This window comes from Mustelus asterias, chromosome 30 (genome assembly GCF_964213995.1).
Source record: "Mustelus asterias chromosome 30, sMusAst1.hap1.1, whole genome shotgun sequence".
Lineage (NCBI taxonomy): Eukaryota > Metazoa > Chordata > Chondrichthyes > Carcharhiniformes > Triakidae > Mustelus > Mustelus asterias.
Window position 1 is genome coordinate 18,860,351 of NC_135830.1, and position 288,358 is coordinate 19,148,708.

At 47.5% G+C, this 288,358-nt stretch overlaps 7 protein-coding genes, 1 non-coding gene and 1 pseudogene across 13 annotated transcripts; 4 read left to right on the forward strand and 5 right to left on the reverse strand.

Moving 5' to 3' along the window:
• The first annotated feature begins 73,720 nt into the window (after positions 1 to 73,720).
• On the forward strand, positions 73,721 to 79,089 carry LOC144480791 (uncharacterized). The gene is made up of 2 exons (XM_078200390.1): positions 73,721 to 73,778; positions 75,428 to 79,089. Exon 2 carries the CDS (start codon positions 75,779 to 75,781, stop codon positions 76,703 to 76,705), a length of 927 nt encoding a protein of 308 aa, XP_078056516.1. The 5' UTR covers positions 73,721 to 73,778; positions 75,428 to 75,778; the 3' UTR covers positions 76,706 to 79,089.
• Positions 79,090 to 95,464: 16,375 nt separating this feature from the next.
• Positions 95,465 to 101,719, reverse strand: LOC144480784 (uncharacterized). Of its 3 annotated transcripts, XM_078200379.1 has the most exons (3): positions 101,626 to 101,699; positions 97,398 to 97,527; positions 95,467 to 97,317 (listed from the first exon to the last, which is right to left on the reverse strand). In XM_078200379.1, the coding sequence occupies exon 3, from the start codon at positions 97,208 to 97,210 to the stop codon at positions 96,173 to 96,175; it is 1,038 nt and encodes a 345-aa protein (XP_078056505.1). In that variant the 5' UTR covers positions 97,211 to 97,317; positions 97,398 to 97,527; positions 101,626 to 101,699; the 3' UTR covers positions 95,467 to 96,172. The 3 variants fall into 3 exon arrangements, with proteins under 3 accessions (XP_078056504.1, XP_078056505.1, XP_078056506.1); XM_078200378.1 differs by lacking the exon at positions 97,398 to 97,527 and having other exon boundaries at positions 95,465 to 97,317; positions 101,626 to 101,719; XM_078200380.1 differs by lacking the exon at positions 97,398 to 97,527 and having other exon boundaries at positions 96,043 to 97,317; positions 101,687 to 101,719.
• A 3,802-nt stretch (positions 101,720 to 105,521) lies between these two features.
• Positions 105,522 to 105,603, forward strand: trnal-aag (transfer RNA leucine (anticodon AAG)). The gene has a single exon. It is a non-coding gene; the product is annotated as a tRNA-Leu (tRNA).
• A 16,280-nt stretch (positions 105,604 to 121,883) lies between these two features.
• Positions 121,884 to 194,182, forward strand: LOC144480691 (uncharacterized). Its single transcript, XM_078200286.1, has 4 exons — positions 121,884 to 122,481; positions 125,105 to 126,598; positions 154,248 to 155,367; positions 191,472 to 194,182. Exons 2-4 carry the CDS (start codon positions 125,457 to 125,459, stop codon positions 192,429 to 192,431), a joined length of 3,222 nt encoding a protein of 1,073 aa, XP_078056412.1. The 5' UTR covers positions 121,884 to 122,481; positions 125,105 to 125,456; the 3' UTR covers positions 192,432 to 194,182.
• Positions 129,388 to 129,592, reverse strand: LOC144481078 (U2 spliceosomal RNA; annotated as a pseudogene).
• On the reverse strand, positions 135,154 to 141,774 carry LOC144480808 (uncharacterized). Of its 4 annotated transcripts, XM_078200416.1 has the most exons (4): positions 141,657 to 141,774; positions 140,170 to 140,308; positions 138,445 to 138,590; positions 135,154 to 137,627 (listed from the first exon to the last, which is right to left on the reverse strand). In XM_078200416.1, exon 4 carries the CDS (start codon positions 137,293 to 137,295, stop codon positions 136,456 to 136,458), a length of 840 nt encoding a protein of 279 aa, XP_078056542.1. In that variant the 5' UTR covers positions 137,296 to 137,627; positions 138,445 to 138,590; positions 140,170 to 140,308; positions 141,657 to 141,774; the 3' UTR covers positions 135,154 to 136,455. The 4 variants fall into 4 exon arrangements, with proteins under 4 accessions (XP_078056542.1, XP_078056543.1, XP_078056541.1 ...); XM_078200417.1 differs by lacking the exon at positions 138,445 to 138,590; XM_078200415.1 differs by lacking the exon at positions 140,170 to 140,308 and having other exon boundaries at positions 141,657 to 141,757.
• Positions 194,183 to 211,647: 17,465 nt separating the features above from the next.
• On the reverse strand, positions 211,648 to 236,006 carry LOC144480692 (uncharacterized). The gene is made up of 4 exons (XM_078200287.1): positions 235,956 to 236,006; positions 233,093 to 234,104; positions 224,534 to 224,564; positions 211,648 to 212,388 (listed from the first exon to the last, which is right to left on the reverse strand). Exons 2-4 carry the CDS (start codon positions 233,761 to 233,763, stop codon positions 211,648 to 211,650), a joined length of 1,443 nt encoding a protein of 480 aa, XP_078056413.1. The 5' UTR covers positions 233,764 to 234,104; positions 235,956 to 236,006.
• Positions 236,007 to 250,491: 14,485 nt separating this feature from the next.
• LOC144480829 (uncharacterized) lies at positions 250,492 to 253,313 on the reverse strand. The gene is made up of 2 exons (XM_078200450.1): positions 252,949 to 253,313; positions 250,492 to 251,814 (listed from the first exon to the last, which is right to left on the reverse strand). The coding sequence occupies exon 2, from the start codon at positions 251,451 to 251,453 to the stop codon at positions 250,779 to 250,781; it is 675 nt and encodes a 224-aa protein (XP_078056576.1). The 5' UTR covers positions 251,454 to 251,814; positions 252,949 to 253,313; the 3' UTR covers positions 250,492 to 250,778.
• Positions 253,314 to 254,098: 785 nt separating this feature from the next.
• On the forward strand, positions 254,099 to 282,150 carry LOC144480932 (uncharacterized). Its single transcript, XM_078200556.1, has 4 exons — positions 254,099 to 255,084; positions 268,480 to 268,617; positions 279,410 to 279,531; positions 282,087 to 282,150. Exons 1-4 carry the CDS (start codon positions 254,338 to 254,340, stop codon positions 282,148 to 282,150), a joined length of 1,071 nt encoding a protein of 356 aa, XP_078056682.1. The 5' UTR covers positions 254,099 to 254,337.
• Positions 282,151 to 288,358: the final 6,208 nt, after the last annotated feature.

Consider the following 288,358-nt stretch of genomic DNA (forward strand, 5'->3'; position numbering starts at 1 on the left):
ACCCGCACATCTTTGGACTGTGGGAGGAAACCGGAGCACCTGGAGGAAACCCACGCAGACACGAGGAGAATGTGTAAACTCCACACAGACAGTGACCCGAGCCGGGAATCGAACCCAGGTCCCTGGAGCTGTGAAGCAGCAGTGCTAACCACCGTGCTACCGTGCCGCCCCAAAACCAGAGTGATTACCAATGAGGAATATTTCAGGGACACATTGTCATGAGAGGGACAGGCAACATGAGGAACATTCAATTGTTTCGCTGATTCATTCTCTGGGGACCCAGTGTTACACCACAGACATGACCGCGCATGCTGCCCAAGATGGTAGCCGCTAACCTAGAATCATAGAATCCTACAGTGCAGAAGGAGGCCATATTTGTTATTAGAGGTTGCGGTGGAGGAGACAGGGAAGAAGGACTGACTTTCAAATAGAACCAACTTCTGTGACTGATAATAAAAAGAATCAACGTGCTATGTTTAACATAAACTGATCGGACTTGCTTTTTATTCAGAATGTAATTCCTTATAACTGGGTTGGAGTTTATGAATATCAGTAGCAACAGACCTCAATGAAGCTGGTTCAGTCCAGGATGTGATTAACAGCAAAATCCAATCACTGAGATTTCTTGCGAACTTGCTCATGCATCAGCAGATTGGATAACTGAGTGAATCCTTTTCCACACACGGAGCCGGGGAATGGCTTCTCCCCAGTGTGAATTCGCAGGTGTACAGTGAGGTCAGATGGTTGCCTGAACCCAGTCCCACACTGAGAGCACCTGAACGGTCTTTGATTTGATTTGATTTATTGTCACATGTATTAGTATACAGTGAAAAGTATTGTTTCTTGTGCGCTATACAGACAAAGCACACCGTTCATAGAGAAGGAAACGAGAGAATGCAGAATGTCGTGTCACAGTCATAGCTCGGCTGTAGAGAAAGATCAACTTAACGCAAGCTAAGTCCATTCAAAAGTCCGACAGCTGCAGGGAAGAAACTGTTCTTGAGTCAGTTGGTACGTGACCCCAGACTTTTGTATCTTTTTCCCGAAGGAAGAAGGCGGAAGAGAGAATGTCCGGGATGCGTGGGGTCCTTAATTATGCTGGCTGCTTTGCCGAGGCAGCGGGAAGTGTAGACAGAGTCAATGGATGGGAGGCTGGTTTGCGTGATGGATTGGGCTACATTCACGACCTTTTGTAGTTCCTTGCGGTCTTGGACAGAGCAGGAGCCGTACCGAGCTGTGATACAACCAGAAAGAATGCTTTCTATGGTGCATCTGTAAAAGTTGGTGAGAGCCGTAGCTGACATGCCAAATTTCCTTAGTCTTCTGAGAAAGTAGAGGCGTTGGTGGGGCTTTCTTAATGATAGTGTCGGCATGGGGGGATTAGGACAGGTTGTTGGTGATCTGGACACCTAAAAACTTGAAGCTCTTGACCCTTTCTACTTCGTCCCCATTGATGTAGACAGGGGCATGTTCTCCTTTACGCTTCCTGATGTCGATGACAACCTCCTTCATTTTGTTGACATTGAGGGAGAGATTATTGTTGCCGCACCAGTTCACCAGATTCTCTATCTCATTCCTCTACTCTCTCTCATCATTGTTTGAGACCCGACCCACTACAGTGGTGTCATCAGCAAACTTGAAAATCGAATTGGAGGGGAATTTGGCCACACAGTGATAGGTGTATAAGGAGTATAGTAGGGGGCTGAGAACACAGCCTTGTGCAGCACCAGCGTTGAGGATGATCGTGGAGGAGGTGTTGTTGCCTATCCTTACTGATTGTGGTCTGTGAGTTAGGAAGTTCAGGATCCAGTTGCAGAGGGAGGTACCAAGGCCCAGGCCACAGAGTTTGGAGATGAGTTTCATGGGAATAATGGTGTTGAAGGCTGAGCTGTAGTCAATAAATAAGAATCTGACATAGGTGTCCTTGTTATCTAGAGGTTCCAGGGTTGAGTGCAGGTCCAGGGAAATGGCGTCTGCTGTGGACCTGTTGCGGTGGTAGGCAAACTGTAGTGGATCCAGGTAGTCCGGGAGGCTGGAATTGATTCGTGCCATGACTAGCCTTTCGAAGCACTTCATAATGATGGATGTCAGAGCCACAGGACGATAGCCATTAAGGCACGCTGCTTGGCTTTTCTTCGGTACCGGGATGATGGTTGTCTTCTTGAAGCAGATAGGGACCTCAGATTGTTGTAAACAGAGGTTGAAGATGTCTGTGAATACCCCCGTGCAGGATCTGAGTGCTTGTCCGCGTACCCCATCCGGGCCAGTTGCTTTCCGTGGGTTGACCTTCGAGAAAGCTGCTCTGACATCTGCAATTGTGAACTCGATGGTGTCTCTGCAGTTTGGATGACTGAGTGACTCCCTTCCCACACACACACACACAGCAGGTGAATGGTCTCTCCCCAGTGTGTATCTGCAGTGCGGATGATGTTCTAAATCTCTTTGAGCAGTGTGAGCACTTCTCCCTCAGTGTACCTGAACAGGCACCGGAGTGTGGTGATTAGGGGATTTTTACAATAACTTCATTGCAGTGTTAATGTAAGCCTACATGTGATGAATAAATAAACTTTTACTTCGAATCTGTTCCCTCACACAGAGCATTGGTGATTTTACAGTTGAGATGGGAACCTGAATCCCTTCCTAGTCTCCACAGTTCCATGGTTTGTCTGTGGTGCAGGAGTCCTTCTGTGTCTCCAGGTTTGATAATCAGTTGAAGCCTTGTCCACACACAGAACACGGATCCAGTCTCTCCCCGCTGTGAATGTTGCGATGTATTTTCAGGCTGTGTAACTGGTTAAAGCTCTTTCCACACTCACTGCACTGGTATGCTCTCAGTCGGGTGTGTGTTAGTGCTTTTCCAGTCACACTGATGTTTGAAGCCTTCTGAAACAGACGGAACAGAAAAACATTTCTCCTTCTAGATTCAATGATATTCAGGTCCCGATGAATTGAGTGACTTTGTCAGATGTTGATGCGATGTTTAGTTTGAGATTTCTGTCTGTAATTCCCCACTTTCTGATATCCTGTAAAACAAGATTATAAAAGTCATTCCTGTCAATACAAGACAGAAGTTCAGAACAGACAATTCTACCTTTGATTCAGTTGTTCCCCCATTTCATTTGTAATCCTCCCCACCCAACCTCATTGACAGATCCATGCTCACTGCTTCCTGTCCTGGCAACACCGGCATCTCCACATCATGGCTACCATCGACACCGCAAACTGCCAGCTCCAAGTGGAGAGGATCTCCAAGAAGATCGCGCACAGGCATCAAGTTTCTACAAAGATGCAAGAAAGCAGACAAGATACCAAAAGGACTACAGATCACAAACCCACTCAGGTCAACCTACAACACAGACTACACTGAGAGACTTTGCCGTCGCACCTCTCTCACACTCCTCCACACCAGTTCGACAGCCGCAACTTGGAAACCAAGATAGAGTCCATATTCTCAACTTGCGCTCAGGACGCAGACCAGCTGCGAAACAATGCCAAGCAGATGAGACTTTAACCTGGTGTTGTGAGACTTCTTACTGTGCTTACTCCTGTCTTGTCTTGAGTGCTGAAAATCTCCATATAAGCTGCCAGACAGATATTTGTCTATGTGACTGGACGAAAAATGTGTGGAATATACACTGTATTCACTCCCTTACCCTTCATAGAATCATAGAAACCCTACAGTGCAGAAGGAGGCCATTCGGCCCATCGAGTCTGCACCGACCACAATCCCACCCAGGCCCAACCCCCACATATTTACCCACTAATCCCTCTAACCTACGCATCTCAGGACTCTAAGGGGCAATTTTTAACCTGGCCAATCAACCTAACCCGCACATCTTTGGACTGTGGGAGGAAACCGGAGCACCCGGAGGAAACCCACGCAGACACGAGGAGAATGTGCAAACTCCACACAGACAGTGACCCGAGCTGGGAATCGAACTCAGGACCCTGGAGCTGTGAAGCAGCAGTGCTAACCACTGTGCTACCGTGCCGCCCTTCAGTTGCTGCAAGTCCCCAATTTCCCCCAGAATGAGAAAAGAAATGGAAAGGGGGAAACATTGATTTCCTCCCAGATGTTGCCCAGAGGAGGGAGTTTCACTCCGAAGCTCATTGGACAACTTCCGCATTGTGACGTCACATTGGAGCCCGACCTGAATCGCGACGAGGAATCACCCTGTTCCGCGGTGACGTCTCCGGGTTCCAGTGCGCAGGCCCGGCGCGCGCGCGGACACGGGAGCCCCGCCCCCACCCACTGTTCCCCCTCCCCCCCGGCATCTCCTCGAGCCAAGGTTTCCAGGCAACCCCGGCTGACGGCTCCGGCCAGAGCGAGAAGCCGCTCGGTGATCTCCTCTTCCCCCCCCCCCCCCCCGGCCCGGGACTGCGCATGTCCAAGGGAGAGGATAAGCTGCGCATGTGCTTGGGAGAGCCCGCCCCCTAACCTTCATGCTGACCAATGGGAAGAGTTGGAGGACCGGAAGGACTCTGGTCCTCCAGCCAATCAGAGCGCGGGCTCAGTGCGGAAGCGCACAGCTGAGTGAGTGTGTTCCAGTGCAGTGAGTGTGGGAAGAGCTTTAACCAGTTACACAGCCTGAAGATACATGGCAGCATTCACAGCGGGGAGAGACTGCACCCGTGATCTGTGTGAGATTTAACTGATTGTTTAACCTGGAGAGTCACAAGGACACCCCCACCATGGAGAAACCGTGGAAATGTGGGGACTGTGGGAAGGGATTCAGATCCCCGTCTGAGCTGGAAACCCATCGACGCAGTCACGCCGGGGAGAGGCCGTTCACCTGCTCTGTGTGTGGGAAAGGATTCACCCAGTCATCCCACCTGCTGAGACACAATCTCACTCACACCAACGAGAGACCCTTTAAATGCTCTGACTGTGGGAGCGGATTCAAAAACGCTCAGGATCTGGTGTCCCACCAGCGGGTTCACACTGAGGAGAGACCGTTCAGCTGCTCTCACTGCACAAAGAGGTTCATTCGGTCATCCGAACTGCGCCGACACGAGCGGGTTCACACGGGTGAGAAACCATTCACCTGCTCTGTGTGTGGGTTGGGATTCAGTCAATCATCCAACCTGAAGACACACCAGCGAGTTCACACTCGGGAGAGGCCGTTCACCTGCTCTGTGTGTTGGAAAGGATTCGCTCAGTTATCCAGCCTGCTCAGACACAAAGTCACTCACACCAATGAGAGACCATTTAAATGCTCTGACTGTGAGAGTGGCTTTAAAACCGTGGGAGAACTGGTGTCACATCAGCTCATTCACACTGAAGAGAGACCTTTCAGCTGCTCTCACTGCACAAAGAGGTTTAGAAGGTCATCCAACCTGCAGTCACACCAGAGAGTTCACACTGGGGAGAGACCATTCACCTGCTCTGTGTGCGGGAAGGCATTCACTCATTTCTCCAGCCTGCAGAGTCACAATCTCACTCACACCAATGAGAGACCCTTTAAATGCTTTGACTGTGAGAGCGGTTTCAAAAGCTCTCGGGAACTAATGATCCACCAGCGCATTCACACTGAGGAGAGACCGTTCAGCTGCTCTCAATGCACAAAGAGATTTAGAAGGTCATGCACACTGCGGATACACCAGCGAGTTCACACTGGGGAGAGACCATTCACCTGCTCTGTGTGTGGGAAAGGATTCACCCAGTCATCCCACCTGCAGACACACAATATCACTCACACCAATGAGAGACCCTTTAAATGCTCAAACAGTGGAAGGGGCTTCAAAAACGCTCAGGAACTGATGATGCACCAGCGCAGTCACGCCGAGGAGGGACATTTCAGCTGCTCTGTGTGTGGGAAAGGGTTCACTGATTCATCCAGTCTGCGGGCACACCATCGAGTTCACACTCGGAATGAACCATTCACCTGCTGTGTGTGTGGGAAGGGTTTCACTCAGTCATCCAGTTTGCTGCGACACAATGCCACTCACACCAAAGAGAGCCCCTTTAAATGCTCTGACTAAGAGGCCGGCTTCGAAAGCTCTTAGGAACTGATATCCGCTAGCACATTCACACAGGGGAGAGACCGTTCACCTGCTCTGACTGTGGACATGGCTTCAAAAGCTCTGACTAACTGGTGTCCCACCAGCGCATTCACACTGGGTTGAAACCGTTCACCTCTCACTGCTTAAAGATGTTTATGATATCTTCAGCAGTGCTGAAACACCAGCGGGTTCACACCAGGGAGCAACCATTGCCTTCTTTATATTGTCTTCTTCAACCGTTGGCAATCCACATGGTGTAGGTACATCCGCAGTGCTGTTAGTTCCAGGACCCAGTGACAGTGAAGAAACAGCGATATATTTCCAAGTCAGCCTGGTCTTGTGGCTTGGAGGGGAACTTCCAGGTGGGGGTGTGCCCATGTTTCTTCTGCCCTTGTCCCTCTAGATGGGAACGGTCATGTGTTTGGAAGATGCTAAGGAGCCTCAGTGAGTTCCTGCAGTGCATTTTGTAGATTGTATACACGACTGCCCTGGTGGTGGAGGGAGAGAATGTTTGAGGGTGGGGTGCCGATCAAGGGAGCTGCTTAGTCCTGCATGGTGGCAAGCTTCTTGAGTGTTGGAGCTTCACCCACCCAGGCAATTCCCAGTCTCCGACATGGTCCTGTTCCCACTGTATTTATACAGCTGGTTCAGTTCAGTTTCTGGTCAATAGAAATCCCCTGTTGATTGCCATTACTGAATTCCGTAACAATGTCATTGAATGTGAAGGGGTGATGGTTAGATTCTCATGATATAAATGGGGGCGGCACGGTAGCACAGTGGTTAGCACTGCTGCTTCACAGCTCCAGGGACCTGGGTTCGATTCCCGGGCTCGGGTCACTGTCTGTGTGGAGTTTGCACATTCTCCTCTCGTGTCTGCGTGGGTTTCCTCCGGGTGCTCCGGTTTCCTCCCACAGTCCAAAGATGTGCGGGTTAGGTTGATTGGCCATGCTAAAATTGCCCCTTAGTGTCCTGAGATGCGTGGGTTAGAGGGATTAGCGGGTAATATGTAGGGATATGGGGGTAGGGCCTGGGTGGGATTGTGGTCAGTGCAGACTTGATGGGCCGAATGGCCTGTTTCTGCACTGTAGGGTTTCTATGATTTCTATGACATAGATGATTGTGTTGGGAGTCGTAGGATCAGGAAGTTAGCCGATGACACAAAGATTGGCCGGGTGTTTAACAGTGAGGTTGAGTGTCTTGGGTAACAGGAAGATATAGACAAGATGGTCAAATGGGTGGATAAGAGGCAGATGGAATTTAATCCTGAGATGATGCACTTTGGAAGGAGTAATTTGACAAGGAAGTATACTATCAAAGATGTGACCCTGGGAAGTTTTGAAGAATGAAGGGACCTTGACCTAGACACCATAAAGGGTGTAGATACACAGAGGGACCTGGGTGTGCAAGTCCACAGATCCTTGAAAGTGACGTCACAGGTGGAGAAGGTAGTGAATAAGGCATATGGCATGCTTGCCTTTATAGGACGGGGCATAGAGTATAAAAGTTGGGGTCTGATGTTGCAGATGTATAGAATGTTGGTTGGGCCGCATTTGGAATACTGCGCCCAGTTCTGGTCGCCACACTACCAGAAGGACGTGGAGGCTTTAGAGAGAGTGCAGAGGAGGTTTACCAGGATGTTGCCTGGTATGGAAGGGCTTAGTTATGAGGAGAGATTGGGTAAACTGGGGTTGTTCTGCCTGGAAAGAGGGAGGATGAGGGATGACCTAATAGAAGTGTATAAAATTATGAAAGGCATAGATAGGGTGAACGGTGGGAAGCTTTTCCCCAGGTCGGTGGTGACGTTCACGAGGGGTCATAGATTCAAGGTGAAGGGGGGGGAGGTTTAACACGGATATCAGAGGGATGTATTTTACACAGAGGGTGGTGGGGGCCTGGAATGCGCTGCCAGGCAAGGTGGTGGAGGCGGACACACTGGGAACATTTTAGACTTATCTAGATAGCCACATGAACGGAGTAGGAATGGAGGGATACAAAAGAATGGTCTAGTTGGGACCAGGGAGCGGCACGGGCTTGGAGGGCCGAAGGGCCTGTTCTGTGCTGTGTTGTTCTTTGTTCTTTGTTCTATGTTTGTCCATAGATGGAAATGCAGGTTAATAGAGTGGTGAAAAAGGGCATATGGCACACTCACCTTTATCAATCAGGGTATAGATTACAAAAGCAGAGAGGTCATGATGGAGTTGTATAGAAATTTGGTGAGGCCACAGCTGGAGTACTGTGTGCAGTGCTGGTCGCCGCATTATGGGAAGGACTTGAACGCACTGGAGGGGGTGCAGAGGAGATTCACCAGGATGCTGCCTGCGATGGAACATTGAAGTTATGAAGAGAGGTTGGATAGGCTTGGGTTGTTTTCTCTGGAGCAGAGAAGACCGAGGGGTGACCTGATTGAGGTGTTCAAGATTATGAGGGGCATGGACAGGGTGGATAGGGAGCAGCTGTTCCCCTTCGTTGAAGGGTCAGTTACGAGGGGACACAAGTTAAAAGTGAGGGGTGGGAGGTTTAGGGGGGATTTGAGTAAAAACCTTTTTTACTCAGAGGGTGGTGATGGTCTGGAATGCGCTGCCTGGGAGGGTGGTGGAGGCGGGATGCCTCACATCCTTTAAAAGGTACCTGGATGAGTCCTTGGCACACCATAACATTCAAGGCGATGGGCCAAGTGCTGGCAGATGAGCTTAAGTGGGCAGGTCAGGGTCTTTCATTTCTACTTTGTCCACCTTGATGCTGGCTGTAGGATTCGCATTCTAATCAGTAATCTGCAACTTGATTCTGTCTGTGCACTGTTTGAGTGCAGATTTCCACTCCATCGGATGAAGGAGCAGTGCTCCGAAAGCTATTTGCTACCAAATAAACCTGTTGGACTTTAACCTGGTGTTGTGAGACTTCTTACTGTGTTCACCTTGATGTAGACAGGGGCATGTTCTCCACTACACTTCCTGAAGTCAATGGCAATCTCCTTCATTTTGTTGACATTGAGGGAGAGATTATTGTTGCCGCACCAGTTCACCAGATTCTCTACCTCATTCCTGTACTCTGTCTCATCTTAGAAATCTTAGAAACCCTACAGCACAGAAAGAGGCCATTCGGCCCATCGAGTCTGCACCGACCACAATCCCATCCAGCCCTATCCCCATATCCCTACACATTTACCCACTAATCCCTCTAACCTACGCATCCCAGGACACTAAGGGCAATTTTAGCATGGCCAATCAACCGAACCCGCACATCTTTGGACTGTGGGAGGAAACCGGAGACACCCGGAGGAAACCCACGCAGACACGAGGAGAATGTGTAAACTCCACACAGACAAGCCGGGAATCGAACCCAGGTCCATGGAGCTGTGAAGCAGCAGTGCTAACCACTGTGCTACCGTGCCGCCCCAAATCATCATTGTTTGAGATCCGACCCACTACGTTTGTGTCATCAGCAAACTTGAAAATCGAATTCGAGGGGAATTTGGCCACTCAGTCATAGGTGTATAAGGAGTATAGTAGGGGGCTGAGGACACAGCCTTGTGGGGCACTGGTGTTGAGGATGATCGTTGAGGAGGTGTTGTTGCCTATCCTTACCGATTGGGGTCTGTGGGTTAGAAATTTCTTGATAAAGTCACAGAGGGAGGAACCGAGGCCCAGGCCACGGAGTTTGGAGATGGGGTTCGTAGGAATAATGGTGTTGAAGTCTAATAAGACATAGGAGCAGAATTAGGCCACTCAGCCCATCGAGTCTGATCCTCCATTCATTCAAGCCTGATATTTTTCTCATCCCCATTCTCCTGCCTTTTCCCCATAATCCCTGATCCCTTTATTAATCAAGAACTTATCTATCTCTGTCTTAAAGAGTCTTAATGACCTGGCCTCTGCAGCCTGTGGAAATGCCGGCGTTGGACTGTCTCTGTGCCCTGTTTGAGAGCAGATTTCCACTCCATCTGACGAAGGAGCAGCGCTCCAAAAGCTAGTGGCGTTTGCCACCAAATAAACCTGTTGGACTTTAACCTGGTGTTGTTAGAATCACAGAATCACAGAAACCCTACAGTACAGAAAGAGGCCATTCGGCCCATCGAGTCTGCACCAACTACAATCCCACCCAGGCCCTACCCCCATATCCCTACATATTTTACCCGCTAATCCCTCTAACCTACGCATCCCAGGACACTAAGGGGCAAATTTTAGCATGGCCAATCAACCTAACCCGCACATCTTTGGACTGTGGGAGGAAACCGGAGCACCCGGAGGAAACCCACGCAGACACGAGGAGAATGTGCAAACTCCACACAGACAGTGACCCGAGCCGGGAATCGAACCCAGGTCCCTGGAGCTGTGAAGCAGCAGTGCTAACCACTGTGCTACCGTGCCGCCCTTACTGTCTCCTTACTGTCTCCACAGCCTTCCACAGAGTTCCACAGATCCACCACTCTCTGGCTGAAGAAATTCCTCCTCATCTCCGTTTTAACGGATCATCCCTTTGGGCTGAGGCTGTGCCCTCTGGTTCTAGTTTTTCCTACTAGTGGAAACATCCTCTCCATGTCCACTCTATCCAGGCCTCAGAGTATCCTGTAAGTTTCAATAAGATCCCCCCTCATCCTTCTAAACTCTAACGAGTACAGACCCAGAGTCGGCAACCGTTCCTCGTACAACAGTTCAGCTGTAGTCAATGTGTTAGAGTGGGCCCAGGCTAAGGAAATTGTGTTATATATATTTATATATCCTTATGTAATATGTTAACAAAACTGTGTTATGAACCGTTATGTAAAGCATCATGGTAATTAGCTTACTCGACTGCATTCCTATGGCTATTCAGTCATTAAAGACACAATCAGGTGGCACAGTGGTTCGCACTGCCTCACAGCGCCAGGGACCCGGCTTCAATTCAGGCCTTGGGTCACTGTCTGTCAGGACTTTGCACATTCTCCCCGTGTCTGCGTGGGTTTCCTCCGGGTGCTCCGGTTGCCTTCCACAGTCCAAAGATGTGCAGGTTAGGTTGATTGGCCATGGTGAATTGGCCCGAGTGTCGGGAGGATTAGCAGGGTAGATATGCGGGGTTACGGGAATAGGGCCTGGGTGGAATTGTGGTTGGTGCAGACTCAATGGGCCGAATGGCCTCCATCTGCATTGTAGGGATTCTACGAGTTGTCTGACCTGACGGCCGTTGTTACACAATTAGATGTGTCCGAGTGGGTTCTCCACAGATGCTGTCAAATCTGCTGAGATTTTTCAGCATTTTCTGTTTTTGTTTCAAATTCCAGCATCCGCAGTATTTTGCCTTTATATGAATGTATATATCCATATGTACTATGTAAACAAAATGGAGTGTTACTAACCTATATATAAAACGTGATGGGATTTAGCTGACTTGACCACATTCTTATAGCTATTCAGTCATTAAAGACACACTCATGGAGCATTAAGCTTGCCGAGCAGGGCCTCTCGTATCAGCATCAGGCAGCTGCTTCAAGAAACTGCCAGCAGTAGAAGCAAGTCAGAGATAAGAGTGTCTTGAGAAGAGAGATTCATTGTGAAGGCTCAGGGATGGTTGATAAGATGTAGGAATTCTCTCATTCCTCAAAAACTGTAAACCTCCATCCCACACACCCTCCCCTCCATTCTCACTCTGCTGTATCTAATATTCACCCTCCCAATTCTCCTGAAGGTGCTGATTGAGGCTGATTGACAGATCCATGCTCACTGCTTCCTGCCCTGGACACAGAGAGCTGGAAACCTCCATGCAGGCGGCCAGACAGATCTATGTCTATCTGACTGGACTAACAATGTGTGGAATGTACAGACTGAGGGAACAATGGGTGGGGGCGGGGCTCCCGGGTCCGGCGCGCCTGAACCCGGAGACGTCACCGCGGAGCAGACTGATTGCTATTGGCTGATTGAGGCAGGGCTCCATTGTGCCGTCACAATGACTCAGAGGGGCGTTCCCAGCACACAGTGTCCCATTGGCAGCAACATCACCGGTTACAGAAGCAGCACACTGCGGATTGGACACCAGCTCAGCGCGGCTGGCGGTCAAAGCCCCGCCCACCCCCACGTGGGCCCGTGCTCCGCGCCCTCATTGTCCACATGCGGGAGATTGACCAATGGCAATGCGTGGAGGACCGGATGGGCGCTGGTCCTCCAGCCAATCAGAGTCCGGGCCTTGTGTCAATGGCCGTATGGAGCTTCCTCCATTGTTGCCCAGCAAAGTTGCTGCTCCTCTCTCTCTGAATGAAGATTGAGTTTCAGACAGATTAATATTGTACTGTAGCTACCTTAGATATTTCCAGTCATTTATCTCTTCCTGAGACCAGGTGTTAGATTTGGAGGTAGGTGAGCACTTTGGTGATAGTGACCACAATTCGGTTACGTTTACTTTAGCGATGGAAAGGGATAGGTATATACCGAAGGGCAAGAGTTATAGCTGGGGGAAAGGAAATTATGATGCGATTAGGCGAGATTTAGGATGCATAGGTTGGGGAAGGAAACTGCAGGGGATGGGCACAATTGAAATGTGGAGCTTGTTCAAGGAACAGCTGCTGCGTGTCCTTGATAAGTATGTACCTGTCAGGCAGGGAGGAAGTGGTCGAGTGGAGGAACCGTGGTTTACTGAAGAAGTTGAATCTCTTGTGAAGAGGAAGAAGGAGACTTCTGTAAAGATGAGACGTGAAGGCTCAGTTAGGGCGCTTGAGAGTTACAAGTTAGCCAGGAAGAACCTAAAGAGAGAGTTAAGAAGAGCCAGGAGGGGACATGAGAAGTCTTTGGCAGGTAGGATCAAGGAAAACCCGAAAGCTTTCTCTAGGTATGTCAGGAATAAAAGAATGACGAACGTAAGATTAGGACCAGTCAAGGACAGTAGTGGGAAGTTGTGCGTGGAGTCTGAAGAGATAGGAGAGGCGCTAAATGAATATTTTTCGTCAGTATTCACACAGGAAAAAGACAATGTTGTCGAGGAGAATACTGAGATACAGGCTATTAGACTAGATGGGATTGAGGTTAATAAGGAGGAGGTGTTAGCAATTCTGGAAAGTGTGAAAATAGATAAGTCCCCTGGGCCGGATGGGATTTATCCTAGGATTCTCTGGGAGGCGAGGGAGGAGATTACAGAGCTTTTGGCTTTGATCTTTATGTCCTCATTGTCTACAGGAATAGTGCCAGAAGACTGGAGGATAGCAAATCTTGTTCAAGAAGGGGAGTAGAGACAACCCTGGTAATTATAGACCAGTGAGCCTTACTTCTGTTCTGGGGCAAAGTTTTGGAAAGGATTATAAGAGATAGGATTTATAATCATCTAGAAAGGAATAATTTGATTAGGGATAGTCAACACGGTTTTGTGAAGGGTAGGTCGTGCTTCACAAACCTTATTGAGTTCTTTGAGAAGGTGACCAAAGAGGTGGATGAGGGTAAAGCGGTTGATGTGGTGTATATGGATTTCAGTAAAGCGTTTGATAAGGTTCCCCACGGTAGGCTATTGCAGAAAATACAGACGCATGGGATTGAGGGTGATTTAGCGCTTTGGATCAGGAATTGGCTAGCTGTAAGGAGACAGAGGGTGGTGGTTGATGGGAAATGTTCATCCTGGAGTTCAGTTACTATTGGTGTATCACAAGGATCTGTTTTGGGGCCACTGCTGTTTGTCATTTTTATAAATGACCTGGATGAGAGCGTAGAAGGATGGGTTAGTAAATTTGCGGATGACACTAAAGTCGGTGGAGTTGTGGACAGTGCGGAAGGTTGTTGCAGGTTACAGAGGGACATAGATAAGCTGCAGAGCTGGGCTGAGAGGTGGCAAATGGAGTTCAATGCGGAAAAGTGTAAGGTGATTCACTTTGGAAGGAGTAACAGGATTACAGAGTATTGGGCTAATGGTAAGATACTTGGTATTGTGGATGAACAGAGAGATCTCAGTGTCCATGTGCATAGATCCCTGAAAGTTGGCACCCAGGTTGATAGGGTTGTTAAGAAGGCATACGGAGTGTTAGCTTTTATTGGTAGAGGGATTGAGTTTCAGAGCCAGGAGGTCATGTTGCAGTTGTACAAAACTCTGGTGCGGCCGCACTTGGAGTATTGCGTACAGTTCTGGTCGCCGCATTATAGGAAGGATGTGGAAGCATTGGAAAGGGTGCAGAGGAGATTTACCAGGATGTTGCCTGGTATGGTGGGAAGGTCTTATGAGGAAAGGCTGAGGTTGTTTTCTTCAGAGAGAAGAAGGTTAAGAGGTGACTTAATAGAGGCATACAAGATGATCAGAGGATTAGATAGGGTGGATAGTGAGAGCCTTTGTCCTCGGATGGTGATGGCTAGCATGAGGGGACATAGCTTTAAATTGAGGGGTGATAGATATAGGACAGATGTTAGAGGTAGATATAGGACAGATGTTAGAGGTAGGTTCTTCACAGATAGTAGTAAGGGCATGGAATGCCCTGCCTTCAGCAGTAGTGGACTCGCCAACATTAAGGGCATTTAAATGGTCATTGGATAAACATATGGATGATATTGGAATAGTGTAGTTTAGTTGGGCTTTAGATTGGTTCCACTGGTCGGCGCAACATCGAGGGCCGAAGGGCCTGTACTGCGCTGTAATGTTCTATGTTCTTATTAGAGCCATTCGTGTTTGGATTTCTCTTCCACAGGGTTAGTGGAGGCTTGTACTGACACTGATGAATTTTGTAAACTCGTTTTACAGGATATTGAAAGAGGAATCACAGACTGAAATCTCAAATGTCACGTCTAGATCTGACAGAGTCATATTCCTTGGGAGCTGAATATCATTGGCCTTTTAATCTAAAAGGAGAAATGATTGTCCGGTCCGTTGATTTGAAAAGATTTCAAACATCAGTGTGACTGGAAAAGCACCAACACACTGCCACACTCGAGTGAGAGTCTTCCAGAGCACTGACTAAAGAGCTTTAACCAGTTACACAGCCTGAATAAATATCACACCATTCACAGCAGGGAGAGACGGTACTCGTGTTCTGTGTGTGGACGAGGCTTCAACTGATTGTCCACCCAAGAGAGAGGTAAGGACACCTGCACCATGGAGAAACCATGGAAATGTGGGGACTGTGGGAAGAGATACAGATACCCATCTAAGCTGGAAGCTCATCGGCGCAGCCACACTGGGGAGAGGCCATTCACCTGCTCTCATTGTGGGGAGGGATTCACTCAGTTATCCAGCTATGCAGCGACACCAGCAAGTTCGCACTGGGGAGAGGTCGTTCATCTGCTCTCAGTGTGGGAAGGGATTCACTCGGTTATCCAGCTATGCAGCGACACCAGGGAGTTCACACCGGGGAGAGGCCGTTCACCTGCTCTCAGTGTGGGGAGGGATTCACTGACTTATTCAGTCTGCAGAGACACCAGCGAGTTCAGACTGGGGAGAGGCCGTTCACCTGCTCTCAGTGCGGGAAGGAATTCATTGACTTATCCAACCTGCGGACACGCCAGCGGATTCACACTGGGGAGAAAGCATTCACCTGCTGTCAGTGTGGGAAGGGATTCAGAGTTTCATCCCACCTGCAACAACACCAGGAGTTCACGAGTGATTCCAGGGGTTGGATTCTGCTGTTATTGTTTCTGCTCTCAATTACATCCAGGACTGCATTTTGTTCATTCTCACAGTTGGTCAATGGGGAGGGTCGGAGGGTCTCTTTCTGCTCGACCCAAAATCTTCAATCTCCGGCCCCCTCGTCCTTGTCCCGTCAGCTAATGGGAACAGCTTTGCTTTGTCCACCTTATCTAAACCTGTCAGAATCTTGTCCACCTCTATCAAATCTCCCCCCAACCTCCTTTGCTCCAAGGGGAACAACCCCAGCCTGACATTGACAATAAAGAACAAACTAACAGAATATGTTACTGTCTGAAATCAAATGGGAATGTTTAATTTCTGTTTTAAAGATATTGTGAATATATTGTCCTGGACAATAACGGAATTGGAATAACTCACCTTGGGAGTGGTTGAATGGAATGTATCAATCTGGTATCCACCTACAGTCCAGTGAAAGTCTGGAATGTGTAGCTGGAAATCCCTCCCTAACAGCACTGTGGGTGTATCTACACCTCAGGCGTTGCAGCAGTTCAGGAAGGCAGTGTTGGGGTTGACCACGGCCGAGGCAGCTACAGACAGCCACATATTCTGTTATAATTGAAGGACTGCAGATTGAATGTGAGGCATTCTGGGACTGGACTATCTTGACCACATTCCTGTGACTGCTCAGTTTCTGTAATCACAGACCATTAAAGCTGCTTAGCAGGGCCCTGATAGAGGACCTGGTGAGAATATTTACTCAGAATGAGTTAGAATTAAACTTATCCCAGGACCGGCTGGTGTTCAGTGACTGAGATTCCCAAATCTGTAAAAAGGGGGCCTGACCAATCAACAAACTGTGGTAGTTGGTTAAGAAGCGTTCTCAGGCATTGTTTAAATTATTTCTTCATAAATTTGTGATAAGAACTGTGAGGGACTTGTGACCTGATAGTCGGTGAAGTGACGGTTTACTCCAAGTCGCACTGGACTGAAAAGCGGACCTCTGAGAGTAGATTCTAATGGTTATAATCCGACCCAAGCATGGCCAGTGAAAAATCAGAGCTCGAGTGGGGACCGGACAGGCCTCTTACCTGCTATTTGGAAACTAAGAACAAGAAACTTATCGATAAAATGATTAGAGAATAGAGGCAATGCTTCGAGTCTCGATGACACTTCATAACAGCTCTTATAAAGGGTCATCCAGACTCGAAACGTTGGCTCTATTCTCTCTCCACAGATGCTGTCAGACCTGCTGGGATTTTCCAGCATTTTCTGTTTTCGTTTCAGATTCCAGCATCCGCAGTTATTTTACTTTTATGATAAAATGATTAGTTCTGATTGGAATCCCCACGACCCTCCCGCAAAACAGAGGGAGTGGTGGCAAAGGGAGAAAAAGGATAAGGATGATAAAGTCTGGGTTCTGATTCTCCGAGCCCATGTAGAATTAACAAAATGAGTGAGCCAATTTATAAAGAACAGAAGTTACCCATCCCTCACAAAAACTGATCAAATTAAAATAATTAGGTTGAGGAATATAACAAAAAAATGAATAGAAGAAGATTAAAATTAAATTTGTTTTGTTGTTAGAGAAGTTTTTTAAACTTGTGTAAAGTGGTATTATTGTGGGCCAATTTTTTTCTGCTCACTCCCCATCCCTTGAGGTTCTGTAGAAAAGTTAACCCTTTCAGCAGACAGTTCATTCGTTTTTAAATCACCTGGAAACTCGTGCCTATTTTAGTTTATAATTGAAGATTTATGGGAATTGGCTAAGATGGACTTTTGACATTTTTAAAGTATAAAAAAGTGATCTTGAGAAGCCAACTTGGTAGAGAGAGGTGGAGGGAGAGATGTTTACAGAGAGGTGTTGAGAGCTGTTGGTTTTACAAGTTATCCATGTTTTTGGAGCGGTCACTTCATGTCCTGGTCTGAGAGGGATGGAGAGAAGTCTGTTCAATTGTTAATGTTCAACTATCTCTATTAACTGTGAATCGACTCATTGCTTTTTATCTTTCTGACTTGTTACATTTTTAAAGGTTAATAAACTTTCTGAATTCACCATTTAAAATATCCTTTCTTGCCACATGGTTAAGACACTGGAACCTGGTGTGATTTACAATTGGGGAGGTTATTGTAAACAAGAGGATCCCCATAAATCTTCGTTCAAATAAATCAAAGTTCTTACAAATGGAATGCAATCCTTTATTATGAGAGAAATTGACCAGAGGAGTAAAGATGTTCTGCTTCAGTTAGTAAGAAGTTTAACAACGCCAGGTTAAAGTCCAACAGGTTTATTTGGTAGCAAAAGCCACACAAGCTTTCGAGGCTCTAAGCCCCTTCTTCAGGTGAAGAAGGGGCTTAGAGCCTCGAAAGCTTGTGTGGCTTTTGCTACCAAATAAACCTGTTGGACTTTAACCTGGTGTTGTTAAACTTCTTACTGTGTTTACCCCAGTCCAACGCCGGCATCTCCACATCCTGCTTCAGTTATACAGGGCATTACTGAGACTGCATCTTGAACACTCGGTGCAGCTTTGTCTCCTATTTAAGAAATGATACAAATGCATTGAGAGTGGTTCAGAGGAGGTTTAATAGATTGCTTCCCAATTATGTCCGATTTTTCCTTGTCTTCAGCTCTGACAAAGAATCATCCTGACTCGAAATGTTGTCTCTATTCTGTCTCTACAAGTCATGTCAGATTTGGTCCAGCATTTTCTGTTCTTGTTTCAGATTCAAGCGACAGCAGCATTTTGCCTTTATATCAATTCTTGTTGGAAAAGGGAATCAAAGGTATTGGGTGTAGAACGAGAATGTGGAACTCCACACAAACATATCAGCCATGATCTAAAAAAATGATGGGCGGCACGGTAGCACAGTGGTTAGCGCTGCTGCTTCACAGCTCCAGGGTCCCGGGTTCGATTCCCGGCTCGGGTCACTGTCTGTGTGGAGTTTGCACATTCTCCCCGTGTCTGCGTGGGTTTCCTCCGGGTGCTCCGGTTTCCTCCCACAGTCCAAAGATGTGCGGGTTAGGTTGATTGGCCAGGTTAAAAATTGCCCCTTAGAGTTCTGAGATGCGTAGGTTAGAGGGATTAGCGGGTAAAATATGTGGGGGTAGGGCCTGGGTGGGATTGTGGTCGGTGCAGACTCGATGGGCCGAATGGCCTCCTTCTGCACTGTAGGGTTTCTATGATTTCTATGAAAAGACAAGGGGCCGAATGGCCTACTTCTGCTCCTATGCCGAATGTTACATAGAAACATAGAAAAACTACAGCACAAAACAGGCCCTTCGGCCCCACAAGTTGTGCCGAACATATCCCTACCTTTTAGGCCTACCCATAACCCTCCATCCTATTAAGCTCCATGTACTCATCCAGGAGTCTCTTAAAAGACCCTATTGAGTTTGCCTCCACCACCACTACCGGCAGCCGATTCCACTTGCCCACCACCCTCTGTGTGAAAAACTTCCCCCTAACATTTCCCCTGTACCTACCCCCCAGCACCTTAAACCTGTGTCCTCTCATAGCAGACATTTCCACCCTGGGAAAAAGCCTCTGAGAGTCCACCTGATCTATGCCTCTCAACATCTTATAAACCTCTATTAGGTCTCCTCTCATCCTACGTCTCTCCAAGGAGAAAAGACCGAGCTCCCTTAGCCTATCTTCAGAAGGCATAAGGCATGCCACTCAATCCAGGCAACATCCTTGTAAATCTCCTCTGCACCCTTTCAATCTTTTCCACATCCTTCCTGTAATGAGGCGACCAGAACTGAGCACAGTACTCCAAGTGGGGTCTGACGAGGGTCTTATATAGCTGCATCATTATCCCCGGACTCCAAAACTCAATCCCTCGATTGATAAAGGCCAGCACACCATACGCCTTTTTAACCACCTCCTCCACCTGTGGGGCCAATTTTAGAGTCCTATGGACCCGGACCCCAAGGTCCTTCTGATCCTCTACAGTAGTCAGAGTCTTTCCCTTTATATTGTACTCCTTCATCCCATTTGACCTGCCAAAATGGACCACTACGCATTTATCTGGGTTGAAGTCCATCTGTCACTTCTCCGCCCAGTCTTGCATCCTATCTATGTCCCTCTGTAACTTCTGACATCCCTCCAGACTATCCACAACCCCACCAACCTTGCTCACAAATTCCTGAGAATTGTGAAACAAGGCTGGAAGATTCGCCTTGCTTGAGTTAGTGGGAAAATGTCCAGGAGAACCATCACTGTGAAAGACAGTTCTGGGATTAAATGTTGCCAGACTGGAAAATAAAAAAATGGAAATAAACCCTCATGGAGTGAAGAATCACTTTGGACTGGTTTTTGGAGAATTAAGAACATAAGAACATAAGAAATAGGAGCAGGAGTAGGCCATCTAGCCCCTCGAGCCTGCCCCGCCATTCAATAAGATCATTGCTGATCTGAAGTGGATCAGTTCCACTTACCCACCTGATCCCTATAACCCCTAATTCCCTTACCGATCAGGAATCCATCTATCCGTGATTTAAACATATTGAAGGCAGAGTAAAACATAACTGTTGAGTGGGATATTTGATTGTGTTAAGAGTAAAAGGCAAAGTACAATTTTACAGTTTAAGGGATATGTTCCCAACAAAGAACAGTGTTTAGTCATTGTTGCTTTCAGTTTGTTGGAATAAAAGTCATGAACAAAAGAACAAAGAACAGTAGAGCACAGGAACAGGCCCTTCGGCCCTCCAAGCCTGCACCAATCACGTTGCCCTATCTAAACCAATCAGTTGGATCCCTCTATTCCCCGTCTGTTCATATGTATCCAGATAAGTCTTAAATGTGGCTCATGTAACTGCCTCAACCACCTCACTTGGCAGTGCATTCCAGGCCCCCACCACCCTCTGTGTAAAAACCCTTCCCCGCACATCTCCACTCAACCTTTCCCCCCCTCACCTTGAACTTGTGCCCCTTGTAATTATCATTCCCACCCTGGGGAAAAGCTTCCAACTGTTCACCCTATCTATACCCCTCATAATTTTATAAACTCCTATCAGGTCGCCCCTCAGCCTCTGTCTTTCCAGGGAGATCAATCCCAGTTTACCCAATCTCTCCTCATAGCTAATACCCTCCATACCAGGCAACAACCTGGTCAACCTTTTCTGTACTCCCTCCAAAGCCTCCACGTCCTCCTGGTAGTGTGGTGACCAGAATTGGACACAGTATTCCAAATGTGGCCTAACCAACGTTTTACTCAGCTGTAATATAATTTGCCAACTTTTATACTCGATGCCCCATCTGATGAAGGCAAGCATGCCATATGCCTTCTTCACCACCTTTTCCACCAGTGCTGCCACTATTAAGGATCTGTGGACCTGTACTCCCAGATCTCTGTGTTTCTATGCTAATGATGGTTCTACCATTTATTTTATAGTTCCCACATGAATTGGATCTACCAAAATGCATCACCTCGCATTTGTCTGGAAGTTGAAGTTTTGTTAGATGATCCTTTATTTTTATCATGGCAAGTTTGAATTTCTTTTTAGAAGTTACCGGTCTTTACAACGATCCTAAGACATGTTTCAGAACCACACGTTTCGACTTCCCCTTTGAGCTGGGGCACCTTTCTTTCTCCCTATTGCTCGTGTCAGTGACAGACAAGCAAGGAACTGAGGGCTGAAGGGAAGGGAGTCCAGTCTGTATATTCCACACATTTTTAGTCCAGTCATATACAAAGAACAAAGAACAATACAGCACAGGAACAGGCCCTTCGGCCCTCCAAGCCCGCGCCGCTCCCCGGTCCAGGATTGAATCCTGAATCCAGGATCCCCGCCCAAATTTCCAGCCTATCTACATCCTAATATCCTATCCACCAAGCTGTCCCTCACAGCTACGATGCTTTGTTCATCACAACCTATTAACTCACCCCCACCCCCCCATTCCAGACCATGTGATCTCCAGGGAGAGGCGAAAACCCAGAGTGAAAACCCCAGGGCCAATATGGGGGAAAAAAAAATCTGGGAAATTCCTCTCCGACCCCCTGTGGCGATCGAAACGAGTCCAGGAGATCACACTGGCCCTGATCAGAAAATGCTTCCCAACCCTATTCATTTCCACTTCTGCTTTACGAACACCATCTGAATTCCCTGCCCCCGAGACAGGTTCCCAACTATCCGCAGTCTCGCTCTGTACTGGCACCAGCAAGATGATCATAGAATGAAGCCTTGAAACGAGAAACAAAGAACAATTAGCCCGCGCCGCTCCCTGCTCCAAACTAGACCACTCTTTTGTATCCCTCCATTCCCACTCCGTTCATATAGCTGTCTAGATAAGTCTTAAATGTTCCCAGTGTGTCCGCCTCCACCACCTTGCCCGGCAACACATTCCAGGCCCCCACGACCCTCTGTGTAAAATATGTCCTTCTGATATCTGTGTTAAACCTCCCCCCCTTCACCTTGAACCTATGACCCCTCGTGAACGTCACCACCGACCCGGGGAAAAGCTTCCCACCGTTCACCCTATCTATGCCTTTCATAATTTTATACACCTCTATTAAGTCTCCCCTCATCCTCCGTCTTTCCAAGGAGAACAACCCCAGTTTCCCCAATCTCTCCTCATAACCAAGCCCCTCCATACCAGGCAACATCCTGGTAAACCTCCTCTGTACTCTCTCCAAAGCCTCCACGTCCTTCTGGTAGTGTGGCGACCAGAACTGGACGCAGTATTCCAAATGCGGCCGAACCAACATTCTATACATCTGCAACATCAGACCCCAACTTTTATACTCTATGCCCCGTCCTATAAAGGCAAGCATGCCATATGCCTTCTTCACCACCTTCTCCACCTGTGACGTCACCTTCAAAGATCTGTGGACTTGCACACCCAGGTCCCTCTGCGTCTCTACACCCTTTATGGTTCTTCCATTTATCGTGTAGCTCCTCCCTACATTATTCCCACCAAAATGCATCACTTCGCATTTATCAGGATTGAACTCCATCTGCCATTTCTTTGCCCAAATTTCCAGCCTATCTATATCCTTCTGTAGCCTCTGACAATGTTCCTCACTGTCTGCAAGTCCTGCCAGTTTTGTGTCGTCAGCAAACTTACTGATCACCCCAGTTACTCCTTCTTCCAGATCATTTATATAAATCACAAACAGCAGAGGTCCCAATACAGAGCCCTGCAGAACACCACTAGTCACAGGCCTCCAGCCGGAAAAAGACCCTTCCACTACCACCCTCTGTCTTCTATGACCAAGCCAGTTCTCCACCCATCTAGCCACCTCCCCCTTTATCCCATGAGATCCAACCTTTTTCACTAGCCTACCATGAGGGACTTTGTCAAACGCTTTACTAAAGTCCATATAGACATCATCCATGGCCCTTCCTTCGTCAACCATTCTGGTCACTTCTTCAAAAAACACCACCAGGTTAGTGAGGCATGACCTCCCTCTCACAAAACCATGCTGACTATCGTTAATGAGTTTATTCCTTTCTAAATGCGCATACATCCTATCTCTAAGAATCTTCTCCAACAACTTCCCCACCACGGACGTCAAGCTCACTGGCCTATAATTACCCGGGTTATCCTTCCTACCCTTCTTAAATAACGGGACCACATTGGCTATCCTCCAATCCTCTGGGACCTCACCTGCGTCCAGTGACGAGACAAAGATTTGCGTCAGAGGCCCAACGATTTCACCTCTCGTCTCCCTGAGCAGCCTTGGATAGATTCCATCAGGCCCTGGGGATTTGTCAGTCTTTATATTCTCTAACACTCCTAACACTTCCTCCTTTGTAATGGAGATTTTCTCCAACGGTTCAACACTCCCCTCAGAGACACTCCCAGTCAACACATCCCTCTCCTTTGTGAATACCGATGCAAAGTATTCATTTAGGATCTCCCCTACTTCTTTGGGCTCCAAGCATAAGTCCCCACTTTTGTCCCTGAGAGGTCCGATTTTTTCCCTAACCACCCTTTTGTTCCTAACGTATGAATAAAATGCCTTGGGATTCTCCTTAATCCTGTCTGCCAAGAACATTTTGTGACCCCTTTTTGCTCTTCTAATTCCCCGTTTGAGTACTTTCCTACTTTCTTTGTACTCCTCCAGAGCTCCCTCCGTTTTTAGCTGCTTGGACCTAACATACGCCTCTCTTTTCTTTTTGACCAGTCCCTCAATTTCCCTGGTTATCCACGGTTCTCTAATCCTACCCTTCCTATCCTTCTTTTTTACAGGCACATGCTTGTCCTGTAGCCCTAACAACTGTTCCTTAAAAGACTGCCACATACCAGATGTGGATTTACCCTCAAACAGCCTCTCCCAATCAAGAGCTGCCAATTTCTGCCTGATCCCACTAAAGTTAGCCTTCCCCCAATCCAACACCTTACGCTTGGGACACCACTCATCCTTTTCCATCACTATCCTAAAGCTAACAGAATTGTGGTCACTATTTGTCACATGTTCCCCTACCAAAACTTTGAAGACCTGACCGGGCTCATTCCCCAGTACCAGGTCCAGTATAGCCCCCTCTCTAGTCGGGCTGTCTACATATTGTTCCAACGAACCCTCCTGTACACATTTTACAAATTCCTCCCCATCCAGAGTCCCTGCCCTCAGCGATTTCCAGTCTATACCAGGGAAATTGAAGTCTCCCACTACAACAACCCTATTTTTCCTGCACCTATCCAGTATCTCCTGACATATCCATTCTTCCACTTCCCTTGGGCTGTTGGGGGGCCTGTAGTACACCCCCAACATAGTGACTGCGCCTTTCCTGTTTCTAAGCTCCACCCAGAGTGACTCGTTACACAACCCCTCTGAATTGTCCTCCCTCTGCACCGCTGTAATATGCTCTCCAACTAATACCGCTACTCCCCCACCTCTTTTGGCCCCTCCTCTGTCTCGCCTAAAACACTTGTACCCCAGAATATTCAGCTGCCAGTCCTGTCCCTCTTTCAACCAAGTCTCTGTCACCGCAACCACATCCAAATTGCTCGTGCGCATTAAGGCCCCAAGTTCGTCTGTCTTACCTGCTACGCTCCTTGCATTGAAGTATAAGCACTCCAGACCTCCAGGCCCAGTGAGGTCGTCCTCCCCCAGAGTGCTCTTCTTCTTTGCCAGCCTTGTCCCAGCCCCAAGCTCGTCCCCAGCCTCCACACTTGTAGACCTAATATATACACATATATCTGTCCAGCAGCCTGCATGGAGATTTCCAGGACAGGAAGCAGTGAGCATGGATCTGTCAATCAGCCTCAATCAGCACCTTCAGGAGAATTGGGAGGGTGAATATTAGATACAGCAGAGTGAGAATGGAGGGAGAGTGTGTGGGATGGAGATTTACAGCTTTTGGGGAATGAGAGAGGAAAGAAACTAGAATTGTCTGTTCTGAATTTCTATCCTGTACTGACTATGATGAATTTTATAAACTCCTTTTACAGGATAATAGAAGGTGAGGATTCACAGGCAGCAATATCAAACCAAACATCACATCAATATCTGACAGAGTCACTCAATTCAACGGTGATGCACTATCAAACAAGCAAAGACTAGTTTGTATGCAAGAACAAATAGGCTTTTATTAGCAAAAGACTTGGAGCACACCCATGCCGATGAACTGGTCCAGAGACTGAGGCAGGGGGGTGGGGAGCAGTCGCCTTTATACCTGGACCAGGGGGGGAGGAGTCCCGGGCAGGGCCGGCAGGGATGTGTCCAGGCATGTCACACACACACAGGCAATAAGCTAACAGTGGTTTACCACATTCACCCCCTGTTTTAATAAGAGTCCGGCGGGGGTGAGGTGGGTGGAACCATATTTACAGAATTACAAATTTAGTCTCTCTGGGGGCTTGATCTGCCGCTGCGACCGCCGTAGTGCCGATTGTGGTGTCGGTTCAGGTGGCCGCGGTGTTGGTTCAGGCGCCAGGCTGTAGTCGCTCGAGTCGTCTGTAGTCCCTTCGGATTGTCGGGTGCGTGGTGGCGGCTCCTGGGGCTCAGGTGCGCTGTATACGGGGGCTAGGGGAGTGTGCTGTGGCACTGGTGCTGTATGGACAACATTGGGGGTTGGGGTTGTGGGCTGTAGTGGTCCCTGGGGCACCTGGTGCCAGGTCTCGAATAGAGGCCGTGTCCTCCCGCCCGTCGGGGTACGCCACATAGGCGTATTGGGGGTTGGCGTGGAGGAGCTGGACCCTTTCACCAGGGGGTCCGACTTATGGGTCCTCACGTGCTTCCGGAGCAGGACAGGGCCTGGGGACCTCAGCCACGACGGTAGTGAGGTCCCCGAGGAGGACTTCCTGGGGAAAACAAACATTCTTCCGTGAGGGGTAGCATTGGTAGCTGTGCAAAGGAGTGATCTAATCGAGTGTAGTGCATCAGGGAGGACCTCTTGCCAGCGGGTGACTGGGAGACCTTTAGATCTCAGAGCTAGTAAACCGGCCTTCCAGACTGTCGCGTTCTCCCTCTCTACCTGTCCGTTCCCCCTGGGGTTGTAGCTGGTGGTCCTACTCGAGGCTATGTCTTTGGAGAGCAGGTACTGTCGCAGCTCATCACTCATAAAGGAGGATCCCCAGTCGCTATGGATATAGCTAGGGAAACCGAACAGGGTGAAGAGGCTGTGCAGGGCCCTGACGACCGTGGCCGAGATCATATCCGGGCAGGGAATAGCGAAGGGGAAATGTGAATATTCGTCAATGACGTTGAGGAAGTATATGTTGCGGTCAGAAGAGGGGAGGGGGCCTTTGAAGTCGATGCTTAGGCATTCGAAAGGGCGGGTGGCCTTTATGAGGTGTGCTCTGTCTGGCCGATAGAAGTGCAGCTTGCACTCTGCGCAGACCTGGCAGTGTCTGGTTATAGACCTGACTTCCTCAATGGAGTAGGGCAGGTTACGGGCTTTAATGAAGTGAATAAACCTGGTGACCCCCGGGTGGCAGAGGTCGTTGTGGAGAGTCTGCAATTGGTCTATTTGTGCGCTGGCACATATTCCCCGGGACAGGGCGTCTGGGGGCTCATTGAGCTTCCCGGGCCGGTATAAGATGTCGTAATTGTAGATGGAAAGCTCAATGATCCACCTCAGTATTTTATCATTTTTGATCTTGCCCCGCTGCGTGTTATTAAACATGAATGCAACTGACCGTTGGTCCGTGAGTAGGGTGAATCGTTTACCAGCTAAGTAGTGGCGCCAGTGCCGTACAGCTTCCACTATGGCTTGGGCCTCCTTTTCAACAGAGGAGTGTCGAATTTCAGGGCCTTGGAGGGTTCGTGAGAAGAAGGCCACGGTTAAGGGTGGTGGCTAGGGCGAAGTCAGACGCATCGCTCTCCTCCTGGAATGGGATGGATTCGTCTACAGCGTGCATCGTGGCCTTCGCGATGTCTGCTTTGATGCGGTCGAAGGCCAGGCGGGCCTCTGCCGTCAGGGGAAAAGAGGTGGATTTGATGAGCGGACAGGCTTTATCCGTATAATTGGGGACCCACTGGGCATAATACAAGAAGAAGCCCAGGCATCTCCTCAGTGCTTTGAGGCTGGTGGGGAGGGGGAGTTCCAGGAGGGGACGCATGTGGTCGGGGTCGGGATCGGGACCGATGACCCCGTTTTCCACAACACAACCAAGGATGGCGAGGCGGTGTGTGCGGAATACGCACTTCTCCTTATTACAGCTCAGATTTAGGAGTGTGGCGGTGTGGAGGAATTTGTGGAGGTTGGCGTCGTGGTCCTGCTGATCATGGCCACAGATGGTGACATTATCCAGGTACAGGAAGGTGGCCTGCAGCCCATTCTGATCTACCATTTGGTCCATCTCATGCTGGAAAACTGAGACCCCGTTGGTGACGCTGAAAGAGACCCTAAGGAAGTGATAGAGGTGGTGAGGAAAGTTTCGAAACAGCGCAGCCAGTGATCGAAGCTGTTAGAGGCTCCGACAGCTTGAGGGTCCAATTCGAGTTTATCGGGTTTTAGTATCTGCTCCATCCCAAAACTTTTGCTAATAAAATTGATGCACCATCAATCGAGCAAAGACTAGTTTGAATGCAAGAACAAATAAGCTTTTATTGGCAAAAGACTTGGAGCACACCCATGCCGATGAACTGGTCCAGAGACTGAGGCAGGAGGGTGGGGAGCAGTCGCCTTTATACCTGGACCGGGGGGGGGGAGGAGTCTCGGGCAGGGCCGGCAGGGGCGTGTTGAATCTGCTTTTACAGAAATTCTGTAGGGATGATTTGCAGACAGGAAACAGAAACTAAACATCAAATCTGTGCAGGTTAGGTTGATTGGCCGTGATAAATTGCCCCTTGTTGTCAGGGGGATTAGGAGCACAGTGGTTAGCACTGCTGCTTCACAGCTCCAGGGTCCCGGGTTCGATTCCCGGCTCGGGTCACTGTCCGTGTGGAGTTTGCACATTCTCCTCGTGTCTGCGTGGGTTTCCTCCGGGTGCTCCGGTTTCCTCCCACAGTCCAAAGATGTGCGGGTTAGGTTGATTGGCCAGGTTAAAAATTGCCCCTTAGAGTCCTGGGATGTGTAGGTTAGAGGGATTAGCGGGTAAATATGTGGGGGTAGGGCCTGGGTGGGATTGTGGTCGGTGCAGACTCGATGGGCCGAATGGCCTCCTTCTGCACTGTAGGGTTTCTATGAGGATTAGGAGGATAAATACATGGGGTTACGGGAATAGGACAGGACCTGGGTGGGATTGTTGTCAGTGTAGGATCAATGGGTCAAATGACCTCCTTCTGCACTGGAGATTACATCAGGATCTGATAGTCATTTGATTCAGCAGAATTGAAGTATTATCGACATTTGAATCTGGAAGGAGCGTTTGTATTTGCTGTCCATGGAAAATGTTCCAGCCCTTTGCGTGAGGCTTCATTGATCATCCGAGCTGGTGATGGACAACTATAACCAGGCTGGGGATGAACTATAGAAACATGACAGCGGGAGAGAGTTTGAGAAAGCCACCAAGATATAATGTCAAACACCGAGTCACAATGTTGAGTTGGCATTTACTCCTGCTGACGTTGAGCATCTCTGTAACTGGGCTGCAGTTTAATGTTTTGGGTAAAGGAGTTCCAGAACCTCAACGTCCTCTGGGTGAAAAAAGTACTCAGATTCGCCCTAATTCTTCTACCAATTACTTCAAATCCATTCCCCTGGTTACTAAGCTCTCGATGTGGAGATGCCGGCGTTGGACTGGGGTGAACACAGTAAGAGTTTTAACAACACCAGGTTAAAGTCCAACAGGTTTATTTGGTAGCAAATACCATAAGCTTTCGGAGCGCTGCTCCTTCGTCAGATGGAGTGGAAATCTGCTCTCAAACAGGGCACAGAGACACAAAATCAAGTTACAGAATACTGATTAGAATGAACACCGCTCGACAATCACCAGGCAAGACTGTTCTCTTCCTGTGGGGGAGCACTTCAGCAGTCACGGGCATTCAGCCTCGGATCTTCAGGTAAGCGTTCTCCAAGGCGGCCTTCACGACACACGTCAGCGCAGAGTCGCTGAGCAGAAACTGATAGCCAAGTTCCGCACACATGAGGACGGCCTAAACCGGGATGTTGGATTTATGTCACATTATCAGTAACCCCCACAGCTTGCCTCCTGGACTTGCGGGCTATCCTGTCTGGAGACAATACACATCTCTTTAACCTGTGCTTAATGCTCCCTCCACCCACATTGTCTGTATCTTTAAGATCTGGTTGGCTGTAGGGATTCGCATTCTAATCAGTATTCTGTAACTTGATTTTGTGTCTCTGTGCCCTGTTTGAGATCACATTTCCACTCCATCTGACGAAGGAGCAGCGCTCCGAAAGCTTATGGTATTTGCTACCAAATAAACCTGTTGGACTTTAACCTGGTGTTGTTAAAACTCTTACTGTACTAAGCTCTCTGCAGAGGGAAATATTCACTCTCCCCTCAGCTTCCTCAGTTCCAGCCTCTCCAATCTCTCCTCATAGATAAAATTCTCCATTCTGGATAACATCATCATAAATCTGCTCTGTACCTTCTCTAGTGCGATCACATCCTTCCCGTCATGTCATGACCAGAACTCCAGCTGTGCTCTAACAAGTGGAAACTTATCAAACACCTTGTTGAAATCCAGATATACTACAGAAAGTGCACCGTCCCCATCAACGCTTCTTGTTACATCCTCAAAAATATTCAATCTATTTAGTCAGACATGACCTTCCCTGAACAACTCCATGCTGACTGTCCTTGATTAATCCATGCAGCTTATACTGACAGTAACAAGGATTGAGAGAGACACCAGTGTGTTGAGAGAAACACAGGGTGAAGGAGATATAGAGAAACAGATAGAAGGACCCCAGACAATGTACTGAGAGAAACGTAGGGTAAGAGAGAGGGAGACCCCAGTGATTGTACTGAGCGAAACGCTGGGTAAGAGAGAGGGAGACCCCAGTGATTGTACTGAGAGAAACACAGGACAAATGAGGGAGAGAGAAACCTGAATCAGGGCATTGATTAAAACACAGGCTGAGAGAAAAAGAGAGGGATGTAGACGCCAGTCAGTAACAAAACAAAGTAATGAAATTGAGTCCAGACGCAATGTGCATGAATTAACAACAGGTTATTAATGAACTAACAGAATAAGCAGTATATTTGAGGAAATGTTAACGGACGGAACTGAGTCAATTAAAGGTCAGATTAACTATATCGCAATAAGCCAATATCAGATAGGACTGTTTAATGCAGAACAGGGTTACCCCCCTGTGCAGTGTTTACCCCCCTGTGCAGTGTTGTGGCTGTTGGATGCCTAGTTTCACTATGCAGTTGACAAGCCCACAGCTTTGATGAACTCAATTACCCAGGGTGTGTTTCTAAAGCCTCATCACAACATAGAAACATAGAAAAACTACAGCACAAACAGGCCCTTCGGCCCCACAAGTTGTGCCGAACACATCCCTACCTTCTAGACCTACCTATAGGCGGCACGGTAGCACAGTGGTTAGCACTGCTGCTTCACAGCTCCAGGGACCTGGGTTCGATTCCCGGCTTGGGTCACTGTTTGTGTGGAGTTTGCACATTCTCCTCGTGTCTGCGTGGGTTTCCTCCGGGTGCTCCGGTTTCCTCCCACAGTCCAAAGATGTGCGGGCTAGGTTGATTGGCTGTGCTAAAATTGCCCCTTAGTGTCTTGAGATGCGTAGGTTAGAGGGATTAGTGGGTAAATATGTAGGGATATGGGGGTAGGGCCTGGGTGGGATTGTGGTCGGTGCAGACTCGATGGGCCGAATGGCCTCTTTCTACACTGTAGGGTTTCTATGATTCTATGATTCTATAACCCTCCATCCTATTAAGTCCCATGTACTCATCCAGGAGTCTCTTAAAAGACCCTATTGAGTTTGCCTCCACCACCACTGACGGCAGCCAGGCAACATATTGCCTGGTTAGTTATTGTACAAACCATCATGATCAGAAAGCTCACACAAAGCTCACCCAGAACCAGTGGTTCTTCTTTCTACTGATTCCAGCTCCTACAAGGGGTCGGATCACCATCAGCCCCAGTCACCCCCTCCCTTGCCCTAATTGGTTGGAGTCCCATTTCCCAGTCAGTCCTCCAGCACCTTCCTATCTCTCTATCAGTGCGACACCCAGGGCAGTTTCCCAACTGGGGCACAGGCCCCGTTATTCTCAGCTAAATTCAGCCCTCAGCTCCGTCACCTGGCTTCTTCCCTGCGGCCATCAGACTTTTGAATGGACTTTTCTCATATTAAGTGGATCTTTCTCGACACCCTAGCTATGACTGTAACATTCTGCACTCTCTCCTTTCCTTCTCTATGAACGGTATGCTTTGTCTGTATCACACACAAGAAACAATACTTTTCACTGTACACTAAAACATGTGGCAATAATGAATCAAATCAAATCCCTGGCTGTCATTGACACGAGCAATAGAGAGACAGAAAAGTGCCCGAGGTTCAAATGGGAAGTCAAAACTTGTGGATCAGGATCTCTGTAAAAATCGGGAACTTCTTAAAAAAAACAGTTTGCAACAAACAAACTAGAAGCAACATTGATGAAACACTAAGAGGGAATGCTGGAAAATCTCAGCATATTTGATGAAACACTAGTTTTGTTAGAAACCTACACCTTCGGCTGTAAAACAGACCTTTGTCCTATGTGGTGAATAATAAAGACTTGCAGTCTTTCTTAGCTCCATGTCGCTCTCTCTCAGATCCTGCCAGAGTGACCTGTTCATGAAACTCAGGAATATCGTTCAGTTTAGTCTGCCAATCTGATCCTACAATGGCTTCCATTGCATCCTTCCCCTATCAAAGACTATCTCAATGGCAAAGTGAATCGTGTGGGCCCTGTATCCAAGTAAACGTGCTGATTAGCATTTCGACTCCAAACTTCATTCGATCTTGAAATAAAATATACAATCAAAGTAAAATCATTTACAAGTTCTGATATTCTTAACACCTACCAAAGACACTGGAGACCAAAAGGCATCCACTATCAGCACAGATGCCTTTGTCCTTGTCCACATTGGATGAGGACCTGGATGAGGCCGTGGAAGGATGGATAAGTAAATTTGCGGATGACACTAAAGTCAGTGGAATGGTAGACAGTGCGGAGGGAAGTGGCAGGCTACAGAGGGACATAGATAAGCTGCAGAGCTGGGCTGAGAGGTGGCAAATGGAGTTTAATGCAGTAAAGTGTGAGGTGATTCACTTTGGAAGGAGTAACAGGAATACAGAGTACTGGGCTAATGGTAAGATACTTGGTAGTGTGGATGAACAGAGGGATTTGGGTGTCCATGTGCATAGATCCCTGAAAGTTGGCACCCAGGTTGATAGGGTTGTTAAGAAGGCGTACGGTGCGTTAGCTTTTATTGGTAGAGGGATTGAGTTTCGGAGCCAGGAGGTCATGCTGCAACTGTACAAAACTCTGGTGCGGCCGCACTTGGAGTATTGCGTACAGTTCTGGTCGCCGTATTATAGGAAAGATGTGGAAGTGTCGGAAAGGGTGCAGAGGAGATTTACCAGGATGTTGCCTGGTATGGTGGGAAAATCGTATGAGGAAAGGCTTGAGGGGCTTGAGGTTGTTTTCGTTAGAGAGAAGAAGGTTAAGAGGTGACTTAATAGAGGCATACAAGATGATCAGAGGATTAGATAGGGTGGATAGTGGGAGCCTTTTTCCTCGGAAGGTGTTGGCTAGCACGAGGGGACATAGCTTTAAATTGAGGGGTGATAGATATAGGACAGATGTCAGAGGTAGGTTCTTTACTCAGAGAGTAGTAAGGGCGTGGAATGCCCTGCCTGCAGCAGTAGTGGACTCGTCAACATTAAGAGCATTCAAATGGTTATTAGATAAACATATGGCTGATATTGGAATAGTGTAGGTTAGATGGGCTTTAGATTGGTTGCACTGGTCGGCGCAACGTTGAGGGCCAAAGGGCCTGTACTGCGCTGTAATGTTCTATGTTCTATGAAATCACTTGTGAGCTCGCTGGTGTCGCTGCAGGTTGAATACCTGAGTGAATCCTTTACCACACTGAGCGCAGTTAAACGGCTTCTCCCCAGTGTGAACTCACTCATGTTCCTGCAGCGTGGATAACTGAGAGAATCCTTTCCCACACTGAGAGCAGGTGAATGGCCTCTCCCCAGTGTGAACTCACTGATGTTCCTGCAGGTTGGATAACTGAGAGAATCCCTTCCCACACTGAGAGCAGGTGAATGGCCTCTCCCCAGTGTGAACTCACTGGTGTGCCAGGAAATGGGATGAATCTATAAATTCCCCCCACACTCAGAACAGGTGTATGGGTCTCTCCCTGGTCTGAATTCGCTGGTGTGTCCGCAGGTGGGATGACAGAGTGAAACCCTTCCTATGTTCAGAGCAAATAAACGACCTCTCCCCGGTGTGAACTCGCTGGTATATCTGCAGGTTGTATAAATGAACAAATCCTTTTCCACATTCAGAACAGGTGAACGACCTCTCTCCAGTGTGCACTCACTGGTGTGCCAGGAGTATAGATGATCGAGTGAATCGCTTCCCACACATAGAGCAACTGAAAGGCCTTTCCCCGGTGTGAACTCGCTGGTGGAGCAGCAGGGTGGATGAATTAGTGAATCCCTTCCCACACTGAGAGCAGGTGAACGGTCTCTCCCCAGAGTGAACTCGCTGGTGTTTCAGCAGATTGGAGGATTGCGTGAATCTTTTCCCACAAACAGAGCAAGTGAATGGCCTCTCCTTGCTGTGATCTCTTTGCTGATTCTGCAGAGGAGATAAATCACTGAAACCAGAGCTGGTGAAGGACCTCTCCCCGATGTAAACCTGTTGATGGATTTCCAGCTCAGAAGGGAACTGGAATCCCTTCTCACAGTCCCCACATTTCCATGGATCCTCCATAGCTTGGGTGTCCCTATGACTCTCCAGGTTTGATGATCAGTTGATATACAGTCAGTGCACATGTGTCTGCATGCGTGTCGGTGCTTTTCCAGTCACACTGATGTTTAAAGTCTTCAGAAGCACTCAGAACAGACAAACATTCCTCCTTCTGGATTCAAAGGCCGATGATATTCAAGTCCTAATGAAGAATTGAGTCACTCTGCCAGAGTTTGATGTGATGTTTGGCTTGATATTTCTTTCCAAAAATCTTTTCCTAATATCTTGCAAAAAGGAGTTTACAAAAGTCTTCACAGTCAGTACAGGATAAAAATTCAGAACAGACAATTCTAGTTTCTATGGTACATTCTTTCCTCTCTCATTCACCAAAAGCTGTGAATCTCCATCCCACACACTCTCCCTCCATTCTCACTCTGCTGTATCCGACATTCACCATCCCAATTCTCCTGACGGTGCTGATTCATGGTTATCAACAGAGCCTTCAATTTTCCGTCAAGGGCATAGACCAGAAAATCTTCCGCAGACTGTTAGCCATCGATATATTGAAGTTTATTTATTAGTGTCACAGGCAGGCTTACATTAAACTGCAATGAAGTTACTGTGAAAATCCCTATGTCACCACACTCCAGCACCTGTTCAGGTACACTGAGGGAGAGTTTTTTTTAAGCATAGCCAATGCACCTGTCCAGCACGTCTTTCCGACAGTGGGAGGGAACTAGGACACCCAGAGGGAACCCACGCAGACACGGCGAGAACATTCAGACTCTGCACACAGACAGTGACCCGAGCCAGGAATCGAAACCGGCTCCCTGGAATGTGAGGCAGCAGTGCTAACCACTGTGCCACCGTGTCTGTATTAATGGATTGGAAATTTGTGTGATACACAAAACTGTATCATTTGATTAGATTCTTGGAGGGGTGTGAGGAAGGGCCTATCTTTAGCAGTGATTGATCATGGCCTGAAACTCAGTGCCTGTGCAGATGGTGGAAGGAGAGGCAATTCACAATTTTGAAATAAAATTGGATGGACAGTTCACAGAATCATAGAATCCCTACAGTGCAGAAGGAGGCCATTTGGCCCATCGAGCCTGCACCAATAATTTGCCCACCCAGGTCTTATCCCTGTAACCACACATATTTGCCCTGCTAATCCCCTGACACTATGGGTCGATTTAGCATGACCAATCAACTCAACCTGCACATCATTGGAATTGAAGGAAATAAACTTTGCAGAGGAACGGGCATGCAGAGGGAGAGTGGGACTGACTGGTTTGTTCGACAGAATATGCATGGACTTGAGTTTTACATGGCTCGATGTCTAAATGACTCCATAACTGGAAATATATTAAGTAGCTACACTACTGTATTACGAGGTCTTATGAGGAACGGTTGAGGGAGCTAGGGCTGTTCTCTCTGGAGCGGAGGAGGCTGAGGGGAGACTTAATAGAGGTTTATAAAATGATGAATGGGATAGAGTGAATGTTCAAAGACTATTTCCTCGGGTGGATGGAGCTATTACAAGGGGGCATAACTATAGGGTTCGTGGTGGGAGATATAGGAAGGATATCAGAGGTAGGTTCTTCACGCAGAGAGTGGTTGGGGTGTGGAATGGACTGCCTGCAGTGATAGTGGAGTCAGACACTTTAGGAACATTTAAGCGGTTATTGGATAGGCACATGGAGCACATCAGGATGATAGGGAGTGGGATAGCTTGATCTTGGTTTCAGATAAGCTCGGCACAACATAGTGGGCCGAAGGGCCTGTCCTGTGCTGTACTGTTCTATGTTCTATGAGACCAGAAAGGGCAATATACATACCTTAAATTAGAACTTTAAATGATAAATTTAATATATATCATGCAATGCGAGACATATCTCTGTCCAATATTAATTTACTGTCTCCTTTTGCAAATAATGACAATATCTTTAAGAGAGAGAGACCTGGGCCAACCTTTCCAGAGTCTGCACCCTCCCTGGATTCGCTTCCTTGCCCTTCAGTTGCTGCAAGTCCCCAATTTCCCCCAGAATGAGAAAATAAATGGAAAGGGGGAAACATTGATTTCCCCCCAGATGTTGACCAGGGGAGGGAGTTTCACTCTGAAGCTCATTGGCAAACTTCCGCATTGTGACGTCACCACGGAGCCCTGCCTGAGAATCAGCCAAAAGGAATCACTCTGCTCCGCGATGACGTCTCCGGGTTCCAGTGCGCAGGCCCGGGCGCGCGGACCCGGGAGCCCCGCCCCCACCCATTGTTCCCCCTCCCCCCGCCACCACATCGGCTGGCGGCTCCGGCCAGAGCGAGAAGCCGCTCGGTGATCTCCCCCCTTCCCCCCGGCACGAGACTGCGCATGTCCAAGGGAGAGGGGAAGTTGCGCATGTGCAGGGGGTGTGTAGCTTCATGCTTGAGGATACTGACCAATGGGAAGAGTTGGAGGACCGGAAGGACTCTGGTCCTCCAGCCAATCAGAGCGCGGGCTCTGTGCGGAAGTGCACAGCTGAGTGAGGGTGTTCCAGTGCTGTGAGTGTGGGAAGAGCTTTAACCAGTTGCACAGCCTGAAAATACATGGCAGCGTTCACAGCGGGGAGAGACTGCACCCGTGATCTGTGTGAGATTTAACTGATTGTTTAACCTGGAGAGTCACAAGGACACCCCCACCATGGAGAAACCGTGGAAATGTGGGGACTGTGGGAAGGGATTCAGGTTCCCATCTCAGCTGGAAATTCATCGACGCAGTCACACCGGGGAGAGACCGTTCACCTGCTCTGTGTGTGGGAAGGGATTCAGTCGGTTATCCAGCCTGCTGAGTCACAATCTCACCCACACCAATGAGAGACCCTTTAAATGCTCCGACTGTGGAAGTGGCTTCAAACGTGCTTCAGATCTGAGGGACCACCAGCGCATTCACACCGAAGAGAGACCGTTCAGCTGCTCTGTGTGTGGACAGCGTTTCACTCAGTTATCCAGCCTGCGGAGACACAAAGTCACTCACACCAGTGTGAGACCCTTCAAATGCTCTGACTGCGGGAGCGGCTTCAAAAGCTCTCGACACCTGATGTCCCACCAGCGAGTTCACACCGGGGAGAGGCCGTTCGCGTGCTCTGTGTGTGGGATGGGATTCACTCGGTCATCCAACCTGCTGGATCACAAAGTCACTCACAGCAATAAGAGACCCTTTAAATGCTCTGACTGTGGGTATGGCTTCAAAAGTTCTCGGGATCTGAAATCCCACCAGCGCATTCACACCGGGGAGAGACCGTTCAGCTGCTCTGTGTGTGGACAGCGTTTCACTCAGTCATCCACCCTGCGGAAACACAAAGCCACGCACACCCAGGAGAGACCCTTTAAATGCTCTGACTGTGGGAGTGGCTTCAAAAGCTCTCAGTCTCTGGTGTCCCACCAGCGCATTCACACTGGGGAGAGACCATTCAGCTGTTCTCACTGCATAAAGAGATTTAGAACATCATCCAGCCTACAGATTCACCAGCGAGTTCACACTGGGGAGAGGCCGTTCACCTGCTCTGACTGTGGGAAGGGATTCACTCAGTTATCCAACCTGCTGAGTCATAAAGTCACTCACACCAATGAGAGACCCTTTAAGTGCTCTGACTGTGGGAGTGGCTTCAAAAGCCCTCCGGAATTGCTGAGACACCAGCGCATTCACACTGAGGACAGACCGTTCAGCTGCTCTCACTGCTCAAAGAGATTTAGAACATCAACCGCACTGCGGCTACACCAGCAAGTTCACACTGGGGAGAGACCGTTCACCTGCTCTGTGTGTGGGAAAGGATTCACTGTTTCATCCAAACTGCAGAGACACAAAGTCACTCACAGCAGTGAGAGACACTTTTAAATGCTCTGACTGTGGGAGTGGCTTCAAAAGCTCTCAGGAACTGCTGCTCCACCAGCGCAGTCACACTGAGGAGAGACCATTCAGCTGCTCTCACTGCACAAAGAGGTTTAGAAGGTCATCCATACTGAGGCTACACGAACGAGTTCACACCGGGGAGAGACCATTCACCTGCTCTATGTATGGGAAGGGATTCACTCAGTTACCCAACCTGCTGAGTCACAATCTCACTGACACCCAGGAGAGACCCTTTAAATACTCTGACTGTGGGAGAAGCTTCAAAAGCTCTGAAAAACTGGTGTCCCGCCAGCGCATTCACACTGAGGAGAGACCGTTCAGCTGCTCACACGACTCAAAGAGATTTCGAAGGTCATCCCAACTGCGGGTACACCAGTGAGTTCACACCAGGGAGAGACCATTCACCTGCTCTGTATGTGGGAAGGGAGAGGCCATTTACCAGCTCCCAGTGTAGGAAGGGATTCAGTCCATCATCCAACTTGCAGACACACCAGAAAGTTCGCAAGTGATTATAGGGGTTGGATTCTGCTGTTACTGTTGCTGTTAATCACGATGTGGAGATGCTGGCATTGGACTGGGGTAAACACAGTAAGGGTTTTAACAACACCAGGTTAAAGTCCAACAGGTTTATTTGGTAGCAGAATACAGAATACAGAATACCCTCCACTCACATTGTCTGTATCTTTAAGATCTGGTTGGCTGTAGGGATTCGCATTCTAATCAGTATTCTGTAACTTGATTTTGTGTCTCGTGCCCTGTTTGAGAGCACATTTCCACTCCATCTGACGAAGGAGCAGCGCTCCGACAGCTAATGAGGTTGCTTTGGCAGACAGAGTGAAGGAAAATCCAAAGAGCTTCTATAGGTATGTTAGGAGCAAAAGGACAGTGAGGGATAAAATTGGTCCTCTTGAAGACCAGAGTGGTAGACTGTGTATGGAACCAAAAGAGATGGGGGCGATACTAAATGGTCTTTTTGCATCCGTATTTACTGAGGAAACGGGCATGGAGTCTACGGAAATAGGGAAAACTGGTAGGGAGGCCATGGAACCTTTACAGATTAAAGGGGAGGAGGTGCTCGCTGTCTTGAGGCAAATCAGAGTGGATAAATCCCCAGGACCGGACAGGGTATTCCCACGGACCTTGAGGGAAGCTAGTGTTGAACTTGCAGGGGCCCTGGCAGACATATTTAAAATGTCAGTATTCACGGGGGAGGTGCCGGATGATTGGAGGGTGGCTCATGTTGTTCCGTTGTTTAAAAAAGGTTCCAAAAGAAATCCGGGAAATTATCGGCCAGTAAGTTTGACGTCGGTGGTGGGCAAGTTATTGGAAGGTGTGATAAGGGATAGGATCTACAAATATTTGGACAGACAGGGACTTATTAGGGAGAGTCAACATGGCTTTGTGCGTGGTAGGTCATGTTTGACCAATCTATTAGAGTTTTTCGAGGAGGTTACCAGGAAAGTGGATGAAGGGAAGGTGGTGGATGTTGTCTACCTGGATTTAAGCAAGGCCTTTGACAAGGTCCCTCATGGGAGGTTAGTTGGGAAGGTTCAGTCGCTAGGTATACATGGGGAGGTAGTAAATTGGATAAGACACTGGCTCAATGGAAGAAGCCAGAGAGTGGTTGTGGAGGAGTGCTTCTCTGAGTGGAGGCCTGTGACTAGTGGTGTGCCGCAGGGATCGGTGTTGGGTCCATTGTTGTTTGTCATCTATATCAATGATCTGGATGACAATGTGGTAAATTGGATCTGCAAGTTTGCTGATGATACAAAGATTGGAGGTGTAGTGGACAGTGAGGAAGGTTTTCAAAGCTTGCAGAGGGATTTGGACCAACTAGAAAAATGGGCTGAAAATTGGCAAATGGAATTTAACGCAGACAAGTGTGAGATATTGCACATTGGAAGGACAAACCAAAGAAGAACGTACAGGGTAAATGGTAGGAGTCTGAAGAGTGCAGTTGAACAGAGGGATCTGGGAATACAGGTACAGAATTCCCTAAAAGTGACGTCACAGGTGGATAGGGTCGTAAAGAGTGCCTTTGGTACATTGGCCTTTATAAATCGGAGTATCGAGTATAAAAGTTGGAGTGTTATGGTAAGGTTATGTAAGGCATTGGTGAGGCCGAATTTGGAGTATTGTGTACAGTTTTGGTCACCTAGTTACAGGAAGGATGTAAATAAGATTGAAAGAGTGCAGAGAAGGTTCACAAGGGATGTTGCCGGGACTTGAGAAGCTGAGTTACAGAGAGAGATTGAATAGGTTGGGACTTTATTCCCTGGAGCGTAGAAGAATGAGAGGAGATTTGATAGAGGTGTATAAGATTTTGATGGGTATAGATAGAGTGAATGAAAGCAGGCTTTTTCCGCTGAGGCTCGGGGAGAAAAAAACCAGAGGGCATGGGTTAAGGGTGAAGGGAGAAAAGTTTAAAGGGAATATCAGGGGGGGGCTTCTTCACGCAGAGAGTGGTGGGAGTGTGGAATGAGCTGCCGGATAACGTGGTAAATGCGGGGTCACTTTTAACATTTAAGAAAAACTTGGACGGGTTCATGGATGAGAGGGGTGTGGAGGGATATGGTCCAAGTGCAGGTCAGTGGGACTAGGCATAAAATGGTTCAGCACAGACAAGAAGGGCCATAAGGCTTGTTTCTGAGCTGTAATTTTCTATGGTTCTATGGTTCTAATGGCATTTGCTACCAAATAAACCTGTTGGACTTTAACCTGGTGTTGTTAAAACTCTTACGCTGTTAATCACATCCAGGTCTGAAGTCTGTTCATTCTGACAGTTGGTAAAGTGGGAGGGTCGGAAGGTTTCTTTCCGCTGGACTGGCCAATCTCACTACTTTGCTTCCAGTGGGCTGATGCTCTTTGAGCCTGGGAGAGCACATTTCCACTGAAATGATCCATAAAAGCTGATGAAGGACATTTATTTTATCCTGGAGAGTAAATAGTGTTTTTCCTACCACTACAGATGTGCGGGTTAGGTTGATTGGCCAGGTTAAAAATTGCCCCTTAGAGTTCTGGGATGTGTAGGTTAGAGGGATTAGCAGGTAAATATGTGGGGGTAGGGCCTGGGTGGGATTGTGGTCGGTGCAGACTCGATGGGCCGAATGGCCTCCTTCTGCACTGTAGGGTTTCTATGATACAGGTAGATCAAAAATAATACGAAAGACCTGGAAAAACGCAGCAGGTCTGGCAGCATCTGTGGAGACAGACTTAGAATTAATGTTTTACGTAGTGTAAAGTTTATTTATTCGTCACAAGTAGCCTTACGTTAACACTGCAATGAAGTTACTGCAAAAATCCCCTGGTCACCACACTCCAGCGCCTATTTGGGTACACGGAGGAGAATTTAGCATGGCCAATGCACCTAACCTGCACATCTTTGGACTGTGGGAGGAAACTGCAGCACCCAGAGGAGACCCACACAGACATGGGGAGAACATGCAAACTCCACACAGACAGTGACCCAAGCCAAGAATCGAACCCGGGCCCCTGGCGCTGTGAGGCAGCAGTGCTAACCACAGTGCCCCCATGCTGCCCTCAATGTAACTCATGTCCAATGTAACTCTACTTCAGAACGAAAGAGAGGGGGAAATGTGATGGGTTTGATGCTGGTGAGAAAGGGGGGAGGGGCAGGTAGAACAAAAGGGAAAGTCAGGGATTAGTTAGAGGGCGGGCGAGATTAAATGACAAAAATATCCTGGAACAAAAGGCAAAGGGAGAGGTAATGGTTGTAATAAAGAAACAAAGCAGTTTTGTCGCTAGATTACTTTAATTGGATCCTCAATTACTTGCCCCACTTTCTGTCATTATCAGAAATACAATAGAATTGGTCCATACTATCCCTTTATCTGGTTCTATACAATCCCTTATTCACACAGTTTCAAATGTTGAGGCTAATCAGAGCTTGAAGATCCCTCGTCAGTACATTTATCTTCATTGCACATTCTTTATACACAGCAATTAAACTTTTACATTTGACAGCAAATAAAACTCAGTCTTTCACTATAACTACTAACTCATTATTGATCCTTTAACGAGAATTCAATTAAGGCTCACCACTTATTCAATCATTTGTTACTGATTGGTAGTAAATTATTACAGTAATGTTTAATTAATACATTTGATCATAGAATGATCATAGAAACCCAACAGTGCAGAAAGAGGCCATTTGGCCCATCGAGTCTGCACCGACCACAATCCCACCCAGGCCCCACCCCCATATCACTACACATTTACCCGCTAATCCCTCTAACCTACGCATCTCAGGACACTAAGGGGCAATTTTAGCATGGCCAATCCACCTAACCGCACATCTTTGGACTGTGGGAGGAAACCGGAGCACCCGGAGGAAACCCACGCAGACACGAGGAGAATGTGCAAACTCCACACAGACATTGACCCAAGACGGGAATCGAACCCAGGTCCCTGGAGCTGTGAAGCAGCAGTGCTAACCACTGTGCTGCCGGTTAATGTTGGGGAAATTCTTAGTAGTTTAGAGAAATTTCAAGTAACCAGGCGTTTAAGTTACGAATAAAATCCGAAAAATAAGTGAAATGAACTTAGATTAGGTTTACAAGCTAACACAGAAACAGTCTACGTAAGACACAGTAAGAGATTTAACTAAGTGTGAGTTTTGGACAAGTATTTTTGATTTAAACATAGAACATAGAACATAGAACATTACAGCGCAGAACAGGCCCTTCGGCCCACGATGTTGCACCGACCAGTTAAAAAAAAAACTGTGACCCTCCAACCTAAACCAATTTCTTTTCGTCCATGAACCTATCTACGGATCTCTTAAACGCCCCCAAACTAGGCGCATTTACTACTGATGCTGGCAGGGCATTCCAATCCCTCACCACCCTCTGGGTAAAGAACCTACCCCTGACATCGGTTCTATAACTACCCCCCCTCATTTTAAAGCCATGCCCCCTCGTGCTGGATTTCTCCATCAGAGGAAAAAGGCTATCACTATCCACCCTATCTAAACCTCTAATCATCTTATAAGTTTCAATAAGATCCCCTCTTAGCCGCCGCCTTTCCAGCGAAAACAATCCCAAATCCCTCAGCCTCTCCTCATAGGATCTCCCCTCCATACCAGGCAACATCCTGGTAAACCTCCTCTGCACCCTCTCCAAAGCCTCCACATCCTTCCTGTAATGTGGGGACCAGAACTGCACACAGTACTCCAAGTGCGGCCGCACCAGAGTTGTGTACAGTTGCAACATAACGCTACGACTCCTAAATTCAATCCCCCTACCAATAAACGCCAAGACACCATATGCCTTCTTAACAACCTTATCTACTTGATTCCCAACTTTCAGGGATCTATGCACACATACACCTAGATCCCTCTGCTCCTCCACACTATTCAAAGTCCTCCCGTTAGCCCTATACTCAACACATCTGTTATTCCTACCAAAGTGAATTACCTCACACTTCTCCGCATTAAACTCCATCCGCCACCTCTCGGCCCAACTTTGCAACCTGTCTAAGTCTTCCTGCAAACTACGACACCCTTCCTCACTGTCTACCACACCACCGACTTTGGTGTCATCAGCAAATTTGCTAATCCACCCAACTATACCCTCATCCAGATCATTAATAAATATTACAAACAGCAGTGGCCCCAAAACAGATCCCTGAGGTACACCACTTGTAACCGCACTCCATGATGAATATTTACTATCAACCACCACCCTCTGTTTCCTATCCGCTAGCCAATTCCTGATCCAATTTCCTAGATCACCCCCAATCCCATACATCTGCATTTTCTGCAGAAGCCTACCATGGTGAACCTTATCAAACGCCTTACTAAAATCCATATATACCACGTCCACTGCCTTGCCCCCATCCACCTCCTTGGTCACTTTCTCAAAAAACTCAATAAGGTTAGTAAGGCACGACCTACCTGCCACAAAACCATGCTGACTATCACCTATCAATTCATTACTCTCCAAATAACTATAAATCCTATCCCTTATAATTTTTTCCAACATCTTGCCGACAACAGAAGTGAGACTCACCGGTCTATAATTCCCGGGGAAGTCTCTGTTCCCCTTCTTAAACAATGGGACAACATTCGCTAACCTCCAATCTTCTGGTACTATACCAGAGGCCAACGACGACCTGAAGATCAGAGCCAGAGGCTCTGCAATCACTTCTCTTGCCTCCCAGAGAATCCTTGGATAAATCCCATCCGGACCAGGGGATTTATCTATTTTCAGACCCTCCAGAATATCCTGCACATCCTCCTTATCAACTGTAATACTGTCTATTCCACTCCCTTGCAACCCAGTGTCCTCCTCAGCTATATTCATGTCCCCTTGCGTGAACACCGAAGAGAAATATTGGTTCAATGCTTCACCAATCTCCTCCGGTTCCACACATAACTTCCCTCTGCCATCTATAACTGGCCCTAAACTTGCCCTAACCAACCTTCTGTTCTTGACATACCTATAGAACGCCTTAGGATTCTCTTTAACCCTATCCGCCAAAGTCTTCTCATGTCCCCTTTTAGCCCTTCTAAGCTCGCTCTTCAACTCCCTCTTAGCCAATCTAAAGCTTTCTAGTGCACTACCCGAGTGCTCACGTCTCATCCGAACATAAGCCTCCTTTTTCTTTTTAACCAACAAAGAAACTTTTTTGGTGCACCACGGTTCCCTAGCCCTACCAATTCCTCCTTGCCTGACAGGGACATACCTATCACAGACTCGCAGTAGCTGCTCCTTGAAAAAACTCCACATGTCGGACGTTCCCAGTCCCTGTAATCTCCTAGTCCAACCTATGTTTCCTAATTCTCTCCTAATAGCCTCATAATTACCCTTCCCCCAGCTAAAACCACTGGCCCGAGGTTCATGCCTATCCCTTTCCATCACTAAGGTGAACGTAACCGAATTGTGGTCACTATCACCAAAATGCACACCAACTTCCAAGTCTAGCACCTGGTCTGGCTCATTTCCCAGCACCAGATCCAATATAGCCTCACCTCTAGTTGGCCTGTCTACATACTGAGTCAAAAAACCTTCCTGCACGCTTTGAACAAAAACTGACCCCTCTAACGAGCTAGAGCTATAACAATTCCAGTCAATATGCATTTAGGATCTTTAAAAATGTAGTTTAGCTCTATGTTAAAGAAATCTGTACACTTCAACCAAAGGCAGGTTGCTGCAAAGCCTAATGGAGAAGAGGCATCTTGAGATGAACCACAATCTTTAGGACAATGAAACTACAGAATGTGTAAGTTCTTAACAACAGTTACTAGCAGTAAGGTCTTCTTGGCCCCTTCATGAATAGGGTAGTTCATATCGTGCAGATAAAGTAGGCCTTCTCAGAGTCCCTTATGAATAGGATTGTTCACACTGTCCACTGTGGTCTTAGAGTCCCTGACGAATAGGATTGTTCATATTGTCCAGATAAGGTAGGCCTTTCCAGACACAAGAATGTACATCTGTCTGGCCTGGCCATTGGTGTAAGCTAGAGTTGATGGGAACTTTAACATCGACCTTTGTGGCCAAGCATCAGGAGTTGCTGAGCAACAGAGGGAGGAAGCATCCGGACTTTACAGACCAATGACACCCCATGAGGTCAAAGGGTAAATGCAATTTGCTGAAGTATATGACAGGTATTAATTTTGATTGATTTGTATTGAAACTGACTGGTTCATAACTAACAGAAGGTGGGAAATGTAAACTTGAGAAAGGTATAATTGACCTGAATGATGTATTGTAACCTCAGAGTGGTGTTGGAATACTCAAGGCCTTCTCTTGTCATAAGGCATTGGACTGCCCAGCGCTCACTCTCCCATCGATTGTTGGTTAATAAAGATATGTCTTTAACTGGGACACTGGCTTTCGTAGAAACATAGAAAAACTGCAGCACAAACAGGCCCTTCGGCCCCACAAGTTGTGCCGAACATATCCCTACCTTCTAGACCTACCTATAACCCTCCATCCTATTAAGTCCCATGTACTCATCCAGGAGTCTCTTAAAAGACCCTATTGATTTCGCCTCCACCACCACTGACGGCAGCCGATTCCACTCGCCCACCACCCTCTGTGTGAAAAACTTACCCCTAACATCTCCCCTGTACCTACCCCCCAGCACCTTAAACCTGTGTCCTCTCGTAGCAGACATTTCCACCCTGGGAAAAAGCCTCTGAGAGTCCACCCGATCTCTGCCTGTCAACATCTTATACACCTCTATTAGGTCTCCTCTCATCCTTCGTCTCCAAGGAGAAAAGACCGAGCTCCCTCAGCCTATCCTCATAAGGCATGCCACTCAATCCAGGCAATATCCTTGTAAATCTCCTCTGCACCCTTTCAATCTTTTCCACATCCTTCCTATAGTGAGACGACCAGAACTGAGCACAGCACTCCAACTGGGGTCTGACGAGGGTCTTATATAGCTGCATCATTATCCCCGGACTCCTAAACTCAATCCCTCGGTTGATAAAGGCCAGCACACCATACGCCTTCCTAACCACCTCCTCCACCTGCGGGGCCGATTTTAGAGTCCTATGGACCCAGACCCCAAGGTCCTTCTGATCCTCTACAGTACTAAGAGTCTTTCCCTTTATATTGTACTCCTTCATGAGTTTGTATTGGCTGAAGTTTTTGGCGATACCTAGCCTCCAGAGAACCCCGCAACAGTTAATACAAGATACACTGATTCAAAAATATACTTTGAAAGATTCTTTCTTACTAATCTTGATCAGCTTGAACAATCAGCCTCATTCTTGAACAAGACTGACAGAATTTAATGTCCTCTAGTTTATCAAAATGATTGAAGAATTCCTTAGTTTGGACAACTTCTGTTTGCTCAGCAGTGTCTAGAGGCGTTTAACTTTATTATATAAAGATCTCATCACATGTTGGAGTTTAACATGGCTTCCTTGACCTTGTTACTTTTAACTGTGATTAGAGATGAAAGTGATCATTTTCATTTCTGAGGCACCCCTACAGTTTCCCACATCACAACAGTGACCACACTTTGAAAGAACTTGGCTGTAAAACACTTGCCAAGATCTTGTGGTCATGCAAGGAGCTGTAGAAATGTAATTTCTTTTTAGAAATAGTCCCCAAACTTGGATATATCACACTCAGTCCGCTCATGGAGATCATTAATAAAGACTGAGTCTTAATTTTGAGTAACAACCATGTCTCTCACTCCATTTCCAAATCCCCTGTGAAAATCCAAATACAATATATCGTGAAATTATTTGTTTTAAAGCAGAACGATTTTGATTTGGAATTCACTGCCTGAAAATGGTGCAGGAAGAAAATTAAACCGGATCTTTCAAAAGAGAACTGGACCGATTCGAAATGAAATATGGGATTAATGGAAGAGCTTGTTCAAAGGGATATCATGGGTACAATGGGTGGAATGGCCTCCTTCTCTGTTCTGAGACTCATTTGCATTTGACAAAAGTGGTAAATACCTGGAACCCACTTCCTGCGAGCGGGGAGAAGCAGACATAATGGAATGTTTCCAAAAGGAACTTGGATGGGCACTTGAGGGAAATAAACCTACAGGCGTTCATGGATAGAATGGGACAATGGTTGGATTCACAGGGAACTAGCATGGACTTAATGGGCCGAATGACCCCATTCCCGACCCTAATTCCTGACTGATCTAAAGACAGTGTCACCTGATGGGTAGCCATAAAGCAAATGAAGACAGCAGCAAAGGCTGATGATTAAAAGAGCTAACTCTGTATCAGGACTGTGCGAGCAGTAAGCTGAAGGGGTTCTGCAGTGAGGAACGGGTACAGGAGCTCATTGGATGGTGGCTGTCGCTCTGCCTTGAACAGACATTGAGTGAACATAGACCCCTGTGTGTCGTGCTCCTGAGAGAAATGCCACCCCCTGAGAGAGGCACAACAGTTATCAATTGGACCATAAGATATAGGAGCAGAATTAGGCAAATTGGCCCATCGAGTCTGCTCCGCCATTCGATCATGGCTGATATGATTCTCACCCCCATTCTCCTGCCTTCTCCCCCTAACCGACACGGTAGCACAGTGGTTAGCACTGCTGCTTCACAGCTCCAGGGACCTGGGTTCGATTCCCGGCTCGGGTCACTGTCTGTGTGGAGTTTGCACATTCTCCTCGTGTCTGCGTGGGTTTCCTCCGGGTGCTTCAGTTTCCTTCCACAGTCCAAAGGTGCGCGGGTTAGGTTGATTGGCCATGCTAAAAATTGCCCTTAGTGTCCTGAGATGCGTAGGTTCGAGGGATTAGTGGGTAAATATGTAGGGATATGGGGCTAGGGCCTGGGTGGGATTGTGGTCGGTGCAGACTCGATGGGCCGAATGGCCTCTTTCTGTACTGTAGGGTTTCTATGATTCCTATGAACCCTTGATTCCATTATTGATCAAGAACCTATCTATCTCTGTCTTAAAGACACACAATGACCCGGCCTCCACAGACCTCTATGGCAATGACTTCCACAGATTCACCACCCTCTAGCTGAAACCTAAAGCAATAGAACAGGGCAATGGTTTGATTCACAGGGAGCCAGCATGGACTTAATGGGCTGAATGGTCCCATTCCCGACCCTAATTCCTGATTGATCCAAAGAGAGTGTCACCTGTTGGGTACCCATAAAGCAAATGAAGGCAGCAACAAAGGCTGATGGTTAAAAGAGCTAACTCTATCAGGCTGAGGATTGTGGGAGCAGCAGGCTGAAGGGGTTCTCAGTGAGGAACGGGCACAGGAGCTGATTGGATGGTGGCTGTCGCTCTGCCTCGAACAGACATTGAGTGAACATAGACCCCTGTGTGTTGTGCTCCTGAGAGAAATGCCACCCCCTGAGAGAGGCACGACTCCCTCAGACTCAGTGACTAAAAGACAGTGAGTGATTTGCACCTGTTCTGTGACTGAAAGCACATCTCAGCCAGTGAGACCCCGAGCAGAAGAAAAGGGGTTTTGCCAATGTTGAACTGCAGGAACAACCAACGCACAAAGGAAGGTCCCCCGAGTCCGGGACTCAGAGATATTGGAGCAAATGCCCTTGGCAGGGAGCCTGATCAACTCGCTGCACATTGCAATGGATAGTATTTGAGTTCAAGCTATGAGTTTTGTGTTTTATTTAATCAGTATTTTAGCAAGTGTTGAGTAAAAAGGCAATTCAATTGTTTATTGAGTCTTTGAAGGTAATCGGCTTTCCAGCAAGATAAGGAAAGAATAGTTCATGTTCATTGAGTGTTTTTCTTTAACTTTAATAAAGATTGAGTTGTACAAAATATTCTGTGTCAGCATTTCATTGTCCGCCACTTTGGTTGATACCCTAGTTTGAGGGTCAACAAAAGAAATTTCAGCTGTTCCAGTCTCTCCAACACACTGAAGTCCCTCATCCCTGGAGACATTCTCATAAATCTCCTCTGCACCCTCTCCAAGAACTTCACATCTTTCCTAAAGTCTGGGGCCCATATATAGGGTTCCATTCTAGAGGGATCAAATTGAAAAGCAGGGAGGTTATGTTCAACTTGTTTTGAACCAGGGTTAGACTACACTGGGAGCACTGTCAACATTTGTGATCTCCATTTAGAAAAAGGAAATAGAGGCATTGGAGAAGGAGCAACAAAGATTCACAAGAATAATCCCAGAACTGAGAGCATTTAACCCTCAGGAAAGGCTGGGGCTGCTTTTCTCCAGAAAAGAGAAGACTGAAGGGTGACCTGATGGAAGTCTTCAAGATTATGAAGGGGTTCGATAATCCAATAGGGATTTCAGGAGAAACCTCTTTACCCAGCGAGTGGTGAGAATGTGGAACTCACTGCGACAGTGAGTGTTGAGGTGAACAGCACGAATACATTGAAGGGGAAGCTAGGTACATACATGAGGAAGAAAGGAATAGAAGGATATTTGTCATTTATAGTAATGATTGGATAAGAATTTAGGAGGCATGTTTAGTAAGTTTGCAGATGACACCAAGATTGGTGGCATAATCCAAAGATGTGCGGGTTAGGTTGATTGGCCGTGCTAAAATTGCCCCTTAGTGTCCTGAGATGCGCAGTTTAGAGGGATTAGCGGGTGAATATGGGGGTAGGGCCTGGGTGGGATTGTGGTCGGTACAGACTCGATGGGCCAAATGGCTTCTTTCTGCATTGTAGGGATTCTATGATAATGGACAGTGAAGAAGGTTATCTAGGATTGCAACAGGATCTTGATCAATTGGGCCAGTGGACTGACGAATGGCAGATGGAGTTTAATTTAGATAAATGTGAGGTGATGCATTTTGGTAGATCGAACCAGGGCAGGACTTACTCAGTTAATGGTAGGGCGTTGGGTAGAGTTATAGAACAAAGAGATCTAGGAGTACAGGTTCATAGCTCCTTGAAAGTGGAGTCACAAGTGGACAGGGTGGGAAAGAAGGCAATTGGCATGCTTGGTTTCATTGGTCAGAACATTGAACACAGTAAGAAGTTTAACAACACCAGGTTAAAGTCCAACAGGTTTATTTGGTAGCAAAAGCCACACAAGCTTTCGGAGCTGCAAGCCCCTTCTTCAGGTGAGGACTTTAACCTGGTGTTGTTAAACTTCTTACTGTGTTTACCCCAGTCCAACGCCGGCATCTCCACATCAGAACATTGAATACAGGAGTTGGGATATCTTGTTGAAGTTGTACAAGACATTGGTAAGGCCACACTTGGAATACTGTGTACAGGTCTGGTCACCCTATTATAGAAAGAATATTATTAAACGAGAAAGAATGCAGAAAAGATTTACTGGGATGCTACCGGGATCTGATGAATTATAAGGAGAGGTTGGATAGACTGGGACTTTTTTCTCTGGAGCATAGGGGGCTTAGGGGTGATCTTATAGAGGTCTATAAAATAATGAGGGGCACAGATCAGCTAGATAGTCAATTTCTTTTCCCTAAGGTAGGGGAGTCTAAAACTAGAGGGCATAGGTTTAAGGTGAGAGGGGAGAGATACGAAAGGGTCCAGAGGGGTAATTTTTTTAACATAGAGAGTGGTGAGTGCTTGCCAGAGGTAGTAGTAGAGGCGGCTACAATTCTGTCTTTTAAAAAATGTTTGGACAGTTTACATGGTAAGATGGGTATAGAGGGATATGGGCCAAATGCGGGCAATTGGGACTAGCTTAGGGGTTTAAAAAAGGGGGTGGCATGGACAGGTTGGGCTGAAGGGCCTGTTTCCATGCTGTAAACCTCTATGACTCTATGATATGCTGATGGCGGGAGATGAAGAGGGGTGGGTGGAGGCTCATGTGGAGCATAAATACTGAGATAGACCAACTGAGCCGACTGGTCTGGCCCTGTGCTGTAGACTCAATGGAACAGAGACAAATGTATTATTTTAGATCTACCTGTAGTGCTGGAAAAACACCATTTACTCTCCAGTATAAAATAAATGTTGTCCATCAGCTTTTGTGGGTCATTTCAGTGGAAATGTGCTCTCCCCAGGCTCAAAGAGCATCAGCCCACTGGAAGCAAAGTCGTGAGACCGGCCAGTCCACCAGAAAGAAACCCTCCGACCCTCCCACTTCACCCACTGTCAGAATGAACAGGGTTCAGTCCTGGATGTGATTAACAGTAGCAATAACAGTTGAATACCACCCCTGTATTCACTTGTGAGCTCGCTGTGTGTGGCATGACTGAGTGAATCCCTTCCCACACACAGAGCAGGTGAATGGGTCTTTCTCCAGTGTGAATTGGGTTGGTGTTGCAGTACGTTGGATGAATCACTGAATCCCTTCCCACGTTCGAAGCAGGTGAATGGTCCCTCCCCAGTGTGAACTCGCTGGTGGTACCGCAGGGTGGATACATCAGTGAATCAATTCCTACACTCGGAGCAGGCGTACGGTTTCTCCCCAGTGTGAATTCGCTTGTGTGTCACCAGATTGGTTAAGTGAGTTGAATCCCTTCCCACACTTGGAGCTGGCGTACGGTCTCTCCCCAGTATGAATGCATCGGTAAAGTTTCAATGCAGAGGGGCACCGACATCCCTTCTCACAGTCCCCACATTTCCATGGATTCTCCATGGTGCAACTCTGCAGGTTTGATGATGAGTTGAATCCGTAGAATCCTACAGTGCTGAATGAGGCCATTCGGCCCATCGAGCCTGCACCGACCCCAATCCCACCCAGGCCCTCATCCCCACAACCCCATGCATTTACCCTAGCTAGTTCCCCTGACACGAAGGGGCAATTTAACATGGCCAATCCACCTAACCTGCACATCTTTGGAGTGTGGGAAGAAACCGGAGCACCCGGAGGAAACCCACGCAGACACGGGGAGAAGGTGCAAGCTCCACACAGACAGTGACCTAAGCCGGGAAGCGAACCCAGGTCCCTGGCGCTGCGAGGCAGCAGTGCTAACCACTCTACCACCGTGCTGCCCTGTAAGTTGAAGCCTTGCCCTTTCACTGCATGTTGAAATTTTGTCCGCATATAGAACACCGGTACAGTCTCTCCCCGCTGTGAATGCTGTGATGTGCCAGCGCTTCTCCCAAAGCTTTGTCCAAATAAAGCTGTTTGTTGAACCTCCAAGTCTGACTCCGATGTGGTGAATTTCCCACAACAAATTGGCGTAGTCGGCAGGATCTCACTGCTGGTAAGTTCGATCGGTTGGCCTCGATTGGCAAACCAGGGTGGAGATCATTGCATCTGTGGGAGTCAGACTGAGACAACAATACAGTTTAAAAGGGGTAAAATTAAAGGGAATTTATGGTATAGAGATAAGTACTGATTGTTGATGGTATAGTAGTAAGTATTGATTGACTGTTCCTTGTGCTGACCGACTAAAGGACAAGGAAGTGCCTGTCTCAAACATGCAGCCTTAGACCCGGTTGTTAAGAGGGGAAATCCCCGACGCGAAGGTTAGGACCTTGAAGTGGGTGTAGAGGCACCAAGGGCACTTAGAATCATGAAGGACAAGTGGCAAATGTCGGTTAACATCAAACTCTGTAGTGGCGAACAAACGCAGAGTTTGCCACCTGTTTGCATGAAAGTTTGTATAGTTGGGTGCTGGACTGTCAATGTTGTAAAACGGTGCGGAAAAGGAGCTGATCAACTCTGACCTAGAGCTGGAATCCGGTGGAGAAACACGTTGCCGAGGCGGTAATAGTGGCCGTGAGTATAAATAGAAACCCTGAGACGGTAGAGAAACACGATGCTCGGGTAGCAATAGTGGCCGGGGGTGCTGAAGTCCCTGACGGAAGAGAAACACATTGCTCGGAAGTAATCATGGCCGTATGGGTGCATAAAACACGTTGCCAAGGAGGCAATAGTGACCCGGCGTAGTGAAGTCTGCGAGATGGCAGATAAAGAAGTTAAGAGGGGATCTGTAGGATCTCTTATTGAAATGTACATGTCAGACAGACACGTGTTGATAAAGAGGATGCAAAGGGATGGCTGGGATGCTTCTCAGACCTTACAACAGCAGAGAAAGTGGATAGATGGGGAAAAGAGAGACAAGACAAAGAAGGCAGGGGCATTATTAGTACATCAATTAGCAGGACTAATTGAGCAAGTAGTCGCTTCCACCAAAAAGTGGAGTGAAGATAAAGAGATTAGAGAGTTCGAATCCAGAGTAAGAGAACTGGAGAAATGAAACTGAGTGTTAGAGGAGAATCAATGGGGAGGGGAACCTTTTCCTCTACCCCCTTATGAGTCCACACGACAGGGACCAACCGCCCCTCCAGAGGAATGGGAAGCGCTAGAACACAACTTAGCACCAGTAACCCGAGGGGGGACAGATGCGCAGCCAAAAGCAAATGATAAACCATTCACCCCAGGCGAAAGACAGCAGATAATGGCTTCGCTGGGTAAACTACAACCTAGAAGCACGAACATAAAATTCTGGGAAGGATTAGATACAGTTTGGGTCGGACACCAACTACACCTGAGAGACATACACCAACTGGTCAGGGCAGCATGTCCAGCGGATAGACGGAGGCAGGTAGCACAAAATTGTAGTGGGGGATGGTGGACACATGTAGTCGCCCTAACAGCAGAAATAGATGCCCAACAGGTGCCCTTCACCCAGTTTAAAACAGAAGTCCAGAGAGTTTTAGGAAATGCTCCTACTAACTGGAGCAGAATTACAACGACCAAGGGGGAAGGAGCTTCTGAGTACGGGGAATGGTTGTTCCAAGTATAGTAAGAAGTCTCACAACACCAGGTTAAAGTCCAACAGGTTTATTTGGTAGCAAATACCATAAGCTTTCGGAGCAGAGCTCCTTCGTCAGATGGAGTGGATATCTGAAGGACGAAGGAGCTCTGCTCCGAAAGCTTATGGTATTTGCTACCAAATAAACCTGTTGGACTTTAACCTGGTGTTGTGAGACTTCTTACTGTGCTTACCCCAGTCCAACGCCGGCATCTCCACATCATGTTCCAGGTATACCAGGAATGCTCAGGGCAAGGAAACCGAGGCTGTGGGGATCGAGCTTTCATCCGGGTTTCAAGGATGGGCTCTCAAACCATCCTAAAAATGGGAGTGATTATATCCCAGGATTATGATAAACTAGTGGAATGGGCTAGTGGCGTACCAGGAGGCGGAGAGGAGAAATCCCAGACAAGAGTAAGGCAAGAAAGAGTAGCCGATTACAGTAACGGGAACGGAATTAAGTCCAAACTGACCTGTCACAATTGTGGCCGACAAGGGCACTTTGCGAGGGATTGCGGGATCCCAAGGAAAGGGGGGTGGGGGTGAGTTAATAGGTTGTGATGAACAAAGCATCGTAGCTGTGAGGGACAGCTCGGTGGATAGGATATTGGTATGTAGATAGGCTGGAAAATTGGGCGGGGATCCTGGATTCAGGATTCAATCCTGGACCGGGGAGTGGCGCGGGCTTGGAGGGCCGAAGGGCCTGTTCCTGTGCTGTATTGTTCTTTGTTCTTTGAAACAGGTTTGGGAGCAGTGGAAAACATTGTAGTCACTGTAATAAAAATGGACACACGGAAGCAGTGTGTTGGGACAAACATGGGAGACCCTTGACCCGATCGATGACCACAGCAGAATCGGAGGAACCAAGGAACCTCCGAGGTCAGCAAGATTGACGGTCTGCAGCCCCCATTCACAAGGGTAAGAAGGAGGGAAGGATTTATGTGTCTGCACTAGTAGGGGGCAGGCAATGTGAGATGCTGGTGGACACAGGAGCATTCATATCTGTCACCAACCTACCCTTACCCACTACAAGTAGGATGATCTACCTAACAGGGATAGGAGGGAACAAAACACCCACTTACCTGAGCGACACCACGTTAGTAGAAATAAATAATTTGTATATACCGATGAGGTTTTATGTGCGTAGAAATAACAAGGGTACAATAATGGGAAATGATCTCATGAAATGCATTTGGAGTACTGCGTCCAGTTCTGGTCGCCGCACTACCAGAAGGACGTGGAGGCTTTAGAGAGAGTGCAGAGGAGGTTTACCAGGATGTTGCCTGGTATGGAAGGGCTTAGTTATGAGGAGAGATTGGGTAAACTGGGGTTGTTCTCACTGGAAAGACGGAGGATGAGGGGTGACCTAATAGAGGTGTATAAAATTATGAAAGGCATAGATAGGGTGAACGGTGGGAAGCTTTTTCCCAGGTCGGTGGTGACGTTCACGAGGGGTCATAGGTTCAAGGTGAGGGGGGGGGAGGTTTAACACGGATATCAGAAGGACGTATTTTACACAGAGGGTGGTGGGGGCCTGGAATGCGCTGCCGGGCAAGGTGGTGGAGGCGGACACACCGGGAACATTTAAGACTTATCTAGATAGCCACATGAACGTAGTGGGAATGGAGGGATACAAAAGAATGGTCTAGTTTTGTCCAGGGAGCGGCACGGGCTTGGAGGGCCGAAGGGCCTGTTCCTGTGCTGTATTGTTCTTTGTTCTTTGTTCTTGAAAGAATATGTGCATACAAAGCACCCTATTGGAACTACATCATGGACTCTCACATGCGGGAAGAGGGGCCATGGCAACTAGTATAGGAAAAGAATGGTGTGGAAAGGAATGGGAAGGGACATAGCCCGACACTGTCACCGACGCGTGACGTGCGCGCAACACAACCCTGGTCGACCCATAAAAATTAAGATGGGACCCCAGCCCCGACCAAAGGGGCCCTGGGAACATCTGCAAATAGATTTCACAGGGCCACTACCACAATCCCACGGCAAAACCTATTGTCTGGTTATTATAGACCAATTCACCAGGTGGGTAGAAGCATTCCCTACTAAAAATTGTACTGCTACCACGATGGCAAGAATATTGGCAGAGGAGGTAATCCCGAGATGGGGAGTATCCCTGCAAATCGATTCAGATCAAGGGACGCACTTCACCGGAAAGTTGGTAAAAACAGTATGCCAACTGATGGGAATAAAACAAAAATCCCGCATCCCCTGCCACCCACAGAGTTAGAACATAAGAACATAAGAAATAGGAGCAGGAGTAGGCCATCTAGCCCCTCGAGCCTGCCCCGCCATTCAATAAGATCATGGCTGATCTGAAGTGGATCAGTTCCACTTACCCGCCTGATCCCCATAACCCCTAATTCCCTTACCGATCAGGAATCCATCTATCCGTGATTTAAACATATTCAACGAGGTAGCCTCCACCACTTCAGTGGGCAGAGAATTCCAGAGATTCACCACCCTCTGAGAGAAGAAGTTCCTCCTCAACTCTGTCCGAAACTGACCCCCCTTTATTTTGAGGCTGTGCCCTCTAGTTCCAGCTTCCTTTCTAAGTGGAAAGAATCTCTCCACCTCTACCCTATCCAGCCCCTTCATTATCTTATAGGTCTCTATGTGGTGTATATGGATTTCAGCAAAGCATTTGATAAGGTTCCCCATGGTAAGCTTTTGCAAAAAATACGGACACATGGGATTGAGGGTGATTTAGTGGTTTGGATCAGGAATTGGCTCGCTGTAAGAAAACAGAGGGTGGTGGTTGATGGGAAATATTCATCCTGGAGTTCAGTTCCTAGTGGTGTACCGCAAGGATCTGTTTTGGAATGGTGGAACGTATGAACAGAACCCTTGAGAATGCCCTGGCTAAAGCCATACAAACATCAGGAACAATGTGGACAGACGTATTGCCCACTATACTAATGAGGCTAAGAGCTCCCACAAACCGGACAACCGGATTAACCCCTTGTGAACTGATGACAGGACGGGCGATGCAATTACCAGAAAGCATCATAACAGGTGAGACCGATGTAGGTCCACTAAAAGATAAAATCAAAAGATATGTTTCGGAACTAAGCGCCCAACTAAAAGGGATGCGCAAATTGGTAAAAGATAATCAAGAAAAAAGAGACGCAGAGAGAGAGCTTGAAATGCTCCCTGACGTCCCAACAGCGGGAAGTCGCGTCCTAGTAAAAACGTTACCCGAAAAACCAGGGTTTGCACCAAAATGGAATGGGCCATTTGAAGTTATAATCAGTGGAGACACCTGTGCCTGTCTGGACATAAGAGGGAAAGGTGTATGGAAACATTGGACCCAGCTGAAATTACACAAAGAAACGAATGAATGAATTAAAGTGACCAGAGTGCTTTCCCCAAGACAGGTGATGACTACAAGCAAGAGTAGCTGACACGTTCGGGTTGACAATATAACTTTTGGAAAATTGTATAACTTGAAGTAATAAGATTGATACTTGCTTGTTGCGGACATGTATAAAATCGCGTGTGTAATTGTATATACGATCTGGAAGAAGATGTAACTGGGGTGATCAGTAAGTTTGCGGACGACACAAAAATGGCTGGACTTGCAGATAGTGAGGAACGTTGTCAGAGGCTACAGAAGGATATAGATAGGCTGGAAATTTGGGCAAAGAAATGGCAGATGGAGTTCAATCCTGATGAATGCGAAGTGATGCATTTTGGTAGAACTAACGTACGGGGGAGCTATACGATAAATGGCAGAACCATAAAGGGTGTAGATACGCAGAGGGACCTGGGTGTGCAAGTCCACAGATCCTTGAAGGTGACGTCACAGGTGGAGAAGGTAGTGAATAAGGCATATGACATGCTTGCCTTTATAGGAAGGGGCATAGAGTATAAAAGTTGGGGTCTGATGTTGCAGTTGTATAGAACGTTGGTTCGGCCGCATTTGGAATACTGCGTCCAGTTCTGGTCGCCACACTACCAGAAGGACGTGGAGGCTTTAGAGAGAGTGCGGAGGAGGTTTACCAGGATGTTGCCTGGTATGGAAGGGCTTAGTTATGAGGAGAGATTGGGTAAACTGGGGTTGTTCTCACTGGAAAGATGGAGGATGAGGGGTGACCTAATAGAGGTGTATAAAATTATGAAAGGCATAGATAGGGTGAACGGTGGGAAGCTTTTTCCCAGGTCGGTGGTGACGTTCACGAGGGGTCAGAGGTTGAAGGTGAGGCGGGGGGGGGGAGGTTTAACACGGGTATCAGAAGGACGTATTTTACACAGAGGGTGGTGGGGGCCTGGAATGCGCTGCCGGGCAAGGTGGTGGAGGCGGACACACTGGGAACGTTTAAGACTTATCTAGATAGCCACATGAACGGAGTGGGAATGGAGGGATACAAAAGAATGGTCTAGTTTGGACCAGGGAGCGGCGCGGGCTTGGAGGGCCGAAGGGCCTGTTCCTGTGCTGTATTGTTCTTTGTATTACTCTGTGTTGTCGAGTCTGTAAGCTTGACTGGGCTGGAGGACAACCTATTTTACAAGGCTCATATACATTTACACGGGAATCGAACTGTATGTTACCCATTAGCCCAAGCTGTAGAAGTCCTATTTGTGGCCACCCCTGGGTGGACCCCCCATGAATTATATAGAGTCAATACCTCAGACACACCCTGCAAGGGACAAATTGGCAGATATAAAAGGGGTATACAGGGAAGATGTGTGGAACTTGTAAATCCCACAGATCCTGTGTGCAGGGGGCTTCAAGGGGTGGGAGGAAGAGCTTGCTCGGATAATGCAAGCTATCCGCTTTGTTTTTCGGGGCAGGGATGGGGATGTGCATATGCCTTGGTCCCCAGGAATGATTCCTGCGTACAGACGCAGTGTGTCCATCAGCACTGTCGGGTAAATAGGGGTCAGTTTACTTGTACGTGTAACAAACAAAGATGCCTGAATGTAACCGCGGGGAGGCAGCTCATTTGTGGACAGTGTAATGGGACTCATGTCAGCTCAGTCGAATGGACATACCCATTTGATACTTACCAGGTGGTGGGATCAAACAGGGAGTCACATAAACCGAGCAATTGGCCGTATACACAAACCAATAATCAGGACACTAAATGCTACCGGGCTAAGAAGGGATTTGTATTCCTCTTCAACGGCACCTACACGACAGCAACACCAACCCTCCCGATCCTTTTTCCAGTCGGAACAATAGGACCACTCACTGTTCCATGCCCTCAGAAGGGGCATATCCGGAGAAAGATAGTGACCCGGGCTATCAGCAAGGAATTCTATGCTGATTGGGAAACCCCAGGCACAATGGGATCATCACTGGGATACGGGTTCCTTGGAGCCCTATCTCTGGGGGGGGGGGGGGGCAGCAGGAGTAATTAGTGCAAAAAATAGGAACCATATTATCTGTGGACGAACAGTCCTGGGAAACAGCACTTCAAAAGCACCGGAGGTTGTCAACCAAGAAATGGCTGAATTGAGATTTTCCGCACAGCAGACCCGATATGCAGTAGACTACCAGTCAGCCCAACAGGGGGGGAGTATGTACAATCATCGGAGACAAATGCATAACACATGTCACAGACGAATCCTATAACATCAGCCGAGTCATTAATAACATAAGAAAACAGCTTGATGAGTTCAGACAAGGACCCAAGAAGGGGAGTAGCTGGCTGGAATGGATAGTGGGGGGATCCTATTTAATACAGTAAGAAGTCTCACAACACCAGGTTAAAGTCCAACAGGTTTATTTGGTCGCAAATACCATTGTAGAAACTTGATGTCTGCGTCGATATGCGCGATCTTCTTGGAGATCCTCTCCACTTGGAGCCGGCAGTTTGCGGTGTCGATGGTAGTCATGAAGTGGAGATGCTGGCGTTGGACTGGGGTGAACACAGTAAGAAGAATCACAACACCAGGTTCTTATTTAATGCATGGACTGATCATTCTCATTGCAATAGTAATTATCTGTTGCCTAATTGTTGGGTGCCTTAATGTCTGTTGCAAAGTAATGGTGACTCGAATTGTGCCAGGAGCCTGTGTAACCATCGAGGAAGAATACGTGATGGGAACCCCCGAAGAAAGCAAGGACTACGAGGAAGGAAAGGAGAAGATGGACATCTACCTGTGAACGATACTGCTGTTGTTGGTCTGTGGATTATTAAATAATAATCCTGACCAAAAGGGGGAGTTGTTGGAGTGAAATCAAAGTAAAGGACACAAAATGGTTATCTGGCACACAAAATGGACTCTGGGAAAGGACATTAAGAGGCACTGACTTTGGGCACAGACATTGCACAAAGAGTTAAAACCTGTAGTGTTTAAATCGCTGCAGGAAACAGGTCAGACCTTGAGGCACCTTAAACTTGAGATAAAAGCAGACCCAGAACAATGAGTTTGATAACAAGATCAGCCACTGATGGGGACATAAATGCACAAATGTAACAAGATCAGCCATTGATGGAGGAAGAAATAATAGCAAATTGGATTATTATCTAAATGGAAAGAAATTACAACATGCTGCTGTGCAGAGGGACCTGGGGGTCCTTGTGCATGAGACGCAAAAACCCAGTCTGCAGGTGCGACAGGTGATCAAGAAGGCAAATGGGATGTTGGCCTATATCGCAAGGGGGATAGAATATAAAAGCAGAGATGTCTTGCTGCATCTGTACAGGGCATTGGTGAGGCCACAGCTGGAATACTGTGTGCAGTATTGGTCCCCTTATTTGCGGAAGGATATATTGGCCTTGGAGGGAGTGCAGAGAAGGTTCACCAGGTTGATACCAGAGATGGGGCGGCACGGTAGCACAGTGGTTAGCACTGCTGCTTCACAGCTCCAGGGACCTGGGTTCGATTCCCAGCTTGGGTCACTGTCTGTGTGGAGTTTGCACATTCTCCTCGTGTCTGCATGGGTTTCCTCCGGGTGCTCCGGTTTCCTCCCACAGTCCAAAGATGTGCGGGTTAGGTTGATTGGCCATGCTAAAATTGCCCCTTAGTGTCCTGGGATGCGTAGATTAGAGGGATTAGTGGGTAAAATGTGTGGGGATATGGGGGTAGGGCCTGGGTGGGATTGTGGTCGGTGCGGACTCGATGGGCCGAATGGCCTCTTTCTGTACTGTAGGGTTTCTATGATTTCTATGATTTCTATGAGGGTGTTGATTATGAGGAGAGACTGAGCAGATTGGGTTTGTACTCGTTGGAATTTAGAAGGCTGAGGGGGGATCTTATAGAGACCTATAAGATAATGAAGGGGCTGGATAGGGGAGAGGCGGAGAGATTCTTTCCACTTAGAAAGGAAACTAGAACTAGAGGGCACAGCCTCAAAATAAAGGGGGGTCAGTTTAGGACAGAGTTGAGGAGGAACTTCTTCTTTCAGAGGGTGGTGAATCTCTGGAATTCTCTGCCCACTGAAGTGGTGGAGGCTACCTCGTTGAATATGTTTAAATCACGGATAGATGGATTCCTGATCGGTAAGGGAATTAGGGGTTATGGGGATCAGGCGGGTAAGTGGAACTGATCCACTTCAGATCAGCCATGATCTTATTGAATGGCGGGGCAGGCTCGAGGGGCTAGGTGGCCTACTCCTGCTCCTATTTCTTATGTTCCTATGTTCCATAACTGCATAAATGTATCTCCTCTATGTACAATGATGTGATAACTGTCAATGTCCGTACTTGTCTATGTATAACGATGTGTTAACTGTCGATGTCCGTACCTGTCTACTCAACTTGTAACAATGTGCTAACGGCTAATGTCCGTACTGTCTATTGTCTAAAAAGTATAAAAGATGCTCAACTACCATTGTGTAGTTGAGGTGGTGACTGCCTGTACTGCAGAGTGCCAGCGCTTCTCCCAAAGCTTTGTCCGAATAAAACTGTTTGTTGAACCTCCAAGTCTGACTCCGAAGTGGTGAATTTCCCACAACACTGAGTTTCTGGATTAATAGTCTAGCAGTAATACCATTAGGCCATCGCCTCCCCAATGTGTGCAAGGGAGATTTACAGCTTTTGGGGAATGAGAGAGGAAAGAATGTTCCAGAGAAACTAGAATTGTCTGTTCTGAATTTCTATCCTGCGTTGACACTGATGACTTTTGTAAACTTGTTTTACAGGATATTGAAAGAGGAATCACAGGCCAAAATCTCAAACGTCACGTCTAGATCTGACAGAGTCATATTCCTTGGGAGCTGAATATCATTGGCCTTTGAATCTAGAAGGAGAAATGATTGTCTGGTCTGTTGATTTGGGAAGGTTTCAAGCATCAGTGTGACTGGAAAAGCAGCAACACGCTGCCACACTCGAGTGAGAGTGTTCCAATGCACGAACTAAAGAGCTTTAACCAGTTACACAGCCTGAGTAAATATCACACCATTCACAGCGGGGAGAGACTGTACCCGTGTTCTGTGTGTGGACGAGGCTTCAACTGATTGTCCATCCAAGGACGAGGCAAGGACACCTGCACCATGGAGAAACCATGGAAATGTGCGGACTGTGGGAAGGGACATAGAGCCCCATCTAAGCTGGAAGCTCATCGGCAAAGTCACACTGGGGAGTAGCCGTTCATCTGCTCTCAGTGTGATTAGGGATTGAATCAGTTATCCAGCCTGCGGAAACACCAGTGAGTTCACACTGGGGAGAGGCCGTTCACCTGCTCTCAGTGTGGGGATGGATTCACTCGGTTATCCAGCCTGCGGAAACACCAGGGAGTTCACACTGGGGAGAGGTCGTTCACCTGCTCTCAGTGTGGGAAGGGATTCACTGACTTATTCAGCCTGCTGATACACCAGCGGATTCACACGGAGGAGAAAACATTCACCTGCTGTCAGTGTGGGAAGGAATTTGCTCAGTGATTCCCACCTGCAGCAACACCAGTGAGTTCACGAGTGATCCCAGGGGTTGGATTCTGCTGTTATTGTTTCTGCTCTCAATTACATCCAGGACTGCATTTTGCTCATTCTCCCGGGGGGGGGCGGGGCGGGGAGAGGGGGGGGGGGGAGCGGGGGAGGGGGGGGTGGTGTGGGGGGGTCGGGGGGGGGGGTGGTGGAGATGCGGCGGCGGCACAGAGGGTTTCTTTCTGCTGGATCCTGTACTGACACTGATGACTTTTGTAAATTCCTTTTACAGGATATCAGAAGGTGACAATTTCCAGACAGAAATCTCAAACAAATATCATATCTAGATCTGACAGAGTCACTTGATTCATCAGGACCTTAATATCATCGACTTTTGAATCTAGCAGGAAAAATGTTTCTCTGCTCTCTCTGCTTCAGGAGGCTTTAAACATAGGCGGGACTGGGAAAGCATTGAGACACACGCACCCCCGAGTGAGAGTGTTCCAGTGCACTGTCTGTGGAAAGAGCTTTAACCAGTTATACAGCCTGAAAATACATCGCAGCATTCACAGCGGGGAGAGACTGCACCCGTGATCTGTGTGTGGACAAGGCTTCAACTGATAGTCAAACCTGGAGAGTCACATGGACACCCGCACAATGGATGAACTGTGGAAATGTGGGGACTGTGGGAAGGGATTCAGGCACCCATGTCAACTGGAAACTCACCAACGCATTCACGCTGGGGAGAGACCGTTCACCTGCTGTGTGTGTGGGAAGGGATTCACACAGTTATCCAACTTGTTGAAACACAATGAGAGACCCTTTAAATGCTCTGACTGTGGGACTGGCTTCAAAAGTGCTGCAGATCTGATGTCCCACCAGAGCATTCACACTGAGGAGAGACCGTTCAGCTGCTCTCACTGCTCAAAGAAGTTTAGAAGGTCATCCAACCTGCGGGATCATCAGCGAGTTCACACTGGGGAGAGACCATTCATCTGCTCCGTGTGTGGAAAGGGATTCACTCGGTCATCCCACTTGGTAACACACCAGCGAGTCCATAAGTGATGACGGGGGTTGGGTTCTGCTGTTATTGCTGCTGTTAATCACATCCAGGACTGAACCATGTTCATTCTGACAGTGGGTGAAGCGGGAGGGTCGGAGGGTTTCTTTCTGCTGGACTGGCCGGTCTCACAACTTTGCCTCCAGTGGGCTGATGCTCTTTGAGCCTGGGAGAGCACATTGCCACTGAAATGATCCACAGAAGCTGAAGAAGGATATTTATTTTATCCTGGATTGTAAATAGTGTTTTTCCAACCACTACAGGTGGATCTAAAATAAATCCAGAAAGAGCTGGAAAAAGGCAGCAGGTTTGGCAGCATTTGTGGAGAGAGAAACAGAGTTAATGTTTCGCATGAAATGTAACTCTACTTCAGAACTAAAGAGAGAGGGAAATGTGATGGGTTTGGTGCTGGCGAGAGAGGGGAGGGTCGGGGAGAACAAAAGCTTGTTATGGACAAAGCAATAGACAAGTTGCAAAAAAAAAGTTTAGGATTGGGGGAGAGCGGATTTTAGTAAGATAAGGCAGGATCTGGCCAAGGTAGACTGGATGTGGAGATGCCGGCATTGGACTGGGGTAAACACAGTAAGAAGTCTCACAACACCAGGTTAAAGTCCAACAGGTTTATTTGGTAGCAAAAGCCACTAGCTTTCGGAGCGCTGTTCCTTCATCAGGTAAGTTTAGTTGATGAAGGTAGGGCAGTTGATGTCACATACATAGTGTGTTGATGAAGGTAGGGCAGTTGATGTCATATACATGGATTTTAGTAAGGCGTTTGATAAGGTCCCCCATGGTCGGCTTATGATGAAAGTGAGGAGGTGTGGGATAGAGGGAAAGTTGGCCGATTGGATAGGTAACTGGCTGTCTGACCGAAGACAGAGGGTGGTGGTCGATGGAAAATTTTCGGATTGGAGGCAGGTTGCTAGCGGTGTGCCGCAGGGATCAGTGCTTGGTCCTCTGCTCTTTGTGATTTTTATTAATGACTTAGAGGAGGGGGCTGAAGGGTGGATCAGTAAATTTGCTGATGACACCAAGATTGGTGGAGTAGTGGATGAGGTGGAGGGCTGTTGTAGGCTGCAAAGAGACATAGATAGGATGCAAAGCTGGGCTGAAAAATGGCAAATGGAGTTTAACCCTGATAAATGTGAGGTGATTCATTTTGGTAGGACAAATTTAAATGTGGATTACAGGGTCAAAGGTAGGGTTCTGAAGACTGTGGAGGAACAGAGAGATCTTGGGGTCCATATCCACAGATCTCTAAAGGTTGCCAGTCAAGTGGATAGAGCTGTGAAGAAGGCCTATAGTGTGTTAGCTTTTATTAACAGGGGGTTGGAGTTTAAGAGCCGTGGGGTTATGCTGCAACTGTACAGGACCTTGGTGAGACCACATTTGGAATATTGTGTGCAGTTCTGGTCACCTCACTATAAGAAGGATGTGGAAGCGCTGGAAAGAGTGCAGAGGCGATTTACCAGGATGCTGCCTGGTTTGGAGGGTAGGTCATATGAGGAAAGGTTGAGGGAGCTAGGGCTGTTCTCTCTGGAGCGGAGGAGGCTGAGGGGAGACTTAATAGAGGTGTATAAAATGATGAAGGGGATAGATAGATTGAACGTTCAAAGACTATTTCCTCGGGTGGATGGAGCTATTACAAGGGGGCATAACTATAGGGTTCGTGGTGGGAGATACAGGACGGATATCAGAGGTAGGTTCTTTACGCAGAGAGTGATTGGGGTGTGGAATGGACTGCCTGCAGTGATAGTGGAGTCAGACACTTTAGAAACATTTAAGCGGTTATTGGATAGGCACATGGAGCACACCAGGATGATAGGGAGTGGGATAGCTTGATCTTGGTTTCAGATAAAGCTCGGCACAACATCGTGGGCCGAAGGGCCTGTTCTGTGCTGTACTGTTCTATGTCTATGTTCTATGATGCTGCCTGGGATGGAACATTGAAGTTACGAAGAGAGGTTGGATAGGCTTGGGTTGTTTTCTCTGGCGCAGAGAAGACTGAGGGGCGATCGAGGTGTACAAGATTAAGAGGGACATGGACAGAGTGGATAGGGAGCAGCTGTTCTCCTTAATTGAAGGGTCAGTCATGAGGGGACGTAGGTTCAAGGTGAGGGGCAGGAGGTTTAGGGGGATGTGACGAAAAATGATTTTTACCCAGAGGGTGGTGACGGTCTGGAGTGCGCTGCCTGGGAGGGTGGTGGAGGCGAATTGCCTTGAAAATGTACCTGGATGAGCAGTTGGTACGTCACAACATTCAAGGCTATGGACCAAGTGTTGGTAAATGGGATGAGGTAGGCAAGTCACGTGTTTCTCTTGTGTCATAGAATCGCGACAGTGCAAAAGGAGGCCCTTCGGCCCATCGAGTCTGCACCGACCACAATCCCACCAAGGCCCTATCCCCATACATTTACCCGAGCTAGTCCCCCAGACACTAAGGGGCAATTTAGCCTGGCCAATCCACCTAATCTTTGGACTCTGGGAGGAAACCGGAGCACCCGGAAGAAACCCACACAGACACAGGGAGAACGCGCAAACTCCACACAGACTGTGACCCAAGCCGGGAATCGAACTCGGGTCCCTGCTGCTGTGAGGCAGCAGTGCTAACCACCATGCCGCCTCATTTATTCAATGTTTGAGATGAACTGAAAAATTATAGCAGTAATAATTTTAGATGAAGGTCATTTGGATTTACCCAAAAAACATCCAACAGGCCCATTGCTGCATCCAATTGTTCTTTTTAAGGCAAGGTTCATGCCGTCAGATTAAAAATGAAACGAAACATTGCAATCATTTTTCTGCACAAGAATCAGAATGTAATATGACTTGTAGCATTATTTTCCTATGAACTGAAACCGCTTGTGGTTTAGTGCAGATATGTTAGAAATAACCAGTGTATGAAGGGACTTTCCAGAGGATTATGTATACTAGATTTAAACAGTACAATATCATCTGTTTTAAAAAAGAAAAAGCTGGAACTAGGACTTTGAGGTGCTATTGTGTAACTGTTCCTCATTCCAGTCCCAATTCCACAGCTCCCACCCACAATGGTCTGGAGAGAACATAGAACAGCACAGCACAGAACAGGCCCTTCGTCCCACGATGTTGTGCCGAGCTTTATCTGAAACCAAGATCGAGCTCTCCCACTCCCCTATCATCCTGGTGTGCTCCATGTGCCTATCCAATAACCGCTTAAATGTTCCGAAAGTGTCTGACTCCACTATCACTGCAGGCAGTCCATTCCACACCCCAACCACTCTCTGCGTAAAGAACCTACCTCTGATATCCTTCCTATATCTCCCACCATGAACCCTATAGTTATGCCCCCTTGTAATAGCTCCATCCACCCGAGGAAATAGTCTCTGAACGTTCACTCTATCTATCCCCTTCATCATTTTATAAACCTCTATTAAGTCTCCCCTCAGCCTCCTCCGCTCCAGAGAGAACAGCCCTCGCTCCCTCAACCTTTCCTCATAAGACCTACCCTCCAAACCAGGCAGCATCCTGGTAAATCTCCTCTGCACTCTTTCCAGCGCTTCCACATCCTTCTTATAGTGAGGTGACCAGAACTGCACACAATATTCCAAATGTGGTCTCACCAAGGTCCTGTACAGTTGCAGCATAACCCCACGGCTCTTAAACTCCAACCCCGTTAATAAAAGCTAACACACTATAGGACTTCTTCACAGCTCTATCCACTTGAGTGGCAACCTTTAGAGATCTGTGGATATGAACCCCAAGATCTCTCTGTTCCTCCACAGTCTTCAGAACCCTACCTTTGACCCTGTAATCCACATTTAAATTAGTCCTACCAAAATGAATCACCTCACATTTATCAGGGTTAAACTCCATTTGCCATTTTTCAGCCCAGCTTTGCATCCTATCTATGTCCCTTTGCAGCCTACAACAGCCCTCCACCTCATCCACTACTCCACCAATCTTGGTGTCATCAGCAAATTTACTGATCCACCCTTCAGCCCCCTCCTCTAAGTGATCTTGCAGAATCTCACTAGCTGTTCTGTCTGGAGACAATACACATCTCTTTAACCTGTGTTTAATGTTCCCTCCACCCACATTACCTGTACCTTTAAGACCTGGCTGGCTGTAGAGATTTGCATTCTAATCAGTATTCTGTAACTTGATTTCTGTGTCTCTGTGCACTGTTGGAGAACAGATTTTCACTCCATCTGACGAAGGGGCAGCGCTCCGAAAGCTTATGGTATTTGCTACCAAATAAACCTGTTGGACTTTAACCTGGTGTTGTGAGACTTCTTACTGTTATATAACCTTACCATAACACTCCAACTTTTATACTCGATACTCCTGCTTTTGTTTTCGATGTTTCAATGTTTACAGGACTCAACGCTGAGCTCAGCAACTTCTGTGACCTTTCTCCTTCACCTTAAACCTTTTTTAAAAAAAATCCTACACATGTATTGCCTCAATGTAACCCCCCCCCCGCCCCCATCCTCCTCCCACACCAAGTCTCCCTCCCATCGGTTCATTTGTCCTTTGTGCTCATTGCAGGCTTTGTCTGATCGGTTCACCCTTTTGGATATAGAGCCATCTGTCCTTTGTTCTCAAGGTGGCTACATTCCATTTCAATCTCTCCCAGATATAGTTTAATATCTGACACATTCTCCCTCTCGCCAGGACTGCCTCCAAAGCCAGTCAACCTTTCCTTAGATAATGGGACCAAATCTGTTCACGAAATTCCAGCTGTGGTCTAACTAGTATCTTGTTTAGTTTTTCCTATTTTTGTACTCCATTCCCTTTGAAACAAAAGCTAACACTCCATTTGCCTTCCCACGGACCTCATAGAAATCATAGGAACCCTACAGTGCAGAAGGAGGCCATTCGGCCCATCGAGTCTGCACCGACCACAATCCCACCCAGGCCCTACCCCCACATATTTTACCCGCTAATCCCTCTAACCTACACATCCCAGGACTCCAAGGGGCAATTTTTAACCTGGCCAATCAACCTAACCCGCACATCTTTGGACTGTGGGAGGAAACCGGAGCACCCGGAGGAAACCCACGCAGACACGAGGAGAATGTGCAAACTCCACACAGACAGTGACCCGAGCCGGGAATCGAACCCGGGACCCTGGAGCTGTGAAGCAGCAGCGCTAACCACTGTGCTACCGTGCCAACCTGCTGAACTTGCATGTTAGCTTTGTGTGATTTATGCATGAGGATCCCCCAATCCCTCTGTGCTGCAGCTTTCTGCATTCTCCATTTAAATAAGATTGAATTCCTTTATTCTTCCTATCAAAGTGCACCACCTCACATTTTCCGACGTTATATTCCATCTGCCAAGTTTTTACCCACTCACTTACCCCCTCGATATCCAAGAGGGTGAACCAATTAAACAAAGCCAGCAATAAGCACAAAGGACAAACGAACCGATGGATAAATTAATAAATTGAAAGGTTCCTTGAAGTGACACTGACAAGGAACATAAATCCCAAAGGAAACTTTGAACCACAATGTCCTTCCTCAGGGGGAGGGGGTACTGATGTAGCCCAGCAGGCAGTCAGGCTGGAGAACACCCTCGATCGCCCGCTGCCTGGACCTGTTGATAAGTTTGGCCAGGCCCAGAAGCAGGTTCACAAGTGGGTCCTCCTCCCTCCCAGCTCCCCCTCCCCATTGGGTGCCTGAAGATCAGGAGCCTGGGACTGAAGTGAAAACAAAACTGGAGTAAAAGTTTTTTCAAATAACTGAGGGGGTGCAATCTGTTACAACTTACACACACCCACAGTCCACGGACTCCACAAGGCTGAAAAAGACACAGGCATCTTGGGAACGTGTGAACCAATGCAAGCTATGGTTGAATGGGACTGCTGCGTGCGGTACCCTCCACCCCAGGACCCTGATGGAAAAGGTGTTATATGGGTTCAAGTAACCATCCAATTAATGCCCTCTACCTGTATAGACTTATCTCAGTTGATACAATTAAAAGTAAAGTTAAAGTTTATTTATTAGTCACAAGTAAGGCTTACATTAACACTGCAATGAAGTTATTGTGAAATTCCCCCTGTCGCCACAGTTCGGCGCCTGTTCGGGTCAATGCACTTAACCAGCATGTCTTTCAGACTGTGGGAGGAAACCGGAGCACCCGGAGGAAACCCACGCAGACACGGGGAGAACGTGCAGACTCCACACAGACAGTGACCCGAGCCGGGAATCGAACCCAGGTCCCTGGAGCTGTGAAGCAGCAGTGCTAACCACTGTGCTACCATCCACAGGCTGAATATGAAAGATCGCCATTCACTGTGACTGCCTTGGTGTCTGCACAGGCTAAATAACCAAGTAAATCCCTTTCCACACTCATAGAGTCATAAAGGTTTACAGCATGGAATCAGGTCCTTCGGCTCAACTTGTCCATAAAGAACAAAGAACAATACAGCACAGGAACAGGCCCTTCGGCCCTCCAAGCCCGCGCCGCTCCCTGGTCCAAACTAGACCATTCTTTAGTATCCCTCCATTCCCACTCCGTTCATGTGGCTATCTAGATAAGTCTTAAATGTTCCCAGTGTGTCCGCCTCCACCACCTTGCCCGGCAGCGCATTCCAGACCCCCACCACCCTCTGTGTAAAATACGTCCTTCTGATATCCGTGTTAAACCTCCCCCCCTCACCGTGAACCTGTGACCCCTCATGAACGTCACCACTGACCTGGGAAAAAGCTTCCCACTGTTCGCCCTATCTATGCCTTTCATAATTTTATACACCTCTATTAGGTCACCCCTCATCCTCCGTCTTTCCAGTGAGAACAACCCCAGTTTACCCAATCTCTCCTCATAACTAAGCCCTTCCATGCCGCCCTTTCTTTTTAACCACTGAGCTAGTTCCAATTGCCCGCATTTGGCCAATATCCCTCTATACCCATCGTACCCATGTAACTATCTAAATGCTTTTTAAAAGACAAAATTGTACCCGCCTCTACTACTACCTCTGGCAGCTTGTTCCAGACACTCACCACCCTCTGTGTGAAAAAACTGCCCCTCTGGACACTTTTGTATCTCTCCCCTTAAACCTATGCCCTCTAGTTTTAGACTCCCCGACATTTGGAAAAAGATGTTGACTGTCTAGCTGATCTGTGCCCCTCATTATTTTATAGACCTCTATCAGTTCACCCCTAAGTCTCCTACGCTCCAAGGAAAAGAGTCCCAATCTATCCATCTTCTCCTTATAACTCAAACCATTAAGTCCCAGTAGCATCCCAATAAATATTTTCTGCACTCTTTCTAGTTTAATAATATCCTTTCTATAATAGGGTGACTAGAACAGCACACAGTTTTCCAAATGTGGCCTTACCAATGTCTTGTACAACTTCAACAAGACGTCCCAACTCCTGTATTCAATGTTCTGACCAATGAGACCAAGCATGCTAAATGCCTTCTTCCCTGTCCACCTGTGAGTCCACTTTCAAGGAGCTATGAGGCTGTACCTCCAGATCTCTTTGTTCTATAACACTCCCCAACACCCTACCATTAACTGAGTAAGTCCTTCCCTAGTTCGAGCTACTAAAATGCATCACCTCGCTTTTATCTAAATTCAACTCCATCTGCCATTCATCAGCCCACTGGCCCAATTGATCAAGATCCCATTGCAATCCCAGAGCAGGTGAACGGCCTCTCTCCTCTGTATACTTGCCTGTGCTTCTACATGCTGGATGAATCAGTGAATCCCTTTTCACATTCAGAGCAGGTGTACGGCCTCTCCCTGGCATGTGTTCGCTGGTGTCTACGAAGGTTGGGTGAATGAATGAATCCCTTCCCACACACTGGGCAGACGAACGGTCTCTCCCCAGTGCGAACTCGCTGGTGTCTCCTGAGGCTGGAGATATCCACAAAAACCCCTCCCACACACAGTGTAGGTGAACAGCCTCTCCTCAGAGTGAACCCGTTAGTGCGTCAGCAGATTGGTTGAGCGAGTAAATCCCTTCCCGCACATGGAGCGGGAGAATGGCCTCTCTCCAGTGTGGACAGCCTGGTGTCGCAGCAGGGTTGATAACTGACTGAATCTCTTCCCACACACGGAGCAGGGGAATGGCCTCTCTCCGCTGTGTGTACTTGCCTGTACTTCTGAATGCTGGATGAATCAGTGAATCCCTTTCCACAGACAGAGCAAGTGAACAGTCTCGCCCCGGTGTGGACTTGCTGGTGTGACTGCAGGTGGGATGGCCAAGTGAATTCCTTCCCACACTCAGAGCAGATGAACGGCCTCTCCCCGTGTGAACTCGCTGGTGCTTCTCCAGAGCTGATGAGTCTGGCATGTATTCACTGGTGTTTCTACAGGTTGGATGAAAGAGTGAATCCCTTTCCACACACAGAGCAGCGGAACAACCTTTTCCCGGTGTTAAATCACTCGTGTCTCGCAAAGCTGGATGCATCCCCAAAACACTTCCCCAACTCAGTACAGTGGAATGGCCTCTTCCCGTTGTGAACTCGCTGGTGAATCTGAAGACAGGATGACCTTGTAAATCCCTTCCCACACTCAGAGCAGAGGAACGGCATCTCCACAGCGTGAGCTGCATGGTATCAAAGAACAAAACAGCACAGGAACAGGCCCTTCGGCCCTCCAAGCCCGCGCCGCTCCCTGGTCCCAACTAGACCATTCTTTTGTATCCCTCCATTCCCACTCCGTTCATGTGGCTATCTAGATAAGTCTTAAATGTTCCCAGTGTGTCCGCCTCCACCACCTTGCCCGACAGCGCATTCCAGGCCCCCACCACCCTCTGTGTAAAATATGTCCTTCTGATATCCGTGTTAAACCTCCCCCCCCCACCTCACCTTGAACCTATGACCCCTCGTGAACGTCACCACCGACCTGGGAAAAAGCTTCCCACCGTTCACCCTATCTATGCCTTTCATAATTTTATACACCTCTATTAGGTCACCCCTCATCCTCCGTCTTTCCAGTGAGAACAACCCCAGTTTACCCAATCTCTCCTCATAACTAAGCCCTTCCATACCAGGCAACATCCTGGTAAACCTCCTCTGCACTCTCTCTAAAGCCTCCACGTCCTTCTGGTAGTGTGGCGACCAGAACTGGGCGCAGTATTCCAAATGCGGCCGAACCAACGTTCTATGCAACTGCAACATCAGACCCCAACTTTTATACTCTATGCCCCGTCCTATAAAGGCAAGCATGCCATATGCCTTATTCACTACCATCTCCACCTGTGACGTCACCTTCAAGGATCACTGCAGGGTTGGGAACTGAGTGAATCTCTTCCCACAAATGGAGCAGGCGAACAGTCTCTCCTCAGCGTGGACTCACCCGTGCACCAGCAGGTTCGATGACAGAGTGAATCTCTCCCCACACACAGAGCAGGTGAACGGTCTCTCCCGGTGTGACTGTGTTGATGATTTTCCAGCTGAGATGGGAACCTGAATCCCTTCCCACAGTCCCCACATTTCCACGGTTTCTCCATGGTGCGGGTGTCCTTGTGACTCTCCAGGTTAAACAATCAGTTAAATCTCACACAGATCACGGGTGCAGTCTCTCCCCGCTGTGAATGCTGCCATGTATTTTCAGGCTGTGTAACTGGTTAAAGCTCTTCCCACACTCACTGCACTGGAACACACTCACTCAGCTGTGCACTTCCGCACAGAGCCCGCGCTCTGATTGGCTGGAGGACCAGAGTCCTTCCGGTCCTCCAACTCTTTCCATTGGTCAGCGCCTCAGCATGACGGTCAGGGGGCGGGATCTCCGCCGCGCGGGACACGGGAGCCCCGCCCCCACCCATTGTTCCCTCTGCATCTCCTCGAGCCAAGGTTTCCAGGCAACCGGCTGACGGGCTCCGACCAGAGCGAGAAGCCGCTCGATGATCCCCCCGCTTCCCCCGGGACTGCGCAAGTCCAAGGGAGAGGGTGAGCTGCGCATGTGCGGGGGTGTCTTCATCGCCTGACCTTCCTGCTGAGCCGCTGACCAATGGGAAAAGTTGGAGGACCGGAAGGACCCTGGTCCTCCAACCAATCAGAGCGCGGGCTTTGTGTGAATGAAGATTGAGCTCCAGACAGACTCAAACCTCTTCCTGTCCCCCACCATCTGTGAGTGAAACACTTTCTTTTCCATTTCTTTTCTCATTCAGGGGGAAATTGGGGACTTGCAGCAACTGAAGGGAAAGGAAGTGAATCCAGGGAGGCTGCAGACTCTGGAAAGGTTGGCCCAGGTCTCTCTCTCTCTCTGAAAGACATTGACATCCTTTGCTCTCTCAGCTTGACACATTTATTTGTCTGGCTAAAGGGACCTGGGTTCGATCCAGGGACCTGGGTTTGATGGGTGGCACGGTAGCACAGTGGTTAGCACTGCTGCTTCACAGCCCCAGGGTCCCGGGTTCGATTCCTGGGCTTGGGTCACTGTCTGTGTGGAGTTTGCACATTCTCCTCGTGTCTGCGTGGGTTTCCTCCGGGTGCTCCGGTTTCCTCCCACAGTCCAAAGATGTGCGGGTTAGGTTGATTGGCCAGGTTAAAAATTGCCCCTTAGTGTCCTGAGATGTGTAGGTTAGAGGGATTAGTGGGTAAATATGTAGGGATATGGGGGTAGGGCCTGGGTGGGATTGTGGTCGGTGCAGACTCGATGGGCCGAATGGCCTCTTTCTGCACTGTAGGGTTCTATGATTCTATGAAAAGGATGATCTCTTTCCTAATGTTCACAATTGAAGGGCAGCTTTCCCCAGGAGATGTCTGACATTTAAGGGGTTCAGTAAATTAATATAGAGATATGTCTAATGTTGTTATGTGGTACAGATTAGAGATATTATGTAATGTTCTGTAATAAAGTACATTTATTATTATTTCTAGTCTGTAATATAATGCTGTAGCCGTGTTATATATTTCCAGTCATAGAGTCGTTACAGCACAGAAGGAATACATTTGGTAATTCGAGTCCATGCCGACTCTCTGTAGAACAATCCTGTACCATTGCCCTTCTATATCCCCGTTCCCCTGAAAGTTTATTTACTTAAAGTGCCCATCCAGTTTCATTTTAAAATGGAATCCACAGACTTGTAATATGGAACTGGAGCTACGTTATATATTTCCAGACATCTCTTCCCTCGGAGGGTTGTCTGTCTTTGGGATTTCTCTTCCACAGAGACCAGTGCAGGCTGAGGATCATTGAATATATTCCAGGATGAGTGAGACAGAGTTTTACTGACAAGGGAGTTAATGGTTATGGGGAACAGACAGGAAGATGGGGAGAAAGCTAAGATGAGGAGGGATTTCTTCACTCAAGGATGTGGTGAAGCTTTCGCATTCTCAACTCCTGTGGACTGTGGAGCCTCACTCACCAAGTATTTTCAGAAGACATATTGATTGGTTTAGAGATATTGAAGATATCAAGGGAAATGGGTTGAGTGTGGGGAGAATGATGCTGAGGCGGAAGATCTTACTGAATGGTTTAAAAGACATGAAGGGCCAAATGGCCAACTTCAGCTCTTATTTGTTATGGTCTGTGTGTCCAGGACCGGAAGCAGTGAGCATGGATCTGTCAATCAACCTGAATCAGCACCTTCAGGAGAATTGGGAGGGTGAATATTAGATACAGCAGAGTGAGAATGGAGGGAGAGTGTGTGGGATGGAGATTTATAGCTTTTGGGGAATGAGAGAGGAAAGAATGTTCCATAGAAACTAGAATTGTCTGTTCTGAATTTCTATCCTGCACTGACACTGATGAATTTTCTGAACTCGTTTTACAGGATATTGAAAGAGGAATCACAGCCCGAAATCTCAAACGTCACGTCTAGATCTGACAGAGTCATATTCCTTTGAACCTGAATATCATCGGCCTTTGACTCTAGAAGGAGAAATGGTTGTCCGATCTGTCAATTTGAAAAGATTTCAAACAATAGTGTAACTGGAAAAGCACCAACACACTGCCACACGTGAGTGAGAGTCTTCTAGTGCACTGACTAAAGAGCTTTAACCAGTTACAGAGCCTGAATAAATATCACACCATTCACAGCAGGGAGAGACGGTACTCGTGTTCTGTGTGTGGACGAGGCTTCAACTGATTGTCCACCCAAGAGAGAGGCAAGGACACCTGCATCATGGAGAAACCATGGAAATGTGCGGACTGTGGGAAGAGATACAGAGTCCCATCTCAGCTGGAAGCTCATCGACGCAGTCACACTGGAGAGAGGCCGTTTATCTGCTCTCAGTGTGGGCAGGGATTCACTCAGTTCTCAACCCTGCAGGCACACCAGCGAGTTCATACTGGGGAGAGGCCGTTCACCTGCTCTCAGTGTGGGAAGGGATTCACTCGGTTATCCAACCTGCAGACACACGAGCGAGTTCATACTGGGGAGAGGCCATTCACCTGCTCTCAGTGTGGGAAGAGATTTACTCGGTCATCCCACCTGCAGACACACCAGCGAATTCACACTGGAGAGAGGCCATTCATCTGCTCTCAGTGTGGGAAGGGATTCACTCTGTCATCCGACTTAAGGACGCACCAGCGAGTTCACACTGGGGAGAAACCGTTCGTCTGCTCTCAGTGTGGGAAGGGATTCACTCACTTCTCCAGCCTGCGGACACACAAACGAGTTCACACTGGGGAGAGGCCGTTCAGCTGCCCTCAGTGTGGGGAGGGATTTACTCAGTCATCCCATCTGCGGACACACCAGCGAGTTCACACTGGGGAGAGGCCGTTCACCTGCTCTCAGTGTGGGAAGGGATTCACTCAGTCATCCAACCTGCGGACACACCAGCGAGTCCACACTGGGGAGAGACCATTCACCTGCTCTCAGTGTGGGAAGGGATTCACTGACTTATCCAGCCTGCGGATACACCAGCGAGTTCACACTGGGGAGAGGCCGTTCATGTGCCCTCAGTGTGGGGAAGGATTCACTCAATCATCTCACCTGCGGACACACCAGCGAGTTCACACTGGGGAGAGGCCATTCACCTGCTCTCAGTGTGGGAAGAGGTTCAGTCAGTCATCCAGCCTGCTGAGACATCAACATGTTCATGAGTGATTCCAGGGGTTGGATTCTGCTGTTATTGTTTCTGCTCTCAGTTACACCCAGGACTGCATTTTGTTCATTCTCACAGTTGGTCAATGGGGAGGGTCGGAGGGTTTCTTTCTGCTGGACTGGCCGGTCTCACAACTTTGCTTCCATGGGCTGATGCTCTTTGAGTCTTGTTGCGAATACCTGGTTACAAATTTCACAGGGATCACAGACTGGAAGTCTGTTTTCTTCCCTTGTCACGTGACTTTAATGAGGGAGTTGCCGTGGATCTAAAGGTGTGAGACAAAGACAGAAATCTTTTCATTCTACACTTTCCAGACATGGTGACCCAATTTAGTCTTTCTCCAATAATACATGGCAAGGACAAAAGGGTGATTCTAGATGGAGAATTGGAGAGGGACTGGACCTGGGGCACCAGCTAAGATTCTGACTGGTAATGGAGGGGAATTTGGACACGTGAGTGAAAGCACGGACATTCTGGTCATGAACACTGCAGCTGAAAACCCTTTCAGCGATGGACTCTGTGAAAGGAATCACACGGTGATCGATGAAATGCTGCAGAAAATCTGAGCTGATCAGCCAAACTGCAAGTTGATAACTGCACTGGCCTGGACGATTCAGGGAAAAAATTCACTTCAGATTTTTGGAGCGTATCGTCCCAATCAATTGATCTCTGGGAGAAACCTCAAATGAGCCTCTGCCGGGTGATAGCCCGCCTGCTTTAGAAGGAGCAACAATTAGTTCCATTTTTAGTCATCAATTATCGGATTGGTTCACGAAAAGAACTAAGAAAGCATTGGGGATTTGAGGGATGTGTGACAATGTAATGTTTTGTACTAAATAAGGAAAATCATATCTTTTATCTGTCGATTTGTTTTGAAATATTTTCTGTATTGTTACAATCCCAATCGGGACCATTAATGTTTAAAGAGAAATATAAACACCCAGTGATTAACTGGAAGTATCACGTCACAAGATTCCAAGTTTTTAAACAAACGTTACTGTTTATAGAAAACAAAATTAAAAACCAGCACCGAACTTAACACAAAAGCTTATAAAGTTTTATGCTACATAAACCCAGTCCCACTTTTTAAACTTTCCCCCAAGAGTTCCCTTATAATTAACAATATCTTGAAGGCTCATTCACTTCTGTTCCATCCCAAAGGTATGCCAAAGCTCCGCAGAATTCACTTTAACACTCCTCACAAGATTACATGCAGTTAACAAAAAATAAACTTTACTGTATATATTTGATTTGTTTTGAAATATTTTCTGTGTGTATTGTTACAATCCCGGTCGGGACTGTTGATGTTTAAAGAAAATTCGAACACCCAGTAATTAACTGAAAGAATCACATCACAAGATTCCAAGTTCTGAAACAAACTTTACTGTTCATACAAAATAAAACTAAAAACCAACATCAGACTCGACAGTAAAAGATGAGTTGGATGATCAGCCATGATCATGACAAATAGCGGAGCAGGCGTGAGGGGCCAAATGGTCTACTCCTGCTTCTTATGTTCTTATTAAACTCAGTCCTACTTTTTATAAACTTTCCTCCATCAAACTTAACACTATAGTTTCACCCAAAGAGTGGTGAGTCTGTGGAATTCATTACCACAGGAAGTAGATGCCAAAACATTGAATGTATTCAAGAGGCGGCTGAATATAGCACTCGGGGCGAATGGGGTCAAAGGTTATGGGGAAAAAACAGGATTAGGCTATTGAGTTGGACGATCAGCCATGATCGTGATGAATGGCGGAGCAGGCTCGAGGGGCCAAATGGCCTCCTCCTGCTCCTATCTTCTATGTTTCTATGTTTATAAAGAGTTATGCTCTAAACTAAGCTTCGAGTCTGGGACTATACTCATTGGAAATTAAAGAATGAGAGGGGATCTTATAGAATCATATAAGATTATGAAGGGAATAGCTAAGTTAGAAGCAGGTGTGAAGTTGTACGAACTAAGGAATAGCATGATGGGAAAATTGGTCAGCTATTTGGTACAATATAAGCAAGCTTGGCTCCGCATAACTTAAGGCTGTATGAGTAAATAAAACAAGATAAGGTCAGGGATGACGGAGTCACCGACCTTCTCCTGTTCCATCAAAGGACAAGATAAGGGTATGAATGATGAGACAAAGAGTTCTAGGAGGTCAGCAAGTTATGACATGATTAATGACATTGCTTATGATTCTATTACTAATCGAATTCCTGAATATGCTCTGGTCATGCAAACTGATAATGATGATGTATAAATATTGAACTGATTCTTTGTGTAATTGCGGACTTGAGGAGGAATTAGCAAGTTGTACCAACTGCTCTCTGAACTCAATCTTTCAGCCAAAACTGCATGCAGTCTTTCGTAAATAAAGACTAGTTATTTTGTCCGAACGAACTTTGTTGAGTTTTTCTATCACCGTCAAGAAGCAGGAAAATTTCCACTTCAACACAGGGGGGTTGTTTCCACTGACAGATGAAACTAGAACGAGGGGGCATGGCTTCAAAGTAAGGGGGAGCAGTTTTAGGACTGAGTTGAGGAAGAACTTCTTCACCCAAAGGGTTGTGAATCTGTGGAATTCCCTGTCCAGTGAAGCAGTTGAGATTACCTCATTGAATGTTTTTAAGGCAAAGGTTGATAGATTTTTGAACAGTGAAGAAATTAAGGGTTATGGTGAGCGGGCGGGTAAGTGGAGCTGAGTCCACGAAAAGATCAGCCATGACCTTATTGAATAGCAGAGCACGCTTGAGGGGCCAAGTGGCCTACTCCTGCTCCTAGTTCTTATTAACCTCAGTCCCACTTTTTAAGCTTTCCCCCCAAGAGTTCCTTGATATTTAACAATATCTTGAAGGCTCATTCTCTTCGGTTCCTGGGACCATCCCAAAGGTATGTCAAAGCTCCCCAGAATTCACTTCAACTCTCCTCAAGATTCCATGCAGTAAACAAAATAAACTGTATATATAAAACAAAAGAAAATTAAAAACCCAGCACGAGACACTTAACCCTGTCGTTTATAACAAGTTATGCTATGAACTCAGTTCGGTATGTCAAAGCTCCCCCAAATTCACTTTAATTCTACTCATAGAATCATAGAAATCCTACAGTACAGAAAGAGGCCATTCGGCCCATCGAGTCTGCACCGACCAGAATCCCACCCAGGCCCTACCCCCATGTCCCGACATATTTACCCACTAATCCCTCTAACCGGCACGGTAGCACAGTGGTTAGCACTGCTGCTTCACAGCTCCAGGGTCCCGGGTTCGATTCCCAGCTCGGGTCACTGTGTGGAGTTTGCACATTCTCCTCGTGTCTTGTTTAATAAACAAATTAAAACATGCTACCGTGCAAAGGGACCTGGGGGTCCTTGTGCATGAGACGCAAAAGCCCAGTCTGCAGGTACAACAGGTGATCAAGAAGGCAAATGGGATGTTGGCCTATATTGCGAGGGGGATAGAATATAAAAGCAGGGATGTCTTGATGCACCTGTACAGGGCATTGGTGAGGCCGCAGCTGGAATACTGTGTGCAGTATTGGTCCCCTTATATGAGGAAGGATATATTGGCATTGGAGGGAGTGCAGAGAAGGTTCACCAGGTTGATACCGGAGATGAGGGGTTTGGATTATGAGGAGAGGCTGAGGAGATTGGGTTTGTACTCGTTGGAGTTTAGAAGGATGAGGGGGGATCTTATGGAGACTTATAAGATAATGCGGGGGCTGGATAGGGTGGAGGCGGAGAGATTCTTTCCACTTAGTAAGGAAGTTAAAACTAGAGGACACAGCCTCAAAATAAAGGGGGGTCGGTTTAAGACAGAGTTGAGGAGGAACTTCTTCTCCCAGAGGGTGGTGAATCTCTGGAATTCTCTGCCCACTGAGGTGGTGGAGGCTACCTCGCTGAATATGTTTAAAGCGCGGATGGATGGATTCCTGAGCGGTAAGGGAATTAAGGGTTATGGGGATCAGGCGGGTAAGTGGTACTGATCCACGTCAGATCAGCCATGATCTTATTGAATGGCGGGGCAGGCTCGAGGGGCTAGATGGCCTACTCCTGCTCCTATTTCTTATGTTCTTATGTCTGCGTGGGTTTCCCTCCGGGTGCTCCGGTTTCCTCCCACAGTCCAAAGATGTGCGAATTAGGTTGATTGGCCAGGTTAAAAATTGCCCCTGAGATGCGTAGGTTAGCGGGATTAGCGGGTAAATATGTGGGGGTAGGGCCTGGGTGGGATTGTGGTCAGTGCCGACTCGATGGGCCGAATGGCCTCCTTCTGCACTGTAGGGTTTCTATGATTTCTATGATTTCTAACCTACGCATCTCAGGACACTAAGGGGCAATTTTAGCATGGCCAATCAACCTAACCCGCACATCTTTGGACTGTGGGAGGAAACTGGAGCACCCGGAGGATACTCAGTATTCTAGCTATTCTCCAAGATTTTATGAGGGTTCTTCCATTCGCTTTCGGCTGAACAACTCTTCAACTTTCCTTTAATATCTCAAAACTCTTGGCTCCTCAGTCCAAGCCTGACTTCACTGCCTTCTTGCTGAGGGATTTAAACATTAGGAACAGCCCTGGTTCCTCAGGGCCCTCTGGGCTTCTAGTCCCACAGCTGGTTCACAGCTCCCGCTCCCTCAGCTGACAACTTCCAGGCTAACTGCAGACTGCCTGCTTTCTGTCAGAAATACCCAGAATTCCAATCAAGGCTCCACCCTGAATAACTTATCCCCATGGCAACACACACTAGTTGGGATGTCCAATGGCTTAAATTAATCAACTTTTCGCTTCAAAACTAAACCTTTTGACCCTGAGGTCTGCATGCAGAATTCCGCTCTCTAACAAAGACAGGACAATAATTGTCAGACCCAATGTCTCCAGCTGAATGGGCCCAGCTGCCCTTCTCCTGTTCTTTTCCTTCCAGCTTCGACTTCTTCAGTCAACATGGGCCACACCTTGTGACTGCAAATTCCCTGAGGCTGTTTCTGTCAGATTCTCAACCCAGGTTTTCCATTTATCTCACAGTTTAAAAAAAAATCCAATTCCCCAATCAAAAGTTATATTTCTAAAACAGGAATTTTGAAACTCGACATTCACAACACCTTCCCCAGGAAGGAATGAAAATGTATCACCCTCGTAATATCCCATTTGGAATATTGCAGCTTACAACATGCTGTTTGAAAGTTTATTTATTCGTCACAAGCAGGCTTGCAGTAACACTGCAATGAAGTTACTGTGAAAATCCCTTAGTCGCCACACTCCGGCACCTGTTCGGGAACACTGAGGGAGAATTTAGCATGGCTAATGCATCTAACCAGCATGTCTTTCGGACTGTGGAAGGGAACCGGAGCACCCGGAGGAAACCCACGCAGACACAGGGAGAACATGCAGACTTTGCACAGACAGTGACCTGAGCCGTGAATTGAACCCGGGACCCTGGCGCTGTGAGGCAGCAGTGCTAACCACATGCCGCCCCCATGCCGGATAACAAGAGTCATGGTCTTATCGAATGATGGAGTAAGCTTGAAGGGCGAAATATCCCGTAGGGCGAAATAACAGGGGCGGCACGGTAGCACAGTGGGTTAGCACTGCTGCTTCACAGCTCCAGGGTCCCGGGTTCGATTCCCAGCTCGGGTCACTGTCTGTGTGGAGTTTGCACATTCTCCTCATGTCTGCGTGGGTTTCCTCCGGGTGCTCCGGTTTCCTCCCACAGTCCAAAGATGTGCGGGTTAGGTTGATTGGCCAGGTTAAAAATTGTCCCTGAGATGCGTAGTTAGAGGGATTAGCGGGTAAATATGTGGGGGTAGGGCCTGGGTGGGATTGTGGTCGGTGCCGACTCGATGGGCCGAATGGCCTCCTTCTGCACTGTAGGGTTTCTATGATTTCTATGATCCTATTCCTGTTCCTATTGTCCGATATTTTACTATTAGCATGGTGGCACTGCTGCCTCACAGAGCCAGCAACACGGGTTTCATTCCCGGTTTGGGTCACTGTCTGTGTGGAGTCTGCACATTCTCCCCATATCTGCGTGGGTTTCTTCCGGGTGCACCAGTTTCCTCCCACAGTCTGAAAGACATGCTGGTTAGGTGCATTGGCCATGCCAAATTCTCCCTCAGTGTACCCGAACAGGCGCCGGAACAAAGAACAAAGAACAACACAGCACAGGAACAAGCCCTTCGGCCCTCCAAGCCCGCACCGCTCCCCGGTCCAGGATTGAATCCTGAATCCAGGATCCCCGCCCAATTTTCCAGCCTATCTACATCCTAATATCCTATCCACCGAGCTGTCCCTCACAGCTACGATGCTTTGTTCATCACAACCTATTAACTCACCCCCACCCCCCCATTCCGGACCATGTGATCTCCAGGGAGAGGCGAAAACCCAGAGTGAAAACCCCAGGGCCAATATGGGGAAAAAAAAATCTGGGAAATTCCTCTCCGACCCCCTGTGGCGATCGAAACGAGTCCAGGAGATCACACTGGCCCTGATCAGAAAATGCTTCCCAACCCTATTCATTTCCACTTCTGCTTTACGAACACCATCTGAATTCCCTGCCCCCGAGACAGGTTCCCAACTATCCGCAGTCTCGCTCTGTACTGGCACCAGCAAGATGATCATAGAATGAAGCCTTGAAACGAGAAACAAAGAACAATTAGCCCGCGCCGCTCCCTGCTCCAAACTAGACCACTCTTTTGTATCCCTCCATTCCCACTCCGTTCATATAGCTGTCTAGATAAGTCTTAAACGTTCCCAGTGTGTCCGCCTCCACCACCTTGCCCGGCAACACATTCCAGGCCCCCACGACCCTCTGTGTAAAATATGTCCTTCTGATATCTGTGTTAAACCTCCCCCCCTTCACCTTGAACCTATGACCCCTCGTGAACGTCACCACCGGAGTGTGGCAACTAGGGAATTTTCACAGTAACTTCATTGCAGTGTTAATGTAAGCCTATTTGTGACATTAATAAATAAACTTTAAACTAAAACGATCTTATAACCTGCAATATCTATTTATTAGTGTCACAAGTAGGCTTACATCAACACTGCAATGAAGTTACGGTGAAAATCCCCTAGTCGCCACACTCCGGGGCCTGCTCGGGTACACTGAGGGAGAATTTAGCACGGCCAATGCACCTCACACTATCATCCCTCTATTGTACCCTTCACATTCACAAGTCTATCTTGCTCACAGCACACTGCTGAATTCCATATCCAGTAATCACAGCCCACTGAAGATAGAAAATATTACTGCTTGCTGTGTTTTCTGAAAGTTTTCTTCTTCCAAAAATTATTCTCCAAAGCTCCTCCTGCGAGAGGAAAGTCCTCATTGCTGTTCATGTGTGAATGTTCCAGTTCAGTTTTGAAAACAGTCTGTTCAGAGTTCACCTTTTGATGTTTAATTCCACGTTTATAGTTTCTCCGTTGTTTCAATCCAAAGAGGATGTCCGGGTAAATTCCACATTGAAACTATCTTCTTCTTGCTCAGCTGTAGCTGCAGTTTCATTTTCCAGCTCATTTCCCAGACACAAACATTCTGGATTCTCTTTTTGGAGTTCAAAACGGCTTCTTTTTGTGTCAACAACTCCGTTCCTTCATTGGTCAAAAAAACTCTTCGGACATTTTAAGAATGTCATTCAAATGTTTTATATACTCAACCAGGAAATGTTCTGCTATTCCTGCTTGGAGCGTTTGCGATCTTGGGCTTCAGAAATAGAGGGATTGAGAACAAAAGCAGGGAAGTGATGCTGAACCTTTCCAAAGCGCTGGTTAGGCCACAACTAACACAACAGGGCGGCACGGTAGCACAGTGGTTAGCACTGCTGCTTCACAGCTCCAGGGACCTGGGTTCGATTCCCGGCTCGGGTCACTGTCTGTGTGGAGTTTGCACATTCTCCTCGTGTCAGCGTGGGTTTCCTCCGGGTGCTCCGGTTTCCTCCCACAGTCCAAAGATGTGCGGGTTAGGTTGATTGGCCAGGTTAAAAATTGCCCCTTAGAGTCCTGAGATGCGTAGGTTAGAGGGATTAGCGGGTAAATATGTGGGGGTAGGGCCTGGGTGGGATTGTGGTCGGTGCAGACTCGATGGGCTGAATAGCCTCCTTCTGCACTGGAGGGTTTCTATGATTTCTATGAACTAGAATATTGAGTCCACTTCTGGGCCATGAGACTTTCAGAAAGATGTGTGACTCCTTGAGAGGGTGTCGAGGAGATTTCCCAGAACGGTTCCAGGGATGAGGGATTTTAACGACATTTTAACGAGGGATTTGTTGGTTGGAGGAACTGGGCTTGTTCCCCTTGGAGCAAAGGAGGCTGAGGGGAGATTTGAAAGAGGTGGACAAGATTCTGACAGGTTTAGATAAGGTGGACAAAGAAAAGCTGTTTCCATTAGCTGATAGAACAAGGACGAAGGGGACACAGATTTAAGGTTTTGTACAAGAGCTTTATCTACGTCACAGCATGGACTGAAGCGGCTGAACGGCCTCCTTCTCTACCCAAGAGAGAAATTTCTGCTGCTCCAGTCTCTCCAACTCACTGAAGTCCCTCATCCCTGGAGTCATTCTCGGAAATCTCCTCTGCACCCTCTCTCAGACCTTTATATCGTTTCTAAAGTGTGGGGCCCATATATAGGGTTCCATTCTAGAGGGAGAGAATTGAAAAGCAGGGAGGTTATGTTCAACCTGTTTTGAACCAGGGTTAGACTACACTGGGAGCAATGTCAACATTTGTGATCTCCATTTAGAAAAAGGAAATAGAGGCACTGGAGAAGGAGCAACAAAGATTCACAAGAATAATCCCAGAACTGAGAGCATTTAACCCTCAGGAAAGACTGGGGCTGCTTTTCTCTGGGAAAGAGAAGACTGAAGGGTGACCTGATGGAAGTCTTTAAGGTTATGAAGGGGTTCAATAATCCAATAGGGATTTCAGGAGAAACCTCTTTACCCAGCGAGTGGTGAGAATGTGGAACTCACTACCACAGCGAGTGGTGAGAATGTGGAACTCACTACCACAGCAAGAGGTTGAGGCGAACAGCACGAATACATTGAAGAGGAAGCTGGATACATACATGAGGGAGAAAGGAATAGAAGGATATGCTGATGGGGGGGAGATGAAGAGGGGTGGGTGGAGGCTCATGTGGAGCATAAATACTGACACAGACCAATTGAGCCGACTGGCCCGGCCCTGTGCTGTAGACTCAATGGAACAGAGACAAATGTATTTATTTTGTATCTGCCTGGAGTGGTAGGAAAAACACTATTTACCATCCAGGATAAAATAAATGTCCTCCATCAGCTTTTGTGGATCATTTCAGTGGGAATGTGCTTTCCCAGGCTCACAGAGCATCAGCCCACTGGAAGCAAAGTTGTGAGACCGGCCAGTCCAGCAGAAAGAAACCCTCCGACCCTCCCACTTCACCCACTGTCAGAATGAACATGGTTCAGTCCTGGATGTGATTAACAGCAGCAATAACAGCAGAATCCCCAACCCCTGTCGTCACTTATGGACTTGCTGCTGTCTCAGCAGGTTGGATAACTGAGTGAATCCTTTACCACAGTCAGAGCAGGTGAGTGGTCTCTCCCCAGTGTGAACTCGCCGGTGTAAGCGGAGGGTATGAATCACGGAATCATGTCTCACACTGAGAGCAGGTGACAGTTCTCTCCCTGCTGTCAGCTCGCTGGCGCCTCAGCAAATTAGATAAATGACCGAATCCCTTCCCGTATTCATTGCAGGTGAATGGCCTCTCTCCAGTGTGAATTCGCTGGTGTCCCAGCAGGTTGGATGAATCATTGAATCCCTTCCCACAATAAGAGCAGGTGAATGGCCTCTCCCTGGTGTGAACTTGCTGATGTCTCAGCTGGTTGGATGACTGCACAAGTCCCTTCCCACTGTCCGAGCAGGTGAACGGCCTCTCCCGATATGACTACGTCGATGAGTTTCCAGTGCAGAGGGTGTGAGGAATCCCTTCCCACAGATCCCAAATTTCCACAGTTTCTCCACAGTACATGTGTCCTTGTGCCCCTCCCAAGTTCAACGATCAACTAAAGCCTCATCAACACAAAACACTGTAAATGGTGCAAGGTTTTAACAGGCTATGTCACAACTTTATACTCTTCCACAGTTAGTTCACTGGAACACTCTCACTCAGGGGTGTGTGTGTCTCGGTGCTTTTCCAATCACACTGATGTTTCAAACCATTTGAAGCTGACTGAACAGACAAACATTTCTCCTTTGAGAATCAAAGGCCAATGATATTCAGCTCCTAGTGAAGCCTTGGCCTTGGAGGGAGTGCAGAGAAGGTTCACCAGGTTGATACCAGAGATGAGGGGTGTTGATTATGAGGAAAGACTGAGCAGATTGGGTTTGTACGCATTGGAATTTGGAAGGCTGAGGGGGGATCTTATAGAGACCTATAAGATAATGAAGGGGCTGGATAGGGTAGAGGTGGAGAGATCCTTTCCACTTAGAAAGGAAGCTAGAACGAGAGGGCACAGCCTCAAAATAAAGGGGGGTCAGTTTAGGACAGAGTTGAGGAGGAACTTCTTCTCTCAGAGGGTGGTGAATCTCTGGAATTCTCTGCCCACTGAAGTGGTGGAGGCTACCTTGTTGAATATGTTTAAATCACGGAGAGATGGATTCCTGATCGGTAAGGGAATTAGGGGTTATGGGGATCAGGCGGGTAAGTGGGACTGATCCACTTCAGATCAGCCATGATCTTATTGAATGGCGGGGCAGGCTCGAGGGGCTAGATGGCTTACTCCTGCTCTTAGTTCTTATGAGTGATTCTGTCAGGTCTTGATGTGATGTCTGCTTTGAGTTTTCTGCTTCCGAATCCTCCACTTCTAATGTCCTGTGAAATGAGTTTACAAAAGTCATCACAGTCAGTACAGGATGGAAATTCAGAACAGACAATTCTAGTTTCTGTGGAACATTCTTTCCTCTCTCATTCCCCAAAAGCTGTAAATCTCCATCCCACAGATTCCCTCTCTGCTCTCACTCTGCTGTCCCAATGTTCAGCCTCCCAATTCCCCTGAAGGTGACAATTCACGCTGATTGACATATCCATGCTCACTGCTTCTTGTCGAGGATGCAGTCCTAAAAATCTCGATGCCGACTGCTGGACTAAAAATTTATGTTTAAATCCTGGACCGAAATGTGTTGAAATTGAAGTGCAGTCACCCCATCCGGACATAATATATATCATAAAAATCATAGAAACCCTACAGTGCAGAAGGAGGCCATTCGGCCCATCGAGTCTGCACCGACCACAATCCCACCCAGGCCCTACCCACTAATCCCTTTTTTTTTACCCGCTAATCCCTCTAACCTACGCATCCCAGGACTCCAAGGGGCAATTTTTAACCTGGCCAATCAACCTAACCCGCACATCTTTGGACTGTGGGAGGAAACCGGAGCACCCGGAGGAAACCCACGCAGACACGAGGAGAATGTGCAAACTCCCACACAGACAGTGACCCGAGCCGGGAATCGAACCCGGGACCCTGGAGCTGTGAAGCAGCAGTGCTAACCACTGTGCTATCGTGCCGCCCGATATATCTGGGTAGTCACTGGAATTGATAGCTACGTCACCTTAGCAAAACAGTTTGTTAAATTCAGGTGTAAAGATTTAGACACCTGGGTGACATATTGGGGAGGGGGATAGCTGAGGGTGGAACTGGACCCCAGAGTCAACAACTTCTGGGAGGAGAATTGGGAAAGAATAAGGAGGATGGTCAAAAGAACTAGATATACAATTGATAGGGAGGAGGCAGATATTTATAGTTTGAAATTTGATTTGATTTATTATTGTCACGTATTAGCATACAGTGAAAAGTATTGTTCCTTGTGCACTATATTGAAAAAGAGAAGGAAAGGAGAGGGTGCAGAATATAGTATTACAGTCATAGCTCGGCTGTAGAGAAAGATCAACTTAATACAACGTACTTCCATTTAAAAGTCTGATGGCAGCAGGGAAGAAGCTGTTCTTGAGTCAGTTGGTACGTGTCCTCAGATCTATATATCTTTTTCCCTATGAAAGAAGGTGGAAGAGAATGTCCGGGGTGTATGGGGCCCTTGATTATGCTGGCTGCTTTTCCGGGAAGCGTAGACAGAGTCAGTGGATAGGAGGCTGGTTTGCATGATGGATTGGGCTTCATTCGTGTAGTTTGTGGTTTCTTGTGGTCTTGGACAGAGCAGGAGCAATACCAAGCTGTGATACAATCAGAAAGAATGCAACCATAAAGGGTGTAGATACGCAGAGGGACCTGGGTGTGCAAGTCCACAGATCATAGAAACATAGAAACCCTACAGTGCAGAAGGAGGCCATTCGGCCCATCGAGTCTGCACCGACCACAATCCCACCCAGGCCCTACCCCCACATATTTTACCCGCTAATCCCTCTAACCTACGCATCCCAGGACTTAAGGGACAATTTTTAACCTGGCCAATCAACCTAACCCGCACATCTTTGGACTGTGGGAGGAAACCGGAGCACCCGGAGGAAACCCACGCAGACACGAGGAGAATGTGCAAACTCCACACAGACAGTGACCCGAGCCGGGAATCGAACCCAGGACCCTGGAGCTGTGAAGCAGCAGTGCTAACCACTGTGCTACCGTGCCGCCCCTTGAAGGTGACGGCACAGGTGGAGAAGGTGGTGAATAAGGCATATGGCATGCTTGCCTTTATAGGACGGGGCATAGAGTATAAAAGTTGGGGTCTGATGTTGCGGTTGTATAGAACGTTGGTTCGGCCGCATTTGGAATACTGCGCCCAGTTCTGGTCGCCACACAACCAGAAGGACGTGGAGGCTTGAGAGAGAGTGCAGAGGAGGTTTACCAGGATGTTGCCTGGTATGGAAGGGCTTAATTATGAGGAGAGATTGGGTAAACTGGGGTTGTTCTCACTGGAAAGACGGAGGATGAGGGGTGACCTAATAGAGGTGTATAAAATTATGAAAGGCATAGATAGGGTGAACGGTGGGAAGCTTTTTCCCAGGTCGGTGGTGACGTTCACGAGGGGTCATAGGTCCAAGGTGAGGGGGGGATGGTTTAACACGGATATCAGAAGGACGTATTTTACACAGAGGGTGGTGGGGGCCTGGAATGCGCTGCCGGGCAAGGTGGTGGAGGCGGACACACTGGGAACATTTAAGACTTATCTAGATAGCCACATGAACGGAGTGGGAATGGAGGGATACAAAAGAATGGTCTAGTTTGGACCAGGGAGCGGCGCGGGCTTGGAGGGCCGAAGGGCCTGTTCCTGTGCTGTATTGTTCTTTGTTCTTTCCAAAAAGGGAGGGCGATGTTGTGTGACAACCACAAGATCAGTTTTAAATTTCTATCCTGTGCCGACATTCATTGCTTCAATAAATGTTTTTATTGACAAGGGATTAGAATGGAAGGATTTGCAGTCAGAAATATCCTGATTCATTTGGACACGACTATCATCAGTGATCTAATGTCGGAGGAACACTGATTCCCTGTTCAAGAAGATTTCAAACATCAGTGCAAATGGAAAAGCTGTGAGACGCACATTCCCAAGAGAGAGATTATCAGGGAAAGAGACATTGGGATATATGAACAAATGAATTAGGAGCAGGTCACTAGATCCTCGAGCCTGCTCCACCATTCAATAAGATCATGGCTGACCTGATTTTAACCTCAACCCCACATTCCTGGCTGCTCCTAATAACCTTCCAGTCCCTTGTTAATCAAGAATCTATCTTGCTCTGCCTTTAAAATATTCAAAGACAATGTTTCCACTGTCTTTTGAGGAAGAGTTCCAGAGACTTACAACCCTCTGAGAGAAAACATTTCTACTCTGACTTAAATCATAGAAACCCTACAGTGCAGAAGGAGGCCATTCGGCCCATCGAGTCTGCACCGACCACAATCCCACCCAGGCCCTATCCCCACATATTTACCCGCTAATCCCTCTAACCTACGCATCTCAGGACTCTAAGGGGCAATTTTTAACCTGGCCAATCAACCTAACCCGCACATCTTTGGACTGTGGGAGGAAACCGGAGCACCCGGAGGAAACCCCCGCAGACAATGTGCAAACTCCACACAGACAGTGACCCGAGCCGGGAATCGAACCGGGCACCCTGGAGCTGTGAAGCAGCAGTGCTAACCACTGTGCTACCGTGCCGCCCCAATGAGCAAACTCTTTTTTTTGAACAGTTCCCCAAACCCGCCAGCTCTAGATTCTCCATCGAAAGAAAACATCCTCTCCACATCCACCCTGTCAAGACCCTCAGGTTTTGATCAAATCACCTCTTACTCTTCTCAGCTCTGGTGGATACAAACCGACCCTGTCCAGCCTTTCCTCATAAGACAACCTATCTATTCCTGATATGAGTCTGGTAAACCTTCTCAAAACTGCTTCTAATACAGTGAGAAGTCTCACAACACCAGGTTAAAGTCCAACAGGTTTATTTGGTATCGTGAACTTTTGGAACGCTGCTCCTTCATAGGTGAGTGGGACTAACCTGATGAAGGAGCAGCACTCCGACAGCTCATGATACCAAGTAAACTGGTTGGACTTTAACCTAGTGTTATGAGACTTCTTACTGTGCCCACCTCAGTACAACGCTGGCATCTCCACACCATGGCTTCCAATACATTTACATCTTTCTTTATGTACGGAGACCAATACTGTACACAGCACTCCAGATATGGTCTCACCAATTCCCTGTACAACTGCAACATAATCTCTCTACTTTTGTAATCATTTCTACCCACAATGAACAATAACACTCTATTAGCTTTCCTAATTACTTGCTGTACCTGTATACTAGTGGCACAGTGGTTAACACTGCTGCCTCACTGTGCTCGGGATCGTGGTTCAATTCCCAGTTTGGGCCACTGTCTGTGCGGAGTCTGCACATTCTCCCCGTGTCTGAGTAGGTTTCCTCCGGGTGCTCTGGTTTCCTCCCACAGTCCAAAAGACGTGCTGGTTAGGTGAATTTGCCTTGCTAAATTTTCCCTCAGTGTACCCAGACAGGCGTTGGATTGTAATTTCATTGCAGTGTTAATGTAAGCCCTACTTGTGACTAATAAATAAACTTTACTTTACCTTTAGCCCCTTGGGGTCCAAGGTGACCAAAAGGTTGCTGACACTTTAATCCAGCCTGTGAAGCAAGTGTGTTCTTTTAGCGTGGTTGGGTACCTGTGAGATTATTTAGAAGCTTGAATGCACGTGGAGATCTGGGCCAGGCGAATACAGAAAGAAGTTGAAATCCTGGAGGTGGATCCTTGGTGAAGGCATCCAAGAGAAAGAATGGTATGGGAGAAGGTTCCAAAGTGTGTTCTTCTAGAGCGTAAGATTGGAAATGCTCATGTGAGAGACAGAGTTTCAGTGAGATGAGGTGACTCACAGAATGACAACCATCTGGGGGAATTGAGAAATCCAGAGAAGTTGTATTTGGTGACATATTGGTTTCAGAGTGTGGGGAGTCTGACCACATTTCACCTGTTGGTTTGCATGGACTGTGAACTTACTGAGAATATTTGAGTGTAAGATAAAGTTTGTAACTTGTGTGCTGATAGAAATCTGTTTATATCTGTCAAGGTATTGCTGGGGTGAAGAAGAGTTCATTCTAATTGATCTTTTTTTATTTAATAAAAGTTTATCAATAGTATCGTCTCTGGCTGTTCATCCAGGTATCCAAACAAAAAAAAAGTGAGGATCTATCAAGCCAGCTTCCATCCTGGAATCTGACGTGTCCAGTAGTAACACCAGCTGATATAATATGGTACTTTCACCTCAATGATGCAGTTCAGCTCTTTTGTTCATGTTTGAACCAAGGCTGTAATGAGGTCAGGAACTCAGTGACCCTTGTAGAACCCAAACTGAGCATCAGTGAGCATGTTCGTCCGAAGCAAGTGCTACTTGACAGCAGATAACCCCTTCTATCACTTTACTGATGATCAAGTGAGGTCGAATGGACCAGGAATTGGCCGGGTTGGATTTGTCCTGCTTTTTGTGTACAGGGCGTACCTGAGCAAGTTTCCTAACTGTTGGGAAATCAGTAATTTACAAACATTCAGGATAACTTCCTGCTTTGTACTTCCGGCTGGAGGTCTGTGACCAGTGGTGTTCCGCAGGGCTCTGTACTGGGACCTCTGCTATTTGTGACATATATAAATGATTTGGAAGAAGGTGTAACTGGTGTAATCAGCAAGTTTGCGGATGACACGAAGATAGCTGGACTTGCGGATAGCAATGAACATTGTCGGACAATACAGCAGGATATAGATAGGCTGGAAAATTGGGCGGAGAGGTGGCAGATGGAATTTAATCCAGATAAATGCGAAGTGATGCATTTTGGAAGAACTAATGTAGGGGGGGAGTTATACAATAAATGGCAGAGCCATCAAGAGTATAGAAACACAGAGGGACCAAGGTGTGCAAGTCCACAAATCCTTGAAGGTGGCAGCACAGGTGGAGAAGGTGGTGAAGAAGGTATATGGTATGTTTGCCTTTATAGGACGGGGTATAGAGTATAAAAGCTGGAGTCTGATGTTGCAGCTGTATAGAACGCTGGTTAGGCCACATTTGGAGTACTGCGTCCAGTTCTGGTCACCGCACTACCAGAAGGATGTGGAGGCTTTAGAGAGAGAGCAGAGGTTTACCAAGATGTTGCCTGGCATGGAGGGTCTTAGCTATGAGGAGAGATTGGGTAAACTGGGCTTGTTCTCCCTGGAAAGACGGAGAATGAGGGGAGATCTAATAGAGGTGTACAAGATTATGAAGGGTATAGATAGGGTGAACATTGGGAAGCTTCTTCCCAGGTCGGAGGTGACGATCACGAGGGGTCAAGGGCTCAAGGTGAGAGAGGCGAGGTATAACTCAGCTATCAGAGGGAAGTTTTTTTACACAGAGGGTGGTGGGGGCCTGGAATGCGCTGCCAAGTAGGGTGGTGGAGGCAGACACACTGACATCGTTTAAGACTTACCTGGATAGTCACATGAGCAGTCTGGGAATGGAGGGATACAAACGAATGGTCTAGTTGGACCAACGAGCGGCACAGGCATGGAGGGCCGAAGGGCCTGTTTCCTGTGCTGTACTGTTCTTTATATCGCCATTCATAAACTGAGGACCTCATTAGCTTTAAAAAACACAGCTTTGTCAACTTGCCTTGTCACAATCAATGAATTCTGTCAGAGTTGGTGCAGACTCGATGGGCCAAACAGCCTCCTTTCGCACTGTAGGGACTCTATTAAAGGGAGAACTGGACATTGTCAGTGTACATGTGAAAACTAACATGGTGCTTTTGGATGATGTCATATAGTGGCAGCATGTCGATGAGAAATAGGAGGGGTCATAGATAGATCATAGAAATCATAGAAGAAATCATAGAAACCCTACAGTACAGAAAGAGGCCATTCGGCCCATCGAGTCTGCACCGACCACAATCCCACCCAGGCCCTACCCCCATATCCCTACATATTTTACCCACTAATCCCTCTAACCTACACATCTCAGGACACTAAGGGGCAACTTTAGCATGGCCAATCAACCTAACCCGCACATCTTTGGACTGTGGGAGGAAACCGGAGCACCCAGAGGAAACCCACGCAGACACGAGGAGAATGTGCAAACTCCACACAGACAGTGACCCGAGCCGGGAATCGAACCCAGGTCCCAGGAGCTGTGAAGCAGCAGTGCTAACCACTGTGCTACCGTGCGGATCATTGGGGGACACCCAGTTCTGAGACTTTGGAGACAAAAGTGAGATGAGATGGAGCAGTTGTTGGCGAGAATGACGTGGTCACAGATTGATTTTTGAGGCTGGCTGATGACGGTGAATTTGAAGGCGAGAGGGACAGGACCAAAAGAGATAGAGAACTGTGAACAATATCAGCTGACACGGGGAAGGTGGGTGCTCAGTGGGAAGAAAGTCAATACAACAGAAGACAGGTCTCATGGACAATATGTGCTCTGAGAGGGCATAAGTGAGATATAGGATAGAAACCGGAGAAACGTGGGGCTCGGACTTGGATGGGGGACTTTAGAGACAGTCTGGCTTTGTGGGCCAGTGGAAGGGAGGGAAACTGTGGAGTACTGTGAGCAATTTTGGGCCCCACACCTCAGGAAGGACATACTGGCACTGGAGCGGGTCCAGCGGAGATTCACACGGATGATCCCGGGAATGGTAGGCCTGACATACGATGAACGTCTGAGGATCGTGGGATTATATTCATTGGAGTTTAGGAGGTTGAGGGGAGATCTAATAGAAACTTACAAGATAATGAACGGCGTAGATAGGATGGACGTAGGGAAGTTGTTTCCATTAGCAGGGGAGACTAGGACGCGGGGGCACAGCCTTAGAATAAAAGGGAGTCACTTTAGAACAGAGATGAGGAGAAATTTCTTCAGCCAGAGAGTGGTGGGTCTGTGGAATTCATTGCCACAGAGGGCTGTGGAGGCCGAGACGTTGAGCGTCTTCAAGACAGAAATTGATAAATTCTTGATTTCTCGAGGAATTAAGGGCTATGGGGAGAGAGCGGGTAAATGGAGTTGAAATCAACCATGATTGAATGGTGGAGTGGACTCGATGGGCCGAATGGCCTTACTTCCGCTCCTATGTCTTATGGTCTTATGGAAACAGCAGAGGCAGCTGATCAAATTGTCTCAATCTTAGTGACAAAGAATCTCCATGAGCTCCTCACACTTGTTACTGGAGTTGAGGATGGAAGGAGACAGGGGAGAGGGAGAGCCTTTCAAAAGGAATTAACATGAGTTAAAGAAATTAAAAAGACTTTCCACACTGCGTGCTTCAGACAAAGCTGATTTATTTTCCTTTGATCAACAATATTAACAACTGTAACAGGTCTGGGGTTTATTCACATCGTGTGGAGATGCCGGCGTTGGACTGGGGTGAACACAGTAAGAAGTCTAACAACACCAGGTTAAAGTCCAACAGGTTTATTTGGTAGCAAAAGCCACACAAGCTTTCGGAGCTGCAAGCCCCTTCTTCAGGTGAGTGGGAATTCTGTTCACAAACAGAGCTTATAAAGACACAGACTCAATTTACATGAATAATGGTTGGAATGCGAATATTCATGTAAATTGAGTTTGTGTCTATATATGCTCTGTTTGTGAACAGAATTCCCACTCACCTGAAGAAGGGGCTTGGGGCTCCGAAAGCTTGTGTGGCTTTTGCTACCAAATAAACCTGTTGGACTTTAACCTGGTGTTGTTAAACTTCTTACTGTGTTATTACTGGCTGGCTGTAGGGATTCGCATTCTAATCAGTATTCTGCAACTTGATTTTGTGTCTCTGTGCCCTGTTTGAGAGCAGATTTCCACTCCATCTGACGAAGGAGCAGCGCTCCGAAAGCTTATGGTATTTGCTACCAAATAAACCTGTTGGACTTTAACCTGGTGTTGTGAGACTTCTTACTTTATTCACATCAACAGAAACAGACTCCAATGAAGATGGTTTAGTCGTGGATGAGATTAACAGGAAAGTCCAATCAATGCAGTTAATTGTGAACTCGTTGGTGTTTCAGCAAGTGAGATTTCTGAATGAATCCCTTCCCACACTTGGAGCAGGTGAACGGTCTCTCCCCGGTGTGAGTGCGCTGGTGGACAGTGAGATGTGACGATCGCCTGAACCCAGTCCCACAGTCAGAGCACCGGAATGGTCTCTCGTCGGTGTGAAGATGTTGATGGGACACCAGTTCCCCAGAACTTTTATAGCACTTCCCACAGTCTGGACATTTGAAAGATCTGTCTTTAGTGTGAACCCGCTGATGTCTCAGTTGAGTGGATGACTGCATAAAGCCCTTCCCACACTCAGAGCAGGTGAATGGCCTCTCCCCAGTGTGAATGCGCTGATGTACAGTGAGTTGAGAAGATTGCCTGAACCCAGTCCCACAGTGAGAGCACCGGAACGGTCTCTCGTCAGTGTGAACCCGTTGATGGGACAAAAGTTCCCAGGAACTTTTATAGCACTTCCCACATTCCAGGCATTTATAAGGTCTTTCGTCGGTGTGGACGCGTTGATGGAACATCAGCTCCCCAGAACTTTTAAAGCACTTCCCGCAGTCCAGACATTTAAAAGGTCTTTTGTCAGTGTGAACTCGCTGGTGCCTCAGCAAGGTGGATAAATGGGTGAATCCTCTCCCACACTCAGAGCAGGTGAATGGTCTCTCCCCAGTGTGAACTCGCTGATGTTTCAGCCGGTTGGATGAATCAGTGAATCTTTTCCCGCACACGGAGCAGGTGAACAGCTTCTCTCCAGCGTGAACCCGCTGGTGCGTCAGCAAGTTTGACGACCGAGAGAAGCCCTTCCCACACACACAGCAGATGAATGGCCTCTCCCCAGTGTGAATGCGTCGGTGAGTTTCCAGCTCAGACGGGTAACCAAATGCCTCCTCACAGTCCCCACATTTCCACGGTTTCTCACCAGTGTGAACACGCTTGTGTCTCGACAGGCCAGAAGATTGGCTGAAGCCCCCTCCACACACAGAACACGTGTACAATTTCTCCCCAGTACGAACAGTGATTTTTCCTTCCATGTTCTAAGCCTGATGATATTCAGTTGCAATAACTTGGGCAACTTTTCAGATCCGGATGTGATGTTTGGTTTCCGTTTTCCTAATGCAAAACCACTCGATCTAAGACCCTGTTAATTTAAAACAGGAAAAGTGAGAGAGAACCCACAAAGCACAAAAGCAGGTTGTGAATTTGAATAAATCTGGTAACCTTTGGGGCCTGCAACGAGGAAAAGGTGACCGTGGAAACTGCTGGATTGTTAAAAACCCAACTGGTTCACTGATAACCTTCAGGGAAGGGAAGCTGACCTCCATCTGGGCCCTACACAGGACTATGACCTCTATGAGGGGAGAAGAGTGAGAGAGGATTGGTTAACAAATGCGAGGTTATTCACTTTGGAAGAAATAATAGCAAACTGGATTATTATCTAAATGGAAAGAAATTACAACATGTTGCTGTGCAGAGGGACCTGGGGGTCCTTGTGCATGAGACGCAAAAACCCAGTCTGCAGGTGCAACAGGTGATCAAGAAGGCAAATGGGATGTTGGCCTATATCGCGAGGGGGATAGAATATAAAAGCAGAGATGTCTTGCTGCATCTGTACAGGGCATTGGTGAGGCCGCAGCTGGAATACTGTGTGCAGTATTGGTCCCCTTATTTGCGGAAGGATATATTGGCCTTGGAGGGAGTACAGAGAAGGTTCACCAGGTTGATACCAGAGATGAGGGGTGTTGATTATGAGGAGAGACTGAGCAGATTGGGTTTGTATTTGTTGGAATTTAGAAGGCTGAGGGGGGAATCTTATAGAGACCTATAAGATAATGAAGGGGCTGGATAGGGTAGAGATGGAGAGATTCTTTCCACTTAGAAAGGAAACTAGAACTAGAGGGCACAGCCTCAAAATAAAGGGGGGTCAGTTTAGGACAGAGTTGAGGAGGAACTTCTTCTCTCAGAGGCTGGTGAATCTCTGGAATTCTCTGCCCACTGAAGTGGTGGAGGCTACCTCGTTGAATATGTTTAAATCACGGATAGATGGATTCCTGATCGGTAAGGGAATTAGGGGTTATGGGGATCAAGCGGGTAAGTGGAACTGATCCACTTCAGATCAGCCATGATCTTATTGAATGGCGGGGCAGGCTCGAGGGGCTCGATGGCCTACTCCTGCTCCTATTTCTTATGTTCTAAGCAGAAGCAGAGAAAGAGAGGGATTTTCTATTTGTACAAATCAAACAGGAGATTTTAACAGAATCTCCCAAAACCCTCAACCATCATCTCCTCAAAGTAGCAAGGTAGCAGGTGTATGTGAACACCATCACCTCCAGGTTTTCCTCCAAGGCACACACAGTTCTGACAGTAAGTAATGAGTAATTTCCTCCACTGCAACATTGGGAAGACTGATGCCACTGCCTTCAGCCCCAGCTACAAACTCCACTCCCGAACCACTGACTCCATCCCTCTCCCTGAAGACCGTTTGAGTCTCAAACAGATTGTTCAAACCATTGGTGTGATATTTGACCCCAAGACAAGCTCCCAACCACATTTTTGCATCATCTTCAAGACTAGATTCCACCTCAGTAACATTTCCTGACTCCACCCCAGACTCAACTCATCTGCTGCTGAAACACTGATCCATTCCTTTGCTACCTCTGAGATATCTACACTTGTCTAATTCTGACTTCCTGAGTATTCCTGATTTTATTTACTCCATGTTGTGTGGCCTCGCCTGATGCTGCCAAGACCACAAGCTCTAGAATTTCCTCCCTCGCCCTCTCTATCTTACATTCCTCCATTAAGACACTCCTTAAAACTGACCTCTGCTTCTGGTACCCCGTGAGTTTACAAAAGCAATCACTATCAGTCCCAGATAAAAATTCAGAAGGGCAAGGTTCTCATAGAATCATAGAAACCCTACAGTGCAGAAGGAGGCCATTCGGCCCATCGAGTCTGCACCGACCACAATCCCACCCAGGCCCTACCCCCACATATTTTACCCACTAACCTACGCATCCCAGGACTCTAAGGGGCAATTTTTTTTTTTTTAACCTGGCCAATCAACCTAACCCGCACATCTTTGGACTGTGGGAGGAAACCGGAGCACCCGGAGGAAACCCACGCAGACACGAGGAGAATGTGCAAACTCCACACAGACAGTGACCCAAGCCGGGAATCGAACCCAGGTCCCTGGAGCTGTGAAGCAGCAGTGCTAACCACTGTGCTACCGTGCCGCCCTTGGTTCTCTCTTGGTTTGAGTTTTCTCTGTTAAATCTTCCTCATCGAGCCCGTTATAAAAGGAGTTTCCAAAATTCATCTCTGACAGTCCAGGATAGAAATTCACAACATCCTTGAGGTGACCACTGACCAGAAACTCAACTGGACTCACCACATAAAGTGGAGATGCCGGCGTTGGACTGGGGTAAACACAGTAATCATAGAAATCATAGAAACCCTACAGTGCAGAAGGAGGCCATTTGGCCCATCGAGTCTGCACCGACCACAATCCCACCCAGGCCCTACCCCCACATATTTACCCGCTAATCCCTCTAACCTACACATCCCAGGACTCTAAGGGGCAATTCTTAACCTGGCCAATCAACCTAACCCGCACATCTTTGGACTGTGGGAGGAAACCGGAGCACCCGGAGGAAACCCACGCAGACATGAGGAGAATGTGCAAACTCTACACAGATAGTGACCCGAGCCGGGAATCGAACCCGGGACCCTGGAGCTGTGAAGCAGCAGTGCTAACCACTGTGCTACCGTGCCGCCCATTCTCTCCTCCTGCTGCCTGGTTCAGGATGTCCACGCTAACCTCCTGTTGCACTTTGCTCTTGTCATTGTCAGCAGCCCCTCAATTTGAGTATGATGTCTATTATCATAGAATCCCTACAGTGCAGATCCATCAAGTCTGCACTGACTCTCTGACAGAGTATCTTATCCAGTCCCTCTTGCCCACCCTAACCACAAACATAGCTCATCCCCCTTACCTACAAACCTTCAGACACTAAGGGGCAATCTATTATGGTGAATCCACCCAACCTGCACATCATTGGAGTGTGGGAGGAAACCCACACAGACACGAGGGGGTGATCTTGTAGAGGTCTATTAAATAACGAGGGGCATAGATCAGTCAATATCTTTTCCCAAAGGTAGAGAGTCTAAAACATAGAAACCCTACAGTGCAGAAGGAGGCCATTTGGCCCATCGAGTCTGCACCGACCACAATCCCACCCAGGCCCTACCCCCATATCCCTACATATTTACCCGCGAACCCCCCTAACCTACACATCTCAGGGGCATCTAAGGGGCAATTTTTAGCATGGCCAATCAACCTAACCTGCACATCTTTGGACTGTGGGAGGAAACCGGAGCACCCGGAGGAAACCCACACAGACACGGGGAGAATGTGCAAACTCCACACAGACAGTGACCCAAGCCGGGAATCGAACCCAGGTCGCTGGAGCTGTGAAGCAGTAGTGCTGACCACTGTGCTACCGTGCCGCCCACTACATATGTTTTGATTTGAAGGCATAGATTTAAGGAGCGAGGGGAGAAATACAAAAGGGTCCAGAGGGGCATTTTTTTTCACACAGAGGGTGGTGCGTGTCTGGAACAAGCTGCCAGAGGTAGTAGTAGAGGCAGGTACAATTTTGACTTTAAAAAAGCGTTTAGACAGTTATATGGGTAAGATGGGTAAAGAGGGATATGGGCCAAATGCGGGCAATTGGGACCAGCTTAGTGGTTTAAAAAAGGGACAGCATGGACAAGTTAGGCTGAAGGGCCTGGTTCCATGCTGTAAACCTCGATGACTCTATCACAAGGATAAGGTGTAAACTCCACACAGTCACCTAAGAATGGAATTGAACCTCGGCACTGTGAGGCAGCAGTGCTAACCACTGTGCTACCCATTCTAAATTGCCCCTTAGTGTTCAAAGATGTGCAAGTTTAGGGGATTGGCGGTGTCTCTGCATGGGGTTACGGGGTTATTTGCTACCAAATAAACCTGTTGGACTTTAACCTGGTGTTGTGAGACTTCTTACTGGGGTTACGGGGACAGAGTAGGAGTAAGATGCTCTGTCGGAGAGTCGTTGTGGAGTCAATGGGCCAAATGGACTTCTTCTGCTCTGTAGGAATTCTATGATTCTCGGACGTCCCATTGGGCCTGAGAGGGTTGATGCAGTTTGATGGACAAGTTGTCTCCATTCTGAACAATGGGGAACAAGCTCCTCCCACTCATTGACAACATTGCCCCCTACAAAGATGGCTTCCACGCATGCGCCCTGATTCACATTGCCCCAATAGAGATAGCGGCCGTTAACGCGGCCCAATCTCAGGGATCTTTGGCCCTGCTCGCTACAAATGGGGGAAGTTTTTGGGAGAGTTTGCAGGTGACGCAGCCTGTTCACGAAACCTTCCCGTCCACACTCCGGTTCCATCGTACCCTCCGATCCGCGATTTTCCGCTTACGGATCCGAGAAAAAAATTCCACCGGCCGCCATTACCCTCTCTGCGCATGCCCCTCATTCACTCCCATTGGCTGGAGGACCAGCCGCTTTCCCGCTCGGTCCTCCAGCCCCGCCCCTCATTCACTCCCATTGGCTGGAGGACCAGCCGCTTTCCCGCTCGGTCCTCCAGCCCCGCCCCTCATTCACTCCCATTGGCTGGAGGGGGACCAGCCGCTCACGCTCGGTCCTCCAGCCCCGCCCCCTCTTCCCCATTTCATAGAATCATAGAAACCCTACAGGGCAGAAGGAGGCCATTCGGCCCATCGAGTCTGCACCGACCACAATCCCACCCAGGCCCTACCCCCACATATTTTACCCACTAATCCCTCTAACCTACGCATCTCAGGACACTAAGGGACAATTTTTAACCTGGCCAATCAACCTAACCCGCACATCTTTGGACTGTGGGAGGAAACCGGAGCACCCGGAGGAAACCCACGCAGACACGAGGAGAATGTGCAAACTCCACACAGACAGTGACCCCGAGCCGGGAATCGAACCCGGGACCCTGGAGCTGTGAAGCAGCAGTGCTAACCACTGTGCTACCGTGCCGCCCTTGTACCGGAGCTGCCGTCAATCAGTCCCCAGGCATTGTGATGTGGAGCATGCGCAGTGTCATTGCTGTCCTTGGTGCTGGTTTGTCCCGGGGAAGCGGAGTCAGCGTTAGGCGGTGGCTGGGAGGATTTGGAAACACTTTGTGGATCCGCAAACCCTTCAGAATCATTGTCAGCTCCCTGGTTTGCAGCTGCGGGGCTTCTCCCTCCCTCCCTCCCGGGAACAGGCCAAGGTTAACGGCCCCATCCTGGCTCAGCCACTGGAGGATGGTTCACATCAGAGGATGGGGGAGGGGGACAATAAATAAGAGGTTCCACTTTGGCCTCAAATCAATGAGGACTCTGATCTCTGGGAAGGAAGGAAACCCTGGGAGGTGGGCGGGGAGGATTCACAAACACCCTCTGCAACATCCTCAATAAGGAGTGCACATATTACAGAGAAGGAGGTGCTGGAAGTCTTAAAGCGCATCAAGGTAGATAAATCCCCGGGACCTGATGAAGTGTATCCCAGGACGTGGGAGGCGAGGGAGGAAATTGCGGGTCCCCTAGCAGAGGTATTTGAATCATCGATAGTCACGGGTGAGGTGCCTGAAGATTGGAGAGTGGCAAATGTTGTGCCTTTGTTTAAAAAGGGCTGCCAGGAAAAGCCTGGGAACTACAGGCCAGTGAGCCTCACATCTGTAGTGGGTAAGTTGTTGGAAGGTATTTTGAGAGACAGGATCTACAGGCATTTAGAGACGCAAGGGCTGATTAGGGACAGTCAGCATAGCTTTGTGAGTGGAAAATCATGTCTCACAAATTTGATTGAGTTTTTTGAAGGGGTAACCAAGAAGGTAGATGAGGGCAGTGCAGTTGATGTTGTCTACATGGACTTTAGCAAGGCTTTTGACAAGGGAATCGAATGGTAGGTTGTTGTATAAGATTAAATCTCACAAGATCTAACATGAGGTAGCTAAATGGATCCAAAATTGGTTTGATGACAGAAGCATGGAAACAGGCCATTCAGCCCAACTTGTCCATGCTGCTCTTTTTTTTAAACCCCTAAGCTAATCCCAATTGCCTGCATTTGGCCCATATCCCTCTATACCCATTTTACCCATGTAACTGTCCAAACGCGTTTTAAAAAACAAAATTGTACCCGCCTCTACTACTACTTCTGGCAGCTTGTTCCAGACACTCACCACCCTCTGTGTGAAACAATTGCCCCTCTGGACACTTTTGTATTTCTCCCCTCTCACCTTAAACCAATGCCCTCCAGTTTTAGACTCCCCCTACCTTTGGGAAAAGATATTGACTATCTAGATGATCTATGCCCCTCTATTTTATAGACCTAATAAGATCACCGCTCAACCTTCTACGCTCCAGAGAAAAATGTCCCAGTCTATCCAGCCTCTCCTTATAACTCAAACCATCAAGTCCCAGTAGGATCCTAGTAAATCTTTTCTGCACTCTTTCTAGTTTAATAATATCCTTTCTATAAGGGGGTGGCCAGAACTGTACACAGTATTCCAAGTGTGGTTATACCAATGTATCTTTGGACTGTGGGATTCAAACCTGGATCTCTTGAAAATTGTCCAGACGTTAAAAAATGTACTTTTTTGTAATTTCTCTTTGAATATTTCTCTTCACCAGAGATTAAAATATTGACAACAGATAACGGTTGTTTGCTTGACCATCAATCATTATCCTGTAACGTGATGAGTCTTTTTGCTTTCTAATTGGCCTAGAAAGGCAACTGGAATGGATGTGTTCACTGATTAGTGGCTGGAGGATGGGGGCAACGTAAAAGATGTGATAAAACCTCCAGGAATACATTGAATCACAGTTGGCAATTATAGAGGAGAGAATGGTGCGAATTTCTATCCTGGACAGACAATGCTGGGTTCTGTAAATTTGAGGATGCTGGAAGTGGAGAATTGATAGACGGGAAACACAAATCAAACATCATATTGTGATCTGACGGAGTCACTTGATACATCAGGACCTGAATGTGGAAGGTAACAGATTTGTTGATTCTGTCTGTGAGAGCAGATTTCAGGTCTCAGTGTGACTGGAAAAGCCCTGAGATTCACAAACCCTGGTTAGACCACACCTGGAGAACTGTGCTTAGTCCTGGGCAACAAACCTTAGGAAGGACAGAATGGCCTTGGAGGGAGTGTAGCACAGATTTACTTGAGTGATATTTGAACTCCCCGTGTTAAATTACAAGGTGAGATTACAGGAGGTCATTATAGCACAGAGGAGGCCATTTGGCCCATTGAGTCCATGCCATCTGTCTAGAGCAATCCAGTCCCATTCCCCTGCTTTATCCTCATATCTTTGCAGCTTTATTTTCCTCTAATGTCTATTCAATTTCCTTTTGAAATTATTCATCATGTCCATTTCCACCCCAATCATAGGCAGCAAGTTTTGGGTCATTAGCACTCATTGTGTAAAAACATTCTTCCTCACATCTCCTGTACTAAAGAACAAAACAAAGAACAAAGAAAATTACAGCACAGGAACAGGCCCTTCGGCCCTCCAAGCCTGCACCGACCATGCCGCCCAACTGAACTAAAACCCCCTACCCTTCCGGGGACCATATCCCTGTATTCCCATCCTATTCATGTATTTGTCAAGACACCCTTTAAAAGTCACTATCATATCTGCTTCCACTACCTCCCCCCGGCAGTGAGTTCCAGGCACCCACCACCCTCTGTGTAAAAAAACTTGCCTCGTACATCTCCTTTAAACCTTGCCCCTCGCATCTTAAACGTATGCCCCCTTGTAATTGACTCCTCCACCCTGGGAAAAAGCTTCTGACTCCACTCTGTCCATGTCCCCTCATAATCTTGTAGACTTCTATCAGGTCTCCCCTCAACCTCTATCGTTCCAGTGAGAACGAACCAAAGTTTCTCCAACCTCTCCTCATAGCTAATGCCCTCCTTCCCAGGCAACATCCTGATAAATCTTTTCTGTACCCTCTCCAAAGCCTCCACATCCTTCTGGTAGTGTGGCGACCAGAATTGAACACTATATTCCAAGTGCGGCCAAGTTCGATATAGCTGCAACATGACTTGCCAATTTTTGAACTCAACGCCCCGGCCGATGAAGGCAAGCATGCCGTATGCCTTCTTGATGACCTGTGTTGCCACTTTCAGTAACCTATGTACCTGTACACCCAGATCCCTTGCCTACCTTAAGAGTTCTGTCATTTACTATATAGAAGCATTTGAGTTGATGTAACATCGAGATGCGAATGTTGAGCAATTAACTTAAATTTTGCAGACTTCACACATGGTAGCGTGGCCGAGCGGTCTAAGGCGCTGGATTAAGGCTCCAGTCTCTACGGAGGCGTGGGTTCGAATCCCACCGCTGCCAACATGGATTTGAGATTTGGCTTAACAGCTCAGTTTGAATGCAGGAGTGTGTGCTGTGTCGTTTGGGGTGGCACGGTAGCACAGTGGTTAGCACTGCTGCTTCACAGCTCCAGGGTCCCGGGTTCGATTCCCGGCTCGGGTCACTGTCTGTGTGGAGTTTGCACATTCTCCTCGTGTCCGCGTGGGTTTCCTCCGGGTGCTCCGGTTTCCTCCCACAGTCCAAAGATGTGCGGGTTAGGTTGATTGGCCATGCTAAAATTGCCCCTTAGTGTCCTGGGATGCGTAGATTAGAGGGATTAGTGGGTAAAATATGTAGGGATATTGGGGTAGGGCCTGGGTGGGATTGTGGTCGGTGCAGACTCGATGGGCCGAATGGCCTCTTTCTGTACTGTAGGGTTTCTATGATTTCTATGATTTAATGAGAAAGATCCAACAGTGTTTTGGCCCGGTTTCGAACCAAGCACCTTTCAGGTGTGAGGCGAAAGTGATAACCACTACACTACAGAAACAGCTGACTATTTACATACAAAATAGGGGCAGCTGTCGGCCACTCGGCAACACCCCGCCATTCAGTAAGATTGTGGCTGATCTAATTTTAATCTCAACTTCACGTTCCTGCCTATTCCCGATAACCTTCCACCTCCTTGCTCATCAAGAATCTATCCAGCTCTGCCGGAAGATATCCAAGGACTCTGCCTCAACCACCTTTGCAGGAAGAGTGTTCCAAAATCCAAATGCGAGGTGATGCATTTTGGTAGATTGAACCAGGGCAGGACTTACTCAGTTAATGGTAGGGCGTTGGGGAGAGCTACAGAACAAAGAGATCTAGGGGTACATGTTCATAGCTCCTTGAAAGTGGAGTCACAAGTGGACAGAGTGGTGAAGAAGGCATGCGGCATGCTTGGTTTCATCGGTCAGAACATTGAATACAGGAGTTGGGACGTCTTGTTGAAGTTGTACAAGACATTGGTAAGGCCACACTTGGAATACTGTGTGCAATTCTGGTCACCCTATTATAGAAAGGATATTATTAAACTAGAAAGAGTGCGGAAAAGATTTACTAGGATGCTACCGGGACTTGATGGATTGAGTTATAAGGAGAGGCTGAATAGACTGGGACTTTTTTCTCTGGAGCGTAGGAGGCTGAGGGGTGACCTTAGAGGTCTAAAATAATGAGGGGCATAGACAAGTTAGATAGTCAATATCTTTTCCCAAAGGTAGGGGAGTCTAAAACTAGAGGGCATAGGTTTAAGGTGAGAGGGGAGAGATACAAAAGTGTCCAGAGGGACAATTATTTCACACAGAGGGTGGTGAGTGTCTGGAACAAGCTGCCAGAGGTAGTAGAGGGGGCTACAATTTTATCTTTTAAAAAGCATTGAGATAGTTACATGGACACAATGGGTATAGAGGGATATGGGCCAAATGCGGGCAATTGGGATTAGCTTAGGGGTTTTTAAAAAAAAGGGCGGCATGGACAAATTGGGCCGAAGGGCCTGTTTCCATGCTGTAAACCTCTATGACTCTATGTCTCTCAATCCTTTGAGAGAAAAAAAATCCTCATCACTACCGAGTTTAAAATTCTCCCACAAGAGGAATTGTCCTTTCCACATCCACCCTGTCAAGTCCCCTCAGGATCTGATATGGTTCAATCAAGGTTTTACCCAAAACCTTAAATCTGTGTCTCCCGAGTCCTTGTATGATCAGTAAATGGAAACAAATTTTTTATATCCATCTCATCGAAACTGTCAGAATCTTGTGTACCTGAATCAAATCTCCCCTCAACCTCCTTTGCTGGAACCATTCTGGTAAATCTCTGCACCTTCTCTAGGACCTTTACATCCTTCCAAAAGGCAGTGAGATAGGAACTACAGGCAGTGAGATAGGAACTACAGGCAGTGAGATAGGAACTACAGGCAGTGAGATAGGAACTACAGGCAGTGAGATAGGGACTACAGCAAACAGGCAGTGAGAAAGAGCTCCAGCAAAACACGGTAGCACAGTGGTTAGCACTGCTGCTTCACAGCTCCAGGGACCTGGGTTCGATTCCCGGCTTGGGTCACTGTCTGTGTGGAGTTTGCACATTCTCCTCGTGTCTGCATGGGTTTCCTCCGGGTGCTCTGGTTTCCTCCCACATTCCAAAGATGTGCGGGTTAGGTTGATTGGCCATGCTAAAATTGCCCCTTAGTGTCCTGGGATGCGTAGATTGGAGGGGTTAGCGGGTAGGATATGGGGGTAGGGCCTGGGTGGGATTGTGGTCGGTGCAGACTCGATGGGCCGAATGGCCTCTTTCTGTACTGTTGGGTTTCTATGAAAAAGAGTGATGACCATAGCTTTATAAAGCTTCAGCATAACTTCCCTGTTTTTATATCAATTTCCCTCTTTATGAAGCTCAGGGACAAATTTGCTTTGCTAACTACTCTCTTAATATGTCTTGTAGATATACAAAATCCCTCTACTTCTTTCTCTCTCCTCCCAAAGAGGCCAGTTGGGATTTTTGTGACAATCCAGCAGTTTCCACGGTCACTTTTTCCCAGTGCCGGCCCCACAAATTAGCAGATTCATTCAGCTCAATTTCGCAACCTGCCTTTTGTGTTTTTGTGGGCTCTCTCATAGAAATCATAGAAACCCTACAGTACAGAAAGAGGCCATTCGGCCCATCGAGTCTGCACCGACCACAATCCCACCCAGGCCCTGCCCCATATCCCTACATATTTTACCTGTTAACCCCTCTAATCTACGCATCCCAGGACACGAAGGGGCAATTTTAGCATAGCCAATCAACCTAACCCGCACATCTTTGGACTGTGGGAGGAAACCTGAGCACCCGGAGGAAACCCACGCAGACACGAGGAGAATGTGCAAACTCCACACAGACAGTGACCCAAGCCGGGAATCGAACCCAGGTCCCTGGAGCTGTGAAGCAGCAGTGCTAACCACTGCGCTACCGTGCCGCCCTTTATGCCATTTTAAATCAATTTCACAGGGAACGAGAAGGAGAGAGTTTGCAGCTGGGAAGCTCATGGAGTGGCTCAATTTATCGTAACTTTGATATCATCAGATTTGGAACATGGAAGGAAAAAGCACCGTTCACAGTGGAGAGAATCCGTACACGTGTTGTGTGTGTGTGTGGACGAGGCTTCAGACAATTATCTGTGGAGACCCAATTGCAGTCACACTGAGGAGAATCTGTGGAAATGTGGCGGACTGTGGGAAGGGATTCATTTCCCCATCCAAGCTGGAAATGCATTGGCGCAGTCCCACTGGGGAGAGGCCATTCACCTGCCCCATGTTTGGGAAGGGATTCACTCAGTCACCCACTACGTTCACTCAGCAGCGAGTTCACTCCAGCGGAGAGACCATCCACCTGCTCCGAGTGTGGGAAGGGATTTATTATTTCAGCTGAGTCACCAGCAAGTTCATACTGATGAGACACCTTTCATGTGTCCAGATTGTGAGAAGTGCTATAAAAGTTCTGGGGAACCCACGCGCCATCAACGTGTTCACACTGATGGGAGACCATTCAGGTGCTCTCATTGTGGGATTGGGTTCAGACGATCAACTCAAGTAGCTGCACACCAGCAAGTTCGCACTGACGAGAGATCTTTTAAATGCTCAGACTTGTGGGAAGTGCTTTAAAAGTTCTGGGGAACTGAGACAACATCAACGTGTTCACACTGATGAGCGACCATTCAGTTGCTCTCGCTGTGGGACTGGGTTTGTGCGATCATCTCAACTCACTGAACACCAGCAAATTCACAGTGGGGGAAGACCGTTCGCCTGCTCTTGAGTGTGGGAAGGGATTTACCACTACATCCCACCTGCTGAGACACCAGAGAGTTCACAAGTAACGACAGTGATTGGATGTTGATGTTACTCACATTCAGGACTGAACCATCTTCATTAGGGCCATACTGGGGCGGCACGGTAGCGCAGTGGTTAGCACTGCTGCTTCACAGCTCCAGGGACCTGGGTTCGATTCCCGGCTTGGGTCACTGTCTGTGTGGAGTTTGCACATTCTCCTCATGTCTGCGTGGGTTTCCTCCGGGTGCTCCGGTTTCCTCCCAAAGATGTGCGGGTTAGGTTGATTGGCCATGCTAAAATTGCCCCTTAGTGTCCTGGGATGCGTAGATTAGAGGGATTAGTGGGTAAAATATGTAGGGATATGGGAGGAGGGCCTGGGTGGGATTGTGGTCGGTGCAGACTCGATGGGCCGAATGGCCTCTTTCTGTACTGTAGGGCTTCTATGATTTCTATGATACTGCGAATAAACTCCAGCCCATTTACAGGTGCTAATAGTCTTACTAAAAGTCCATAAGACCATAAGACATAGGAGCGGAAGTAAGGCCATTCGGCCCATCGAGTCCACTCCACCATTCAATCATGGTTGATTTCAACTCCATTTACCCGCTTTCTCCCCATAGCCCTTAATTCCTCGAGAAATCAAGAATTTATCCATTTCTGTCTTGAAGACGCTCAACGTCTCAGCCTCCACAGCCCTCTGTGGCAATGAATTCCACAGACCCACCACTCTCTGGCTGAAGAAATTTCTCCTCATCTCTGTTCTAAAGTGACTCCCTTTTATTCTAAGGCTGTGCCCCCGCGTCCTAGTCTCCCCTGTTAATGGAAACAACTTCCCTACGTCCATCCTATCTAAGCCGTTCATTATCTTGTAAGTTTCTATCAGATCTCCCCTCAATCTCCTAAACTCCAATGAATATAATCCCACGATCCTCAGACGTTCATCGTATGTCAGGCCTACCATTCCTGGGATCATCCGTGTGAATCTCCGCTGGACCCGCTCCAGTGCCAGTATGTCCTTCCTGAGGTGTGGGGCCCAAAATTGCTCACAGTACTCCAAATGGGGCCTAATCAGTGCTTTATAAAGCCTCAGAAGTACATCCCTGCTTTTGTATTCCAAGCCTCTTGAGATAAATGACAACATTACATTTGCTTTCTTAATTACGGACTCAACCTGCAAGTTTACCTTTAGAGAATCCTGGACTTGGACTCCCAAGTCCCTTTGCACTTTAGCATTATGAATTTTGTCACCGTTTAGAAAATAGTCCATGCCTCTATTCTTTTTTCCAAAGTCAAATAAATCAGCTTTGTGTTAAACACACACACTGTGTTGAGTCTTTGTTAATAACTCCAGCACAATTCAATCCTTTCGAAGGTCTCTCCCTTTCCCCTGTCACCTCCATCCTCATCTCCCACAAGTGTGAGGAACTCATGGAGCTGCTTTGTCACTAAGATGGAGACAATCTGATCAGCTGCCTCTGCTGCTTCCTCCCAATAGCCCACCAGACCAAACTGTCTGTAAGTTTCATCCTTTCCTGAGCCCACACCTTTCTCTCGTTCTCACCCAATTCCCCTCATGTCCTCTCAGGACTCATCTTGTCCATGAGTCCCACCTCCTGTTCCATTGACTCTATTCGCACTCAATCTCCCGCTAAACTACAGCTCTCCAACTCCCCTGTGTCCGTGGACATTGTCAACATTTCTCTCTCTCTTCAGGTACTGCCCCTATTCTTCAAATCTCCCATCATCAACCCCTTCTCACATTTACAAGGATCTTTACAAGGATGTTGCCTGGATTGAGTGGCATGCCTTATGAGGATAGGCTGAGGGAGCTCGGTCTTTTCTCCTTGGAGAGACGTAGGATGAGAGGAGATCTAATAGAGGTATATAAGATGTTGAGAGGCGTAGATTGGGTGGACTCTCAGAGGCTTTTTCCCAGGGTGGAAATGGCTGCTACATGAGGACACAGGTTTAAGGTGCTGGGGGGTAGGTACAGGGGAAATGTTAGGGGGAAGTTTTTCACACAGAGGGTGGTGGGCGAGTGGAATCGGCTGCCGTCAGTGGTGGTGGAGGCGAACTCAATAGGGTCTTTTAAGAGACCCCTGGATGAGTACATGGAGCTTAATAGGTGGAGGGTTATAGGTAGGTCTAGAAGGTAGGGATGTGTTCAGCACAACTTGTGGGGCCGAAGGGCCTGTTTGTGCTGTAGTTTTTCTATGTTTCTATGTATTAAGGGATATGGGCGAAAGGCAGGTATATGGAGTTAGGCCACTGAACAGCCACAATCTCATTGAATGGCGGAACAGGCTCGAGGGGCTGAATGGCCTACTCATGCTCCTATGTTCGTACGTGGGGAGTTTCGACCCAGACCGAGGTAGAAATGGAAGAATTTATAAAATCCACAACCCCTCTGTTAAACTTAAAGCCACATCAGATAAAGATGAAGCTGATTTATCAGACACTGGCAGTGATTAAACTAACAGAGGAAAACAACAGGCAGCAGTTAGCAAAGGGTTCTTCAAACCAACACAGACAGAGAGAGATGGAGACAGGCACTCCTCACACCAACTCCCCCCCGCCATCACCACCCACCCAACATCGACACACACATCGACACATAATCTTGACACACACAAAGACACACACACACAAATAGCACACCCGTTTACTTATAGTTGAAGCCATAATTTGAATGCCACACCGGGGACTGAGGGAAAACAACACTGAACTCAAGGAAATTGTGGGACATGTAAACATATGAAACAAGGATCTGGCCCTGAAACAGACAATATAAACCCTATCATAGAATCTACAGTGCAGGAGGCCATTCGGCCCATCAAGTCTGCACTGACAACAATCCAACCCAGGTCCTATTCCCATAACCCCACCTATTACCCTGCTAATGGGGCGGCACGGTAGCACAGTAGGTTAGCACTGCTGCTTCACAGCTCCAGGATCCCGGGTTCGATTCCCGGCTCGGGTCACTGTCTGTGTGGAGTTTGCACATTCTCCTCGTGTCTGCGTGGGTTTCCTCCGGGTGCTCCGGTTTCCTCCCACAGTCCAAAGATGTGCGGGTTAGGTTGACTGGCCAGGTTAAAAATTGTCCCTTAGAGTCCTGGGATGCGTAGGTTAGAGGGATTAGTGGGTAAAATATGTGGGGGGAGGGCCTGGGTGGGATTGTGGTCGGTGCAGACTCGATGGGCCGAATGGCCTCCTTCTGCACTGTAGGGTTTCTATGTTTCTATGTATGTTAATCCCCCTGATACTAAGGGGCAATTTATCATGGCCAATCAACCTAACCCACACATCTTTCGAGTGTGAAACAGGAGCACCCAGTGGAAACCCACGGAGAATGTGCAAACTCCACACAGACAGTGACCCAAGGCTGGAATTGAACTCAGGTCCCTGGCGCTGAGAGGCAGCAGTGCCAACCACTGTGCCACCGTGGCAGTACTGGAACCTTTTTCCAATTCTTAATTCTGGTTCCAACACTCTCAGAACTCCATATATAAACACAACAAAGATCACAATTTCTGTCTGCATTCTCAGCACCAAAACCAAGATCCCAACCTCCACCCTGAATCCTAACCCTAAAACACAGCCGAACTAATACCTCACCCTAATCCTAACCCTGGATGTGCTTCCAAACAGTGCATTGGATTTGTCATTAGTTAAAAAGCAAATCTTGACAAACCCCATGTGTACACCTTTGGTGAATTACAAACAAAGAACAAAGAACAGTACAGCACAGGAAACAGGCCCTTCGGCCCTCCAAGCCTGTGCCGCTCCTTGGTCCAACTAGACCAATCGTTTGTATCCCTCCATTCCCAGGCTGCTCATGTGACTATCCAGGTAAGTCTTAAACGATGTCAGCGTGCCTGCCTCCACCACCCTACTTGGCAGCGCAATCCAGGCCCCCACCACCCTCTGTGTAAAAAACGTCCCTCTGATGTCTGAGTTATACTTCGCCCCTCTCACCTTGAGCCCGTGACCCCTCGTGATCGTCACCTCCGACCTGGGAAAAAGCTTCCCACTGTTCACCCTATCTATACCCTTCATAATCTTGTATACCTCTATTAGATCTCCCCTCGTTCTCCGTCTTTCCAAGGAGAACAACCCCAGTCTACCCAATCTCTCCTCATAGCTAAGACCCTCCATACCAGGCAACATCCTGGTAAACCTTCTCTGCACTCTCTCTAACGCCTCCACGTCCCTCTGGTAGTGCGGCGACCAGAACTGGACGCAGTACTCCAAATGCGGCCTAACCAGCGTTCTATACAGCTGCATCATCAGACTCCAGCTTTTATACTCTATACCCCGTCCTATAAAGGCAAGCATACCATATGCCTTCTTCACCACCTTCTCCACCTGTGTTGCCACCTTCAAGGATTTGTGGACTTGCACACCCAGGTCCCTCTGTATTTCTCCATCATCCCTCTCCTTACCTTTCTGAGCCTCTGTGAAGGGTCTCGGCACATTTTAGTCTGTTAACGGGTAAATACCAGTTGTCGTCACTGCCTCACATCGGAAAACTCAGGAATGTCACATAAACGCTTGGAAGCTTCAAATCCAAGACATTTTCAGACTGGAAACTTCACTTACAGTCAGGAACAGATTGCATTTTACACCAATCTCTGATTTGACAGCACGTTTTGCAAAAACATCTTCGTAAAACATCAAGAAATGTATTGAATACTAATAGAAAAAGCTCACTCTCTTATGGAAAAAGCTTCGGCAGCTGCTTGCTGGGTGACAAACACAGGACAGGTCTGTTCTCTCGACCCAGGACATGTCTCTTTCACAAACCCTGAAACAAGGCATTTCTAAACTGGATAAGGTTGGATCTGATGACCTGGACATTAACCGACTGTCTGAGTGAAGGTGAAACAGGCTCGAGGGGGAAAATCACTCTGGACAGGAAAGAGTTTTTCAAAGTGGTGGATTCAGACTGACACCAAACACTTTGACCTCCAGCTGCAGAGATCAACTTCAACCATCCGAGTGTCTGATCCGGGACCAGTAAACCATTCCGAGGAGACTGTCACCTCCAAGCACAGAGCTCAGCTTCCCCCTGATCCTTGGGTCAGGAAACCATTCTCACTTGTTATGGGTCATCTGTCTTTTCCGCCTATTTAGCTGATGTACCATATCTAAACTGTTATTTCTGAATAAAATTATTTAAAATCACCAATGACCCTGACTGCCTTTTTGGGTATTCTCTGACTCTGGAAATCTTACAGTTTCCAGCTTTCACCATCGTCCTTCCTGACTCTAAGCCAGATAAATCGAAGTGATGCATTTTGGTAGAACTAACGTCGGGGGGAGCTATACGATAAATGGCAGAACCATAAAGGGTGTAGCTACGCAGAGGGACCTGGGTGTGCAAGTCCACAGATCTTTGAAGGTGACGTCACAGGTGGAGAAGGTAGTGAAGAAGGCATATGGCATGCTTGCCTTTATAGGACGGGGCATAGAGTATAAAAGTTGGGGTCTGATGTTGCAGTTGTATAGAACGTTGGTTCGGCCGCATTTGGAATACTGCGCCCAGTTCTGGTCGCCACACTACCAGAAGGATGTGGAGGCTTTAGAGAGAGTGCAGAGGAGGTTTACCAGGATGTTGCCTGGTATGGAAGGGCTTAGTTATGAGGAGAGATTGGGTAAACTGGGGTTGTTCTCACTGGAAAGACGGAGGATGAGGGGTGACCTAATAGAGGTGTATAAAATTATGAAAGGCATAGATAGGGTGAATGGTGGGAAGCTTTTTCCCAGGTCAGTGGTGACGTTCACGAGGGGTCATAGGTTCAAGGTGACGGGGGGGAGGTTTAACACGGATATCAGAAGGACGTTTTTTACACAGAGGGTGGTGGGGGCCTGGAATGCGCTGCCAGGCAAGGTGGTGGAGGCGGACACACTGGGAACGTTTAAGATTTATCTAGATAGCCACATGAACGGAGTGGGAATGGAGGGATACAAAAGAATGGTCTAGTTTGGACCAGGGAGCGGCGTGGGCTTGGAGGGCCGAAGGGCCTGTTCCTGTGCTGTATTGTTCTTTGTTCTTAAGCACAGTTATAAAGGAGCTTCTGTTCTGTGTCTAGGACCTCTGAACCATGGAAGGGAGCGGCTGGGACACATTTCTTACACACATGTTCAGTCCTCAGTGTGAATAACAGCAGCAAAGCAGCTGAATCCAACCCCTTCAGACACTCATGAAGTTGCTGGTGTCTCGGCATTTGCTGTAAGTCAGTGAATCTGCTCCCACACTGAGAACAGGTGAACAGGCTCTCCCCAGTGTGAACTCGCTGGTGTATCATTAGCTCATTGCAGCTTTTAAAGTTCTTCTCATAATCAAAACATTTAAAATGTTGAATATCAGAGTGAATTTGCTGATGTTTCAGTAGGTTGTATGACTGAGTGAATCCCTTCCCCCATACAGAGCAGGTGAACGGTTCTCTCCCCAGTGTGAATTCGCTGGTGCATCATGAGACCATTGCTGCTTTTGAAGCTCTGCTCACAGTCAAAACATTGAAAAGGTTTTACATCGATGTGAATTTGCTGGTGTTTCAGCAGGTCATTAAGTATGACTGAATGAAGCTCTTCCCACACACAGAGCAGCTGTACGGTCTCTCTCCAGTATGAATTCGCTGGCGTACAGTGAGTTCAGATGATCACCTGAACCCAGTCCCGCAGTGAGAGCATCCGAATGGTCTCACGTCAGAGTGAACACGTTGATGACACGTCACTTCACCGGAGGTTTTAAAGCACTTCCCGCAGTCTGGACATTTAAAGGGTCTCTTGTCAGTGTGAACTCGCTGGTGTTTCTGCAGGTTGGATGTAGCAGTGAATCCCTTCCCACACAAGGGGCAGGTGAATGGCTTCTCCTCACTGTGAATGTGTTGGTGCCTCAGCAAATACTTTTTGCTTTTAAATGTCTTCTCACAGTCAGAACATTTGAAAGGTGTCTGATCAGTGTGAACATACTGGTGTGTCAGCAGGCTGGATGACTGAGTGAATCCCTTCCCACAGGTGGAGCAGGTGAACGGCCTCTCCCCAGTGTGAGCGCGTCGATGCATTTCCAGTTCAGAAGGGTAACTGTATCCTTTCCCACAATCCCCACATTTCCACGGTTTCCCCATGGTGCCGGTGTCCTTGTGTCTCTCCAGGTTGGACAATCAGTTGAAGACTTGTCCACACACAGATCACGGGTACAGTCTCTCCCCGCTGTGAATGCTGCGATGTATTTTCAGGCTGTGTAACTGGTTAAAGCTCTTTCCACAGTCAGTTCACTGGAACACTCTCACTCGGGTGTGTGTGTGTCGGTGTTTTTCCAGTCACGCTGATGTTTAAAATCTTTCCCCACAAAGAGAACGGACACACATTTCTCCTTTCACATTCAAAGTGCGATGATATTTAGGTTCGAAAGAATGGAGGCGGTGAGCTAATTTCTTGAACTGCTGCAGTTCCTGGGCTCTAGGTGCACCCAGTAAGAAGTCTCACAACACCAGGTTAAAGTCCAACAGGTTTATTTGGTAGCAAATACCATTCGTTTTCGGAGCACAGCTCCTTCGTCAGATGGGGTGGATATCTCTTCTCCAACAGCAAAAGCTACCAAATAAACCTGTTGGACTTTAACCTGGTGTTGTTAAACTTCTTACTGTGTTTACCCCAGTCCAACGCCGGCATCTCCACATCATGTGGGCGGCACGGTGGCACAGTGGTTAGCACTGCTGCTTCACAGCTCCAGGGACCTGGGTTCGATTCCCGGCTCGGGTCACTGTCTGTGTGGAGTTTGCACATTCTCCTCGTGTCTGCGTGGGTTTCCTCCGGGTGCTCCGGTTTCCTCCCACAGTCCAAAGATGTGCGGGTTAGGTTGATTGGCCATGCTAAAAAATTGCCCTTAGTGTCCTGGGATGCGTAGGTTAGAGGGATTAGTGGGTAAATATGTAGGGATATGGGGGTAGGGCCTGGGTGGGATTGTGGTCGGTGCAGACTCGATGGGCCGAATGGCCTCTTTCTGTGCTGTAGGGATTCTAAGATGACTAGGTGCACCAACAGTGCTATTTGGGATGAAATACTAGGATTTTGAGCCAGCGACCGTGAAGGATGGTTAAAAATATTTCCAAGTCAGGATGGTGAGGAATTGGAGGTGAATTTCCAAGAGATGGTGTTCTTGAACCAAGGGAAAACATCACAGGTGGTGCTTTCAAAAATGGACTTCAAAGCTCTGAAAATTTGTGACATAGCAAGATATTTAAAAGCCAGCCAGTGATAGAGTTTGTTAAGATCAGTGGGAGCAGACCTCAGATTATCAGTATTAAATGTGATTCACAGCAGCAAAAATAACAGAATCCAACTAGTGCAGTTACTTATGGATTCGCTGGTGTGGCAGCAGCTTAGATGGGTGAGTGTATTCCTTCCCGCACACGGAGCAGGTGAATGGCCTCTCCCCTGTGTGAGTTCGCTGGTGTATCAGCCGGTTGGATGGGTGAGTGTATTCCTTCCCACACACACACACACAGCAGGTGAATGGTTTCCTCCCTGAATGAACTCTCTGATGGGAAATGAGATGGGGCAGGTGAACGGCCTCCCCCTGGTGTGAACTCACTGGTGTCTCAGCAGTTTAGTGGACGTTCCAAATCTCTTGCCACACTCTGAGCAGCTGAATTGCCTCTCCCCGGTGTGAACGCACTGGTGCGTTTCCTAATGGTACGGAGCATCGAATCCCTTCCCACACTCAGAGCAGGTGAATGGCCTCTCTCTAACGTGAACTTGCTGGTGTCTCAACAGGTTAGATGAATGAGTGAATCCCTTCTCACACTCACAACAGGTGAACTGTCTCTCCCCGGTGTGTTTGCGTCGATGAATTTCCAGCACAGATGGGGACCTGAATCCTTTTCCGCAGTCCCCACATTTCCACCTTGATGCGAGTGTCCTTGTGTCTCTCCAGGTTTGATGATCAGTTTAATTCCTGTCCACACACACTGGATACGGGTACAGTCTCTCCCCGCTGTGAATGCTGCGATGTATTTTCAGGCTGTGTAACTGATTCTTTCCACAGTCAGTGCACTGGAACACGCTCAGTGTGTGTGTGTCTCAGTGCTTTTCCAGTTACGCTAATGTTTTAAGTCTTCTGAAGCAGACAGAACAGAGAAACATTTCTCCTGCTAGGTTCAAAGGCCAATGATATCCACGCCACAATCAACCGAGTGATTGCCAATCTTGATATAATGTTTGTTTTGAGTTTTCTGTCTGTAAATCACCACATCTCAAAAAATTCAAAACAGACAATCCGAGATTAGATGGAATATTCTTTCCTTTCTCATTCCCCAAAAGCTGTAAATCCCCATCCCATACACTCACTCTCCATTCTCACTCTGCTGTATCTAATATTCACCCTCAGAATTCTCCTGAAGGTGCTGATTGAGGCTGATTGACAGATCCATGTTCACTGCTTCCTGTTCTGACACAGATCTGAAAACCTTCAGGCTTACAGATGCTAAAGTTTCAGATATAGACATAGGACGGCACAGTGGGGGGTGGCATAGTGGTTGGCACTGCTGCGTCACAGCGCTGGGGACCCGGGTTTGATTCCAGACTTGGGTCACTGTCTGTGTGGAGTTTGCACGTTCTCCCCATGTCTGCATGGGTTTCATCCGGGTGCTCCAGTTTCCTCCCACAGTCCAAAGATGTGCGGGTTAGGTGCATTGGCTATGCTAAATTGCCCCTCTTAGTGTCAGGGGGACTAGTTAGGGTAAATGCATGGAGTTATGGGGATAGGGCCTGGGTGGGATTGTGGTCAGTGCAGACTCAATGGGCTGAATGGCCTCCTTCTGTACTGTAGGGATTCTATGATTCTGAGGCTGATTGACAGATCCACATTTACTGTTTCCTGCCTTGGAAGAAGTTTAACAACACCAGGTTAAAGTCCAACAGGTTTATTTGGTAGCAAAAGCCACACAAGCTTTCGGAGCTCTAAGCCCCTTCTTCAGGTGAGTGGGAATTCTGTTCACAAACAGAGCTTATAAAGACACAGACTCAATTTACATGAATAATGGTTGGAATGCGAATACTTACAACTAATCAAGTCTTTAAGAAACAAAACAATGTGAGTGGAGAGAGCATCAAGACAGGCTAAAAAGATGTGTATTGTCTCCAGACAAGACAGCCAGTGAAACTCTGCAGGTCCACGCAACTGTGGGAGTTACAAATAGTGTGACATGAACCCAATATCCCGGTTGAGGCCGTCCTCGTGTGTGCGGAACTTGGCTATCAGTTTCTGCTCAGCGACTCTGCACTGTCGTGTGTTGCTAAGGCCGCCTTGGAGAACGCTTACCCGAATATCAGAGGCCGAATGCCCGTGACCGCTGAAGTGCTCCCCAACAGGAAGAGAACAGTCTTGCCTGGTGATTGTCAAGCGGTGTTCATTCATCCGTTGTCACAGCGTCTGCATAGTTTCCCCAATGTACCATGCCTCGGGACATCCTTTCTTGCAGCGTATCAGGTAGACAGGATCAGGTAGATCCTGCCTTGGACACAGAGACCTGAAAAGCTTCAGACTTATAGATGCTAAAGTTTCACATATAGACATAAATGATCAGACTAATGATGTGTGTATTTCACTGTACCCTATTATCTGATTAGAGATAAAAGCAGGATAAGAGAAAAATAAAACCTTATTTTTCCACAGTGAAGGGACATGACAGGGAACTCACTGCTGACAACGGTTTTGAAATTGGAGAATGGTTTCACAATGAAATTGGATGGATACAAGAAGGAAATAAATTAGCAGGGGAACTGGGGTATAGAATCCCTACAGTACAGAACGAGGCCATTTGGCCCATCAAGTCTGTACCAAACACAATCCCTACTCCCACAACCCCACACCTTTACCCTGCTAATCCCCCTGACACTAGGGTGAATTTAGCATGGCCAATCAACCTAACCCACACACCTTTGGACTGTGGGAGGAAACCGGCGGACCCAGAGGAAACCCACCTCGACATGGGGAGAACGTGCAAACTCCACACAGACAGTGACCCAAGCTGGGAATCGAACCCAGGTGCCTGGCGCGGTGCGGCAGCAGCAGTAACCACTGTGCCACCCATAAACCTGGCTGGGAATCAAACACGGGCCGCAGTGGTGAGCGCGCCAAACCCCAACCATGAGACCACCAGGGAAGAAGGGGAATGGGACTGGATTGTTCTACAGAGAGTCGGCATGGACTCGAGTTACCAAATGGATTCCTTCTGTGCTGCAATGATTCTGACTGGAAATATATGAAATAATTACAGCATTACATTACAAGACTCAAAATAATAATAAATATACTTTATTACAGAACCATAAATAATATATCTAGTCTGCACCATGTAACAACACAAGACATATCTCTGTCCTATATCAATTTACTGTCCCCTTAAATGTCAGCCATTTCCTGGGGAAACCAACCCTTTAATTGTGAACACTAGAAAAGAGACCATCCTTTTAGCCAGACAAATAAATGTGTCAAGCTGAGGGAGCAAAGGATGTGAATGTCTTTGAGGGAGAGAGAGACCTGGGCCAATCTTTCCAGAGACTGCACCCTCCCTGGATTCACTCCCTTTCCCTTCAGTGGCTGCAGGTCCCCAATTTCCCCCAGAATGAGAAAAGAAATGGAAAGGGGGAGAAAAGAAAGTGTTTTACTCACAGATGTTGACCTCTTTTAAGGTCAAACCAAATAAACAAACTGAAATTAAATCAGGACAAAGTAAAAAGGGGCAGCTCCCCAAAAGGAGGGGGGAACAGCCCGAACAAAAATCAAAGTACAAAGGAAACTTAAAAACATCAAATCATAATGTGATTATTAGGGTCGATAACGCACCCCAACCCCTGTGGCACCGACAGAAGGAAGTCTGAGTGTCTGAAGCTCAATCTTCATTCAGAGAGAAGCAGCAGCAGCTTTGCTGGGCAGGAATGAGCAGCTGAACAAGCTCATTGTCCCACTTCCGCATTCAGACAATGGGGGAGCTCTGATTGGCTGGAGGACCAGAGCCCTTCCGGTCTTCCAGCCTTTCCAATTGGCCAACACTTCAGCATGCAGCTCAGAGCGGGGTGGGCTCTCCCCCGCACATGCGCAGCTGCCCCTCTCCCTTGGAGATGCGCAGTCCCGGGCCGGGGGGTGGGGGGAGGGGGAGATCACCGAGCGGCTTCTCGCTCTGGCCGGAGCCGTCAGCCGGTTGCCTGGAAACCTTGACTGGAGGAGGTGCGGGGGGAGGGGCGACCATGGGTGGGGGAGGCGGAACAATGGGTGGGGGCGGGGCTCCCGGGTCCGCGCGCCTGAACCCGGAGACGTCACCGAGGAGCAGAGTGATTGCTATTGGGTGATTCCGGCAGCGCTCCATTGTGCCGTCACAGTGACTCAGTGGGGCGTTCCCAGCACACAGTGTCCCCATTGGCAGCAACATCACTGGTTACAGAAGCAGCACACTGCGGATTGGACACCAGCTCAGCGCGGCTGGCGGTCAAAGCCCCGCCCACCCCCACGTCGGCTCGGGTTCCGCCCCCTCATTGTCTACATGCGGCAGATTGACCAATGGCAACGCGTGGAAGACCGGATGGGCGATGGTCCTCCAGCCAATCAGAGTCCGGGCGTTGTGTCAATGGCCGCGCGGAGTTTCCTGTGGACCTGGATGTGGGGGTTCGATCAGTGAGTTTGCTGATGGTCCAAAAATTGGTGATGTGGTAAATAGCGAGGAGGAAAGCCTTAGATTACAGGATGATGTGGACGGGCTGGTTAGATGAGTATAGAACAGTGGCAAATGTAATTTAACCTCCTAAAGTCTGAGGGGATGCATTTTGGGAGGACTAACAAGGCAAGGGAATTTCCAATGAACAATAGGACGCCAGGAAGTACAGAGGACCAGAGAAGCCTTCAGGATCCTATGGCATAGCCATGGGACCCTGAAGACCGCAGGAGAGATTGATAAACTGGTTAAGAAGGATATGGGATCCTTGTCTTTTTTAACTGGAGACAATACACATCTCTTTAGCCTGTCTTGATGCTCTCTCCACTCACGTTGTTTGTATCTTAAAGACTTGATTAGCTGTAAGTATTCGCATTCCAACCATTGTTCATGTAAATTGAGTCTGTGTCTTTATCTGCCCTGTTTGTGAACAGAATTCCCACTCACCTGAAGAAGGGGCTTGGAGCTCCGAAAGCTTGTGTGGCTTTTGCTACCAAATAAACCTGTTGGACTTTAACCTGGTGTTGTTAAACTTCTTACTGTTTTTTTAACTGAAGCATAGAATATTACAGCAGGCAGGTTATGATTGGATTTATAAAAAGCGAGAGTACTGTCTGCAGTTTGGGTCGCCACATTTTAGGAAGGATGTGATTGCACTGGAGAAGGTGCAGGGGAGATTCACCAGGATGTTGCCTGGGCTGGAATGTTTCATGATGTGGAGATGTCGGTGTTGGACTGGGATAAACACAGTAAGAAGTTTAACAACACCAGGTTAAAGTCCAACAGGTTTATTTGGTAGCAAAAGCCACACAAGCTTTCCTGAAGAAGGGGCTTGGGGCTCCGAAAGCTTGTGTGGCTTTTACTACCAAATAAACCTGTTGGACTTTAGCCTGGTGTTGTTAAACTTCTTGCTGGAATGTTTCAGCCATGAAGAGAGGCTGATTAGGCTGGAATTGTTCTCCCTAATGCAGAGAAGGTTGAGGGGAGACATGATTGATATGAACAAAAATATGAACCCTTAGTTCACTGATCTTTAGTAACTGGGTCAATATCCAGGGGAAATTGATTTAAGGTGAGGGGCAGGAGATTTAGAGGGGATTTGAGGGAAAAGATTTTCACCCAGAGGGTGGTGGGAATCCGGAACTCACTGCCTGGAAAGGGTGGTAGAGGTGGGAGCTCTCAACATTCAAGAAGTATTTAGATAAGCACTTGAAATGCCATAGCGTGGGTTTCCTCCGGGTGCTCCGGTTTCCTCCCACAGTCCAAAGATGTGCGGGTTAGGTTGATTGGCTATGCTAAAATTGCCCCTTACTGTCCTGAGATGCGTAGATTAGAGGGATTAGCAGGTAAAACATGTAGGGATATGGGGGTAGGGCCTGGGTGGGATTGTGGTCGGTGCAGACTCGATGGGCCAAATGGCCTCTTTCTGCATTGTAGGGTTTCTATGATTCTTACAAGGCTACTACTGACCAAGTGCCGGAAGATGGGATCGGCACAGTAAGAAGTCTCACAACATCAGGTTAAAGTCCAATGGGTTTATTTGGTGGCACGAGCTTTCGGAGCACTGCTCCTTCATCAGGTGAGTGAGGAAGATGGGATAAGAACAGATCGATGCTCGAGAGCTGGCACAAAGACGATGGGCAAAAGGACCTCTTGCTGTGCTTTGAAACTCTGAGGACAGAAATATAACCAGTGCTTGTAATATGATAAATATTGGATGGTTCTGTAATAAAATACATTTATTATTATTTCTAGTGTTGTAATATAATACTGTAGCTACGTTATCATAGAAACCCTACAGTGTAGAGGAGGGCCATTCGGCCCATCGAGTCTGCACCGACCACAATCCCACCCAGGCCCTACCCCCATATCCCTACATATTTATCCGCTAATCCCTCTAACCTACGCATCCCAGGACACTAGGGGCAGTTTTGGCATGGCCGGTCAGCCTAACCCGCACATCTTTGGACTGTGGGAGGAGGCCGGAGCACCCGGAGGAAACCCACGCAGACACGAGGAGAATGTGCAAACTCCAGACAGTGACCCGAGCCGGGAATCGAACCCAGGTCCCTGGAGCTGTGAAGCAGCAGTGCTGACCACTGTGCTACCGTGCCGCCCCATATATATATTTCCAGTCAGAGTCATTGCAGCACAGGAAGAGTCCATTGGACAACTTGGGTCTCTGCCGTCTCTCTGTCGAGCAATTCTCAGTCTGGAGTGGGTCCCATTCTGAAACCCTGCCACACCCATCCAATTTCGTTTAGAAATTATTGACCATCTCAGCTTGACTTCCCTCATTGGCAGCAAGTCCAAGATCATGACCAATTACAACCCCCTGTGTCTTAACCAACTTACAGCTTTTGGGGAATGAAAGAGGAAAGAATGTTCCATAGGGGCGGCACGGTAGCACAGTGGTCAGCACTGCTGCTTCACAGCTCCAGGGACCCGGGTTCGATTCCCGGCTCGGGTCACTGTCTGTGTGGAGTTTGCACATTCTCCTCGTGTCTGCGTGGGTTTCCTCCGGGTGCTCCGGTTTCCTCCCACAGTCCAAAGATCATAGAAATCCTACAGTGCAGAAGGAGGCCATTCGGCCCATCGAGTCTGCACCGACCACAATCCCACACAGGCCCCACCCCCACATATTTTACCCGCCAATCCCTCTAACCTACGCATCCCAGGACTCTAAGGGGCAATTTTTTAACCTGGCCAATCAACCTAACCCGCACATCTTTGGACTGTGCGGGTTAGGTTGATTGGCCATGCTAAAATTGCCCCTTAGTGTCCTGGGATGCGTGGGTTAGCGGGTAAACTATGTAGGGATATGGGGGGAGGGCCTGGGTCGGATTGTGGTCGGTGCAGACTCGATGGGCCGAATGGCCTCTTTCTGTACTGTAGGGTTTCTATGATCTATGAGAAACTAGAATTGTCTGTTCTGAATTTCTATCCTATACTGACTGTGATTTCTGCTGCAAACTCCTTGCACAGGATATCAGAAGGTTCGGATCCATAGACAGAAATCCCAGACCAAACATCATGTCAAGATCTGACAGTCGTTCAATTCATCTGAAGCTGAACATCATCGGGCTTCAAATCCAGCAGAAATGTTTCTGTATTCTGTCTGCTTCAGAAGGCATTAAACATCAGTGTGACTGGAAAAGCACCAAGACACACACAGCTGAGTGAGTGTGTTCCAATGCACTGTGTGCGGAAACAGCTTTAACCAGTTACACAGCCTGAAAATACATGGCAGCATTCACAGCGGGGAGAGACTGCACCCGTGTTCTGTGTGAGATTTAACTGATTGTTTAACCTGGAGAGTCACAAGGACAACCCCACCATGGAGAAACCGTGGAAATGTGGGGACTGTGGGAAGGGATTCAGGTTCCCATCTGAGCTGGAAATTCATCGACGCAGTCACACCGGGGAGAGGCCGTTCACCTGCTCTGTGTGTGGGAAGGGATTCACTCAGTTACCTCACCTGCTGAGCCACAGTGTCACTCACAGCAATGAGAGACCCTTTAAATGCTCTGAATGCGGGAGCGGTTTCGCAAGCTCTCGGGAACTGATCGCACATCAGCGCATTCACACCGAGGAGAGGCCGTTCAGCTGCTCTCACTGCACAAAGAGGTTTAGAACGTCATCCAACCTGCGGGAACACCAGCGGGTTCACACTGGGGAGAGGCCGTTCACCTGCTCTGTGTGTGGGAAGGGATACACTCGGTTATCCGCCCTGCGGACACACCAGCGCATCCACACTGAAGAGAGGCCGTTCACCTGCTCTGTGTGTGGGAAAGGATTCACGCAGTTACCCAATCTGCAGACACACCAGCGAATTCACAGTGGAGAGAGACCGTTCACTTGCTCTGTCTGCGGGGAGGGATTTGTTCATTTATGCAGCCTGCAGAGACACAAAGTCACTCACACTAACGAGAGACCCTTTAAATGCTCTGACTGTGGGAGCGGCTTCAAAAGCTCTGGAGAACTGGTGTCCCACCAGCGCATTCACACTGAGGAGAGACCGTTCAGCTGCTCTCACTGCGCAAAGAAATTTCAATGGTCATCCAACCTGCGGGTCCACCAGCAACTTCACACAAGGGAGAGGCCATTCACCTGCTCTGTGTGCGGGAAGGGATTCACTCAGTTGTCCAGCCTGCAGAAACACCAGCGAGTTCACAGCGGGGAGAGGCCGTTCACCTGCTCTGTGTGTGGGAAGGGATTCACTCAGTTGTCCAGCCTGCGGAAGCACCAGCGAGTTCACTCTGGGGAGAGGCCGTTCACCTGCTCCGTGTGTGGGAAGGGATTCACTCAGTCATCCAATCTACAGAGACACAAAGTCACTCACACCAGTGATAGACCCTTTAAATGCTCTGACTGTGGGAGTGCCTTCAAAAGCTCTCGGTATCTGATGGTCCACCAGCAAGTTCACACGAGGGAGAGACCGTTCGCCTGCTCTGTTTCACTCACTCATCCCACCTGTTGACACACAAAGTCACTCATACCAAGGAGAGCCCCTTTTACATGCTCCGACTGAGTGCCGGCTTCAACTGCTCTCAGGAACGGATGTTCCACCCGTCCATTCACACTGAGGAGAGACCGTTCACCTGCTCTCACTGCACAAAGAGGTTGGGAATATCTTCAGCACTGTTGAAATACCAGTGAGTTCACTCCGGAGAGAGACCATTCACCTGCTCTGTGTGCGCGAAAGGATTTACTCAGTTATCTAGCCTGCCAGATACAAAGTCACTCACACCCAGGAGAGACCCTTTAAATGCTCTGACTGTGGGAGTGGCTTCAAAAGCTCTCAGGAACTGATGTCCCACCGGTGAGTTCTAATGAGGACTTTAGCAAGGCCTTTGACAAGGTACTGCATGGTGGATTGTGGCATTAGGTTAAATCTCACGGGATCCAGGGTGAGGTTGCCAAATGGATACAAAATTGGCTTGATGACAGAAGAGGTGGTTGTAGAGGGTTGTTTTTCAAACTGGAGGCTGTGACCAGCAGTGCGCCTTAGGGATTGGTGCTGAGTCCACTGTTATTTGAGATTTATAATAATGATTTGGATAAGAATTTCGAAGGCATGGTTAGTAAGTTTGCAGATGACACCAAGATTGGTGGCATAGAGGACCATGAAGAAGGTTGTCCAGGATTTCAACGGGATCTTGATCAATTGGCCTTGTGGGCTGATGAATGGCAGATGGAGTTTAATTTAGATAAATACGAGGTGATGCATTTTGGTAGATCAAATCAGGGCAGGACTTACTCAGTTAATGGTAGGGCGTTGGGGAGAGTTACAGAACAAAGAGATCGAGGGGTACATGTTCATAGCTCCTTGAAAGTGGAGTCACAGGTGGACAGAATGGTGAAGAAGGCATTCAGCATGCTTGGTTTCATTGGTCAGAACATTGAATACAGGAGTTGGGACGTCTTGTTGAAGTTGTACAAGACATTGGTAAGGCCACACTTGGAATACTGTGTACAATTCTGATCAGCCTTTTAAGAAAGGACATTATTAAACTGGAAAGAGTGTAGAAAAGATTAACTAGGATGCTACCGGGACTTGATGGTTTGAGCTATAAGGAGAGGCTGGATAGACTGGGGCATTTTTCCCTGGAGCATTGGAGACTTTGGGGTCATCTTATAGAAGTCTATAAAATAACAAGGGAAATAGATCAGTTAGGTAGTCAACATCTTTTCCCAAAGGTAGAGGAGTCTAAAACTAGAGGGCATAGGTTTAAGGTGAGAGGGGAGAGATACAAAAGGGTCCAGAGGGGCAATTCTTTCACACAGAGGGTGGTGAGTGCCAGGAACGAGCTGCCAGAGGTAGTAGTAGAGGCGGGTACAATTTTGTCTTGTAAAAAGCATTTAGACAGTTACATGGGTAAGCTGGGTATCGAGGTATATGGGTACAAAATGGGCAATTGGGACTAGCTTGGTGGTTTTAATAAAAAGGACAGCATGGACAAGTGAGACCAAGGGCATGTTTCCATGCTGTAAACCTTTATGACTCTATGACTTTATACTTTAGAATTGAATACAGGGCTCATTGTTACTAACGGGGAAAGAAGGGCTAAAACCCTGACCCAGAACCCTTTCACACACACGTGGACATCTCTGAATCTGACGCACACCAAATGGAACGTTACACAAGGGGCTGGAATTCACTGGAATTTCTCAACAACCTTTCAATAGAAATGTCCTGGTACAGACTGTGACAAAGGGCACAACAGACAGCAAGAACCAGGAGGAACCTTTAACCCAGAGAATGTTAATAACCTTGTTCAGGACACCGGTGCCAGGCACAGGAGGATCCCAGGAAAAACGGAACATTTAATTTCTGTCTGTTTCACAATTCTAAATGGCTGATTCTTTAACAAAGGAATGTTTAAAAACAGCATTGTGATATTTCAAGGTCAACTGTGTCTGGGAAAGGGGCACACTGATGTGTTTTTATTATAAACAGGAGGATCCATTGAAAAGCAGCTCTGGACGATACGAGCACCTCCTGACCTACTTTCAATTCATTTCAAATCACCCATCACTTTCCGTGGAATATTCTTTATTCTTTCCTGGGATGAGGACACTGCTGGCAAAGCCCCAGCACACGTTGCTCAGCTCCTAATTGCCCCTGAACGGAGTGAGTTGCTCAGCCATTTCAGAGGGACAGTTAAGATTCACCCACATCGCTGTGTGGGTCTGGATTCACATGTAGGCCAGACCGGATAAGGATGGCAGATTTCCTTCCCTGATAGGGGGTATTAATAGGGTGAACCGGACGGGTTTTTACAACAATCGATGATAGTTTCATGGTCACCGTTACTGAGACTAACTTTATATAATTCCAGATTGATTCACTGAATTCAAATCCCACCAGTTGCCTGTCCCCAAATCCTTTGCTGGCTCTCTGCATTACTCGGCAGAGACATTCCCACTATCCCACCACCTCCCCAAGTGGAAATATTGCACACAACCCTTTGTTAAACGGGAAGGAGAAAAGAGAGAGGCTTTGACCTTTGGACGATCTCATTACAAACTAAAGCAACCTTAAAGCTGACCATTCTGTAAAAGGTCTTCAGGTAAGCGTTCTCCAAGGCGGCCTTTAAGACACACAACGCCACAGAATCACCGAGCAGAGACTGATTTTTTTTTGTACTTTTCCAATTCAATCAAATCAAATCCAATTCAGAGTCTCAAGAAGTTGAGACATTTCCGATCCAGGCTGACAAGACAGGGCGAGCGACCAAATCACCCTGTCCTGGGCCTGACCTACATGAGCCAAGCTGGTTGGAGGAGGGAAAGCAATACCTCCTCCAAGACTTGAGCTCATTTGCATCTTAGCCAAAAGGCCGAGATGCTGCTTTTAAAAATTGCTTCACATGAAACATATGAAGCTTCAATGTAACCTAATGACCTCAACCAAGTGCAGCATCCAATCCATACTACACTTGATCTTAGCCAAAAGGCCGAGACTGATAGCTAAGTTCCACACACATGAGGACGGCCTCAACCGGGATCTTGGGTTCATGTCACACTATCTGTAACCCTCACGACTTGCCTGAGCTTGCAAAATCTCACTAACTGTCCTGGCTGGAGACAATACACATCTCTTTAACCTGTGCTTAACCCTCTCTCCACTCACATTGTCTGTACTTGTAAAGACTTGATTACCTGTAAAGACTCGCATTCCAACCATTATCTTGTAATTGAGTTTGTGTCTATATATGCCCTGTTTGTGAAACAAATCCTGCACTCACCTGATGAAGGGGCAGCGCTCCGAATTTAAAAAAATGCTACCAAATAAACCTGTGGGGCTTTAACCTGGTGTTGTGTGACTTACTGTGTTTACCCCAGTCCAACATCTCCACATCATTCTGTAAAAGTTTAAAAACTTTAATTTATAAAGCACAGTAAGAAACAGGTGAAAAGTAACGATGGACGTTCTGACTGACATCAGAAACATTGATTGACCGGATAAACACTCACTACATCACAGAGCGATCCTCAACCATTAAAGAATTGACCCACAATAAGAAATGAGAGAGCCTAATAAAAAGGGGCAGGAGTTTACACAGAGAGGTGACACCCACAGCTGCTCAGGATGATGGAATTCAGTTCAGGAAGGGGATAAAGTGAGAAGCTTTTGCGATTCAAGGCAGAAGTATTGAACATTCTGGATCAGTGCTCATCGAGCTTGCTGACTAGCCGAACACATCAATTAATCTCATCATTAAAACCCCCAGTATAAATAACATGGATTTGATGACAAATGTTGAAGTGTTGGTTTAGAGCCACAAGTTTCGACTTCCCATTTGAGCCTGGGGCACCTTTCTGTCTCTCTATTGCTCGCGTCAATGACAGCCAGGCGATGGAGCTGAGGGCTGAATTTAGCTGCGAATAACGGGGCCTGCGCCCCAGTTGGGAAACTGCTATGGGAGCATTCTGGCCAAGTTTGCCGATGATACAAAGATAGGTGGAGGGGCAGGTAGTATTGAGGAGGTGGGGAGGCTGCAGAAAGATTTAGACAGTTTAGGAGAGTGGTCCAAGAAGTGGCTGATGAAATTCAACGTGGGCAAGTGCGAGGTCGTACACTTTGGAAAAAAGAATAGAGGCATGGACTATTTTCTAAACGGTGACAAAATTCATAATGCTAAAGTGCAAAGGGACTTGGGAGTCCTAGTCCAGGATTCTCTAAAGGTAAACTTGCAGGTTGAGTCCGTAATTAAGAAAGCAAATGTAATGTTGTCATTTATCTCAAGAGGCTTGGAATACAAAAGCAGGGATGTACTTCTGAGGCTTTATAAAGCACTGGTTAGGCCCCATTTGGAGTACTGTGAGCAATTTTGGGCCCCACACCTCAGGAAGGACATACTGGCACTGGAGCGGGTCCAGCGGAGATTCACACGGATGATCCCAGGAATGGTAGGCCTGACATACGATGAACGTCTGAGGATCGTGGGATTATATTCATTGGAGTTTAGGAGGTTGAGGGGAGATCTGATAGAAACTTACAAGATAATGAACGGCTTAGATAGGATGGACGTAGGGAAGTTGTTTCCATTAACAGGGGAGACTAGGACGCGGGGGCACAGCCTTAGAATAAAAGGGAGTCACTTTAGAACAGAGATGAGGAGAAATTTCTTCAGCCAGAGAGTGGTGGGTCTGTGGAATTCATTGCCACAGAGGGCTGTGGAGGCCGAGACGTTGAGCGTCTTCAAGACAGAAATTGATAAATTCTTGATTTCTCGAGGAATTAAGGGCTATGGGGAGAGAGCGGGTAAATGGAGTTGAAATCAACCATGATTGAATGGTGGAGTGGACTCGATGGGCCGAATGGCCTTACTTCCGCTCCTATGTCTTATGGTCTTATGGCTGTCGCACTAATACAGAGACAGGAAGGTGTTGGAGGACTGAGTGGGAAATGGGCCTCCAACTAATCGGGGCACGGGAAGGGGAGAATGGAGCTGATGGTGACGTGACCCCCGGGGTTCAGTGTCCTTGTGTCCAAAATGGTGAGTCACAGGAACAGGCTACAGATGAATTACAGAGAAGCCATTTGTGTCCAGAACATTGTGACCATCCTTTTACTCTGGTTGTCTTTGATCCTCAAGTCATTTTCTGTTTGTTTTAACCATGTTCTGTTTCATTAATAAACTTTTATCCGTAAAAATATTTGATTTTTCTGGTCTTTTCCTGATGAGATTGCTGCACTTTAGGGAAAGTGGGTGAGAGGGGTTGGCAGGCTCTTTAACAGAAAGTGACTCCCTCTGAGATAATTGGCAAAGGAGCCAGAGGGGGAGATGAGATTTTATTTTTGACACAGCGATGTTAGAAACTGGGGTTCAGGGAGTCAATTAACCCTTTCTCCCCTTTTCCCAAACTCTGAAATGATTCCCAGTGATAACCCTTATTGGTGACGGTGGTTAGATTTTATTCAGTATCAATAAGAGCTGACACAGGCTAATGTCTGAGCAGTCGTATCAAAGTGCAGCAGCATTACCATTACACTCTGGGTAGAAGCAGCATCTCCACGGAAACGCTCCCTGCTCTGCCCCAGATGCCATGGCACCAGTCAATGCAATATGTAAAACCTCGACAAATCTCTGTGCTCGGGGAATCCCTTCTTATACTTTTTTACATCACAAAGTCTGTGGAGACTGATTTAACCCAATCATTGCCGAGCTAACATTTGAACGGACCAATTACAAAACCTGTCATTGAACCATCTGTATCCGCCCAAGCCATGTCAAACTCTCAAACAATTGTCTTCCCACGCTGCGTCCCTGGTACAGGGAGTCAGCATTCCCATGCCAAGCAGTGAAAACATGGGGGCCTTGACACCCAGGTGTCATCTAGGATTCAAGGCCCTCCTGTATTCTCTGTCCTCCGGGAGCTGCTTATCTCCCTGTTCCCACACACCAAGTCGCCTGTTCTCAGCTCTGCTAGATTTCTGCTAAAGTTTGGCCCCTTTAACACCTTTCGGATCAATAAAACATTTGGTCAATGAAGACCCAAACCACAATTTCTCATCCTGTCACCTGTTAACCATCCTTACCCCGAGCGTAATCACAACAGGATTAAAAACAGGAGAAGTGTAACAATCAAATTCAAAATAAATGCACAGCCAGTCATAGAATTTAATTTAATGTTCACTAATTAGCAAGAAAACGTGAAGTCGGGGGTCCCCCAGGATTCTTACAGTCCGCACCTTGAGGGGGAGGAGAACTCTCTCTCTGACCCTCACTCAATTTCACTCCTTTATTTTCCAGTTCTGTTCTTGCCCCGCCTTGGGTAACATCGACTCAATCTTTTCTTCTCCTGAAGGAGCGCCGTGAGTTCTAGGTAAATGTACATAAGGACAGATGCTTCAAGCAACAGATCAAGCATGGATGTAAAAGATTCTCTCTTTAGGGTGAACAGTGGGAAGCTTTTTCCCAGGTCGGAGGTGACGATCACGAGGGGGTCACGGGCTCAAGGTGAGAGGGGCGAAGTATAACTCAGATATTAGAGGGATTTTTTTTACACAGAGTGGTGGGGGCCTGGAATGCGCTGCCAAGTAGGGTGGTGGAGGCAGGCACGCTGACATCGTTTAAGACTTACCTGGATAGTCACATGAGCAGTCTGGGAATGGAGGGATACAAACGAATGGTCTAGTTGGACCAATGAGCGGCACAGGCTTGGAGGGCCGAAGGGCCTGTCTCCTGTGCTGTACTGTTCTTTGTTTACCCCTATCCAACTTGTGGATAGTTCTTACTCAGTATTATTTCTCCCAAGACTTCAATTGTCCCAAATCTATAATCTTATCCAGTTTACTGTAACTTTCCTCACTTTGTGAGCATGTGCAGTGTGTTTAATTGGATCCTGATTGTTTTGAACTCAGTTTCTCTCTGGAGTGTGTGTCAGTGCCTTGATGATGTCACAATGTTGTCTCAATCCCCTGGCCACATTCACCATTTCATCTCCTGCTGTGTCTCAAGTAGCTGTGTGTGTTTGGGACCCGCCCTTCACTCCATCTCACCATGAATTTAGACTTGCTATTTTTCACATGTAACAAATCACATCTGTACACTCACTCCGGTGTCCCAAAATCATGTCACACATTCTTAACTCTCAGGTGTGCTGAGAAAAAGATCAAAGTGGGTGTCTGGTTTTCTTATCTCCTCCTGTTTTGCTGCTGATATTCCACATAGTGGTCGAGCTTTCAAATGTGGATGTCTTTAAAACAAAGTTGATGGATGTGGGAGCGTTTCAGAGACCAAGTATGGTGCTGGCTTTCACTGATTTACAACTCAGCGAATACAAAGAACAACACGGCAGCACAGTGGAGCAGTGGTTAGCACTGCTGCTTCACAACGCAAGGGATCAGATTCAATTCCTAGCTTGGGTGACTGTCTGTGGGCAGTTTGCACATTCTCCCTGTGCCTGCATGGGTTTCCTCTGGATGCTCTGGTTTCCTCCCATGGTAAGAAGTCTCACAACACCGTGGGCGGCACGGTAGCACAGTGGGCGGCACGGTAGCACAGTGGTTAGCACTGCTGCTTCGGGTCACTGCTCGGGTCACTGTCTGTGTGGAGTTTGCACATTCTCCTCGTGTCTGCGTGGGTTTCCTCCGGGTGCTCCGGTTTCCTCCCACAGTCCAAAGATGTGCAGGTTAGGTTGATTGGCCAGGTTAAAAATTGCCCCTTAGAGTCCTGAGATGCGTAGGTTAGAGGGATTAGTGGGTAAATATGTGGGGGTAGGGGTAGGGCCTGGGTGGGATTGTGGTCGGTGCAGATTCGATGGGCCGAATGGCCTCCTTCTGCACTGTAGGGTTTCTATGATTTCTATGAACACCAGGTTAAAGTCCGACACCAGCTTAAAGTTCCACCCACATTGTCTGTACCTTTAAGACCTGGCTGGCTGTAGGATTCGCATTCTAATCAGTATTCTGTAACTTAATTTTGTGTCTGTTTGCACTGTTTGAGAGCACATTTCCACTCCATCTGACGAAGGAGCAGTGCTCCGAAAGCTTATGGTATTTGCTACCAAATAAACCTGTTGGACTTTAACCTGGTGTTGTGAGACTTCTTACCGTGTTCACCCCAGTCCAACGCCGGCATCTCCACATCATCCTCCCATGGGCCAAACTTGTGCGGATTTGGTTGATTGGCTAAATGACCCTAGTTTTGGGGGGGATTAGCAGGGTAAATATGTGAGGTTACGGAAATAGGGTGGGATCATTGTCGGTGCAGGCTCGATAGGCCAAATGGCCTCCTTCTGTACTATAGGGATTCTATTCTATGAATATAATGAAGCAATGTAATGGGCATCTTGTTTATTTTCAGTCTGGACTAATGCAGTGACCTGCAGTTTTATGACCCTTTTGGAATTGTTGAGCGGAGACTGATTGAAAGGTCAGGTGCTTTCTTTGGACGCTTTTTTTTAAACAGGAGAAAGGTTTTAGTTTCATTTTGTCACAAGCTGTTTGGACTACAGACTGAGAGCAGTGTTGCTCATCTCTCTGTGGAGTGAAGATTCTGCGGCCTGTGAGTTGCCAGCTGGAAGATGGAGACAAGCAGTCTCTCTCTATCTCTCTCTTGAGGTGCTGAAAGTTCCAGGACTGGGAAGGCACAGTTTGAATTCAACATTTAAAGGGCTAATTCACAGCAGATGTTTAAAAGCTGCCAAATCCAGCATCACGTGAGCATGCCTGCTTTCTGTACAAAGCCTAGAACTATGTTTGTAGGGATTATTTGATTTGGAACAGTATACTCAGCTGTACTGGTTGATACAAGATCATGGTTGCTTTTTATTGCAATTGGTAAAAGTTAGCTAATTTTTCTTATTATATTTTAACTGCGTTCTTCAATTAACTTTGTTTGATAAAAGCTTCCTAGTGGGTCACTTGAATCGTACCTGGAATGAAACATCTTATGCTCACTCGAGTGCAAATCTTCTGGCTAGGCTGACTTTGTAAAACACCTTGGATTTCTGACCTGGATCATAACACATTTCACCCAGACCCAAGTAGAGATATTCAAATTACTTTATTGTCCAGAACAATACATTCACAATAGAACAAAGAACAATACAGCACAGGAACAGGCCCTTCGGCCCTCCAAGCCCGTGCCGCTCCCTGGTCCAAACTAGACCATTCTTTTGTATCCCTCCATTCCCACTCCGTTCATGTGGCTGTCTAGATAAGTCTTATCTTATCTTTAAACAATATCTTTAAACAAAAATTAAACATTCCCGTTTGATTTCAGGCAGTAACATATTCTGTTAGTTTGTTCTTTATTGTCGATGTCAGGCTGGGGTTGTTGCCCTTGGAGAAAAGGAGGTTGAGGGGAGATTCGATAGAGGTGGACAAGATTCTGACAGGTTTAGATAAGGTGGACAAAGAAAAGCTGTTCCCATTAGCTGATGGGACAAGGACGAGGGGAACACAGATTTATGGTTTTGGGTCAGAGGTGCAGGGGGGGGATGTGAGGAAGAATATTTTGATGCAGCGAATGGTAATGACCTGGAACTCGCTGCCTACGAGGGTGGAGGAAGTGGAGACAATAAACAATTACAAAGGAAATTGGATGGGCATTTGGGGAGTTTCAAACAGAAATGCTGATTAAATATCTCTGAACTTCCTCACACCCGGTCACTCTGTGATCCTTGTGAAATTTGAAACCAGGTATTCGCAACAAGACTCAAAGAGCATCAGCCCACTGGAGGCAAAGTTGTGAGACCGGCCAGTCCAGCAGAAAGAAACCCCCCGACCCTCCCCATTGACCAACTGTGAGAATGAACAAAATGCAGCCCTGGATGTAATTGAGAGCAGAAACAATAACAGCAGAATCCAACCCCTGGAATCACTCGTGAACTTGTTGGTGTCTCAGCAGCTGGGGTGAAAGACTGAATCCCTTCCCATACAGAGAGGTGAGCGGCCTCTCCCCAGAGTGAACGCGCTGGTGTGTCCGCAGATTGGATGACTGAGTGAATCCCTTCCCACACTGAGAGCAGGTGAACGGCCTCTCCCCAGTGTGAACTCGCTCGTGTCTCCGGAAGCTGGATGAGTCAGTGAATCCCTTCCCACACTGAGGGCAGGTGAACGGCCTCTCCCCAGTGTGAACTCGCTCGTGTGTTCGCAAGCTGGATAACCGACTGAATCCCTCCCCACACTGAGAGCAGGTGAATGGCCGCTCCCCAGTGTGAACTCGCTGGTGTGTCCGCAGGGCAGATGACTGAGTGAATCCCTTCCCACACTGAGAGCAGGTGAATGGCCTCTCCCCACTGTGAATTCGCTGGTGTGTCCGCAGGGTGGAAGAGAGAGTGAATCCCTCCCCACACTGAGAGCAGGTGAACGGCCTCTCCCCAGTGTGAACTCGCTGGTGTGACTGCAGGTTGGAGTTCCGAGTGAATCCTTTTCCACACTGAGAGCAGGTGAACGGCCTCTCCCCGCTGTGAACCCGCTGGTGTGTGCGCAGATTGGATAACTGAGTGAATCCCTTCCCACACTGAGAGCAGGTAAACGGTGTCTCCCCAGTGTGAACTCGCTGGTGTTTTTGTAGGCTGGATGAATCACTGAATCCCTTCCCACACCCAGAGCAGGTGAACGGTCTCTCCCCGGTGTGACTGCGCCGATGAGCTTCCAGTTCAGAGGGGACTCTGTATCCCTTCCCACAGTCCTCACATTTCCACGGTTTCTCCATGGTGCGGGTGTCCTTGCGACTCTCCAGGTTAAACAATCAGTTAAATCTCACACAGAACACGGGTACAATCTCTCCCCGCTGTGAATGCAGCAATGTATTTTCAGGCTGTGTCACTGGTTCACACTCACTGCACTGGGACACTCTCACTCGGGTGTGTGTGTGTGTCTTGGTGCTTTTCCAGTCACATTGATGTTCCAAATCGTTTTAATCCAACAGACAGGACAACCATTTCTCCTTCTATATTCAAAGGCCGATGATATTCAGGTCCCTGGGAATCAGATTTAGACCTGACATTCGAGACTTCTGTCTGTGATTCCTCCCCTTCTGATATCCTGTTCAAACAATTTTCAACAATTATCACTGTTGAAATTCCGATCAGACAATTCTAGTTTCTATGGAACTTTCTTTCCTCTCTCATTCCCCAAAAGCTGTGAATCTCCATCCCACACACTCTCCCTCCATTCTCACTCTGCTGTATCTAATATTCACCCTCCCAATTCTCCTGAAGGTGCTGATTGAGGCTGATTGACAGATCCATGCTCACTGCTTCCTGTCCTGGACACAGAGAGAGCTGAAAATCTTCAAGCTGACAGCCACGTTAAAGTTTTACATTTGGCCATAAATGAGCAGACTGATGATGTGTGTAATGCCCTGTATTACCTGGTTACAGATACATGAAGAATGTGAGAAGGATCTTTATTTAGGCAGAGAGTGGTAACCTGGAAGTTAAAAATCCAACTCCATGCTCACCACTTGCTGTCTGGGACATAGAGATTATAACAAATACAAACAGCAGTCGGCCATTTGGCCCATCGAGCCTGCTCAACCTTTCAATGAAATCATTGGCTATTCAACCTCAGCATCATTCTCTGCACTCTCTCATCCTTGATATCTTCAAAGAACCAGTAGCAATACAGTGTAGGAACAGGCCCTTTGGCCCATCAGTCCTGCACTGATCATGTTGTCTTATCTGGACCAACCGCCTGTGTCCCTCTATACCCCGCCTGTTCATGTGTCTATCCAGATAAGTCTTAAATGTCGCTAACGTGCCTGCCTCAACCACCTCACTTGGCAGCGCATTCCAGGCCCCCATCACCCTGTGTAAAAAAACCTCCCCCAAACATCTCTGCTGAACTTTTCCCCTCTTACCTTGAACTTGCGTCCCCTTGTGTTTGTCATTTCTGCCCTGGGAAAAAGCTTCCAACTTTTCACTTTATCTGTGGAGGTCGGTCACCAGTGGAGTGCCTCAGGGATCTGTTCTGGGACCCTTGCTGTTTGTCATTTTCATAAACGACCTGGATGAGGAAGTGGAGGGATGGGTTGGTAAGTTTGCCGACGACACGAAGGTTGGTGGGGTTGTGGATAGTTTGGAGGGACATCAGAAGCTGCAGCGTGATATAGATAGGATGCAAGACTGGGCGGAGAAGTGGCAGATGGACTTCAACCCGGATAAATGTGTAGTGGTACATTTTGGCAGGTCAAATGGGATGAAGGACTATAATATCAAGGGTAAGACTCTTAGCAGTGTAGAGGATCAGAAGGACCTTGGGGTCCGGGTCCATAGGACTCAAAAATCGGCCCCGCAGGTGGAGGAGGTGGTTAAGAAGGCGTATGGTGTGCTGCCTTCATCAATCGAGGGATTGAGTTTAAGAGTCGGGAGATAATAATGATGCAGCTTTATAAGACTCTCGTCAGACCCCACTTAGAGTACTGTGCTCAGTTCTGGTCGCCTCATTACAGGAAGGATGTAGAAGTTATTGAAAGGGTGCAGAGAAGTTTTACAAGGATGTTGCCTGGATTGGGTGGCATGCCTTATGAGGATAGGTTGAGGGAGCTCAGGGTCTTTTCTCCTTGGAGAGACGAAGGATGAGAGGTGACCTGATGGAGGTGTACAAGATGTTGAGAGATATAGATCAGGTGGATTCTCAGAGGCTTTTTCCCAGGGCTGAAATGGCTGCTACGAGAGGACACAGGTTCAAGGTGCTGGGGAGTAGGTACAGAGGAGATGTCAGGGGTAAGTTTTTCACTCAGAAGGTGGTGGGTGAGTGGAATCGGCTGCCGTCAATGGAGGCAAACTCGATCGGGTCTTTTAAGAGACTTCTGGATGAGTACATGGGACTTAATAGGATTGAGGGTTATAGGTAAGCCTATACATAGGCCTAGGTAGGTAGGGACATGATCGGCGCAACTTGTGGGCCGAAGGGCCTGTTTGTGCTGTAGTTTTTCTATGTTCTATGCCCCTATTAATTTTATAAACTTCTCTGAGGTCACCCCTCAGCCTCTGCCTTTCCAGGGAGAAGAATCCCAGTTTATTCAATCTCTTCTCATAGCTAATACCCTCCATACCAGGCAACATCCTGGTAAACCTTTTAGAAACATAGAACATAGAAGATAGGAGCAGGAGGAGGCCATTTGGCCCTTTGAGACTGCCCACCATTTATTATGATCATGGCTGATCATCCAACTCAATAGCCTAATCCGGCTTTTCCCCCATAACCTTTGATCCCGTTCGCCCCAAGTGCTATATCCAGCCGCCTCTTGAATACATTCAATGATTTGGTATCAACTACTTCCTGTGGTATCTGTACTACTTCCTCTGGTATCTGTACTACTTCCTCTGGTATCTGTACTCCCTTCAAAGCCTCTATGTCCTTCTAGTAGTGTGGCGGCCAGAATTGGACACAGTATTCCAAATATGGCCGAACCAATGTTTTATATTACTGTAACATAATTTGCCAACTGTATACTCGATGCCCCGGTCAATGAAGGCAAGCATGCCATATCAATATCTAGAAACCTATCAATTTCTGACTTGAATATACTCGATGACTGAGGCTCCACAGTCCTTTGCAGTACAGCGTTCCAAAGTTTTACCTCATCCTTGATTGAAGATATCCCTCCTCCTCATAACTTTCTCTCCATTTTCCTGTCTGTTCCCCATAACCCTCGACTCCCTTGTCAGTCAAAAATCTGTCTAATTCATCCTGGAATATATTCAATGTTCCTCAGCCTCCTGTGGAAGAGAAATCCAAAAAACTAATAACCCTCTGAGGGAAGAGACGTCTGGAAATATATAACGTAGCTACAGTTCCAAATTACAAGTCCACGGATGCGATTTAAAAATGAAACTGGATGGGCACTTGAAGGAAATAAACTTTCAGAGGAACGGGCGTACAGAAGGGGAATGGTACAGGAGCGTTCTACGGAGAATCGGCATGGACTCAAGTTACCGAATGGACTCCTTCTGTGCTGTAGTGATTCTGACTGGAAATGTATAACATCGCTACAGCATTATATTACAAGTCTAGAAATACCCTCCGCAGAGCGGCACGGTAGCGTAGTGGTTAGCACTGCTGCTTCACAGCTCCAGGGTCCCGGGTTCGATTCCCGGCTCGGGTCACTGTCTGTGTGGAGTTTGCACATTCTCCTCGTGTCTGCGTGGGTTTCCTCCGGGTGCTCCGGTTTCCTCCCACAGTCCAAAGATGTGCGGGTTAGATTGATTGGCCAGGTTAAAAATTGCCCCTTAGAGTCCTGAGATGCGTAGGTTAGAGGGATTAGCGGGTAAAATGTGGGGGTAGGGCCTGGGTGGGATAGTGGTCGGTGCAGACTCGATGGGCCGAATGGCCTCCTTCTGCACTGTAGGGTTTCTAAGATTCTATGAAAATTAAATGTACTTTATTACAGAAACAGTATAGCTAATCTGTATCATATAACAACACTAGACATATCTCTGTCCTCTGTTCATTTACTGTCCCCTTAAAATCATAGAAACCCTACAGTGCAGAAGGAGGCCATTCGGCCCATCGAGTCTGCACCGACCACAATCCCACCCAGGCCCTACCCCCACATATTTACCCACTAATCCCTCTAACCTACACATCCCAGGACTCTAAGGGGCAATTTTTAACCTGGCCAATCAACCTAACCCGCACATCTTTGGACTGTGGGAGGAAACCGGAGCACCCGGAGGAAACCCACGCAGACACGAGGAGAATGTGCAAACTCCACACAGACAGTGACCCGAGCCGGGAATTGAACCCGGGACCCTGGAGCTGTGAAGCAGCAGTGCTAACCACTGTGCTACCGTGCCGCCCATGTCAGCCATCTCCTGGGGAAACCACCCCTTTAACTGTAAACATTGGAGAAGAGACCATCCTTTTAGCCAGACAAATCAATGTGTCAAGCTGAGAGAGCAAAGGATGTCATTGTCTTTAAGAGAGAGAGAGACCTGGGCCAACCTTCCCAGAGTCTGCACCCTCCCTGGATTCAATTCCTTTCCCTTCAGTTGCTGCAAATCACCAATTTCCCCCAGAATGAGAAAAGAAACGGAAAGGGGGGAGAAAAGAAAGTGTTTTACTCACAGATGTTGGAGAGACAGGAGGAAGTTTGAGTCTGTGTCTGAAGCTCAATCTTCACTCAGAGAGAGAGCAGCAGCAGCCGCTTAGCTGGGCGGGAATGAGCTCATGGTCCAACTTCCGCATTCAGACAATGGGGGGAGCTCTGATTGGCTGGAGGACCAGAATCCTTCCGGTCTTCCAACCTTTCCCATTGGGCAACACCTCAGCATGAAGGTCAGGGGGAGAGCCCACCCCCTCGCACATGCGCAGCTGCCCCTCTCCCTTGGACATGCGCAGTCCGGGGCGGGGGGGCAGATCACCGAGCGGCTTCTCGCTCTGGCCGGAGCCCGTCAGCCGGTTGCCTGGAAACCTTGGCTCGAGGAGGTGCAGGGGAACAATGGGTGGGGGCGGGGCTCCCGGGTCCGCGCGGCGGAGATCCCACCCCCTGACCTTCGTGTTGACCAATGGGAAAGGCTGGAAGGACTCTGGTCCTCCAGACAGCCTGGCTTTGTGACAATGCAGATGGAGCTTCAGACAGACTCAACCTTCTTCCTGTCCCCCCAACATCTGTGAGTAAAACACTTTCTTTTCTCCCCCCTTTCCATTCATTTTCTCATTCTGGGGGGGGGGAAATTGGGGACTTGCAGCAACTGAAGGGAAAGGAGGTGAATCCAGGGAGGCTGCAGACTCTGGAAAGGTTGGCCCAAGTCTCTCTCTTCAAGACATTGACACCCTTTGCTCCCTCAGCTTGACACGTTGACTTGTCTGGCTAAAAGGATGGTCTCTTCTCCACCTCGTGAACCTGCTCCTGGCGAAACGCGCCATTTACCGGTCCAGGCAGCGGGCGATCGAGGGGGGCCGTCCATCCTGACAGTCTTCCCCTCTACCGCGGCTACGTTCGCGGCCAGGTGTCCCTGGAGAGGGAGCATGCGGTGTCCACGGGCGCGGTTGACGCTTTCCGTGCCCGCTGGGCACCGCAGGGGTTGGGGTGCGTTATTGACCCCAATAATCACATTTTAATTTGATGTTTTTAAGTTTCCTTTGTACTTTGATTTCTGTTCGGGCTGTTCCCCCTCCTTTTTGGGGAGCTGCCCCTTTTACTTTGTCCTGATTTAATCTGAGTTCGTTTACTTGGTTTGGTTTGACCTAAAAAAAGAGGACAATGCAGATGGAGCTACAGACAGACTCAACCTTCTTCCTGTCCCCAATATCTGTGAGTAAAACACTTTCTTTTCTCCCCCTTTCCATTTCTTTTCTCATTCTGGGGGGAAATTGGGGACTTGCAGCAACTGAAGGGAAAGGAAGTGAATCCAGGGAGGCTGCAGACTCTGGAAAGGTTGGCCCAGGTCTCTCTCTCTTAAAGACATTGACATCCTTTGCTCCCTCAGCTTGACACGTTGATTTGTGAAGGAAGAAGTTGGCTCTGTAAGGCCATCGCAGTCTGACATTTTGAGGATCTGCAAATCCTTCTATGCCAGACTGTATGACCTGAGGCCAACAGACAGCACAGCCTCCCAGTCTTTCCTGTCGTCTATCACGCAGGTCTTAGATGATGGCGAGCGGGAGAGCCTGGATAGAGTGTTATCTCTGGATGAGCTGACAAAGACCGTCGAGTCCTTTCAGAAGGGTAAAACTCCCAGAAGCGACGGCTTACCGGCTGAGTTTTACTCGGCGTTGTGGGACTTGACGGGCCCGGACCTGCTGGAAGTATACGAGAGTATGCTTCTGGAAGGCAGCATGTCAGAATCCATAAGGACAGGCATCATCACCCTCAGCTACAAGCAGAAGGGGGAAAGGGAAGAAATTAGAAATTGGCGACCCATTTCACTATTGAATGTGGACTATAAAACTCTAGCCAAGGTCATCGCCAACCGGGTCAAGCCTGCTCTGGGGTCAGTGATCCATCCTGATCAAACCTGTGCTGTACCCGGCAGGAAGATCTCTTGCGCTACTCAGAGATGCGATCGCCTACGTGCAGGACAAGCAGGTGGATACCTGTCTCATCAGCCTAGTAAGAAGTCTCACAACACCAGGTTAAAGTCCAACAGGTTTATTTGGTAGCAAATACCATAAGCTTTCGGAGCAGAGCTCCTTCTCCCGAAAGCTTATGGTATTTGCTACCAAATAAACCTGTTGGACTTTAACCTGGTGTTGTGAGACTTCTTAGTGTGCTTACCCCAGTCCAACGCCGGCATCTCCAAAGATGTGCGGGTTAGGTTGATTGGCCAGGTTAAAAATTGTCCCTTAGAGTTCTGGGATGCGTAGGTTAGAGGGATTAGCGGGTAAAATATGTGGGGGTAGGGCCTGGGTGGGATTGTGGTCGGTGCAGACTCGATGGGCCGAATGGCCTCCTTCTGCAATGTAGGGTTTCTATGTTTCTATCTCCACATCATCAGCCTAGACCAGGAGAAGGCGTTTGACAGAATATCGCACGGCTACATAATGGATGTGCTGTCCAAAATGGGCTTTGGGGAGGGAATCCGCAATTGGATCCAACTGCTCTACACAGACATCAGCAGCGCAATTTCAATCAACGGGTGGGAATCAGATATGTTTCAGATCAGGTCTGGAGTCAGGCAGGGCTGCCCTCTCTCCTCCGTCCTTTTTGTGTGTTGCATTGAACCCTTTGCCGAGGCTCTCAGAAGCGACCCAGGCCTCAAAGGGGTTACAATCCAAGGCAGCGGAAGCACGCAGGTCAAAGCCTCCCTGTATGATCCAAGCTGTCAAGACAGGAAGTGAGAGGCCTGTCTTGTCAGCTTGGATCGGGAATGTCTCACTTGATGAGACTCTGAATTGGACTTTGATTGGATTGAATTGGATATATAGACAGAAAAAAAATATTTTTCTGGCTAAAAGGATGGTCTCTTTTCTAATACAAAGAACAGTACAGCACAGGAAACAGGCCCTTCGGCCCTCCAAGCCTGTGCCGCTCCTTGGTCCAACTAGACCAATCGTTTGTATCCCTCCATTCCCAGGCTGCTCATGTGACTATCCAGGTAAGTCTTAAACGATGTCAGCGTGCCTGCCTCCACCACCCTACTTGGCAGCGCATTCCAGGCCCCCACCACCCTCTGTGTAAAAAACGTCCCTCTGATATCTGAGTTATACTTCACCCCTCTCAGCTTGAGCCCGTGACCCCTCGTGATCGTCACCTCCGACCTGGGAAAAAGCTTCCCACTGTTCACCCTATCTATACCCTTCATAATCTTGTACACCTCTATTAGATCTCCCCTCATTCTCCGTCTTTCCAAGGAGAACAATAATGTTCACAATAAAGGGCTGGTTTCCCCAGGAGATGGCTGACATTTAAGGGGATGGTACATTAACATAGGACAGAGATATGTTATATTGTACAGATTAGATTTTTGTTTTGGTACTGTAATAAAATACATTTATTATTATTTGAATAATAATATTCAAACCCCACATATTTACCCTGTTAATCCCGCTGACACTAAGGGGCAATTTAGCATGGTCAATCAACCTAACCTGTACATCTTGGGACTGTGGGGGAAAAACCGGAGCACCCGGAGGAAACCCCACACAGACACGAGTAGAATGTATCAACTCCGCACAGACAGTGACCCGAGACTGGAATTCAACCCGGGTCCCTGGCTTTGTGAGGCAGCAGTGCTAATCACCGTGCCACTGTGCTGCCCTATTATGCACTATTCCTTTCAAAATGAAGTTCTTCCTCAGATTCACTTTGGAAGAAATAATAACAAATTGGATTATTATCTAAATGGAAAGAAATTACAACATGCTGCTGCGCAGAGGGACCTGGGGGTCCTTGTGCATGAGACACAAAAACCCAGTCTGCAGGTGCAACAGGTGATCAAGGCGGCAAATTGGATGTTGGCCTATATCGCAAGGGGGATAGGATATAAAAGCAGAGATGTCTTGCTGCATCTGTACAGGGCATTGGTGAGGCCGCAGCTGGAATACTGTGTGCAGTATTGGTCCCCTTATTTGCGGAAGGATATATTGGCCTTGGAGGGAGTGCAGAGAAGGTTCACCAGGTTGATACCAGAGATGAGGGGTGTTGATTATGAGGAGAGACTGAGCAGATTGGGTTTGTACTCGTTGGAGTTTAGAAGGCTGAGGGGGGATCTGATAGAGACCTATAAGATAATGAAGGGGCTGGATAGGGTAGAGGTGGAGAGATTCTTTCCACTTAGAAAGGAAGCTAGAACGAGAGGGCACAGCCTCAAAAATAAAGGGGGGTCAGTTTAGGACAGAGTTGAGGAGGAACTTCTTCTCTCAGAGGGTGGTGAGTCTCTGGAATTCTCTGCCCACTGAAGTGGTGGAGGCTACCTCGTTGAATATGTTTAAATCACGGATAGATGGATTCCGGATCGGGAAGGGAATTAGGGGTTATGGGGATCAGGCGGGTAAGTGGAACTGATCCACTTCAGCTCAGCCATGATCTTATTGAATGGCGGGGCAGGCTCGAGGGGCTAGATGGCCTACTCCTGCTCCTATTTCTTATGTTCTTATTCCCCACCCACTGTATCGCTAAGAAATACAGTGCTGTATGCCACTCATTTTTCAGTCCAGTTATATGTGTAGGTGTATAATGTATAGATTACAAGCAACCTGCATGGAGATCTTCAGGGATTTGTGTCCCTGATATGATGCAATTACCATGGATCTGTTGGTCTGCATGAATTGCTCCTACAGGAGAATTGGGAGGGTGTACGATTGGCACAGTGGAGTGAGAATGGAGGGAGATTTGATTTATTGTTGTTGCATGTATTGGGATACAGTGAAAAGTATTGCCTCTTCCTCGCTGTACAGACAAAACATAGCATTCGTAGGGAACACGGCGGGAGAAGGAAGAAGTTGAAAGTCTTGTAGTTTATTTATTTGTCGCATGTCAAGGGCGGCACAGTGGTTAGGGGCGGCACGGTAGCACAGTGGTTAGCACTGCTGCTTCACAGCTCCAGGGACCTGGGTTCGATTCCCGGCTCGGGGCACTGTCTGTGTGGAGTCTGCACATTCTCCTTGTGTCTGCGCGGCTTTCCTCCGGGCGCTCCGGTTTCCTCCCACAGTCCAAAGATGTGCGGGTTAGGTTGATTGGCCAGGTTAAAAATTGCCCCTTAGAGTCCTGAGATGCGTAGGTTAGAGAGATTAGCGGGTAAATATGTAGTGATATGGGGGTAGAGCCTGGGTGGGATTGTGGTCGGTGCAGACTCGATGGGCCGAATGGCCTCTTTCTGTACTGTAGGGTTTCTATGGTTCTTGGGTCACTGGCTGTGTGGGGTCTGCACTTTCTTCCCGTGTCTGCGCGAGTTTCCTCAGGGTGCTCCGGTTTCCTCCCGCAGTCCAAAGATGTGTGGGTTGGGTTGATTGGCCATGATAAATTGACCCGAGAGTCAGGGGATTAGCAGGGTAAATGGGGTTACGGGGATAGGGCCTGGGTGGGATTGTGGTTGGTGCAGACTTGATGGGCCCAATGGCCTCCTTCTGCACTGTAGGGTTTCTATGGCATTCTATACATTGTAAGAAGTCTCACAACACCAGGTTAAAGTCCAACAGGTTTATTTGGTAGCAAATTTGATTCTATACATTAACACTGCAGTGAAGTTACTGTGAAAATCCCCTATTTGCCACACTCCAGCGCCGGTTCGGGTTACACTGAGGGAGAATTTAGCACGGTCAATGCACCTAATCTGCACATCTTTCTGACTGTGGGAGGAACCCGGAGTAAACCCACGCAAACCTGGGGAGAATGTACAAACTCTGCACGGACAGTGACGCAAGCCGGGAATCAAACCCGGGTCCCCGGTGCTGTGAGGCAGCAGTGCTAACTGCTGGGCCGCCTTGCCGCCCAAAGGAGAGGGTGCAGAATGCAGTGTCACACTCATTGCTAGGGTGCTAAGAAAAACCAGCTTAATGCGAGATAGGTCCATTCAAAATTCTGATGGCAGCAGGGAAGAGGTTGTTCTCGAGTCGATGGTCCGTGACCTCAGAATTTTGTACCTTTTTTCCTGACGGGGATAGACGGGTCGTGCAGGAATCTCCTGTGGCCATTCCCCTGCAAATCAGATATACTGCTTTGGATACTGTTGAGGGGAATGACCTCTCCAGGGAAAGCAGCAGCAGCCAAACTTGTTGCACCACGGTTGGTTCTGCTGCAGAGGGGACGGGTATAAAGTGTGCCAGTGCAATTGTTACAGGGGATTCAATTGTAAGGGGAATAGACAGGCTTTTCTGTGGCTGCAAACAAGACTCCAGGAGGGTATGTCGCCTCCCTGCCAGGTCAAGATGTCTCGGAGCGGCTGCAGGACATTCTGAAGGGGGAGGGTGAATGGCCAGTGGTCGTAGTCCACGGTGGTACAAATGACATAAGTTTAAAAAAAGGGATGAGGTCCTAAAAGCAGAATACAGGGAGCTAGGAAGAAAGTTAAGAAATCGGACCTCAAAGGTAGTGATCTCAGGATTACTACCGGTGCCACGTGCTAGTCAGAGTAGAAACGACAGGATATATCGGATAAATACATGGCTGAAGAGCTGGTGTCAGGGGGAGGGTTTCAGATTCCTGGGGCATTGGGACCGGTTCTGGGGGAGGTGGGACCTGTACAAATTGAACGGGTTACACCTGGGCAGGACTTGGACTGATGTCCTAAGGGGAGTGTTTGCTAGAGAGGTTGGGGAGGGTTTAAACTCTGAAATCGGCCCCGCAGGTGGAGGAGGTGGTTAAGAAGGCGTATGGTGTGCTGGCCTTTATCAATCGAGGGATTGGGTTTAGGAGTCCGGGGATAATGATGCAGCTATATAAGACCCTCGTCAGACCCCACTTGGAGTACTGTGCTCAGTTCTGGTCGCCTCATTACAGGAAGGATGTGGAAAAGATTGAAAGGGTGCAGAGGAGATTTACAAGGATGTTGCCTGGATTGAGTGGCATGCCTTATGAGGACAGGCTGAGGGAGCTCGGTCTTTTCTCCTTGGAGAGACGAAGGATGAGAGGAGACCTGATAGAGGTATATAAGATGTTGAGAGGGATAGATCGGGTGGACTCTCAGAGGCTTTTTCCCAGAGTGGAAATGGCTGCTACGAGAGGACACAGGTTTAAGGTGCTGGGGGGTAGGTACAGGGGAAATGTCAGGGGGAAGTTTTTCACACAGAGGGTGGTGGGCGAGTGGAATCGGCTGCTGTCAGGGGTGGTGGAGGCAAACTCAATAGGGTCTTTTAAGAGACTCCTGGATGAGTACATGGGACTTAATAGGATGGAGGGTTATAGGTAGGTCTAAAAGGTAGGGATGTGTTCGGCACAACTTGTGGGGCCGAAGGGCCTGTTTTGTTCTGTAGTTTTTCTATGTTTCTATGTTTCTAAACTAATATGTCAGGGGGATGGGAACCTATGTGAGGAGTCTGAGGAGGGAGCAACGACAAAATGTGGGGAGAATGTTCCAACTACATCAAAAATCAGGAAAAAAGTTAAAAGGAAGGAGAACTCAGGAGATGTTATTAATGGAAGTGTTAAATTCAAAAAGAAGGTACAAAAACTAGCATCAGGGTACTTTATCTGAATGCTCGTAGCATTCGAAACAGTTGACAGCACAAATCATTGTCAACAAGTATGGTTTGGTGGCCATTACAGAGACATGGTTGCAGGATGGTCACGACTGGGAGTTGAATATCCAGGGGTATCAGACTGTTCAGAGAGACCGACAGGAAGGTAGGGGAGGTGGTGTAGCTCTGATATTTAAGGATGACATCAGGGCGGTAGTGAGAGATGATACAGGTTCTATGGAAAAAAAAGGTTGAATCCATTTGGGTGGAAATTAGAAATAGTAAGGAGAAAAAGTCACTGATAGGCGTAGTCTATAGACCACCAAATAATAACATCACGGTGGGGCGAGAAATAAACAAAGAAATAAGTGATGCATGTAAAACTGGTACAGCAATTATCACGGGGGATTTTAATCTACATATCAGTTGGTCAAACCAGGTCAGTCAAGGCAGCCTTGAGGAGGAGTTCATCGAATGTGTCCGCGATAGCTTCCTTGAACAGTATGTAATGGAGCCTCCGAGGGAGCAAGCTATCCGAGATCTGGTCCTGTGTAATGACAGTAAGAAGTTTAACAACACCAGGTTAAAGTCCAACAGGTTTATTTGGTAGCAAAAGCCACACAAGCTTTCGGAGCTCTAAGCCCCTTCTTCAGGTGAGTGGGAATTCTGTTCACAAACAGAGCATATAAAGACACAAACTCAATTTACATGAATAATGGTTGGAATGCGAATACTTACAACTAATCAAGTCTTTAAGAAACAAAACAATGTGAGTGGAGAGAGCATCAAGACAGGCTAAAAAGATGTGTATTGTCTCCAGACAAGACAGCCAGTGAAACTCTGCAGGTCCACGCAACTGTGGGGGTTACAAATAGTGTGACATGAACCCAATATCCCGGTTGAGGCCGTCCTCGTGTGTGCGGAACTTGGCTATCAGTTTCTGCTCAGCGACTCTGCGCAGTCGTGTGTCGCGAAAGCCGCCTTGGAGAACGCTTACCCGAATATCAGAGGCCGAATGCCCGTGACCGCTGAAGTGCTCCCCAACAGGAAGAGAACAGTCTTGCCTGGTGATTGTCGAGTGGTGTTCATTCATCCGTTGTCGCAGCGTCTGCATGGTCTCCCCAATGTACCATGCCTCGGGACATCCTTTCCTGCAGCGTATCAGGTAGACAACGTTGGCCGAATTGCAAGAGTATGTACCGTGTACCTGGTGGATGGTGTTCTCACGTGAGATGATGGCATCTGTGTCGATGATCCGGCACGTCTTGCAGAGGTTGCTGTGGCAGGGTTGTGTGGTGTCCCCACACCCCCACTTCTTGCCTTCAAACAGCCGCACAACCTCAAACAGACCATTGTCCGCAGCAAACTACCCAGCCTTCAGGAGAACAGTGACCATGACACCACACAACCCTGCCACAGCAACCTCTGCAAGACGTGCCAGATCATCGACACGGATGCCATCATCTCACGTGAGAACACCATCCACCAGGTACACGGTACATACTCTTGCAATTCGGCCAACGTTGTCTACCTGATACGCTGCAAGAAAGGATGTCCCGAGGCATGGTACATTGGGGAAACTATGCAGACGCTGCGACAACGGATGAATGAACACCGCTCGACAATCACCAGGCAAGACTGTTCTCTTCCTGTTGGGGAGCACTTCAGCGGTCACGGGCATTCGGCCTCTGATATTCGGGTAAGCGTTCTTCAAGGCGACCTTCGCGACACACGACTGCGCAGAGTCGCTGAGCAGAAACTGATAGCCAAGTTCCGCACACACGAGGACGGCCTAAACCGGGATATTGGGTTCATGTCACACTATTTGTAACCCCCACAGTTGCGTGGACCTGCAGAGTTTCACTGGCTGTCTTGTCTGGAGACAATACACATCTTTTTAGCCTGTCTTGATGCTCTCTCCACTCACATTGTTTTGTTTCTTAAAGACTTGATTAGTTGTAAGTATTCGCATTCCAACCATTATTCATGTAAATTGAGTTTGTGTCTTTATATGCTCTGTTTGTGAACAGAATTCCCACTCACCTGAAGAAGGGGCTTAGAGCTCCGAAAGCTTGTGTGGCTTTTGCTACCAAATAAACCTGTTGGACTTTAACCTGGTGTTGTTAAACTTCTTACTGTGTTTACCCCAGTCCAACACCGGCAACTCCACATCCTGTGTAATGAGACAGGAATAATTAATGATCTTACAGTTAGGGATCCTCTCGGAAGAAGCAATCACAGTACGGTTGAATTTAGTTTGAATGTGGTTTGAATGGAGCGTGAGAAGGTAAACAAAGGAGACTATAAAGGGATGAGGGAGGAGTTGGCTAAGGTAGACTGGGAGCAAAACCTTTATGGTGGGACAATTGAGGAACAGTGGAGGACTTTCAAAGCGATCTTTCACAGTGCTCAGCAAAAGTATATACTAGTGATAAGGAAGGACTGTAGAAAAAGAGATAATCCACCATGGATATCTAAGGAAATAAAGGAGGCTATCAAATTGAAAGAAAATGCTTACAAAGTGGCAAAGATTAGTGGGAACCGAGAGGATTGGGAAATCTTTAAAGGTCAGCAGAAAGCCACGAAAAAAGCTATAAAGAAAAGTAAGATGGATTATGAGATAAACTAGCTCAGAATATAAAAACAGATAGCAAAAGAGTGGCTAAAGTAAACATTGGTCCTTTAGAGGATGAGGAGGATGTAATAACTGGAAATGAGAAAATGGCTGAGGCATCGAACAGGTATTTTGTGTCAGTCTTCACAGTGGAAAACACAAATAACGTGTCAAAAATTGAAAGGAAGGCTATGGCAGGTGAGGACCTAGAAACTATCATTAACACGAGAGAGGTAGTGTTGGCAAGTTAATGGGGGCTAAAGGTAGACAAGTCTCCTGGTCCTGATGGAATACATCCCAGGGTACTACAAGAGATGGTGGGGGAAATAGCAAATGCACTCGTGATAATTTACCAAAATTCGCTGGACTCTGGGGTGGTTCCCGCAGATTGGAAAACAGCAAATGTGACGCCACTGTTTTAAAAAGGAGGTAGACAAAGGGCGGGTAACTATAGGCCGGTTAGCTTAACTTCTGTAGTAGGGAAAATGCTTGAATCTGTCATCAAGGAAGAAATAGCGAGACATCTGGATATAAATTGTCCCATTGGTAAGACGCAGCATGGGGTCATGAAGGGTAGGTCAATTTTGACTGATTTGATGGAATTCTTTGAGAACATTACATGTGCAGTGGACAATGGGGAACCTGTGGATGTGGTGTATCTGGATTTCCAGAAGGCATTTGACAAGGTGCCGCATCAAAGATTGCTACATAAGATAAAGGTGCACGTTGTTACGGGTAACGTATTAGCATGGATAGAAGATTGGTTGACTAACAAAAAGCAAAGAGTGGGAGTAAATGGGTGTTTTTCTGGTCAGCAATCAGTGTCCGGTGGTGTGCCTCAGGGATCAGTGCTGGGACCGCAATTATTTACGATTTAGATAGATGATTTGGAGTTGGGGACCAAGTGTAGTGTATCAAAATTGGCAGATGACACTAAGATGAGTGGCGAGCAAAGTGTGCTGAGGATGCTGAAAGTCTGCAAAGGGATATAGATAGTCTAAGTGAGTGGGCGAGGGTCTGGCAGATGGAGTACAATGTTGGTAAATGTGAGGTCATCCATTTTGGTAAAAAATTGCAGCATGCTGCTGTGCAGAGGGACCTGGGTGTCCTTGTGCAGGAATCACAAGCAGTTGGTTTGCAGGTGCAGCAGGTAATTAAGAAGGCAAATGGAATTTTGTCCTTCATTGCTAAAGGGATGGAGTTTGAAAACGGCGAGATTATGTTGCAGCTGTATAAGGTGCTGGTGAGGCCACACCTGGAGTACGGTGTACAGTTTTGGTCTCCTGACTTGAGAAAGGATATACTGGCACTGGAGGGGGTGCAGAGGAGATTCACTAGGTTGATTCCGGAGTTGAGAGGGTTGGCTTATGAGGAGAGACTGAGTAGACTGGGGCTATACTCATTGGAATTCAGAAGAATGAGGGGCAGATCTTATAGAAACATATAAGATTATGAAGGGAATAGATAAGATAGAAGCAGGGAAGTTGTTTCCACTGGCGGGTGAAACTAGAACTCGGGGGCATGGCCTCAAAATAAGGGGAAGCAGATTTAGGACGGACTTGAGGAGGAACTTCTTCACACAAAGGGTTGTGAATCTGTGGAATCCCCTGCCCAGTGAAGCAGTTGAGGTTACCTCATTGAATGTTTTTAAGGCAAGTATAGATTAAATTTTGAACAGTAAAGGAATTAAGGGTTATGGTGAGCGGGCGGGTAAGTGGAGCTGAGTCCACGAAAAGATCAGCCATGATCTTATTGAATGGCGGAGCAGGCTCGAGGGGCCAGATGGCCTACTCCTGATCCTAGTTCTTATGTTCTTAAAAAGATGCAAGTGAGTATGTCCAGGGTGCGTGGAGTCCTTAATTATGCCGGCTGCTTTTCCGAGGCAGTGAGAAGTGTAGACGGAGTCAATGGATCTGAGGCTGGTTTGCGTGATGGATTGGGCTACGTTCCTTTGTAGTTCCTTGCAGTCTTGGCCAGATCAGGGACCATACCAAGCTGTGATGCAACCAGAAAGGATGCTTTCTACGGTGCATCTGTAAAAGTTGTTGAGAGTTGTGGATGACCTTTGGGAATGATAGGGAAGAATATTCAATCGAAACTAGAATTGTTCTGAGTTTCTACACTGCACTGACTGATTTCTTTTGAAACCTCCTTTTACAGGATATCAGAAGAAGAAAGATTTACAGACACACATCTCAAACTAAATGTCACATTTCGATTCGACAGAGTCACTCAATTCATCGGGACCTGAATAACATTGGCCTTTGAATCTAGAAGAAAGAAGATTTGTTAGTTCTCTCTGCTTCAGGAAGCTTTAAACATCAGCGTCACTGGAAAAACACCGAGAGACACACACACACACACCCGAGTGAGTGTGTTCCAGTGCAGTGAGTGTGGAAAGAGCTTTAACCAGTGACACAGCCTGAAAATACACCGCAGCACTCACAGTAGGCAGAAGCACTTCACGTGTTGGTGTGTGGGTGAAGTGCCAACGTATCATTGGCCCCGGAGAGTCACAAGGACCGCTGGACCATGGAGAAACCGTGGGATTGTGGGGAAAGATTCGGGTGCCTGTCTGAACTGGCAGCTCATCAACATGTTCAGATCGGGGAAACGCCACTCAAGTGTTCGGTGTGTGGGACAGGGTTCAGCGATTCGCGGCAGCTCCAAGCACACCAGCGCGTCCACACCGGGGAGAGGCCGTTCGCCTGCTCCCAGTGTGGGAAGGGATTCAGTGATTCGTCCAACCTGCTGAGACACCAGCGCGTCCACACCGGGGAGAGGCCGTTCGCCTGCTCCGTGTGTGGGAAGGGATTCACTCAGTTGTCTACTCAGTTGCTACACCAGCGGGTCCACACCGGCGAGAAGCCGTTCCGGTGCTCTCAGTGCGGGAAGGGATTCACTCAGTCATCCAACCTGCTGTTACACCAGCGGGTTCACACCGGGGAGAGGCCGTTCACCTGCTCTGCGTGCGGGAAGGGATTCACTCGATTATCCAGCCTGCAGAGACACCAGCCAATTCACAGCGGGGAGAGGGCATTCACCTGCTCCGTGTGTGGGAAGGGATTCACTCAGTCATCCCACCTGCTGACGCACCATGCCACCCACAGCAATGAGAGACCCTTTAAATGCTCTGACTGTGGGAGCGGATTCAAAAGCTCTCGGGAACTAATGTCCCACCAGCGCATTCACACTGAGGAGAGACCGTTCAGCTGCTCTCTCTGCGCAAAGAGGTTTAGAACGTCATCCAACCTGCGAGTGCACCAACGGATTCACAGCGGGGAGAGACCATTCATCTGCTCTGACTGCGGGAACGGGTTCAGCGATTTATCCAGCCTGCGGACACACCAGCGAATTCACACCGGGGAGAGGCCGTTCACCTGCTCCGTGTGCGGGAAGGGATTCACCAATTCATTCAACTTTGTGACGCACCAGAGAGTTCACACCGGGGAGAGGCCGTTCACCTGCTCTCAGTGTGGGAAGGGATTCACTCACTCGTCCCACCTGCAGAGACACCAGCGAATCCACACCGGGGAGAGACCATACACCTGCTCTCAATGTGGGAAGGGATTCAATCAATTGTCCAACCTGCAGACACACCAGCGAGTTCACAAGTGATTAGTGGGGTCAGATTCTGCTTGTTAGTCACATCCAGGACTGAACCATGTTCATTCTGACATCCTCTGTTCCCTTAGCTTGAGTAAGAAGTCTCACAACACCAGGTTAAAGTCCAACAGGTTTATTTGGTAGCAAACGCCACTAGCTTTCGGAGCGCTGCTCCTTCGTCAGGTGAGTGGGAGTTCTGTTCACAAACAGGGCATACAGAGACACAAACTCGATTTACAGAATAATGATTGGAATGCGAGTCTTTACAGCTTGACACATTTATTTTTAAAATAGTTTCTTTCCTAATGTTTAGGATTAAAGGGTTGGTTTCCTCAGGATGTGGCTGACATTTAAATGGACTGTAAATTAATATAGGACAGAGATATGTCTAGTGTTATTATATGGTACAGTTTAGATATATTATTTATAGTTCTGTAATAAAATACATTTATCATTATATCTAGTCTTGTAATGTAATGCTGTAGCGATCTTGTATATTTTCAGTCAGAGTCACTAGAGCACAGAAGGAGGAAACGTGAGGTCATCCATTTTGGTCGGAATAACAGCAAAATGGACTATTATTTAAATGGTAAAACATTGCAGCATGCTGCTGTGCAGAGGGACCTGGGTGTCCTTGTGCAGGAATCTCAAGGAGTTGGTTTGCAGGTGCAGCAGGTAATTAAGGCGGCAAATGGAATTTTGTCCTTCATTGCTGGAGGGATGGAGTTTAAAAACAGCGAGGTTATGTTGCAGCTGTATAAGGTGCTGGTGAGGCCACACCTGGAGTACGGTGTACAGTTTTGGTCTCCTTACTTGAGAAAGGATATACTGGCACTGGCTGAGGAGATTCACTAGGTTGATTCCGGAGTTGAGAGGGTTGGCTTATGAGGAGAGACTGAGTAGACTGGGGCTATACTCATTGGAATTCAGAAGAATGAGGGGAGATCTTATAGAAACATATAAGATTATGAAGGGAATAGATAAGATAGAAGCAGGGAAGTTGTTTCCACTGGCAGGTGAAACTAGAACCGGGGGCATGGCCTCAAAATAAGGGGGAGCAGATTTAGGACTGAGTTGAGGAGGAACTTCTTCACACAAAGGGTTGTGAATCTGTGGAATTCCCTGCCCAGTGAAGCAGTTGAGGCTGCCTCATTGAATGTTTTTAAGGCAAGGATGGGTAAATTTTTGATTTGATTTATTATTGTCACATGTATTAGCATACAGTGAAAAGTATTACTTCATTCGTGTTATACAGACAAAGCATACAAAGTAAAGGAATTAAGGGTTATGGTGAGCGGGCGGGTAAGTGGAGCTGAGACCATGAAAAGATCAGCCATGATCTTATTGAATGGCGGAGCAGGCTCGAGGGGCCAGATGGCCTACTGTCCTAGTTCTTATGTTCTTATACACAGTGCTGGCTGAATGAGTCCGCAGGGTATTAGAAATACCCTGGACATCACTGGCACGAATTGGAGAGCACTACCCATGTCCTTCCCATCCTCCTTCATTCCTCCATTCTTCCCTCCCTCCCTACCTATTTACAAAAATAAGGTAACCGAACCAGTACAGTTTTGGTCACCTAGTTACAGGAAGGATGTAAATAAGGTTGAAAGAGTGCAGAGAAGGTTCACAAGGATGTTGCCGAGACTTGAGAAGCTGAGTTACAGAGAGAGATTGAATAGGTTGGGACTTTATTCCCTGGAGCGTAGAAGATTGAGGGGAGATTTGATAGAGGTGTATAAGATTTTGATGGGTATAGATAGAGTGAATGCAAGCAGGCTTTTTCCGCTGAGGCTAGGGGAAAAAAAAACCAGAGGGCATGGGTTAAGGGTGAAAGGAGAAAAGTTTAAAGGGAATATTAGGGGGGGGCTTCTTCACGCAGAGAGTGGTGGGAGTGTGGAATGAGCTGCCTGATAAAGTGGTAAATGCGGGGTCACTTTTAACATTTAAGAAAAACTTGGACGGGTTCATGGATGAGAGGGGTGTGGAGGGATATGGTCCAAGTGCAGGTCAGTGGGACTAGGCAAAAAATGGTTCGGCACAGACAAGAAGGGCCAAAAGGCCTGTTTCTGAGCTGTAATTTTCTATGCTTCTATGGTTCTAACCACTGTGGCAAAGTGAAAAGAATATTTTATTGCCCAAAGTTGGAAAAAGTTCAGATAGTTCTTATCCCAAGTGCCACACTGCAGCTCAAGTTAAACGTTAATGTAGTGTCAAAATTTCGTGTTTATATCATTCTTGTTAATAAGTATTTTTTGTTGAATTTTACTGACTGCTACAACATCAAAACACAATGTTTTAAATACAAGATAATTATAAACATAGTGGAGAACATGCCCCTGTCTACATCAATGGGGATGAAGTAGAAGGGGTCGAGAGCTTCAAGTTTTTAGGTGTTCAGATCACCAACAACCTATCTTGGTCCCCCCCATGCCGACACTATAGTAAGGAAAGCCCACCAATGCCTCTACTTTCTCAGAAGACTAAGGAAATTTGGCATGTCCGCTAAGACTCTCCAACTTTTACAGATGCACCATAGAAAGAATTATTTCTGGATGTATCACAGCTTGGTATGGCTCCTGCTCTGCCCAAGACTGCAAGAAACTACAAAAGGTCATGAATGTAGCCCAATCCATCACGCAAACCAACCACCCATCCACTGACTCTGTTTGCACTTCCCACTACCTCAGGAAACGCAGGTAGCATAATCAAGGACCTCACGCACCCTGGACATTCTCTCTTCCACCTTCTTCCGTTGGGAAAAAGATACAAAAGTCTGAGGTCACGTACCGACCAACTCAAGAACAGCTTCTTCCCTGCTGCTGTCAGGCTTTTGAATGGACCTACCTCGCATTAAGTTGATCTTTCTCTATACCCTAGCTATGACTGCAACACTACATTCTGCACCCTCTCCTTTCCTTCTCTATGAATGGTATGCTTTGTATAGTGCGCAAGAAACAATATTTTTCACCGTATGTTGATACATGTGACAATAATCAATCAAATCAAAATAACCGAAGAACATAATTGAAGTGAACAACATATTTATGTTGGCACAGTGGTTCGCACTGCTGCCTCACAGCGCCAGGGACCCAGGTTCGATTCCAGCCTTGGGTCACTGTCTTGTGTGGAGTTTGCACTTTCTCCCCGTGTCTGCATGGGTTTCCTCACACACTCTAAAGATGTGCAGGTTAGGTTGATTGGCCGTGCTAAATTGCCCCTTCGTGTCAGGGGAATTAGCAGGGTAAATGTGTGGGGGTTACAGGAATAGGGCCTGGGTGGGATTGTGGTACAGACTCAATGGGCTGAATGACCTCCTTCTGAACTGTAGGGATTCTATGATTTGAACAGGATTATTTTTAAATGAGTACAAAGCAAAAATAACATAAATGTATTTTTAAAATCTTGCTATCATGTCCTAAAGCAGAGATGATGTGGAGATGCCGGTGTTGGACTGGGGTGAACACAGTAAGAAGTCTCACAACACCAGGTTAAAGTCCAACAGGTTTATTTGGTAGCAAATACCATAAGCTTTCGGAGCGCTGCTCCTTCGTCAGATGGAGTGGAAATGTGCTCTCAAACAGGGCACAGAGACACAAAATCAAGTTACAGAATACTGATGAGAATGCGAATCCCTACAACCAGCCAGGTCTTAAAGATACAGACAATGTGAGTGGAGAGAGCGTTAAGCACAGGTTAAAGAGATGTGTATAATACACATGTGTACAATACACATCTCTTTAACCTGTGCTTAATGCTCCCTCCACCCACATTGTCTGTATCTTTAAGATCTGGTTGGCTTTAGGGATTCGCATTCTAATCAGTATTCTGTAACTTGATTTTGTGTCTCTGTGCCCTGTTTGAGAGCACATTTCCACTCCATCTGACGAAGGAGCAGCGCTCCGAAAGCTTATGGTATTTGCTACCAAATAAACCTGTTGGACTTTAACCTGGTGTTGTGAGACTTCTTACTAAAGCAGAGAGGCAGCTGAAAGCTTCTGCCCACGAGAATGTTCAATACTTGTTTCCAAGCCATTTTTAAAAAATTAATTCATGGGCCATGGGCATCACTGGCTGGCATTTATTGCCTATCCCTGGTTGCTTTTGGAGGGCAGTTGAGAGTCAACCACATTGCTGTGGCTCTGGAGTCACATGTAGGCCAGACCAGGTCAGGGTGGCAGATTTCCTTCTCTGAAGGGATATTAGTGAACCAGATGGGTTTTTTCCGACAATCAACAGTGGTTTCACCGTCATCAGTAGATTCTTAATTCCAGATATTTTTCATTGAATTCAAATCCCACCAGCTGCCGTGGGTGGGATTCGAACACGGATCCCCCAGAATGTTGGCTGAATTTCTTGATTAATAGTCCAGCAATAATACCACCATAGAGTCATAGAGATTTACAGCATGGAAACAAGCCATTCGGCCCAACTTGTACATTCCGCCCAGTTTTTAATCACTAATCTAGTCCCAATTGCCCACATTTGGCCCATATCTCTCTATACCCATCTGACTGTCTAAATGTTTTTTAAAAGACAAAATTGTACCCGCCTCTATTACTACCTCTGGTAGCTCATTCCAGACACTCACCACCCTCTGAGTGAAAATATTATCCCTCTGGACCCTTTCGTATCTCTCCCCTCTCACTTTAAACCGATGCCCTCTAGTTTTAGACAACCCTACCTTTTGGAAAAGATGTTGACTATCTAGCTGATCCATGCCCCTCACTATTTTATAGACCTCTATAAGATCATCCCAAAGTCTCCTACGCTCCAGGGAAAAGAATTCCCAGTCCATCCAGCCTCTCCTAAGAACTCATCGCCATCCCTGATTGAAGTTTTCTGGAAGGTTTAAATTTTGCACGGCCTCGAATGTGAACTCATGGAAATCATAGAAACCCTACAGTGCAGAAGGAGGCCATTCGGCCCATCGAGTCTGCACCAACCCCAATCCCACCCAGGCCCTACCCCCACATATTTACCCGCTAATCCCTCTAACCTACGCATCTCAGGACTCTAAGGGGCAATTTTTAACCTGGCCAATCAACCTAACCCGCACATCTTTGGACTGTGGGAGGAAACCGGAGCACCCGGAGGAAACCCACGCAGACACGAGGAGAATGTGCAAACTCCACACAGACAGTGACCCGAGCCGGGAATCGAACCCGGGACCCTGGAGCTGTGAAGCAGTAGTGCTAACCACTGTGCTACCGTGCCGCCCCCTCTCAACCTTGTGTAATAAAGTCCCCAACTCATCATCCGTGAAGTTCTGACTTCTCTTCTTCATGGGACATCGTTTTAGGGTAAGCGGCAGGAAATTCAGAGGGGAATTGAGAAAAAAAACCTTTTTCACTCAGAGGGCAGTGGGAATCTGGAATGCACTGCCCAGGGTGGTAGTCGAGGCCAGTAACCTTACAACCTATAAAAAGAATTTGGATCAGCACTTGAAATAGCATAACATTCATGGATATGGGGCAAGTGCTGGAAAATAAGATTAGTGCGACTTTAGTAGTAGATATTGTCGGTGCAGACTCAACAGGTCAAAGGACCTTCTCTGCACTGTATGACTCTAATTTATTTAATGGACCTAGAAGTCTTACTCCCCATTTTATGTGTCCAAATGTTGGTGTGCAGATCACCAACAACCTGTCCTGATTTCCCCCCCCCCCCTCCCCCACACCGATTGCTATAGTTAAGAAAGTCCACCAATGCCTCTACTTTCCCAGGAGGCTAAGGAAATGTCTGCTACAACTCTCAGCAACATTACAGATGCACCATAGAAAGCATCCTCCCCAGGCGGCACAGTGCCAGGGACCCAGGTTCAATTCTGGCCTCATAGTCACTGTCTGCGTGGAGTTTGCACATTCTCCCTGCCTCTGTGTCGGTTTCCTCCGGGTGCTCTGGTTTCCACCCACACTCCAAAGATGTGCAGGTTAGGTGAATTGGCCATGCTAAATTGCCCCTTTGTGTCAGGGGGCTCGCAGATAAAATACATGGGGTCACGGAGATAGGGCCTGGGATCGTTGTCGATGCAGGCTCAATGGGTCAAATGACCACCTTGTGCACTCTAGGGATTTTAAGATTCTATGATCACAGCTTGGTATGGCTTCTGCTCTGTCCAATGTTTCCTCTTCTAGGGCAATCTAGACCAAGAGGTCACAGGTATAGGTTGAGAGGTGATAGATTTAAAATTGAGATGAGGAGGAACTACTTCTCGCAGAGGGTGGTGAATTTGTGGAACTCGCTGCCCCACAGTGCGGTGGAGATTGAATTGTTGAATAGTTTCAAGAGGGAGATAGATATATTTCTGATTTTTAAAAACAACAGGTTCAAGGGATATGGGGAACAGGTGAGGAGGTAGATTTGAGACCAGGGAGAGATCAGCCATGATTTTGATTTTGATTTGATTTATTATTGTCGCACGTACTACCAGACAGTGAAAAGTATTGTTTCTTGCGTGCTATACAAAGCATACCGTTCATAGAGAAGGAAACGAGAGAGTGTAGAATGTAGTGTTACAGTCATAGCTAGGGTGTAGAGAAATGATCAACTGAATGCAAGGTAAGTCCATTCAAAAGTCTGACGGCAGCAGGGAAGGAGCTGTTCTTGAGTCGGTTGGTACGTGACCTCAGACTTTTGTATCTTTTTCCCCATGGAAGGAGGTGGAAGAGAGAGTGTCCGGGGTGCGTGGGGGCCTTGATTATACTGGCTGCTTTGGCGAGGCAGTGAGAAGTGCAGACAAAGTGGATGGATGGGAGGCTGGTTTAGAAACATAGAAAAACTACAGCACAAACAGGCCCTTCGGCCCCACAAGTTGTGCCGAACACATCCCTACCTTCTAGACCTACCTATAACCCTCCATCCTATTACGCTCCATGTACTCATCCAGGAGTCTCTTAAAAGACCCTATTGAATTCGCCTTCACCACCACTGACGGCAGCCGATTCCACTCGCCCACCACCCTCTGTGTCAAAAACTTACCCCTAACATCTCCCCTGTACCTACCCCCCAGCACCTTAAACCTGTGCCCTCTCGTAGCAGACATTTCCACCCTGGGAAAAAGCCTCTGAGAGTCCACCCGATCTATGCCTCTCAACATCTTATACACCTCTATTCGGTCTCCCCTCATCCTTCGTCTCTCCAAGGAGAAAAGACCGAGCTCCCTCAGCCTATCCTTATAAGGCATGCCACTCAATCCAGGCAACATCCTTGTAAATCTCCTCTGCACCCTTTCAATCTTTTCCACATCCTTCCTATAGTGAGGCGACCAGAACTGAGCACAGTACTCCAAGTGGGGTCTGACGAGGGTCCTATATAGCTGCATCATTATCCCTGGACTCCTAAACTCAATCCCTCGATTGCATGATGGATTGGGCTACATTCACGATCTTTTGTAGTTCCTTACAGTCTTGGGCAGAGCAGGAGCAATACCAAGCTGTGATACAACCAGAAAGAATGCTTTCTCTGGTGCATCTGTAAAAGTTGGTGAAAGTCGTAGTTGATGTGCCAAATTTCCTTAGTCTGCTGAGTTGAATCTGACTGAATCTGAGTTGATCTGGTTGAATGGCAGAGCAGGCTCAAAGGGGTGAATTTGCCTACTTCTGTTTCTGATTCCTATGGTCCCAACAAAACCCAGATGGACAAGGCCTGACAAATTCGGCTCAACATAAAATTGGTCACTTTTAAAACTGCTTTGAGGAGGTTACCAACAGGGACACATACCAGAACTGTCTGGCATATCAAAGGGGGGGTAATTCACTTTTAACAATAGGGAAGTCAACGAGATCCGAAACAAGAACCCAGACCTCTTGCATATTGAATAGAGAGGCTCAAACTTTACAATGGAAGAGTTATTAGAGCCCGAAACCCATCAGGAGGTACTCAGCCAGAAGACATTAGGATTATGTATTCCCTAGTTTCAGCCAGAATCCCTGCTGTTAAAGAGATATGTGCAACTGGGGATGACGTGGCCGAACCTCAGTGGGTGTTGTGACCACACCCCCCCCCCACATTGGCCGAAGGCCAGGTAACATTCAAAGGAAGGAGGAGGATAAAAACAGCCATTTTCAAGACAGACTCCACCAAACCTACTGTAATCTAGGACGACACAAGAGGGCGTGCGAGATCCACCTTCATGCTAAGAAGACCCTGAGGTCATCTGTCGCCGTGAGCTCAGTGAATTGATTTGATTTTAGTCATAGTCATAGAGGTTTACAGAATGGAAACAGGCCCTTCGGCCCAACTTGTCCATGCCGCCCCTTTTTTTTAAACCACTAAGCTAGTCCCAATTGCCCGCCTTTGGCCCATATCCCTCTATACCCATCTTACCCACGTAACTGTCTAATCGCTTTTTAAAAGACAAAATTGTACCCGTCTCAACTACTACCTCTGGCAGCTTGTTCCAGACACTCACCACCCTCTGTGTGAAAAAATTGCCCCTCTGGACACTTTTGTATCTCTCCCCTCTCACCTTAAACCTATGCCCTCTAGTTTTAGACTCCCCTACCTTTGGGAAAATATGTTGACTATCTAGCTGATCTGTGCCCCTCATTATTTTATAGACCTCTATAAGATCACCCCTCAGCCTCCTACGCTCCAGAGAAAATAATTCCCAATCTATTCAGACTCTCCTTATAACTCAAACCATCAAGTCCCACTAGCATCCTAGTAAATCTTTCCTGCACTCTTTCTAGCTTAATAATGTCCTTTCTACGATAGGGTGGCCAGAACTGTACTGTACACAGTGCTCCTTCCTAAAGGTGGCTTTAAATGAATAATTAACAACTTATTTTATTCAACCAACCCGGGAACTTTAACAAAACCAGTAACAATTTTAATTAAAGGATGGCTCGACTGAAATGCTGTTCAAATAAAGATAAGGATCATTTATTGCCAAAACAGTAATAACAGAATCTTAGTCACTCTCAAAAAAACTAGATACAACCAGGTCTGGTGGCTTGGAACAGATTTGGAGGTTCTTCTGTAGTTGTCCGCTGTCTGTAAGCGCTGTCCGATTGGGTACTTTTCACTGGTTGAATGGTGAGTTCTCTTAAGGCACATCTGAAGTTGGCAGAGTTAAGAACTAACTGTTGATCGAACTGCCTTTAACTGCTTCAGCTGATCTGACCCTGGTTCTGGCTCAAGCAATGTTCGATTTGAGTTGATTTATTATTGTCACATAGAACAGTACAGCACAGAACAGGCCCTTCGGCCCACGATGTTGTGCCGAGCTTTATCTGAAACCAAGATCGAGCTATCCCACTCCCTATCATCCTGGTGTGCTCCATGAGCCTATCCAATAACCGCTTAAATGTTCCTAAAGTGTCTGACTCCACTATCACTGCAGGCAGTCTATTCCACACCCCAACCACTCTCTGCGTAAAGAACCTACCTCTGATATCCTTCCTGTATCTCCCACCACGAACCCTATAGTTATGCCCCCTTGTAATAGCTCCATCCACCCGAGGAAATAGTCTTTGAACGTTCACTCTATCTATCCCCATCATCATTTTATAAACCTCTATTAAGTCGCCCCTCAGCCTCCTCCGCTCCAGAGAGAACAGCCCTAGCTCCCGCAACCTTTCCTCATAAGACCTACCCTCCAAACCAGGCAGCATCCTGGTAAATCTCCTCTGCACTCTTTCCAGCGCTTCCACATCCTTCCTATAGTGAGGTGACCAGAACTGCACACAATACTCCAAATGTGGTCTCACCAAGGTCCTGTACAGTTGCAGCATAACCCCACGGCTCTTAAACTCCAACCCCCTGTTAATAAAAGCTAACACACTATAGGCCTTCTTCACAGCTCTATCCACTTGAATGGCAACCTTTAGAGATCTGTGGATATGAACCCCAAGATCTCTCTGTTCCTCCACAGTCTTCAGAACCCTACCTTTGACCCTGTAATCCACATTTAAATTAGTCCTACCAAAATGAATCACCTCACATTTATCAGGGTTAAACTCTATTTGCCATTTTTCAGTCACATATATTAGCATTTAGTGAAAAGTATTGTTTCTTGCGCGCTATACAAAATATGCCATTCAGAAAGGAGAGAGTGTAGAATGTAGTGTTACAGTCATAGCTAGGGTGGAGAGAAAGATCAACTTAGCGCGAGGTAGGTCTATTCTGATGGCAGCAGGGAAGAAGCTGTTCTTGCATCAGTTGGTATGTGACCTCAGACTTTTATATCTTTTTCCTGGTGGAAGATAGTACATCCGAGATGCGTGGGGTGCTTAGTTATACTGGTTGCTTTGCCGAGGCAGTAGGAAATGTAGAGAAAGTTAATGGATGGGAGGCTGGTTTGCGTGATGGATTGGGCTACATTCATGACCTTTCATCCTTTCTTGCGGTCTTGGGCAGAGCAGGAGCCATACCAAGCTGTGATAAAGCCAGAAAGAATGCTTTCTATGGTGCATCTGTAAAAGTTGGAGAGTCATAACTGAGATGCTATGACAATTGAATTCAACAGCCCAATCGATTTCACCAGACTGGGTAGTATCTATTTCTCAGGCAATTAGCTTACTTTGGGGAAAGTTAACTTCATCCATTGTGTAAAAATTGTTTCTTTAACCTCAGTGTTTTTAATAAAGCTAACTTTGAACCAGAGTCCTTTGTCTTTTTACGAAAGTAAAGGCACCTGAGCAAATGTGTAATAAACAGGTCCAAGTGTCTGTATAGAATATTGTACAGACAACACGGGTGTTATAAAACAAACACTGCTCACCCCAGTGTCTGCCATGCATGGGACTTCCCTTTAATCAGAGCCATCAGTGGATCCTGTTCCTGATGCAGGTTACTGTGGGACAAATGTCACTCAGAGTCCAGAGTTAGTGAAAGTATAGAATCAGAGAAGGAGACCATTTGGCCCATCAAGTCTGCACTGACAACAATCCCACCCAGGCCCTATCCCCGAAACCCCACATATTTACCCCGCTAATCCCTCTAACCTACGCATCCCATTTAGCAGAGCCAATCAACCTAACCCGCATATCTTTGGCGTGTGGGAGGAAATCCGAGCAACCGGAGGAAACCCACACAGGCACATACGCAGAGGGACCTGGGTGTGCAAGTCCACAGATCCTTGAAGTCACAGGTGGAGAAGGTAGTGAAGAAGGCATATGGCATGCTTGCCTTTATAGGACGGGGCATAGAGTATAAAAGTTGGGGTCTGATGTTGCGGTTGTATAGAACGTTGGTTCGGCCGCATTTGGAATACTGCGTCCAGTTCTGATCGCCACACTACCAGAAGGACGTGGAGGCTTTAGAGAGAGTGCAGAGGAGGTTTACCAGGATGCTGCCTGGTATGGAAGGGCTTAGTTATGAGGAGAGATTGGGTAAACTGGGGTTGTTCTCACTGGAAAGACGGAGGATGAGGGGTGACCTAATAGAGGTGTATAAAATTATGAAAGGCATAGATAGGGTGAACGGTGGGAAGCTTTTTCCCAGGTCGGTGGTGACGTTCACGAGGGGTCATAGGTTCAAGGTGAGGGGGGGGGGGGGGGGTGGTGGTTTAACACGGATATCAGAAGGATGTATTTTACACAGAGGGTGGTGGGGGCCTGGAATGTGCTGCCAAGCAAGGTGGTGGAGGCGGACACACTGGGAATGTTTAAGACTTATCTAGATAGCCACATGAATGGAGTGGGAATGGAGGGATACAAAAAAATGGTCTGGACCAGGGAGCGGCGCGGGCTTGGAGGGCCGAAGGGCCTGTTCCTGTGCTGTATTCTTTGTTTTTTGTACATAGACGGTGACCCAAGCCGGGAATCAAACCTATTACTCCTATAATATTATACAATTACAAATATAATAATATTTGGACGTTGTGGAAAAGCTCGAAGGGGTACTTCACTTTTAACAATTGGGAAGTTAACATAACCTGAAACAAGAACCCAGACCTCTTACATATTGAATAGACAGGCTCAAACTTTACAATGGAAGAGTTTGTACAGCCCAAAACCCATCAGGAGGTCTCAGCTAGAAGACATTAGGATTGTATATTCCCTAGTTTCAGCCAGACTCCCTGCTATTAAAGAGATATGTACAACTGGGATGACCAGGCCTAACCTCAGTGGGTGTTGTGACCATCCCCCTATCCCCCAACATTGGCCGAAAGCCAGGGAACATTCAAAGGAAGGAGAAGGATAAAAACAGCCATTTTCAGGACAGACTCTGTGAAAAAGCAACCCTGTGAAAAAGAAACATCACTCGAAAGGTACTTAGAAAGTGATCATCTCCTTCAGAAGCTCATAAATCTGTCAAAACAATCAAGCTAAAATTTCGCAGGGTAGCTGAAGAAACAAACTGCATGACAAAATACATTCGTGTTTTAAACACAACCAAAAACTACCATACCTGTCAAAACTAATGAATCTCGCACTGATTTGGGAATCTTTACTACAAACACACAGTTCACTGAAGCATCTCAAAGAGCAGTTACAATAACATACATTCTTACACAGTACAATTACACAGAAACATAGAAAATAGGAGGCGGCCATTTGGCCCTTCGAACCTGCTCCGCCATTCATTTTGATCATCAAATTCAATATCCTGAACCCCCTTCCCTCTCCCCCACATCCCTTGATCCCTTTAGCCCCAAGAGCTATATCTAATTTCTTCTTGAAATCACACAATGTATTGGCCTCAATTATTTTCTGTGGGAGTGAATTTCACACATTCACCACCCTCTGGGTGAAGAAATTTCTCCTCGCCTCAGTCCTAAAAGGTTTACCCCCCATCCTCAAACTATGATCTCCTAGTTCTGGACTCCCCCCACCATCGGGAACATTCTGAATCTACCCTGTCTAACTGTGTTAGAATTTTGTAAGTTTCTATGAGATCCCCTCCAGCTCTTCTAAACTCCAATGAATATAATCCTAACCGACTTAGTCTCTCCTCATATGACAGATCTGCCATCATAGGAATCAGCCTGGGAAACATTCGCTGTGCCCCCTCTCTACCAAGGATACCCTTCCTCAGTTAAGGACACCAAAACTGCTCACACACTATAGAATTGCAGTAAAACATCCCTATTTCTGTACTGAAATCCTCTCACTATGAAGGCCAACACGCCATCTGCCTTCTTTACTGTCTGCTGTACCTGCACGCTTACATTCAGTGACTGATGAATAGGTGATGCGCGTTATCACACACGAGGCTTGAGATGCTCAAGGAAATAAAGGCTTTTATTTACTATTACAACGAAGCTACCATGTATAGTACACGATCCCAGACTGAGGGGTCCCAGACAGAGCAGTGACCTTTATACCTCTCCCAGGAGGCGGAGCCCGACTGGGATGTACCATAATAACTATAATACAGGTGTAACAGCCCAACAGTAACAAGTAGAACAACCCATCCCTAACCCCAACAGCAACATATATACATACTCGTAGTACTGGCCAGACCCTGGCTCAGTACTACCTAGTGGGAACCAACGATGGTTCACCACATTCACCCCTCCTTTGAAGACAAAGGCCGGCGGGGTACAAAAAAAAAGAATAATTTGTCATCAGTCTATAAGTTCAGACGGTCAGGGGGACCGCACCATCGTTGTGACCTCCTCAACACCGGTGATGACACCGGAATAGGCACTCGCGGTGGCGTTCTCCCCAAGGCGATGTCCAACGGTTCCTCCACAGTCTCACGGGCCGGCTGACCCCGAGGTGATGATAATCCGTTGAGTTCCGACACGCCCTGAAGTGGTGACCATCTCCTGGACTCAGGCAAGCTGTACACGGGAGTAAAAGGGTTAAGTAATGGTCCCGATGCTGCCCGCGCCGTGTCAGGAGGGGAAACAATAGTTGGGGGGTCTCTAACAGGAGGTATGGGAGCGACAGTGGTTTCTACGTCCCCTGCTGGCGCCAGGTCTCGAATCGAGACCGTGTCCTCTCGCCCGTCAGGGTATGCCACATAGGTATACTGAGTGTTGGCGTGGAGGAGATGGACCTGTTCCTGGAAGTAAGTTTGGATCGGCATACCTTCGAATAGTGCCCCTTCTTACCGCAGGCGGAGCACAACACAGCTTTAGCGGGACATCGCTGCCGAGTGTGCTTCACTCCCCCACAGAAGTAACACAGCGGGCCGCCTGGAGCTGCTGCCGTCGTCAGGCACGAGTGTGGGCACGCCCTCACGCAGCTTTTCGAACCCGAGGGACGAGGAGGGATCAGCGACTGCTCCTGCCACGTTGTCTCCACGTGGTCTTCGGGATACAATACTAGGCTTTTGGAAGCCGTCTCCAACGTATCCTCTAGTCCTATCGACTTAGTGAGATCAAGATTACCTTGCTCCAACAGTCTGAGTCGGATATAAGATGATCCGATTCCCGCCACAAACGCATCTCGAGCGAGGTCGTTCATGTTCTGGTCTGCCGACACTGCTTTGCAGTTACAGCCCCTGGCTAGCTGTAGGAGCTCGTCCGCGTACTCTTCCGTTGTTTCGCCGGGCTGCCGTCGTCGAGTGGCTAAGAGGTATCGAGCATGCATCTCGTTTGGCGGTTTAATGTAACACTTCTTAAGAAGCTCGAGGGCCCTTGTGTAGTCGGTGGCCGCACGGATCGCGAGATATACGGTGTCGCTTACCCTCACGTGGAGGACCCGGAGTCTGTCGTTGGTGACCGCTGCGGAGGCTGCAAGGTAGTCCTCAAAACATTTCAACCAGTGGTCGAAGGTGTTAGAGGCGCCCGCCGCACGTGGATCCAGTGTAAGACATTCGGGTTTTAACATTTGCTCCATACTCTCCGTATCGTTTTCTTTTTTTTTTAACGACGAGAGTTTAATTAATAGTAAATAAAATTGATGCGCGTTATCACACACGAGGCTTGAGATGCTCAAGGAAATAAAGGCTTTTATTTACTATTACAACGAAGCTACCATGTATAGTACACGATCCCAGACTGAGGGGTCCCAGACAGAGCAGTGACCTTTATACCTCTCCCAGGAGGCGGAGCCCGACTGGGATGTACCATAATAACTATAATACAGGTGTAACAGCCCAACCCTAACCCCAACAGTAACAAGTAGAACAACCCATCCCTAACCCCAACAGCAACATATATACATACTCGTAGTACTGGCCAGACCCTGGCTCAGTACTACCTCGTGGGAACCAACGATGGTTCACCACAATAGGACACCAAGGTCTCGCTGAATATCCACCTCTCTCAATTTACACCCATTCAAGTAATAATCCGTCTCATTATTGCTACTGAAGTGGATGACCTCACATTTTAACCACATTATACCGCATCTGCCATGCTCGTGCGCACTCACTCAGCCTTTCCAAATCACACTGAAGCAACTCTGCATCCTCCTCACAGCTCACAACTTTGTATCATCTGCAAATTTGGAAATAATACATTTAGTTCCCTCTTCCAAATCATTAATGTATCATGTGAACAGTTGGGGGTCCTAGCACAGATCCTTGCAGTGCCCCACTGGTCACTGCTTGCCAATCAGAAAATGACCCATTTAAGCCAACTCTTTGCTTCCTATCTGCTAACCAGCTTTCTATCCATCTCAAGACACGACCCGCAATCTCATGCATTTTAACTTTACCTAGTAGTCTGCCATATGCGACCTTGTCAAAATCCTCCTGAAAGTCTAAATAAACCACATCTACCGGTTTTCCTTGGTCAACTCTACTAGTTACATCTTCAAAGAACTGCAATAGATTCATCAAGCATGATTTCCCCTCTGCAAATCCATGCTGACCTTGTCTGATTACACTGTGGAGGATTAACCAGACAATGCACGGTGAGTACTCAAATCTTTTATTACCTGTTAGCAAGGAGAACAGACACAGTGAATTTCACTATGATGTTCTGTGGATTCATACAGAAAATGTAAGTTATAGTTCACTTGCTCTTTGGAATTTTGTTACTGAAAGGGTCTTCTTTTCAGCCTGGGAACACAGTGTTTATGAAACTAACACAAAGTTTAGATTAGTAGCTTATCCTGAGTACACAAGCACTGGCCTCACTGAAGACCTTGTTTGCTAATAAGCATTTGCCATTACTTGAGAGAGTTGTTGGGCGGCACGGTAGCACAGTGGTTAGCACTGCTGCTTCACAGCTCCAGGGTCCTGGGTTCAATTCCCGGCTCGGGTCACTGTCTGTGTGGAGTTTGCACATTCTCCTCGTGTCTGCGTGGGTTTCCTCCGGGTGCTCCAGTTTCCTCCCACAGTCCAAAGATGTGCGGGTTAGGTTGATTGGCCAGGTTAAAAATTGCCCCTTAGAGTCCTGGGATATGTAGGTTAGAGGGATTAGCGGGTAAAATATGTGGGGGTAGGGCCTGGGTGGGATTGTGGTCGGTGCAGACTCGATGGGCCGAATGGCCTCCTTCTGCACTGTAGGGTTTCTATGATATTCTATGATGATGATAACTTAATTTCCACAATTGTTGTAACTTTAATTTTCCGTATCAGCATCTTTGCTTTTAACTATAATTCCACCAGTCCCAGCAAGCTCATGGTGCTTTATTTGAAGTGAGCACCCTTAATCTTGCAGAACAAAGTGAATTAAATATTTGGCCATAGCTGGAAACACAACTTAATTTCCACAGTACCACTGCTTTCCAAATGCTGACTTATGAAATGGTCGGCACGATGGCACAGTGGTTAGCACTGCTGCCTCACATCACCAGGATCCCAGGTTCAATTCTGGCCTTGGGTCAGTGTGTGTGTGTGTGTGGAGTTTGCACGTTCTCCCTGTATCTGCACGTCTTTCCTCCGGGTGCTCCGGTCTCCTCCCACAGTCCAAAGATGTGCAGGTTAGGTTGATTGGCTATGCTAAATTGCCCCTTAGTGTCAGGGGGATTAGCAGGTTAAATGCATGGAAATAGGGCCTGGGTGGGATTGTGGTCGGGTACAGACTTGATGGGCCGAATGGCCTCCTTCTGCACTGTAGAGATTCTATGATTCTAAGATAATGGACCTCAGCAACGACCAACATCACTGGTCTATAGTTCCCTGCTTTCTCTCTACCTCCCTTTTTCAATAATGGGCTTACATGACGTCCCACAGTCCAAAGATGTGCGGGTTAGGTTGATTGGCCAGGTTAAAAATTGCCCCTTAGAGTCCTGGGATGTGTAGGTTAGAGGGATTAGCGGGTAAATATGTGGGGGTAGGGTCTGGGTGGGATTGTGATCGGTGCAGACTCGATGGGCCGAATGGCCTCCTTCTGCACTGTAGGGTTTCTATGATTCTATGATTTCTATGACATTATAGCTGGCCAGGTTGTTTTATCTGCAGTGGGAAAGTCCAGGATGTACGGAAAACAAAACACAAGTCAAAAACAGCTTGCATTCATCAGCCACAGTACCTTCATCTTTCACAACACACCGAGGAAAATAATAGCTCGACTAGTAATACAGAGACCCAGGGTAATGTTCTGGGGATCCAGGTTGGAAGTCTACCATGGCAGGTGGTGAAATTTGAATTCAGCAATAAAAATCTGGAATTGAAAGTCTGACGATGATCATGAAAGCATTGTGGATTGTCAGAAAAACCCATCTGGTTCACCAGAATCTGGAATTCGAACCCTGGTCCCCAGAACATTAGTTGGGTTTCTGGATCAATAGTCTAACGATAGTACCACTAGGCCATTGCCTCCCCAATGCTTTGGCCTCAACGACTTTCTCTGGTAGTGAATTCCACACATTCACCACCCTCTGGGCGAAGAAATTTCTCCTCGCCTCAGTTCTAAAAGGTTTACCCCTTATCCTCAAACTGTGACCCCCATAGTTCTGGACTCCCCCCCACCATCAGGAACATTCTTTCTGAATCTACCTTGTCTAACCCTGTTAGGATTTTATAAATTTCTATGAGATCCTCTCTCACTCTTCTAAACTCCAGTGAATATAATCTCTCCTCATATGACAGACCTGTCATCCCAGGTAAACCTTCGCTGTGCTCCCTCTATACCAAGGACACCCTTCCTCAGATAAGGACACCAAAACTGAATGCAATACTCCAGCTATTATCTCACCAACGCCCCATACAATTGCAGTAAGGCGATGGGCTAGTGGTATTATTGTCAGATTGTTCATCCAGAAACTCAGCTAATGTTCTGGGGATCCGGGTTTGAATCCTGCCACGGCAGATGGTGGAATTTGAATTCAATAAAAAAATTAAGAATCTACTGATGCCCATGAAAGCATTGTCAGAAAAACCCATCTGGTCCGCCAATGTCCTTTAGAGAAGGAAATCTGCCATCCTTACCCGGTCTGGCCTACATGTGACTCCAGAGCCAGTAGGAAGTTTAACAACACCAGGTTAAAGTCCAACAGGTTTATTTGGTAGCAAAAGCCACACAAGCTTTCGGAGCTCCAAGCCCCTTCTTCAGGTGAGTGGGAATTCTGTTCACAAACAGGGCATATAAAGACACAGACTCAATTTACATGAATAAGGGTTGGAATGCGAATACTTACAGCTAATCAAGTCTTTAAGATACAAAGAACGTGAGTGGAGAGAGCATCAAGACAGGCTAAAAAGATATGTATTGTCTCCAGACAAGACAGCCAGTGAAACTTTGCAGGTCCAGGCAAGCTGTGGGGGTTACAAATAGTGTGACATGAACCCAATATCCCGGTTGAGGCCGTCCTCGTGTGTGCGGAACTTGGCTATCAGTTTCTGCTCAGCGACTCTGCGCTGTCGTGTGTCGCGAAGGCCGCCTTGGAGAACGCTTACCCGAATATCAGAGGCCGAATGCCCGTGACCGCTGAAGTGCTCCCCAACAGGAAGAGAACAGTCTTGCCTGGTGATTGTCGAGTGGTGTTCATTCATCCGTTGTCGCGACCCAATGAGCCAAAGTTTGATTTAATTTATTATTGTCACATACATTAGTATACAGTGAAAAGCATATAAAAAATACAAAGCATACCATTCATAGAGGAGGAAAGGAGTGGATGCAGAATGTAGTGTTACATTCATAGCTAGGGTGTAGAGGAAGATCAGTTTAATATATAGTAGGTCGATTCAAAAATCTGACGGCAGCAGGGAAGAAGTTGTTCCTGAGTCAGACTTTTGTACTTTTTTCCTTACGGAAGAAGGTGGAAGAGAGAATGTCTGGGGTGCGTGGAGGTTCCTTAATTATGCTGGCTGCTTTTCCAAGGCAGCGGAAAGTGTGGACAGAGTCAATGGATGGGAGACTGGTTTGTGTGATTCATGACCCTTTGTAGTTTCATGCGATGTTGGACAGAGCAGGAGCCATACCAAGCTGTGATACAACCAGAAAGAATGCTTTCCATGGAGCATCTGTAGAAGCTGGTGAGAGTCGTAGCTGACATGCCAAATTTCCTGAGCGCTCATTCTCAGCACTAATTACACCAACCACTGGGAAAGAATAACTTCAGCTGCTCCAGTCTCTCCAACTCACTGAATTCCCTCATCCTTGGAGCCATTCTTGTGAATCTCCTCTGCACCATCTCTAAGAACTTCACATCTTTCCTAAAGTGTTTGGCCCATATGTAGGGTTCCATTCTAGAGGGATAGAATTGAAAAGCAGGGAAATTATGTTCAACTTGTTTAGATGTGGAGATGCCGGCGTTGGACTGGGGTAAACACAACAAGGAGTCTAACAACACCAGGTTAAAGTCCAACAGATTTATTTGGTAGCAAACGCCACTCGCTTTCGGAGCGCTGCTCCTTCGTCAGGTGAGTGGGAGTTCTGTTCACAAACAGGGCATATAAAGATGTCCCGAGGCATGGTACATTGGGGAGACCATGCAGACGCTACAACAACGGATGAATGAACACCGCTTGACAATTACCAGGCAAGACTGTTCTCTTCCTGTTGGGGAGCACTTCAGCAGTCACGGGCATTCGGCCTCTGAAATTCGGGTAAGTGTTCTCCAAGGTGGCCTTCACAACACACGAGAGCGCAGAGTCGCTGAGCAGAAACTGATAGCCAGGTTCCGCACACCTGAGGACGGCCTCAACCGGGATCTTGGGTTCATGTCACACTATCTGTAACTCCCACAACTTGCCTGGACCTGCAAAATCTCACTAACTGTCCTGTCTGGAGACAATACACATCTCTTTAACCTGTGCTTAACCCCCTCTCCACTCACATTGTCTGTACCTTTAATATTTGATTAGCTGTAAAGACTCGCATTCCAATCATTATTCATTATTCTGTAAATTGAGGTTGTGTCTTTATATGCCCTGTTTGTGAACAGAACTCCCACTCGCCTGACGAAGGAGCAGCGCTCCGAAAGCTAGTGGCGTTTGCTACCAAATAAGCCTGTTGGACTTTAACCTGGTGTTGTTAGACTCCTTACCAACTTGTTTAGAACCAGGGTTAGACTACACTGGAAGCACTGTCAACATTTTTGATCTCCATTTAGAAAAAGGAAATAAACTTTAGAGTTTAAAAGTTTATTTATTAGTGTCACAAGTAGGCTTACATTGACACTGCAATGAAGTTGCTGTGAAATTCCCCCTAGCTGCCACACTCCGGTGCCTGTTCAGGTACACTGAGGGAGAATTTAGCACAGCCAATGCACCCTAACCAGAAATAGAGGCACTGGAGAAGGAGCAACCAAGATTCACAAGAATAATCCCAGAACTGAGAGCATTTAACCCTCAGGAAAGACTGGGGCTGCTTTTCTCTAGAAAAGAGAAGACTGAAGGGTGACCAGATGGAAGTCTTTAAGATTGGGGTGGCACAGTGGTTGGTACTGCTGCCTCACAGCGCCAGGAACTCGGCTTCGATTCCCGGCCTCGGGTCACTGTCTGTGCGGAGTTTGCATGTTCTCCTCGTGTCTGTGTGGGTTTCCTCCGGGTTCATAGAAACATAGAAAAACTACAGCACAAAACAGGCCCTTCGGCCCCACAAGTTGTGCCGAACACATCCCTACCTTCTAGGCCTACCTCCCACAGTCCGAAAGATGTGCTGGTTGGGTGCATTGGGCCGTGTTAAATTCTCCTTCAGTGTAACCCGAACAGCTGCCTGAGCGTGACGACTGGGGGATTTTCACAGTAACTTCATTGCAGTGTTAATGTAAGCCGACTAGTGACTAATAAATAAACTTTTTTTTAAAGAGGTTCAATAATCCAATAGGGAATTCAGGAGAAACCTCTTTACCCAGCGAGTGGTGCGAATGTGGAACTCACCACCACAGCGAGTGGTTGAGGTGAACAGCACGAATACATTGAAGGGGAAGCTGGATACATACATGAGGGAGGAAGGAATAGAAGGATATGCTGATGGGGGGGAGATGAAGAGGGGTGGGTGGAGGCTCATGTGGAGCATAAATACTGACATAGACCAATTGAGCCGACTGGCCCGGCCCTGTGCTGTAGACTCAATGGAACAGAGACAAATGTATTTAATTTAGATCTACCTGTAGAGGTAGATTTACTTTCCAGGATAAAATAAATGTCCCTCATCAACTTTTGTGGGTCATTTCAGTGGAAATGTGCTCTCCCAGGCTCAAAGAGCATCAGCCCACTGAAAGCAAAGTCGTGAGACCGGCCAGTCCAGCAGAAAGAAAGCCTCCCACTTCACCCACTGTCAGATTGGACATGGTTCAGTCCTGGATGTGATCAACAGCAGCAATAACAGCAGAATCCCCAACCCCTGTCATCACTTGTGAACTCGCTGGTGTCTCCGCAGGTGGGATGACTGAGTGAATCCCTTGTCGCACTCAGAGCAGATGAACGGCCTCTCCCCAGTGTGAACTCGGTTGTGATTCTGCAGGGAGCAGAAATGACTGAATCCCTTCCCACACACTGAGCAGGTGAACGGCCGCTCCCCAGTGTGAACCCGCTGGTGTGTCCGCAAGTGGGATGACTGAGTGAATCCCTTCCCGCACACGGAGCAGGCGAAGGGCCTCTCCTCAGAGTGGACTCGCTGGTGGATCTGCAGGTGGGACGAATCGATGAATCCCTTCCCACACTCTGGGCAGGTGAACGGCCTCTCCCTGGTGTGAATTCGCTGGTGTCTCAGCAGTTTAGTGGACGTTCCAAATCTCTTGCCACACTCTGAGCAGCTGAATGGCCTCTCCCCGGTGTGAACGGACTGGTGGGCCTCCAGATGGTGTGGAGCATCGAATCCCTTCCCACACACAGAGCAGGTGAATGGCCTCTCTCTAATGTGAACTCGCTGGTGTCTCAACAGGTTAGATGAATGAGTGAATCCCTTCTCACACTCACAACAGGTGAACGGCCTCTCCCCGGTGTGACTGCGTCGATGTGTTTCCAGCACAGATGGGGACCTGAATCCTTTTCCGCAGTCCCCACATTTCCACCGTTTCTCCTTGATGCGGGTGTCCTTGTGTCTCTCCAGGTTTGATGATCAGTTTAACTCTTGCCCACACACGCAGGTAGAATCTCTCCCCGCTGTGAATGCTGCGATGTATTTTCAGGCTGTGTAACTGGTTAAAGGTCTTTCCACACTCAGTGCACTGGAACACTCTCACTTGAGTGTGTGGGTGTGTCTCAGTGGCTTTCCAGTCACGCTGATGTTGAAAGTCTTCTGAAGCAGACAGAACGGAGAAAGATTTCTCCTTCTAGATTCAAAGGCCAATGATATCCACGCCACAATCCATCCAGGTATTGCCGATCTTGATGGAATGTTTGAGTTTTCTGTCTGTAAATCTCCACATCTAAAAAAATTCAGAACAGACAATCCAAGATTAGCTGGAATATTCTTTCCTCTCTCATTCCCCAAAAGCTGTGAATCTCCATCCCACACACCCTCCCTCCATTCTCACTCTGCTGTATCTAATATTCACCCTCCCAATTCTCCTGAAGGTGCTGATTGAGGCTGATTGACAGATCCAAAGAACAAGAACAAAGAACAATACAGCACAGGAACAGGCCCTTCGGCCCTCCAAGCCCGTGCCGCTCCCTGGTCCAACTAGACCATTCTTTTGTATCCCTCCATTCCCACTCCGTTCATATGGCTATCTAGATAAGTCAAAGATGCTCACTGCTTCCTGTCCTGGACACAGACAGCTGAAAACCTTCAGGCTTACAGATGCTAAAGTTTCAGATATAGACATAGGGTGGCACGGTAGTTAGCACTGCTGCCTCGCCAGGGACCCGGGTTCAATTCCTGGCTTGGGTCACTGTCTGTGTGGAGTTTGCACATTCTCCCTGTGTGTGCATGGGTTTCCTCCGGGTGCTCCTGTTTCCTCCCACAGTCCAAAGATGCGTGGATTAGGTGCATTGGCTGTGATAAATTACCCCTTAGTGTCAGGGGAGACAAGTTAGGGTAAATACATGGGGTCATGGGGGTAGGGCATGGGTGGGATTGTGGTCGGTGCAGACTCGATGGGCCAAATGGCCTCTTTCTGCACTGTAGAATTCTATAATTCTATAAATTATCAGACTAATGATGTGTGTATTTCACTGTACCCTATTATCTGATTAGAGATAAAAGCAGGATAAGAGAAAAAAAAACATATTTTTCTCCAGTGAAGGGACATGACATGAAACTCACTGCCGACAAGGGTTTTGAAATTGGAGAATGATTTCATAGTGAAATTGGACGGACACTAGAAGGAAATAAACTAGCAGAGGAATGGGGATATAGAATCATAGAATCCCTACAGTACAGAAGGAGGCCATTTGGCCCATCGAGACTGTACCGATCACAATCCCACCCAAGCCTTACTCCCGCAACCCCACGCCTTCATCCTGCTAATCCCCCTGACACTCGGGTGAGTTTAGCACGGCCAATCCCCCTAACCCACACATCATTGGACTGTGGGAGAAAACCGGAGCACCCGGAGGAAACCCACGCAGACGCGGGGAGAATGTGCAAACTTCGCACAGACAGTGACTTGAAGCTGGGAATCGAACCCGGGTCCCTGGTGCTGTGAGGCAGCAGTGCTAACCCACTGTGCTACCGTGCCACCCATAAACCTGGCCAGGAATCGAACTCGAGCCGAACCCTAACCACTAGACCACCGGGGAAGGGGAATGGGACTGACTGGATTGTTCTACAGAGAGTCGGCATGGACTCGAGTGACCGAATGGATTCCTTCTGTACTGTAATGATTCTGTGACTGGAAATATATAACCTTGCTACAGTATTATGTTACAAGACTAGAAGTAATAACAATTGAACTTTATTACAGAACCATAAATATCTACTCTGTACAATATAACAACACTAGACATATCCCTGTCCTATATTAATTTACTGTCCCCTTAAATGTCAATTACAATCATAGAACCCTACAAGTGCAGAAAGAGGCCATTCGGCCCATCGAGTCTGCACCAACCACAATCCCGCCCAGGCCCTATCCCCATATCCCCACATATTTACCCACTAATCCATCTAACCCACGCATCTCAGGACACTAAGGGCAATTTAGAACGGCCAATCAATCTAACCCGCACATCTTTGGACTGTGGGAGGAAACCGGAGCACCCGGAGGAAACCCACGCAGACACGAGGAGAATGTGCAAACTCCACACAGACAGTGACCCGAGCCGGGATTCGAACCCAGGTCCCTGGAGCTGTGAAGCAGCAGTGCTAACCACTGTGCTACCGCGCCGCCCTCATGTCAGCCATCTCCTGGGGAAACCAGCCCTTTAATTGTGAACATTAGGAAAGAGACCATCCTAGGTTCAAGGTGAAGGGGGGGAGGTTTAACACAGATATCAGAAGGACATATTTTACACAGAGGGTGGTGGGGGCCTGGAATGCGCTGCCGGGCAAGGTGGTGGAGGCGGACACACTGGGAACGTTTAAGACTTATCTAGTTAGCCATATGAACGGAGTGGGAATGGAGGGATACAAAAGAATGGTCTAGTTTGGACCAAGGAGCGGCACAGGCTTGGAGGGCCGAAGGGCCTGTTCCTGTGCTGTATTGTTCTTTGTTTTGTTCTTTTAGCCAGACAAATAAATGTGTGAAGCTGAGGAGTAAAGGATGTCAATGTCTTTAAGAGAGAGAGAGAGACCTGGGCCAATCTTTCCAGAGTCTGCAGCCTCCCTGGATTCACTTCCTTTCCCCTTCAGTTGCTGCAAGTCCCCAATTTCCCCCAGAATGAGAAAAGAAATGGAAAGGGGAAGAAGGGAAAGTGTTTTACTCACAGATGTTGGCGACAGGAGGACGTTTGACTCTGTCTGAAGCTCAATCTTCATTCACACAAAGCCCGCGCTCTGACTGGCTGGAGGACCAGGCAGGTAGCACAGTGGTTAGCACTGCTGCTTCACAGCTCCAGGGACTTGGGTTAGATTCCTGGCTTGGGTCACTGTCTGTGTGCAGTTTGCACATTCTCCCCGTGTCTGCGTGGGTTTCCTCCGGGTGCTCCGGGTTCCTCCCACAGTCCAAAGATGTGCGGGCTAGGTTGATTGGCTATGCTAAAAATTGCCCCTTTGTGTCCTGAGATGTCTACATCTTGGTTAGATGGATTAGCAGGTAAATATGTAAGGATATGGGGGTAGGGCCTGGGTGGGATTGTGGTGGGTGCAGACTCGATGGGCCAAATGGCCTCCTTCTGCACTGTAGGGTTTCTATGATTCTATGACCAGAGGCCTTCCAATCTTCCAGTCTTTCCCATTGGTCAACACCTCAACATGAAGCTCAAAGTGTGGGTGCTCCCCTGCACATGCGCAGTCTTCACCTCCCTTGGACATGCGCAGTCCCGAGGGGTGGGGGGCGGGAGATCACCGAGCGGCTTCTCGCTCTGGCCGGAGCCGGTTGCCAGGAAACCTTGGATCGAGGTGGTGTCGGGGGAGGGAGAACAATGGGTGGGGGCGGGGCTCCCGGGTCCGCGCGCCTGAACCCGGAGACGTCACCGCGGAGCAGAGTGATTGCTATTGGGTGATTCAGGCAGGACTCCATTGTGCCGTCACAATGACTCAGAGGGGCGTTCCCAGCACACAGTGTCCCATTGGCAGCAACATCACTGGTTACAGAAGCAGCACATTGCGGATTGGACACCAGCTCAGCGCGGCTGGCGGTCAAAGCCCCGCCCACCCCCACGTGGGACCGGGTCCCGCCCCCTCATTGTCCACATGCCGGAGAGTGACCAATGGTAACGCTTGGAGGACCGGATGGACGCTGGTCCTCCAGCCAATCAGAGTCCGGGTCTTGTGTCCAAGGTTGTATGGAGCTTCCATTACTGCGCAGCAAAGGCTGCTGCTGCTCTGTTTGTCTCAATGAAAATTGAGCTTCAGACAGACAGATGTTGGAGACAGAACTTCCTTCTGTCGCCAACATCTGTGAGTTAAACCCTTTCTTTTCTCCCCCTTTCCATTTCTTTTCTCATTCTGGGGGAAATTGGGGACCTGCAGCAACTGAAGGGAAAGGAATTGAATCCAGGGAGGGTGCCGACTCTGGGAAGGTTGGCCCAGGTCTCTCTTTCTCTTAAAGACAGTGACATCCTTTGCTCCCTCAGCTTGACACATTTACTTGTCTGGATAAAAGGATGGTCCCTTTCCTAATGTTCATATAAGGGCTGTTTTTTCCAGGACATGATATTTAAGGGGACAGTAAATTAATATTGTACACATTAATCATAGAATCCCTAGTGCAGGCCCATTGAGTCTGCACCAACCATAATCCTACCCAGGCCCTATTCCTGGAGCCCCACATATTTACCATGATAATCCCCCTGACATTGCCTTGTTAGTCCCCCCCAAAATGAATCACCTCACATTTTTCAGGGTTAAATCCATTTGCCACTGTTCTGCCCATGTCCAGTCTGCAGGTGCAACAGGTGATCAAGAAGGCAAATGGGATGTTGGCCTATATCGCAAGGGGGATAGAATATAAAAGCAGAGATGTCTTGCTGCATCTGTACAGGGCATTGGTGAGGCCGCAGCTGGAATACTGTGTGCAGTATTGGTCCCCTTATTTGCGGAAGGATATATTGGCCTTGGAGGGAGTGCAGAGAAGGTTCACCAGGTTGATACCAGAGATGAGGGGTGTTGATTATGAGGAGAGACTGAGCAGATTGGGTTTGTACTCGTTGGAATTTAGAAGGCTGAGGGGGGGATCTTGTAGAGACCTATAGATAATGAATGGGCTGGATAGGGTAGAGGTGGAGAGATTCTTTCCACTTAGAAAGGAAGCTAGAACTAGAGGGCACAGCCTCAAAATAAAAGGGGGTCAGTTTAGGACAGAGTTGAGGAGGAACTTCTTCTCTCAGAGGGTGGTGAATCTCTGGAATTCTCTGCCCACTGAGGTGGTGGAGGCTACCTCGTTGAATGTGCTTAAATCACGGATAGATGGATTCCTGATCGGTAAGGGAATTAGGGGTTATGGGGATCAGGCGGGTAAGTGGAACTGATCCACTTCAGATCAGCCATGATCTTATTGAATGGCGGGTCAGGCTCAAGGGGGTAGATGGCCTCCTCCTGCTCCTATTTCTTATGTTCTTAAGTCATGAGACCAGCCAGTCCAGCAGAAAGAAACCCTCCGACCCTCCCTGTTGACCAACTGTGAGAATGAACAAAACGCAGTCCTGGATGTAATTGAGAGCAGGAACAATAACAGCAGAATCCAACCCCTGGAATCACTCGTGAACTTGCTGGTGTCTCAGCAGGTGGAATGAAACACAAAATCCCTTCCCACACTGAGAGCAGATGAATGGCCTCTCCCCAGTGTGAACTCGCTGGTGTCTCTTCAGGGTGGATAACTGACTGAATCCCTTCCCACATTGAGAACAGAAAAATGTCTTCTCTCCGGTCTGGGTTCACTGATGTGTCTTCAAGGTGGGTGAGTTACCGAATTCCTTCCTACGTCGAGAGCAGGTGAATGACCTTTCCCCAGTGTGAACTCGCCGGTATCTCCGGGGTGTGGATGGATCAGTGAATCCCTTTCCACATTCGGAGCAGGTGTACGGCCTCTCCCCAGTGTGAGCATGCTGGTGTGCAAGCAGGTGAGATGACCGATTGAAACCCTTCCCACTCACAGGGCTGGTGAATGACCGTGCCCCGGTGTGAAAGCCTCGATGAGTTTCCAGCAGAGATGAGGGTCTGAATCCCTTCCCACAGTCCCCACATTTCCACGGTTTCTCCATGGTGCGGGTGTCCTTGTGACTCTCCAGGTTAAACAATCAGTTAAATCTCACACAGATCACGGGTGCAGTCTCTCCCCGCTGTGAATGCTGCCATGTATTTTCAGGCTGTGTAACTGGTTAAAGCTCTTCCCACACTCACTGCACTGGAACACACTCACTCAGCTGTGCACTTCCGCACAGAGCCCGCGCTCTGATTGGCTGGAGGACCAGAGTCCTTCCGGTCCTCCAACTCTTCCCATTGGTCAGCGCCTCAGCTTGGGCGTGTGTGTCCATTGGTCACACTGATGTTTAAAATTTTCTGAGGCAGACAGAACAGAGAAACACTTCTCCTTTTGGATTCAAAGGCTGATGGAAGGTCACGATGAATTGAATGACTATGTCAGATGTTGATGTTATGACTGGTTCGAGATTTCTGACTGTAGATTGTCACCTTCTGATATCCTGAAAAAGAAATTTACAACAGACATCACAGTCAGTACAGGATAGAAATTCAGAACAGACAATTCTAGTTTCTATGGAACATTCTTTTCTCTCTCGGCACGGTAGCACAGTGGTTAGCACTGCTGCTTCACAGCTCCAGGGACCCCTGGATTCGATTCACGGCTTGGGTCACTGTCTGTGTGGAGTTTGCACATTCTCCTCGTGTCTGCGTGGGTTTCCTCCGGGTGCTCCGGTTTCCTCCCACAGTCCAAAGATGTGCGGGTTAGGTTGATTGGCTATGCTAAAATTGCCCCTTGGTGTCCTGGGATGCGTAGATTAGAGGGATTAGTGGGTAAAATATGTAGGGATATGGCGGTAGGGCCTGGTTGGGATTGTGGTCGGTGCAGACTCGATGGGCCGAATGGCCTCTTTCTGTGCTGTAGGGTTTCTATGATTTCTCATTCCCCAAAAGCTGTAAATCTCCACCCACACCCTCTCTCTCCATTCTGACTCTGCTGTATCTAATGTTCACCCTCCCAATTCTCCTGAAGGTGCTGATTGACAGATCCATGCTCACTGCTTCCTGTCCTGGATTTATTTATACATGAATTTATTCATGTAAATTGAGTCTGTGTCTTTATATGCCTTGTTTGTGAACAGAATTCCCACTCACCTGAAGAAGGGGCTTAAGGCTCCGAAAGCTTGTGTGGCTTTTGCTACCAAATAAACCTGTTGGACTTTAACCTGGTGTTGTGATTGATCCACAGTCCTCAGGGTTGGCAGCAGGAGAAATACTTAATACAATTAATGTTACCAGAGAGGCAGTGCTGGGTAGACTAATGGGACTGAAGGTGGATAAGTCCCCGGGTCCGGATGGAATGCATCCCAGGGTATTGAAAGAAATGTCAGAGGTAATAGTGGATGCGTTAGTGATTATTTATCAAAACTCGTTGCATTCTGGGGTAGTGCCGGTTGATTGGAAAACGGCTAATGTTACGCCGCTGTTTAAAAAAGGAAGGAGACAAAAGGCGGGTAACTATAGGCCGGTCAGCTTAACGTCTGTAGTAGGGAAAATGCTGGAATCCATTATTAAAGAGGAGATAGCAGGGCATCTGGATAGAAATGGTTCGATCAATCAGACGCAGCATGGATTCATGAGGGGAAAGTCGTGCTTGACGAACATGTTGGATTTTTATGAAGATGTGACGAGGGCGGTTGATGGAGGAGAACCGGTGGATGCGGTGTTTTTGGATTTCCAAAAGGCGTTTGATAAGGTGCCCCATAAAAGGCTACTGAAGAAGATTAGGGCACACGGAGTTGGGGGTAGTGTGTTAAAGTGGATTGGGGACTGGCTATCCGACAGGAAGCAAAGAGTCGGAATAAATGGGTGTTTTTCCGGTTGGAGGAAGGTAACTAGTGGCGTGCCGCAGGGATCGGTACTCGGGCCGCAACTATTTACCATTTATATAGATGATCTGGAGGAGGGGACGGAGTGTAGGGTAACGAAGTTTGCAGACGACACAAAGATAAGTGGAAAAGTGAATCGTGTGGAGGACGGAGAAGATCTGCAGAGAGATTTGGACAGGCTGAGTGAGTGGGCGAGGATATGGCAAATGGAGTACAACGTTGAGAAATGCGAGGTTATACACTTTGGAGGAAATAATAACAAATGGGATTACTATCTCAATGGAAACAAATTAAAACATGCTACCGTGCAAAGGGACCTGGGGGTCCTTGTGCATGAGACGCAAAAGCCCAGTCTGCAGGTACAACAGGTGATCAAGAAGGCAAATGGGATGTTGGCCTATATTGCGAAGGGGATAGAATATAAAAGCAGGGATGTCTTGATGCACCTGTACAGGGCATTGGTGAGGCCGCAGCTGGAATACTGTGTGCAGTATTGGTCCCCTTATATGAGGAAGGATATATTGGCATTGGAGGGAGTGCAGAGAAGGTTCACCAGGTTGATACCGGAGATGAGGGGTTTGGATTATGAGGAGAGGCTGAGGAGATTGGGTTTGTACTCGTTGGAGTTTAGAAGGATGAGGGGGGATCTTATGGAGACTTATAAGATAATGCGGGGGCTGGATAGGGTGGAGGCGGAGAGATTCTTTCCACTTAGTAAGGAAGTTAAAACTAGAGGACACAGCCTCAAAATAAAGGGGGGTCGGTTTAAGACAGAGTTGAGGAGGAACTTCTTCTCCCAGAGGGTGGTGAATCTCTGGAATTCTCTGCCCACTGAGGTGGTGGAGGCTACCTCGCTGAATATGTTTAAAGCGCGGATGGATGGATTCCTGATCGGTAAGGGTATTAAGGGTTATGGGGATCAGGCGGGTAAGTGGTACTGATCCACGTCAGATCAGCCATGATCTTATTGAATGGCGGGGCAGGCTCGAGGGGCTAGATGGCCTACTCCTGCTCCTATTTCTTATGTTCTTATGTTCTTATGTTTACCCCAGTCCAACGCCGGCATCTCCACATCCTGTCCTGGACACAGAGACCATAACAAATTGAAGCTGCAGTCGGCCATTTGAGCCCTTTAAACCATTCAATGAGGTCATTAGTTCATCTAGCTCAGCATCATTCTCCCCACACTAAACCCATATCCCTTGATATCTTCAATATCTCATAACCAATCAATCTGTCTCTTGAAAATCCTTGATGACTGAGGCTCCACAGTCCTCAGGAGTTTAGAATTCCAAAGCTTCACCACATCCTTGAGTTTGGAAATCCCTCCTCATCTTAGCTTTCTCTCCATCTTCCTGTCTGTTTCCCATAACTATTTACATCCTTGTTAGTCAAAAATCAGTCTAACTCATCCTGGAATATATTCAATGATCCTCCGCCTCCACTGGTCCCTGTGGAGGGGAAATCCCAAAGACTAACAACCCTCTGAGGGAAGAGATGTCTGGAAATATATAACGTAGCTACAGTTCCATATTACAAGAGTATGGATTCTATTTAAAAATGAGACTTGAAGGAAATGAACTTTCAGGAAAACGGGGATGTAGAGGGGGAAATGGGACTGGAATGTTACAGTAAGAAGTCTCACAACACCAGGTTAAAGTCCAACAGGTTTATTTGGTAGCAAATATGGTAGCAAAACAGTCCAAAGATGTGCGGGTTAGGTTGATTGGCCAGGTTAAAATTGTCCCTGAGATGCGTAGTTAGAGGGATTAGCGGATAAATATGTGGGGGTAGGGCCTGGGTGGGATTGTGGTCGGTGCAGCCTCGATGGGCCGAATGGCCTCCTTCTGCACTGTAGGGTTTCTATGATTCTATGAAATACCATAAGCTTTCGGAGCACAGCTCCTTCGTCAGATGGAGTGGATATCTGTTTTCCAACAGTGCACAGACACAGAAAACAAGTTACAGAATACTAGGTACTGGGGGAGGCTTGGTTGCTGCTGGTGGTGATGCCGAGTTTCTCAAGTTTCCTGTTCTTGGTGTGCATGTAGATGGTGTAGTTCCTTTGTCTCGTCTGCTTGGCAGAGCTTCGCAGCTGGTCTGCGTCCTGAGCGCAAGTTGAGAATATGGATTCGATCTTGGTTTCCAGACTGCGGCGTTTGCTGTAGAGTTGGTGTATGAGGTGTTTGAGGAGGGTGAGAGAGGTGCGACGGCAAAGCCTCTCAGCGTAGTCTGTGTTATAGGTTGACCTTGCTACCAAATAAACCTGTTGGACTTTAAACTGGTGTTGTGAGACTTCTTACTGTGCTTACCCCAGTCCAACGCCGGCATCTCCACATCATGACTGGAATGTTATACAGAGAGTTGGCACGGACTCGAGTTACTGAATAAATTCCTTCTGTGCTGTAATGACTCAATGACTGGAAATATATAACATAGCTACAGCATTATATTACAAGACTAGAAATAATAATAAATGCACTTTATTACAGAACCATAAATAATATATCTAATCTGGACCATATAACAACACTAGACGTATCTCTGTCCTACATTAATTTACTGCTCCCTTAAACGTCAAAGAGCAAAGAAAATTACAGCACAGGAACAGGCTCTTCGGCCCTCCAAGCCTGCACCGACCATGCTGCAGGAACTAAAACACCCTACCCTTCCAGGGACCATATCCCTCCATTCCCATCCTATTCATGTATTTGTCAAGACGCCCCTTAAAGACGTCACTATCGGATCTGCTTCCACTACCTCCCCCGGCAGTGGGTTCCAGGCAGCCACCACCATCTGTGTAAAAAACTTGCCTCCTTTAAACCTTGCTCCTCACATCTTAAGCCTATGCCCCCTAGTAATTGACTCTTCCACCCTGGGAACAAACTTCTGACTATCCACTCTGGCCATGCCCCTCATAATCTTGTAGACTTCTATCAGGTCGCCCCTCAATCTCCATCATTCCAGTGAGAATAAACCAAGTTTCTCCAACCTCTTCTCATAGCTAATGCCCTCCATACCAGACAACATCCTGGTAAATCTTTTCTGTACCCTCTCCAAAGCCTCCACATCCTTCTGGTAGTGTGGCGGCCAGAATTGAACACTATATTCCAAGTGTAGCCTAACTAAGGCTCTATAAAGCTGCAACATGACTTGCCAATTTTTAAACTCAATGCCCCAGCCAATGAAGGCAAGCATGTCGTATGCCTTCTTAACTGCCTTCTCCACCTGCGTTGCCATTTTCAGTGACCTGTATACCTATATACCCAGATCCCTCTGCCTATCAATACTCTTAAGGGTTCTGCCATTTACTGTACATTTCCTATCTGTATTAGACCTTCCAAAATGCATTACCTCACATTTGTCCATTTAAACTCCATCTGCCATAGGCAGAAGGATCTGGGTATAAGTCTAAGTACACAGGTACTTTTAGCCAGACAAATAAATGTGTCAAGCTGAGGGAGCAAAGGATGTCAATGTCTTTAAGAGAGAGAGAGACCTGGGCCAACCTTTCCAGAGTCTGCACCCTCCCTGGATTCACTTCCTTTCCCTTCAGTTGCTGCAAGTCCCCAGTTTCCCCCAGAATGAGAAAAGAAATGGAAAGGGGGGAGAAAAGAAAGGGTTTTATTCACAGATGTTGGAGATGCAGTTTTAGTCTGACGAAAGCTGATTCTTCATTCAGAGAGCGAGGAGCAGCAACTTTGCTGCTGAACAAAGCTCAATGTCCAACTTCCGCATTCAGACAATGCGGGAGCTTTGATTGGCTGGAGGACCAGAGTCCTTCCGGTCCTCCAACTCATCCCATTGGTCAACACCTCAGCATGAAGGCCGGGGGGGGGGGAAATGGGCGCTTCCTCACACATGCGCAGATTCCACTCTCCCTTGGACATGCGCAGTCCCAGACCGGGGGCGGGGGCGGGGGCGGGGGGGGGATCACTGAGCGGGCTGATCGCTCTGGCCAGCAGCCGGTTGCCTGGAAACCGTGGCTCGAGGAGGTGCAGGGGGAACAATGGGTGGGGGGCGGGGCTCCCGGGTCCGCGCGCCCGGGCCTGCGCACTGGAACCCCAGCACGTCACCGCGGAGCAGACTGATTCCTACTGGGGGGGCATTCAGGTAGGGTTCCACCGTGACGTCACAAAGATTGAGCTTCAGACAGAGTGAGACTTCCTCCTGTCTCAAGAGGCAACATCTGTGAGTGAAACACTTTCTTTTCTCCCCCCTTTCCATTCCTTTACTCATTCTGGGGGAAATTGGGGACTTGCAGCAACTGAAGGGAAAAGGAAGTGAATCCAGGGAGGGTGCAGACTCTGGAAAGGTTGGCCCAAGTCTCTCTCTTAAAGACATTGACATCCTTTGCTCCCTCAGCTTAACACATCAATTGTCTTATTTATCAGTTAATGATCTCTTTCCTAATGTTCCCAATTAAAGGGCTGGTTTCCCCAGGAGATGTCTGACATTTAAGGGGGCAGTAAATTAATATAGAACAGAGATATAGAAACAGCACAAAAACAGGCCCTTCGGCCCCACAAGTTGTGCCGAGCATATCCCTACCTTTTAGACCTACCTATAACCCTCCATCCTATTAAGTCCCATGTACTCATCCAGGAGTCTCTTAAAAGACCCTATTGAGTTTGCCTCCACCACCACTGACGGCAGCCGATTCCACTCGCCCACCCCCCTCCATAGAAATCATAGAAACCCTACAGTGCAGAAGGAGGCCATTCGGCCCATCGAGTCTGCACCGACCACAATCCCACCCAGGCCCTATCCCCACATATTTTACCCGCTAATCCCTCTAACCTAAGCATCTCAGGGGCAATTTTAACCTGGCCAATCAACCTAACCCGCACATCTTTGGACTGTGGGAGGAAACCGGAGCACCCGGAGGAAACTCACGCAGACACGAGGAGAATGTGCAAACTCCACACAGACAGTGACCCGAGCCGGGAATCGAACCCGGGACCCTGGAGCTGTGAAGCAGCAGTGCTAACCACTGTGCTACCGTGCCGCCCTCCGTGTGAAAAACTTCCCCCTAACATTTCCCCTGTACCTACCCCCCAGCTCCTTTAAACCTGTGTCCTCTCGTAGCAGCCATTTCCACCCTGGGAAAAAGCCTCTTGAGAGTCCACCCGATCTATGCCTCCCAACATCTTACACACCTCTATTAGGTCTCCTCTCACCCTATGTCTCTCCAAGGAGAAAAGACCGAGCTCCCTCAGCCTATCCTCATAAGGCATGCCACTCAATCCAGGGCAACATCCTTGTAAATCTCCTCTGCACCCTTTCAATCTTTTCCACATCCTTCCTGTAATGAGGCGACCATGTCTAGTGTTGTTACATGACACAGATTAGATACATTATTTATGGTTTTGTAATAAAGTACATTTATTATTATTGGGGACTTTGCAGCAACTGAAGGGAAAGGAAGTGAATCAATTCTGTATATTCCACACATTTTCAGTCTTGTCATATAGACATATATCTGTCTGGCAGCCGGCATGGAGATTTTCAGCTCCCTATGTCCAGGACAGGATGTGGAGATGCCGGCGTTGGACTGGGGTAAACACAGTAAGAGTTTTAACAACACCAGGTTAAAGTCCAACAGGTTTATTTGGTAGCAAATGCCATTAGCTTTCGGAGCGCTGCTCCTTCGTCAGGAGCTCCGAAAGCTAATGGTATTTGCTACCAAATAAACCTGTTGGACTTTAACCTGGTGTTGTTAAAACTCTTACTGTGTCCAGGACAGGAAGCAGTGAGCACTGTAGGGATTCTATGGATCTGTCAATCAGTCTCAATCAACACCTTCAGGAGAATTGGGAGGGTGAATATTAGATACAACAGACTGAGAATGGAGGGAGAGTGTGTGGGATCAAGATTTGCAGCTTTTGAGGAATGAGAGAGGAAAGAATGTTCCTTAGAATAATAGAATTGTCTGTTCTGCATTTCTATCCTGTAGTGACTGTGGTGACTTTTGTAAACTCCTTTTGCAGAATATCAGAAGGGGAGGATTTACAGAAGAAATCTTAAACCAAATGTTATGTCGAGATCTGACAGAGTCACTCAATTTGTCGGGACCTGAATATCATCGGTCTTTGACTCTAGAAGGAGGAATGTTTTTCAGTTCTGTCTACTTCAAAAAACTTTAGACTGGAAAAGCAGTGAGAGACACACACCCGAGTGACTATGGATAGAAGTTTAACAAGTTACACAGCCTGAAAATACATCACAACATTCACAGCGGGGAGAAACTGTACACATGTTCTGTGTATGGACATTGCTTCAATTGAATGTTTAACCTGGAGAGTCACAAGGACACCTGCACCATGGAGAAACCGTGGAAATGTGAGGACTGTGGGAAGGGATTCCGTTCCCCATCTGATCTGGAAATTCATCAACGCAGTCACACCGGGGAAAGGCCATTCGTCTGCTCTGTGTGTGGGAAAGGATTCAGTGTGCCATCACTACTGCAGAGGCACCAGCGAGTTCACACTGGGGAGAAGCCGTTCACCTGCGCTGACTGTGGGAAAGGATACACTCATTCAACCACCCTGCTGACACACCAACGAGTTCACACTGGGGAGAGGCTGTTCACCTGCTCTGTGTGTGGGAAGAGATTCACTCAGTTATCCATTCTCCTAACACACCAGCGAGTTCACACTGGTGAGAGACCGTTCTCTTGCTCTGAGTGTGGGCAGGGATTCAGTCGGTTCTCGTACCTGCGGACACACCGGCGGCTTCACACTGGGGAGAGGCCGTTCACCTGCGCTGACTGTGGGCAGGGATTCAGTCAGTCCTCCAACCTGCGGACACACCAGCGAGTTCACACTGGGGAGAGACCCTTCGCCTGCTCTGAGTGTGGCAAGCGATTCACTCAGTCGTGCAGTTTACTGAAACACCAGCGCATTCACACCAACGAGAGACCTTTTAAATGCTCTGACTGTGATCGAGTCTTTACAACCTCTTCAGACCTCATTGTCCACCAACGCATTCACACTGAGGAGAGACCGTTCAGCTGCTCTCACTGCGCAAAGAGTTTTAAAACATCTTCCCGCCTCCAGATCCACCAGCGAATTCACACCGGGGAGAGGCCCTTCCCCTGTCCCGTCTGTGGGAAGAGATTCAATGCTGCATCTAACCTGAGGACACACCAGCGAGTTCACACTGGAGAGAGGCCATTCTCCTGCTCTGAGTGTGGGAAGGGATTCACTCTGCTATGTAACCTGCAGAGACACCAGCGACTTCACAACTAACTACAGGGATGGGGCCTTTTTTGGAAGGCAGCCAATCCCTGGTTCATTCCTCCGGCAATGCCTTGACCAAATCAAGGGTTTAAACTTGGATAAAAATTTAGAAATTAACTGTTCCTTGGTGCATTCTCCATAGCAACGACTTGTTAAAAGTTACTTGTGGTAAACTCACAGTGAAACATATTTGAACAGGGATCAAAACCAAGTTACAGAAACAGTAAGGTTAACTCCCTTCACCACTGTAGCCAGCGAGCTATTGTTTAATACAATAATGGCCAAACACGATGTTGGGGAAGGCTTGAAACAAAGGCAATTAGATATATAGATACTCCATTTCATACTAGAAATTTACAATACGAATCACAATGGAGTATAACAGTTCGAGGAGCATCATGGGGCGAGCTGACTTGACCATATTCCAGGCGGTATTCAGTAATACAGACACAGGAAACAGCTTGCTCAACAGGGCCTCCCACTTTAGCCGCCCCCAGGCAGCTGCCTCTGAGTAACTGTTCATGGTTACTAGGCAGACACAAAGTCGAGACAAAGGAGTCTATGTACAGAGAAGGCCCAAGGACAGTTGATGAAGGGGGTCTGGGAAACATGAGGAAACCTATCTGTTCATGAGCTGATCACGCAGCCTCATGATGCCCAGGTATTAATTTAATTGGACCTATATGTAATGTATGCAATCTGTAGCCATTCTGATTGGATTGTGTCATAAGACCATAAGACAAAGGAGCGGAAGTAAGGCCATTCGGCCCATTGAGTCCACTCCACCATTCAATCATGGTTGATTTCAACTCCATTTACCCGCTCTCTCCCCATAGCCCTTAATTCCTCGAGAAATCAAGAATTTATCAATTTCTGTCTTGAAGACGCTCAACGTCTCGGCCTCCACAGCCCTCTGTGGCAATGAGTTCCACAGACCCACCACTCTCTGGCTGAAGAAATTTCTCCTCATCTCTGTTCTAAAGTGACTCCCTTTTATTCTAAGGCTGTGCCCCCGCGTCCTAGTCTCCCCTGCTAATGGAAACAACTTCCCTACGTCCACCCTATCTAAGCCGTTCATTATCTTGTAAGTTTCTATTAGATCTCCCCTCAACCTCCTAAACTCCAATGAATACAATCCCACGATCCTCAGACGTTCATCGTATGTCAGGCCTACCATTCCCGGGATCATCCGTGTGAATCTCCGCTGGACCCGCTCCAGCGCCAGTATGTCCTTCCTACAAGATAATGAACGGCTTAGATAGGATGGACGTAGGGAAGTTGTTTCCATTAGCAGGGGAGACTAGGACGCGGGGGCACAGCCTTAGAATAAAAGCTGGAATGGGCTGAGTATAAGAATTGATGAATGACGGGGGGTTCTTTCAGAGTATTACTAATATAAAGACTCGCAAAGTATCCCGGCTAAAGATGTATCTTTATTTGACCAACGCACACTGGGAGAGACGGCATTGGGCAGTCCAACGCCTCTCTAAAGAGAAGGTCCTGAGCATTTCAACACCTCTCTGAAGTTGCAATACATCTGCCAGGACAATTATACATTTCTCGAGTTCGCTTTTCCCACCTACCATCGGTTATGAACCAGTCAGCATTAGGGGCGGCACGGTAGCACAGTGGTTAGCACTGCTGCTTCACAGCTCCAGGGTCCCGGGTTCGATTCCCGGCTCGGGTCACTGTGTGGAGTTTGCACATTCTCCTCGTGTCTGCGTGGGTTTCCTCCGGGTGCTCCGGTTTCCTCCCACAGTCCAAAGATGTGCGGGTTAGGTTGATTGGCCAGGTTAGAAAATTGTCCCTTAGAGTCCTGGGATGTGTAGGTGAGAGGGATTAGCGGGTAAAATATGTGGGGGTAGGGCCTGGGTGGGATTGTGGTCGGTGCAGACTCGATGGGCCGAATGGCCTCCTTCTGCACTGTAGGGTTTCTATGATTTCTATGAAAATCAATCACTGTTAACAGTTGTCATGTATCTTAGCCAATTGCATTCTATCCTCTAATATCGCGGGATTACATTGATCCATAGAATCCAGATGCTTCTTCCCCCTGACGCTTAGCTACAGGGTTCAAAGATGCTGTTCCCACCAACTCTCAATTAGATTCATAGAAACCCTACAGTGCAGAAAGAGGCCATTCGGCCCATCGAGTCTGCACCGACCACAATCCCACCCAGGCCCTACCCCCATATCCCTACATATTTTACCCACTAATCCCTCTAACCTACTCATCTCAGGACACTAACGGGCAATTTTTAGCATGGCCAATCAACCTAATCTGCACATCTTTGGACTGTGGGAGGAAACCGGAGCACCCGGAGGAAACCCACGCAGACACGAGGAGAATGGGCAAACTCCACACAGACAGTGACCCGAGCCGGGAATCGAACCCAGGACCCTGGTGCTGTGAAGCAGCAGTGCTAACCACTGTGCTACCGTGCCGCCCAATTACGTCAATGATCGAGTTAGACAGTTGATCTTCCCATGTTTGAGAAGCATTTTCCCATCAGTACAAATTGAACAGCTCTATTCATACTATGGCTTTGGGAATCCACACTATCCGTAACTTCTGCTGATAAAAGTATACACATTCTGTGGTTTCATTGTTCCAAAGAATGTGGTTCGTCTCGCTCAGCCTTGATCCCATCATGCTCTGCAGCAGCCTGCTTTTGGCTAAAGTGTACAGATTGTTCTAAAAATACATCTGAAATACGTTTCAAAATTCAAAATATATGTTTAAATCAGACTTGTTCAAATCTCTTACTGTGGGTATGTGCGTCTTTATGCAGACAGCACCTCTGTTAGTCTGTAAGTCTGATCTTAAGTTAATACACTCAGTGCTGGTAGTTTTATTAGTGTCTTAAATTCTGATTATTTGAAGTTTCTCCAACAATGATTTTCTTTGTTGGGTGGAGTTGTACACGGTCAGACCTTGTGGCTTCTCCCCACTGGTGCAACTCAATAAACTGTTTGTCGATTGAATCAGGCTTGAGTGTGGAATAATTCTTCTGAGTTCATTCCCCCGAAGAGGTATTAATGACATTTGAAAGCCAACAATGCTGTTGTTCGAATATGGTGTGGAGATGCCGGCGTTGGACTGGGGTAAACACAGTAAGAAGTTTAACAACACCAGGTTAAAGTCCAACAGGTTTATTTGGTAGCAAAAGCCACACAAGCTTTCGGAGCTCTTAGCCCCTTCTTCAGGTGAGTGGGAATTCTGTTCACAAACAGAGCATATAAAGACACAAACTCAATTTACATGAATAATGGTTGGAATGCGAATACCTACAACTAATCAAGTCTTTAAGAAACAAAACAATGTGAGTGGAGAGAGCATCAAGACAGGCTAAAAAGATGTGTATTGTCTCCAGACAAGACAGCCAGTGAAACTCTGCAGGTCCTTGATTAGTTGTAAGTATTCGCATTCCAACCATTATTCATGTAAATTGAGTTTGTGTCTTTATATGCAATTATACATTGAAGAGCAGGTCTCAGACATGCCCACTACTTGACAAACAGCATGGCATGAAACGGTTAATGGGGCCAAAGTGATCAAGGGATTGATATATTTTCCATCAAGAAATCAATTTCAGAGCAATTGGAATAGAACTAAACAATTGGGAACCTGTCCAAAATAAGCAAATGATAGGAAAAGAGTCAATAATTTGGATGGGAACTATTCAGGGCTGAGGAGCAAGTAAAGTTGGTGAGGAATATCCATGAGATGGATCCAAATAAATGGAGAGCTGGAGAATATTTGAAGTCCGTGCGTGATATTATTTGGAATGATACTGAGTGAGGTGACCTACAGCTGGGAAGTTTCAGAGGGAAAGGAGCATCAACTGGAGCGGGTCCAGCGGAGATTCACACGGATGATCCCAGGAATGGTAGGCCTGACATACGATGAACGTCTGAGGATCGTGGGATTGTATTCGTTGGAGTTTAGGAGGTTGAGGGGAGATCTGATAGAAACTTACAAGATAATGAACGGCTTAGATAGGATGGACGTAGGGAAGTTGTTTCCATTAGCAGGGGAGACTAGGACGCGGGGGCACAGCCTTAGAATAAAAGGGAGTCACTTTAGAACAGAGATGAGGAGAAATTTCTTCAGCCAGAGAGTGGTGGGTCTGTGGAATTCATTGCCACAGAGGGCTGTGGAGGCCGAGACATTGAGCATCTTCAAGACAGAAATTGATAAATTCTTGATTTCTCGAGGAATTAAGGGCTACGGGGAGAAAGCGGGTAAATGGAGTTGAAATCAACCATGATTGAATGGTGGAGTGGACTCGATGGGCCGAATGGCCTTACTTCCGTTCCTATGTCTTATGGTCTTAATCTCATAATTCCCAGATCACATTCAAGTTTATATGAATGGAATTTCTTCAAATCAGGTGAAGAGGAAGCTGTAGTCGAAAGGAAAAAGATAAGTCATAGAATCCCTACAGTACAGAAAGAGGCCATTTGGCCCATCGAGTCTGCACCGACCACAATCCCACCCAGTCCCTACCCCCATATCCATCCACTAATCCCTCTCACAGAATCATAGAAACCCTACAGTGCAGAAGGAGGCCATTCGGCCCATCGAGTCTGCACCGACCACAATCCCACCCAGGCCCTACCCCCACATATTTTACCCACTAATCCCTCTAACCTACACATCCCAGGACTCTAAGGGGCAATTTTTTTAACCTGGCCAATCAACCTAACCCGCACATCTTTGGACTGTGGGAGGAAACCGGAGCACCCGGAGGAAACCCACGCAGACACGGGGAGAATGTGCAAACTCCACACAGACAGTGACCCGAGCCGGGAATCGAACCCGGGACCCTGGAGCTGTGAAGCAGCAGTGCTAACCACTGTGCTACCGTGCCGCCCAACAGGATAAGTGGATTATCCTGTTGCACAGATCATCCCCCACTCGAGGGCGAGAGAAGACAAAGAAGTGATCAAGAATTAATAATGTGACAAGGTGCAAAGGAGTAAGACAATGTGGCTGAATGGAGTTTTAACTTTTAATAGGTTGAAAGATCTTCAATCAAGCAAACCTAATTTTTTGGTTAAAGTTGTTTTTTCACTGTGCTGGGATTTCTTGTGTCCAGTGGCCTGGAATTTGTCAAAGGACAGAAGGTGGCAGAGTTAACAGCTTGTGCTTGGCAGGGAAGAGCTATATACAGACTTTTGGAGCCAGTATTCCTTATCTGGGCATTGGAATGTAAACAAAATGCACTTAAGGGGTCTCGAGATGATGAGGTTTGGAGTGACCGATAACACTATTCTGGCTGTATTTGATTGGCCTAATCGAACGATGCAATTGGGGTTTCTGATCAATTCATTGGCTAGTTACCAAGGATCTTTTGGAGTTTCAACTCTGCTAACACAAAGAGCTTGTTCAGAAAGGCAGTTTGAAGAACCTGGGAACCAAGATCACAAGATCTTGAGGCGGCACGGTGGCACAGTGGTTAGCACTGCTGCTTCAGAGCTCCAGGGACCTGGGTTCGATTCCCGGCTTGGGTCACTGTCTGTGTGGAGTTTGCACATTCTCCTCGTGTCTGCGTGGGTTTCCCTCCGGGTGCTCCGGTTTCCTCCCACAGTCCAAAGATGTGCGGGCTAGGTTGATTGGCCATGCTAAAATTGCCCCTTAGTGTCCTGGGATGCGTAGATTAGAGGGATTAGTGGGTAAAATATGTAGGGATGTGGGGGTAGGGCCTGGGTGGGATTGTGGTCGGTGCAGACTTGATGGGCCGAATGGCCTCTTTCTGTACTGTAGGGTTTCTATGAAGAGACAACATCTAGGGGAAGAGAACAAAGAACTGATTCTATGTGATAACAAAATCCTGACCAGGTTTTAATTGCAAGTGGAAATCAACCTTAAGTTGAGTAATGTAACAGATAGTGAGTACTTGGTTTATACACTGCAAGTATTGTTGTTTAAGCAGCTACTGAATAAAGGAAATTGTGTTTAAGTATTTAAAGTTGACGTTTGTGTCTTTATTCGCTACAGAGTTTAAAACACACAGGTTTGGACAACAGTAGAGTGCAAAAAGAAGTCAGAGACTGATAGGCAGTGCAGGATTTCAGTAATTTGAAACATTAAAGATACCATAATTTAGTGATAAGGTAATGATGAAGATACGACCGGAGTACAGCAGTCTCCAACTGCAGAGGCATGGACCATACGAGGGAATTATGGCACGTGATGCCTGCACACTCGGTGACACAAAGATGGGAAGTCAGTGAACATAGAACATAGAACAGTACAGCACAGAACAGGCCCTTCGGCCCACGATGTTGTGCCGAGCTTTATCTGAAACCAAGATCAAGCTATCCCACTCCCTATCATCCTGGTGTGCTCCATGTGCCTATCCAATAACCGCTTAAATGTTCCTAAAGTGTCTGACTCCACTATCACTGCAGGCAGTCCATTCCACATCCCAACCACTCTCTGAGTAAAGAACCTACCTCGGACATCCTTCCTATATCTCCCACCATGAACCCTATAGTTATGCCCCCTTGTAATAACTCCATCCACCCGAGGAAATAGTCTTTGAACGTTCACTCTATCTATCCCCTTCATCATTTTATAAACCTCTATTAAGTCTCCCCTCAGCCTCCTCCGCTCCAGAGAGAACAGACCTAGCTCCCTCAACCTTTCCTCATAAGACCTACCCTCCAAACCAGGCAGCATCCTGGTAAATCTCCTCTGCACTCTTTCCAGCGCTTCCACATCCTTCTTATAGTGAGGTGACCAGAACTGCACACAATATTCCAAATGTGGTCTCACCAAGGTCCTGTACAGTTGCAGCATAACCCCACGGCTCTTAAACTCCAACCCCCTGTTAATAAAAGCTAACACACTATAGGCCTTCTTCACAGCTCCATCCACTTGAGTGGCAACCTTCTGAAGTCGGTAAAAATACCTCTTGAGGCTGGTATGAGTCAAAATAGAGTAAGCTTTATTCTCACAAGCCTGTGGGAGAACCTGACCCCTTGAAAGCAGAAGCCAAAGTTCTCTCTGAACACAAGAAGTGTGGACATTTATACATCAGGATTCCCAATACAAGTCATCGAAGCAAAGTCCAGTTAACTGTCCTTGATCATAAATTATAGTTCCTTTAACAGCTTCTGATACACTCTAATCATAAACCAGAGTGTATGTGGTATCCTTGGGTCATAAAGCACAATTCTCCTGGTAGTCGTAGTCAAGGTGCCACCTCTGGTCCCCCTGCTCTTGTAAGGGAAATTGTACTGGATATTGTATGAGTTAGGTATGGAATTCAGATTCATAGGTCTTAGTGAAATGATAAAGTAGATTTAGGTCTTAGTGAAATGATAAAGCAGATTTAGGTGAGTAGTGAGATGGGTATGTAACCTATGTGACCTAATGTAACCTAAAGTAACCTCGTGTGACCTAACGTAATCAAACCTAGAATGGATGACCTAATGTAATCAAGTATAGTTGATATGATCAAAGCAGAGGACCCAGAGAAGTAGTATAGCAGTCACTAATTAACGAAAGCAAACAATAGTCACTTGGGAGAACAATGAATACTGCTCAGTGGTTCAACTTAATGTTGGTCCATAATAAAAAGAGAGAATAAAGTGAGCATGTTTTTTCTAACACATTCGGCCTAAGTCAGCAAAACCACGATTATTGTACAAGCAGAGAAGTTGACATAAGGGCAAGAATTATAACCACCATGGTTTAAGAAACAAAGAGATGTAACAGGGAGCGACCAATCGCGAATAAAACAGATAAAGAGTCAACTAAAAACAATGGTGGCCAAAGAAAGGTCGGGCTGTAAAGTAAGATAAGAATCTTGAGACATGGAGCTGAAATGTACATAAAAAGACTGTAAGCCTGAGGGCTCGTCGGATTGTTCCGGACATCCCGACTTTATTCTGTTGTGCTGGGAAATAAAGTCTACTGCTTGGAAGATCGCTGCTCAGACTCTCTGTTTTAATCGATGTGAATAAATTGTCGTCCTGGGGAACCACGACACTCTTCCCGCGGCCTTTCCTTTGAAGTGACTGTGTGCGATTGCAGCTGTCCCAGTGGGAGTCCTCCTTCAAACGGCCATTCTCGCACTCTACCATTTGGTAGCTGCTTCCTTTGTTTAAATCATACACAAGCCTACGGGAAAAGTAAGACTTACCACCCAATATTTACATTTAACTGTCTGTTTTATCAGAATATAAACAAGCAAGGGAACCATGAACAAATGGCTTATACTACTACCAGGAGCAATATAAACAAAGGGGAGACTAGCCATAAGGAAGGGTTATGTTTGTGATACATTCCAGGTACAAAGTTCAACCTTTTAGGTACAAAATACATTGAGTACAAAAATAATTAACCCTTTCCCTTCTTCACTTCAGAGATCTGTGGATATGGACCCCAAGATCTCTCTGTTCCTCCACAGTCTTCAGAACCCTACCTTTGACCCTGTAATCCACATTCAAATTTGTCCTACCAAAATGAATCACCTCACATTTATCAGGGTTAAACTCCATCTGCCATTTTTCAGCCCAGCTTTGCATCCTATCTATGTCTCTTTGCAGCCTACAACAGCCCTCCACCTCATCCACTACTCCACCAATCTTGGTGTCATCAGCAAATTTACTGAAACTGAACCTAGGTCTCTGGTGCTGTGAAGCAGCAGTGCTAACCATTGTGCCACCGTGTTGTCCTTTGTGTTTATAATTATTCATTTGTTACCTAGAGCTCTGTGATCTTGAGATCCAATATTAATTTGATTGCTGGGTAGACTTATCTCCCCTCCTTTGTGTGGGAAGCTGGACTAGGAGGTCGTTATTGCCAAGAATTAAGTACTCATCTAATCGATAGACTTGATTGTTTCGATGTTAGATGTTATAATCTTAGTACTTGTGGATATCAAGAACCGACCTAGTGTCCAAACATGTTAGAGGTCCCCCAGATGGGCTAGTTAGGAGTGAGAACTCTTAAGACTTTACTACACGATGTGGCAATGTTATCCCCAGGGGTAAGCTAGAATATTTCAGGTTTATTAATGATATTACATTCAACATGCCACGATCATCCCAATGCCATTAACTGGTCTAAACTCCAACTGCAGGGAATCATTGATGATTATACTTACAGAATTGCTCCTGAATCACAGATACAAAATATAAGAAGTATACTGGGAGATATCAGGGGATTATCTGGGAGTTCAAACTCGGTAGTCAATTCAGTACAACTGTCTGAACTGAATAGCTACTCCTGTTGAGTTGCCACCGAAGTTGGAAAGGGACTGCCGTATGGAGCTCATGGAACTGAGTATGCACTGACCCACTGTAGATCTGATGTGGAGATGCCGGCGTTGGACTGGGGTGAACACAGTAAGAAGTCTCACAACACCAGGTTAAAGTCCAACAGGTTTATTTGGTAGCAAAAGCCACTAGCTTTCGGAGCGCTGCTCCTTCGTCACATTTCCACTCCATCTGACGAAGGAGCAGTGCTCCGAAAGCTTATGGTATTTGCTACCAAATAAACCTGTTGGACTTTAACCTGGTGTTGTGAGACTTCTCCACTGTAGATCTACAGGGTGAAAGACTCTGGAGTCTGATGATGCAGCTGTATAGAACGCTCGTTAGCCCACATTTGGAGTACTGCGTCCAGTTCTGGTCGCCGCACTACCAGAAGGACGTGGAGGCATTAGAGAGAGTGCAGAGAAGGTTTACCAGGATGTTGCCTGGTATGGAGGGTCTTAGCTATGAGGAGAGATTGGGTAGACTGGGGTTGTTCTCCTTGGAAAGACGGAGAATGAGGGGAGATCTAATAGAGGTATACAAGATTATGAAGGGTATAGATAGGGTGAACAGTGGGAAGCTTTTTCCCAGGTCGGAGGTGACGATCACGAGGGGTCACGGGCTCAAGGTGAGAGGGGCGAGGTATAACTCAGACATCAGAGGGACGTTTTTTACACAGAGGGTGGTGGGGGCCTGGAATGCGCTGCCAAGTAGGGTGGTGGAGGCAGGCACGCTGACATCGTTTAAGACTTACCTGGATAGTCACATGAGCAGCCTGGGAATGGAGGGATACAAACGATTGGTCTAGTTGGACCAAGGAACGGCACAGGCTTGGAGGGCCGAAGGGCCTGTTTCCTGTGCTGTACTGTTCTTTGTTCTCTTTGTAAAAACATTTAATCGTGTAACTGAAGGGATGATTAAAACCACTGAGGCTCAAGTCAAAGGACACGTGTGTGATAATCTCGCCAGAGATCTGAGAGATGAGGTTCGGTCTGACTTTGAAGATTTGAGATTTGGAACCGTTCCCTGACATTTATTTACCTCGCTGTATGAAATAAACTTTCTTAATATTCACCGGGATGGACATTCCTGGGGCGGCGCAGTGGTTAGCACTGCTGCCTCACAGCTCCAGGGTCCCGGGTTCGATTCCCGGCTCGGGTCACTGTCTGCGTGGAGTTTGCACATTCTCCCTGTGTCTGTGTGGGTTTCCTCCGGGTGCTCCGGTTTGCTCCCACAGTCCAAAGATGTGCAGGTTAGGTGGATTGGCCACGCTAAATAAATTGCCCCTCAGTGTCAGGGGGACCAGCTAGGGTAAATGCATGGGGTTGTGGGAATAGGGCCTGGGTGGGATACTGTTCGGTGCAGACTCGATGGGCTGAATGGCCTCCTCCTGCACTGTAGGGATTCCATGATTCACAAAAGGAGTACATTGGGGAATTGGAGTCTATGCTGACTCTCTGTAGAACAATCCAGTCAGTTCTATTCTCCTTTATATCCCTGTTCCCCATCACCTTTATTTCCTTCAACTGCTCACCCAAACTTGTCAGTAAATCAATGATATTGCTCATCAATGATGTGCTCAGTTTTGGTCGCCTCATTACAGGAAGGATGTGGAAAAGATTGAAAGGGTGCAGAGGAGATTTACAAGGATGTTGCCTGGATTGAGTGGCATGCCTTATGAGGATAGGCTGAGGGAGCTCGGTCTTTTCTCCTTGGAGAGACGAAGGATGAGGGGAGACCTAATCGAGGTGTATAAGATGTTGAGAGGCATAGATCGGGTGGACTCTCAGAGGCTTTTTCCCAGGGTGGAAATGGCTGCTACGAGAGGACACAGGTTTAAGGTGCTGGGGGGTAGGTACAGGGGAAATGTTCGGGGGAAGTTTTTCACACAGAGGGTGGTGGGCGAGTGGAATCGGCTGCCGTCAGTGGTGGTGGAGGCGAACTCAATAGGGTCTTTTAAGAGACTCCTGGATGAGTACATGGGACTTAATAGGATGGAGGGTTATAGGTCGGCCTAAAAGGTAGGGATATGTTCGACACAACTTGTGGGGCCGAAGGGCCTGTTTTGTGCTGTAGTTTTTCTATGTTTCTATGTTTTCTGCTTCCACTGGCGAGTTCCAGCCCAGGAGCACTCACTGTGTAATTAAAGGTTCACCTGACATCCAGTCTGCCTGCCTGGGTATTCATGTAGAGGTTTGCACATTCTCCTCGTGTCTGCGTGGGTTTCGTCCGGGTACTCCGGTTTCCTCCCACAGTCCAAAGATGTGCGGGTTAGGTTGATTGGCCAGGTTAAAAATTGCCCCTTAGAATCCTAAAAATGTGTAGATTAGAGGGATTAGTGGGTAAATATGTGGGGGTAGGGCCTGGGTGGGATTGTAGTCGGTGCAGACTCGATGGGCCGAATGGCCTCCTTCTGCACTGTAGGGTTTCTATGATTTCTATGAGAGGTATATAAGATGTTGAGAGGCATAGATCGGGTGGATTCTCAGAGGCTTTTTCCCAGGGTGGAAATGGCTGCTACGAGAGGACACAGGTTTAAGGTGCTGGGGGGTAGGTACAGGGGAGATGTTAGGGGTAAGTTTTTCACACAGAGGGTGGTGGGCGAGTGGAATCGGCTGCCGTCAGTGGTGGTGGAGGCGAACTCAATAGGGTCTTTTAAGAGACTCCTGGATGAGTACATGGGACTTAATAGGATGGAGGGTTATAGGTCGGCCTAAAAGGTAGGGATATGTTCGACACAACTTGTGGGGCCGAAGGGCCTGTTTTGTGCTGTAGTTTTTCTATGTTTCTATGTTTTCTGCTTCCACTGGCGAGTTCCAGCCCAGGAGCACTCACTGTGTAATTAAAGGTTCACCTGACATCCAGTCTGCCTGCCTGGGTATTCATGTAGATGTTTAGGTTACTAGCACGCCTGAAGGTTTTCTTTTTCACTGCAGGACAAGACAACAGGAGTAGGGATCAGATTAGTGATTAATGATTAATTAATGATTCTAATTAGTGATCACTCGACTGGGAGAAGGTCCAGTGAGGAAGGTATAAAACCTTATTGTGGCATTTCCACAGGAAAACACATCCAACGGGATCTTTAAGGATAGTTACCGATTGGAATCATTCGGGACAGAGGAAAGGGGCTGGGTTCACCGAGCTGGGTCTAAAGGATACATGACCCATGGGGAGGATCTGGAATATTTGAGCAGGACCGAATGCTGCTCAGAATCAGAGCATTACATCGTGTGTGCCTGCTGGGCCCTCCAGCCTCTCAGGAGCACCAGCAAGATAATCATTGCTATTTTACCATTGAAGGAGACATTTAAAGCAGTACAGGTGGACTCAGCGATACATAATCACCCCAGAGACAGAGATAATCTCAGGGGCTTTACTCTGTGAAAGCAATCACAGTGTTCTGTCTGCAAGTGACAGACTCACTGACCGTGGGAGACTTCCAAGCGTCTGGAAAAAAACATCGGGATACTAAGAACACAGAACAGTACAGCACGGAACAGGCCCTTCGGCCCACGATGTTGTGCCGAGCTTTATCTGAAACCAAGATCAAGCTATCCCACTCCCTATCATCCTGGTGTGCTCCATGTGCCTATCCAATAACCGCTTAAATGTTCCTAAAGTGTCTGACTCCACTATCATTGCAGGCAGTCCATTCCACACCCCAACCACTCTCTGCGTAAAGAACCTACCTCTGATATCCTTCCTATATCTCCCACCATGAACCCTATAGTTATGCCCCCTTGTAATAGCTCCATCCACCCGAGGAAATAGTCTTTGAACGTTCACTCTATCTATCCCCTTCATCATTTTATAAACCTCTATTAAGTCTCCCCTCAGCCTCCTCCGCTCCAGAGAGAACAGCCCTAGCTCCCTCAACCTTTCCTCATAAGACGGGCGGCACGGTAGCACAGTGGTTAGCACTGCAGCTTCACAGCTCCAGGGTCCCGGGTTCGATTCCCGGCTCGGGTCACTGTCTGTGTGGAGTTTGCACATTCTCCTCGTGTCTGCGTGGGTTTCCTCCGGGTACTCCGGTTTCCTCCCACAGTCCAAAGATGTGCGGGTTAGGTTGATTGGCCAGGTTAAAAATTGCCCCTTAGAGTCCTGGGATGTGTAGGTTAGAGGGATTAGTGGGTAAATATGTGGGGGTAGGGCCTGGGTGGGATTGTAGTCGGTGCAGACTCGATGGGCCGAATGGCCTCCTTCTGCACTGTAGGGTTTCTATGATTTCTATGAGAGGTATATAAGATGTTGAGAGGCATAGATCGGGTGGATTCTCAGAGGCTTTTTCCCAGGGTGGAAATGGCTGCTACGAGAGGACACAGGTTTAAGGTGCTGGGGTGTAGGTACAGGGGAGATGTTAGGGGTAAGTTTTTCACACAGAGGGTGGTGGGCGAGTGGAATCGGCTGCCGTCAGTGGTGGTGGAGGCAAACTCAATAGGGTCTTTTAAGAGACTCCTGGATGGGTACATGGGACTTAATAGGATGGAGGGTTATAGGTAGGCCTAAAAGGTAGGGATGTGTTCGGCACAACTTGTGGGGCCGAAGAGCCTGTTTTGTGCGGTAGTTTTTCTATATTTTCTGCTTCCACTGGCGAGTTCCAGCCCAGGAGCACTCACTGTGTAATTAAAGCTTCACCTGACACCCAGTCTGCCTGCCTGGGTATAGATGTAGATGTTTAGGTTACTAGCACGCCTGAAGGTTTTCTTTTCCACTGCAGGACAAGACAAGAGGAGTAGGGATCAGATTAGTGATTAATGATTAATTAATGATTCTAATTAGTGATCACTCGACTGGGAGAAGGTCCAGTGAGGAAGGTATAAACCTTATTGTGGCATTTCCACAGGAAAACACAGCCAACGGGATCTTTAAGGATAGTTACCGATTGGAATCATTCGGGACAGAGGAAAGGGGCTGGGTTCACCGAGCTGGGTCTAAAGGATACATGACCCATGGGGAGGATCTGGAATATTTGAGCAGGACCGAATGCTGCTCAGAATCAGAGCATTACATCGTGTGTGCCTGCTGGACCCTCAAGCCTCTCAGGAGCACCAGCAAGATAATCATTGCTATTTTACCATTGAAGGAGACATTTAAAGCAGTACAGGTGGACTCAGTGATGCATAATCACCCCAGAGACAGAGATAATCTCAGGGGCTTTACTCTGTGAAAGCAATCACAGTGTTCTGTCTGCAAGTGACAGACCCACTGACCGTGGGAGAGTTCCAAGCGTCTGGAAAAACATCGGGATACTTAGAACATGGAACAGTACAGCACAAAACAGGCCCTTCGGCCCACGATGTTGTGCCGAGCTTTATCTGAAACCAAGATCAAGCTATCCCACTCCCTATCATCCTGGTGTGCTCCATGTGCCTATCCAATAACCGCTTAAATGTTCCTAAAGTGTCTGACTCCACTATCACTGCAGGCAGTCCATTCCACACCCCAACCACTCTCTGCATAAAGAACCTACCTCTGATATCCTTCCTATATCTCCCACCATGAACCCTATAGTTATGCCCCCTTTTGTAATAGCTTCATCCACCCGAGGAAATAGTCTTTGAACGTTCACTCTATCTATCCCCTTCATCATTTTATAAACCTCTATTAAGTCTCCCCTCAGCCTCCTCCGCTCCAGAGAGAACAGCCCTAGCTCCCTCAACCTTTCCTCATAAGACGGGCGGCACGGTAGCACAGTGGTTAGCACTGCAGCTTCACAGCTCCAGGGTCCCGGGTTCGATTCCCGGCTCGAGTCACTGTCTGTGTGGAGTTTGCACATTCTCCTCGTGTCTGCGTGGGTTTCCTCCGGGTGCTCCGGTTTCCTCCCACAGTCCAAAGATGTGCGGGTTAGGTTGATTGGCCAGGTTAAAAATTGCCCCTTAGAGTCCTGAGATGTGTAGGTTAGAGGGATTAATGGGTAAAATATGTGGGGGTAGGGCCTGGGTGGGATTGTGGTCGGTGCAGACTCGATGGGCCGAATGGCCTCCTTCTGCACTGTAGGGATTCTATGATAAGACCTACCCTCCAAACCAGGCAGCATCCTGGTAAATCTCCTCTGCACTCTTTCCAGCGCTTCCACATCCTTCTTACAGTGAGGCGACCAGAACTGCACACAACACTCCAAATGTGGTCTCACCAAGGTCCTGCACAGTTGCAACATAATCCCACGGCTCTTAAACTCCAACCCCCTGTTAATAAAACTTGTTTGGTGCCTGGTGGGATGATACGTTGACGAAACACTGGGGAAAGTCAGGCCATGCGGGAGGCTGTGGAAATTCCTGTGAGTATGACAGGCGCTCCAAAAAAGACAGAGCACAGGCGAACCTCACTACCCAGACTGCCACCAGAATGAAACTATTGGGCAGACACCATTGGTGGGACGGATTTGTTCCGGGAATAGCAGGAACTAAGTGGTGGGAAATAATCAGGATGGGGATGACCATTGGGACGGGACGGGACGGGACGGGGGGGGACGGGGCGGCAGGGGGTGGGAGGAGTTATTATGGGCCACCAAGAGGTACTGTTATCACAGAAGATCTATTAAATTGCCAGATCTGGCAGTCCCTCAGCATGCTCCAGCAGCACCCTGCTAAAAGGAAGAAGGGGGAAGCTAGAAGTTGAAATTTACAGCAGGATAGTTCAGGCTATCTCCCGACAGCTGGAAGACTGGCCAGCTAAAGGATTTGGAGAGGTGTTCTCAACATTATATTGGTCTTTCTGGGTGGTCACCTAATGGCCAAAGGGGATTAATGATCATACAAGTTTCAAAATCACATAAGCTGCTATGAGAAAAACCACAGATCTTTATTGAAGGAGACCCAGATAAGTGTCAAGGCATGGTTACAAGGGAGACAACCCCAGAGTATAGGTTTATCTAACAAAGGCTCTTATTCTGAGAGAGTTCATTAAGAGTTTTAACAACACCAGGTTAAAGTACAACAGGTTTATTTGGTAGCAAATACCATAAGCTTTCGGAGCAGAGCTCCTTCGTCAGATGGAGTGGAAATGTGCTCTCAAACAGGGCACAGAGACACAAAATCAAGTTACAGAATACTGATTAGAATGCGAATCCCTACAGCCAGCCAGGTCTTAAAGATACAGACAATGTGGGTGGAGGGAGCACAGGTTAAAGAGATGTGTATTGTCTCCAGACAGGACAGCCCGCAAGTCCAGGAGGCAAGCTGTGGGGGGTTACTGATAATGTGACCTAAATCCAACATCCCGGTTTAGGCCGTCCTCATGTGTGCGGAACTTGGCTATCAGTTTCTGCTCAGCGACTGCGCTGTCGTGTGTCGTGAAGGCCGCCTTGGAGAACGCTTACCCGAAGATCCGAGGCTGAATGCCCGTGACTGCTGAAGTGCTCCCCCACAGGAAGAGAACAGTCTTGCCTGGTGATTGTCGAGCGGTGTTCATTCATCCGTTGTCGTAGCGTCTGTTTATTTGATCCCAAATAAACCTGTTGGACTTTAACCTGGTGTTGTTAAAACTCTTACTGTGTTCACCCCAGTCCAACGCCGACATCTCCACATCGTGACTACCAGAGTTCATTAAATCAGACATCTGGATAGAGAGAGAGATAATGGAAATATGGAGTTGAGGTTACAATCAAATTAGCCATGATTGTATGGAATGGTGGACCAGGCTTGAGGGGCCGAGTGGCCTACTCCTAATTCGTACGTGATCACATCCTTTATAATAGATTGTAGCGTTTTCCCTCCTACTGATGTCAGGCTAATGGGCCTGTGGTTCCCTGTTTTCTCTCTCTCCCCTTAAACAGTGGGGTCACATTTACCACCTTCCAATCTGCAGCAACCATTCCACAATCTACAGAATTTGGAAATAAGAAGGAAAGAAGTAAGAAAGATGACCACCAATGTATCCACTATATCTACAGCCACCCCTTCCAACACTCTGGGATGTCGATCATCAGCTTTTGGGGATTTATTGATTTTCAATCCCATTAATTTCTCCACTGCTACTTTCTCACTAATCCTAATCTCTTTCAGTTCCTCATGCTCACTGCTCCCTTGGTTCGCTAGTGTTTTTTGGATTATTTCTGTATCTTCCTCCATGAAGGCAGACACACATTGTTAAGTTTTTCTGCCATTTCCCCATTATAAACTCTCCTGTCTCTGTCCCGAATGGACCCACATTTGACTTTGCTCGTCTTTGCCTTTTCACAGACCGATAGGAGCTTTTCCAGTCGGTTTTTATGTTTCTCGTCAGTTTGCTCTCATATTCTATTTTCTTTTTTTTCGGTTTCTTGGTCCTCCTTTGCTGAATTCTGAAACACTTTCCCAATCCTCAGGCTTACGACTGTTTTGGCTCGTTTGAGTCTCTTCCTTTGATCTAATGGAATCTTTCTTGTGAGCCGTGGTTCATAGAAATCATAGAAACCCTACAGTGCAGAAGGAGGCCATTCGGCCCATCGAGTCTGCACCGACCACAATCCCACCCAGGCCCTACCTATCCCCACATATTTACCCGCTAATCCCTCTAACCTACGCATCCCAGGACTCTAAGGGGCAATTTTTAACCTGGCCAATCAACCTAACCTGCACATCTTTGGACTGTGGGAGGAAACCGGAGCACCCGGAGGAAACCCACGCAGACACGAGGAGAATGTGCAAACTCCACACAGACAGTGACCCGAGCCGGGAATCGAACCCGGGACCCTGGAGCTGTGAAGCAGCAGTGCTAACCACTGTGCTACCGTGCCGCCCTTTGCATCACTTTTCCTTTCGAATTTTTGTTCCTTAAAGGAATCCATTTTGTCAATATCATAGAAACCCTACAGTACAGAAAGAGGCCATTCGGCCCATCGAGTCTGCACCGACCACAATCCCACCCAGGCCCGACCTCCATATCCCTACATATTTACCCACTAATCCCTCTAACCTACGCATCTCAGGACACTAAGGGGCAATTTTCTTTCAGCATGGCCAATCAACCTAACCCGCACATCTTTGGACTGTGGGAGGAAACAGGAGCACCCGGAGGAAACCCACGCAGACACGAGGAGAATGTGCAAACTCCACACAGACAGTGACCCGAGCCGGGAATCGAACCCAGGTCCCTGAAGCTGTGAAGCAGCAGTGCTAACCACTGTGCTACCGTGCCGCCCGAATTATGTAATAATTCTAGTGATTGCGTGTCTATTGTCAGATCTTCTGTAGTAATCCTCCAATCTACCAGACATCTTACCCCTCATGCCTTGGAGGTTTCCTTGTGTGAGGAACACACAAGTAAATTAAACAAAAGAACCATGTAATCACCAAAGCCCATCTTCATGGTAACATGGCCGCTCTGGGAGGATTCCAAACAGCATTGTGAACTCAATATCTTTTAATTGCCAAGTAATTGCGGCACGGTAGCGCAGTGGTTAGCACTGCTGCTTCACAGCTCCAGCGTCCCGGGTTCGATTCCCGGCTCGGGTCACTGTCTGTGTGGAGTTTGCACATTCTCCTCAGGGTGGCACGGTAGCACAGTGGTTAGCACTGCTGCTTCACAGCTCCAGCGTCCCGGGTTCGATTCCCGGCTCGGGTCACTGTCTGTGTGGAGTTTGCACATTCTCCTCGTGTCTGTGTGGGTTTCCACCGGGTGCTCCGGTTTCCTCCCACAGTCCAAAGATGTGCGGGTTAGGTTGATTGGCCAGGTTAAAAAATTGCCCCTTAGAATCCTGAAATGCGTAGGTTAGAGGGATTAGCGGGTAAATATGTGGGGGTAGGGCCTGGGTGGGATTGTGGTCGGTGCAGACTCGATGGGCCAAATGGCCTCCTTCTGCACTGTAGGGTTTCTGTGATTTTCTATGATACTCCTGGCAATTAAGACCGGCCAGTCCAGCAGAAAAAAACCCTCCGACACTCCCCATTCCAACTGTGAGAATGAACAAAATGCAGCCCTGGATGTAATTGAGAGCAGAAACATTAACAGCAGAATCCAACCCCTGGAATCACTCGTGAATTTGTTGGTGTCTCAGCAGGGCGGACGAAACTCTGAATCCCTTCCCACACTGAGAGCAGGTGAACGGCCTCTCCCCAGTGTGAACTCGCTGGTGTATCCGCAGGGCGGATGACTGAGTGAATCCCGTCCCACACTGAGAGCACGTGAATGGTTTCTCCCCAGTGTGAACTCGCTGGTGTATCCGTAGAGTGAATGACTGACTGAATCCCTTCCCGCACTGAGGGCAGGTGAACGGCCTCTCCCCAGTGTGAACCCGCTGGTGACTCTGCAGGTGGGTTGACCGAGTGAATCCCTTCCCACACTGAGAGCAGGTGAATGGCCTCTCCCCTGTGTGAACTCGCTGGTGTCCCTGCAGGTCGGATAACTGAGTGAATCCCTTCCCACACTGAGAGCAGGTGAATGGCCTCTCCCCAGTGTGAATTCGCTGGTGTGTCCGCAGGTGGGATGACTGAATGAATCTCACTCCACACTGAGGACAAGTGAACGGCCTCTCCCCAGTGTGAACTCGCTGGTGTGCCCGCAGGTTGGATAACTGAGTGAATCCCTTCCCACACTGAGAGCAGGTGAACGGTCTCTCCCCGGTGTGAACTCGCTGGTGTGTCTGCAGGCTGGATGACAGAGTAAATCCCTCCCCACACTGAGAGCAGGTGAATGGCCTCTCCCCAGTGTGGCTGCGCCAATGAGCCTCCAGCTGAGATGGGGCTCTGTATCCCTTTCCACATTCCGCACATTTCCATGGTTTCTCCATGGTGCAGGTGTCCTTGCCTCTCTCTTGGGTGGACAGTCAGTTGAAGCCTTGTCCACACACAGAACACGAGTACAGTCTCTCCCGCTGTGAATGGTGTGATATTTATTCAGGCTGTATAACTGGTTAAAGCTCTTTAGTCCGTGCACTGGAAGACTCTCACTCGAGTGTGGCAGAGTGTTGGTGCTTTTCCAGTCACACTGATGTTTGAAAATTTTTCAAATCGACAGATTGGACAACCATTTCTCCTTCTCGATCCAAAGGCCGATGATATTCAGCTCCCAAGGAATATGACTCTGTCAGATCTAGATGTGCCGTTTGAGATTTCGGCCGGTGATTCCTCTTTCAATATCCTGTAAAACAGGTTTACAAAGTCATCAGTGTCAGTGCAGGATAGAAATTCAGAACAGACAATTCTAGTTTCTATGGAACATTCTTTCCTCTCTCATTCCCCAAAGCTGTAAATCTCCATCCCACACACTCTCCCTCCATTCTCACTCTGCTGTATCTAATGTTCACCCTCCCAATTCTCCTGAAGGGGCTGATTGAGGCTGATTGACAGATTCATGCTCACTGCTTCCTGTCCTGGACACAGAGGGCTGAAAATCTCCATTCAGGCTGCCAGACAGATATATGTCTATCTGACTGGATTAACAATGTGTTCAATGTATAGGATGGCTCCAGTTAGTTACGATACTGGGGGGGGGGTTGTGATTGATGATGATGATCTTGAACTTGCTGCCTATGAGAATAGTCAGGCAGAGATGATCAATAATTTCTAAATGAAATAGAATGGGTGCTGCAGGGTTACAGAATGGGACCCTCTCGAGACAGAATAACTTGACAATGAGCTGGCATGGGCTTGAGTTATACATGAAGCATTCTGTGCAGTTTTGGTACCTTTTTTTTGATTTTGGTCTGCTTATCTGAGGAAGGATGCTTCTTGCTATTGAGGGAGCCCAGCGAAAGTTTATCACGCTGATTCCTGTGATGGCAGGTCTGTCAGATGAGGAGAGACCACATCGGTTAGGATTGTATTAATTGGAGTTTAGAATAATGACGATGGGATCTCATAGAAATGTATAAAATTCTAACAGGGTTAGACAGGTTAGATTCAGAAAGAATGTTCCCATGGGGGGGGAGGGGGGGGGTGTCATCCAGAACTAGGGATAGCACGGTAGCACAGTGGTTAGCACTGCTGCTTCACAGCTCCAGAGACCTGGGTTCGATTCCCGGCTTGGGTCACTGTCTGTGTGGAGTTTGCACATTCTCCTCGTGTCTGCGTGGGTTTCCGCCGGGTGTTCCGGTTTCCTCCCACAGTCCAAAGTTGTGCGGGTTAGGTTGATTGGCCAGGTTAAAAAAAAAAGTTGCCCCTTAGTGTCCTGAGATGTGTAGGTTAGAGGAATTAGCGGGTAAATATGTGGGGGTAGGGCCTGGGTGGGATTGTGGTCGGTGCAGACTCGATGGGCCGAATGGCCTCCTTCTGCACTGTAGGGTTTCTATGATTTCTATGATCATAGTTTGAGGATAAAGGGTAAACGTTTTAGAACGGAGGCGAGGAGAAATTTCTTCACCCAGAGAGTGGTGAACGTGTGGAATTCACTACCACAGAATGTAGTTGAGGCCAAAACGTTGTCTGATTTGAAGAAGAAATTAGACATAGCTCTTGGGGCTAAAGGGATCAGGAAAATGGGGGAAGTGGGGATCAGGATATTGAATTCGATGATCAGCCATGATCAAAATGAATGGCGGAGCAGGCTCTCAGGACCTGGGCCAACCTTTCCAGAGTCTGCAGCCTCCCTGGATTCACTTCCTTTCCCTTCAGTTGCTGCAAGTCCCCAATTTCCCCCAGAATGAGAAAAGAAATGGAAAGGAGGGAGAAAAGAAAGTGTTTCACTCACACATGGTGGAGACAGGAAGGAAGTTGAAATCTGTCTGAAGCTCAGTCTTCATTCACACAAAACCCGCGCTCTGATTGGCTGGAGGACCAGAGTCCTTCCGGTCCTCCAACTCTTCCCATTGGCCAGAGCTGGTGAGGGGCAGTGAATCAAACGTGCGCATGTGCGGGTTTTGGGGGTGGGATGCGCATGTGCGGGTGTGTGGGGCGGGGCCCGGGACAAAGCCGGCGCACTGACCATTGTCTGTCCGGGTCTTCCAGCCTCCGCCATTGGACAACAGCTCAGCGCGGCTGGAGGGAGAAGTCCCGCCCACCCCCACGTGGGGCTCCGCCCCTCATTGTCTGTCTGCGGGGGATTGACCAATGGGAGCCCTGGAAGACCGGAAGGACGCTGCTCTTCCAGCCAGTCAGAGCTCCCCCATGGTCTGAATGCGGAAGCTGGACATTGCGCATGTTGACCTGCTCATTCCTGCCCAGCAAAGCTGTCCTTCCGGTCTCTGAATGAAGATTGAGCCATGATGTGGAGATGCCGGCGTTGGACTGGGGTGAACACAGTAAGCAGTCTCACAACACCAGGTTAAAGGATATAGTAACATAGAACATAGAAAAGCTACAGCACAAACAGGCCCTTCGGCCCACAAGTTGCGCCGAACAATTTCCTTACCGTCTAGGCTCATCTATAACCCTCTATCTTACTAACCTCCATGAACCTATCCAAAAGTCTCTTAAAAGACTCATTGGAGGTTGTCTAAAGTTGTCTAAAGTAACGCCGGCATCTCCACATCATGACTACCATTGACACTGCAAACTGCCGGCTCCAAGTGGAGAGGATCTCCAAGAAGATCGCGGATATCGACACAGACATCAAGTTTCTACAAAACCTGTTGGACTTTAACCTGGTGTTGTGAGACTTCTTACTAAAGTAGATTCACCAGGCTAATTCCTGGGTGAGAAGGTTGTCCTATCAAGACAGAATAAATTGTCTAGGTCTGTATTCCTTGAAGCTTTGAAGACAAAGAGCTGACTTTATTGAAACATATAAGATCCTGACAGGGTTTAACCTGATGTTGTGAGACTTCTTACTGTGAAGATTGCACTTCAGACAGGCTCAAACTTCCTCCTGTCTCCAACCTCTATGAGTACCTTAAAAGAGGCCAACCTCGATGAGTAAAACATTTTATTTTCTCTCCCTTTCCATTTATGTTTTCATTTTGGGGGGAAATTGTTGACTTGCAGCAACTGATCACGAGAAATAGAAGCAGGAGTGGCCACCAGGCCCTTCAAGCCTGTCCCGCCATTCAACCCGATCATGGCTGATCTATGCCAGCCTCAACTCCTTTTCTGTGCCTTTTCCCACAGATCGAGGAATAGAGGGTTATCAACTAGTTATCCACCTCCACTTGAAATACTTCTCATGATCCAGCCTCCGCCACCCTTTGGGGCAGAGAATTCCAGAGATTCGCCATCCTCTGCAAGAAGAAATTTCTGCGCACCTGAGTTTTAAGTGATCGACCATTTATCTTGTTCAAGACTCGCACTCATGAAAATATCTCACCAGCTACCCTGTCAACCCTGTCAGGATCTTATATGTTTCAATAAAGTCAGCTCTTTGTCTTCGAAGCTTCAAGGAATACAGATCTAGACAATTTATTCTGTCTTGATAGGACAACCTTCTCACCCAGGAATTAGCCTGGTGAATCTACTTTAGACAACCTCCAATGAGTCTTTTAAGAGACTTTTGGATAGGTTCATGGAGGTTAGTAAGATAGAGGGTTATAGATGAGCCTAGAAGGTAAGGAAATTGTTCGGCGCAACTTGTGGGCCGAAGGGCCTGTTTGTGCCGTAGCTTTTCTATGTTCTATGTTACTATATCCTTGTTTAAGTAAGAGGATCAAAACTGTCCACAGTATTCCAGGTGAGGCCTCACCAACACCCTGTGCAGTTACCACAAAACCTCCCTGTTTTTAAACTCCAACCCCTTTGCAATAAAGGTCAAAATTCCATTTTCCTTCTTACCTATTATGGGACCTGCCTGCTAGCTTTTTGTGATTCATGCGCAAGAACATATAGATCCCTCTGTACTTCACTCACCTGCAGTGCCTCTCCATGTAGATAATTTCCCTTTTAATTTCTCCTACGAAATACACGACCTCACACTTCCCCATGTTAAACTCCATTTGCCAGGTTTTTGTCCCCCAATCTATCTGTATCCCAGTGCAGAATCAAAATATCCTCATCACAACATGTCCTTCCACCTATCTTCGTATCATTTGGAAACCTTACATTCTGTTCCTTCCTCCAGGTCATTAATTGAATAATGAACAATTGCGGAACAAGAACTGATCCCTGTGGTACTCCACTAGTTACATCTTAAACTCTGAAAATGATCCATTTATTACAACTCTCTGTTTTTTATGTGACGGCCCATTTTCAATCCATGCTAACACACTTGCATCAATTCTATGGGCCTTTACTTTATGTGCCAGCCGACATGGGACCCTGAATCCCTTCCCACAGTCCCCACATTTCCACGGTTTCTCCATGGTGGGGGTGTCCTTGTGACTCTCCAGGTTAAGCAATCAGTTAAATCTCACACAGAACACGGGTGCAGTCTCTCCCCGCTGTGAATGCTGCCATGTATTTTCAGGCTGTGTAACTGGTTAAAGCTCTTCCCACACTCACTGCACTGGAACACACTCACTCAGCTGTGCGCTTCCGCACTGAGCCCGCGCTCTGATTGGCTGGAGGACCAGAGTCCTTCCGGTCCTCCGACTCTTCTCATTGGTCAATATCACATCACGAAGGTTAGGCGGGGTGGGCACTCACCCGCACATGTGCAGCTTTCCCTCTCCCTTGGACACGTGCAGTCCCGGGTCGGGGGGAGATCACCGAGAGGCTTCTCGCTCTGGCCGGAGCCGTCAGCCGGTTGCCTGGAATAGGGGAATGCCGGTGCGTGAGGTTAACCATGACTGCTGCACCGTCATGATCCACAACCCATTCATCCAAGTTGGTTTGCTCAGTTGAAGGAATAACGTACATTTGAGTCGTAATTGTTAAAGCAATTTGCAAGCATCATAGATTTGAAGAATTAGTTTTGAAAGAGTCATCGAGTCATAGAGGTTTACAGCATGGAAACAGGCCCTTCAGCCTAACTTATCCATGCCGACCTTTCTTTTAACCCCTGAGCTCGTCCTAAGTGCCCACATTTGACCCATATCCCTCTATACCCATCTTATCCATGTAACTGTCTAAATGCTTTTTAAAAGACAAAATTGTACCCGCCTCTACTACTACCTCTGGCAGCTTGTTCCAGACACTCACCACCTTTTGTGTGAAAAAATTGTCCCTCTGGACCCTTTTGTATCTCTCCCCTCTCACCTTAAACCTATGCCCTCTAGTTTTAGATTCCCCTACCTTTGGGAAAAGATATTGACTATCGAGCTGATCTATGCCCCCCATTATTTTATAGCCCTCTATAGGGTCACTCCTAAGCGTCCTATGCTCCAGAGAAAAAAGTCCCAGTCTATCCAGCCTCTCCTTATTACTCAAACCATCAAGTCCCGGTAGCATCCGAGTAAATCTTTTCTGCACACTTTCTAGTTTAATAATATCCTTTCTATAATAGGGTGACCAGAACTGTGCACAATATTCCAAGTGTGGCCTTACCAATGACGGTTAGGGTGTGGGGGGTTGGGCCCTGCTGAAAGGGGATAAAAAGTAACATAATTTGAACTGCCATGGGTTTGAAATAAATTCAAATACTAAAATGTGAAAGGAACGTATTTGGGTTTAAAATTAAGCTGTTCAAGGTTAGAATTGTGAAGGCCAATTTGCTCCCAAAACATAAAGATAAGGCTGAAGTTTGGCAGCAATCCAATTTCAACTTTCCTAAACATTTGAGTTAAAATTGTTGAGATTCGGTTAACAACACATTTCACAAAGCATTTCTTTCAACTTTGAAATTGAAATTGGTGTTTACAAAAAGGATAGACAAAAGAGATGAAATTTGAGCAAAATTGAAGAATATAACATGACAGAAGACTTTTAAATTATGTAAATTGACAGAATTGCATGCCAAGCTTCCTCTGCCCATTTCCCGCCGCCACAGCTTCTACAGAAAAGTTAACTCTTTCAGCAGATAGTTGATTTTTTTATAAATCTCCACTCAGCCTTTGTTTTTTAATGTGACCTGTGATTGTACATATTAACTCACTGGGATCTTGGCCAGAGATGTGGAGATGCCGGCGTTGGACTGGGGTGAACACAGTAAGAGTTTTAACAACACCAGGTTAAAGTCCAACAGGTTTATTTGGTAGCAAATGCCATTAGCTTTCGGAGCGCTGCTCCTTCGTCCGATGGAGTGAACGACACCACACAACCCTGCCACAGCAACCTCTGCAAGACGTGCCGGATCATCCACACGGATGCCATCATCTCACGTGAGAACACCAACTACCAGGTACACGGTACCTACTCTTGCAACCTGGCCAACGTTGTCTACCTGATACGCTGCAGGAAAGGATGTCCCGAGGCATGGTACATTGGGGAAACCGTGCAGACGCGACGACAACGGATGAATGAACACCGCTCGACAATCACCAGGCAAAACTGTTCTCTTCCTGTGGGGGAGCACTTCAGCGGTCACGGGCATTCAGCCTCTGATCTTCAGGTAAGCGTTCTCCAAGGCGGCCTTCACGACACACGACTGCGCAGAGTCGCTGAGCAGAAACTGATAGCCAAGTTCCGCACACATGAGGATGGCCTAAACCGGGATGTTGGATTTATGTCACATTATCAGTAACCCCCACAGCTTGCCTCCTGCACTTGCGGGCTGTCCTGTCTGGAGACGATACACATCTCTTTAACCTGTGCTTAATGCTCCCTCCACCCACATTGTCTGTACCTTTAAGATCTGGTTGGCTGCAGGGATTCACATTCTAATCAGTATTCTGTAACTTGATTTTGTGTCTCTGTGCCCTGTTTGAGAGCACATTTCCACTCCATCTGACGAAGGAGCAGCGCTCCGAAAGCTAATGGTATTTGCTACCAAATAAACCTGTTGGACTTTAACCCGGTGTTGTTAAAACTCTTACTATCTTGGCCAGAGCCAGATGAATTGTTTGTGTTTTTTTTAAACAGGTGGTGATGGTTTCCAGCTCCGACTGAAGTCAGCAGTTTTGAGAATTAGTGCTGGCCAGCCAGAAACGCCATGTCCCACGAATGAATAAAATGAATGAATAAATTTTTAAAAAACACACACAATTGTTTTGATTCAGACCGAAACCATTTGGCCCATCATGTCTGCACCAGTTTTCCAAGTAAGAGTTTTAACAACACCAGGTTAAAGTCCAACAGGTTTATTTGGTAGCAAATACCATAAGCTTTCGGAGCGCTGCTCCTTCGTCAGATGGAGTGGAAATGTGCTCTCAAACACGGCACAGAGACACAGAAATCAAGTTACAGAATACTGATTAGAATGCGAATCCCTACAGCCAACCAGATCTTAAAGATACAGACAATGTGGGTGGAGGGAGCATTAAGCACAGGTTAAAGAGATGTGTATTGTCTCCCACTGTAGGGATTCGCATTCTAATCAGTATTCTGTCACTTGATTTCTGTGTCTCTGTGCCCTGTTTGAGAGCAGATTTCCACTCCATCTGACGAAGGAGCAGCGCTCCGAAAGCTAATGGTGTTCGCTACCAAATAAACCTGTTGGACTTTAACCTGGCGTTGTTAAAACTCTTACTGTGTTCACCCCAGTCCAACGCCGGCATCTCCACATCATGACTACCAGTTTTCCAAACCAGCATCATGACTTAGGGCCATTTCCCTGCCTTTTCCCTGTACCCCTGCACATCCAAGTAATAATCGAATGTCCTCTTGAATGCCTCGATTGAACCTGCCTCCAGAACCTTTCCAGGCCGTGTATCCCAGACCCGAACCACTCGCTGTGAGAAAAAGTTATTTCTCACATCACATTTGCTTCTTTCGCAAATCACTTTAAATCTGTTCCTCTCCCCGGTCTTGATTCTTTTATGAGGGGGATCAGTTTCTCCCCAATTATTCTGCCCAGCCACCTCATGAGTTAGAACATCGCTATCAAATCTCCCCTGAGCCGCCTTCTCTCCAAGAAGAACATGACTGTCTGTGTGGAGTTTGCACATTCTCCTCGTGTCTGCGTGGGTTTCCTCCGGGTGCTCCGGTTTCCTCCCACAGTCCAAAGATGTGCGGGTTAGGTTGATTGGCCAGGTTAAAAAATTGCCCCTTAGTGTCCTGGGATGTGTAGGTTAGAGGGATTAGTGGGTAAAATATGTGGGGGTAGGGCCTGGGTGGGATTGTGGTCGGTGCAGACTCGATGGGCCGAATGGCCTCCTTCTGCACTGTAGGGTTTCTATGATTTCTATGACTGATCTGTATAAATATTTTAAAAATGTAAGAACAGGTTGAAATTTTTCTGGTCCTTATAAAATTCTAACAGGCTTAGACAGGGTAGATTCAGAAAGAATGTTCCTGATGTTGGGGGAGTCCAGAACTGGGGGGTCACAGTTTGAGGATAAGGTTTAAACATTTTAGGACTGCGGTGTGCCTCAGGGATGCTGGGTCCACTGTTATTTGTAATTTATATTAATGATTTGGATGAGAATATAGGAGGCATGGTAAGTTCACAGATGACACCAAGATTGGTGGCATAGTGGACAGTGAAGAAGGTTATCTCCGATTGCAATGGGATCTTGATCAATTGGGCCAGTGGGCTGATGAATGGCAGATGGAATTTAATTTAGATAAATGCTGGGTGATGCATTTTGGTAGGTTGAACCAGGGCAGGACTTACTCAGTTAATGGTAGGGCGTTGGGGAGAGTTACAGAAGGAAGAGATCTAGGGGTACACGTTCATAGCTCCTTGAAAGTGAAGTCACAGGTGGACAGAGTGGTGAAGAAGGCATTCAGCATGCTCGGTTTCATTGGTCAGAACATTGAATACAGGAGTTGGGATGTCTTGTTGAAGTTGTACAAGACATTGGTAAGGACACATTTGGAATACGGTGTACAGTTCTGGTCACCCTATTATAGAAAGAGTATTATTAAACTAGAAAGAGTGCAGAAGAGATTTACTAGGATGCTACTGGGACTTGATGGTTTGAATTATAAGGAGAGGCTGGATAGACTGGGACTTTTTTCTCTGGAGCGTAGGAGGCTGAGGGATATCTTATAGAGGTCTATAAAATAATGAGGGGGCATAGATCAGCTGGAAAGTCAATATATTTTCCCAAAGGTAGGGGAGTCTAAAATCAGAGGGCATAGGTTTAAGCTAAGAATGAAGAGATACAAAAGGGTCCAGAGGGGCAACCTTTTCACACAGAGGGTGCTATGTGTCTGGAACAAGCTGCCAGAGGTAGTAGTAGAGGCGGGTACAACTTTGTCTTTTAAAAAGTGTTGAGACAGTTACATGGATAAGATGGGTATAGAGGGATATGGGCCAAATGCGGGCAATTGGGACGAGCTTACGGGTAAAAAAAAAAGTCAGTTGGACAAGTTGGGCCGAAGGGCCTGTGTCCATGCTGTGAACCTCTATGACTGAGGTGAGGAGAAATTCCTTCACCCAGAGATGGTGAATGTGTGGAATTCATTACTGCAGAAAGTAGTTGAGGCCAAAACGTGTGATTTCAAGAAGAAATTAGGCATAGCTCTTGGGGCTAAAGGGATATGGGGGGGGAAAGGTGGGTTCAGGATATTCACTGTCTGTGTGGAGTTTGCACATTCTCCTCGTGTCTGCGTGGGTTTCCTCCGGGTGCTCCGGTTTCCTCCCAGTGTCCAAAGATGTGCGGGCTAGGTTGATTGGCCAGGTTAAAAATTGCCCCTTAGAGTCCTGAGATGCGTAGGTTAGAGGGATTAGCGGGTAAGATATGTGGGGGTAGGGCCTGGGTGGGATTGTGGTTGGTGCAGACTCGATGGGCCGAATGGCCTCCTTCTGCACTGTAGGGTTTCTATGATTTCTATATTAAATTTGATGATCAGCCATGATCAAAATGAATGGCGGAGCAGGCTCAAAGGGCCGAATGGACTACTCATGTTTCCGTTTCCTATGTTTTTATATCTATGTTTCTATGCACTGTGGAGGTTGTCAAAGGTATTGTCCCTAACGGAACACATAACAATGAGAACACTTTGAGTTGAAGCTTCAGTTTGAGGTGATATTGCTTTCCTCTTCAAAAAGGGCATTTCAGCAGCCAATCATTCCACTGTGTCGTAGTCACTCGACTCTGACATAGTGAGAATCATAGTTTCATCATCAGCAACATCCTCCATTGGAACATCTGGCTTACAGGAGAATTGGGATGAGTGGATTTAAACCCCGGGAAGGATTTATTGATTTAGACATGAATAATGAGGAATGACCTTGTTCCACAATAACTGTTGTGGGAAAAGTCACCACTCGGAAATCATAGAAATCATAGAAACCCTACAGTGCAGAAGGAGGCCATTCGGCCCATCGAGTCTGCACCGACCACAATCCCACCCAGGCCCTACCCCCACATATTTTACCCGCTAATCCCTCTAACCTACGCATCTCAGGGGCAATTTTAACCTGGCCAATCAACCTAACCCGCACATCTTTGGACTGTGGGAGGAAACCGGAGCACCCGGAGGAAACCCACGCAAACACGAGGAGAATGTGCAAACTCCACACAGACAGTGACCCAAGCCGGGAATCGAACTCGGGACCCTGGAGCTGTGAAGCAGCAGTGCTAACCACTGTGCTACCGTGCCGCCGGAGATCAGACTTGAGATTCAACATATAGTTTATTAAATCGAAGCTTCGGGAGGATCTCTGGGCAGAATTCCTCAATCTGGCTTGGCATTTATATACGTTAAAACATCGCAAACATCAGCAGTTTGGCATCAAGCCGTACGCGGTTACATACTTTGGCCAATTGTGCCCCTTGACAGTAGTTAGTTGTCAATAACTCCCAATCACATTTCGTTGAAAATACCTCTCTGTTCAGTTCCTTTTTCAGGCCATCTGCCCCTGAGGTACTTGACTATTCCTGTCCTTTGCTGTCTGACCATTCCTGCTTGCTTTGCATTTTTACACTAAAAATGAGACATGGCTCACCCCAACTTGTCACTGAGTCAAGGCTCGAGTGTTTGTGGTTAACCACAGAGTGCAAAGTCACATAGACAACTTTTCTTGTCTTAAAAAGTTTTACATTCACAATGATGGCTTAAAAAGTTTTAAAGTCACAATAATGGCTTGAACAGTCTCAATTTTACTCCAACAATAACTGTAACTGCAGTCTGAGAAATCCTCGATCAGAGACAGAAATACCTGCCCAGAATTTGGTCTGCCGCCAACTACCACGTGTGTTTTCAGATTTCAACAAACGGCATTGCAATGAGTGAATATAATATTTACCCGTTCCCTTCTCTAAACTGGCGTACCTGCATTATTGAATTTTCTGCTGTTCGAAGCAGTTATGCACAATGTATTACAGCAAACCTTTTAGAATTTGGAGTAATACATGTCTGCTTTAATTATTTGATAATTGGAGGCACAGTGGTCAGCACTGCTGTCTTGGGTTCAGTCATCGCCTTGGGTGACTGCCTGTGTGGAGTTTTCACGTCCTCCTCGTGTCTTCCTGGGTTTCCTCCGGGTGCTCCGGTTTCCACCCACGCACCAAACATGTGCCGGTTATGTTGATTAGCCATGCTAAATTGCCCCTCACTGTCAGGGGGTTTAGTAGGATAATTTCACCAAAGATCCTGAGACGGCACCTTCCAAACCCATGACCACTTCCATCTAGAAGGACAAGGGCAGCATGTACATGGCAACACCACCACCTGAAAGTTCCCTTCCAAGCCACTCACCGCCCCGAATTGGAAATGTATTGGCATTCCTTCGCGGTCGCTGGGTCAAAATCTTGGAATTCCCTCCCTAATGGCATTGTGGGTCAACCCACAGCACACGGGGACTGCAGCCATTCAAGAAGGCAGCACACCACCACCTTCTCAAGGACAACTAGGGATGGGCAATAAATGCTGGCCAGCCAGCGACGCCCATGTCCCATGAATGAATTAAAAAAAAAGTGGCATTACAGGGATAGGGCCTGGGTGGGATTGTTGTTGGTGCAGGCTCGATGGGCTGAATGGCCTCCTTCTGCATTCTAGGGATTCAATGAGAACAATCCCAATTTCAATACTCATCTGTCACTGAATGTCATCCCTCATACAAACCGACTGTACTTTCTTCAACAAGACAATACATCTGTGGAGAGAGAAGAGAACTCTGATGAAGGATCATCCTGACTCTGCTGTCAGACCTGCTGAGATTTTCCAGCATTTTCTGTTTTTGTTTCAAATTCCAGCAGCTGCGGTATTTTGCGTTAATGTTGGTACTTTCTTCACTACCTATTCTATGTAAATCGACATTCCCCGGTCCCTAAACAGTGATTCATAAACAAAGAACAGTACAGCACAGGAAACAGGCCCTTCGGCCCTCCAAGCCTGTGCCGCTCCTTGGTCCAACTAGACCAATCGTTTGTATCCCTCCATTCCCAGGCTGCTCATGTGACTATCCAGGTAAGTCTTAAACGATGTCAGCGTGCCTGCCTCCACCACCCTACTTGGCAGCGCATTCCAGGCCCCCACCACCCTCTGTGTAAAAAACGTCCCTCTGATGTCTGAGTTATACTTCGCCCCTCTCAGCTTGAGCCCGTGACCCCTCGTGATCGTCACCTCCGACCTGGGAAAAAGCTTCCCAGTATTCACCCTATCTATACCCTTCATAATCTTGTACACCTCTATTAGATCTCCTCTCATTCTCCGTCTTTCCAGGGAGAACAAGCCCAGTTTACCCACGCTTAATATTACTGAAGCATGACATTAAAATCAAAGAAATTAAAATTGAGTCTGTTTATCTCCAAATTAGAGTTCCCAAGAAAATATATTTGACAGGTCCGAGGGGCAAGGTTTAAAAGACGTTTACGAGGCAAGTTTTTTTTACACAGAGGGCGATGAGTGCCTAGAACTTGCTGCTGGGGGAAGTAGTGGAAGCAGAAACGATAGTGACTTTTAAGGGGCGTCTGGACAAATACATGAATAGGATGAGAGTAGAATCTTAGAAATCCTACAGCACAGAAAGAGGCCATTCGGCCCATTGAGTCTGCACCGACCACAATCCCACCCAGGCCCTACTCCCATATCCCTACATATTTACCCGCTAATCCCTCTAACCTACACATCCCAGGACACTAAGGGCAATTTTAGCATGGCCAATCAACCTAACCCGCACATCTTTGGACTGAATAGAGGGATATGGTCCCCGGAAGGGGAGGGGGTTTTAGTTCAGTCGGTCAGCAAAGAACAAAGAACAATACAGCACAGGAACAGGCCCTTTGGCCCTCCAAGCCCGCGCCGCTCCCCGGTCCAGGATTGAATCCTGAATCCAGGATCCCCGCCCAATTTTCCAGCCTACCTACATCCTAATATCCTATCCACCGAGCTGTCCCTCACAGCTACAATGCTTTGTTCATCACAACCTATTAACTCACCCCCACCCCCCCATTCCAGACCATGTGATCTCCAGGGAGAGGCGAAAACCCAGAGTGAAAACCCCAGGGCCAATATGGGGAAAAAAAAATCTGGGAAATTCCTCTCCGACCCCCTGAGGCGATCGAAACGAGTCCAGGAGATCACACTGGCCCTGATCAGAAAATGCTTCCCAACCCTATTCATTTCCACTTCTGCTTTACGAACACCATCTGAATTCCCTGCCCCCGAGACAGGTTCCCAACTATCCGCAGTCTCGCTCTGTACTGGCACCAGCAAGATGATCATAGAATGAAGCCTTGAAACGAGAAACAAAGAACAATTAGCCCGCGCCGCTCCCTGGTCCAAACTAGACCACTCTTTTGTATCCCTCCATTCCCACTCCGTTCATATAGCTGTCTAGATAAGTCTTAAACGTTCCCAGTGTGTCCGCCTCCACCACCTTGCCCGGCAACACATTCCAGGCCCCCACGACCCTCTGTGTAAAATATGTCCTTCTGATATCTGTGTTAAACCTCCCTCCCTTCACCTTTAACCTATGACCCCTCGTGAACATTGGTCTTCACCTTCTTATGGTCGGTGCAGGCTTGGAGGGCCGAAGGGCCTGTTCCTGTGCTGTAATTTTCTTTGTTCTTTGTTCATAACTGGGAATCAAACCCGGGGTCACTACGCTGAAATCTGATCAGTCGACCCTCAGTGATGCTGATGTGAGAGATTTGCCATGACCTTTGTTCTTGTTGATATTTGTGTTTTGACAGGGAATTCAATCAATCTGAAATACACCCAATGGTTCCATTCTATAACCAATTGGACAGAATCCGCCAACACGTTTGACAGAAATTTTTCCACAGGATTTGACAAGCATTGGTCACCTTTTTGGAAACGACTTTCACCATTTTGAAAAGTAAATTTTCGATAGCATTAACGTGGAAAATTCCCAACTTTTGAAAAGTAACTTAAACCCATTAAAATATGTCATAGAAATCCTACAGTTCAGAAGGAGGCCATTCGGCCCATCGAGTCTGCACCGACCACAATCCCACCCAGGCCCTACCCCCACATATTTTACCCGCTAATCCCTCTAACCTACGCATCCCAGGACTCTAAGTGGCAATTTTTTTTTTTTAAACCTGGCCAATCAACCTAACCCGCACATCTTTGGACTGTGGGAGGAAACCGGAGCACCCGGAGGAAACCCACGCAGACACGAGGAGAATGTGCAAACTCCACACAGACGGCGACCCGAGCATCGAACCCGGGACCCTGGAGCTGTGAAGCAGCAGTGCTAACCACTGTGCTACCATGCCGCCCCTTGTTTTATACATTTTAATGAGAAATTGTTAGATTTTAAATTAATTATCTTAAACTCATTTAATGAAAAGGAATTAAGGATTATTAAGGGCGGCACGGTAGCACAGTGGTTAGCACTGCTGCTTCACAGCTCCAGGGTCCCGGGTTCGATTCCCGGCTCGGGTCACTGTCTGTGTGGAGTTTGCACATTCTCCTCGTGTCTGCGTGGGTTTCCTCCGGGTGCTCCGGTTTCCTCCCACAGTCCAAAGATGTGCGAGTTAGGTTGATTGGCCAGGTTAAAAATTGCCCCTTAGATTCCATAGATGTGTAGGTTAGCGGGTTAATATGTGGGGGTAGGGCCTGGGTGGGATTGTGGTCGGTGCAGACTCGATGGGCCGAATGGCCTCCTTCTGCACTGTACGGTTTCTATGATTATGGTGAGCGGGCGGGTAAGTGGAGCTGAGTCCACAAAAAAATCAGCCATGATCTTATTGAATGGCGGAGCAGGCTTGAGGGGCCAGATGGCCTACCCCTGCTCCCAGTTCTTATGTTCTTAAAATATTCTGTAGAATTTAATTTTAAAAGCCAACTTTTGTTGAAGAAGTTGAAGGTGAAGACCATAAGATGTCGGAGCAGAATTAGGCCATTCGGCCCATTGAGTCTGCTCTACCATTCAATCATGGCTGATATGATTCTCATCCTCATTCTGCTGCCTTCTCCCCGTAACCCTTGATCCCCTTATTGATCAAGAACCTATCTATCTCTGTCTTAAAGACACTCAATGACGTGTATAAGTACCTCCCACTTTCTATATCTTTCAGCTTTGACAAAGGGTCATCTGGACTCAAAACGTTGGCTCTTTTCTCTCCTTACAGATGCTGCCAGACCTGCTGAGATTTTCCAGCATTTTATCTTTTGATTTCAGATTCCACCTCCACAGTAATTTGCTTTTATTAATTGGTATTTTGACACAAAGAACAAAGAACAATACAGCACAGGAACAGGCCCTTCGGCCCTCCAAGCCCGCGCCACTCCCCGGTCCAGGATTGAATCCTGAATCCAGGATCCCCGCCCAATTTTCCAGCCTATCTACATCCTAATATCCTATCCACCGAGCTGTCCCTCACAGCTACGATGCTTTGTTCATCACAACCTATTAACTCACCCCCACCCCCCCATTCCAGACCATGTGATCTCCAGGGAGAGGCGAAAACCCAGAGTGAAAACCCCAGGGCCAATATGGGGAAAAAAAAAATCTGGGAAATTCCTCTCCGACCCCCTGTGGCGATCGAAACGAGTCCAGGAGATCACACTGGCCCTGAACAGAAAATGCTTCCCAACCCTATTCATTTCCACTTCTGCTTTACGAACACCATCTGAATTCCCTGCCCCCGAGACAGGTTCCCAACTATCCGCAGTCTCGCTCTGTACTGGCACCAGCAAGATGATCATAGAATGAAGCCTTGAAACGAGAAACAAAGAACAATTAGCCCGCGCCGCTCCCTGGTCCAAACTAGACCACTCTTTTGTATCCCTCCATTCCCACTCCGTTCATATAGCTGTCTAGATAAGTCTTAAACGTTCCCAGTGTGTCCGCCTCCACCACCTTGCCCGGCAACACATTCCAGGCCCCCACGACCCTCTGTGTAAAATATGTCCTTCTGATATCTGTGTTAAACCTTGTGCATATTAGCCCACTGACAAGACAGTCCTTCAGGCTTTGTGGTGAGACATGGTTTCTGTAGTGTAGTGGTTATCACATTCGCCTAACACAGGAAATGTGCACAGTCCGAAACTGGGCAGGGACATTATTAAAACTTTCTCATTTAGGGCGAGGAAAATCTGCATGATTTCAGTTTGCTGCCGAGCATTATCCGAACCTCGACGTTGCAGCCATGTTATCTTTGCCCTGACCTCGGTCTCAAAAACTTTCAGCAAAATCAGAAATGTTGTAGTTTAGGATGCAATGAGAGGGAAGAAATGTTTGTATTTTAACTCCGTGCGCATATTAGCAACTCGTTCAGTCCACAACAGAATTCAATGGGCTCACAGATGCATAGTTAACCACCATCTGAAACATGTCTAATAGTATTGATAGAATCCCTGCAGTGCTTAAATTCGGCCTATTGAGTCTGTACAGACCACAATCCCAGCCAGGCCCTATTCCCGTAATCCCACACATTTACCCTGCTTATCCCCCTAACACAAGGGTCAATTTGGCATGGCCAATCCACCTAACCTGCACATCTTTGGACTGTTTATGTGCTCATAAAGACAGACACAAGTGATACTGCAATAGAATTGGAGGAAACGGCGCACAATGGTGCAAAACCATCGTTTTAAACTCATTCATCATAAGAAGGAAATGGGAAAAACCACTCAGGCGGATGAGGAAATCGAGACTCAGTGCGGGTCTGCTAGACTTTCCCATAGATGAACGGGATTTAAGCGCCAGAATGATTCACACGCAGAATCATAAAATCCCTACAGTACAGAAAGTGGCCATTCGGCCCATCGAGTCTGCACCGACCACAATCCCACCCAGGCCCTACCCCCATATCCCTACATATTTTACCCACTAATCCCTCTAACCTACACATCTCAGGACACTAAGGGGCAATTTTAGCATGGCCAATCAACCTAACCCGCACATCTTTGGACTGTGGGAGGAAACCGGAGCACCCGGAGGAAACCCACGCAGACACGAGGAGAATGTGCAAACTCCACACAGACAGTGACCCGAGCCGGGAATCGAACCCGGGACCCTGGAGCTGTGAAGCAGCAGTGCTAACCACTGTGCTACCGTGCTGCCCAATAAAGAGGGATCAAGTATAACTAACAGATCATTCTTAAATCTCTTCCCTTTGAAGATATTTCACTTTGGTTAAAAGCTCACCGTGGCCAATCTCAAATAAACACCATGACATGTGTATTAACCCAATGACTCAATTCCTTTTGTTGGTCAGTTATGCTTGCAATTCAATGTTGCATATTCCAGAGATATTCAATTCAGAATGAGGACAAAGCTGTTAAATAAATGTATTGATGCTAAATGTTGAATATAGATGCGCAGGTTCGGTGGATTGGCTATGCTAAATTACCCCTCAGGTGAGAAAGATTAGCCATGAGAAAAGTGTGGTGTTATGGGGTATGGGATAGTGTGGTGTTATGGGATATGGGATAGTGTGGTGTTATGGGATAGGGTGGTAGAGGGGCCTTTATCAGAGGGTGCAGACTCGATGGGCTGACTGGCCTTTTCTGCACTGTAGGAATTCTATGATTCTATGAAACAAGTACTGGGTAAAATTGGCTGAAATTATTCAAAGGAAGGTGAGAAGGATGCATTAATGATTGAGCAGAAATCATTGCTCCCTTAGATATTTGTTGGATGAACGCTTTTAAAGTTTGAAGTTCAAGATAAGTGGAGACATTAGGTTGAAATTAACGGTTGTTTTCCTGTATTAAGTGACAGGGGTTCTCAGTCGAACCATCAGACCCTGCAGCAACACAGCAGAGTTGAACATTGCAGACAGGCCGGATGGCTCCCGGGTGCAGTTAGTTGTTTCCTGTAGTGTACTGGTTATCACGCTCACCTAACACGCGAAAGGTCCCCAGTTTGAAACCGGGCAGGAACATTAATCAAACTTTCTCATTTAGGGTGAGGGACCTCTGCATGATTGTAGCCAAACTATTCTAAATTATGGATATGGCAAATGGAGTATAACGTTGATAAATGCGAGGTTATACACTTTGGAGGAAATAATAACAAATGGGATTACTATCTCAATGGAAACAAATTAAAACATGCTACCGTGCAAAGGGACCTGGGGGTCCTTGTGCATGAGACGCAAAAGCCCAGTCTGCAGGTACAACAGGTGATCAAGAAGGCAAATGGGATGTTGGCCTATATTGCGAGGGGGATAGAATATAAAAGCAGGGATGTCTTGATGCACCTGTACAGGGCATTGGTGAGGCCGCAGCTGGAATACTGTGTGCAGTATTGGTCTCCTTATATGAGGAAGGATATATTGGCATTGGAGGGAGTGCAGAGAAGGTTCACCAGGTTGATACCGGAGATGAGGGGTTTGGATTATGAGGAGAGGCTGAGGAGATTGGGTTTGTACTCATTGGAGTTTAGAAGGATGAGGGGGGATCTTATGGAGACTTATAAGATAATGCGGGGGCTGGATAGGGTGGAGGCGGAGAGATTCTTTCCACTTAGTAAGGAAGTTAAAACTAGAGGACACAGCCTCAAAATAAAGGGGGGTCGGTTTAGGACAGAGTTGAGGAGGAACTTCTTCTCCCAGAGGGTGGTGAATCTCTGGAATTCTCTGCCCACTGAGGTGGTGGAGGCTACCTCGCTGAATATGTTTAAAGCGCGGATGGATGGATTCCTGATCGGTAAGGGAATTAAGGGTTATGGGGATCAGGCGGGTAAGTGGTACTGATCCACGTCAGATCAGCCATGATCTTATTGAATGGCAGGGCAGGCCCGAGGGGCTAGATGGCCTACTCCTGCTCCTATTTCTTATGTTCTTATGTAAATTGCATTGCTTCTAATATAATTATACAACTTTCAAAAACCATTTGCCCGTCCACTTAGCTCACCCAGCCAGACGTGAGCCTATTATTAGCATAGATAATTTACCTTGGCCAATAACATTTCGTTCTCTGGCAGCTTGAGAATAGATCGGTCCGTAGAGTTCAAAAGTTATTTTCCATTATCTCCTAGCAACTCCTTATCAGAAAACTGTCCTAGCAACTCTTGAACAGGAAACTGTACGCTCTCATTCATTCAATTGTCTGGGAAGCTTGGACTGCCTGGAATCCACACTGATGAGTTTTGTTTTGCTTCACTCAGTAGCTGTATTGTCTTCAAAGAATGTGGTTCTTCTTATATAGTTATATCCCATCATGCCTTATAGTGTCATTAGCCAAGGGTAAGCTTTTAATACAGAAGATAATGTTTTCAAAAATAGATGTTTAAATTCTCTAAACGTGGTTATATGTAATTCGATGCAAACAGTGCTTTTGTAACTCCAGGTACTTTGTGATTCTTCTATATCTATATTCACTCTAAATTAAGCTATCCTGATCTATTAGTCTTTTTAGTCCAGGTTATCCTGAACCCCCTCCAACAATGGACAAGGATGTAAATATCTCCAAGAGAAAGTGGTCAACTTATTCATCCCATCGACACATTCCAGACTTTCACGAGAATGAAAGTGGATTCCACATTGATATATTCCATTCAACCACACCCAAGGTGAGTTGTTCCAATTCTTTTATTTTTCAAGACAATATATTCACAATATCTTTAAAACAGAAATTAAACATTCCCATTTGATTTCAGGCAGTAACATATTCTGTTAGTTTGTTCTTTATTGTCGATGTCAGGCTGGGGTTGTTCTTCTTGGAGCAAAGGAGGTTGAGGGGAGATTTGATAGAGGTGGACAAGATTCTGACAGGTTTAGATAAGGTGGACAAAGAAAAGCTGTTCCCATTAGCTGACGGGACAAGGACGAGGGGGACACAGATTTCAGGTTTTGGGTCAGAGATGCAGAGGGGGGATGGGAGGAAGAATATTTTGATGCAGCGAATGGTAATGACCTGGAACTCGCTGCCTACGAGGGTGGAGGAAGTGGAGACAATAAACAATTACAAAGAAAATTGGATGGGAATTTGGGGGAGTTCCAAACAGAAATGCTGACTAAATATCTCTGAACTTCCTCACACCCGGTCACTCTGTGATCCGTGTGAAATTTGAAACCAGGTATTCGCAACAAGACTCAAAGAGCATCAGCCCACTGGAGGCAAAGTCGTGAGACCGGCCAGTCCAGCAGAAAGAAACCCTCCGACCCTCCCCATTGACCAACTGTGAGAATGAACAAAATGCAGTCCTGGATGTAATTGAGAGCAGAAACAATAACAGCAGAATCCAAACTCTGGAATCACTCGTGAACTCGTTGGTGTCTTAGCAAGTTGGATGAAACACAAAATGCTTTCCCACACTGAGAGCAGGTGAACAGTCTCTCCCCAGTGTGAACTTGCTGGTGTGCCCGCAGGGTGGATGACTGATTGAATCCCTTCCCACACACAGGACAAGTGAACAGTGTCTCCCCAGTGTGAACTTGCTGGTGCCTTCGTAGATTAGATAAATGAGTGAATCCCCTCCCACACACAGAGCAGGCGAATGGCCTCTCCCCAGTGTGAACCCGCTCATGTGACTGCAGGCTGGATGAATCATTGAATCCCATCCCACACTGAGGGCAGGTGAATGGTTTCTCCCCAGTGTGAACTCGCTGGTGTCTCCGCAAATTGGATAACGTAGTGAATCCCACCCTACAGTCAGAGCAGGTGAATGGTCTCTCGCCAGTGTGAACTCGCTGGTGTGTCTGCAGGCCTGATAACTGACTGAATCCCTTCCCACACTGAGAGCAGGCGAATGGCCGCTCTCCAGTGTGAACTCGCTGGTGTGCCTGCAAGCCTGATAACTGAGTGAATCCCTTCCCACACTGAGAGCAGATGAACGGCCTCTCCCCAGTGTGACTGCGCCGATGAGCTTCCAGCAGAGATGGGGCTCTGTGTCTCTTTCCACAGTCCCCACATATCCATGCTTTCTCCATGGTGCAGGTGTCCTTGTATCTCTGCAGGTCAGACAATCAGTTGAAGCCTCGTCCACACGCAGAACATGAATCGCCCCGCTGTGAATGCTGCAATGTTTTTCAGGCTGTGTAACTGGTTGAACTTTTTCCACAGTCGGTGTACTGGAACACTCACTCGTGTGTGGCAGTGTGTTGGTGCTTTTCCAGTCACACTGAAGTTTGAAATCTTTTCAAATCGACAGATTGGACAATCATTTCTCCTTCTAGATTCAAAGCTGATGATATTCAGGTCCCAAGAAATATGACTGTCAGATCTAGATGTGACGTTTGAGATTTCAGCCTGTGATTCCTTGTTCACTATCCTATAAAACGAGTTTACAAAAGTCATCACTGTCAGTAAAGGATAGAAATTCAGAACAGACAATTCTCGTTTCTATGGAACATTCTTTCCTCTCTCATTCCCCAAAAGCTGTGAATCTCCATCCCACACACTCTCCCTCCATTCTCACTCTGCTGTATCTAATTTTCACCCTCCCAATTCTCTTGAAGGTGCCGATTCAGACTGATTGACAGCTCCATGCTCTCTGCTTAGGGCGGCATGGTGGCACATTGGTTAGCCCTACTCCCACATAGCAACAGGGACCCAGGTTTGATTCCCTGCTTGGGTCACTGTCTATGTGGAGTTTGCACATTCTTCCCCCCTGTCTGCGTGGGATTCCTCTGGGGGCTCCGGTTTCCTCCCACAGTCTGAAAGATGTGCTAGTTAGGTGCATTGGCCATGATAAATTGTTCCTCAGGTGTACCCGAACATGCACCGGAGTGTGGCAATTGGGGGATTTTCATAGTAACTTCATTGCAGGGTTAATGTAAGCCCACTTGTGACACTAATCAATAAACTTTAAAACTTAAAAACTTAACACAGAGACCATAACAAATAGTAGCTACAGTCGGCCATTTGGCCCATCGAGCTTCTTAAACCATTCAATGAGATCATCTACCTCAGCATCATTCTCCCCACACAAAACCCATATCCCTTGATATCTTCAACATCTGGAAACCAATCAATCTCTCCTCTGAAAATACTTGATGACTGAGGCTCCACAATTACCAGCTCCAGGCTCCCGGGTTCGATTCCCGGCTCGGGTCACTGTCTGTGTGGAGTTTGCACATTCTCCTCGTGTCTGCGTGGGTTTCCTCCGGGTTCTCCGGTTTCCTCCCACAATCCAAAGATGTGCGGGTTAGGTTGATTGGCCAGGTTAAAAAAAATTGCCCCTTAGAGTCCTGGGATGCGTAGGTTAGAGGGATTAGCGGGGAAAATGTGTGGGGGTAGGGCCTGGGTGGGATTGTGGTCAGTGCAGACTCGATGGGCTGAATGGCCTCCTTCTGCACTGTAGGGTTTCTATGATTTCTATGAATCCTCAGGGGTTGAGAATTCCAGAGCTTCACCACATCCTTGAATGAGGAAATCTCTTCTCATCTTAGCTTTCTCTCCATCTTCCTGTCTGTTCTCTGTAAGCCTTGACACTTTCGTCAGTCAGAAACCTGTCTAACTCATCCTTAAATATATTCAATGACCCTCAGCCTCCACTGGTCCCTGTGGAAGAGAAATCAAAAACCCCCTGAGGGTTGTAACGTAGCTACAGTACCATATCACAAGTCTATGGGTTCCATTTTAAAATGAAGCTGGATGGGCTCTTTAAGTAAATAAACTTTCAGGGGAACGGGGATATAGAAGGGCAATGGCACAGGATTGTTCTACAGAGAGTCGACATCGACTCGAGTTACCAAATGGATTCCTTCTGTGCTGTAACGACTCTATGACTGGAAATATATAACACAGCTACAGCATTATATTACAAGACTAGAAATAATAATAAATGTACTTTATTACAGAACCATAAATAATATATCTAATCTGGACCATATTACAACATTAGACATATTTCTGTCCTATATTAATTTACTGTCCCCTTAAATGTCAGCCATCTCTTGGGAAAGCATCCCTTTAACTGTGAACTTTAAGAAAGAGACCATCCCTTTAGCCAGACAAATAAATGTGTCAAGCTGAGGGAGCAAAGGATGTCAACGTCTTTGAGAGAGAGAGAGAGAGACCTTTCCAGAGTCTGCAGCCTCTCTGGATTCACTTCCTTTCCCTTCAGTTGCTGCAAGTCCCCAATTTCCCCCAGGATGAGAAAAGAAAGTGTTTCACTCACAGATGGTGGGGGACAGGAAGAAGGTCGAGTCTGTCTGCAGCTCAATCTTCATTCACACAAAGCCCGCGCTCTGATTGGCTGGAGGACCAGAGTCCTTCCGGTCCTCCAACTCTTCCCATTGGTCAGCGGCTCAGCAGGAAGGTCAGGCGATGAAGACACCCCCCGCACATGCGCAGCTTACCCTCTCCCTTGGACATGCGTAGTCCCGGGTCGGGGGGAGAGCACCGAGGGGCTTCTCGCTCTGGCCGGAGGCCGTCAGCCGGTTGCCTGGAAACCTTGGCTCGAGGAGGTGCAGAGAGGGAACAATGGGTGGGGGCGGGGCTCCCGGGTGGGGGCGGGGCTCCTGGGTCCCGCGGCGGAGATCCCGCCCCCTGACCTTCATGCTGAGATATTGACCAATGGGAAGAGTTTTTTTTATTTTACAAAAATATACTTTAAAAATATACTTTATTCACAAAAAAAACCTCTCCAATAAAACATTGCAAAGTGACAGATCCAAAAGTCATAAACAGTGCAGAAAAGAATCATTTTTACAGTACAATACAGTGCTTATTTACAAAAACATTACATTTCATTTCTTAAAATTATATACATGTCAGAGTTTACTGTGTGCCGTTGTTTTTCAGATTGGCACACAGTTACCCAGGCCGAGGGTATTCTGCAGTTACCCGGCCCTCGGTCTGCCTCGGTTGAGACGCTTTACACGGTGGCCTTTCCCCATTAAGAACATAAGAAATAGGAGCAGGAGTAGGCCATCTAGCCCCTCGAGCCTGCCCCGCCATTCAATAAGATCATGGCTGATCTGACGTGGATCAGTACCACTTACCCGCCTGATCCCCATAACCCTTAATTCCCTTACCGATCAGGAATCCATCCATCCGCGCTTTAAACATATTCAGCGAGGTAGCCTCCACCACCTCAGTGGGCAGAGAATTCCAGAGATTCACCACCCTCTGAGAGAAGAAGTTCCTCCTCAACTCTGTCTTAAACCGACCCCCCTTTATTTTGAGGCTGTGCCCTCTAGTTTTAACTTCCTTACTAAGTGGAAAGAATCTCTCCGCCTCCACCCTATCCAGCCCCCGCATTATCTTAGAAGTCTCCATAAGATCCCCCCTCAGCCTTCTAAACTCCAACGAGTACAAACCCAATCTCCTCAGCCTCTCCTCATAATCCAAACCCCTCATCTCCGGTATCAACCTGGTGAACATTGTGCCTTTGCGGTGGCTGCCCCAAGCTTGAGCGCGTCCCTGAGCACGTAGTCCTGGACCTTGGAATGTGCCAGGCTGCAACACTCGGTCGAGGACAATTCTTTCAGCTGGAAGATCAGCAAGTTTCGGGCGGACCAAAGCGCGTCCTTCACCGAGTTGATGACCCTCCAGCAGCAGTTGATGTTTGTCTCGGTGTGCGTCCCCGGAAACAGCCCGTAGAGCACAGAGTCCTGCGTCACCGAGCTGCCCGGGACGAACCGCGACAAATACCACTGCATCTCGTTCCAGACCTTCTTTGCAAAGGCACATTCCACAAGGAGGCGTGCGACCGTCTCATCAGCCCCGCAGCCGCTCCGAGGGCAGCGTGCGGTGAGGTTGAGACCTCGGGCGTGCATAAAGGATCTGACGGGGAGTGCCCTTCTCACCACCAGCCAAGGCAGGTCTTGGTGCTTGTTTGCGAGTTCTGGTGATGAGGCATTCTGCCAAATGACATTGACAGTCCGCTCAGGGAACCATCCGACAGGATCTGCCGTCTCCTTTTCTCTCAGGGCCTCAAGGACATTACGTGCTGACCACTTCTTCGAGTCTGTGAGCAGTTCGAGCTGGCCTCGGGGGCCAAAGTCAACCAGGGTAAGAGTGAGGCCATGTTCTTTGGGAACTGGCCTGACACGTCCTTTGTACCCATCACCATTAGGGTAGACTACCTCAAGGTGCTGGGGATATGGTTCGGAGCGGCAGGGGCATGCGCCAAAAACTGGGAGGAGCGCATCGCCAAAGCCAGACAAAAATTGGGATTGTGGGAGCAACGCTCCCTCTCCATCACTGGGAAGAACCTTGTGATCCGATGCGAGGTTCTGTCCGTGGTGTAGGTGTGGCCTCTCCCCAAGTCCTGCGCAGCAGCAGTGACCCGGGCCATCTTCAAGTTCATCTGGAGATCAAAGATGGATCGTGTCCGCAGGGAGGCGATGCACAAACCTCCAGAGAACGGAGGGAAAAACGTTCCCAACGCCGCCCTCATCCTGGTGGCCACCTTTGTGCGCGGCTGCATCAAGCTGTGTGTAGATCCTCGGTACAGTAACAGCAAGTGCCACTATTTTTTGAGGTTCTACCTGTCCCAAGTGTTGCAGAGGATGGGTCTGGCCACATTGCCGCGGAACGCTCCAAGTAGTTGGACCGTACCGCAGCACCTGTCCTTCGTGGAGAAATTCTTCTGGAAACACACCTTTGACCAATCGGGAGAGTTTTTTTTATACTTTTCCAATTCAATCAAATCAAATCCAATTCAGAGTCTCAACAAGTTGAGACATTTCAGATCCAGGCTGACAAGACAGGGCGGGCGACTAAACCACCCTGTCCTGGGCCTGATCTACATGAGCCAAGTTGATTGGAGGAGCAAAGCAACACCTCCTCCAAGACTTGAGCTCATTTGCATCTTAGCCAAAAGGCCGGGATGCAGCTTTTAAAAATTGCTTCATATGAAACATATGAAGCTTCAATGTAACCTAATGACCTCAACCAAGTGCAGCATCCTCTCCATGCTACACTTGATTTTAGCCAAAAGGCCGAGGACCGGAAGGACTCTGGTCCTCCAGCCAATCAGAGCGTGGGCTTTGTGCGGAAGCGCATAGCTGAGTGAGTGTTCCAGTACAGTGAGTGTGGAAAGAGCTTTAACCAGTTACACAGCCTTTTGGCTAAGATCAAGTGTAGTATTGACATGCTGTGCTTGGTTGAAGTCATTAGGTTACATTTTAGCTTCATTTGAAGCAATTTTCAAAAGCGGCATCTCAACCTTTTGGCTAAGATGCAAATGAGATCAAGCCTTGGAGGAGGAGCTATTCCTACTCCAATCAGCTTGGATCATGTAGATCAAGCCCAAGACAGGAGGTGAGAGCCCCGTCTTGTCAGCTTGGATCGGGAATGTCTCAACTTGTTGAGACTCTGAATTGGACTTGATTTGATTGAATTGGCATAAAACACAGCCTAAAAATACATCGCAGCATTCACAGCCGGGAGAGACTGTACATGTGTTGGCCTTTGTTTCAAAGGGAATGGAGTACAAAAATTGGAAAAACTAAACAAGGTACTAGTTAGACCACAGCTGGAACACTGTGAACAAATTTGGTCCCGTTATCTAAGGAAAGATGTGCGGGTTAGGTTGATTGGCCAGGTTAAAAAAATTGCCCCTTAGAGTCCTGGGATGCGTAGGTTAGAGGGATTAGCGGGTAAAATATGTGGGGGTAGGGCCTGGGTGGGATTGTGGTCGGTGCAGACTCGATGGGCCGAATGGCCTCCTTCTGCACTGTAGGGTTTCTATGATTTCTATGATAGACTGGCTTTGGGGGCAGTCATGGAGAGAGGGAGAATGTGTCAGCTATTAAACTGCAGCTGGGAGAGATTGAAACAAAATCATAGAATCCTGCAGTGCAGAAGGAGGCTATTTAGCCCATCAAGACTGCACTGACCACAATCCCACCCAGGTCCTATCCCCATTACCCCATGCATTTACCCTAGCTAGTTCCCCTGACACTGGGGGGGGGAATTTAGAATGGCCAATGCACCTAACCAGCACATCTTTGGACTGTGGGAGGAAACTGGAGCACCCGGAGGAAACGCACACAAATATGGAGAGAATGTTCAAACTCCACCCAGTGACCCAAGCCAGGAATCGAACCTGGGTCCTTGGCGCTGTGAGGCAGCAGTGCTAACCAGTGTGCCACCCCCTTTATTTTGTTTTCTGTACAAACATTAGAAATGTAGCAACCTTGAGAACAAAAGACAGATGGCCTGGTGTGGGAGGGGAGGGGGGTGGAGGGGAGGGGAGGTGGGGGGGGGTGGGGGAGGAGTGGGTTTGCATTGAAGCAATACATATATGAGATTTTTTTAAAGGTTTAAGATGGAGGAGAAAGGTCACAGTCTGAAGTTGTTGAACTCAGTGTTGGAGTCCAGTAAACATTGAAACATAGAAAACAAAAGCAGGGATAGGCCATTCAGCCCTTCAAGCCTACTCTGCCCTTCATTATAAGACCATAAGACATAGGAGCGGAAGTAAGGCCATTCGGCCCATCGAGTCCACTCCACCATTCAATCATGGTTGATTTCAACTCCATTTACCCGCGCTCTCCCCATAGCCCTTAATTCCTCGAGAAATCAAGAATTTATCAATTTCTGTCTTGAAGACGCTCAACGTCTCGGCCTCCACAGCCCTCTGTGGCAATGAATTCCACAGACCCACCACCCTCTGGCTGAAGAAATTTCTCCTCATCTCTGTTCTAAAGTGACTCCCTTTTATTCTAAGGCTGTGCCCCCGCGTCCTAGTCTCCCCTGCTAATGGAATCAACTTCCCTACGTCCATCCTATCTAAGCCGTTCATTATCTTGTAAGTTTCTATTAGATCTCCCCTCAACCTCCTAAACTCCAATGAATATAATCCCACGATCCTCAGACGTTCATCGTATGTCAGGCCTACCATTCCCGGGATCATCCGTGTGAATCTCCGCTGGACCCGCTCCAGTGCCAGTGTGTCCTTCCTGAGGTGTGGGGCCCAAAATTGCTCACAGTACTCCAAATGGGGCCTAACCAGTGCTTTATAAAGCCTCAGAAGTACATCCCTGCTTTTGTATTCCAAGCCTCTTGAGATAAATGACAACATTACATTTGCTTTCTTAATTACGGACTCAACCTGCAAGTTTACCTTTAGAGAATCCTGGACTAGGACTCCCAAGTCCCTTTGCACTTTAGCATTATGAATTTTGTCACCGTTTAGAAAATAGTCCATGCCTCTATTCTTTTTTCCAAAGTGCAAGACCTCGCACTTGCCCACGTTGAATTTCATCAGCCACTTCTTGGACCACTCTCCTAAACTGTCTAAATCTTTCTGCAGCCTCCCCACCTCCTCAATACTACCTGCCCCTCCATGACTGATCATCAAATTCAATATCCTGATCCCACCTCCCCACCCCCATATCCCTTTAACCCCAACAGCTATATCTGAATTCTTCTTGAAATCTCACAATGTTTTTAGCCTCAACTACCTTTCTCTGGTAGTGAATTCCACACATTCACCACCCTCTGGGTGAAGAACTTTCTCCGCACCTCAGTCCTAAAAGGTTTACCCCTTATCCTCAAACTATGACCCCTGGTTCTGGAATGGGCCTAACTTGCTTACTTATAACTATTAAACTGATGAACAATTTAATGTGATTCAGAGTTTGGAAGGTGTTGTGTCACTTATTCATCTTAATAATAGAAGTTAAAACACAAACTTTCAGAAGATCAGAGTATCTGAATCCGTTTAAAACCCAGTAGAATGTGGTCACTGTATCAGAGACTTGGCTTGATCTAGGAAGGGTTGATGAATTTGAATTCGAAGGCTATGAGATGAGCTACATTAATCGGACCAATAAAAAAGGGGTTTTGGCTTTGTACGTGGAACGAATTTTTAATTAGAATCACTCGGACAGTTTATTGATGTTGTGATGGGAAACATAACTATGAATATTATTATTGGACAAGGTAACAATGTGGCCGATAGTTGTGTATCCAGGAGACCAGGAACTAACATCAAGACGTTTAAAGGTAGTCTGGAAAAAATGTTAACCAAGGTTAAGGAAAAGAAGACGTTGTTTGTGTGTGGAGATTTTAATGTTGAATTTAATAAAACATATGATCATAGAATCCCTACAGTGCAGGAGGAGGCCATTCAGCCCCGAACCGACAACAATCCTACCCAGGCCCTATCCCCATAACCCCACATATTTAGCCTGCTAACCTCCCTGACACTAAGGGGCAATTTAGCAATGGCCAATGCACCTAACCTTTGGACTGTGGGAGGAAACCGGGGCACCCGGAGGAAACCCATGCAGACACGGGGAGAATGTGCAGACTCCGTACAGACAGTGACCCAAGCTGGGAATTGAACCTGGGTCCATGGCACTATGAGGCGGCAGTGCTAACCACTGTGCCACCGTGCCCCATGATAGTCATAACTTATGATAATCAGAAACAAACTAAAGATTTTGTCACTCTGCAATTTAGTATGAGTTTTTACTCATTGATTAAAAGACACAGAATCACACAGGGCAGATGAGGCTCTTCGGTCCATTGAGTCCGCGCTGACACAAGAGAAACACCTGACTCACTTACCTCATCCCATTTACCAGCACTTAGCCCATAGGCTTAAATGTTGTGACGTACCAAGTGCTCCTCCAGGTACTTTTTGAAGGATGTGGCGGCACGGTAGCACAGTGGTTAGCACTGCTGCTTCACAGCTCCAGGGTCCCGGGTTCGATTCCCGGCTCGGGTCACTGTCTGTGTGGAGTTTGCACATTCTCCTCGTGTCAGCGTGGGTTTCCTCCGGGTGCTCCGGTTTCCTCCCACAGTCCAAAGATGTGCGGGTTAGGTTGATTGGCCAGGTTAAAAATTGCCCCTTAGAGTCCTGGGATGCGTAGGTTAGAGGGATTAGCAGGTAAATATGTGGGGGTAGGGCCTGGGTGGGATGGTGGTCGGTGCAGACTCGATGGGCCGAATGGCCTCCTTCTGCACTGGAGGGTTTCTATGATTTCTATGTGAGGCAATTTGCCTCCACCACCCTCCCAGGCAGCGCATTCCAGACCGTCACCACCCTCTGGGTAAAAAAAAGTCTTTCCTCACATCCCCCCTGAACCTATGTCCCCTCGTGACTGACCCTTCAACTGAGGGGAACAGTTGCTCTCTATCCACTCTGTCCATGTCCCTCATAATCTTGTACACCTCGATCGCCCCTCAGTCTTCTCTGCTCCAACAAAAACAACCCAAGCCTATCCAACCTCTCTTCATAATTTAAGTGTTTTATCCCACACAACATCCTGGTGAATCTCCTTTCCAGTCCCTCCAGTGCATTCACATCCTTCCTGTAACGTGATGACCAGAACTGCACACAGTACTCCAGCTATGGCCTCACCAAAGTTCTTTGGGCAAGTGTGCCACAATACCCTTTTCACCACCCCACCTTCTGTCTGCAGAGACCTATGGACAAACACGCCAAGGTCACTTTGCTGCTCAGAACTTCTGAGTGTCTTGGTGAGACCACATTTGGAATATTGTGTGCAGTTCTGGTCGCCTCACTATAAGAAGGATGTGGAAGCGCTGGAAAGAGTGCAGAGGAGATTTACCAGGATGCTGCCTGGTTTGGAGGGTAGGTCTTATACAAAGAACAACACAGCACAGGAACAGGCCCTTCGGCCCTCCAAGCCCGCGCCGCTCCCCGGTCCAGGATTGAATCCTGAATCCAGGATCCCCGCCCAATTTTCCAGCCTACCTACATCCTAATATCCTATCCTCCGAGCTGTCCATCACAGCTACGATGCTTTCTTCATCACAACCTATTAACTCACCCCCACCCCCCCATTCCAGACCATGTGATCTCCAGGGAGAGGCAAAAACCCAGAGTGAAAACCCCAGGGCCAATATGGGGGAAAAAAAAATCTGGGAAATTCCTCTCCGACCCCCTGAGGCGATCGAAACGAGTCCAGGAGATCACACTGGCCCTGATCAGAAAATGCTTCCCAACCCTATTCATTTCCACTTCTGCTTTACGAACACCATCTGAATTCCCTGCCCCCGAGACAGGTTCCCAACTATCCGCAGTCTCGCTCTGTACTGGCACCAGCAAGTTGATCATAGAATGAAGCCTTGAAACGAGAAACAAAGAACAATTAGCCCGCGCCGCTCCCTGGTCCAAACTAGACCACTCTTTTGTATCCCTCCATTCCCACTCCGTTCATATAGCTGTCTAGATAAGTCTTAAACGTTCCCAGTGTGTCCACCTCCACCACTTTGCCCGGCAACACATTCCAGGCCCCCACGACCCTCTGTGTAAAATATGTCCTTCTGATATCTGTGTTAAACCTCCCCCCCTTCACCTTGAACCTTTGACCTCTCGTGAACGTATGAGGAAAGGTTGAGGGAGCTAGGGCTGTTCTCTCTGGAGCGGAGGAGGCTGAGGGGAGACTTAATAGAGGTTTATAAAATGATGAAGGGGATAGATAGAGTGAATGTTCAAAGACTATTTCCTCGGGTGGATGGAGCTATTACAAGGGGGCATAACTATAGGGTTCATGGTGGGAGATATAGGAAGGATATCAGAGGTAGGTTCTTTACGCAGAGAGTGGTTGGGGTGTGGAATGGACTGCCTGCAGTGATAGTGGAGTCAGACACTTTAGGAACATTTAAGCGGTTATTGGATAGGCACATGGAGCACACCAGGATGATAGGGAGTGGGATAGCTTGATCTTGGTTTCAGATAAAGCTCGGCACAACATCGTGGGCCGAAGGGCCTGTTCTGTGCTGTACTGTTCCATGTTCTATGTCATGCCATTCATTGAATACTTCCTTGTCAAATTACATTTTTCAGGATTAAATTTCATCTGCCCATTTAACCATCCCGCCTATGTTTTCCTGTAGCCCAAGACACTGAGCCTCACTGTTAACCACCCGGCCAATTTTTGTGTCATCCACAAATTTACTAATCCTATCCCCCACACAGTCATCTATTTGCTTTATACAAAAGACAAATAATAGGGGAGCCAGCACAGATCCCTGTGGTACATGATTGGACACTAGCTTCAAGTCACTAAAGCAGCCTTTTGTCATCACCCTCTGTCTCCTATATCTGTGCCAATTCTGAATCCACCTTATCAAATTACCCTGTATCCCATGTGCATTTACCTTCATTTCAAGTCTCCCATATGGAACCTTGTCAAAGGCTTGGCTAAAATCCATATACACTACATCAACGACACGACCCTCATCTACACACCTGGTCACCGGCTCAAAAAAGTGCTATCAAATTTGTTAGGCCTCTGATGAAGCCATGTTGACTATCCCTGATCAAGCCTTGCCTCTCCAAGTGGAGATAGATGCTCTCCTTCAGAATTGTCTCCAATATTTTCCTGCCACTGACACGAGACTCATTGGTCCATTGTCCTCTCGCTTCTCTCCACAAGCCTTCCGGCGGCACGGTAGCACAGTGGTTAGCACTGCTGCTTCACAGCTCCAGGGACCTGGGTTCGATTCCCGGCTTGGGTCACTGTCTGTGTGGAGTTTGCACATTCTCCTCGTGTCTGCGTGGGTTTCCTCCGGATGCTCCGGTTTCCTCCCACAGTCCAAAGATGTGCAGATTAGGTTGATTGGCCATGCTAAAATTGCCCCTTAGTGTCCTGAGATGCGTAGGTTAGAGGGATTAGCGGGTAAATGTGTAGGGATATGGGAGTAGGGCCTGGGTGGGATTGTGGTCAGTGCAGACTTGACAGGCCGAATGGCCTGTTTCTGCACTGTAGGGTTTCTATGATTCTAATAGTGGAAATACATTAGCTGTTTTCCAGTCCTCTGGCACCTTCCCCATTAAGAAGTTTAACAACACCAGGTTAAAGTCCAACAGGTTTATTTGGTAGCAAAAGCCACACAAGCTTTCGGTGCTCCAAGCCCCTTCTTCAGGTGAGTGGGAATTCTGTTCACAAACAGGGCATATAAAGACACAGACTCAATTTACATGAATAATGGTTGGAATGCGAATACTTACAGCTAATCAAGTCTTTAAGATACAAACAATGTGGGTGGAGAGAGCATCAAGACAGGTTAAAGAGATGTGTATTGTCTCCAGACACACCACACGCGTGTTCACGACACATGACGGCGCAGAGTCGCTGAGCAGAAACTGATAGCCAAGTTCCGCACACATGAGGACGGCCTCAACCGGGATATTGGGTTCATGTCACACTATCTGTAACCCCCACAGCCTGCCTGGACCTGCAGAGTTTCACTGGCTGTCCTGTCTGGAGACAGTACACATCTCTTTAGCCTGTCTTGGTGCTCTCTCCACTCACATTGTTTGTATCTTAAAGACTTGATTAGCTGTAAGTATTCGCATTCCAACCATTATTCATGTAAATTGAGTCCGTGTCTTTATATGCCCTGTTTGTGAACAGAATTCCCACTCACCTGGGACTTGGAGCTCCGAAAGCTTGTGTGGCTTTTGCTACCAAATAAACCTGTTGGACTTTAACCTGGTGTTGTGAGACTTCTTACTGTGTTTACCCCAGTCCTACGCCAGCATCTCCACATCATGACCTTCCCCATGTCCAGAGAGGAATTAAAAATTTGGGTCAGAACCCCTGAAATCTCCTTCCTTGCATCCATCATTATGAAGTGCTTCGAAAGGTTAGTCAGGGCACGAATCAATTCCAGTCTCCCGGACTACCTGGATCCACCATAGTTTGCCTACCGCCGCAACAGGTCCACAGCAGACAGCATCTCCCTGGCGCTGCACTCAAACCTGAAACACCTAGATAACAAGGACACCTATATCAGACTCCTATTCATTGAGTACTGCTCAGCCTTCAACACTATTAGTCCCACGAAACTCATCTCCGAACTCCGTGGCCTGGGCCTCGGCACCTCCCTCTGCAACTGGATCCTGAACTTCCTAACCCACAGACTACAATCAGTAAGGATAGGCAACAACACCTCTTCTACGATCATCCTCAACACCGGTGCCCCACAAGGCTGTGTTCTCAGCCCCCTACTATACTCTTTATACACGTATGACTGTGCGGCCAAATTCCCCTCCAATTCGATTTTCAAGTTTGCTGACGACACACCGTAGTGGGTTGGATCTCAAACAATGATGAGACAGAGTACAGGAATGAGATCGAGAATCTGGTGAACTGGTGTGGCAACAATAATCCCTGCCTCAATGTCAACAAAATGAAGGAGATTGTCATCGACTTCAGGAAGCGTAAAGGAGAACATGCCACTGTCTACATCAATGGGGACGAAGTAGAAAGGATCAAGAACTTCAAGTTTTTAGGTGTCCAGATCACCAACAACCTGTCCTGGTCCCCCCCATGCTGACACTGTATTGAAGAAAGCCCACCAACACCTCTACTTTCTCAGAAAACTAAGGAAATTTGGTATGTCAGCTACAACTCTTGCCAACATTTACAGATGCACCATAGAAAGCATTCTTTCCGGATGCTCCTTCTCTGCCCAAGACCGCAAGGAACTACAAAAGGTCGTGAATGTAGCCCAATCCATCACGTAAACTAGCCTCCCATCCATTGACTCTGTCTACACTTCCCGCTGCCTCGGCAAAGCAGCCAGCATAATTAAGGACCCCACGCACCTTAGACATTCTCTCTTCAGGAAAAAGGTACAAAAGTCTGAGGTCACGTACCAACCGACTCAAGAACAGCTTCTTCCCTGCTGCTGTCAGACTTTTGAATGGACCTACCTCGCATTCAGTTGGTCTTTCTCTACACCGTAGCTATGATTGTAACACTACATTCTGCACTCTCTCATTTCCTTCTCTATGAACGGTATGTTTTGTCTGTATAGCACGCAAGAAACAATATGTTAATACATGTGACAATAATAAATCAAATCAAATGGGTCCATTGTTGTTTGTCATCTATATCAATGATCTGGATGATAATGTGGTAAATTGGATCAGCAAGTTTGCTGATGATACAAAGATTGGAGGTGTAGTGGACAGTGAGGAAGGTTTTCAAAGCTTGCAGAGGGATTTGGACCAACTAGAAAAATGGGCTGAAAAATGGCAAATGGAATTTAACGCAGACAAGTGTGAGATATTGCACTTTGGAAGGACAAACCAAAGAAGAACGTACAGGGTAAATGGTAGGACTCTGAAGAGTGCAGTTGAACAGAGGGATCTGGGAATACAGGTACAGAATTCCCTAAAAGTGACGTCACAGGTGGATAGGGTCGTAAAGAGTGCCTTTGGTACATTGGCCTTTATAAATCGGAGTATCGAGTATAAAAGTTGGAGTGTTATGGTAAGGTTATACAAGGCATTGGTGAGGCCGAATTTGGAGTATTGTGTACAGTTTTGGTCACCTAGTTACAGGAAGGATGTAAATAAGATTGAAAGAGTGCAGAGAAGGTTCACAAGGATGTTGCCGGGACTTGAGAAGCTGAGTTACAGAGAGAGATTGAATAGGTTGGGACTTTATTCCCTGGAGCGTAGAAGATTGAGGGGAGATTTGATGGAGGTGTATAAGATTTTGATGGGTATAGATAGAGTGAATGCAAGCAGGCTTTTTCCGCTGAGGCTAGGGGAGAAAAAAACCAGAGGGCATGGGTTAAGGGTGAAAGGAGAAAAGTTTAAAGGAAATATTAGGGGGGGCTTCTTCACGCAGAGAGTGGTGGGAGTGTGGAATGAGCTGCCGGATAAAGTGGTAAATGCGGGGTCACTTTTAGCATTTAAGAAAAACTTGGACGGGTTCATGGATGAGAGGGGTGTGGAGGGATATGGTCCAAGTGCAGGTCAGTGGGACTAGGCACAAAATGGTTCGGCACAGACAAGAAGGGCCAAAAGGCCTGTTTCTGAGCTGTAATTTTCTATGGTTCTCTGGTTCTAAAGCAAAAAAAAAATTCACAGCAGCCTGGGACACAAATAACCTGGATCTGGTCCATTTTTAAGTCTGTCAACATCTCCATCACCTTGTCACTTGCTATGTCAATTTGCTCATAGAATCATAGAAACCCTACAGTGCAGAAGGAGGCCATTCGGCCCATCGAGTCTGCACCGACCACAATCCCACCCAGGCCCTACCCCCACATATTTACCCGCTAATCCCTCTAACCTACGCATCCCAGGACTCTAAGGGGCAATTTATAACCTGGCCAATCAACCTAACCTGCACATCTTTGGACTGTGGGAGGAAACCGGAGCACCCGGAGGAAACCCACGCAGACACGAGGAGAATGTGCAAACTCCACACAGACAGTGACCCGAGCCGGGAATCGAACCCAGGTCCCTGGAGCTGTGAAGCAGCAGTGCTAACCACTGTGCTAACCTGCCGCCCCATGGAACCTCGCCGTCTCATTCCCTGAATTCCATACCTTCATCTGCATTTTCTTGGGTGAAGAAGGATGTGAACTATTTGTTCAACACTCTACCAATGTCCTCTGGCTCCATCTATAGATTGCCTCCATTGGTCCCCAATGCACTTCATTCTTTCCCTGGTTATCCTCTTCCCATTTAAAATACTGATACAATATCTTGGGATTTTTGCTACTTTTACCAGTCGGTGCTTTCTCATATCCCCTCCTTGCTCTCCTCAATGCTTTATTAAGCTCCATCCTGCATTTTCTGTACTTCACTAATGCCTCCGCTGATTTTCTTCCCCTGTGAAGGAGGGAAAGGGTTAATGTTTTTTTTTGTACTCGATGTATTTTGTGCCTAAAAGGTTGAACTTTGTACCTGGAATGTATCACAAACATAACCCTTCCTTATGGCTAGTCTCCCCTTTGTTTATATTGCTCCTGGTAGTAGTATAAGCCATTTGTTCATGGTTCCCTCGCTTGTTTATATCATTCTGATAAAACAGACAGTTAAATGTAGATGTAGGGTTGTAAGTCTTACTTTTTCCGTAGGCTTGTGTATGATTTAAACAAAGGAAGCAGCTATCAAATGGTAGGGTGCGAGAATGGCCGTTTGAAGGAGGACTCCCACTGGGACAGCTGCAATCGCACACAGTCACTTCAAAGGAAAGGCCGCGGGAAGAGCAGGGGGACCAGAGGTGGCACCTTGACAACAATGACCAGGAGAATTGTGCTTTATGACCCAAGGATACCAGATAGAGTCTAACCATAATCCAGAGACTATCAGAAGCTGTGAAAGGAACTATAATTTATGATCAAGGACTGTTAACTGGACTTTGCTTCATGACTTGTATTGGGAACCCTGATGTATAAAGGTCCACGCTTCTTGTGTTCAGAGAGAACTTTGGCTTCCGCTTTCAAGGGGTCAAGTTCTCCCGCAAGCTTGTGAGAATAAAGCCTACTCTATTTTGACTCATACCAGCCTCAAGAGGTATTTTTACCGACTTCACCCTGTAACTGCTAAAAACCTCTCTTTTCCTTCTCATCATATCCTGAATCTCTCTGGTCATCCATGGTTCTCTGGGCTTGTTGTTCCCTGTAGGGTAATAGGAAGGAGTATGTTGGGCCTGTACCCACCCCCATCTCCTTTTTGAACCCCTACCCATCCCTCACTGCTCTTCTGTTGATTTCCACACAAGTGGTTGCTTCCAGTCTACCTTGGCCAGATCCTGCCTTATTTTACTAAAATCCATTCTCCCCCCAATCCTAATTTTTTTTTTGCAACTTGTCTATTGTTTTGTCCATAACAAGCTTTTGTTCTACCTGACCCTCCCGCAGCATCAAACCCATCAAATTTCTCCCTCTCTTGAGTTCTGAAGTAGAGTTACATCGCGAAACGTTAACTCTATTTCTCTCTCCACAGATGCTGCCAGACCTGCTGCATTTTTCCAGTTCTTTGTATTTATTTTAGATCCACCTGTAGTGGTGGAAAAAACACTATTTACAATCCCGGGTAAAATAAATGTCCTTTAGCAGTTTCTGTGGATCATTACAGTGGAAATGTGCTCTCCCAGGCTCAAAGAGCATCAGCCCACTGGAAGTAAAGGCGTGAGACCGGCCAGTCCAGCAGAAAGAAACCCTCCGACCCTCCCACTTCACCCACTGTCAGAATGAACATGGTTCAGTCCTGGATGTGATTAACAGCAGCAATAACTGCAGAATCCAACCCCCGTCATCACTTGTGAATTCGCTGGTGTGTTACCAAGTGGGATGACCGAGTGAACCCCTTCCCACACACAGAGCAGGTGAATGGTCTCTCCCCGGTGTGAACCCGCTGGTGTGTCCGCAGGTTGGATGACCTTCTAAACCTCTTTGAGCAGTGAGAGCAGCTGAACGGTCTCTCCTCGGTGTGAATGCTCTGGTGGGACATCAGATCTGCAGCACTTTTGAAGCCGCTCCCACGGTCAGAGCATTTAAAGGGTCTCTCATTGGTGTGAGTGACTTTGTGTTTCCGCAGGCCAGATAATTGAGTGAATCCCTTTCCACACACGGAACAGATGAACGGTCTCTCCCCAGTGTGAACTTGCTGGTGTACCCGCAGGTTGGATGACCTTCTGAATCTCTTTGTGCAGTGAGAGCAGCTGAACGGTCTCTCCTCAGTGTGAATGCGCCGATGGGACACCAGTTCCCAAGAGCTTTTGAAGCCCGTCCCACAGTCAGAGCATTTAAAGGGTCTCTCATTGGTGTGAGTGACATTGTGTTTCAGCAAGTTGGATAACTGTGTGAATCCCTTCCCACACACAGAGCAGGTGAACGGCCTCTCCCCGGTGTGAATGCGTTGGTGAATTTCCAGTCGACATGGGTGCCTGAATCCCTTCCCACAGTCCCCACATTTCCACGGTTTCTCCATGGTGGGGGTGTAAATCTCCAGATTTGACTATCAATTGAAGCCTTGTCCACACACACACAACACGGGTACAGTCTCTCCCTACTTCGAATGCTGTTCCGACTTTTCAGGCTGTGTAACTGGTTAAAGCTCTTTCCACAGACAGTGCACTCGAACGCTCTCACTCGGGTGTGTGTCTGTCTCAGTGCTTTCCCAGTCCCACTTAAGTTTAAAGCCTCCTGAAGCAGACAGTACAGAAAAACATTTTTCCTGCTAGATTCAAAAGTCGATGATATTAAGGTCCTGATGAATCAAGTGACTCTGTCAGATCTAGATATGATGTTCGTTTTAGATTTCTGTCTGTAAATTGTCACCTTCTGATATCCTGTAAAAGGGATTTACAAAAGTCGGTGTTAGTACAGGATAGAAATTCAGAACAGAGAATTCTAGTTTCTATGGAACATTCTTTCCTCTCTCATTCCCTAAAAGCTGTAAATCGCCATCCCACACACCCTTCCTCCATTCTCACTGCTGTATCTTATATTCACCCAATTTTCCTGAAGGTGCTGATTCAGGCTGATTGAGCATGGTCAATGCTTCCTGTCCTGGACAGAGAGCTGAAAATCTTCAAGCTGACAGCCACATTAAAGTTTTACATTGGGACATAAATGAGCAGACTGATCACAGAATCATAGAAGGAGGCCATTTGGCTCATTGAGTCTGCAATGACTCTCCGACAGAGCATCCCACCCAGGCCCCATTCGTGTAACCCTACCTATTAACCCCATAATTTCCTCTAACCTACACATTTTTGGACATTAAGGAGCAATTTAGCATGGCCAATCAGTCGAACTTGCACACCTTTGGACAATGGGAAAAAACTGGAGCACCCAGAGGAATGCTATGAAGACAGAGGGAGAATTTGCAGACTCCACACAGACAGCGACCCAAGCCCGGGGATTGGAACCAGGGTCCCTGGAGCAGTGAGGCAGCAGTGCTAACCACCGTGCCACCGCAATGATGTGTGTAATACATTGTATTAGCTGGTTAGAGATACATGAAAAATGTGAGGAGGATCTTGATTTAGGCTGCGAGTGACGACCTGGAAGTTAAAAATTGAAGCCCCGAATGAGAAAAGAAACGGAAAGGGGGAGAAAATCATCATAGAAATCATAGAAACCCTACAGTGCGGAAGGAGGCCATTCGGCCCATCGAGTCTGCACCGACCACAATCCCACCCAGGCCCTACCCCCACACATTTAACCGCTAATCCCTCTAACCTACGCATCTCAGGACTCTAAGGGACAATTTTTAACCTGGCCAATCAACCTAACCCGCACATCTTTGGACTGTGGGAGGAAACCGGAGCACCCGGAGGAAACCCACGCAGACACGAGGAGAATGTGCAAACTCCACACAGACAGTGACCCAAGCTGGGAATCGAACCCGGGACCCTGGAGCTGTGAAGCAGCAGTGCTAACCACTGTGCTACCGTGCCTAAAGAAAGTGTTTTACTCACAGATGTTGGAGAGACAGGAGGAAGTTTGAGTCTGTGTCTGAAGCTCAATCTTCACTCAGAGAGAGAGAAGCAGCAGCAACTTTGTTGGGCAGGAATGAGCAGCTGAACAAGCTCATTGTCCACTTCCGCATTCAGACAATGGGGAGCTCTGATTGGCTGGAAGAGCAGCGTCCTTCCGGTCTTCCAGCGCTCCCATTGGTCAATCCCCCGCAGACAGACAATGAGGGGCGGAGCCCCACCTGGGGGTGGGCGGGACTTTGCCCTCCAGCCGCGCTGAGCTGTTGTCCAATGGGAAAGGCTGGAAGACCCGGACGGACAATGGTCAGTGCGCCGGCTTTGTCCCGGGTCCCGCCCCACACATGCGCAATCCCCCAATATCCGCACATGCGCGAGGAGCACAAACGCACTGTCGACTCAGCCTCTCATCGATCTGGCCAATGGGAAGAGTTGGAGGACCGGAAGGACCCTGGTCCTCCATTCAATCAGAGCAAGGGCTTTGTGTGAATGAAGATTGAGCTTCAGAACAGACTCAAACTTCCTCCTGTCGACAACCTTAAAAGAGGCCAACATCTGTGAGTAAAACACTTTCTTTTCTCCCCCTTTCCATTTCTTTTCTCATTCTGGAGTTGGATTTTTAACTTCCAGGTTACCACTCTCTGCCTAAATAAAGATCCTTCTCACATTCTTCATGTGTCTGTAACCAGGTAATACAGGGCATTACACACATCATCAGTCAGCTCATTTATGGCCAAAGGTAAAACTTTAACGTGGCTGTCAGCTTGAAGATTTTCAGCTCTCTCTGTGTCCAGGACAGGAAGCAGTGAGCATGGATCTGTCAATCAGCCTCAATCAGCACCTTCAGGAGAATTGGGAGGGTGAATATTAGACACAGCAGAGTGAGAATGGAGGGAGAGTGTGTGGGATGGAGATTTACAGCTTTTGGGGAGAGAGGAAAGAATGTTCCATAGAAATTAGAATGATCTGTTCTGAATTTCTATCCTGCACTGACACTGATGAATATTGTAAACTCCTTTTACAGGATATTAGAAGGGACTTACAGACAGAACTCTCAAATCAAACATCATGTCAACATCTGACAGAGTCACTCAATTCATTGGGACCTGAATGCTGTCAGCCTTTGAATCCAGAAGGAGAACTGTTTCTCTGTTCTGTCTGCTTCAGGAGACTTTGAACATCAGTGTGACTGGAACAGGACTGACACACACACAAAATCAACTGAGATTTTCACGTGCATTGACTGAGGAGAGAGCTTCCCAGTTCCACAGCCTCAAAAAATATTGCACCATCACAACAGGGACACCATAATCTTGTTCTGTCTGAGACTTTTACTGATCGTCAAACCTGGAGCAACACAAAGATACCTGCACCATGGAGAAACCGTGGAAATGTGCGGACTGTGGGAAGGGATGCAAAACCCCTTCCGAGCTGCAAACTCATCGACGTGTTCACACTGGAGAGAAGCCGTACATGTGCTATGTGTGTGGGCAGGGATTCGCTCGGTTACATCACCTGCAGCGACATCGGCTGGTTCACACTGGAGAAAGAGCGTTCATCTGCTTTGAGTGTGGGAAGGGATTCGCTCATTTACCCGAACTGCAGAGACACCAGCGCGTTCACACTGGAGAGAGACCATTCATCTGTTCGGTGTGTGGGAAGGGATTTACGCAGTTATCCAACCTGTTGAAGCACAAAATCACTCACACCAACGAGAGACCCTTTAAATGCTCTGACTGTGGGAGTGGTTTCAAAAGCTCTCGGGAACTGATGATTCACCAGCGCATTCACACTGGGGAGAGACCGTTCAGCTGCTCTCACTGCACAAAGACATTTAGAACATCATCCCACCTGCGGGAGCACCAGCGAATTCACACTGGGGAGAGGCCGTTCACCTGCTCTGTGTGTGGGAAGGGGTTCACTGAGTCATCCAGCCTGCGGAGTCACAATCTCACTCACACCAATGAGAGACCCTTTAAATGCTCTGACTGTGGAAGTGGTTTCAAAAGTTCTCGGGATCTGATTATCCACCAGCGCATTCACACTGAGGAGAGACCGTTCAGCTGCTCACACTGCACAAAGAGATTTAGAACGTCATCCAACCTGCGGGAACACCAGCGGGTTCACACCGGGGAGAGACCGTTCACCTGTTGTGTGTGTAGGAAGAGATTCACTCAGTCATCCAGTCTGTGGAGACACCAGCGAGTTCACAAGTGACGACAGGGGTTGGGGATTCTGCTGTTATTGCTGCTGTTAATCACATCCAGGACTGAACCATGTTCATTCTGACAGTGGGTGAAGTGGGAGGGTCGGACGGTTTCTTTCTGCTGGACTGGCCGGTCTCACAACTTTGCTTCCAGTGGGCTGATGCTCTTTGAGCCTGGGAGAGCACATTTCCACTGAAATCACCCACGAAAGCTGATGAAGGACATTTATTTTATCCCGGATAGTAAATAGTGTTTTTCCTACCACTCCAGTTGGATCTGAAATAAATACAGAAAGGACTGGAAAAACGCAGCAGGTCTGGCAGCATCTGTGAGAGAGAAACAGAGTTAACATTTCACACTGCTGGATTGGGAATCAATCTCCTCTGAACTGCTTCCATGGTATTTATAAAATGGGACAGCACGACAGCACAGTGGTTAGCCCTGCTGCATCACAGCGCCAGGGACACCGGTTCAAGTTCTGGCTTGGGTCACTGTCTGTGCAGAGTCTGCACATTCACCCCGTGTCTCTCACTGGGTTTTCTTCCACAGTCTGAAAGACGTGCTGGCTAGGTGCATGGGCCATGCTAAATTTTTCCTCAGTTTACCCGAACAGGCGCTGGAGTGTGGCGACTCGGGGATTTTCACAGTAACTTCAATGCAGTGTTAATGTAAGCCTATGTGTGACACGAATAAATAAACTTAAAAAAAATACTTGACCTTGTAAAAACTTCTACCAAATTGGTTTCTTGAATCCCCTTCTTCATACTTTAAAAATGTAGAAAGCCCACCTCAACCCAATTGTTGGAAATTAGCCCAACAATTCTATAACTTGTCGATAATGAAATTGGTTTGGTTTTTAGCTAATTTCGCACATTGTCTTAATTTTAAGACAATTCTTTCTCTCAACGATATCTCTTAGCTTGGGGTAGCCTGAGTGTCGACTAATAATTGGTTCGCATCAGTCATTCAATGTTGAGACATCTTACACAGGAGCCGATTCATTCCCTCCAGTCAAGGTGAACAATGTTTTAAAGCTTATTTATTAGTGTCACAAGTAGGCTTACATTAACACTGCAATGAAGTTACTTGGAAAATCCCCTAGTGGCCACACTCCGGCGTCTGTTCGGGTACACTGAGGGAGGATTTAGCATGGCCAATGCACCCTAACCAGCACGTCTTTCAGACTGGGGGGGGAAACTGGAGCACCCGGAGGAAACCCGCGCAGTCACGGGGAGAACGTGCAGACTTCGCACAGACGGTGACCCAAGCCGGGAATCAAAACCAGGTACCTTTTGCTGTGAGGCAGCGGTGCTAACCACTAACATGCCACCCTAACAAGCCTTGTTATCTGTTTCTTTTTCTATTCTGTTGGCCTCAGAAGGGGACATCTTATAATTAGCACAGCGTTTTAACTATTTTTAATGTGTTTATAATTCTAAAAGTTATAAACTTTTTTGTTCAAATTTAAGAGAGAAATAGGCAGCACTTGCAAGAGCTAAAATACACAAGATATGGGCGATCTCCAGGACAAAGGACACTTTTTGGTCAAATTGGGTTGTTTACCAGACGTAGGGGCGCCTTAACCCCTTATTTGAAAGGGAAATATGTGACCTACGTGCCTCCAGCACCTACAGGCATGTTGGGTACACACCAAGGGGTGGCAGCACCTGATTGGACCCTATCGATCAGGGTGATCAAGTCCTGATCAATTGATTGGCAATGGCCAAAAGGGCGTGAAAACCAACAAAGTACAAAGGATGCTGCGCTTCGGAAGAATCTCTCTTTCTCTCTCCCTCTTCTCCAACAAAGGACAACAACGGTGACTGCCACCAGCAACGACCAGCATGAGGAGAGCCACCCCACCCAAGAAGGAAATCATAGAAATCATAGAAACCCTACAGTGCAGAAGGAGGCCATTCGGCCCATCGAGTCTGCACCGACCACAATCCCACCCAGGCCCTACCCCCACATATTTTACCCGCTAATCCCTCTAATCTACGCATCCCAGGACTCTAAGGGGCAATTTTTAACCTGGCCAATCAACCTAACCCGCACATCTTTCAGACTGTGGGGGGAAACCGGAGCACCCGGAGGAAACCCACGCAGACACGAGGAGAATGTGCAAACTCCACACAGACAGTGACCCGAGCCGGGAATCGAACCCGGGACCCTGGAGCTGTGAAGCAGCAGTGCTAACCATTGTGCTACCGAAGGAAGGAAGACCAGAGCCAGAGTACCAGACCAGACTACGCAGAGGACTACGGAGACCAACACGCGGATAAAGGCCAATATCTACCTGGGTACTCACCAATCGCGCAAAAGCTAAGTCAAGGTCTAGTATTAGACTTGAACTTTGATATTTTATAAGATAACTGATTGTTGATTGGGTGGGTGATTATTAATTGTGTGTAAATAACTATTATTGTACAAGAAGTCTATTCGCAATTCTTTGTCCACCGTATAAGGGTTAAAACAGACTGTGTGGCAGGCACAGCAACATAATTGGCGACCCCAGTGGGACCAGAAGTAACTTTGTTGCTCTGATATCGAATCCCACAGAACCTAATATTCCTGGAGATTTAGCCTGAGCCTGAATTAAGGCGGCAAATGCCCCTCGTGATGGCCAGGATTTCAAGTAAATCGAAGGGAGTGGAAGGTCGATATTGAACGATTATTTAAAAACTCAGAGCCAACAGGGGTAAACTCCTTATTGGACAAATTAGTGCTTTCGGGAAATTGTGTATTGTGCATGCGTTGTTACTAACAAGGAGGATAGGGTAAACTCTGTAGGTTTTCATTAGAATCTGGAGGGATTAGGACCGGAACATAGCCAAAAGATGTACCCGCAGTCTGATCAACTCCCTACCTCTTGTCGTTGAATGTAGAATGGCAGGAAACATTACAGAGACGGAGAGGTGTCCCATATGGGAAACAAAATTCAGGGAATATATTAAGAAGAAATTCCCCTATGGGCAGAATTTTGTGCCAAACTGAGGCGGGACTGGGATCCTTCGGACAGAAGTATAGGGACGACCTGAGGATCGTTCACGGAAAACGGACAGTCAAAAGTGAGAAAGCGACTGACAGGGTGAGCTACTTAGGACAGCTGCTAGGAACGGAAAAGGAATTAAACACAGCTCGTAAGGAACTGGAGGAATCAAAGCAGGTGCAGGAGGAGAAGGGGGGACAGATTAGGAAATTGAAAGAGGAAAAGGAGGAGGAGATTAAGAAACTAAAGAAGCGGCAGCAGGAGAGGATAGAGCAAATACGAGCCAAGAAGCGACAGAGAGGTAGACGAATTGAAAAGAACAAACCAGGCAAATTTATTACATCTGGACAATTTTCAGACCCAGTATGAGAGAGCCTACCAAGGCGTCCAGCGCGCTGTCTTGGCCAAAGGTGAAGCCAAGCGGGCGGTAGCACAATTGGAAGCTAAGTGCGCCGATCTGCAGGTGGCAATAAAAGCGCTACATCAAGCCAGTAAAGAACAGAGACAGGCAACCGCTGACCACTCCAAACGCCAGGGAGAAATTTCACAGCTGGAATCCCTGTCATCGGTTCAAAGCGGATTTATGTGAACCTTCGGGACAGGAGAGGAAGAGGAGATAGAGAATGCGGATTGGGGAGAGTTAAAAGAGAATGCTGAGCTGTACGTTACGTGAACCGAGGACTGGGGTCCACCACCATCCTTCCCAGGGGAAGTCATACCCACCGCACCCTCAGATTCACCTCCAGTACCGATGCACCCAGCGACGACTGAACGTCGGGTAGGAAAGGCTCAGGGCCCCGCTGTTACGGACACGACAAATTTAATTGAGTTTTTTGAAGGGGTAACCAAGAAGGTAGCTGAGGGCAGTGCAGTTGATGTTGTCTACATGGACTTTAGCAAGGCCTTTGACAAGGTACCGCATAGTAGGTTGTTGCATAAAGCTAAATCTCACAGGATCCAGGGTGAGCTATCTAAATGGATACAAAATTGGCTTCTTGATAGAATATGGAGATGCCGGCGTTGGACTGGGGTAAACACAGTAAGAAGTCTCACAACACCAGGCTAAAGTCCAACAGGTTTATTTGGTAGCAAAAGCCACTAGCTTTCGGAGCGCTGCTCCTTCGTCAGGTGAGTGGGAGTTCTGTTCACAAATAGGGCATATAAAGACACAAACTCAATTTACAAAATAATGGTTGGAATGTGATTCTTGGGCGGCACGGTAACACAGTTGGGCGGCACGGTAGCACAGTGGTTAGCACTGCTGCTTCACAGCTCCAGGGTCCCGGGTTCGATTCCCGGCTCGGGTCACTGTCTGTGTGGAGTTTGCACATTCTCCCTCGTGTCTGCGTGGGTTTCCTCCGGGTGCTCCGGTTTCCTCCCACAGTCCAAAGATGTGCGGGTTAGGTTGATTGGCCAGGTTAAAATTGTCCCTGAGATGCGTAGTTAGAGGGATTAGCGGGTAAATATGTGGGGGTAGGGCCTGGGTGGGATTGTGGTCGGTGCAGACTCGATGGGCCGAATGGCCTCCTTCTGCACTGTAGGGTTTCTATGATTCTATGATTTCTACAGGTAATCAAGTCTTAAAGGTACAGACAATGTGAGTGGAGAGAGCGTTAAGCACAGGTTAAAGAGATAGTGGAGAGAGCGTTAAGCACAGGTTAAAGAGATAGTGGAGAGAGCGTTAAGCACAGGTTAAAGAGATAGTGGAGAGAGCGTTAAGCACAGGTTAAAGAGATAGTGGAGAGAGCGTTAAGCACAGGTTAAAGAGATAGTGGAGAGAGCGTTAAGCACAGGTTAAAGAGATAGTGGAGAGAGCGTTAAGCACAGGTTAAAGAGATAGTGGAGAGAGCGTTAAGCACAGGTTAAAGAGATAGTGGAGAGAGCGTTAAGCACAGGTTAAAGAGATAGTGGAGAGAGCGTTAAGCACAGGTTAAAGAGATAGTGGAGAGAGCGTTAAGCACAGGTTAAAGAGATAGTGGAGAGAGCGTTAAGCACAGGTCAAAGAGATAGTGGAGAGAGCGTTAAGCACAGGTTAAAGAGATAGTGGAGAGAGCGTTAAGCACAGGTTAAAGAGATAGTGGAGAGAGCGTTAAGCACAGGTTAAAGAGATCTCTTTAACCTGTGCTTAACGCTCTCTCCACCCACATTGTCTGTTCTTGACTGAAGACAGAGGGTGGTTGTCGAGAGTTGTTTTTCAAAATGGAGGCCTGTGACCAGCGGTGTGCCTCAGGGATCAGTGCTGGGCCCACTGTTATTGGTCATTTATATTAAGGATTTGGATGAGAATATAGGGGGCATGGTTAGTAAGTTTGCAGATGACACCAAGATTGGTGGCATAGTGGACAGTGAAGAAAGTTATCTCCAATTGCAACGGGATCTTGATCAATTGGGCCAATGGGCTGAGGAATGGCAGATGGAGTTAAATTTAGACAAATACGAGGTGATGCATTTTGGTAGATTGAACCAGGGCAGGACTTACTCAGTTAATGGTAGGGCGTTGGGGAGAGTTACAGAACAAAGAGATCGAGGGGTACATGTTCATAGCTCCTTGAAAGCGGAGTCACAGGTGGACAGAGTGGTGAAGAAGGCATTCAGCATGCTTGGTTTCATCGGTCAGAACATTGAATACAGGAGTTGGGATGTCTTGTTGAAGTTGTACAAGACATTGGTAAGGCCATACTTGGAATACTGTGTGCAATTCTGGTCACCCTATTATAGAAAGGATAAACTAGAAAGAGTGCAGAAAAGATTTACTGGGATGCTACCGGGACTTGATGAATTGAGTTATAAGGAGAGGCTGAGTAGACTGGGACTTTTTTCTCTGGAGCGTAGGAGGCTGAGGGGTGACCTTATAGAGGTCTATAAAATAATGAGGGGCATAGACAAGGTAGATAGTCAATATCTTTTCCCAAAGGTGGGGGAGTCTAAAACTAGAGGGCATAGGTTTAAGGTGAGAGGGGAGAGATACAAAAGTGTCCAGAGGGGCAATTCTTTCACACAGAGGGTGGTGAGTGTCTGGAACAAGCTGCCAGAGGTAGTAGTAGAGGCGGGTACAATTTTATCTTTTAAAAAGCATTTAGATAGTTACATGGGTACGATGGGTATAGAGGGATCTGCAGACCACATGCGGGCAACTGGGATTAACTTAGGGGTTTTAAAAAAAAAGGCGGCATGGACAAGTTGGGCCGAAGGGCCTGTTTCCATGCTGTAAACCTTTATGACTCTATGACCCCGTTTATGGTGGCACAATTGGCTGAAATTGCAAATGGAATCCCAACCTTTGAGCCATTGGCTGACCCACACTGGGTCTTTGAGGAGGTTAGGCAGCAAAAGATAATGCACGGGCTGGATGAAAGGGAAGAAGTAAAGCTAATTGTCATGTGCTTAAGCAATTCTGTGCACTCTGCCCTGCCAGCCCCTCAACATGTCGTGGAAGGAGCCTTGAGCGAGATCTAGGAAGCGATATTGACTGCAGTAGGGTTTAATAAAGGGGACCTTGTAGATGGGTTAAATAAATGTAGACAGAGGAAAAGGGGAACATCCGACTGCCTTTGCCGGTCATTTATGGATCCACTTCACATGAGTGTATGAAGAATTAGATCGGGCTAGATTAAATGAAGCCGATTCATCCAAATGGGCTTGGACATTAGTGTTGCATACCACAGAGGAAGGCAAGAAAACCTGCGCTAATTTTGATCCCGCAGAGACCACACACAATGAAGCATAGGTTCTCCAAAGGTTAGCTTGAGTCTGGAGCAGGAAGTTCAGGGACCCCCAAAGTCACGGTCAGATAGGGAAGCAAGAATGCGTCCGATGAGGGGTTGGCCAGGGTCCGGTATGGAGAAACGAGGGTCATCATAGAAGAAAGAAATCATAGAAATCATAGAAACCCTACAGTGCAGAAGGAGGCCATTCGGCCCATCGAGTCTGCACCGACCACAATCCCACCCAGGCCCACATATTTACCCACTAATCCCTCTAACCTACGCACCTCAGGACTCTAAGGGGCAATTTTTAACCTGGCCAATCAACCTAACCCGCACATCTTTGGACTGTGGGAGGAAACCGGAGCACCCGGAGGAAACCCACGCAGACACGAGGAGAATGTGCAAACTCCACACAGACAGTGACCCGAGCCGGGAATCGAACCCGGGACCCTGGAGCTGTGAAGCAGCAGTGCTAACCACTGTGCTACCGTGCTACCGAGGGGATCCCCTACACCAGAGAGGTGCAGCTCCACCTTACACCATTTGCTGATGACACCAAGATTGGTGGAGTAGTGGATGAGGTGGAGGGCTGTTACTGGCTGCAAAGAGACATAGATAGGACGCAAAGCTGGGCTGAAAAATGGCAAATGGAGTTTAACCCTGATAAATGTGAGGTGATTCATTTTGGTAGGACTAATTTAAATGTGGATTACAGGGTCAAAGGTAGGGTTCTGAAGACTGTGGAGAAACAGAGAGATCTTGGGGTTCATATCCACAGATCTCTAAAGGTTGCCACTCAAGTGGATAGAGCTGTGAAGAAGGCCGAGAGTGTGTTAGCTTTTATTAACAGGGGGTTGGAGTTTAAGAGCCGTGGGGTTATGCTGCAACTGTACAGGACCTTGGTGAGACCACATTTGGAATATTGTGTGCAGTTCTGGTCACCTCACTATAAGAAGGATGTGGAAGCGCTGGAAAGAGTGCAGAGGAGATTTACCAGGATGCTGCCTGGTTTGGAGGGTAGGTCTTATGAGGAAAGGTTGAGGGAGCTAGGGCTGTTCTCTCTGGAACGGAGGAGGCTGAGGGGAGACTTAATAGAGGTTTATAAAATGATGAAGGGGATAGATAGAGTGAACGTTCAAAGACTATTTCCTCGGGTGGATGGAGCTATTACAAGGGGGCATAACTATAGGGTTCGTGGTGGGCGATATAGGAAGGATATCAGAGGTAGGTTCTTTACGCAGAGAGTGGTTGGGGTGTGGAATGGACTGCCTGCAGTGATAGTGGAGTCAGACACTTTAGGAACATTTAAGCGGTTATTGGATAGGCACATGGAGCACACCAGGATGATAGGGAGTGGGATAGCTTGATCTTGGTTTCAGATAAAGCTCGGCACAACATCGTGGGCCGAAGGGCCTGTTCTGTGCTGTACTGTTCTATGTTCTATGTACACAGCAGCCCCAGGGAGAGATAGAGGGATATGTTTTAATTGTGGGCAGCCAGGACACTTCACCCGAGAGCACAGGAGACCCCCACCACCATATACATGGCCTCTGAGACCACCAGGAGAGGTGGTCTCCGCCAGCTCCACCAGCTAGGCTCCTAAATACAAGAGAGAACACCGCCCGCCACTGATAGAAGGTCCCGGTCACCCCATGCATACCGTGAACGCTAACCCACCACTATATCCAATTGTCCCGGCCTATGAAACCCTAGATTGCGGATATCCAGCCTCTCCAACCTGGGTCTGTACATAAGAACATAAGAACATAAGAAATAGGAGCAGGAGTAGGCCATCTAGCCCCTCGAGCCTGCCCCGCCATTCAATAAGATCATGGCTGATCTGACGTGGATCAGTACCACTTACCCGCCTGATCCCCATAACCCTTAATTCCCTTACCGATCAGGAATCCATCCATCCGCGCTTTAAACATATTCAGCGAGGTAGCCTCCACCACCTCAGTGGGCAGAGAATTCCAGAGATTCACCACCCTCTGGGAGAAGAAGTTCCTCCTCAACTCTGTCTTAAACCGACCCCCCTTTATTTTGAGGCTGTGTCCTCTAGTTTTAACTTCCTTACTAAGTGGAAAGAATCTCTCCGCCTCCACCCTATCCAGCCCCCGCATTATCTTATAAGTCTCCATAAGATCCCCCCTCATCCTTCTAAACTCCAACGAGTACAAACCCAATCTCCTCAGCCTCTCCTCATAATCCAAACCCCTCATCTCCGGTATCAACCTGGTGAACCTTCTCTGCACTCCCTCCAATGCCAATATATCCTTCCTCATATAAGGGGACCAATACTGCACACAGTATTCCAGCTGCGGCCTCACCAATGCCCTGTACAGGTGCATCAAGACATCGCTGCTTTTATATTCTATCCCCCTCGCAATATAGGCCAACATCCCATTTGCCTTCTTGATCACCTGTTGTACCTGCAGACTGGGCTTTTGCGTCTCATGCACAAGGACCCCCAGGTCTGTAGCACCAGGTGGGACAGCATCGGGAGACCCCTAGTTAACGGCGAGATAAGAAGCCACCTCGTAGCATTCCTTTGGGATACCGGAGGCTCCCAAACTACTCTGAATATACAAACATTAAAAACAGACATCCCTTAACCAACTGCGGGTACAATCACACTCAGTGGATTCATGGGATACATGAAGGAGGGACACATTACAGCCCCTGTACAGGTCTGCCTAGGCAACATGACGTGTGACCGTTCGATAGTGTTAGTTGACCTTCCCCCAAACGCTGAACACATACTTGGGTCCGATTGCATGAATACCTGTAATCTTTCATTTGATCCGGCTCATCGATGCATTTGGCAGATGGCTATGATTAGCAGAGCGCCTTCAGTCATTCCAGTTGGGACATATGCTAATAGGGTTAGGACAATAGGGGAGTTCTGGTCTGATCCCTTAACGATTAGCAGTAATTCAGCCATCAGGAGATGCTTTAAAGAAACAATGAGTTGTTTGTGCAACACAAGCATGATTGTACCCCGATTTCTACCCTGAAGAAGTACCCCATACACAAGCATGATTATGACCAGATACCTGGGGAGGTGTTAATTGAAGTGCAGAGACAATACGGTTACCCCAGACAGGCAGAGAAATCATAGAAAGAAATCATAGAAACCCTACAGTACAGAAAGAGGCCATTCGGCCCATCGAGTCTGCACCGACCACAATCCCACCCAGGCCCTACCCCCATATAGAGGGGGAGGTGGCCAAAGTAATTGATAGTCTATTACAGCAGGGGGTGTTGAGACAAATGGAATCCACAAACAATGCACCGATTATGGCCTGTAAAAAGGGCAGATGGATCATGGAGGTTCATGATGGATCATGGAGGGGGCGGCACGGTAGCACAGTGGTTAGCACTGCTGCTTCACAGCTCCAGGGTCCCGGGTTCGATTCCCGGCTCGGGTCACTGTCTGTGTGGAGTTTGCACATTCTCCTCGTGTCTGCGTGGGTTTCCTCCGGGTGCTCCGGTTTCCTCCCACAGTCCAAAGATGTGCGGGTTAGGTTGATTGGCCAGGTTATAAATTGTCCCTGAGATGCGTAGTTAGAGGGGTTAGTGGGTAAATATGTGGGGGTAGGGCCTGGGTGGGATTGTGGTCGGTGCAGACTCGATGGGCCGAATGGCCTCCTTCTGCACTGTAGGGTTTCTATGATTCTATGATTTCTAAGTTTCGGTGGGATAGGTTGATTGGCCAGGTTAAAAAATGGCCCCTTCGAGTCCTGTGATGCGTGGATTAGTGGGTACATATGTGGGGGTAGGGCCTGGGTGGGATTGTGGTCGGTGCAGACTCGATGGGCCGAATGGCCTCCTTCTGCACTGTCGGGTTTCTATGATTTCTATGATAATGATTGACTATTGGGAATTAAATAAGGTTACCCCACTCACGGCTCCCACAGTAGCTACAAGCCCCGTCACCATGATGAGACAGGGAGTTCAGGCAGAGTTTTTCACGGTACTGGATATCAGCATGATTGTACCCCGGGGTACAATCAGATGGTTTCTGGTCCATCCCTTTAAATCGGTCCTGCCAGTGCAAGTTAGCCTTTACCTTCCAGGGACAGCAATATACTTGGACTTGCCTACCATAATTCCCCGTCCATCTTCCACAGACGACTCGCTACCAGACTAGGAAAGTTTTCCTGAGTGCCTGGTCCAATATGTCGATGACTCATTGTTACAGACTCACACCAAAGAGGGGCGTGTAACATTGCTGGATGAATTGCTCGCACTGCTCCGCTCATTAGGCTGCAAAGTCAATCCGAAAAAGGCCCAAATTTTGCAACCCAAGGTCATATACCGAGGTAGAGTGATTACCCATGGGAAGAGGGAGATCGAACAGAAAAAGATAGATTCCATAGTGCACCTCCCACCGAGATGCGAGTGCCCTCCGATCTTTCCTAGGTCTAGTAGGGTACTGCCGGAACCATATAGACAGCTTCGCCACCAAAGCAGTCTGACTGTCCGAATTGTTAAAGAAGAATAGGGCGGCACGATAGCACAGTGGTTAGCACTGCTGCTTCACAGCTCCAGGGTCCCGGGTTCGATTCCCGGCTCGGGGTCACTGTCCGTGTGTGGAGTTTGCACATCCTCCTCGTGTCTGCGTGGGTTTCCTCCGGGTGCTCCGGTTTCCTCCCACAGTCCAAAGATGTGCGGGTTAGGTTGATTGGCCAGGTTAAAAATTGCCTCTTAGAGTCCTGGGATGTGTAGGTTAGCAGGGATTGGCGGGTAAATATGTGGGGGTAGGGCCTGGGTGGGATTGTGGTCGGTGCAGACTCGATGGGCCGAATGGCCTCCTTCTGCACTGTAGGGATTCTATGATTCTATGAAGAATGCGACCTGGAAGTACACAGCTGCAGTAACCGATCTAAAGCGCGCCCTCGCCACAGCGCCAACCTTACTAGTCCCCGACCCAGATCTACCATACGCCTTAGAGGTTGCAGCCACTGACCACGCACTTTTTGGCAGTATTATTACAGGAACCACTTGGTAGACGAGGCCCAGTAGCCCACACCTCAGGCGCAGTGACAATTCCCTAAAACAAATTTTAGAAGGAGTCTACCCAGCCCCATACGAGAAATGGAAGGACAAAATTCAGATTCAGAGTGGTTTAATATTAAAGGCAGGCACATACGTAGTCCCTACCCAAGGCAGAAATCAAGTCATCTACCAGTACCACGACGGACATGCTCATCAGGCCAGAGAGACAATAACCGAGCGATTAAAAGATTTGTGTTGGTGGCCTGAGCTGCACAATGATGTCACCCATTATATTGAAACTTGCTTAATTTGCACCCAAAACAACCCCGATAGGTGTGCCAGGAAAGCAGAGCTAAGGCACACACGCCCAATAGAAGGCCCCTGGACAAGCCTCCAAATTGATTATATCAGCCCACTACCGCCATGCAGGAATGGATTTTAAATATGTCCTGGTAATAATCGACACGGTAGGGCGGCGCGGTAGCACAGTGGGTTAGCACTGCTGCTTCACAGCTCCAGGGTCCCGGGTTCGATTCCCGGCTCGGGTCACTGTCTGTGTGGGAGTTTGCACATTCTCCTCGTGTCTGCGTGGGTTTCCCTCCGGGTGCTCCGGTTTCCTCCCACAGTCCAAAGATGTGCGGGTTCGGTTGATTAGCCAGGTTAAAAAAGAAATTGCCCCTTAGAGTCCTGGGATGTGTAGATTAGCGGGTAAATATGTGGGGGTAGGGCCTGGGTGGGATTGTGGTCGGTGCAGACTCGATGGGCCGAATGGCCTCCTTCTGCACTGTAGGGTTTCTATGAATTCTTTCTATGGTAGGGCAGCACGGTAGCACAGTGGTTAGCACTGCCGCTTCACAGCTCCAGGGTCCCGGGTTCGATTCCTGGCTCGGGGTCACTGTCTGTGTGGAGTTTGCACATTCTCCTCGTGTCTGCGTGGGTTTCCTCCGGGTGCTCCGGTTTCCTCCCACAGTCCAAAGATGTGCGGGTTAGGTTGATTGGCCAGGTTAAAAAATTGCCCCTTAGAGTCCTGAGATGCGTAGGTTAGAGGGATTAGCGGGTAAATATGTGGGGGTAGAGCCTGGGTGGGATTGTGGTCGGTGCAGACTCGATGGGCCGAATGGCCTCCTTCTGCACTGTCGGGTTTCTATGAATTCTATGACACTTTAACCGAATGGGTCGAGGTATTCCCCACTAGATCCAACACAGCTAAGGCCACCGCAAAGATATTAGCCCAACAGGTGTTAACACGATGGGGTCTTCCCCGCAGCATAGAGTCCGACCAAGGGATACATTTCACCGGGCGGGTGATGCAGAACGTGATGGCTATGTCTGGCATCGAGCAGAAATTCCATATCGCCTACCATCCACAATCCAGTGGAATCGTAGAGCGTATGAACCGAACGCTAAGCGGGATCATTAGGAAAACTGCAGCAAAGCAACACCACATGGGATACAGTGCTTCCCTTTGCCCTCATGATGGTACGCAACACCATTTCCAGCTCTACTGGGTTCAAACCCCCACACATTAATGACTGGCCAACCTATGAGGGGAGCTGAATACTTAGTGGGGTTTGATTTAACTGAGCCTGCTATCACAGTGCTCACCCACCAGGAAGCCATCCAGCAGATGACCGAAAACACTAAAGCAGCCCAGTTAGCCACGGCTGTCCAATTAGAAGTTAAAAAGAAACAGAGCAAGGCATATTTCGATAAAAGAGTACACCCGGTAGAATATACAGTTGGCCGGCAGGTAATAATTTCCCTCTACAATCTCAGTTCTTTCTTGTCCCCGAGATATAGAAACATAGAAACCCTACAGTGCAGAAGGCCATTCGGCCCATCGAGTCTGCACCGACCACAATCCCACTCAGGCTCTACTCCCACATATTTTACCCACTAATCCCTCTGACCTACACATCCCAGGACTCTAAGGGACAATTTTTAACCTGGCCAATCAACCTAACCCGCACACCTTTGGACTGTGGGAGGAAACCGGAGCGCCCGGAGGAAACCCACGCAGACACGAGGAGAATGTGCAAACTCCACACAGACAGTGACCCGAGCCGGGAATCGAACCCGGGACCCTGGAGCTGTGAAGCGGCAGTGCTAACCACTGTGCTACCGTGCCGCCCATATGCAGGTCCGCACGCCATCACCGACAAAATAATAGAAACCCAGACCCTTAGGATGTAAGGTCCTGGTCGCCAATGGGAAAGTTGGTTGGTTCAACATCAATTAACTGAAAGCTTACGGGACTCAGAATAATCACTTCCACCATCTCTCATTAGAGATAGGGGAGGATGACACTCGGCGACCAGAATGGCCTCACCCAGGAAATGTATTTCCCTGGACACTTTCTCATCCACTTTCAGGTTCAAACCAGACCGTTACCCCTACCACACTGCAGCCCAGCACCTCGTCCACATCTGAAGTGTTCCTAGGGGTACTGATCAACCCAGACATAACAGGAGTCTTGCGCACCCTAGAGGACTGGCGCGAGTCATAGAAATCATAGAAACCATATAGTACAGAAAGAGGCCATTCGGCCCATCGAGTCTGCACCAACCACAATCCCACCCAGGCCCTACCCCCATATCCCTACATATTTTACCCACTAATCCCAGTGGTTGGGATAAAGCACAGTGGTTAGCACCGCTGCTTCACAGCTCCAGGGACCTGGGTTCGAATCCCGGCTCGGGGTCACTGTCTGTGTGGAGTTTGCACATTCTCCTCGTGTCTGCGTGGGTTTCCTCCGGGTGCTCCGGTTTCCTCCCGCAGTCCAAAGATGTGCGGGTTAGGTTGATTGGCCATGCTAAAATTGCCCCTTAGTGTCCTGGGATGCGTAGATTAGAGGGATTAGCGGGTAAAATATGTAGGGATATGGGGGTAGGGCCTGGGTGGGATAGTGGTTGGTGCAGACTCGATGGGCCGAATGGCCTCTTTCTGTACTGTAGGGTTTCTATGATCCCTCTAATCTACGAATCCCAGGACACTAAGGGGCAATTTTAGCATGGCCAATCAACCTAACCCGCACATCTTTGGACTGGAGTCGCTAGATATCGGGCCCTCATAGCATTAAGGATTCTCCCATAAACATAAACCTTAACAGCCCCAGACCCAACAGTGAGGCCCTGACTAAACGACACCGGGTTATTTTGATGGGGACACCCGATGCTGCATCCCCCACCTGGGTAAGGGACCAGACACACAGATTGATTAGAATGGGAGATGAGGATAAAGGACCCAGATCCGAACACAGACCCCACAGTGCAGTCTACCGAACAGGCACAGGTATGGAGGTCAGGTGAGGATATAATGATGGAGCCCCATGAGACAAATGATTCAGAGAATGAGTCTCTGTTCGGCAATTTGTTCACGGAAATGCTGAATGACAAAATCTAAGGTGCTCCAAATGATGAAATTCAGCCTACAATGCAGACCAATGCAAGGTACAAGAATCTCTGATGGAAACACCCACTTACGAATCCCTCAACCTGCAGGTCCATCATGACCGATCGACATTAAAATGTCCACAGTTAAATGCAACCAATTCATTTCCATGCCACCTGTATAAGGGGCGGCACGGTAGCACAGTGGTTAGCACTGCTGCTTCACAGCTCCAGGATCCCGGGTTCGATTCCCGGCTCGGGTCACTGTCTGTGTGGAGTTTGCACATTCTCCTCGTGTCTGCGTGGGTTTCCTCCGGGTGCTCCGGTTTCCTCCCACAGTCCAAAGATGTGCGGGTTAGGCTGATTGGCCAGGTTAAAAATTGTCCCTGAGATGCGTAGTTAGCGGGTAAATATGTGGGGGTAGGGCCTGGGTGGGATTGTGGTCGGTGCAGACTCGATGGGCCGAATGGCCTCCTTCTGCACTGTCGGGTTTCTATGTATTTCTATGTATAATCCTAGTATGATTAACCGGATTACCTACACAGTCCTGCTCCATGCTCTTTGGTCACCTTTCTTTAGTTAAGACAAATCATCAAGGCAACTGTGCCAAATTTTATAATCATCGAGGTGACTGTGCTAAATTTTAAAATTGTTAAGGCAACTGTGCTACATTTTAAATTCCAAGAGGCACTTGTGCTAAATTTTAAATTCGTTCTGCCTTCGAACTCATTCATGGAATGGACACCTTATCTGACCCATATCTCGCAAGACATACCGATGCCATCCTCTTCAGGTCATTACAGATTGACTCCAATGCTATTCGAATCCCTCGGGCCAATGGTGACTTCTGCTAAAATAAAACAGGCCGCCTTGATTTTGCAGGCCAGTTTAAACAAGCTCTTTTCCGATCACTCCACAACTCGTACATTTATCGATCTGAACAAACATTTCATAGAGAAGTCTTCATAGAAACCCTACAGTGCAGAAGGAGGCCATTCGGCCCATCGAGTCTGCACCGACCACAATCCCACCCAGGCCCTACCCCCACATATTTACCCGCTAATCCCTCTAACCTATGCATCCCAGGACTCTAAGGGACAATTTTTAACCTGGCCAATCAACCTAACCCACACATCTTTGGACTGCGGGAGGAAACCGGAGGAAACCCACGCAGACACGAGGAGAATGTGCAAACTCCACACAGACAGTGACCCGAGCCGGGAATCGAACCCGGGACCCTGGAGCTGTGAAGCAGCAGTGCTAACCACTGTGCTACCGTGCCGCCCTTGCTCGGCAGTGGTTCACAATTGGAAGATAATACAACAAACGCAAGTGACAATCGATATACCCGGGTCTTCCTGACCATACCACTATCAATAGTGTTCAAAAAAAAGGGGGAGGGGTGCATGGATAGTAAACACATGCATATACGTCAAATATTAGACGCAATAACAGCAGAAATTACATTGATCTCCTCAGGACGACGGCAGAAGATGCAACTTAGGATCTATCTCACCGGACTCATCGTCAGGATGATCACGCAGGACACCCCAAGCAAGATGAACGTTTTGTATCCCGGCTATTTATGGTTTGCCCTCACCTGACGCGGGGGAAATGTGAGGATGGTGTATTATGGGTGCAAGAGTATAATGTTTGGGTGTAACAACCAGCGGCTGATATACAAAGAAACCAAATGGCAGTTCAGCTGAATATTGTCTGAGTGTCACCGTAGCAGGGGATTGGTGGGGATTTTCAAATAATGGGTGCCCCGAAATTGGTTGTCTGGCTCACAGCCCAGGACAAGGACTAGAGCTCGGGCAGTGGTGCCCCGGGGCACTCATAGAGGGGATCTTTGCCTTGAATGAATAGGAAATGGGCTGAAGCCAACCCCAAAATCATCCCGCTCTATTTGTCCTGAAGCCACCCCCGGACCACAGAACGGATTGATACTAAAGCACACAGGGAAAAAACCTGTCTGATAACATCCACCACGAATTGGTGTTGAACACAGAACCGGACTTTCTGTAGTGCATATGGACAGGGATGATAGAGCAGCGAAGGGAAAACCTAGAGCAAGGTACACAGTGGACAGATTCTGTCTTGGGATTAGTGACAAACAGATGGAACACCTATTTACGGGTAAGAAACACCCAAAGTTATCTGGCTGCCAGATGCAGCAGTTGACCAAAGTCTGGTTCAATGCAAAGGGACTCCAGGGAAAGCTCTGGGAATGATATTAGGGCTCCCCATAATCAATGACGATCGGGTCGGACTGAGGGTCTTTGAAGTGGAAAATATCGGGACTATCCATGAGGATATCTGGATAGGGCACGACGGCACTTTACCGCACGCAGTGGACAAAGAAGGGAGACTCATAGGCACTACTCTGGACAGATGTCAGCAAACTGACGAAATAATCGCATGCCTGTACCCAGTTTACTTAAATGAGCATGCACTGTGTGGCTTCAGAACAAACACTCGCCTAAATTGCTCAGTAGAAGCTCGTAGCCTGGACTCCGACATAACTCGGGTGGCTTACAAGGGAGCAGGGAGATACTGTCTCACCACCTCCCTGAAACAATAGCAGTATGGCGCGACACATTGTAACATTACTGACACTACATTCTGCATCAAACCAGACATACCAGCCAGGGTGGGTCTTATTCAACTAATAGACATTCTCAAGAGGGAGAGGGTAGATTTAAACGCCACTACGAGCTCCAACAGACCTCAGGGGAGTACCATGAGAAATATGACACAAGCCTAAAACCCCTACCGGAGCAGTTGAACCAAATTCGGATAAAGTTGGCTACAGCCCACAGGACCATTGCCAAAGTAATACAGCAGACCCCAGAGGTGAAAAGGAAAATTAAAGAAATTAAGGCCACCTCGTGGTGGAATGATCTTTGGGGCTGGGGCTCAAACGTCCAAATCCACCCATTCGTTTGCATAATGTCACAGCTGGTGGTGTTACTGATTTTATTCACCCTGGTGTATTTCATCACCCTCACAGTCCAATGGGCGGCACGGTAGCACAGTGGTTAGCACTGCTGCTTCACAGCTCCAGGGTCCCGGGTTCGATTCCCGGCTCGGGTCACTGTCTGTGTGGAGTTTGCACATTCTCCTCGTGTCTGCGTGGGTTTCCTCTGGGTACTCCGGTTTCCTCCCACAGTCCAAAGATGTGCAGGTTAGGTTGATTGGCCAGGTTAAAAATTGCCCCTTAGAGTCCTGGGATGTGTAGATTAGTGGGTAAATATGTGGGGGTAGGGCCTGGGTGGGATTGTGGTCGGTGCAGACTCGATGGGCCGAATGGCCTCCTTCTGCACTGTAGGGTTTCTATGATTTCTATGATTTCTAATTCAGCCGATGGAAGAAGAGGGTCACCTAGAAGCAGAACACAGGGGTCACCCTCGAATCACTGTCCCCTCTATTTCAATAGAGCAATGTTTATAGGAAACCTGCCTGTTTGCGATTTGCACTAGTGGACAGTTGGAAATCCTAATATCGAAATGTACTCTGGATTCGTGAATACTTTATTGTGATGTCTGTTGAATGTTTTCTTTGTAATTGGCTTATGGTAACGATGGTGTTTTAGAACATGCGGTTGGTTGTATCTGTAGAATGTTTGCTGTGTGTAGCTTCTGGAATGTAAATATATTGTGGGGATGTGTTATTAATTTGCATGCCAATGCCTGACCCTTACTTGACTGTTCAGTGACTGGGGAATTCCCGACTGATATTAGTCGTGGATCCGTGATCCATCATGCTTCGTGTTCAGGATCAACAGAAGGGACTGTGGACAAACGGGCCACCTAAGATGGTGGTTTGCAAGAGCATGCTGGGATAATTGGACAAGCACTGAAACAGACGGCTGCAGCCACAAAAGAAATTGGCCAGAGAGAAACAGGAGCTGCAATACTCAGGGTAGGGCCTGGGTGGGATTGTGGTCGGTGCAGACTCGATGGGCCGAATGGCCTCCTTCTGCACTGTAGGGATTCTATGAATACACAGGATATCGGCCATCTCCACGACAAAGGACATTTTCTGGCCAAACTGGGTTGTTTACCAGACATAAGGGCACCGTAATCGCTTATTTGGGAGGGAGATATTTGACCTACGTGCCTCCAACACCTACAGACATGGCTGTTAGGCACATAGTAAGAAGTTTAACAACACCAGGTTAAAGTCCAACAGGTTTATTTGGCAGCAAAAGCCACACAAGCTTTCGGAGCTCTTAGCCCCTTCTTCAGGTGAGTGGGAATTCTGTTCACAAACAGAGTTTATAAAGACACAGACTCAATTTACATGAATAATGGTTGGAATGCGAATACTTACAACTAATCAAGTCTTTAAGAAACGAAACAATGTGAGTGGAGAGAGCATCAAGACAGGCTAAAAAGATGTGTATTGTCTCCAGACAAGACAGCCAGTGAAACTCTGCAGGTCCACGCAACAGTTAGGCACACACCCAGCGATCAGGGTAGCACCACCTGGATTGGACCCCATCGATCAAGTCCTGATCGATTGATTGGCAATGGCCAAAAGGGTGCGGAAACCAATGAGGTATAAAGGGTGCTGCACAACAGAAGAAACTCTCTCTTCTCCAATGAGTGACAAGAATGGTGACCACCACCAGCAAGAGGAGAGCCACCCCACCCAAGAAGGAAGGAAGACCAGAGCCAGAGTATCAGACCAGACCAAAGGGCTAGACTACGCAGAGACCAGCACACAGATGAAAGCCAATATCTGCCTGGGTACTCGCCAGTCACGCAAAAGTTAAGTCAAGGTCTAGTATTGGACTCGAACTTGGATATTCTATAAGATAACTTATTGTTGATTGGGTGGGTGATTATTAATTATGTGTAAATGAATATTATTGTACTAACAAGAAGTCTATTTGCAATTTGTTGTCCACTGTATAAGGGTTAAACAGACTGTGTGGCAGGTGCAGCAACAGGTGTATAAAGAATATAGTAGGGGGCTGAGAACACAGCCTTGTGGGGCACCGGTGTTGAGGATGATCGTGGAGGAGGTGTTGTTGCCCATCCTTACTGATTGTGTTAGGAATCACAGGATCCAGTCACAGAAGGAGGTGCTGAAGCCCAGGCCACGGAGTTTGGAGATGAGTTTCGTGGGAGTAATGCTGTTGAAGGCTGAGCTGGAGTCAATAAATAGGAGTCTGACACAGATGTCCTTGTTATCTAGGTGTTCCAGGATTGAGTGCAGGGCCAGGGAGATGGCATCTGTTGTGGACCTGTTGCGCAATAGGCAAACTGTAGTGGATCCCCAGGTAGTCTGGGAGGCTGGAATTGATTTGTGCCATGTCTAGCCTTTCGAAGCAGACTAGCCTTTTGAAGAATTGTAAACAGTGCGGTCATGCTGTCGTTCTGGAACAGGTTTTGCAGAAATAGATTTGTGGTCATTGACACCCTGGTTTAGAATATCTTTAATAGCTACTGTCTCAGTCTCTCTGGTGCAATTGGTCAGTGCGTTCGGCTGTTAGGGCGGCACGGTAGCACAGTGGTTAGCACTGCTGCTTCACAGCTCCAGGGTCCCGGGTTCGATTCCCGGCTCGGGTCGCTGTCTGTGTGGAGTTTGCACATTCTCCTCGTGTCTGCGTGGGTTTCCTCCGGGTGCTCCGGTTTCCTCCCACAGTCCAAAGATGTGCGGGTTAGGTTGATTGGCCAGGTTAAAAAATTGCCCCTTAGAGTCCTGGGGTGTGTAGGTTAGAGGGATTAGCGGGTAAATATGTGGGGGTAGGGCTTGGGTGGGATTGTGGTCGGTGCAGACTCGATGGGCCGAATGGCCTCCTTCTGCACTGTAGGGTTTCTATGGTTTCTATGGTTTAACCAAAAGGTTGGTGGTTCGAAACCACCCAGGGACGGAGCTTTTAATGTTCTCTCCGCATCGTCATTCATAGGCGAATAGTTGCAGGTTGACAATGAACCCCTGGGCGTCAATAAAAAAAGCTCTCAAGTGTTACCAGCTGTACTGTTATCTGATGTTACCAACATTATTCAATGACTATTGATTTCAAACATATTGCATATAATAATATAAATATATATATGCTAATATATATATGCTTCCATAATACCATTAAACTTAACTATTAGAATCAAAACATTAATTTGTGGCTGAGCATTTATTCCAATTCCATATTCCTGCTCCCATTCATTGCTGGATGGATCAGAAATCTGTCTAAACCAGAGTGAAATGTGTTCAATGATGTAGCATTTACAACCCTCTGGTGTAGTGAATTCTGAAGATTCGCTACTCATTGAGTGAAGCAATTTCTCCTCATTTCAGTCCTAAATCATCACCGCATTCTCTGATTCATAGAAATCATAGAAACCCTACAGTGCAGAAGGAGGCCATTCGGCCCATCGAGTCTGCACCGACCACAATCCCACCCAGGCCCTACCCCCACGTATTTACCCGTTAATCCCTCTAACCTATGCATCTCAGGATTCTAAGGGGCAATTTTTAACCTGGCCAATCAACCTAACCCGCACATCTTTGGACTGTGGGAGGAAACCGGAGCACCCGGAGGAAACCCACGCAGACACGAGGAGAATGTGCAAACTCCACACAGACAGTAACCCAAGCCGCGAATCGAACCCGGGACCCTGGAGCTGTGAAGCAGCAGTGCTAACCACTGCGCTACTGTGCCGCCCGATTGTGCTGTTTTAGATTCCCGGACCAGAGAAAATACACTCAGCATCCACCCTATCAAACTCGTAGAATCAGAGAATCCCTGCAGTACAGAAGGAGGCCATTCGGTACACCAAATCCTGCACAGACAACTATTCCACCATATTCCCATCATGCCACGTATTCACCTTGCTAATCCCTCTGACACTGAGGGGCAAGTTAGCATGTCCAATCCACCGAATCCACACACCTTTGGACTATGGGAGGAAAGCGGAGTACCCGGAAGGAAACACACAGACAAGGGGAAAACATGCAAACTCCACACAGACAGTCACACGAAGGCTGAAGTGAACCCGAGTCGCTGACGCTATGGGGCAGTAGTGCTACACTCAGTCAGTATTGTGTAGGTATTCTTGAGACCTCCTCTCATTGTGTGAAAGTCCAGAGAATTTCAGTTCAGTTTTGTCAACCTGTCATCACAGGGCAACGTCCTCATCCCAGAGAAGAATCTAGTGAACCTTCACTGTACCGTCTCCCATAAAAGTATCAGCTACTCTGACGAAGGGTCATCCTGACTCCAAACGTTGACTTTATAATCTCTCCACAGATGCTGTAATACCTGTTACGATTTTGCCGCGTTTTCTGTTTCTGATTCAGTTTCCAGCAACCTCACTATTTTGTTTTTATTCTGTCTAAAAGGGGAGACCCCAACTGCACACACTATTCCAGATGTGGTCTCAACAAAACCCCGAATAACTGTAGCAAGATTTCAAACACTTCGAAACTTAACTCCATGCTGAAGGCTGGAAGGAGAGGGTGACAGTGGATAATTGGCATTGTGAACATTCCTGTAATCAGTAACTGGGAGGATCAGGAAGATGTGATATCTGTGTCTCTTTATACTCAGTAAGAAGTTTAACAACACCAGGTTAAAGTCCAACAGGTTTATTTGGTAGCAAAAGCCACACAAGCTTTCGGAGCCCTAAGCTCTGGGGCTTAGAGCTCCGAAAGCTTGTGTGGCTTTTGCTACCAAATAAACCTGTTGGACTTTAACCTGGTGTTGTTAAACTTCTTACTGTGTTTACCCCAGTCCAACGCCGGCATCTCCACATCATCTCTTTATACTGTCAACTCTAAACGCCATCTCCTCTCGTTACCAGTGTCTTACATTCCCTGCCCCTGCTTTCCAGGTAAAGTTCGGGTTCACCAACTGTCTGTGTCTGTATCAAGCAGCTAATTGACCCTGAAGCTGGACAGCCAGAGGGAGCTGGGTGAGAGGCAGCGACAGAAACAGGAAGAGAAGTGTCAAGAGAAGTGGGCGGCACGGTAGCACAGTGGTTAGCACTGCTGCTTCACAGCTCCAGGGACCTGGGTTCGATTCCCGGCTTGGGTCAATGTCTGTGCGGAGTTTGCACATTCTCCTCGTGTCTGCGTGGGTTTCCTCCAGGTGCTCCGGTTTCCTCCCACAGTCCAAAGATGTGCGGGTTAGGTTGATTGGCCGTGCTAAAATTGCCCTCAGTGTCCTGGGATGCGTAGGTTAGAGGGATTAGTGGGTAAATATATAGGGATGTGGGGGTAGGGCCTGGGTGGGATTGTGGTCGGTGCAGACTCGATGGGCCGAATGGCCTCTTGCTGTGCTGTAGGGTTTCTATGATTTCTATGATGATAGTGTCTTGTAAATGACTTGTGTCAGTTGCTCTCCATGATGAATGCCTGCCCTGTGTTACCTTGCAAGATTTACAGAAGCCACAGTGGTGAGTTTGGTGGGTTTTGAAAGCTGAAAGTACCACATGAGCAGCTCGCGGGACTAGTTCACCTCACTGTCGATTTCATGTTCCAGTAACAGGATTCGCTGTTTCCATTGCCTGATGCAGTCACTTGTGTTTGATCTAAACATGACAATTTGAAGGAGAAACTTGGTTTTGGTGAATGGAAGTTTTGAAATAAAAATAAAAGGTAGAGGGTTCATGGATCATAGAAACCCTGATGTGGAGATGCCGGCGTTGGACTGGGGTAAGCACAGTTAGAAGTTTAACATAGAAACCCTACAGTGCAGAAAGAGGCCATTTGGCCCATCAAGTCTACACCGACCACAGTCCCACCCAGGCCCTACCCCCATATCCCTACATATATACCCGCTAATCTACCCTAAGGGGCAATTTTAGCACGGCCAATCAACCTAACCCACGCATCTTTGGACTGTGGGAGGAAACCGGAGCTCCCGGAGGAAACCCACGCAGACACGAGGAGAATGTGCAAACTCCACACAGACAGTGACCCAAGCCGGGAATCGAACCCAGGTCCCTGGAGCTGTGAAGCAGCAGTGCTAACCACTGTGCTACCATGCCGGATAAATTAGGCTTTTAAAGACCTTGCATTCGCTTACCTGGTGGTTAGGATTCAATGCTTTCACCGCCACGGCTCGGGTTCGATTCCCGTTCAGGGAATGAAGTTTTGTTGCTGTGTAATATATCTGCGTTACTTCCTCGTCAACACCAGTTCTGTCGCAATCGTATGAGAGAGAATTACGCACTTGCGTCTGAAATGGAAATGTCAGATGTCAACAGTAAAAAAGACAGCAATAGGCTACAAAGAGCTGGCGATCAAGATGGCGATGCAAGGTAAAATCTGGCTGTTAATGGGGTAGATTTATTGTTTCCACTGACACAAATATCTCACAGATGTGGGTTCAAATCTCGGGCTCAATGACAAGAAAACCTTTCACTAAACCAGACTCTCCGACTTCCAGTGAAGTGGAGGCAGTTTTCACTCAGAAATCAGGATCTGTGATATTAACATAGAAACATAGAAACCCTACAGTGCAGAAGGAGGCCATTCGGACCATCGAGTCTGCACCAACCACAATCCCACCCAAGCCCTACCCCCACATATTTACCGGCTAATCCCTCTAACTACACATCTCAGGGACAATTTTTAACCTGGCCAATCAACCTAACCCACACATCTTTGGACTGTGGGAGGAAACCGGAGCACCCGGAGGAAACCCACGCAGACACGAGGAGAATGTGCAAACTCCACACAGACAGTGACCCGAGCCAGGAATCGAACCCGGGACCCTGGAGCTGTGAAGCAGCAGTGCTAACCACTGCTAACCACTGTGCTACCGTGCCGCCCATTAACAAAGCGGGTTGGAGAAAGACTCAGTTTGAGGGTTGACGCTGCCGGAGGAATGGAGAGCTGAAGTTCACCCAGAAAAGCAGCAAAGTTTGGCGGCACGGTAGCACAGTGGTTAGCACTGCTGCTTCACAGCTCCAGGGTCCTGGGTTCGATTCCCGGCTCGGGTCACTGTCTGTGTGGAGTTTGCACATTCTCCTCGTGTCTGCGTGGGTTTCCTCCGGGTGCTCCGGTTTCCTCCCACAGTCCAAAGATGTGCGGGTTAGGTTGATTGGCCAGGTTAAAAATTGCCCCTTAGAGTCCTGAGATGTGTAGGTTAGAGGGATTAGTGGGTAAATATGTGGGGGTAGGGCTTGGGTGGGATTGTGGTCGGTGCAGACTCGATGGGCCGAATGGCCTCCTTCTGCACTGTAGGGTTTCTATGATTCTATGATTTAGAAGCAATAGCGCCCAACATATGACTCGAACCCATGATCAAGAGTCTCATGCTGAACTGACTGAGCTCGCTAGGCAGTGACTGAGCCAACAGGGACAGTCGAAGCAATAGCGAAATGATGATTTGTCCAGGATCTGTCGTAAGCTCGTAGATTTCAACCTCCAAAGCGTGAATCATACCCCTGGATTAACGAGCCACCGCTGAGGGAAAGCTCCACTGAAGATCATTTCATTGCCATGCAAAGCCAGCTAGCTCTCTGCAATGAAAGGTTAAACTGCTCAAAAAAACTCAGGAAGTCAGGCAGCGTTTGTATACAGGAAAACACATCTCATCTTTCACCTCCATGACCTTTCACTAAAACTGGGGCAAGTGAGAAATCTAGGAGGTTTCGAACAAGTGATGTCCAGGAGAGTGGAAGGATAACACCAGGTAAGGGCTCTTTTAGAGTGGAAGCTGGGGGGGGGATTAAATGGGAAAATAATTCATGGTTCATAGTCTCCACGTGAAGGAAACAGAGAATGACAGAATGATTACACCACAGAATGAGACCATTGCAAAGTACTTTGCAGGACTCACATGTGCAGTGGACAAAGCAGAGCCACTGGATGTACTGCACATAGATTTCCAGGATGTATTTGATAAACCGTCATATCAAAGGTTAGTGCAGAAATTAAAAATCTCTTTGTGCAGAGTGTAATGCATTGGCCTGGATAGAAGATTGGTGAGCGAACCAAAAATAACACTGCCATCATTGGGGAATAATCTGGTCAGCAGGATGTGTGGAGTTTGCACATTCTGTGTGGAATTTGCACATTCTCCTCGTGTCTGCGTGGGTTTCCTCTGGGTGCTCCGGTTTCCTCCCACAGTCCAAAGATGTGCGGGTTAGGTTGATTGGCCATGCTATAAATTGCCCTCAGTGTCCTGAGATGCGTAGGTTAGAGGGATTAGTGGGTAAAATGTGCAGGGATAAGGGGGTAGGGCCTGGGTGGGATTGTGGTCGGTGTAGACTCGATGGGCCGAATGGCCTCTTTCTGTACTGTCGGGTTTCTATGATTCTATGATGTGATGAGAGGTGTGCCACAGGGATTGTTGGTGCTGAGTCCTCAACTGTTTACAATTTATGTATAAGACTGAAAATACTATCACTTAATTTGCTGAAAGCACATTTGGAAGAGGGCGGCACGGTAGCACAGTGGTTAGCACTGCTGCTTCACAGCTCCAGGGTCCCGGGTTCGATTCCCGGCTCGGGTCACTGTCTGTGTGGAGTTTGCACATTCTCCTCGTGTCTGCGTGGGTTTCCTCCGGGTGCTCCGGTTTCCTCCCACAGTCCAAAGATGTGTGGGTTAGGTTGATTGGCCAGGTTAAAAAAATTGCTCCTTAGAGTCCTGGGATGTGTAGATTAGCGGGTAAAATATGTGGAGGTAGGGCCTGGGTGGGATTGTGGTCGGTGCAGACTCGATGGGCCAAATGGCCTCCTTCTGCACTGTAGGGTTTCTATGATTCTATGTAAGGAGGCTACAAATGGAATATTAAGAGGTTTAGTGAAAGGGCAAATGTCTGACAAACGGATTATAATTTTAGGACACTTGAAATTGTTTATTTTAGCAGCAAGAACAAAAATGAAGCCTATTATCCAAATGATGAGAGATTGCAGAGCTCTGAGACATAGCACTATCTGGATACACAGTGCATAAATCACAAAATGTCACTTTTAATATACAGCAAGCAATTAGGAAGAGCTAATGTAATAGTATCCTTCATTGTGAGGGTAATTGATAACAGGGTTTTGATTACACCATATTTGGAGTTAGTATGCGGTATTGATTCATAAATTTGAATTCTCTGGTTAGTTCCTTCTGCATTGTCTCACCTGTCAACTGACAACATTTTGCAAAATATCCTCTCAATCCATCGCCATGCATCACGTTCAGAGATGAGGAAATTTGGTGTTGTGGACAAATTTACACCAAGAATGTTCATTTGAGAGCAAGAAGCTTTCGACGGAAATTTCACTCTACTATTGGAGATTATGGGGCGTGGGCAATGGGGACAGGCGGTTTGATGCAACGGATTGTGAGAAACTCGTTCCACTGACGAGGGTCAGTGACCACAGGTCTGGGATTGGAGTTAATTACAGAAAGACAGACTTGCATTTATATAGCACCTTTCCAGACCAGCGGGCATTGCAAAATGCTTTCCAGCCAATGAGGGACCTTTTGGAGAACCATACTTATTGTGATGTTAGAATCCGATTCATTAGTGAAATTATCAACACCCCTACTAAACCACTCACTCGAAAGTAGAACGACATTTGTACATCACGAGGAAATATCTGGTGAAGCATGAGTTACAAAATTAATGTTCATGCATATGTTTAAGCAGCAATGTTTAAGAGCTGCAAATGGGTTTTTTCATCAGCTCCCTATATCCCTGAATTCCCTCGGAGACCAGAAACCTGTCTATTCCATCATTAAATGAGCTTGATGATGGTGCATCCATGTAGTGATTTCCAAAGATGCACAACCCTTTGAGTGAAGTAATTTCTCCTTATCTCAGGGGAAATCTCTTGGCTTCCACCCTGTCAAAACGCAATTAGAATTGTGTACGTTTAATGAGATCGACTTTCATTCTTTTAAACTCCAGAAAAATTCAGCCCAATTTACTCAGCCTCTCATCACAGGACAACTCCCTCATCCCAGGGAACAACCTGATGTAACTTCTCTGTATTGTATCCAATGCAAATATATCCTTAATTAAATATGGATATCATAACTGCACAGAATAATGGTCGCTGTAAAACGCTGCCCAATTGCAGCAACACTGCGTTATTCTTGTACTCCAGTCTGCTGGCAATAAAGACCAGAATGTAATTTATCTTCTTAATTACTTGCTGCTCCTAGATGCTAGCTTTATCCCTGCACAAACACACCGGGTGCTCCGGATTCCTCCCACAGTCCAAAGATGCGCGGGTTCGGTTGATTGGCCATGCTAAAAAAAAATTGCCCCTTAGTGTCCTGAGATGCGTAGGTTAGAGGGATTAGCGGGTGATATGTGTAGAGATATGGGAGTAGGGCCTGGGCAGACTTGATGGGCCGAATGGCCTCTTTCTGTACTGTATGGTTTCTATGGTTATAATTTTGTTTAGAATATCAACACTTAATTTTCTCGTCTTTTCAAATATCATTCCTTTTTTTTTACGAAGAACAGAATATCTATTCACCTTCCAAAATTACACACGATCTGTCATCTTGCCCACTCATCAAAGCTGTCTGTATCTCCTCCCAGAGCCTCTGCGTCTTTCCTACAGCTCCCGATGTGGAGATGCCGGCGTTGGACTGGAGTGGGCACAGTAAAAAGTCTCACCAGGTTAAAGTCCAACAGGTTTATTTGATATCACGAGCTTTCGGATCGCTGCTCCTTCATCATTTGAGTCAGCGCTCCGATGATGCCAAATAAATCTGATGGGCTTTAATCTATTGCTCCCATCAGCTAAATTCCGCCTACACGCTCCAACAAGAATTGAACTCATGACCCCTGGTTTACAAGGCTAGTGCTTTAACCGCTAAGTATTGGAGTCAATTGCTGTGCATAGCTTGGAGTAGAGCGGAGTATTATCAGTGGATTGAAGAACAAGCTGGGTTTTCAGGTAGGGGATGTTTAATGGATGTGGAAATGTCTGAGATGGAGAGCAGGAAGTTAAAAGTTGCAACTTGAAAGTGGCATAATTGGATATATGTGTCGTGTGTGCGTCATGCAATTCTTCTTCAGAGTGAATTTTTGTTGTGACATCTCTGACTTTTCCAGCTCTGATACAAGTTCATCCAGCTGGGAGATTAACCTTGGTTCTCCGTTCACGAGCACTGTGCGGCGTGTTTTGATTAAATGGAGAATCAAACAAAAAGCGATTCATTCCATGACTGGGAATTGAACCCGGGGCCACAGCGTCGAATCCTAATCATTTCACCCTTAGAGAAGCTGATGTGAGAGATTTGCAATGAGTTGATCATCTCTCTTCCGATTGCTTCATTTCAAATAACTTTCACTAAAGACATGGTCACAATGAGGAATGATGGGAAGGGCACATGACAAGATTTGAACTTCAGTTAGAAAATCCCAGTCCATCCCCTGGGCCGGGAATACAGTCTTAATGCTTGCAATCCTGTTTTTTGATTTGATTTATTATTGTCACATGTATTAACATACAGTGAAAAGTATTGTTTCTTGCGCGCTATATAGACAAAACATACTGTTCGTAGAGAAGGAGAGAGTGCAGAATGTAGTGTTACAGCCATAGCTCGGGTGTAGAGACAGATCAGCTTAATGCAAGGTAAGTCCATTCAAAAGTCTGACAGCAGCAGGGAAGAAGCTGTTCTTGAGTCGGTTGGTCTGTGACTTCAGACTTTTGTAACTTTTTCCCAAAGGAAGAAGGTGGAAGAGAGAATGTCCGGGGTGCGTGGGGTCTTTAATTCTGCTGGCTGCATTGCCGAGGTAGCAGGTAGTGTAGACAGAGTCAATGGATGAGAGGCTGGTTTGCGTGATGGATTTGGCTACATTCTCGACCTTTTGTAGTTCCTTGTGGTATTGGGCAGAGCAGGAGCCATACCAAGCTGTGATACAGCCAGAAAGAATGCTTTCTATGGTGCATCTGTAAAAGTTGGTGAGAGTTGTAGCTGACATGTGGAATTTCCTTGGTCTTCTGAGAAAGTAGAGGCGTTGGTGGGCTTTCTTAACTATAGTGTCAGCATGGAGGGACCAGGACAGGTTGTTGGTGATCTGGACACCTAAAAACTTGAAGCTCTCGACCCTTTCTACTTCATCCCCATTGATGTAGACAGGGGCATGTTCTCCTTTACGCTTCCTGAAGTCGATGACAATCTCCTTTATTTTGTTGACATTGAGGGAGAGATTATTGTTGCTGCACCAGTTCACCAGATTCTCTATCTCATTCCTGTACTCTGTCTCGTCATTGTTTGAGATCCGACCCACTACGGTGGTGTCATCAGCAAACTTGAAAATTGAATTGGACGGGAATTTGGCCGCACAGTCACAGGTGTATAAGGAGTATAGTAGGGGGCTGAGAACACAGCCTTGTGGGGCACCGTGTTGAGGATGATCGTGGAGGAGGTGTTATTGCCTATCCTTACTGATTGTGTTCTGTGAGTTAGGAAATTCAGTATCCAATCACAGAGGGAGGTGCCGAGGCCCAGGCCACGGAGTTTGGAGATGAGTTTCGTGGCTATCATAGTGTTGAAGGCTGAGCTGTAGTCAATAAATAGGAGTCTGACATAGGTGTCCTTGTTATCTAGGTGTCCCAGGGTTGAGTGCAGGGCCAGGGAAATGGCGTCTGTTGTAGACCTGTTGCGGCGGTAGGCAAACTGTAGTGGATCCAGGTAGTCCGGGAGGCTGGAATTGATTCGTGCCATGACTAATCTTTCGAAGCACTTCATAATGATGGATGTCAGAGCCACCGGCCCATAGTCATTAAGGCACGCTGCTTGGTTTTTCTTGGGTACCGGGATGATGGTCGTCTTCTTGAAGCAGATAAGGACCTCAGACTGTTGTAAAGAGAGGTTGAAGATGTCTGTGAATACCCCCGCCAGCTGATCCACACAGGATCTGAGTGCATGTCCAGCTACCCCATCTGGAGATTTATTGGAATGTTCCCTCGATGAGGATGATGACCGTCTCTCGGAGGGACTGGGGAAATTGGAGATATTTCTATCTAAACAGGACTTTCGATCCAGTTGTTTCAAATAATGAAAGGTGAATCAAGTCCAAATCTCCCAGCAAGAGCAAATACTTACTCTTTGTCAGCCCTCTCCGTTTCCTTTCCAATATTACCTGAATCGATTGAATAAATCATCACTTTTCCTAAACTCCAAGAATTCAGTGCAAAGTTTCATCTATACTGCTGATCAAAGATCCATCAGCAAGGCAGAGTTGGTTTATTTACGTCTTAACATTTAATGGTTTACAGAGTCAGGGAAGAGAGAGGGAGATGAATAAAAAGAAAAGTCAGTCTTGTGCCCAGATGTTAGGCTGGAGTAATTAAATGACAGTGGGGTTATGCTGCAACTGTACAGGACCTTGGTGAGACCACATTTGGAATATTGTGTGCAGTTCTGGTCACCTCACTATAAGAAGGATGTGGAAGCGCTGGAAAGAGTGCAGAGGAGATTTACCAGGATGCTGCCTGGTTTGGAGGGTAGGTCTTATGAGGAAAGGTTGAGGGAGCTAGGGCTGTTCTCTCTGGAGCGGAGGAGGCTGAGGGGAGACTTAATAGAGGTTTATAAAATGATGAAGGGGATAGATAGAGTGAATGTTCAAAGACTATTTCCTCGGGTGGATGGAGCTATTACAAGGGGGCATAACTATAGGGTTCGTGGTGGGAGATATAGGAAGGATATCAGAGGTAGGTTCTTTACGCAGAGAGTGGTTGGGGTGTGGAATGGACTGCCTGCAGTGATAGTGGAGTCAGACATTTTAGGAACACTTAAGCGGTTATTGGATAGGCACATGGAGCACACCAGGATGATAGGGAGTGGGATAGCTTGATCTTGGTTTCAGATAAAGCTCGTGGGCTGAAGGGCCTGTTCTGTGCTGTACTGTTCTATGTTCTATGTTCTATTACTGTTTCCACTGACGCAATCTCCCAGATCTGGTCCAAATTCCGTGCTAAATGTGAAGAAAACCTCTCGCTGAATTAGACATTCAACTCCCCACCTTCCTGTGAACAAAGAACAATACAGCACAGGAACAGGCCCTTCGGCCCTCCAAGCCCGCGCCGCTCCCTGGTCCAAACTAGACCATTCTTTTGTATCCCTCCATTCCCACTCCGTTCCTGTGGCTATCTAGATAAGTCTTAAACGTTCCCAGTGTGTCCGCCTCCACCACCTTGCCCAGCAGCGCATTCCAGGCCCCCACCACCCTTTGCGAAAATACATCCTTCTGATATCCGTGTTAAAACTGCCCCCCCACCCTCACCTTGAACCTATGACCATTCGTTTGTATCCCTCCATTCCCAGGCTGCTCATGTGACTATCCAGGTAAGTCTTAAACGATGCCAGCGTGCCTGCCTCCACCACCTGCTTGGCAGCGTATTCCAGGCCCCCCACCACCCTCTGTGTAAAATACGTCCCTCTGATATCTGAGTTAAACCTCGCCCCTCTCACCTTGAGCTCATGATCGTCACCTCCGACCTGGGAAAAAGCTTCCCACCGCTCACCCTATCTATGCCTTTCATAATTTTATACACCTCTATTAGGTCTCCCCCTCATCCTCCGTCTTTCCAGTGAGAACAACCCCAGTTTACCCAATCTCTCCTCATAACTAAGCCCCACCATACCAGGCAACATCCTGGTAAACCTCCTCTGCACTCTCTCTAAAGCCTCCACGTCCTTCTGGTAGTGTGGCGACCAGAACTGGGCGCAGTATTCCAAATGTGGCCGAACCAACGTTCTATACAACTGCAACATCAGAACTGGAGGAAATTTTCAGTCACAAACCAGCAAGCGTGAGATTAACAAAGCAGGGTGGAGAAACTTAGTTTGAGCTGTGGCACTGCTTGATGAATGGAGAGCTGGAGGTCAGGGGCGACGTTTAAAAATTATAGCACCCAAACCTGAGATTAAGGATTTCATGGTCTACCGACTGAGCTCGTCGGGCACGTGAATTTTGAGGCTTTCCAAATTCTAAAATGCGTAGAGACAAATATGTTTTTTCCATCTGGTGTCTCATCTTGTTCTGATTACAAAGTTTACAATGAATCAACCCACAGAACCCCCAAGGTTACAATGTATTCCTCTCAATCATCAATAAATGCATTCTCATCTTCCACCTCTCAATTGCACCTCCTTCCAAACATTGCAAACATCTGC

What these genes read in the sequence shown, in the direction of transcription:
- LOC144480791 (XM_078200390.1), top strand. Translation starts at nt 75,779, where the DNA reads ATGGAGAAACCATGGAAATGTGCGGACTGTGGGAAGAGATACAGAGTC.
- LOC144480784 (XM_078200378.1), bottom strand. Translation starts at nt 97,210, where the DNA reads ATGGAAGGAAAAATCACTGTTCGTACTGGGGAGAAATTGTACACGTGT.
- LOC144480691 (XM_078200286.1), top strand. Translation starts at nt 125,457, where the DNA reads ATGGAGAAACCGTGGAAATGTGGGGACTGTGGGAAGGGATTCAGGTTC. An exon ending in CTCACTCATCCCACCTGTTG is followed by an intron (nt 126,599 to 154,247) that starts ACACACAAAGTC and finishes GTGTGGGTGAAG; the next exon opens with TGCCAACGTATCATTGGCCC. An exon ending in ACCTGCAGACACACCAGCGA is followed by an intron (nt 155,368 to 191,471) that starts GTTCACAAGTGA and finishes TTCAATTGAATG; the next exon opens with TTTAACCTGGAGAGTCACAA.
- LOC144480808 (XM_078200418.1), bottom strand. Translation starts at nt 137,295, where the DNA reads ATGGAGAAACCGTGGAAATGTGAGGACTGTGGGAAGGGATACAGAGTC.
- LOC144480692 (XM_078200287.1), bottom strand. Translation starts at nt 233,763, where the DNA reads ATGGAGAAAGCATGGATATGTGGGGACTGTGGAAAGAGACACAGAGCC. An exon ending in AGACACCAACGAGTTCACGA is followed by an intron (nt 224,565 to 233,092) that starts GTGATTCCAGAG and finishes CTCTCTCCACAG; the next exon opens with ATGTATTGTCTTGTTGAAGA. An exon ending in TGTTGAAGAAAGTACAGTCG is followed by an intron (nt 212,389 to 224,533) that starts GTTTGTATGAGG and finishes AAACCATGGAAA; the next exon opens with TGTGCGGAATGTGGAAAGGG.
- LOC144480829 (XM_078200450.1), bottom strand. Translation starts at nt 251,453, where the DNA reads ATGGAGAAACCGTGGAAATGTGGGGACTGTGGGAAGGGATTCAGGCAC.
- LOC144480932 (XM_078200556.1), top strand. Translation starts at nt 254,338, where the DNA reads ATGGAGAAACCGTGGAAATGTGCGGACTGTGGGAAGGGATGCAAAACC. An exon ending in AATATACAGTTGGCCGGCAG is followed by an intron (nt 268,618 to 279,409) that starts GTAATAATTTCC and finishes CGTCAACACCAG; the next exon opens with TTCTGTCGCAATCGTATGAG. An exon ending in GATCAAGATGGCGATGCAAG is followed by an intron (nt 279,532 to 282,086) that starts GTAAAATCTGGC and finishes TGTTTATTTTAG; the next exon opens with CAGCAAGAACAAAAATGAAG.